Source organism: Mustela putorius, unplaced genomic scaffold, assembly GCF_011764305.1.
Source record: "Mustela putorius furo isolate JIRA1106 unplaced genomic scaffold, ASM1176430v1.1 tig00001009_pilon_pilon_pilon, whole genome shotgun sequence".
Taxonomy (NCBI): domain Eukaryota; kingdom Metazoa; phylum Chordata; class Mammalia; order Carnivora; family Mustelidae; genus Mustela; species Mustela putorius.
Window position 1 is genome coordinate 1,455,538 of NW_025421529.1, and position 248,865 is coordinate 1,704,402.

Genomic DNA, 248,865 nt, shown 5'->3' on the forward strand with positions numbered 1-248,865 from the left:
CTAGGAGGGCAGGGACAGGGCGGTCCCACTCTGGGGGTGACTTCCTCCCCCCTACTTTGAAGGAGAAGGCTGCCCATCCAAGCGGGGGACTGGCATTGCGCCCTTCCAGCTGGATTCTTGGCTGCCTGGAGCTGGTTGATACGTGGCACATTGCAGGTAACCTTGGGGGGCTTCTAGGTGGAGGTGAGACTTCTGCAACAGAGAGGTACCTCCAAAGAGGAGCTCTGAAGTCTTGCCCTGACCCTCCAGCTTCCCAGAGCACCCCTGCTTCCAACCCCAGTTCCTGTCCTCTCCCAGGCCAGGCCTCCCCCAACCCTTCAGCCTCCTCCAAGTGCTGAAGACAAAGTCAGGACTGTGGACACTCAGACACACCACCCCCCTCAGCCCAGCAGCCATCTGCCCCATGGAAGACAGGAACGTGAGACGGCCTGAGCCTTTGTGCAAGAGGGTGAGTTTGGGAGGGATTCGAGGTTTGGGAGACAAGTGCATTTCCCCTCCTGCCTGACCCTGGGCGGAGAGCCGGACACAGAGAGGTAGGCAAGCCTATGCACAACCCCCAGCACATCTGAGCCCCCTTCCTCGCCCACGGTCCACGGGGTTCCTGCTAGACACACCCCTGCCAGCCCATGCCCTGCAGTGAGGCAAGGTAGGAAGCCGGATTGGTAACCCCATAAACCCCCCTGCCTGGGCAGGAAGTCCTTGAAATTCCCAGGTCTGGACCAGAACCTCAGGAGCTAAGAACATGTGCCAGGCAGCCTTCCTGCTCACACAGCCCAGAGCCAGCACCTCCTCTGCTCTAGAACATTCTATAGCTTCCCAGTGCCCACAGGGTGGAGCGTGCATTTCAGCCTACAGCTGCTGCAGTCTGATCCCCGCCCCACCCCGGAGCTGAAGTGGGTCCTCTGACCCACAGTGGAGAAACTGACACCAGGCAGGGTATGACACCAGGGGCCCTCAGCAGAGCCCTAAGGAAAGCTGAGCCCTTAAATCATGACCTTGGGTCCCTCCTGCTGTGTCCCCCCCCCCACCTCCGCCAAGCCTTTCTTCAGCCTTGCCTCCACCACTCCACCACAGACACCCTTCCTGGCTCCAAGGGCCCAGTTCTCTGCTAACCTCAAGACCCAGCTCCCAACAGATGCCCCCTCCCCAGCCCCAGCCCCAGGCAGGCCAGGGCCCAAATGAACCACAGTACTGGCCTCGGGGACTAGCAGAGGGACACCCCCTTATCTGGGGACCAGCAGAGCGTGGCCTCAGCGTGAGCTGGCCCTGATGTGATGCTGGGGGTCTCTGGTGCATATACCCACCGGGGAACAGCCCTGTGGCTCCTCCATAAGCCTCCCTAGAAGGTGGCTTTGAGGAAGGATGCCCGAGTCTCAGAAGGACAGCTGTGTTGCAAATAGAGAAACAGGGCTTGTCCCAGCCCCTCAGAGGTAACAGCAAAGTAAGGACAGGTCTGCGCACTGGGTCTCTCCTGCCCTAGGAGGCCACCAGGGAGGGGCCGTGTCCAGGGCTCCTGAGGTCCAAGGTCAGGGGTCAGTCTCAGGTAGGATGAAGGGTCAGACTACGTCCTCCAGTGTGGGGACAGGGAAGCCCACCCAGGCTCCCAGACACCCCTGCACGGGCTGCAGGTCCCCCACCTGGCAGAGTGCTGGGCACCTGCTGGGCCCACAGCCCCTAGTTCTGCCAGCACTTGCTGGGCAGCTGGCCCTGGAGGGGTGTGGGGGTTAGGGAACTGATGGGGCTTGGGCCCAGCAAGCAGCTTGGACTGGTGGGGCATGTGGCCTTCACTAGCACACAGCTCAGCCCTCCAGGGCCTTCCCGTCCTCTCTGAGCCATGGGGGAGCAGTCCAGCAGCAGACACCTGGGAGGCTAACAGGTGTGGTGGGGAGCCGCAGGTGCCATGCTCACAGGAACAAGGCAGGTGGGGGCAGTGTGAGGCAGAGCACCACAGGTGGGGCTGCACAGAGTGCAGGTGTGAGGCCTCAGGCTGGGACACAGGCTCAGGAGGCTCTGACCTGCTCCCTGTCTCTCCCTCTCCCACGGCCTGTCACAGCTGGGTAGAAAGAGCTGAGATGTTTCCTAAGTCTGGGGCAAGCCGCTCCCCTGACCTGACCCTCAGCTGTGAGCCGAGCCTGGCCCAGGCCCACTGGTGAGGTGGAGATGGGACATGCTGACTTCCTGTGTCCCCTCCCATGGGGGTCAGGGGTCCCCGAGCAGGCCCACAGGTTAAGGGGAGTGGGGCCGAGCCTGGGCTCGGGAAACCCAGCAGGACCTCCCCAGGGCTCCCTCGGCAGCTGTCTGGCTGCAGCTGTGCTCTCTGTCTCCAGGTCTGGTCCACGGTTAGTGCTTCCTTCTGGATTTTTCTCACCAGTCAAGGAGGGGCAATTTCTCTCCAGCCATAAGCAATACCAGGCCTCCTAACAGAGCCCAGATGCCTGCTCGGGCTCCCCCAAGACCCAGCCCAGCACCACTGGGGCCTCCAGGCCTGGACCCGGCATGTCGCCTGGGGGCCCAGGCTCTGGGCGTGCAGGCAGGCGGCCATCCTGCGGGCAGCAGCATGATACTCTGACCTTCTGTCCTCCTGTCAGTGGCCAAACAAGGCCAGGTTTGTCATGGACTGGACCTCCCTCAGCCCACAGTACAGCCTCCCTCTCAGCAGCCAGGCCTTGGAAGGCTTGGTTCCCAGCTGCCAATGTCACCGTCTTCCCACCTGGCAGGCCTCAGAGGCCCCCGGTCTCCCTGCGTCTGGCACCCCTCAACCCTGAACACACCGGGGGAGCAAGAGCCCTCAGACTCCCCCCACCTCCCAGGAAAGGGGCTCCCCATATTCGGGGGCACAGCTGGGCCTGCAGGGGAGGGTTGGGGCTGCAGAGGATAGAACAACCCGTCCTGGAGTCAGAAGCAGCATCTGACCCCGGGCTGGGGTCGGCCGGGGTCCCCACCAGCCCTGCCCTCTTGCTGAGGCCGGAAACTCAGGGTCTCAGGGTTTCTTGGAGGGATGAGCTGTAAGGAGGCAAACCCAGGGGCCCAGGAGGGGCAACAGGCTGCATGGGGCTGGGGAGGAGGGGTGGATGTGATGGCGGAGGTGGGGGACGGGGGTGCCTTCTAGGGGTCCAGGTCGGGTGTGCGCCCTGGCCCGCACTGCAGTTGATGCCAGGACACCACGATGCCTTAAGCTGGGATGCCTTCAGCTGGGATGCCTTCAGCTGGGCTTTTTAATTAACCTCGGCCGCTCCGAAGGGGCCCAATTAAGTGGAGAATGTGGTGGCAGAGTGGGGTCAGGCAGAGGGGCGGGTTTTAATTAAAGTGTGGAGAGTTCCCAGGCAGAACAGGTGGCAGTGGCTGGGGCAAGAGCGCCCCCACCTGACCCGCCGCCGGGATGGGGCTGCGGGATCAGGCTGAGGGGCCGGGGTCTGCCTTCTGCAGCCACGCACAGGGAGGCCCGCCCGCCTTCTGGCCAGCCACCCCAAGGGCCTGAGGCCCTGTCTACTGTGTGTGGCCCCTCTAGGAGCCTGCTGGCTGCCCCTGAAACCCGCCCGGCTCCTGGGTCCTCTGCCCTGGGGCAGCAAACAAGCACTCAGCAAGCATCTATAGCATGTCCACTGCAAAGGCCCTGCCTGTCAGTGGGGGACAAAAAGTAAAACAAATAAATGCATCCAGTGTGTCGTGTGCAAGGGAAGAGAGCAGAGCTGGGGGCAGACAGAGGCAGGAGGGGATGAGCACAGCCCCACGAGGGAGGGAGGGAGATCTCCTGAGGGTGGGCAGCCCGTGCAAAGGCCCTGGGGCAGGAGCCTGGGCAGAATCAAGGAGCTCTGGGGGCTGAAGTGTGGAGGTCTGCACACTGGAATGAGCTGGGGGGTGTCAGGCGACAGAGAGTCATGGGCACAGGGAGGGAGAGGCTGTCAGCTTTACCTGGGGGGCTTCGGACAGGGTCCTGACCCCCGTGACCCCCCATTATACTTGTGGTCTCTGCTCCCTGGCTTTGCAGGAGGGGCAGCACAAGAGACATGTGGGTCCCTGAGAGAGTTCATGCATCCCGACAGGTGCTCCTGAGGCTGCTGCCCCACCCCCCGGGATGGGGTCTGGGAGCCCATCTTTCCTGGCACAGTTTTGCAATACCCATGTCAAGAGGTCAGCCACCCTGCAGCTGCTGTGCACAGGCCCAGAGAAGAGAGATGGGCATCCCAAGGGCCCCCACCGTTTCAGCCCTGTGTCCCAGCTGAGCGAGGGAAGAAGCCTGCCCAAGTTCCCGGGGCTGGCAGTAGCCCAGTCACCACCTAGTGTGGGGACTCAGGACAGCAGGTTGTGTCCTCTCCTGGGTCTGGAGACCAGGAGTCTGCCAGCAGGGTGTCGCAGGGCCCTGTTCCCCTGAAGGCATCAAGAGGGTGCCTCCTATCTCTCCCAGCTCCAGGGGGATGGGGCTAGGCGGTCTGGGCCCGTGGCCAGGGATTTCAGAATCCTGAGTGCATTCCGGGCCTCCCAGCAGGCAGGGCCCTCCCTCCCATTACCCTCTTTTGGGGGCTTAAATGGGGGAGAGGACCAGAGACACGGGGCCCAGGCACCAGCCCCCTCCAACCTGGGGAGTGGACCTCAAGAGAACAGCTTCCTCCTCGTTGAGTCTGGGGCTGTACCCTCCCATGCTCTGTCCCCCAGCCAGACCTGTGGGGTCCTGGCCCCTTCCTCCCTCCCCTCCCCACCACCTCACTGAGTGCCAGGCCCTTCCTAGCCACCCCTCAGGTCTCACCCCAGCCGACTGTGTCCAGACAAGACCCTCACCAAACAGGGTCTGTCCCCATTTCCTCCAAGGAAGGTCTTTCACTAAACAGCACACACCTCTCCCACCTCAGACCTCCTTCTATACACAAGATAATGGAATCTTAGCTCTAGCTCACTTGGAGCAAGCTTTACCTGATGCCAGCTCCCGTGTGCTGAAAACCCACGGCACCCCTGCATGCCTCTGGGATGGGAGCTCCCCCATGCCATCCCAAGCCATGCAGCTGCTCGATGCTGAGCTGGCCCCCTGCCCAGCCTGGCTGCACTCCCAGGCCCCCAGGCACCCCCGGAGAGCTTGGAAGTCTGAGCTCCCGTGCCCGCCCCACAGGGTGCAGCAGATCTGTGTCCCTGGTGGGACATGGCAAGGTTGGTTCCCAGAGCCCGGAGCTCTGACACGGGCCCTGCTGATTGCCCAGGGACCACTCCCTGGTGTCCCAAACACACCCCAGCTGTGGCAAACAAGGGAGGGTTCTTTTGGAAATGGGAGAGGCCCCTCTCTCCTCCCGGGCCCCCAAGAAGAGAGGCAGGCTTGGGATTTTATTGAAGGTGGGAAGGCAGGGGTGCCAGGAGGTGCCTGGGGAGGGCCAGAATCATCTGCCCCCTGACAAGGTAATTAAGGGGTGAGAAGGGGAGCTGAGCTATGGACGGTGGGGCCCAGGAGGCCAGAGAAGACCGGTCAGAGGAGTAGGGCTCAACTCTGAGGTCCCCAGTAGGTGAGCCCTGCCTGGCCAAGCCAGTAGGTGTGCCCAGGGCGTCCCTGATTCCCAGCTGCCTCCTTTCTCTGGTGGGTCAGTGTGGAGCCACAGAGGCAAAGACCCGCAGCTCCCCAGACGGAAACCTCAGTTGGGGGTGGGGGGCAGCACAGGTGCGAGGGCAGCTCAAAGACTGCTGCGGGGGAGAGGCTTGGACCTCTGCAGTGGAGTGGGCTGTCCTGGGGTAGGCACAGGTGTATATCCCTGTCCCAGAGCTCACGGAATCAATGAGCTGTGAATTCAAAAAGCTCAGGAGAGGGATGCCGGGTGTGGGGCGGGGGGACTCAGTCAATGGAGTGTCCGGGATGGAGTCCCTCGTGAGGGAACTCACTTCCTCTCCCTCTGCCTGCCGCTCCCCCTGCTTGTGCACTCTCTCTCTCTCTCTCTCTAAAGAAATACATGAAATCTGGGTGCCTGGGTGGTTCAGCGGGTTAAGCCTCTGCCTTCAGCTCAGGTCATGATCTCAGGGTCTTGGGATTGAGTCCCATATTGGGCTCTCTGCTCGGCAAGGAGCCTGCTTCTCCCTCTCTCTATGCCTTCCCCTCTGTCTAGTTGTGATCTCTCTCTCTCGGTCAAATAAGTAAATAAAATCCTAAAAAAAAAAAAAGAAGAAGAAGAAGAAGAAGAAGAAAAGAAATACATGAAATCTTAAAAAAATAATAAAAAAAAGAGCTCGGGAGAATGTCAGGACCGTGCTGTCCACTCGCCATGGCTGGTCCCAGAGAAGTCACTGGTCACTGGGGTGGCCTGTCCTGTCCTTGGACCTTGGCTTCCTCTCCCGTAGAGGAGGAGGGGTGGGTGAGTTCTCGGACCCTAGGATAGGCTGGCTGTCCCCAGCAGAATAGGAGCAAGGACTGGTCTCCTCTGGGACCTGGGCCCAGTGGCCAGTGGGGCTGGGGTATAGGGTGCCAAGCAGACAGGCACCCTGGCCACTCTCCGTGGGCGAGGATGGACACTGGGGGTGGGACATGCTCCGGAATTGGGTGGAGGACCGCTCCCCCATCTCTGGGCTGGGTACCCCAGAGCTCCACCCAGGCAAGGATGCGGCTCTGCCCAGAGTCTCCCCAGCCCTGTTGCCATGGTAACATTGTGTCATCCGGACGCCCATCGGAGGTGCCATGGCCTTCCTGGGTGTGTCTTGCGAGGCTGTCCCAGAGAGATGAGCGTCTGGCTCTGTAGACCGAGGGAGTCATAGCCCCCGGGCATGTGACAGGCAAGAAAGGCAAAGGAAGAGTGAATTCTTCTGCTGTGCTCTGGGACACCCAGCCTTCCTGCGTCTGCAGCCTGTGGACAGCAGATCCTGGGACTTCCCGGTCTCCGAAGCTGTATAAGTCAGTGCCCGGGACACCCTCATCCCATCTGTGCCTTTCCCTGTCCTCTGGGGAATGCAGAGGAATACACCTGCAGAGGGAGCCACTCTAGGTGTGGGGCCCCCTTGTCCACACAGCCGGATGATGGAAACAGCTCCCCTGCTGGTTCCCGGCATCCTGCATGCATTTATCTGGTGGATCTGAATCCTTCTAGCTGCAGACCTGGCCCCTTCCCACTAGCCGGGTGGAATTAAATGTTCAGTCCATCACACACGCCCATTGCTGACTGGGGTGGGAGCCAACCTGGACCAGGCAGACCCCAGAGACCCCATCCTGACCACCCTGGGGAATGGGGGCGGGCCTCAGGGCTGACATGGGAGCAGGCAGACTAAGGGCATGGTTCCGAGGAAGGAGGGGGATCTGAGAGCAGCAGGTATAGGGCCTGCCGTGGGTCTGGGTCTCCACCCCAACACACTGGCGGACTGGGCCCTGCCTCACAACGAGGTTGAATTAGTGCCTCCAATAAATGATGCACGGTTCCAAGAGGAACCCAACCAGTTCTCCAAAGCTGAGACACTTCCTGGGCACATGACATCAGGGGTGACAGGTGTCTCATAGCTCCACAGGATGATAAGAGGTGCCCAGGGCCATCAGAACTCCCCAGACCGAGCATCTCCAAGTGCGTCCCTCCTGCTGGCTGCATTCCACTCGCACCCCCAAAGGCTGGGTGCCACAGACAGGAAGCACTTTCCAGAAGAACCCGTGGGCATGTCCGCTCCAGGGGGACGAAGCAGTGGTGGGCTGATGCCCTCCCCAAGTGCACCCATGTGGGGAGCAGAATGAGGCCGAGTGCACCCATGTGGGGAGCAGAAACTGTCCACTGGAACAGAAACTGTCCGGCTGCTGCAGCATGGAAGTGGGGCATGGAAGGGAGGTTTCTGCTGTCCCAGAATCATAGGTCCTGCACACACCACTCTTTGGGAATGAGGCCGAGTGCACACAGAATGCAGAAAATGCTATCTGTCAGGCAAAGGCGCGATTCTCTGCGGCCCCATGCCGCACCTGCTGACCCTGGGGCACCCTGTTGGCTGCTTCATCCTCAGGCGTGAGGCAAGGGTGAGAGCCAGGCGGGGAATGCTCTTGCCCTGTGGAGCTGGCCTCCAGAGAGGACTGCAGTGCCCACATGGGGGAGGCAGGGGCCCCCGCCCCCGGACAGAGGGAGCAAAGCACCCGGCTGAGAACATTTCCAGCCCATCAGCAATGAGAAGGAGCCCCACAAGCTGGGCTGGAGTGAGGTGGACACAGTAGTAGTGCAGGGAGAGAAGCTGATATAAGATGGTGAAACTGAGGCAGGGGCCCGTATGGGAAGAACGGGGATGTTCAAAGGGCCAAGGTAACACAGGCCTCTCCATGTGTGACACGGGGCTATGGCCCACATTCTGCTTCTCAGCTACCTTGTGGACATGGGCCAGCCCTTCCCCTGCCAGCCGTGGGACACTGGCAGAGTCGAGGCCTGGCTGGCTCCTGGCCCCAGCCCAGAACAAGAGGCAGGGCAGCCCTTGGGTAGGGCAGGGAACGAGGTGTGAGCGTAGGGGCTGGGCCCCTGTCCTCAAACTGGCCATAATTCTCACTGCCTAGGTATGGTCCCTGGAGGGCCATACAGGATCAGGGGCCTCTGGGGGTGGGCATGCCAGAGAAGGGAGCTGAGCAGAGGGAGATGTAGGGCCCCACCCGTCTGGATAGAAATCTGTCTCGGGTCCCCTCTGGGAGCCACACTGTCCCATGAAGGCTTAGAGGGGATGAAACTTCTGGCCAGGAGGTGCTGGCCATTGAGGGCCTTAGCTAAGTGGTAACCTGGAGGAACCCAAGTCAGCAGCTAGAGGCCGCAAAGTACCAGCATCCTGGGGACAGGGTGGGGTTGGCCGAAGAGCGAAGGTCCAGCAAGTGGCTTGCTGGAAGCCAAGTTCCAAGGGCTGCCATCCCAGCCTCCAGGCCTCCCCAGAGCATGCCTAGCCACCATGAACAATGCCACGGGCTATGTGCAGAGCGGGAGACCCGCAGGGAGGGAGCAGCTCTTCCCCCCACAACCCCCACACCCCCTATACCCCCTCTCCTGCCTGCGCCCCTTTGCTCCAGCCGGCCCTTCAGTTCCTTCTTGCCCAGCATCCTTGCGTCTGATCTGGCCTTCAGCCTGGGAACTGCTGAAGGAGAGGAATTTGACCCCAAACCCCCAACCAGGCCACCAGGCCCCCTACTAGAGGTCAGGCTAGAGGTGAGAGTCTGGGCGGGAGGCAGCTAGACAGCTCACCTCGCCCTCTCCTGGCAGGAGCTGGACAGGCGCTGTCTTCATCTTCTATTCCCAGGGTGTCCCCTTCCCCAACCCCAGGGAAGAGGGGGAGGGAGCCCAGGTGAGCACCTGGGCCTCAGTTTCCCCAGGGAACCACCAGGCACGTCCTTGCTCTGACGGACCCTTCCCCTGATGTGCCCCGTACCTGTCCGTCCTGGGCTGAGATGCCCCCGACCCCCAGGAAGGACAAGTTCAAGACGAAGGTAAATTCCTTTAGCTAGGGACAGGTACACAGGAATTATTTTTTTCATACACTCCTTCCTGCCTCTATTTTCATACTTTTAAATTTCAAAGAAAGCTTCTGAAGACACAGTGACCACTTGCAGATTGGGCATTGACTCTCTGTGGGTGGGGAGCCAGCACCTCCGGAAGCTTCTGTGCCCCTCCCTGGAGAAACAGACCCCCCAAGGGCACTTTGCATGAGCATGTGCTGTACACTTAGGGCAGGAGAGACCCCAAGCAGGCCCACGGAGGTGGGCTGGGAGCTGGGAGGGAGGAGGCCTTGGGGGTAGATGCTGGGGTGCAGGCCACCAGCTGGTTCGTTCCTAAGTGGTTCCTGAGGGAAGCTGGGACTGCAAGGTGGGTCCACAGGGCTGTGACCTTGGCTCACAGGGTCAAGCGAAGATGAGGCTGGAGGAGGGCCTGAGGAGGACTGGCAGCTGCTCGGATCCCAGCTGCCCCAGGAGGGAGGGGGCCCTGCCCACGGGGAGCAAGAGGGCACAGGAGGGGGCTGGGCAGGACTTCACTGCCAGGCAGGCCCCTGGGCTCAGGGCATGGTCTTGCTTTGTGCCCCCTACAACACACGGGTTTGGAGAGCCCCTCCAGCAGAATCAGAGGACTTCTCGCGAGTGGGACCCCTAAAAGCAGCACGACAGTGGGGGGACGGAGACCAGGTGGCAGAAAGGAGGGGGGTCCGGGTTGGCAGGAGGCCAGAGTAAGGTCCTACGTGGGGTCCTCAGCCAAGTCCTGAGCCTGGAAACCATGGAGAGGTGACGCGACTGTCCGTGTCTCCCTTCCGATCAGCCCAGGGAGGCTTCCAGGAGTAGGGGGCTCTTCCTTCCAGTTCGCCAGATTTGGGGCTCACGGCGACCCCGGGGGCAGCGCCGTCCCCCGCCCAGCAGAGCTCCGGCTCCGCCTTTGCTACTGGATGGCCACGTGCTCCCCGGGCGGGCGGGGGCGGGGGGAGGCTCCTCGGGCGGGCCAGGGGCGGCGTGGTGTCACAACTTCCACACCTGGGGTGGGCGCCCGGAAAGACCGACCGCGGCCCGCTGATCAGAGAGAGGGCCCGCTTGCTCAGGGAGAGGACAGGCACCGTCTCCCCGGCCGCCGCGCCCACGCCCGCCTCAGTACCCCGATCTGCAACATGTGCAGGCGGGTCCACCACCGCGCGGACCAGGAGAAGCGCGGCGCAGGCGCAGGCGCACTCCGTTCCGGGAGGGGCACACGGGTGCGCACGCGCGCAGCGGCGGGAGGGCGTGGCCCGGGGCGGGGCGGAGTCCAGGTCCCGCGTGCCCGCCCCCAGCCCGGAGTCTGCGCGTGCGCCCTGCGGAGGGGAGTAGGCGGGGCCGCAGGCGCCCCCGCCCCGTTCCCCAGCGTCCCCCGCGGCAGCAGGCACTGACGTGGCCGCCGTCAGAGCCGCCATCTTGTGGGAGCAAAACCAACGCCTGGCTCGGAGCAGTAGCCTCGCCGCGGCTGCCGAGGGTGAGGCGGCGGGCCGGGAGCCATGGGCCGGGGTCGGGGCGGCGGGGACAGGGACAGGTCCGGGCCGCTGAGGCTCTGCCCACCGCGGCGGCGTTGCGTCGGTGAGGCCGGGCCGGGCGGGGGCCGACGTGAGGCCGGGGCGAGGAGGCCCGGGGCCGGGCCGGGGAACTAGGCGGGGCGGGCGAGACGAGGTCTGGGCGGGGTGGAGGGTCGAGGCGCGGAGGGCGCTAGGGCTGGGCCGGGGGTCGAGGATTGGCTGGGGGTCAAGGGGAGGCCCGGCCGAGGCGGGGGAGGGGACTGGCCGGGCCTGGGGCTAGGCGGGGACCGGGGGGTGGGTTGCGTGGAGTCAGGGCCCGGGGCTGGGGTGCCGCCGGCCCCTGAATCTCTCCCGCGGCCTCGCGCCCCCAGCACCGACGGGGTGGACGCGCGGAAGTCCGGGCCGGGCCGTGGGATCCCGCCTCGGGGTCTCCGGCACTCGCGGCCCGGGACGCCGCCAAGGTCACGCGATGGCCGGGGTGGGATCCCCGTTCCGTGGGCCGGGGTCCCGGGTTCGGAGTGGGAGCAGCCGTGGGCGCGGGACGTGGCGGCGCGGGGCTCGGAGGAAAGCCGCTGAGGTCCGGCTCGCCACCTGAGCGCCGTCGGCACGGAGCGTACCCTTCCTTCCTCGTTGGGGTTCTGGTTCCTGGAGGACTGTCTGCGCGGGTTCGCGGACTTGTCGGGCGGGCAAGCGGGCGGGGTGGGTGAGACGGGAACTGGACGAGTGCGGCGTGCGGGTTCCGGGTCGTGCGGGGCTCGGCGGTGCCCGGGCTTGGCGCAGTTCACGCCGCGCTCTGCGCTGGGAGCGCCTCCCATTTCCTCAGCGCCCGGCAGCCGCCTTCCGTGCCGCCGCGGACTCGCTTGGGAAGGGGGTTCTGCACGGGAGGGGTGCGGAGCCGGGCGGTCCCGGAAGTCACCGCGGCCCGGCGGCTGCTGGTGTCCCTGCGGTCGGCTGTAGTTCCCGTTTCACAGCCAACAGTGAGCGCTCAGAGCTTCTGTGTGCCCGCTGTCTGAGCCTGGGGCCGAGCGTGCCCGTGCGGTGCTCCGAGGCTGCGAGACCCGCCGTTCTCCCTACCGGTCTCCTCCTGTGCCCCGTGCGGAGCCCGTGCCGCGTGAGCGGTGTCCAGGTGAGGGTCATCACACGACTGGCCGTGAGTTAGCGCGCCCCGCCCTCCTGCAAAGGCTTGGTCTTGTCCGCGGGCCTCCTGGGCTGTCTTCAGGACGCCTGGGAAATTCCACACGATCGTCTGTCTCCAGGTGCGGCAGTCCTCACCGGCAGGTGTCCACACCTACCTCGTCCAGGGACTTGGGTCATGCTGGTTCCCCTGCTGTCTCTTCTCCAAGGTGAGGAGCACCCCCGGTGTGCTGAGCTGAAGCTCCCGGGCTGGGACAGGCTTGCACTTCCAGCAGGGCACAGTCTGCTCCTGCTGGCTGCCCGGCAGCTGCATCTGGGACCTGGCACCGTCTCGAGCAGTGTAGGAAATGTTGGAGAAAGTTGAGTCCATTTTCCACAGGTTCTTCCAAAAGAGGGGAAATTTCAGTCTGCTTTTGGGATTTGCTCTGCTGTTCTTGTCTGCATAGAATGAGGTGCTCCGTTGGCGCCTTTTGGGTGTGGAGGATGTTCAGTCTTTGAGAAACGCTTTGGACCTGGTCATGGATCTGTTGTAACTGCCTTGTGGGAGGGAGAGGATGGCTTTGGGAATGGGGGTGAGAGAGGGTGCCGTATGGAGTATATTAGTGTGTGTGGCAGGGTCGAGTCCAGAGTGTGAGTGTGCAGGGGTGGGGGGACAAGTCCAGGGTGTGAGTGTGGGGGGAGGCGAGTCCAAGGTGTGAGTGTGCGGGGGGGGGGGGAGCAGTCCAGGGTGTGAGTTGGGGGGGGGGGCGAGTCCAGAGTCCAGGGTGTGAGAGTGTGTGGAGGGGGCGAGTTCACGGTGTGGGTGTGCCAGGGGTGGGGTGTGAGTCCAGATTGTGAGTGTGCATGGAGGGAGGGGGGCGAGTCCAGAGTGTGCGTGTGTGTGTTGGGGGGGCAAGTCCAGGGCGTGAGTGTGTGTGTGTGGAGGGAGCGAGTTCATGGTGTGGGTATGTGTGTGGGGGGGGGTGGCGGCAAGTCCAGAGTGTGAGTGCATGGGGGGTTGAGTCCAGGGTGTGAATGTGAGTGTTGGAGAGGTGAGTCCAGACTATGAGTGTGCGTGTGGGGAGGGGGCAAGTCCAGGGTGTGTGTGTGTGTGTGTAAGGAGCGAGTTCATGTTGGGGGATGGGGGAGGCAAGTCCAGAGTGTGAGTGCATGGGGGGTTGAGTCCAGGGTGTGAATATGAGTGTTGGAGCTGTGAGTCCAGACTATGAGTGTACTTGTGGGGACGGGACAAGTCCAGAGTGTGGGTGGGTGTAGGTGGGGAAGAGGTGAGTCCAGGGTGTGAGTGAACATGGGGGGCGGTGGAGCGAATCCTCAGTGTGGGTGTGCGTGTGGAGGGGGCTCAAGTCCCAAGTGTGAGTGTGCATGGGGGAGGTGAGTCCAGGGTGTGAGTGAATGTGGTGAGGGAGGTGAGTCCTGGGTGGGGATGATGGTGGGTTGGGAGGGTTAACTGTAGAGTAGCCACAGGCAGGGGGAGTGCAGAGTTGGGGACTGGGTCTCCACTCCCCCCCTCCCCACAGGTGCTGCCCTCTGCTGAGCACAGTGTCCCTCGGTGCCTATTGTGATCACTGGGAAGTCTGTGCGGCCTAGGTGGACCCTATCTGCTAGAGCGTGCCACCCCTGTGACTGTTCTTAAGGTGGGCGAGGAAGCCTCTGCTGGCTGAGGAAGGGTCACACAAACGCTTCAAAGCTTCTCTCTGGGCGTCTGTCAGGCCATCCCCTGCCGTCCTGCCTCCCCAGCCTCCTTGAGTGAGCTAGCTGGCTGGCGGATGCAGGGATGCATGTCCCTCTTCCGAGTGCCTCCAGGCCCTGCTGTCCCGGTCCCTGCCCACCCTGGCCATGGGAGCTTGGTGGCCTGTCAGCAGCCAACAGCCCTGACAAGAGGAGAAGACAGAAGAGCGTGGAAGGCGGGGAAACTTTACCAGCAAGGGGATTGTGTGTAGGAGGCCATCGTTTCTGTATGTCCCCAAAGCCCCACGGTGACCACAAGTGTACAGCCTGAACTCGTGGGAGCCCGGGTGCCCCTCCACCCCCCATGTCTTGAGGAATTGGGAGTGGAAACACTGATGAGTGTCAAGTTGGAATGTAGGAAGTTTTGGTCCTCAGGTACGTGAGCAAGCTAGAAGGGGCTCCAGAAGGCACGTCGGGTGGAGAACGCATCGGGTCTTGGATTTGGTCTCACATGTGGAGTCATCTCTGTGGTGCCGGTGTGGGAGCCAGATAAGAATCCGGGCGGTTAGAGCTCTCCGGCACCTCCTCATGTGCAGTTGTAAGTGCCATCAGGTCGGCCTCAGCGCACATAGCAAGGAAATGATTTCAAGATTGCGTCCAGTCTCATTTGGGAGGTGTGTGAATTAAGACAGCTCACCGGGCAAGTGTTCAGATTGTGGGGTTCAGGACAAAGGCCGTCCTAAAAATTGCCGCCAACTGTTCCCTATGAATTTTCCTGTCGTCGTTTGGTGAGCATGGGGCTGCTGATGAACTGAATCTGTCGATTTATGTTTAAAATGCTCTGTATTCTGGTGAGTTGGGTGGTGAGACTTTGTTGAAGATGATGAGAACATTGAGCTTGTCTCTGTCAAAGCTATGGAAGATGTGCTAATTCTGGGGAGACGGGAGAGAATGTATTTCGTTCCTGGTGCCTGCACCTGGGAGCACGTCCTTGACCGAGGGATGTCGCTGAGAGCTGCAAGCTTGCTGGAGTCACTGGCCAGGTGTCTGTAGCCCTGGCCACCTCCTTGGACTGTCGGGCTAGTTAGACTGGCCCAGCACGGAAGTCCTTGTTAGCTTGGTGGGTTGTCCCTGACCGACACACGCTTAGGAAAAGCCCATTTGTCAGCGTGTGTGTGTAATCCCTCTGGGCCTTGGTAGATGGGCTCTTCGGGTTTTCCTCCACTCCCTGACAGGTGGTCTCGTGGGTGCCCAGGGAAATGAGCCACGGGGTATGCCCATGGGCACAGTGCAAGGCTGGGTGGCTGTGTGGTGCCCTGGCTGTGGGCAGAGCAGGCATGTGGCTGGGGAGAGACTTGGGCACAGTGCTTCCAGACAGTTGCTATCCGAGCGGAGGTGGAAAGGAGCAGGGTCCTGTGGGTCTGATCCTGGGTGGGGTAGCCATAGGCACAGAGGTCCCCGGCACGAGCGCATCTGGTGGTGGGGAGGCTGCCTGCAAGCCAGTGGGCCTAGCCCTAGAAGGGGTATTTCAGGAATCTCTGTGACTGGGAAGAGCAGGTTCTTGGGACCTCGTGGAATGGACAGATGTCGACTTCCTGAATGTCCCTGTGTTCTGTGTACGGAAGCAGCTCTCGTTATTGCCGTGGTGGTTTTCATAGATCATATTTCTCAGGAACGCTGCTGCCTTGTAGGCAAGGGAGGCAGTGTTTTATTCTTCGGAGAACCATAGCGGGAGTCGTTCTCTGTCCGTGGGAGAGACGGAGCAGCCCCAAGGCCCCAGCTAGCTCAGTTCCTGTGCCCCTGCTATGGCATGCTCTTGCAGCAGCGCCTGGAGTCTGTGGTGTAGTTACACGCGTGTGATGATGACTCACTGTCCCGTGGTCCCCAGGACGTGACAGACGAAGCAGCAGGGTGGGATTTTGCCATCCAAGGCATATGCGGCTTGTGCCGGCTGCCATCTCGAGATGGTGGCATAGTGCGCTGCAGCTACGGGGTGCCGGCCCTGACCTCTCTGAGGACCCCAGCTTGACATCTGCCTTGCTCAGCAGGCCACAGGCCCCTTGCTGGTGGATAGAAGCCAGAGGGATGATAAGGTGCCCGGGGCCAGGGCCCAGGGGTGTCCGCAGAGGTGTGCCTTTCAGAGGGAGAGGTGAAGGCAGTTGGAAGCAGGTGAATTAGATGAGTGGGGACACAGAGAGTTGTTGGGTCTTTGTGGGGTTTGGGCCTAAGACAGTAGGAGGAGGTCAGGGGTTCAGTGTGGGGGACAGTAGGAGAAGAGTCTGTGGGGCGGGTGTCTTGTGGAGGGGGTAGTGCCAGAGTGGGAGTATGGAGTATGCAGGCAGTTGACCTGCAGAGGGCCTCCAAACAGAGGATGGCACGGGCAGGCATGTCAGCCAGGGGTCCTCAGCACTAGGGCTGTCCTGGGTCCCACGTGTGGCCAGAGGCAGGAAGAGGTGGTGCATAGGTGGGCAGACATGAGAAGTCCCCATAAAGACAGTGAGCTTTGGGACAGGACCAGTGTGGAAAGGGTCCTGAGCCCTTGTGCTTGTGAGTGCTCTGGGCTGGGCTGGCAGAGGTGGCTGCCCAGCGGGCCACGGAGGGGGCCAAACTGCTGGGGGTTGGAGCAGAGTTGCTGAACCTCCGCTGACTGGGATTTTCTGTGTCCTCAGGAAGGCCATTGCTTATAGAAAGAGGTGGGGCTGCAAGTTCTGAATTCTGTTTTCAGTAATGGTCCCTTGAAGTCCCTTGAAGACAGACACCAAGGTTGAGGATTGGCCTGACCACCCCTCCCCCTGCCATCATTCCCTGTGCTGAGAGAGCCTCAGGGGTCTCCTGGCCGCTCCAGGTGGATTTGCAGGGGAGTACTCAGGGGGTCTCCTGGTCACTCTGGGTGGATGTGCAGGGGGAACTCGGCGGGGGGTCTCCCGGCCACTCCAGGTGGATGTGCAGGAGAGACTGGCACTCCCAGAGCTGCGGCTGCAGTTCCCTCTCTTCTGGAGGTTGTGGAGGGACCTCTCAGGGCTCTGGCCCACCCCATGCCTGCGTGCTGGGCTCAGTGGCCGCTCTGGGAAGGTGCAGGAGCAGGTACAGCAGCCTCAGGACATTGGTGGGGACCTGGCTGTGAAAGACACCTTTGAGAGTCTGCTGACCGTTGAGGTGGAGTCAGAGGGCATGTGCGGCACTCTCTCACTCCCATTCCATTGTGGAGACTCTGTGTCCAGCCCTGTTCTTGTGCACCTGCTCCTTCTGTGAGCGTAGTGACCTTCAGCTTGGTCTGCGGTCAGTGCAGCTGGGTACCGTGCATCTCACGCGTCCGTTCTCCAGTTGGAGGCCACGTGACCTGTGTTCCGTGGCCTCCTGTGTGTGTTGTGTACATTGAGCTGCAGGCTGGCTGGTCATTGGCACACAGTTGGCTGAGGTGTTTTGAGGGTAGTTGGGTTGGAAAGTGTTAAGCAGAACCTGAAGATACTGTTTTGGTCTTTGTGGCTGGTGGTGAGGAGCATTACGTGTGGTGGGGCTGTTCCCACCTGTGCCTTGTGAGGCAGTGGCTAGAGACTCTGCGGTGTGCTTGGTCCTGTGACAGCTGCACGGACAGTTAGAGCTACTTGTGGCTGTGGCAGAGCGTGACACTCACTGGTTGTGCCTTGAGTCAGACCTGCCAGGTGATGCCCTGCTCCTCCAGCTCTCACGAGACAGGGTGCGGAGTGCGGGGCTGGCCTCCTGGGCCTGGGGTACCTCCCCCACCCTTGTGTCGGTGTTGGGGTTGGCCCTTGTGCCTTGCTGGCAAAGCCTGGTGGGCCACCTCCAGCAGGCTCTTCTTGAACTTGGCCTGAGGGTGCAGAGCAGGACAGTCTGGGCCACCATGTGTAGTGGCAGAGGGGGAAGTGGGTGATGGCACTTAGAGGCTGTCCTGGGACCTGGGGTGCAGTGTGACGACTGGCAGACAGGCCTGGAGGGTGTTTGAGGTGCCTGGTAGAGGAGACTGCCCACATCCTCCTCACGGGAAGATCAGCTGCAGATGTGGGACGTGAGGGATGTGGTGGTCATTTTGCACAGTGCCCCGACCCGAGGACCCCTGTGCTGAGTACTTGGAAGTCTAGTGCGTGTCTGTCAGGTGCATGGCGCTGGGTGGGAAACGGCCAGTCCGTCGAGTGTGCCAGGCTGAATGTTCTCCCCGTGAGTGTGTCGACACAGCTGTGCCAGGCTGTGCAGTGCATATGCCTAGCACAGGGACGACATGGAGGAGGAGCCCAAGCCATAGACTGGTGCGCTGGGCTTGCCGGTGGGGACGGCTCGAGGCTGTGTTTGCTGGCGTGTGGACAGCTGTGTGCGGCAGATTCTTGGTGATCCATGGTGAGATTCTGCATGTCGGGGTGTGTTGGGCTTCTGAGTGACGGACAGCCTGTGCCCAGGGTTCACTGCTGGAACGCAGTTGCTGTTGATGAACCTCGTAAAAAACAGCCCCTGTGCCTAGCAGCTCTGTGGGGAAGTCTGTGCCGTGTTCATGTTTCTCCCCTGAGGCACTAGAACCGACTGTGTGGTGGCAGAGCTGCACGTTTACCTCAATGTACTTGACTCTGACAGAGCTGGAAAGGGGAAACGCCCCCATGTCCCCCAGGTTGCCATTCAAGTGGGGGTTCATCCCTCTGAACTCGCCCTGCACAGCACAGGGTGGAACTGGACCCTCGCACCTTTGCCCCTGGGTCACATGTTCCTCTCTGCTGCACTCCAGGTGGGGTGTTGTCATGCTAGTGATGGTGAGTCGTGCAGGTGCTGTTGGCAACCCTGCTAGAGACTGTGCAGGCAGCCACCTCCCATGGCTTGGCTCATCCTGACCCCTCCCAGGCTTCTCGGGGTGGGGGGCCACCGCGGGTACAGGTGCAGGCCACAGTGCCAGCTCTCCTGCAGCCACACTGTTCATGGGATATTCGTGTCGTGGAACACCGCGTTTTTATCTCACTGGACTGGCCTCACCAGGGAGGCCCCTTTGTGGGCCTGGGCCTCTGGCCAGTAGACCTTTGCATTCGAGAACGTAGGTCACCTGTTTTCTGCTTTACCTTGTTTCTGGTCCTTCCCACAGAGCTGTGGGACTGGCGCCAGCTCCTGGGCAGGAGGGAGCCCTTGGGAGCAAGGCCACGTTTTCATGGCACAGGGGTGCAGAGGATCGTCGCAGGAAACAAGAAAGACAGGTTTGGACAGGAGTTGAAGGGACTCTGGAGGCAGCAGGTGTGGCCTGGCACCTTGGCTGAGTGTCCTGCACAGTAGACCCTGTTCCGAGAGGATCATCATGGGATCATCCTGGCCATTGATGCGGACCTTTTGCAAAACGGTAGATGGTGCTGGGGACGGGCCAGGAGCTACCAGGGTCCCTGGACCAGGTGTGTGGCAGGTACAGAAGTGTCTAGAGGCATTGTGGAGACCCAACTGCTGTGTGCAGTGGCATCTTCAACCCAAGACTTCATACTCATCCCCAGCTCCTGGGGGCTCTCGGATTTGGTAATAAAGGTGCAGCACAGCCCAGCCAGCCAGGGGTTGTGTGTGGGCAGGTTTGCCCTGAGGTGGTCCTTCTGCCCATATGGGGGCTGGGGAGGGTCACCCCCGAATCCTTTGGGTTTTGTATTGAGTTGTAAGAACAGGATGCGATGGCGCTAAAGCAGGTAGAAGTCGTAGTCCCTCTCCTGCCTCCCAGACATGGCCCCCGTCCTGGCTCTCTCATGGCTGTATTTTGTGGTGAGTGTGCTACCATTCCTCAGTGTGTCTGCTCTGGGGCATAGGGGTCGCCCCTTGACGCCCAGATCTCCCTAGCTGAAATACCAGTGGTAGCAGGACTGAGCCAGCTGGTGACTGGCTGATGGTTCCCCAGAGGAAAAAGGACAGTGTTCTCTTTTCATTGGTTGGTACCTGTCACCAGTTTTTCCCAGCTGCTCTCGGATGGCCCAGCCCCCTGTTCTAGCCATGCACGTGGCATGTACCCGTTCTCTGGAAGTCTGCCTCTGTGCCTCCTCCTCCAGGGTTGGGGCAGTCTCCCCTCCCCTGTGGCCACCTTGTCGGGAAGGTGTGCATTTCTGGCCTTCCATCCTTCTGCCCCTCCCCTGAACTGCTGTTTGGCCTGTGAGTAGACTACTGGTTGGAAGCATTGCTGTGTCACTTGAATAAAGCACTCAGACCCTTGGTGTCATTGTCCCCTGAGTACGTCTGTTTCCATGCTTGTATGCCAGGCTCTTTCAGTCTGGAGGTTTCTGCTCTCCTGAGCTGCAACATTGAAGGGTTTCTTCTCCAGAATTCTCTGTGTGCTTTGGTTTTGGAGCAGTTTCTGGCTGCCCTAGAATGGAGGGGAAGGAACAGGGAGCTCCACCCTCCGGTCCCCATCGCCCCCCAGCTGATGTATCCACCCTGACACTCCATCAGCTGGAGGCCCTCCTTTCCACGGGGGTTAACTGTCCATGGTGTGCGTGTTGTGGGCATGGACAAGTGTGGAAGGACGTGTGCCCATGCCTGCAGGGTCACCCAGACTGATGGTCTTACAGTCCTGAGCCCTCCTGGGCTCCCTCATGTCCCCCGGTGCCCATCAAGGGGTGTGTCTCCCATCTCCACAGTCCCACCTTCTCCAGAACACTGCCTGCACTCGGAATTATAGGGTGAGTGGCGTGCTTGGATGGGCTTCTTTCCCCCAGGGGCCACATGACTCCGCTCCCACCCTCATCTTCTGGTGGTGGGGAGCTTGTTTCTTTGCAGTGCTGGCAGCAGGGTGGTCCGAGTGGAGCACAGTCTGTGCAGGCAGGCGTTGTCCTTCTGAAGAACAGCCTGGGAGCTTCTGACTGGGGCATTTTGGGTAAAGCTACTGTAAATGCCCAGGTACAGGACGCGTTGTGGACGCAGCCGCAGCTCCTTTGTTATGTGAGGAAAGTGTCTGGTTTTGTAGGACACAGCCACCTGCGAGGTATCCTCAGCAGCTGGTGGTGTCAGTGTTGTGGGTTTGGGCCTTGGTAGTAGGTGCATCATGGGCAGCTCGTTCTGATTTGGATTTCTTGGAGGAGATTTTTTCATGTGCTCATTTGCCATCTGTAGATCTTCCTCAGGGAAATGTCTGGTCTTTGGCTCATCTTACAGTACTTTTCTCTTTATTCTTGGCCTTTTTTTTTTTTTTTTTAAAGAGGAGAGGGAGGAAGGAAGAGAGAATCTTAAGCAGGCTCCATGCCCAGCTCAGAGCCCCACCCCATCCCACAACTGTGAGACCAAGACCTGAGCTGAGACCAAGAGTCAGAGGCTTAACCTCCGGAGCCACCTGGGGCTGCTCCCCCCATGGCCATTTTGCAGTTCTAAATTACAATTGAAACTTGTTTGTTCCTGAGTTGTCATTGGTCTTCTCGGTATTTCTTTGATGACAGCCTTTAATCTTGCACTAATTTTCTTGAAGTCCGGTTTATCTGCTCGTTGTCTTGACAGTGTCGTGACCAGAGTCGAAGTTTGTAGCTATGTGTTTCATGGGTCACGCCTCTGGTGTTGTATTTAAAAAGACATCACCATGTGCAGGTAGATGTGGGCCTTCGAAATTGCTCCCCATCCTTTTTTATTGTTGTGTGTGTTTGTCTTACTCTGGCTCTCAGGTGGCCATGGACCTGTCCTTGTTTCATGGCACCAGATCCCCCACCTCGGTGCCTGGGGCCATGTGTGGATGCGGGGGGGTTGTTTGTTTTTTCCTTTTTTAAGTAGTCTTCTGTCTTGCTTCTCCCCTTCCCCCCTGCTGGCAGCGTCTTAAAGGGAGCTAGGGTACAACAGTGGTGGGTACTACAGATACAGGCAGCATAGGTTCTGGCCTGGAGGCTGCAGGTATCTGTGCCCATCCACGGGTTAGTGTGCCTGCCTGTCCAGCATGCTCTGTCCTTCTGTCCAGCATGGTACACGCTCACACCTGCTCACCTGGATGCAGGCAGCAGAGCCCACGTTCCATTGGTCCAGGAAGGTCCCTTCCCTGCAGAGCTGAGGAAGAACACAAGGTTAGACCCCCGAGCACACTTGGCCTTGGCTTCCAGAACTTATCAACCCCTTTTTCTTTTTGTCTTTGGGGGTTGGGCATCTCTTCATTAGTGATTTTGGCAGAACTGACATTGAAAGTGTGTTTCTCAGAGAATTTTTCATTCTCTGTATTTATGAGGAAAATGGGCTGTCTGCAGAAAAAAGAAATGTTACAGTAAAGAATATTTTAGATTTTAATGTTTTGAATAGGTAGTATTGCTCACCCTCAAAAGCATAAAAACAGGTCAAAGATGCACTGAAGTGGGATGTCCAGCAGGCTCAGTGGAGCGTGCCACTCTTGACCTCAGGATTGTGAGTTCAGGCCCCATGTTGGGTGTAGATGTGACTTAAAATCTTTAGCAACACCTGGAAAAAAGGGCACAGAAGCCATTATGAAGGCCTCTGCTGGGCATCAAAGCCACCAAGTAAAACAGGAATGTCCCGCCTTGTCAATTCTTGGGACGGTGCTGACGGGCGGCTGTGGCCAGGGTGTGTTGGCTGTCGTCGCGGTGGGAGTGGGAATGTGCGTGTGCTCACCCTGTGCTCACTGGTGACCACACCCCCCGAGCCTGTCCTAGAGGGGCAGTGGGTTGGGCCTGCATCTTGTCCGTTCTCCAAGGCCTGGGGAGCTCCTGACTGCTCCTTGGGACAGATGTGGCTGGCAGGCCTCCCTCCCGGCCTCAGGAGCACTTGGCCAGTGCCTGCTGTGGACCAGCTGGTTTTCTGTCTACACAGACCCTCCTCTCTGTCTGAAGGCTGCTCCACACCCTGCTACTTGACTTCCGCCAGGTGTCAAAAACCTGGATACCTGGGCAGTCTGCCTTTGAGTGAGTGATCATCTCTGCCAAGTCCGTGTGTGGAAAGGACACTGCTGAAGAGTGAAAGGACTGTCTTGTGCCCTGGGGGTGGGAATGGGGAGCTGTGGGTGGCACTGCTCCCTCTGTGGCCATGACCACCAGTGCCTTCCCACCAACCTGATTCAGGCCCAGGTTTCTGCTCTGAATTGAGGGGACCCTGCTGCGGCCTAGGGGCTGCCTCCTCACTGGGGTGGAAGGGCCTGCCGGACAGGCTTCTCCTCAGACTTCATGGCTGATGTGCTGCCCGAGAGCCCAGGTGGGGTCTGGTTTCAAGTCCTGCGTGGCGGTGAGTGCTAAGCTCTCAGCACGTCAGGGATGGTTGGCCGTGGCCTGTGTCCCTGCTGGGATGGGTGTTGAGGATCTCGCTTTCATGTCAGGGCGCTCTGTATCCCCTTGCCACGTGGCCTGTGTCTTCGAGCCCAAATGGGCGTCGCAGCCTCCAATGCTGGTCACCCTGTCCTGAGATCCCCAGATTCTCCCTTCCAGGGGGAAGGACTCCGTTTCTGCTGCTTGGGAGCCTGGTTTCCTCTGCCTGGGCCCTGTGAGCTTTGAGGGATTAGGCCTGTGCATTGGCGGGAGCTGAAGGAAGGGCCCCATGCTGCTCCTGCACAGAGAAGGCAGGAATCCGGGGACTGCTCTCTCTACAGGTTTCTCTGGCCAGTGTTCCTCCCGCACGTCTACAGCATGGGAAATATCTTTGCCAACCTCTTCAAGGGCCTTTTTGGCAAAAAAGAGATGCGCATTCTCATGGTGGGGCTGGACGCCGCAGGGAAGACCACCATCCTCTACAAGCTGAAGCTGGGCGAGATCGTGACTACCATCCCCACCATAGGTGAGGGGAGCATGCTGAGGGGCCAGGGCGGGGCTGGTGCGGGGAGGAGGGGCCTGGGGAAGGCTCATTTGGGTCCCACTCACACAGGCTTCAACGTGGAAACCGTGGAGTACAAGAACATCAGCTTCACCGTGTGGGACGTGGGCGGCCAGGACAAGATCCGGCCGCTGTGGCGCCACTACTTCCAGAACACGCAGGGTGAGTGGGCGTGCTGCAGCCGGTTGAGGGGTTTGGGGTGCCCTAGCTGCCTGTCCTGACGCCCACGGCTCCGCAGGTCTTATCTTTGTGGTGGACAGCAATGACAGAGAGCGCGTCAACGAGGCCCGGGAGGAGCTCATGAGGATGCTGGCAGAGGACGAGCTCAGGGACGCCGTCCTGCTAGTGTTCGCCAACAAGCAGGTGTGTGCATATGCGCATGATCGGCAGGCAAATGCGGGTGGGTGTGGGGCTCGCAGGCGCACAGGGGTCCTTGCCCAGTGCTGACCTATGTCCCCCGGGCCTCTCCCACCAGGACCTCCCCAACGCCATGAATGCAGCGGAGATCACAGACAAGCTGGGGCTGCACTCCCTGCGCCACAGGAACTGGTACATTCAGGCCACCTGTGCCACCAGCGGGGATGGGCTCTATGAGGGACTGGACTGGCTGTCCAATCAGCTCCGGAACCAGAAGTGAGCCGCGCCCCCCACCCCACTCCCTCCTCCACCCTGCTTTACTCTCATGTGGTGTGAGTGCCAGAAGCTGTCTCCATGGTCGGTCACAGTGTGCTTCCCCATGCTGTAAATGTGCAGATGCAGCCTGCAGCCGGGTTCTTATTTAATGTAAATAGTTGTTGTTCCCAACGAGGCAGTTTCTGGTACTCCTATGCAATAGTACTCAGCTTTTTTTATTGTAAACAGAGAATCAACCCACTGTTAATACTGAGAAGGGGTTTTAGGCACACGGGGCCTCCAGGAGTCGCTGTGTCCAACCAGCCTGACACACCTCCTTGGGCGTTTGATCTGTGTTGAGATCCATTTGGGTGGTGGGTTTTTAACCCGAACTCAGTGCATTTTTTAAATAGTTAAAAAGACAGGATAAGGAGAACACTCGAACCTACAGAAGGGAGAACCATGCCCAGTGTTGGCTCTGCAGCGGTGGCCGGAGTCCAGTCCACCAGGGGTCTGTTTCCCGCTGGGAACGTGCGACGGGGCAGAACCAGCCACGGTCCATTCTGCATGGTCACCATAGGGCCCTGTGATTCGCTCTGTCTTGGGTCATCCCGCATCCCCTAGCGTTTCTGCTTGCTCGTGCTTCCCAGCTGCCCAGGAGACAGGCTGGCGGCTGCGGCCAGCGCTCACAGACCCCTCAGGGGGAGACCCCGGCTTTCCCTTGGGTCTTCGTGGCACTCTGGCTTGCTCTGGGCGGCCTGGGGTCTCACCAGCAGGAGTGCAGGCGGGCGGGCCGGTCACCCTAGAGCCTCAGCCCCCGGAGCCCCCGTCTACATGTGCTTTCACTCCCTCAGCCTGCAAGGGTCAGATTTGCCATCGAAACGACGACCTCTACTGTTTTCTTTTGTATTTTGATAAACACTGAAGAAGCTGGAGCTGTTAATCTTTATCTTGGGGAAATCCTCAGAACTGGTTTATTTGGTGTCGTGGAACCTCTTACTGCTTTCAATACACGATTAGTAATCAACTGTTTTGTATACCTGTTTTCAGTTTTCATTTCGACAAACAAGCACTGTAATTATAGCAACTAGAATAAAACGTCTTAACTATTTCATGGCTTTCCAGTGCTTGGGTGCCAGCGGCCTATGGTGCGGGTCCTTAGTCAGGGACCAGGGCCGTGCAGCTGACTGGAAGTTCCCACTGGCCGAGTCCTGGCAGTGCCAGGCTGTGCTCGAGGTCAGCTGGAGGGGTTCTGTGTGCAGGCTGCCTTCTCTTTCCCATGCCCATCCTCCGTGGTGCACACCTGCTTGCAAACAGGCACACACCCTAGTCGGCCTGTTCCTGAGCCCCTTGATGCTGCCACATGCCCTTTTTACTCCTTGAAGGTCCTCCCTCCGCAGTCCTTGCTTCTCAGCCTGGTAAGGCTGTTGGCCCAGTCTGGCCTGCACCGTGGATCATTCACCTCTACCAACAGCTTGAAGACCAGGGTCAGGGTTGTGAGGACAGAGTTATCTTTGGAATTACGAACCCAGCCTGGGTTTTGTCCTCACTCCAGTTGGTTGTAAGGGTTAGTTTGGTTCTGTGTGCACCCCCCTGCAGAGGTGGCAGAAGGCCCAGTCTTAACCAGGAGAAGCAGAGAGGACTCAGCAGGCAGGTCCCCGGGGCGGTGGGGGGGCGGGGAGAGACACTACAGAGACAAGTCTGTACCCCTTGCAATCTAAGCATCAGGCCCAGGCCCATGTGGGACTGCAGGACACCCGCACAGGGAAGTCCCCCTCCCAACGATTTCAGGCTGGTGGTACCAGAACATGGGGCCAACACCTTGCCTGGAGAATGAGATACGTTTTCCTTAAAATAAGTTTATTTCAGTACAAAGAGTGAGTGAAAGAAAAATAGAAGCGGCTGTATGGGCTCTTTCCAGGCCCACTGCGTCCTCTTTGGGTGGCACTCGCTCTGGAAGCTGCTGGCCTTGAGGCTGGGGGGTGGGGGTGGGGAGGCCTCAGTCACTGTGGTCCCGGCGCTGCCTCTTGGAACAGGGTGAGGAGTCCAAGTCTGAGTCAGAGCCATGCCTGCGGCGACCAGATCTGGGAAGACCAGGGATGCCCTGAATGTGGGAAGATGCCCTGCCCCACCCACCAGGCCACCCCAAGGCAGAGGCCCACCTACCCTGCAGAGGTGGACAGCGGTGAGGCCACCCTGCTCCGATGTGTCTTGTCTTTCTTTTTCTCTTTCTTGTGCTTCTTCTTCTTCTTCTTCTTCTTCTTCTTTTCTTTCCTGCTTTTCTTGTGGCTCTCTGGGCTGTGAGCACACGGCCTCATCACCAGGTCTTGACCGCAGGTGCCCACAGCCAGCCCATCCAACATGCAACACCTGCCCTCCCCCTGCCCGGGGCCCATCGGAGCACCGCCCTCTGGGGCAGGCAGCCAATGCACCCAGAGACCCTGGGACCCGCGGGGAGGCAGCCCTTACCCGGGCTCTGCCTTGTCCTCCTCTGACCGAGGCTTCTTCCTAGCTGAGGCTGGTGAGGAGCCTGGCCGGCTGCTGTCCACGCGCTGGTGCTGCGGAGGAAGGTCACTCACTCTGGGTGTCGGGGGGCGGGGTGCTCTGCGGGAAGTGGGGGTCCCCGCGGGACACGGGCACTTACCGTGAACACCGACAGCCCCAACTTGGCGGCCTCCTTGTCTTCACGAGACAACGCCACTCGGCCTGCCGAGCCGCTGTGGGAAGGCGGGGGAGAACCCCCACGATGAGACCGACCGGCCCGGCCTCCGCCTCCGCCAGGTGCTGCCTCCGCCAGCCCAACACGCCCTGTCCACCTCTCGCCACGCACCTGGAGCTCCCCAGGCCCAGCAGCCGGTCCACTCCCTTCTCCTCGAGGTCCCCTCCTTCCCGCTTACACACCTCCACAAAGTCCTGTGCGGGGGCACGCGGGCGCTCGCAGCAGTTCCACCCCGAACCCCGCGCCCCCCGCCCCCCGCAAGGTCCCCCTCACCTCCTTGCTCAGGCCCGTGGGCTGCTTCCTCACGTTCTTGTAGCCTCTGCGGGGGCCGCAGGCGAACTTCAGGGGCTGCGGGCCGCACCCGGGCCCCGCCCCTCCATGCCCGCCGCCCCCCAAGGGCGTCCCCGATCCCGCGGGGCGCACTCACAGCGCGGCCATGAGTGCCTCCTGCTCCGCCTGCCGCACGGCCGCCAGCTCCTCCTCCCGGCTCAGTCCTGCGCCGTCCGCACGGCCCTTGGCGTACCAGGTGAGGTCGCGGCCCTTCTGCCAGCGGCCCACCGGAGCCATCAGCGAGTTCCCTGCGGGGAAGCATTGCCCAGGGCTCGGCCGGCGGGTCGGCGCGCCTCCAGCGTCCCCCGGAGGTGCAACCCTGCGCTACCCGGCACCCGCGGCCCCTCGTTCCCCCCAACCAGGCACCCCTACCGCCCCGTTCCCTGCACCCGCGGACCCTCGCTCCCCGCCTCGCGGCTCCCCGTGCACCTGCTCCCCGCATCCGCGGCCTCTCGTTCCCCACACTCGCGGCTTCCCGCGCACCTCGAGCCCCCAACCCCCGCCCCCGGGCCCGGCGCCGCGCTGACCCAGGTAGTTCTCTCTCTGTTTGTCGGTCTTCACGTCCTCCCAGCTGAACTGGTCCTGCCCGCCGCGCACGCCGCCCCGGCTGGAGCCAAACATGATGCGAAGCCGCCCGCGGGCCCCCGGCCTTTCGAAGTCCTGGCCTCGCCGCCCCGGGCGGCGCAGCCGCCGGCACCCGCTCCCGGCACCCGCTCCCGCGTCGCGCGCCGTGACGTCACCCCTCGCAGGTCCGGCATTCTCCGCGCCCCGCCGCGGCGCGCCTGCACAAGGCTTCCGGTCCCGCCCCCGCGGCCACTAAGCGCGCCCGCGCCCTGCCGGGAGAAGGCGCGGACCTGGTCGCCGAGCAGTGCCGGTGCAACCACGCAGGGTCCACAGATTGCGTTCCGCGGGTGCGGCGGGTGCGCCGTGTGCCGGGGCCGTGCCCTCGCAGAGAGCGCGGCTGCACCGAGGTCCCGGCCCGCGGCGCCCGGGCTCCACGGGAAGCGCCCTTGTCGTGCACCAACTCGCCTTGGAGCCTCCACTCGCCCCCGTGTCTGGGCTGTCCCGCGGGGGCGCCAGCATAGGAGGGCAGGTGGAGCCCCAGGTGCGCCCCTCCACGGGGAGCGGCTGTGCTGGGCAAAACTGGGTCAGCTCGGAGCCTGCTGCCCCTCCTGCCATCGTCCCCGCTATAGGTGGAGGCCAGGGATTGGGGTCCGTGGACAGGAAGTTTCGGGACACTTGGAAGGACTCCCAGAGCTCTGCAGACAGGCCCTCGGGTCCCCGTCCGCCTCACCCGGTATGGCGAGAACCCGTGCTCATACCCCCACCCTCAGGAGGGCTACAGGTTCCTACACAGAGCTGGGCATTTTGAGCGCTGTCAGGCCTGCTTGGGCCACAGCCCCGTGGCGTGGCTTCTGCCAGAATCCCTCTGTGTGAGCCATTTAGCAACTGCCTATCCCCAACACCCTGCCTGTGACTGCCAGTGCCCACGTGCCCGTTCTGTGCCCAATCTATCCCCTGCTGCCAGTTCCCCACAAGTGTGGTGTGTAATTTGTTCTGCGCATCAAGCAATCACCAGGTTGAGGGGCGCCTCCCAGAACCGGCGGTGGCAGCGTGCTGGGTGAACCAGCTCAACACCTGTCCCTGGGAGCCAGGGACACAGCCACCTCCCTTCCTTCCTCTTCTGTCAGGCCCGCACGTCCTTCCCAGCTGCAATACAGGCCCCAGGTCTCAGAGACGCAGCCTGGATCAACAGCCTGGAACAGGACACAGGTCAGCCCTGGGCCTGGGCCATGCTGGCTACACTTGCAAAGGTTAGAACATGTTCCTTTGGTCACATAGAAGCCTGGCTAGGGGAAACCCACCCCAGAGCAGATAAATGGCAAGTGCCCACAGAAAGCCTAGTTTGTCATTGCTGCCAGTGAACACCCCTACTCCTATGGGCCGGGAGCAGCTGGGAGCCCCGGTGAGGGGCAGAGTCCACCCGTGCTGTCTTCCCAGATACCCCACTCCTCCACCCCATCCCTGTAGCTGCTGTGCTCTGCCAGGAGAGCCCCTCGTGTCCTGAGGCTGAAGGGGGGATAGGGTGAGGGGGCTCCAGGGCCCATGGGGGCTGGCTCTGGTTCCCCTTCCTCCTCCTACACTGGTGGCCCCCATACCCCTCAGGCCTCGTGCAAACACCACAGCCCAACCCAATTCTAGACAACCTGGTTGGCTTGGTTGGCCCAGAAGGAAAGGCAACGTGGAGACGGCTTTGCGAACACACCATGTAAAGACACACCATCCCCGAAATCGCATCCCCCACGCAGGCAGCTTCCAGACCCATCACTTTTTTGTCCAAAACCGCTTGTACTGCTCCATGTCAAAGTCATCACTGAGCTCTGGCTCCTCCTTCTCTTTCTTTCGGAGCTGGGCCTCCCGTTTCCGGAACCGTGCCCTCCTCTCCTCTGGGGACAGGGTGTCCAGGTCCACAGGCATCTGAGGAGGGACATGTACACGGCTCACTCAGAGGGCTTGGGGCCCTGCCCATGTCTCCTGCACCTCATTCTCCATGGTGTGGGTGAGAGTTTCTATCTTCTGCTGGGTTCTGTCTCCCCTCAAGGCTCTCAATCTTTCAGCAAACACTTCTGTTTGCTTCCCCAACACTGCTACCCAGCAGACACACCACTGCTGTCTGGCCCTGACCCGTGCAGGGAACCCCACTCTTCCTTGTCCCTCTCCTCACTCAGCAGTTCCAGTTCATGGCTGCCGTGGCTCCGGAGCCCACAAGCCCTGGGAGGGGAGGCTGCTACAGGCCAGCTTGCCAAGACTGCGCCCCAGGGGAGTGCGGGCGGGGCGACGGGCACACCTCAAGCATTCGTCGTGGCTCCCGGTAGCGGATGTGGATGGTGGAGCCGTCCTGCTTGACCAGGAGCACGGGGTAGAGGCGTGCATAGGCTTGTCGGTGCACACGTGTGAGCGAGGCCCTGTTGCTGTCGGCCTGCCAGGAGGATGTATGTAGGCGGGCATGCACCAGAGCATACCTTGTCAACACGGGCTGCCGCAGCAGGCTGCAAACACACACACACACACACACACTGGTCAGGGGCTGCCGCTGGGACCAAAATGCCCACGCCAGCCAGCCCTCATGGGGACACACAGTGACACATACTGCAGTGGGGCCTGGTCAGAACAGCTTCTGCCCCATGGAAGAGACCGCTGGGGCAACTGCAGGAGACTTTCAGACGAGTGAGATCAGAAGTCAGCAGCTAGGACCCCAGTGGGCTTAGGGGACCAAGCATCAGGCAGGAGACAACTTCCTGTCCTGTGGCTTGGACTTCTGCGTTCCCCCAGCCTTGCACATCCAAGCTGTAACCTCCATGGGATGACATCAGGATTATGTGAGGTCCTGAAGGCCCCCATGCTGGGACGGGGATCCTTACCAGAGCCAGAGAGCAGAGCTCCCCCGGGAGGACTCTGAGCCTGGAAGGCAGAACCCAGCCTGCTGGCATCCTGCACTCAAGACTTCTAGGCTCCAGACCTGGGGAGGGGGGCTGCCCCACCTATGGCGTTCTGTGAGGGCAGCCTGAGCAGACCAAGACACCTGCAGTCCCCCCCACCAACCACCCCCCAGCATGGCAGACACCTGCCCTTCCTGCACACATCAGGTGCCCTGTGGGGAGGGGGCCTGCCAGGAGGTGACAGGAGGGGAAGAAGCCCTGTATGTGCCATCTGCCTTGCAGAGCGACCCCACAGCAATCCCGTCCCTTCCAGCCTGGCTTTCCTGCAAATGGATTCAGACCCCAGGCTGTCACAAGGCACAATTCCAGAGCTCCCCGGGGCGGTGGGCTACTCCAGGGGCAGACATCCACCACATGCCTTTGCTAAGGCATAGCAAGAGCCAAGATGTCCCACCCAAACCATTCCCACTGGCTCTACTCACATCCCCATGCTCTGGGGCCTCTCGGCTCACAGGAAAGCCTGGCTGAGTGCCCTGCGGCCGTGGAGCTCCAGCCCAGCAGCACCTACCTTGGGGGTGTTCCCTCCACACCCTGCACTTCCCAGCAACCCCTATGGCCGAGTGAGGGTGTGTGTGGGATACCAGACTCTGCTGTCCTACCAGGAAGAACACACCCTGTTTGCTGGGAAGTCCCGGAGCTGTCACTGGTGCCTGAGTCGATTCTGACAAAAGACCCCAGAAGAGTCATGGAGATGCAGACAGGAGACTGGTGGTAATCTCCAGCACCAAGGAAGCCTGCAGCAGGCAGGCTGGGTGGGGGGCGGTGCCCAGGAGCTCGAGACACGGCCACCCCTGAGAAGCCCAGCTGGGCGGGCTGGGGCCGGAACCATTCCAGCAGCTTGAACAGGATCTGTCTTGGGACGAGGGCTCTGCAGCCAGAGTCCCTTGCCTAGCTCCACGTGGACCCACAGCTTCATGTGCCCCACCCCTTTCTTCATATCTCCCAGATTCCACAGGACCCACTAGAAATCCCCCGGCTTGCTTCTCCACAACGCTGTGGCCACACCATACTTCTCATCTTGGGGAGGCCAGCGGTGAGGGGAAGGGCAGGACGGGGGCAGTTCTGGGGGGAAGAGCTGGAAGGCATGGCCCTCTGCGAGGACCCAGAGCCAGGCTGGGCTGCAGGATCCCACAGGAACATCACCAGCACCATGTGTCTGGTGCCGAGGACTCACAAACCGCTTCATTCCACCCTCCAAGCCTGCTGTGGCTTCCATCTGCTCCACATTAACACACTGGCTGGGAGGGCTCCCCTGAGATGGCCCCATGACGGCAGTCCCCAGGGGCCCAGAAACCCCTGCTTACCCAAGCAGCCTGCCCACGGCGGCCATTCCTCCTCAGGGCCCTTGTGGCACGTGGAGGCTCAGGTTCAGCCACTGGCCTGGTGGGCAACCTGCTGGGCAAGGAAAGAAGACATCTTTTGAAAAGACAAGGATTCCCACCAAACTGACCTCCAGGGAACCCCAGCCCGTTAGGAGCCATAGACCCAAGTGCGTCTCGCACGGGGGAGTCGTCGTCGGGTCTCTGCCAGTCCCACTCGCACCTGCAGTCTAGAGGTGCCGTTCACCCAAACTTCTGCGTCAGGAACCCCGTGGCCCGCTACAGATCCTTTCCAGCGGGTCACGGAGTGGGGGAGGCCGCTCAAGGACAGAGTGGAACACACACTGTGGGTGCTTCTCCAGACTACCTACTTCCCCAGCATACAGCGGGGTCGGGACAACGGGACGTACTCGGGGCACCGTGGCCGAGCTCCAGGTCGACACGGCGGGAGACTCGGGCTACCGGGGGCCGGACGGCGGGGGAGACTCGGAGCGCCGAGATCCGGTTGGCGGGGGAGCCGGGACGCCGACGGCCCGCGACCCCCGGCGTCCGACCGCCCACGAAGACAGGCCTCCCGGTCCGCGTAGACAGGGCGTCCGCGGCCCTCCCTCCGCCTCCGGAAGCGACCCGGAGGGAAAGGAGAGGCTGGGAGACGAGACGCCGGCGGCGGGGCCCGGTCCACCCGTCGGGAAAACCCCGTATCGCACCCACCTGCCCCTTGCCTGAGCTCCGCAGCAACGCCGAGCCCCAGCGTCCCGGCCGACCCGCCACCCAGTCCACCCACGGCCCCGCCTCAACGTCATCCGCGAGCGCTGCGTCGCGTGGAGTTGATGACAGCCCTGAGGGCGGTGCAAGGTCGGCGCCGCGCTACTACGCCGGACGCAGGCGGCCGGCGCGGCTCCATGACGTACCCCTCCGCGGAGGCCGGACGCGGCGCTGTGACGTCGCCCCGCGGGCGGGCGGGCGGCGGCGGCGGCGGCGGCCGCGGAGCTCATGCTGCGACGCCCGCTGGCCGGGCTGGCGGCGGCCGCCTTAGGCCGGGTCTCCACGGATGGTGAGTGGCGGGGCCTTCCGGGGCGGGCGCGGGGTCGTGCCCCTCGCGGACCGGGGTTCCCGAGGCGCCGTCCGGGGGTCCCGGCGGGACGGCTGCTCGCAGGCGCCGGGCCCTGCGTCTTTACGTACGGGTGTGCGGTGGAGCTCGTGCCTCTCGCGGGGCAGGTTACGAGCCGCCCCGCTGTGCCTATCCTCGGGGTGTTGGGGACACGGCCCGAGGGTCCGCGCTGGAAGCCGGGGCGGCGTCTGCGGGGCGCGGGGGGCAGACGCGGGCCGCAGCCGGGCAGCGCTCCCGAGGTGGGTCGCACGCCCGCCGGAGCCCCGGGACAGGCGGGTGCGGACGGCCCTGGACATGCGCTGACCTCCCGGAGCTCACGTAGGGAAGCCGTCCTGCTGCTGCAGCTCTCGGGTGGACTTCAGTCCGCACCGGGAGGGCAGGCCCCCGAGGTCCTCGGAGCTGTTCCCGCACCGAGGGGCCCCCTCTGGTCGCCGGCATGGCCGCGGGGTCCTGGCCAGGCCGAGCTGGTTCTCCGAGCTGTCCCTGCCCTGAGGTGCCCCTCCTGTCCCATGGCCGTGGGGTCCTGCCCAGGCCAAGCTGGACCTCGAGCCACCCTAAGGGGCTCCCTCCTGTCCCTGCGATTGCTGTGAGGTCCTGGCCCACCCAGCTGTCTGGCAGTGCCAGGCGGTGCAGACGCAAAATCTCACCCAGCAGTAGAGTGTTGGCGGCCTTTGTTTCTGACTCCTGGGTGTTCTAGGTAGACATCTTCTCTGAGGACCAGAGACGTCTGTCTGGGCTGCTGGACACTGGCCATCTGATGTAACTGAAGCTGTTTACAGTGAGAGGGAGCGCCCTTCATTCATCCAGGTGCTGGGGCCCCCTCGCTGGCTGTCATTGGTCCTTCTCGTTGGGGACGAAGGGGAGGGTGGAAGCTGAGGTGTTCCTGGCCAGCGTGGGGCCCGTGGGTGCAGGAGAGAGGCTGTGATGGGCTTCTATGGCCGTCCTGCAAGTGCCCTGTGAAGGCTTCTGGGCAGCACGCCTCCCCAGCGTGGACTTCCTGGAGACTTCTGTCACACAGAGACCTTTTGGACCCCGCAGGGCTCTGGGACGCCTGTCGTTTCCTCTGCCCGCCCCCCACGGCCAGACAGGCCCTCTCACAACCCAGGTCGTGGCCAGGTCTGGCACAGGTGCCTTGCACTTCCATTTCCATCCTGGGAGAGCCTGGGGACCAAGCTCCCCATTTTTGGCTGGAATGAGGGGCATTGGCAGTTCCTGGACACTGGCTTCTAGGGGTTCCGAGGGTGAATGGACGCCGTCGGTTTCTTTCCAACCACAGCCAGACCCTGCTTCTTTGGTCTCGGAGTGTAAACCATTTCTGGTTTTTGCCCTGCATCGAGTGTAGCCAGGAGGAGCATGCAGATGGCTTGAAGAGGATCGTGAAGCCAGTGGCATTGTGGTGTGATTGGGGGTGGAAGGGGTTGACCTCCGTGTCCAAGAGGAACGGTGCAGTCATGAGGGTGAGGTGCTGCAAGCCTCTAGACTCTGGCTCCAGGTCCCTCCCTGGCCCTGCTGGTGCTGGCTTCAGTTTCCCCTGTGTGAGCCAGGCTGGCCACTGGGCTTCTTCCTGCTCCACCCCTTTGATGCCCTGGCCTGCACACCCCTGCTGGAGTCGTTCACAGTTTCAGAGGCCCTGGCTTCCTTTCCAGGAAGGATGCCTCCCCTCCCCCCACCCCGGGAGAGAAAGTAAGAAGATGCTACTGCACCGTTGTGACTCACTTCCAGCCAGGCTTCCAGAAGCTCGAGTAGCCAGGACCTGTCCCCCTCCGCAACCCGACCCATCTGGGGGCCAGACACCACCAGCCTCTTTGGCCCAGGTCCATCTGGGTGTCACATTTTAGGAGAGGGCGCACGCCCTTTCTGGGTGTGCTCCTATTGGAAGTGGGTTTGGGTGGGACTGTGCTACTGTGGCCACTGGACACAAGACCAGGCTGCCTGGTGTGGTCTGTGTGATCTTGTGTCCAGTTGAGTTGGTGCTCGGGCGAGGAAGGACTCTGTGCCCTTGTGGGGCCCAAGATAGCCAAGCCCCACCCCTGCAAGATGTCAGTGCGAGGGGGGCGTTCTTACCAGCTGTTATCAGTGTGGTAGACCTTGAGGGAGGGCGGAGAGACGCCCAGCGCTGGGCAGGTCTGGAGCCTGGGCTTGGAGGCCAGTGGGGCTGGGAGCACAGCCTGTGGGAGAAGGCGGGCAGGGGGAGGCGTTGGCTCAGAGCCAGGCGGAGAGTGAGCTAGCACCCTCGGTGGACCCTGAATGAGCACCGCTGCTCACAGCAGTGCCCTGGTGGGTGGCAGGCCTGGGACTCCCAGAACAGGATGGACGGAAGGTTGCGGGTCAGACCTGTGGGACCTGCCCCGTGGGTGGCAGGCACTGGGACTTATGTGTGCGCCTTGCAGCCGCATCCCAAAGACACATGGGAGACGTGTTTTTGCTGGTGGATGTGTCATCTGCACACATTGGAGCTGATGGAGATCTGGCCCTGCCCGTAGGCATGGGACTTTATAGTGGGGAGCTGCTGGGCTCCTGGGCAAATGGAGGGGCCTATGGGGACATCCTTGGCCAGAGGTGCCTCTTCACATGGTCCTGGATGGGGAATCCCTTGAATTCCTCTGTGCCTGGAGGTAGGCGCTCCAGGCCAGGTCCCGAGGTTCCTGCCGTATCTGCTGGATTTGGAGTTGGTGCTGTGAACAACAGCTGGACAGGCCTTCTGGTCCTCTCCAGGACCGTTGCTCAAAGGAACTCGAGTTCCCACGGCATCAACACCCTGCAGGGCCCGGGGAGACATGTGGGGTCAGAACTTGGCCTGCCGGGGGCCAGGTGCATGGTGGACAGGCTTCAGCCCCTTCTTTCCACCATCCTGCACCCTTCCTTCCACCCCTGCTCCACTCTCCCCATCCCTGTCCCAGCACCTACGAAGCCACACAGACCCAGGGTGATCCTGCCCAGCCAGGGTCTAGGGCTGTGGGTGTGAAAGCCAGGATGTCATGCGGAGCTGGGAGTCCAGCAGGGCCGTCCTTGAGCTGGACACTGGCTAGAGGGGTCGGTGGAGGTGACTCTCTGTGTGTGGTGACCAGCTCCTGTCGCGTGTCCTCAGCAGGGGAGGCCTCCTGCTTCCTGTCCTTCCAGGGCCTGTGCAGAATAGCCGAGCTTGAGCCAGATTACTGTGTTGGCCTACATCGAGGATTAGGAGAGCAAGCGGCCCAGGCTGGGGACACAGGGCAGCCCCAGGGCGGGTGCAGGCTCCTCCAGGCAGAACCCCACAGGGCCCAGCCAGATGGAGTGGGTCCAAGGCCCCACAGCACACCCCCACCCTGTGGCTCCCTGCCCCTCCACACGTGGCTCACCACGGGGCCCGGTGGGCACAGGGCCGTTAGCAGCCTTTGCTTTGTCTTGGGTGGAGGGGCCGGCCGCCTAGGGAGGGATTTAGCGCTCAGAGGGCGGAGCCTGCCCGCCTGGGATTACCACCCCTTCCCAGCTCTTCAGAGCCGCCCAGCAGCTCAGAAGCCGCATCCCAACGGGAAGTGGGTCGGAGGTGGGTCCAGTGGGGTGTGCTGGGGGTGGTGGGTGGATGCAGAGCTGGGGGCTGGGTCCTCTGCAGACCCCGCTGCTCCTGGGGCCAGTGCCTGAGCCCTGTGCTGCAGGCTGTCCTCCTGGTCGGGGACGCAGAGCTGGGGGCCGGGTCCTCAGTGGACCCTGCTGCTCCTGGGGGCCAGTGTCCCAGCCCTGCACTACAGGCTGTCCTCCTGGTCAGGAACGTGGAGCTGGGGGCTGGGTCATCTGTGGACCTTGCTGCTTCTGGGGGCCAGTGTCCCAGTCATGTACTGCGGGCTATCCTCCTGGTCTGCAGACCCCACTGCTCCTAGGGGCTTCCCAGAGCCCACAGACCAGAGGGTTGAAGACACTGGGGTCCTGTGGGGTCTGCCCTTATGACCCGACGGTCATTGTGAGAACAGGCCTTGGGCTCTTCTGACTTGGACGGAGCCTGTATTGTGCGTAGGCCCAGGAGCTGAGTTCCAGCAGTGGACCACCAGGACCCACACATTGGTGCCGTCATGTGTAACAGCTAGCTGTTCCTGGGGGAAGCTCTGTCCTCATCCACTATGCCCCACGCAGGTGGAGGTGTTCCTCAGGCCGCACTGATGTCTGTCTCCCTCCCCGCAGGGATGTCAGGACCACGACCTGTCGTGCTGAGTGGACCCTCAGGGGCCGGGAAGAGCACCCTGCTCAAGAGACTCCTGCAGGAGCATGGCAGTGTCTTCGGGTTCAGCGTGTCTCGTGAGGCTCTGGCCTGGGGCAGAGAGGCTGAGGGGGATGTCAGCCCTGCAGACCCACCCCAGGGGTTCCACCCGCACACCCACATGGGAAGGGGGTGCCCTACATGCTGATCCGCCCCAGGGGGTACACACACACACACACACACACAGGTAGGGGGTGCCGTACTTGCTGATCCACCCTGGGGGGCCACATGCACCCACACACAGGGAGGGGGACGTCCTACATGCTAACTCATCCTGGAGGACCCACACATACACACACACACAAGGGAATGGTCCCTACACCGCTGACCCTGACCGGCAGCCCCCGCACCCACACAGTGGATGGTCCCCACACTGACCCTGACTGGCACCACCCCCAACACAGACACGCGGAGTATGGTCCCCACACCGGTGACCCTGACCAGCAGCCCCCCAACAGACACACACAGTACAGTCCCCACAGTGCTGACCTTGACACTTGTGCACGCGTGCGCACACACACACACACACACACACATCCGACGGCGGACGGTCCCCACACCACTGACCCTGACTGACAGCCCCTGACATACACACACAGGGGACAGTCCTCACACTATTGACCCTGACTGGCAGCCCCCCCCACACACACACACGGGGGGGACAGTCCCCACAGCGCTGATTTTGACCGGCAGCCCTCCCACACACACACGCACACATGGGGGACAGTCCCCACACCGCTGACCCTGACTGACAACTCCCCCAACACGTGGGCTGAGCCAGGCCCTGCGGGGGGCTGTGGGTAGGCTATGGGGGCTCCGGGTGTCCCAGAGTGATCAGGGCTTGTGTTCTAGATACCACGCGGGACCCGCGGCCTGGAGAAGAGAACGGCAAAGGTGAGCTGGGCCCTTGGCGTCCCTGTCTGCAGGGTGGGCAGGTTCAGGGGCCTACAGTAGGCTGGCTCGGTGGGGCCAGGCTGAGGTTGCCACAGGTGGTCCATGCTGAGAGGTGTGCTGCTCTCTATGCCCCCATGTGTAGTCGACCTTGACGTCACAGTTGTGCCACAGGCATCTCCTGTAGTCTCCACAGGACTAGAAACATCCGTTCCCCATCCTACCCCCACCCTGCCCCTGAGGCTGGCCATCTCCAGGCCCCCTGGAGCCTCTCCCTGGAAAGCCCTGCCATCACCATGGCAGGGATGGTGCAAGAAAGTGCCATGTGTGCCTGTGCCTTTGTGCTCTGCCTGCCCTGCTCGGCAGAGCACAAAGGTCTGCAGGGAAGCTGACTCTGGTCTCACTTGGTCCCTGAGCACCCTGGGGCTTTGCAGAGGTCAAGCCTCAGCTGGCCCTCCTTGCAGATTACTACTTCGTGACCAGAGAAGTGATGCAACGGGACATCGCCGCGGGTGACTTCATTGAGCATGCCGAGTTCTCGGGGAACCTGTATGGGACTAGGTGGGCCACTCTGGGGGCCTCCCCTCCTTCCTGGGGGCTCTCCCTGTGGCTTGACCTATGCAGGGGATCCTGGGTGGGTTCTCTGGGCCCATTGGGGTAAGGTGCCCACCATGCCAGGGTCCGAGATGGGGCAGCAGTTGGGGCTCTCCAGGCTGCCTTAGCACCCCTGTGTCCACCTGGCTGGCCACCAGGGAAACCATAGGCCCCTCAGACAGGTACATGGCAGGAATCCTGGTCTCCAAGGTGCACAGGCCATACTGTGGCCTGCCTTCCGACCAGCCAGTGGCTGGCATTGGAGTGCTCTGCCCTCCCCTCCCCTCCCTTCCACTGCCCTGCTCTGTGCTCTTCCATCCTTCCCCTCCACTCTTCTCCTCTGCTGTACTCCCCTCCCCTCTTCTGCTCTACTCCCCTCTCCTCCACTGCCCTTCCTTCTCCCTGCTTCCTGGCCCTGCTCTCTGCTCCCCTCTTCTGCCTTGTCCTCTCCTCCCCTCCCCTCTACTGCCCTCTCCTGCTCTCCTCTCCCCTCCCCTTCCCTTCTGATCTGCTCCCCTCCCTTCCCCTCCTCTCCTCTGCTCTTCCCTCCTCTCTGCTCCCCTCCCTGCCCTGCCCAATCCCATCCAGTCCAGAGTCTTCGCCAGCTCCTACCGGGCTGACAGGCCCAGAGCAGTGTCCTGGGCAGTCGGGCCCAGCCATGCCTCTGTGTGCAGCCTGTCCCTGAGCCCTCTGATGAGGGCGAAGCAGAGATCCCACGAGACCTATCTTGTTCCATCCTAGGACCTAGGTACAGCTGGGCTGTGACCCAGAGGGGCGTTCACTGGGGCTGTTGGGCAGTGACAGCTAGGGCCCTCGTACCACAAGCCACAGCCACCCTCAGCCCAGCACACATGCTTCCAGAAAGGTAGAGGAGACACTGGGGTGTGGGGAGGTTCCTGCCTTCATTTCTGGCCATGCCCACGCCAAGTGGAGGCTTGTGGGGAAGGCAGGAGCCCAGAGCATGGGCCATGATAGTCCTGTAGAGGCTGTTTGAGGCCTTGGGGGGTTACTGGGTCCAGGCAGCCCCACTGAGCAGTCCCTGCCTCCTGTCCTCCAGCAAAGCAGCTGTGCGGGCTGTGCAGGCCATGAACCGTATCTGCGTGCTGGACGTGGACCTGCAGGGCGTGCGTAACATCAAGAAGACGGACCTACGGCCCATCTACATCTTCGTGCAGCCGCCCTCACTGGACGTCTTGGTGGGGGTGGGGTGAGGCTGGGGAGGGCAGGGGTGCAGCAGCCTTGCTGAAGCCCTGGGGGGGCCTGGGGGGTTGGGCAGGAGATGCCCTGCCACCTCAGAGGCACTGACCACCCCCCACCCCCCATCCCCCGTGTGTCTCAGGAGCAGCGGCTGCGGCAGCGCAACACGGAAACAGAGGAGAGCTTGGCCAAGCGTCTGGCTGCTGCTCGGGTGGACATGGAGAGCAGTGAGTATGGGCTCTGGCCACTGGGTGTGTCCCCATCTCCTCTGCCAACATGGGTCACCCCGCAGCAGGGTCCCTGTGGAAGACCGCGAGGGCCTGCCCTGACCCTGTCCCCCCACCCCAGGCAAGGAGCAGGGCCTCTTCGACCTGGTCATCATCAACGACAACCTGGACACGGCCTACCGGACCTTGGAGGAGGCGCTCTCCGAGGTGGGCTCTGCAGGGGGACAGTGGGCAGGGTCAGACCGCGTGGCCCGTCACCCTGGACCCTGGGGGACACCCTCCTTCTCTCTCCATGGCAGGAAATCAAGAACGTTCAGAGGACCAGCTGCTCCTGAAAAGGACGCCCGTTGTGGACTCCCCTCAGCTTCCGCCCAGTTGGCCGAGGCTGGAGGACCCTGGCCTCCCCTTGCCCCTCTCCCGCGGATCTGGGCCAGTGTCCTAATAAAGAACTGCTGGGTAACAGTGTCTATGAGCCCATGACATCCCATCTGTGGCCAAGGGTTTGGGGCCAGGGATCAGGCACGCCTGCACGGTGGACCCCCAGTCCTGGCGACCTGGCATCTTGTGGTCTGGGCACCCCAGACTCCCTGTGCCCACTTCTCTGGGGTTTCCTTTGCCCCATCTTCATGTCAGGGAGCTCAGGGGCTGCTGGCTGGGCAGATGGGGTCCCTATAGCTGGACTGGGGCCCTGGTAGGCATGGACAGACCCGTTAGATGGCAGCTGCCTCTCTCACTGCCTCGTGGAGCTGCCATGAGGCTCTGGGTGGGGCAGGGGTCCGGGGGTCCTCCTCCCGTGGGGGTCCCTCCACTGGGCTTTGGTGCGGGCCAGGTGCCATGCTCTGCCTTGTGTGAGGTCCCCGTGTTCCGGGGAGGTCACTGGAGCCAGGGTAGCCTTGGGGGATAGGAGAGGGGCTGGCCTGGTCCGTGCCCAGGCCATGCTGCTGTGGTGGGACCCAGGCAGACGCCCTCAAGCACAGATGCACATTGGAGGGCAGGTGGGAGCCTGGCAGGGAGGCAGGTGAGGTGGGGCCAGAGTGATATGCAGAGGGAGGGGCACAATCAGGGGAGGCCCCTGCCCTCTCTGGGCCCTGTCCAGCCCTGGGGACAATCGGGAATTCAGACCCCAGGCCTTGGGGGGAACAATGGAGCCCTTGAAGGCCCTCCCCCAACATTGTGCTTGGTGGTGAGAGGTGGCCCTGGGTCAGGCCCAGGACTCAGCCAGGCACTCATCCTGGGAGGATCTCTGTCCAGCCAGCTGGCAGGTGGAAGACCTCAGGGACCCCCATTTCCTGGCCTGGAAAAGGTAGGGCACTGCCCAGGGGGCCAAGTGTGGGCATTCGTAGGGGAATGAACAACATGCACCTTCTCCGTGGACCCGGGGTGTCAGGCTCAAGAGAAGCAGGCAGGGAACACCAGGTCCTGGGTCTGGCAGGACTGCTCTCCTGTTCTCGGGACCAAACGGGATGGTGGGGGAGGTAGGGGCTCCCAGGGCTGCTCACGCCAGCTGGTGAGCGGGAAGGGAAGGGAAGGGAGTGCACCGGGGACCTTCCCCAGCAGCTGGGGCTCCTCAGGCTATGCTGGTGTGGCCAGCCCACCAGCTGTGGTGTGTCCAGAGGCCGGCCTCAGACGGTTCGGGCCCGGTGGGAGGCTGGGGAGGCCTACCCTGCACACATGGGCAGACGCACTGGGGTGGGTACACCTGCCGCTGAGTGCCCCACTCCTGACCCAGCCTGGGGTTCCTTCCCATAAACCCTCACAGGGGCCTGCTAGACCTCAGGTCCTCAGCTCTGGGCCCCAGGGGTCACCGGGAGCAGACCAGAGCCCTGTTGTCCAGGAGCGCCCCCCCCCCCCGCACCGTGTGCCACAGATGTTGTGAGTGAGTTGTCTGGGCAGCCCAAGGCAGGAGTGGGGTGCAGGCGGGTGGTCCTGGGCAGGGTGCCAGGCTAGGCGGTAGCAGTTTGGGAAGGGGTAGAGGCCCCCTGCACAGCAATAGTGGACCCAGGCCAGCCTGCAGCATCACAGAGCCCCCACGGAGCCCCATGGGGTGCTCTCACAGGTTCCAGCCCTCCCCCCACACCCAAGGCTTCCCGCAGACCTCCCTGCTGTGTCTGCTCTGGGAAACCCTCACGAGTCCCTCTGCAGACCCGGCCCCCCTGTGGGAGGAGGACCCTCACTGAAAGCAGGGACTGCAGAGAGTGCTTGCTGGCCCCACCAGCCTCCCCAGTTCATCCCACCTCTGCCTCTGTCAGCCCGCCCTAGGCCTGAGGGGCGCTCTTGTGTGTAAGCGAGGGTGAGGTAGGCGAGTGTACAGATGCTTGCGAGGTCAGGACCGTGCTGGTGCTGGTGGGCTGAGCACCCTGTGAGGGTGGAGCTCCCTGGGGGCAGACCCTGCAGGCTGAGTGCAGAACAGGAGGGGGCCTGAAGGGGGCCCCGCTGGGGGCCCCGCGGGCAGCCATTGTCCACCCTCAGTGCGAGACTGACTGGTGTGCCCGGCAGCTGCACGGGGTGGGAGGGTGGGGGCAAGGGAGACTGTGGGGTGGCTTGTGGCCCGGCCAAAATTCAGGGCCAGGCTGACATTGGGGTGCTTGTCAGCACTCTAGGTTCTGGTGCCCCCAGGATCTCACGGGGGGGGATCCCTTGCAGATCAGGTGAGCTGAGCATGTTTGGAGGGGGGGCCTGCCTGGCAGCCCCTCCTTGGGGAGGAAGCTCGGCCTGCCCTGGAGCTGTTCCTGGGAGGAAGCAGGGCCAGGGATGGGAAGGAAGTGGCTGGGCAGGCCCTGGCCCTTCCCCCTGCACACCCGTCCACTCCCAGGACCTTTGTTCAGACCCAGGGGTGAGGGGAGCTCATGGATGCCCGCCATCCTGCTGCCTGCTAGAGCCTAACACCCTCCTCCCGGCAGTCCAGCAGTCTCCCCTTAAGCCCTGGTTTCTCCTCCCAGATCCTGGCCTGCAGCCTGGGACCCTCCTTGCCCATCACTGAGTATGATCCCACTCACACTTGCTCTGACCGAGCTCTGGGTGAGCTGCTGTCTGAACGGAGCCAAGGTTCCTGCAAACCAGGACCCCTACCCTCCCCCCCACCTCACCCCTGCCAGAGGCCCAGCCCCACTGGCCACCTACTGGCAGCACTGGACAGCCTTGAGTGAGCCCCTCAGCCTTCCTGGGGGTTAGGGTCCTCCCTGGGGCCTGCAGCTCAGAGGGAGTCAGCAGAGGGAGGGGGAGCTACGTGGAGGGGGCTGCACACTGTTTCGGATCCCCTTTCCTTCCCCTTTATTCACATAACCTTGCCTATCAGTGCGTACTTGGGTCAGACCCTGTAACCCAGTCTGTAGTACTGCGTTGCTCTACTGTAACTCCAGCAGGCATGGCTTCAGACATGGGGAGCTTCTGCAAGGTGCTGCCATGTCCCTCACTGTGTGCACGCGTGCGAGCAGGTGTGTGTGTGTGTTTGCATACTCCTGCCTATGTGGGTGTGTGTGCCCACATGCCTGCCTGTGCAGGTGCATGTGTTGTGGGCACGTGAGCAGAGTGCGTGGGCATGCATGTGGATGAAAGGATGTGTGTGTGCATGAGTGTGCACGTGCGTGCTTAGGTGCCTTGCTGCTCGTGAGTGGATGTGCATGCGCTTGCACATCCTTCCTCACTCTCTAGCCCAAGCATGTGTTTTGACACATTTCCTGCCCCATCATGACCCCAGCAGCTTCTCCACAAGCTCAAGGGCCTTGACTGAGAGTGCGTGTGCTCATTGGCTACAGAAGGGGCCTTGACCACGGTGCATGTGCTCATGGCTATGGATGTTCTCACATTTCCACCCTTCCAAATACGCATGTGCACAAACCTGTGTACACACACATAACCCTGACATTCCCTGGGTAGTTGTCCGTGTCCTGTTCAGCCCCAGTTCTCCAATGCTAACCCCCGACATTCCAGCCCCTCCCCTCCCTGGCAGGTCTATGGCCCCCAGGTAGTGAGGAACCCCCAGACAATGGTAAATAAAGCTGATGGGGGACTGTACTGTAGTTCCAGCCTAGGAGGCAGATTGTAGGATGGGCAGGGCATGGGGTGTGGGTGGGCACAGATGTATGTGGGGGCATGTATTGGGCAGGCCTGGCATGTGGGGCCATTTTGGGGTAGGGCGTGGAAGGGGTGAACTTGGGGGGGGCATGGAGTAGTGTCCAGGGGTATGCAGGGTGGGTCAGGGCATGGAGCGTAGGATATGGTCCTGGTGTGGACATGTGCGGGCATATGAGTGTGTGCAGGGTAGGGTGTGTGCAAGATGTGAGCGGAGCAAGGACGTGGGTAGGAGTGTGGTGGAGCGTGGACATGTGCAAGTGTGCATGGGTGTGTGAGGGGCAGGTATGCCAGGGGTGAGGCCCTGCAGCTATGGGCTTGGCCTGGGGTGGAGGTTACCTGGCTTGCAGCCATGTGTGCTTAGCTGTTATTGCCAAGTTTAGGGAGTCCAGAGGCGTGGTCAACAGGCCCCCTAAGGTGACTGGTGGGTTAGGCTCTCAGAGAGCAAGGCAGGGCCTGGCAGAGTTGCATGCAGGGTTTGCTGATGGTGTGCAGGGGTGCAGGACAGAGAGCCGTGTAGGGTAAGGACCAGAGTTTGCCATCAGCCCATGTCAGCAGGCATCTTGGGCCAGAGGGCTGGATTTGGAGGGTCCTTCAGCAGGGACTGAGGCCAGAGCTGGTCAGTGCAGCCTCCTGACCGCAGAATGACCCTGGTGTCCCCAAGTGTGTGACACAGACCCTGCACATACATACATGTGGCACTAGGCTTTGGCCCTCGCTGGAAGAGCCAGAGGGTGGTGCCATCTCTGAGTCTTTGCCCTCCACCCAAGCTCACGGACTCCCCCACTGCACTGGGACAAGGAGGAGAGGAGCCTTGCTGCCTCCAACTCCTGCTGCCCAGACTGTACCCCCCTTGCCACTGAAGTCCTGCAGAACCAGCTCTGATTACCCCCTCTCCCGACACCTCTCATCATTTGGCCTCTGCCACTCGGGGCTGCCCCGCCGGGTGCGGGTGGCGTGTGTGTCCCAGCCTGAGAGGGAGGGCTGGATGTATGTCTGTGTAGGTGGGAGGGTGTGTGCATTAGTGCGTAAGTGTGCATATGTGTCTGAGTGTTTGCACACGTGCAAGTGTGGTTATGCTGTGTGAGTGCACCAGCAAATTTGCTTATAAATGTGTGCAGATGTGAGTGTGTGTGTCCTGGTGTGTGGACATCTGTGCATTTGATTATTAGTGTGTGCATGCACGACTGTGCATCTGGGTCTGTGGGTTCATGTGTGCAGCTGCAGGCACATGTGCGTCTCAGTGCATGGGTGGGTTTGCATTTGAGGAGGGCTTGTGTGTGTGTGGCTCTGAGAGGGGCAAGGCACACAGATGTGAGGAAGAAGGGTCACTTCCCCAGGAACCCCAGGAACCCCCTCTTCCTGCCCCCACCCAAGGGGAGAGGCCCCAGCTGCATAAAGACCGAGCTTCCCCAGAGCCACCCTCCCAGCCTCGGCTGCTCCATCCCACACCTGCCCACGCTGCCTCCTGGGCCCGGAGGGAGGGGATCAGAAGCAGGAGGCACTCAGGGGTCTCCTATCCAAAACCATCCCAAAGCAGGTACTGGCCTTAGTCACGACAGAGGGAGGGTGGGCCTTGGGGGGCTGCAGCCCCTCTCCCCTTCCTGGAGGCTCAGGATGATGACTATTAGCGCCATTCTCTCCTGGGCACAGGCCCACCGGGGGATCAGCACTGGTCTGGGATGTGGTGAGTGGCCCCATGGCGGTCTCCAGGTGTCACGGATGCCCTGATGTGCCTTGCTCGACCAGTCCCCATTCTGAACAGATGCCTGGCCTCACTTGGCTTCCCAGCGGGCCTGTCCTTGCTACATTTCTGCGGAGAACAGGCTGGTGGTGTTTGGACAAGATGGGGAAGCAGCCCAGAGGGCTGGCCAGTGGCCTGTAGGCCAGCAGGGTCTCTTGAGGAGTGTCGGAATGAGTCTGGGGGTCCTCTGTGGAGAGGGAGGAAGCAGTGGAGCTCAGTGGAGGGTGTGGCCAGGGATGTGGGGTGGATTGTGCTGCTGGAGGAGACTGGAATCAAAAGGGCTCCAGGGGCTGGGGGCCTGGAGGGCTCCGTGGGATGCTGCAAACAGGACCCCAGGAGACCCTCTTCAGTGGCCTGAACTCTGCCTGAGTGGGGCAGGAGGGCCATGGGTCTGAGCTGAGGCCCCGCAGCCCCCAGACCCTGATTGGGGCTGGCCTTGGTCTCCCTATGCACTCTCAGGGCCTGGGGTGGGGTCTCTGGATCTGGGGGAAGGCTGCAGCTTGCAAGGGGCTGGGCTGTCCCTGGCGTGGGGAGGGTGTGGGGGGCTGGCGCTGCCACAGGAAGCGGGGACCAGAGGAGGGGGCATGGGGTGAGCCAGGGCTGCCTCTCCACATATCCATCCAGAAGGCAGAGTCAGGACCGAGGGTGCTGCTCCTTTCACTGAAGGTGGTAAGCCCCCCAGACCTTACTAGGCAGGGTCCCTGGCTCCCCCTCTGCCGCCCCGCCGTGCTCCCGAGACTCCCTCTGGGGGGCGCTCCTCCTGGCCTGTTCTCCTCCTCGCCCAGCCCTGCCCCGAGTTGAACTCCCCTCGCTTCGGCCCCCGCAGGTCCCGTCCCCCGCCCCTATGACCAACATGAGCTGGAGCTTCCTGACGCGGCTGCTGGAGGAGATCCACAACCACTCCACGTTCGTGGGCAAGGTGTGGCTCACCGTGCTGGTGGTCTTCCGCATCGTGCTCACGGCCGTGGGTGGGGAGTCCATCTACTCAGACGAGCAGACCAAATTCACGTGCAACACGCGGCAGCCGGGCTGCGACAACGTGTGCTACGACGCCTTCGCGCCCCTGTCGCACGTGCGCTTCTGGGTCTTCCAGATCGTGGTCATCTCCACGCCGTCCGTCATGTACCTGGGCTACGCCGTGCACCGCCTGGCGCGCGCCTCGGAGGACGAGCGCCGCCGCGCGCCTCGCCGCCGCCCGGGCCCTGGACGCCGGCCTGCCCGCGCGCCTCTGCCACTGCCCCCACCGCCGCACCCTGGCTGGCCCGAGACCGCCGGCCTGGGCGAGGAGGAGCCCATGCTGGGCCTGGGCGAGGAGGACGAGGACGCGGGGGTGGCCGACGGCCTAGGCGAGGAGGCCCAGGCGGAGGACGCGGGCATGGCCAAGGGCGCGGGCGCTGACGGCAAGGCTGCTGGGGCCCCGGGTCCGGCCGGGCAGCACGACGGGCGGCGGCGCATCCAGCGCGAGGGCCTGATGCGCGTGTACGTGGCCCAGCTGGTGGCGCGGGCTGCCTTTGAGGTGGCCTTCCTGGTGGGCCAGTACCTGCTGTACGGCTTTGAGGTCCGGCCCTTCTTCGCGTGCAGTCGCCAGCCCTGCCCGCACGTGGTCGACTGCTTCGTGTCCCGGCCCACGGAGAAGACCATCTTCCTGCTGGTCATGTACGTGGTCAGCTGCCTCTGCCTGCTGCTCAACCTGTGCGAGATGGCGCACCTCGGCCTGGGCAGCGCGCAGGACGCGGTGCGCGGCCGCCGGCCGCTGGCTGGCGCTCCGGGCCCAGCGCCGCGTGCGCCGTCCGGCACGCTGCCCGCCTCACCCGCCGGCCTCGCCTGCCCCCCGGACTACAGCCTGGTGGTGCGCGCAGCTGAGCGCGCGCGCTCGCACGACCAGGACCTGGCCAGCCTGGCGCTGCAGGCGCTGCGAGAGGGGCATGCGATGGGTGACCGCGACAGCCCGCCGTGCCCCGGCCTCCCTGCGGCTGCTCGGGGGCCCCCACTGGCTGGCGCCCCCGCCTCCGGCTCAGGCAGTGCCACGTCGGGGGGCACGGGCCCAGGCGGGGGCCAGGCCAGGCCGGGCTCCAAGCCCAGGGCGGGCTCAGAGAAGGGCAGTGCCAGCAGCAGGGAAGGCAAGACCACCGTGTGGATCTGACGCCCCCCCGCTGACGTGGCCTGTCCTCCCTCCAGGCCGAGGCTGGGGTGGGGGGCTGTGGGGGAAGGCCCAGGGCTGGGCGCTCAGGGCTCTCTTCTTCCTCCTCCTCCCTCTCCCTGTCTCCCCTCCCCCTCCTCCCCCTCTCTCCCCTTCCTCCTCCTCAGCTGCCCACACTCTCAGGAGGGGAGGGGGGAGCCGGGAAGGCATTGCCCGCTGGACACCGGCCCCTCCCTGCATGAGTCCTGGCTCTGTCCAGGGTAGGATCTGCAAGAGCCCCTAGCTCGGATCCCTGAAAGTGGAAGATGTAGATAGAAACTCCCACCTCCAGGGCCTGGCCTAGCTCACCGGGTGTGGGGGCGGTGCTGGGCCCTCTCCCCGGAGACCCTCTGGGCTCTCCGGCTGGCTTCGCTGGGTCAGGACAATAGATCTCCTCCCCTGCTCCCCTGTAGCAGCTCACAGAGGTCACCCAGGGTGCCTGGCTTGAGGAACTGGGGGCACTGTGCTGGGTCCCTACTCCCTGAGGCAGCAAATGGGGCTCACTCCCCACACCCCCACCGCAACTGCATTTCGTGTTTTGTGCACAGCTGGAAGCAATCCTAGGTCTTTCTTGTACAGAAGGGAAACTGGGGTTGGATGGGCCTGGCCCCTACTGGGCCTCATGCTCTCCATTCCCTACCTAGACAGCTGGACAGAGGCCCTGGGGTGAACAGACCACACCCTCTGGAGCCTGGGACATCATGGAAGTCCCGCAAAGATGTTGGTTCACCTTCTGCCGGGTCATGCTCCGAGCTTTGGCACTGGCCATTCTGGGAGAAGGGGTTCTGGGGCTCCTACCTACCCCTTCTCTGGCCTCCAGCCCCCTCCCTAATTCATACACAGTGTCCAAAACCAAGGAAGCCAAATAAAACTAACTTTTGTTTACAACTGCGTATGTGGGTGCATGTGGGGCATGCACATACGTGTAGAGTGTGCACACATGTGTGAGTGTGAGTGCATGCATGTGTGTGTCCACCGTTGCCCTCCAGGGACATGTTTCTCAGCTCTAGGCTGGCTGGGAGAAGCAAGGCTCAGGCCACATGGGTGCCTCTTTGTGCCACGCAGCAGGGGAAAGGGTTGGGGGCACCACTGGACACGCAGATGGTGAGAACAAAGAAAGCAGGCAGGCCCACATGCTCTGAACCCAAGGTCGGCCTGTAGTCAGAGGACAGCGGACAGCATTGTCTGCACACTGGCCACAGCCTGCAGCACGAGTGGCAGAGGGGACACTCAGGTGGTGGTGGGGGAGTCAGCTGCTGCCAGCAAAGAGCCCCTCTGACTTGACTTCAGTGACCCCAGCCCCCCTCAGGCCAAGAGCAGGCTGTGACAAGCCCTCCTGGGCTGCAAACCCTCTTTAGTGTCCCCAGGCCACACCTAGACCTGGGTCAGCCTGCTTCTGATGCTTGGGACATGCTGAGTCCCCCAGGGGAGCCCCACCTCAGGAAGTCCTAGAGAGCCCAGCCAGTTCAGAATCAGAGCAAAGACACATGTCCCCTCTGTGGGAGAGGAGGTCTCATGGGGGCCGAATGCCCCTGATCTGGTGTGCTGCTGGCATGGTCAAGCCTGGGGAAAGCTGGTCTCTGCAGTGGGGCTGCTGTGTGGCCTGGGCCTCCTCCCAGCACGGGGTCTCCAGAGGACCTGGCAAAGGCCAATGACTCTTGTCACCAGCCCAGGACTGACACCATTTCCACTGCACCTACAGGCTTGAGAGATCCAGGAGCAAACAGGACCCTTCTGGTTGGGTCAACCTGTTAACAAGCACACATGGGATGGGAAATTGGATTGTGGCCATTGGAGAATGCCATCAGCCGCATGGTTCCTGCAAGCCTTGGTCATCAGCCTTGCCCAGGATGGGGACTGCTCTTGGGGACTTGGTGGTTGCTTGAGGGCCTTTCCTAAACCCTCTGTGACATCTCTCTGTAAATCACCTCTAGGGTGTGTCCTGTCCTGTGACTGTATCTCTATCGCCCTCCCCCAACCCCATTCTTAATTGTTCTAGATGCACTTTGAGGCAGTTTGCGTAACAGGAAGAGGACCTGCCAAGGGGCTGCTGGGGAAACAGGTTTGCTGTGTGTGCCTGAATACAGAAGTCAGATATGGGGGGAGGCTGAGTGTCAATGCCCAGTGATTTGTACCAACACTGGCCTAACTGCCACAGTGAGGGTGTGTTTGTAGATGAGATTAACACTGACGGTCAGCACCCTTTGGTAAAGCAGACTACTGTTCCCAATGTGGGTGAGCCTCATCCAATCAGGTGATGGTCTGGTGAGCAAGGCCAAGGTTCCTGGTCAGTCTGAGAGTTATATTTGTGTCAGCCTTACCGGCTGGTGGCTAGAATGAGCATGGTTTTGGGAATGTCTTTGAGGTGATGTGGCATGAAATTCACACTAACTTGCAGACTGAGTAGAGTAGATGCTCTCCCCAGTGTGGGTGGGCCTGACCCAATCAGGTGAAGGCAGAGTAGACCCAAAATGGGGAGTCAGAGGGAACTCACTTTGCTGGAGTGTTTGAGCTGGGACATCAGTCTCCCATCTTCAGATACAGAATCAGGATGGAACTACACCCTATCTCTCCTGGGATCCTGCCTGCCCTGAAGATTTCAGACTCCTTAGCCCCATAATCACACGAGCCAATTTCTTAAGCTAAGCCTCTCTCTATATATACATATCCTACTGGTTCTGTTTCTCTGGACAGTCCCAGCTACTACACATCCCATCCCATCCTATCCCATCCTAGGGACCCATCAGTTTTGCGACCTCAGCACAATGATGACCTTGGTTCTGTTTCCACACACTCACTCCCCATGGATGTCACAGGCTGCCCTGGGCCTGCAGGGTCCCTCATGAGGCGGACACAGCCCCGATCTGACACTTGAACCACTGCCCTACGGGACGAGGCACCGAGGCTCTCCAGGATGTGAATTCCCAGAGGTGAAAACCGACCTCAGCAGCCTGCCTGGCACTTGAAAAAACACCTCCGTGTGAGTGCCTTGGTTTCCTCACGCACCTGGGATGGCCATGAGGATGGAAGACTGGAACTGGGGTGCAGAGCAGCCCCTTATGGACCCTCCATCTTCTGGAGCATGCTGCAGGCCGGAGGAAGAGCCCAGGCCTTCTGGCCCTCCTCATGGCCAGATGGGAGAGTGGGTCCCCAGGCCAGGCTGGTGGGGAAGGGCGTGGCCAGGGCAGGATCGGACGGGATGGCCTTCTTGTCTGACTGTTATCTATTTCCATGGCCAGAGCCAACTCACCAGCTGCTTGGGGAGACTGTGGAGGGAGGTGAGGAGGGGCTGCTTGGACGCTCCCAGAATGGGGGCTGCTTCCTCCCCGCCTTTGGGAAGGGAGGAGACCATGAGGAGAGAATAACAGGAAACCACCCCTGGTCCAGCAGTGGCTGGGAAGTAGGGTCCAAAGCCCCCATGCCTGCCCGTTTCCCGGCTCCTGACCCCTCCCGGGCTCATGGCCTCAGAGGGGGGCGATGGCCCACGGATCCAGCTGCTGGACCCAGGCTGATGAGTGGGGTTCCCTGGGAGCCTCCATGGCCCAACGGGCCCCAGCCTCTGCCCTTCCACCTCCAACGAGGCCGGGGGGGCAACCCATGTGCGGGGAGCCCTGCTGGTGGGGTGGCCTGAGGACCAGAGAGGACTTTCTGGAGTGGGAGACCTGGATTAGCTGGCAGGCGGAGGCAGCCACTGGCCATGTGTAGCTCCAGGCCCTTCAGTGGCTTGGGGGAGACCCGAAGGTTTCATCAGACTTCATCTGAGCAACGTGCACGTCCCCAGTCCTGCTGGAGGCAGCTGCTGTGCTGAACAGTGCCAAGCAGGATCGGCTTACTGCCCAGTGGGAAGGTCAGGGATGGTTCCGGGTGGTGCCTGGGCGGCTACTGGCCAGCCCTGTAGCAGGGCTGGTGGGAAGCACATTCCTCCGCTGGCTGCGGGCCAGGCTGAGGTGAGGCTGGAGGAACGTGACCCCCAGTCTGTGTCGTCCTGGCTGCTTCCTCCCTGGTCCTCCTGGGCTGGTAGGGGGCTGCCGGGTCACCTGTGGAATGCCAGGCCGGCAGAGGAAGACCTTCTCCACCAAGGGCAAGCAGCCAGGGGAGTCGCATACCAGGACTGGCAGATCACAGCCAGGATGCCAGCCAGTAGGGACACCAAGAGCCTGGGAGGCCCTGAGGGGCCTCTGTGCCCCTAGCATGCCCACCAGCCCAGAAGGACCAGGCACCTCTCAGGTTTGGGGCAGCATGGCCTTGAGGAGGGTTGGGGAGTGCCGGGGTAGCTGGATATGCCGAGGGATGGGCGGGTGCAGGGCCCCGGGTAAGGCTGTCCTGAGGTGTGGGGACTGTGTGCCAACAAGCCCTTCCTGTGGATATGGCCTGGGCGGCGGCTGGTGTGAGGCACCTGTGTTGTCTGGGCCCTGGGGATGAGTGTCCAGACATAGGAAACCAGACCAATCAGCGGGTTCTCCAGCGCCTCAGAAGCAGGCTGGGGCGGGGGTCAGCCTGGCATCTGTGGCCAGTGTTTAGACCACAGGTGGAAGGCCACAGCCCCTTCATGGGGGTGGGGGTCTCAGGGTGCACGTGGCTGCACCAGCCAGAGTTTTCCCCAAGGGGTGCCCTCAGCATTCAGTCCTGAGGACACCTCCCGGCTAACCCCAGGGGACACGCTGCAGGGGGGCCTGGTGACACATGGCAGCTCCACCTGCTGGATGCAGGTGTGGGGAGGGGAGGCCATGTGATAACATGGAACGGCGGGGCCCTGGGGAGCTGGGGGGGGAGGTGTTTGGCAGGCTGTGGGTCTGGAGCGCACACATGGGTTTGCAGTGACCCATGGGTGGTATGGCAGGTCAGGTGAGGTCAGATGGCACCACACAGAAGGGCCAGGCCGTACATGCCCACAGCGCTGTTACAGGGGCTCACTCAGGTGGACCAGGAGTGGAGGGGCAGGGGGCAGCGAGCACAGGCTGCCTGAAGGGTAGGGAGGGCCTGTGGGAATTTGTGGCTACCCTGGCTGTGGTTCTGGGGAGTGCAGGTGGGACTCAGAGACAGGGCTGTGTCTCAGAGCACACCACAAAGGGGAGCATGGTCCAGAGACAGCGGCTGATGGGGGAAATGGAGTTCCAAAGCTCTGCCTGGGTACAGATATGCGCTGCCAGCATCCTCGTGCAGAATCTCTAACCTCCCCGTGGGACTGTCCAGAGATGGGCCCCGGGGAGGGAGTCAGGGTTAAATGAGGTCAGAGAGGTGGTGGAGGTCGGGGAGGTGGAACACAGGAGAAGGGACACCAAAGACAAGAATGCACTGCCTGCGTGCCACGGAGAGGGACCTCACCAGAAACCTACCCTGTTCTGGGACGCTGGAGACCCGGAAGTCTGCGTCTGGAGATGGGAGTTGTTAGGCCCCAGTCTGCGGCACCTGTTACACAGGTAACTGATAACTGACACACCGAGGGAATGGTGTGGTGAGTCCTTGAAAAGTTAGACACGGAATCACCATACAACCTGGCAATGCCACTTGGGCTCTATACACCAGTGACAGTGGGATTACTAACAAGAAGCATGGCCCAGGTTCCCGGCACAGAGGCCCTAAAATCCTTGGAGTTCTCAGTGCTGAGAACCATGAAGGCAGCTTCTGTTGCATAATGAGGTGATTTTGGAAAGCCCCTCAGGGTGGGGGCTGGTGGCCAGGGGACCAATCCTTGACCCCAAGGTGTGAAGTGTCAGTCCCACCCCCTAACCTAGGGAGGGGGGAGAGAGCCAGAGGTGGGATCCATCACCCCCCACCAACGGCCTAGAACTGAATCCATGGGGCCCATGGACAAAGCCCCCATAAACCCCACAAGGCCAGGCTTGGAGAACTTCTGGAGACCAGGTCAGATGTAGGGAGAGGGACACCGGTAAGGACCAAAGGACGGGGAAGCCCCAGGCCCCTGCCCCAGGGCCTTGCCCCCAGTGTGTCCTCCGTTGGCTACTTCTGAGTCGAGTCTTACCACAATAAAGGGGTTAACGCAGGAAGGAGAATGTTTCCCTGAATCCCGTGAGCCGCTCCGCACGTGCATGGAACCCGCCGAGGGACCGTGGGGACCTCGGTTCTGTCGCGAGGGTCAGTGCGTGGGGGTCCAAGACTTGTGATTGGGGTCTGCGGTGCGGTGGTGTGTGGGCCTGAAGTGTGACCGCGTGCGGGATGAAGCGGTCTCCCTCTGCGTGGGCGTGACGGAGACTCCCCGTCGGGTGGGGGGTGATGGGGACTCCACTGGGGGGGATGGACTCCACGGGGGGCGGGATGCTGACTCCGTGGGGGTCGTGATGCTGACTCCGCGGGGTCATGACGCAGACCCACATGGGTCCGACCCTGACTGCGTGTGGACCGGGTCAGAGCTGAGGGCCCCCCAGCTGGTGTGTGGCGCCCTCCCCCCAAGCACACATTGACCCTAAAAGTCAGAGGGGAAGGACAGAGCAAGACCAGAGGACCCCAGCAGCGTGGTTCCTGCACACCACACCCCAGGGGCTGCGACCAGGGTCTCCAAGAGATGCGCACACACGTGGGAGCAACATTCACCACAGCCAAGGAGTGGAGCGACAAAATGTCCACCATGAGGAAACGGCTGCAAGAACGGCGCTATGTCCACACAACAGAACCCTACCCACCCTTTAGGAGGAGCACCTGACACGCTCACGGCGCCAGCCAGTCACAGAAGCACGCACACGGCATGATTCCGTCCGCGAGTCCGGTTCCCCGACGGGGGAGGGAGTGGGGGTTTCCAGGGCTGGCCGCGGGCAGGAAGGTCACCGGTTTTGGCTGCCCACGACGTGAATGCGCTCCACGGGGCTGACGGTGTCTGTATGAAAGGATGGGGATGGCTCCCCATCGTAACGCCAGCGGGGACTCTGCTCCCACAGCAGGGGTAGTGCGGGAATCAGCGCAGGTGCCCGGACCCGGAGCAGCCAGGGGGTGGGGCGGAACGCTGACGGACAGCTCCAGGCCCTGCCCCACCCGCTCCGTCCCTGGGGCCAGACGCAAGCCCCGTCCCCCGCAACAAGTCCCGCCTCACGCGCTCCGTTCCCGCCCCTACCTGGCAGAAACCCTGCCGGCAGACACGAGTACCACGGCACACGCTCCGCCCTGCCCCCAGACCCAAGTACCGCCCCCACGCCCCATCTAGGCCCCGCAACCAGACACAAGCTCCGCCCCGTCCGTGCTCCTCTCCGGCACAGACCCACACATGCACGCCCCACCCCAGACACAGGTCCCGCCCCACGCGCCCCGCCCCAGACACATATACCGCCTCGCATGCCCCACCACGCCCCACACAGGTCCCTCCCCACACAGAAGTCCCGCCCCGCACGTCCCGCCCCAGGCACAGGTCCCGCCCCGCACGCTCCGCCCCGCCCTCAGACGCAAGTCTCGCTCCATACGCTTAGTCTCCGCTTCTCCCCGGCACAAGCCTCGCCCCGCTCAGCCCCTTTCCCCGTGTCCACCCGCCCGCCGCCAGGGGCCGCTGTGGCGCCCACCCAGCCGGCCGCCCCGGCCGCCCCGTCACGCCGCCTCACTCCTTCCCAAGATGGCGGCTGCGGCCCTGCTTCGGGGCGCGGTTCCGGGACGCAGCGGCCCGGCCTGGCAATGGCGGCTGCGCGCGACCCCGAGGCGTCGCCTGGTCCACGGCTTGGGCCGTCACGGCGACGACCCCACGGACGGCGCGGCTTGGGCCTGCTTCCCGCTAGGCGAGCGCTCCTTGCTGCGCGTGCGCGGGCCCGACTCCGCGCCTTTCCTCCTGGGGCTGCTGACCAATGAACTGCCGCTTCCGGGTCCTGCGGACGGCGCGACCCCGCCTCCAGCGCGGGCGGGCTACGCCCACTTCCTCAACGTCCAGGGCCGCACGCTCTACGACGTCCTCGTCTACCGGTGAGCGCAGCAGCGGCGCCGGCGGGGGTCGTCCCACAGAGGGACCGGCTGCTCCGGGAGGGTGCAGGTCTAGGAGTGTCCCTAAGCCGGGCATCTAGGCGGGGGCTCCCGGAGGCCGGGGAAAGCCGCCCGGAGCGGGGCACCGGGGGCGTGGAGGGCATCCAGGGGCAGACACCTGCGGTGGGAGGGATGCCGGAGGGGAGGCTACCTGAGGGGCGTTGGGGGAGTACACCTGCGGGTGGGAGGGTAGTACGGGGGGGCGAGTACCCCTGAGGGTGGGAAGGGTCCCCGGGGGAGCACACCTGCGGGTGGGAGGGTAGTCCGGGGGGGCGAGTACCCCTGAGGGTGGGAAGGGTCCCCGGGGGAGCACACCTGCGGGTGGGAGGGGTCCCTTGGGGGGAGGCCACCTGAGAGTGGGGCGGCGTCCGGGGGGAGGACTCCTGAGGGTGAGAGAGGCACTTGAGGGTGGGAGAGGCTCCCGCGGGGTGGGGAGCGCACCTGAAGGCGGGAGGGCACTTGAGGGTGGGAGGGGGCACCCGGGGGAAGCACACCTGGGGCGGGAGGCCCTCCTCCCGCGGGGGAGGCCTAACTGAGGGCTGGAGGGGCATCGGTGGGAGGCTGTCAGAACTGGCACCCAGGGGCGGGCCGGCTGCTCGCACTTGGGTCTCCAGGAGCGCACCTTCAGAGTGACTACTTGGGCTTAGCCCTGCTTGGGAAAGCAGTGGTGGGAGGTTTGCAGTGCTGCCGGGGGATGGCCCCAGAGTTGGTGGCCTTTTTCCAAGGGAGGAGGTGAGGAGCCAGGTGCATTTGTCCCAGCTAGCCCTCTTGTTCAGTCCCCTGCTACCTACCTGCGTCTCTCTCAGGGGTGTGTCCCGGGGAGAGGGCCACTTCCCTGGGAGCCCAGCGCCCCTCTGCTTGGTGCTCTCTGGAATTTTTGATGTCAGTGGCCTTGTTCCTTCCGCAAGGCTCCTTGTTCTGGCTTCCTGGAGACAGCACCTTGTCTCAGGGGTGGCTCTGGTGTTTTCCATTTGAAGTGGACTTTACTTTTTGGAGCAGTTTTTGGCTCCCCTAGGTTGGAGGGGAGGGGGGGCCTTCTGTAGGCATGTAGCCATCCTTGGGTCCGCGTTGCCCCCCCAGCTGATGGACCCGCATTGACGCTCCATCAGCTGGAGACCTCCTTTCCGCGGGGGTTCACTCTCCATGGTGTGCCGTGCTGTGGGCTTGGACAAGTGTGAAAGGACGTGTGCCCATGACCCCAGTACCCTTCCCCCAGTTCCACACGCATTGTGTTGCCTCCTGTGATCTGGGGTGACGATTGGGTGGGACATGGGTCACTGCAGAGTGCATGCAGGTTCGTCCAGGCTCCGTGTGCTTGCGTGTGCATCTGCGTGTGTGCAGATGTCTGTGACTTGGTAATACGTGTGGGCCCGTGTTATCTTCTGTCGCCACGGGGTCCCCTCCTCCCCCTGTGCAGCACACCTGCCCTTCTCAGCCCCAGGAACTTGGCCAGCCGCTCCTCCCCACCTCTCTGAGGTGTGGTCATCTCAGCAGAGTCAAACAAAGGAAGTGGTGTGGAATTGGGCTCGCACACCTTGATTCCCTTTGGCTCAGTCCACCCGTATCACTGTGGACCCGTGGCTCCTGCTTATGGGGATGAGGTTAGACAAGGTGTACATTGTAGGCTGAGTCCCCAGAGGTGGGGCAGCAAGCCAGCCCCTGCAGCTCCTTCCTCTGAGGGTGACTGGTTTCTCCAGGGCAGCACTTAACACTGTCCTGTCTGGGGTCTGGGGGGGACCTGTCCAGCTGGTGAGGTCTGGGGGAGGGATCTAGGACATCAGCTGGTGGGGTCTGGGAGAGGGGTCTGGGACATCAGCTGGTGGGGTCTGGGGGATCTGGGACATCAGCTGGTGGGGTCTAGGGGAGGGGTCTGGAACATTAGCTGGTGGGGTCTCGGGGAGGGGCCAGGACATCAGCTGGTGGGGTCTGGGAGAGGGGTCTGGGACATCAGCTGGTGGGGTCTGGGGGGTCTGAGACATCAGCTGGTGGGGTCTCGGGGAGCAGCCAGGACATCAGCTAGTGGGGTCTGTACTAGTCGATGGCCTCTCTCACACACACTCCTGGATGGTCTTACCCACTCCCTGTCTTAGTTTCCACGGGGCTGTATGTCCTTGTTTCATCATTCTCTACAACCAGGATCCCAACTAGGTACTTGGGTCGAGTCATCTGCCCTAAGGTCCCCTGCGGTAGGCTCTCCTCTGGGCTCATCTGCCCATAAGCACCCCAACTATCCCACCTGGTTCCCACACTGGTCATGGGGTTCCAGGGTCCCTTTGGGGGGCATGGCTGCCCAGAGTGGGGGTTAGGGTATTCCTGGGCCCTCCAGAGTTCACCTGGGGGAAGTGGGGGTGGAGGGGGCGGCAGGGGGTGAGCACGGGGAGAGAGTGGCCTTACCACACACTCCCTTGTCCCTGATATGTGTGCTGTCCTCCCAGCTCCCTAAAGCTTCTGACCCTCTTGAAGTCTGAGTGCCAGCACCTGAGACCTGTGGCCTCTGTGGAGCTAGAGAAGGCAGGTCCTGGCTGTCAGGCTGCTGGTGGCTTTCCATCTCACTGTGAGGGCGCACAGTACCATGCCCCCCATTCCCGGGACTTGCTCACCACCCCACCCCTGGCCGACCCATGCCGTCTCACCCCTTACGTCGTCTGCCCCTTGGGCACGCACGAGCTCTGCCAGTACCCTGGGTTGGGAAGGACAGCGCAGCCGTCCCGGGCGGTCAGCGGAGGTCTGTGGCCATGTACCCGGCCCGCCTTCAGGAGCCCCTGTCTCTGCCAGCAGACCAGAATGTGATTGTAGCGAGGTGCCCACGTTCCTCCTGGAGTGCGACCGCGCGGTGCTGGGTGCCCTGCAGACGCATCTGGGGCTGTACAAGATCCGGCGGAAGGTCATTGTGGAGCCATGCCCGGAGCTATGCGTGTGGTCGGTGCTGCCCTGCACCCCAGTGGAGTCCTACGGGGCTGTGCTACTGCGGGAGCCAGCCAAGAGGACCACCATCCTTGCTCGCGACCCCCGGACCTGCTGCATGGGCTGGCGTCTTCTCACCCAGGATAAGGGCCTGGCCCTGGTGTCCGGCGGCCAGCTGGGAGACCTCCGGGACTATCACCGGCACCGGTACCAGCACGGTATGAGCGTGGGACTGGGACGCGGTGGGCGCAGGGAGCGGCGGGGCTCATGGTGTGGTGGGCTCCTGCCCTGGGAGGTCCGTGGTGAGGGCTCCTCTCCTCCAGCGCTAGCTGGTCACTCCTCCCAAGCCCCCGACCCGTGCCAGACGATAGGGTACAGAGAGTGGGCCCTGTGGGCAGCGGGGCTCAGGAGGGCCACCCCCAGCCCCCAGTTCTCAGGGAGCTGCTTCCCTCCCACTCCACAGGCGTTCCCGAAGGCATCCATGACCTGCCTCCAGGAGTGGCCCTGCCCCTGGAGTCCAACCTGGCTTTCATGAACGGTGTCAGCTTTAGCAAGGGCTGCTACATTGGCCAGGAGCTGACAGCGCGCACCCACCACATGGGTGTCATCCGCAAGCGGCTCTTCCCGGTGCGGCTGTTGGGCCCTCTCCCAGCAGGTGGCATCACCCCTGGGTCCTTGGTGCTCACTGAGTCGGGGCAGGCAGCCGGCAAGTACAGGGCCGGCCAGGGAGATGTGGGCCTGGCCCTGCTGCGGTCGGAGAAAATCAAGGGCCCTCTCCACATCAGGACCTCTGAGAGTGGCCGGGTGGCCTTAACTGCATCCGTGCCAGACTGGTGGCCCACAGCCAAGTAGCACTGGAAGTCCCCTGGCTTCTGTGGGTTCCGGAGCTGCCAGGGGTCATGGAGGGCCCCACCTTTGGTTGGCCCCCACTGCCCATGGTGGTCCCGTTAATGCACCCCCCTCTGGAGGCCCCAGAGTAGTGGGCCCCCATGGCTGTGGGCATCGGGGTAGTGCTCCTTGCCCTCTGTGCTTCCCAGAGGGTCTGATGCCCAGCTTGGGCTGTCTTCTCTGGTGGCTCTGTGGCTGGGGGTGGGGGGGAGGCACTGAGAGGGGAGGGCAGGAGCTATCCCATGGCCTGAGGCTGAGGAGAGCAGGCCTGTACCTGCTTCCAGGCTGAGCTGAGTTGCAGCTTCTGCCAGACGAGGGTGGACAAGACCCCGGCTCTGTGGGTTTGGGGGGCATTCGCCATCAGCCTGGGACAAGGATGGTCCAGAGCCTTGCCCCTGGGCTGCCTGCACCCCTCCATCAGGTGTTGGTTGAAAGGACAGGTGGGCTGTGGGATGTGCCGTGCTGTGTGCAGGCTGTGGGGTGCTCCACCTGTGCACCATGGTCTCAGCAGCATACCCCTCTTACCCTGAGCTGCTCAGGGTGCGGAAAGAAGCTTCTGTCTGCATAATTTATGTGCTGCTGTTTTGGGATGTGGCTGTGTCTGCACAAGATGAGCTAACTTTCTTCCCTTTTTAAACCACTGACTTCCATGGTCCCGTGAAATGTGAATCTCACGGTCACGGGGTGTCCCTCTTATCACCCTGGTGTGGCTATTAAAGTGTGACCCAGAAGCAGCCCATGTGCAACTCTGGCTTCATTTTGGGCGGAAGGTCATGGGACATGGTTCTGGGTGGAGCGTGGCAGATGGAAGGCAACAGCAGAGTTCTAGGAAGAGACTCAGAGGCTGGGATGGCTGGGAGGCACTGGGTCTGGGGCAGATGGCAAGGGGCAGTTTGGGGGAGGCCTGGCTGCCCTGGGCCCCTCGACTCTGCTGCCCCTTTGTATCAGCTTTGTGGTTTGCAAATATTTTTTTCATTCTGGGCTGTCTTTTCACCTTATCAGTGGTTTCGCTTCTTAGTCAGAAGTTTGTCATTCCATGGAGACCCCCTCCTGACAGGATTTGTCCTTTGTGCTTGGGTGTCATGTCCAGTTGTGGCCGGAACCACTGCCTGGGGAAATGTTCCCTGTGTTTTCTTCTGGGGACCTTACACTTGCTCCTTTGATCTCTTTTGGGTTACTCTTTGTGGACAGTGTGAGAAAACTTCCAGTCCACTCTGCACGTGTGGATATCCAGCATGGTTTCTTGAGGACACTGTCCCCAACCCACTGAGCATTCTCAAGAGAGATGGAGGCTTTCTGCCTGTCATGAGGATGCTGGGAAGGTGCTCACACTAGCTGAGTCTTTCCACGATGACAGTTGTATTTGATCATAAAGGAGAGTTAATAACAGTTACAAAGCAGGCTCACTGACCGTTCAATGGGTGACTTGGCACGCAGAGCGGGACAGAAGACAGACCACACGATGAACAAGATAACAGAGGGGACAGGATGGTTGCAAAGCAAACGTGAAGTCAGTCTGGGCACAGTGAAGACAAAGCCTCTTGTCCGGGTCAGCTCTTGGCACTTCCTGCTGCGGCTGTTCAAGCAGGGAAGGATGTGGGTTCTACTGGGGGATTGAAGGTGCAGAGCCCTTGGGGGCAGCTGCTTTCTATGTGGTCAGACATAGAGGGGTCATGAGTCTGAAGAGTCCAACGGTTCTCTGCCAAAACCCTCCCCTTTAAAAGGAGTTACTTAGTCCTGGGCCCCCGCAGCCCTCCTCTGGCTCTATTCTTTATCATTTGGGTTGGGGGCACAGATGACTCTGGTCCCAGAGAGATCTGGAAGCTGCAGTCCCCTCAACTGCTGTGTCATTACTGGATCCAGACTTCTGCTTGACATGAGAACCTCATGGAGCTCTCCACACTTCTTTGCTCTGAGCTGGTGGGTGGAATCCTGTCTCTGAGGAGAGATCTGGTACTTTCTGCTCCTCTGCTCTGGACTGCTGGGTGGGATCCTGTCTCTGGGGAGAGATTTTGTCCTTTCTGCTCTGCGCTCTGAGATGTTGGGTGGGATCCTGTCTCTGAGGAGAGATCTGGTCCTTTCTGCTTCTCTGCTCTGAGCTGGTTGGTGGGATCATGTCTCTGGGGTGAGATCAGGATTGAGTGTTTTAGCCAGCCCATGTGTGTATGTGGGTGCATTGGAAAGCACACATATGTGGAGGTGCCTGGGTGGCTCTATCAGTTAAGAGTCTGACTTTGGTTTAGGGCATGATCTTGGGGTCCTGGGATCGAGTCCCACATTGGGCTCCTCCTTAGAGGGGCCCTGCTTCCCCCTCCTCCTTGCCACTCTCCCTGCTTGTGTGCACTTACTTACCATTAAGTAAAATCATAAAATAAAATAAAAAAAACACCCATGTACGTGGGTAACTCTGGGGATATTTCTTCCACACGTACCACTGGCTGCTGGCTGGTGAACCGCGAGTCTTCAGGGCTGTTGCTCATGTGTTTTTCCCGGAAACCTGTGTTCTCCAAAACCAACAACGCACATGATACCTGGAAGGGAGTGGCATTTGGTCCAGGGTGCAAACCTCTGTAACCCCCAGCATCCCACAACACAGCTGTTCTCAGCACGAAGCAACAGAAGTGAGGCATGTGTAACATGCAGATGGGCTCTGATTGCTGGGTCTCTCAAAGGGCCTTCGGGGCCCATGGAGTACGGCGGCCCCAAGGTGAGAGCCACGGTGCTGAAACACCTGCTCTGACCAGCTTCTTATGCCTGAGCTCTAATTGGGATTTCTCGGGAAGAAACAGCTCTGGAGGCAGGTGGGAGAGTAGGTGGTGAAGGGGATGCCTGACCACAGGCCTGGCTGCACAGCTGCTGTGAGGCCACTCCTGCCCTTGCCCAGCTTGCCCTGCCTCATGGCCTTCACTGTCGTCCTCACCTTGACTCTCTCTGTGGCTTCCACCATGTTTCTCCCCTCGGCCCACCCCCTGGTTCTCCCCTTCATCCTCACCATTACTCTCACCATGGCCCTCACTGTGGCCCTCCCCCTGATGCTGCCCAGCTCCAGCCTCCTGCAGTGTGCAGGGGGCAGTGGGGGGAGCTTTTCTGTTGTCACTGGTTTCCTTTGCCCTATGAGCCAAGCTCCCTGCTCCTCAGAGTTGGAACATGAAACACCAGTTTGGGTGCCCCTGTCTCCTCCTGGCTTTGGCCTTCCTGGCATAGCAACTCGGCTGAGTTCCTCAGATTTCTGCCTGCATACCTGCCCATTCAGGTCCTTTACTTGTTACACCCAATGACCCATGCTGGGAGCTGCCTTGCCAGGGAGGTCCCCTCATGGGGTCCTGCATCAAGGCCAAGCACACTGGCTTGTCTTTCCTCCCCAAGTTGTATCACTGTTTTTTTTTTTTTTTTTTTGCTGCAGTTGGGATGAGTGCCTATTAAATTCAATTTAACAGTACAGAAACACAGTGTAAAGCCCATGTCCTTTCCTGCCTCCTGGAAGTCCCCTGGTTCGGCCAATGTGCCTTTATGGGTGTAGATACTACGTTCCTACATCTGTACCCACACATCTCGTGTTGTGCTGCTCTTTTCCAGTCTGACAGGAGACTGCCTTCTGTATTCTGTGACTCACATTTCCATCCTGGACACAGGTGTTGTGATGGCTGCTTTTATATGTCAGTTTACCTGGACCATGGGGAGTCCAGACATTTGGTGCAACACTGGGGGTGTCTCCGAGGGCATTTCTGGATCAGGTTAACGATGGACTGGGGGGCTGCATGAAGCAAATGGCCCTCCTGATGTGGCTGGGCCTCACTGAATCAGGTGAATGCCTGCATAGACAGGTGGAGGAAGAGGGATCTTGTACTGTCCGACTGCCTGACCTGGGACATCAGTTTTCTCCTGTCCTTGGACTTGCCGAACTAGGTGTATGTGTATGGGCATCATGGTGGTTCCTTCTCTGTAGAGAACCCTAGTACTGCTGTCTTCCCATGGGAAGGGCTGAGGACAGGACCTGCCCATTGTTCCTGCGACCGTGTCCTGATGTATTTGATTCTTCCCTGGCTGCTGAGCATGTTGACCATTTTTTACTACCGCGTGGTACCTCGAATGTCCTTGTGTTGACGAGTACACGTGTAAGACTTCCTGAACAGCATGAGTGGGGTGGGCATCATTTCCACAGTGCTCTTTTGGTATCTTTTCTTGGGTAGCCACTACAAATTTCAGTGTGGTAAGGTTAGTTTCTTTCTCTTTCAGGATTGCTGTTCTGGGTTTTACGTAAGATGTCTGTGTCCATATGGTCTTGATTTTTCTTCTGAAAGTTTTTGTTTTGATTTTTTAAAGATTACTGTATTTGTTTTAGACAGAGAGAGAATGCAGTGGGAGAGGCAGAGGGAGTGGGAATCTGAAGCCAGCTCCCTGCTGAGTCTGTAGCCCAAGGCGGGGATCTATCTCACAACCCTGAGATCATGACCTGAGCCTAAATCGAGAGTGGGATGCTCAACCACCCAGATGCTCCTGTTTTCATTTTTTTTTTTTTTAGATTTTATTTATTTATTTGACAGAGACAGAGAGATTACAAGCAGGCAGAGAGGCAGGAAGAGAGGGGGGAGGCAGGCTTTCTGCTGAGCAGGGAACCCGATGTGGGGCTCGATCCTAGGACCCTGAGATCATGACCTGAGCAGAAGGCAGAGGCTTAACCCACTAAGCCACCCAGGTGCCCCTGTTTTCATTTTTTAAGTTCGGTTTTTAAATTCATCTCAGCTTGATTATTTCACTGAAGTAAGGTTCACATAACAATACCCATTGTAGTTTTCTACTTTTAACTTTATATTGAGATATAACGGACGTGCAGTATTACATTCATATCATGTGCACATGTCGGGAATGGAGAATCAGCCACTATAAAGTGTACGGTTTCATGGCATTTAGTACATTTCCATTGTTGGGCCGGCAGCCCCCGGCAGCCCCCCCGCCAGCAGGAAGCCCATGCCCACTGGTGCCCACCTCTGCCCCCCCACTGCCTGTGGCGCCCCCCCCCCCCCCGCCCCGGTCCTCCATTCTGTCTCGGGCTTCCCCAGGTTTGGACCCTGGCAAGGATGAAATCACACAGGATGCGGCCTGAACTTGTGTCCGGGTGCTGCCACCAAGGGTCTGGTTTTCTGGGTCTAGACCTGTGGTCCTTGGGGCTATGTCCTTGTGCCGTTCCTCAGCTGAAGGGCATGTGGGCTCAGCTCTGAGGAGAGACCACATCCTTGGGCCGTTCCTCAGCCCAAGGACATGTGGGGACCATGCTGCCGTGAGCACTTGGCCACGGGTTCCTTGTGGGACAGCTCGATTCTGTTGGGCACATCTCCAGAGCTGAGGTGGCCCGTCGTAATTCCGTGTGTGATCAGCCTTGTAGTAGTGTCCTCAGGCCATGGAATAAACTGGTACCAGTCAGTGGCCTAAGGCACCAGGAGGTGGTCCCCCACCGTCCAGGTGTGTGGGGGGCACATGCTCCCTTCCGAGGCTCGGGGCAGAAGCTTCCTACTTCCTGCAGAGCCTGGTGCGCAGGCAGTTGGTCTGTGGCTCTGTCTTCCCAGGACTGCCTCTGCCAGAGTGTCTTGAGGTCCCCTTCCCTCTGTATGGGGTTGCCAGTTCTTGGGTCTGGGCCCATCCTGCTGACCTCCTCTAAACTCAGTTGCATCTGCAAAGACTCTGCCTCTCTCTAAGGTCCTGTGATTCTGGGGGTGAGGACTTTGACGCCTCTTTTTCTGGGGGCACCATTCATCCCATGACAGGTGCAGAGTGTGTTTCAGAGGAGAGCTGGTGGTTCTGGTTTCCTGGCTTTCTGTTCTGTTCTATGCTCCTCTGTTCTCCCCTCCCCTCCCTGGCCTGTCCTGCCCCACCCCTGAGCCACTGTCTTCATCACCGTCGCTTCCTGATAAGCTGCTGGCACATCTCAGAGGCAGTGGTTAGGAAGCAGGGCCCGTTTCTGGCTTGGACAGTGTTCTCTGGCCTCCTGACTCCACTGGCTCTTGCCATTGAAGGCCCAGGAACAGCCCTGTGGAGGCCCCCTGCTGTGTGCTGTGCCCTGCAAATAACTTCCTTCAGCCCTGGGACAAAACACCATGATGGGATTTTGCATGGACTGACTCTCAGAACATGATGCCCAGGAGACAGTGAGTATGGGTCTTGAAGTTCTTTGGAAAGGCCCACAAGGCAGTGACTGATCTGAGTGACTGGGTCACTAGCAAAGCCCTGGCCGTGAGAAGGCCCCTTTTTGACCACCATAGAAGGGCCAGATTGCCGAATTAAGTCACCCGGTTAATTGTGGCCCTTCATTTCTACTCTAGGAATCTGTGCAGCCCTAATCTTAGCCCTTCAGGGAGGGAAGGCAGCTGTTGGGGGGGAGGTGGCTCCCTGCTCCATGGTGACTCCCAGACCCTGTGCACTCTAATTATAAACCATGAGCATGGAATCGGTGGGGCGGTGGGGGGGTTCACACAAGGTGCTGCTGGCCCTGGAACCAGGGTGCCTGGGGGCTCGTTTTCCTCAGACACATCAACAAGGTTTTCCAAAGATTTCGCCAAGACTCTGGGCCAAAAAGACCTTCACCTGCATTCTCCAGCATTTGTCTGAGTGGATGCAGCCTAGATCGCCATAATCCTTGCATTTCTTTTGTTAAGATGCTGAACCAGAGTTGCTCCCTGGAACACTGTGTCAGATTGTGGGATCACTCTTGAGTTTCCACTCGAGGGGGTCACCGCAGCTGGATTCCTGTGGGATGCCATGAGAAAACCTTCTGGGTTGATGAGAGCTCCCACTGCACTGCAGTCATCTCCAGCAGGTGGTCTGGAATGGCTGGGGTGGAGGCTGGAAGAGGAATCCTGTTTTGAAAGTAGTTACTACGCTGAGTAATGATGAATTTCAAGCATGTTGCATTTAGTCTGGTGTTCTGCAACCATGATTTTTAAAAAGATTGTATTTATTTGACATGGAACAAACATGAGCAGCGGGAGGGGCAGAAGGAGAAGCAGACTTCCTGCTGAGCAGGAGGCGGATGCCGGGCTCGACTCCGGGGACCCCAAGATCACGGATCTGACTGGAAGGGACACACGTAATGCTCTAAGTCACCGAGGCACCCCTGATTCAGCACTTTTTAAGATACCATTTGGCCAAAACGCTGTTGTGGTGAGAGAAGGGATGGTTGATGCCAAGAACGTGCCCTTTGTGCCCCAGAGTGGCCTGTCTCTGGGGCACAGTGAGCCCCCAATGAATCCACCTGTGCCCTCGAGCAGCCGTTATCCTCACATGTGTCTGGTGGCTCCGTGCCATCCCATGTGGCCCTCATCCTGGACTTGCTTGGGTGTTTGCAGTGCATACTTTGTGCCCCTGTCTTCTAGCTCATGGGTTCCCTCTGCCGCCCAGACGGCTGCCCCTGAGCCCTCCTGCTGCCTGTTGGATTTTCTGATCCTTCTTTTTATTGCTGTTCTCTGTGCAACGACACACATATCCTGCGGTTCTCAGAGCAGTGGACACAGCTGCAGTAGCTTCCCTCCTGGTCTTGGCATGTCTTGGGCTTGCCGTTGGAAATTGGACATTCCAGATGTTACATTGTAGCAGCTCTGGAGTCGGCCTGTGGGGGTCTGTGTTCCTGGTGGTTCTGTGGTAGTATGTGTGCATGGACCATGTCCGTGGGGTCTCTGTGACCTGTGGGGGAGCCATGGCCATCCGTGCTGTCAGCGTGGATAGACCCCCGTCCGGTCTGTGTTCCTGTGTCTCACTGGTCCCTGTGTGCAGTCATGGGGCCAATTGCTGCCCCAGGATCTCCCTCTGCTCCCTCTGTCCCACGGGGGCCCCTCACCTCCTGGCTGTGGGTCCCTTTCCCCTGCCTGACCTTTGGGCCTTGCTCTCAGCTCCTGGCTTGCAGGCTTGGCCAAGAGCAAGTGGTCCGGGATCTCCCTCTGCTCCCTCTGTCCCACGGGGGCCCCTCACCTCCTGGCTGTGGGTCCCTTTCCCCTGCCTGACCTTTGGGCCTTGCTCTCAGCTCCTGGCTTGCAGGCTTGGCCACGAGCAAGTGGTGGGGGCACCAGGAGCCAGCAGAGGTGCAGGGAGCGGGAGCCCTGCTTCACAGTGTGGTTTCCACTTGATCCCTTACTTCACTGACTGACATCGTCTTTTTAAGAGTTGTTTGTGGATACAATTCCCCCTCATTTTAAGAATGAGGCTGTATAGCCTGATCTGCCCCAGGATGCCATCATTTCTCTGTCTGTGTGGCATCGATGGGCACAGAGGTTCTTTCTAATGCTTCTCATCAATGGCAAGGGCATGAGTGTGAACCCTCCTGCTCCCACAACTTGCAGGCCTCCCACTGGGCCAGCTTCTTCCAACCTTTCCCCTTTGTGTCCACCCCCACCCCCTTCCCGAGCACCCCCACCACCACCACAACAAGTAGTTTTAACCCCTTCTATGTTCTTTCAAACCCAAACTCCAGACCTTATGTGGAATTCACCTTTCTCCCCATTAACATTCCCGTTTTGTTCCCAGATTTGTGCAGGCTGTGGTCTCACAGCCATTGGTCTTGCATTCAGGAGAAAGGTGAGACACCATCAGTTGTGGAAACAAGCAAACCATGGCCACCCTGAGCCACGGTCCCTCTACTGCCAACTGCAGACACTGTCCCTGGGGGCCATCCACGAGGTCTTTGAAGGGAAGACCTGGAAGGGAGACTGAGCATGCTGGCCTTCCCCCAGGAGCGTGCCTGTGGCTTCCCTCTGGGACAGTCAGAGAGCAGAGGCACTGGTTCCCCCCACCTCCACTTAAGAAGCACTCCCCTCCAACACTAGAGCACTAGAGGTCACAAGCACTCCCCTCTGCAGGAAAGGTTCCCAGGCCTCAGAGTTTGCAGCCTCTGCCCTGTTCCTGGGGTGTCACAGCTAGAGGAGAGTGGCTCAAGCGGGGGGGGGTGTCCTCTGAGTTTGGGGCTCCCAGACAGACCACTCCGAGCCCAGGGAGAGAGGGGGCTGACAGCATCTTGTGGGCTGCGGGGCAGAGGAAGGTGACCTATGGAGGGTCACAAGACCCTGCGAGGGTGGGGGAGGACAGAGGAGGAGGGTGAGCTATGGAGAGTCAAAGGACAGGGAGGAGGACAGAGGAGGAGAAGGGTCACAGGACTGGGGAGGACAGAGGAAGTGGAGGGTGAGCTTCGGAGGGTCACAGGACAATGAGGAGGATAGAGGAGGAGGAAGGTGAGCTATGGAGGGTCACAGGACAGAGGGAGGACAGAGGAGGAGGGTGAGCTTGGGGGGGTTACAGGACTGGGGGCAGGAGGCCAGTTGGAGGCCAGTGAGTCACATGAATGCTGGTTAAGGGATCACTGTAGTTGCGATTAACCCCCGGTTACCATGGACCCATCAGTGTCCATAGAGGCGGACGGAGGGACCCATAGGACTGGCCCTCTGGCCCATGGGTCCATATTGAGTGCGGGGCTGTGTCTGCACTGGGAAGGGACATCTCAGTGTCCTGGGGCCTACAAGCATCTTCTTTCCATAATGCACCTTCTGGAACCCTGAGAAATAAATGTCTATTTGAGCCTCCTGGTCTGTGGTTTTGTTATGGTGTCTGAGCCGAGATTTGGGTACCTCAGGGCATCTGGTCTGTGCTTAGAGCCTTAGTCCCCACCGCATACAGGGGTGCCGGCTCAGGGGCAGGGGTGAGGCTGAGCATGCCAAGCAGTCCCTCGTTGCTGGCTGGTGGGTCCTCGTTCTCCCTACCCTCATTTCCCCCTCCCTGGGAGCTCTGGACTCCTGGCTTTCACACATGCTGTGGTGGGGGTCAGCAGGTAGACACACCAGCTAGAGAGGTCCTTGCATCAAGTGGGTGCAGGGACCTGGCTTGGTGTCTTGCCCTGGTACCCATCCTCAGATGGGGTCCGTGAGGGTGGGTCTCAGACCTGAGCCACTGGGGGCGGGGGTCAGCTCCTTCCCAGGAAACTCTCTGGGTCCTGGTTAGGCCCCACCAGACAGAGGCCACTTGTCCTCCAGATGGTCCTGGCATTTTGTCCATGCTTGTCCCTGCAGCAGGGCCATGGGGATGGAGTTGGGGACAGCCTTCCTGGGGGCATGTTTAGCACTGGCCACTGTCTTGCCTGCCCACCCCTGGCCCATGGCCGGGAAGGTCCCTGCCTGGTTTCTCAGGGATCCCCACTCCCATTTAAAGGTGCCATGGACACCCAGCCAGGCCAGGTGCTGCTCGAAGGACCAGGGATAAAGAATCTGCCTTTGGCATGTGTGTGGTGGGGACAGATTGGGGCTGGTGCTGGGGCCTGTGCTGGCTTCTGGCTGCCTGCCTTTACCCCCTTCCAGAGGCTCAGGACTTCCAGATGACCATTGCTCCTCGGTCCCCCTCTCCCCTCTGGCTGGTTCTGTGTCACTTTCTAGCTGGCCCCCAGTCCCCCTCTCCCTTCTGGACAGTCTTGAGTCTCCGCTGGGTAGTTCTGGGTCCCCCTGTCCCTCTGACTGATTCTAGGTCCCTTTCTGGGTGGCCCCAGGTCCCTTTGAGGTGGTCTTGGGTGCCCCCTGGGTGGTCCTGGGTCTCCTGGGCTCCTTCCTGCCTAGTATCCTTCCAGGATACTAGTCTGAGGAGGGGTCACCACCAGGTGGGGTCCCTGCCCCACCCACGTCATCGCTGCCCCTGCACCCCCACACCTGGCCACCCAGAGCCTCTGCCCTTTGCCTCCCGGGGCTGGGGGGGTGAAACCAGATCGCAGGCAGTGACACCCGGGCTATTTTGGAGCTGGGCTGGGCTGGCTGGTGGTGGGGGCGGGCCCAGCCTTCTCCAGCTGACAGCGTCTGCCTGTCCTTTCGTCCCCGTCCAGTCTGAGGACCGGCCAGAGAGTGGGCTGCTGGGTGGGAGCCGTGTCAGTCCTGGGCCCGTGGAGGGAGGTGAGACCCAGCAGCCCCTGTTCCATCTTCTGTGCCCTACGACTGGGTGCTGCTCCCAGCCTCCCGTAGAGACAGGTGAGGAGGCTGATCAGGCAGGGTGGGAGCCATTCCAGGCCTAGCCCCTCTCCCCCAGGGCTATTCAGTTGAAGGTCAGGGCACTGGGGTTGAGAGGGGCCTGGGGAGGGGTGTCTAGCCAGGTTGTGTAACTCCAAGGGTTGGGACTTTGGAATCCGGGCCCTGACCCCGTGGTGGCCTGAGCTGAGCCCCTCTTGCGGGGAGAGAGCACTGGGGGTGGGAGACCCGGGGGCTGTGGCGTGCATCCGCCTCCTCCTTTGTGGCCCCCTGCTCCAAAGGAGGCCTAGGGGTCTGGCCAGCCCTTCCCCCAGCTCTGCGGAGATGGATGGTTGCTGACAGCTGGGGCTATTTTGGGCCTGTTGGCTCAGCAGAGGGGACAGCCAGAGGGGCACTGACACCTGACTCCAGGAAAGAATTTCCCCTGGAGTTCGGGAGGCTGCCAGCCCAGGGGTCCAGACTCCAGGAGCTGTCGCTGGAAGTCTTTACTGGAAGGGTGGGGGTGGGGGAGGGGGGTGGCAGGGGCTCCGGGGGGTGGGGGGATGAGGTGGGGGAGAGGGGCAGCAGGGGCTCCAGGGGACCAAGGTTCTGTAGTCAGGCTGCAAGCCAATTCCCACTTGGGCCCATGAGGAGGACCCAAGACTGGCCAAGTTCTTGAAAACCAAGGATGGAGGCTGTAGGCAGGGCTCACGTCAGCCCTCAGGACTCCGAGGGTCCAGAGGCATGACCCTCTCGTGGTCATGGTGGGGTTGGGGAGGTCATAGTGTCCATGTGGAGGGAGGCTGCTGCCAGTGACAAGTTGGGCCTCCAAGGAGCAAGGAGTCCACTCTGAGGGAGGAAGGGGCTTCCCTGGGGAGCTGAGGCTGAAGTCCTAGCCAGGTGTCCCTTCCTAAGCCTCCCACTCCCCTCTGCATGTCCCAACCCAGCAGGAGTCCCTCAACTCGGCCTGAAGGAGTGTGGCTCTGGAGTCCTTGAGCCAGCATTTTGGGCACTGCGGCCCTATGGAGCAGTGGGGATGCCTGTCTGGGAGTGGTTGAGCCTGTGGGAGCCCCCAGGGTCTCATGGGTCTGCTGCACTGAGGTGGGGAACACGGGCCTTTGACCAGACATCAGCACCATTCCTGGGGCCTGAGAAGATCTTGGGGTCTCTGCCCATCCTTCCAAGGCCAGAGGTCAGCCTGTCAGCTGCCAAAGGCCTGGGCTGCTTTCCCCAAGCACGTGTAGTGAAAGGAAGTCCTTGTCCCTTCCCTGTTCTCCTGGTCCCCCAGAGGCCACCAGCTGTGGAGGTGGCCCTCAGCCCCTGCCGGTTCATGAGCTCAGAGCACCTAGCTCCCAGAGCTGCACCTGGAGTGGTGGGGGTTAGGGTGCAGTGAGTGTCCTGTCTTGGAGGGAACTGCAGGCCAACCAGGAATCAGGAGGGGAGCCCAGGGAGCTCAGAGCTCAGGGCCTCTGGATACCCGGTGTCAGAGTAACCCTTCCCCAGAGAGACATTAAGGCCCAGGAGGGCGTCCATGGAGGCGGGGCTCGGATGGCCGCTGGCCCATGTCCTCCCAGTCCCAGAGCTTGGCCAGCGGGGCTAGCGGGGCGGGGGGAGGGCAAGGGACAGAGGTGCTGACTGCACAGTGAGTCAGCAGACTAGTGCAGGCTCACCTCCTCAAGGGGGATTAAGGGGGATTAGGCCCTGAATCACAGGACAGGAGCCCAAGGGTCCAGAACATCACCCCACTTGTCCCCCAGGAGCAGCCCATGCTGGAAGCCCAGCCCTGGGGTGGGGAGGGAGTTGAGGTGCTTGGGCCCAGCCCTGAGCCAGGGGGCCTGCTGTTCTTACAGAAGTGGGGCAGGGTAGGCTAGGCCCAGCTTCACCTTACCCACCTGTGCCGATGGCCAGCCAGTCCCTGGTAGCCTTTGTTATGGGGGTGCCAACCCTGTCCCCAAAGATCCCCAGCCAGTAGGGACACAAAGTCTGTAGAGTGACCAGGCCCTGCCAGTCAACCTGGCTAATCTCAGCCTGGACGTCTGTGGTTCCTCACAGGGGACTCTGCCTGTCCTCCCTGGCCTTACAGTTGACCATGTGCTGTCCCTGGGGGAGGAGCAGGTGCACACAGCAAGGGGGTGTGGGTGGCTCGGGGTGGGGGGCAGCTTGTAAGGGGTCCAACTGGCAGCCAGATTTCCGATCTCCCTGCTCATCAGGGTTGAGGGGACCTGGGAACCCCTGGAGGGGTGCTGACGGCCTAGTACACTGGACTTTCATCATGGGTGCTGCCTGGGGCAAGCCCGGCTGCGGCACCCAGAACCAGAAGTGTGTCTTGGGAGGATGAATCTTGTGGAGGAGGAAGGGGCAGGGGACAAAAAGGGGCACACGGGGCAGAGGGCTCAGAGGGCAGTCTCCTGGGATGGAGGATCTGTGACCTCCAGGGCACCACAGTCAGAGGCACAGGCCAGCAGCAGGCACCCAGGGAAGGCCTCCCTGCCCAGGCCCCGTCCAGGTTCAGAGAGCCGCCTCCTCAGTGGGTAAGACATTTAGGAAGATTGGAGTCTCGGAATCCAAGAGGCAGCAGTGTGTGGGGGACGGGGACTGGTCCCTTGAAGGCAGCTGGAGTTGGGTAGGGAACACACACACACACACACACACACAGGCAGGTCTGTGTGGAGAGGACAGCATGGCCCCAGGTAGGGAGATGCTGGTGAACAGAGAGGAAGGCCAGCCAGGGTGCTGGTGTGTTTGGGACAGGTACTCAACTGGACCTGGAGTTGGGGATGGGGTTAGAGCTGGGGGGACAGGAAGAGATAGAAAAGCCTGTTGTGAGGGAGGTGTGGCACCAGACTTCAAATGCCGAGAAAGGAGCCGCAAATCTGAATTTCTGTATCACCGTGCCTCAGACAGTCCTAGCTGTGGGGGCAGGGGAGATGAGGTGGAGGCGCGTGGGTGGGGGAGTGGTGTGGTGCAGGTCCGGGACTCGATCAGTACAGGGTCTTATCCCCACTATGACCTTCCCCCAACCCGCTCCTAGGTCCCTCCTGCCGCCCCCACCCCCACCATGGATCACTCATTCAGTGGGGCACCCCGATTCCTGACCCGGCCCAAGGCCTTCATGGTGTCGGTGGGCAAGGACGCCACGCTGAGCTGCCAGATCGTGGGCAACCCCACGCCGCAGGTGAGCTGGGAGAAGGACCAGCAGCCTGTAGAGGCGGGTGCTCGCTTCCGCCTGGCCCAAGACGGCGACCTGTACCGTCTCACCATCTTAGACCTGGCACTGGGCGACAGCGGGCAGTACGTGTGCCGCGCACGCAACGCCATCGGTGAGGCCTTCGCGGCTGTGGGCCTGCAGGTGGACGCTGAGGCCGCCTGCGCAGAGCAGGTGCCCCACTTTCTCCTGCGGCCCACGTCCATCCGCGTGCGCGAGGGCGCCGAGGCCACGTTCCGCTGTCGCGTGCGCGGCTCGCCGCCTATGGCCGTGAGCTGGGCCAAAGACGGGCGGCGCTTGGGCTCGCCTGACGCCCCCAGAGTGCGCGTGGAGGCCAGCGGCGAGGCGAGCGCGCTGTGCATCCAGGCAACGCGGGCCCGGGACGGCGGCACCTACACGGTGCGCGCCGAGAACCCGCTGGGCGCTGCCAGTGCCGACGCAGCGCTCACCGTGGAGGCGGATGCGGACGCGGCGGGCCCTCCCGGGGCCTCCACTGCTGCGCTTCTGGCGCACCTGAAGCGGCGGCGCGAGGCGATACGCGCGGACAGCGCCCCGGCCTCGCCACCGGGTTCCGGCACGCGCACATGCACCGTGACTGAAGGCAAGCACGCGCGCCTCAGCTGCTACGTGACGGGGGAGCCAAAGCCAGAGACCGTGTGGAAGAAGGATGGGCAGCTGGTGGTCGAGGGCCGGCGACACGTGGTGTACGAGGACGCCCAGGAGAACTTCGTGCTCAAGATCCTCTTCTGTAAACAGTCGGACCGGGGCCTCTACACCTGCACGGCCTCCAACCTGGTGGGCCAGACTTACAGCTCCGTGCTGGTCGTCGTCCGAGGTGAGCTCAGGGTGCTGGGCGCACGGCCCCAGCACGTGGTCGCTGCCCAAGAAGCGACCTTCCCTCCCCCTGTCCTTTACACCTGCACTGGAATCGGTCGTGGAATCCAGAGAGTCCTGGGCAGCCCCCGCGTTCCCAGAGCCACAGAAAGAGGGGGAAGCAGATGACCCTCCGCCTGTCCTACTGTGTCTGTGAGAGTCACATGAGTGAGGAACAAAGCGCTTTGTCCTCAGCGCCCCCTCCTCCTGGGAGATGGTGGGAGGTGTGGTGGGGTGGGGGTGGGAGGCGGGCATTCCACTCCCTCACAGGATGCTTAGGGGGTCTCCCAGGCAGACTGGGGGAGAAAGGAAATGACGCGGTTCCTCGGAGGTCCCTGCAGAAGCTGCACAGGGGAAAGTGCGCAGGGCAGCTCAGGGGGTTGAGCGGCAGCCGGCCCTGGTCCTACCGCCTCGCTGCTCGTGGGAGCGGGATCCCACCGGATTTTGCGGCCTGGGAGCAGCATCTCTGGGATACTTTTTGTGGCTTTAGGTGCCTCGTTTACAGACATCTTCTGTCTAAGGGGAGGGGACTCTTTACCCCTGCCCCCTTACATCTCCCTACCTTCCTGGACTCATCCCTGCTGCTCCCCTGCCTTCCCACCCAACTCCTGTCCTGGTCCTCTGCCCCCATGCCAGCCCCGCACCCGACTAACGGAGCCCTTGACCTACCCTGCTTCCTTCTCGCACCACCGCCTCTCTCCCTGCCCTGACCGCACTCTCCGCCCCCCAACCCCTCCTCCTCCACCTTCTCCCCGCTACTCTCTCCTGCCCAGACCCGCCACCCCTGCCCCGCTCACGGGCCCTGTCCCCGCAGAGCCCGCGGTGCCCTTCAGAAAGCGGCTGCAGGACCTGGAGGTGCGGGAGAAAGAGTCGGCCACGTTCCAGTGCGAGGTGGAGCTGCCGGCCACGGAGGCCGCGTGGTACAAGGAGGAGACGCGGCTGTGGGCCAGCGCCAAGTACGGCATCGAGGAGGAGGGCACTGAGCGCCGGCTGACGGTGCGCAACGTCTCGGCCGACGACGACGCCGTCTACATCTGCGAGACGGCGGAGGGCAGCCGCACGGTGGCGGAGCTCGCGGTGCAAGGTGGCGGGGGTCACGGGGAATGGAGGGGGAAGGTGGGAAGGGAAGGGGCGGGGAGGAGGAGTGGGGCAGCGGGCGGGTTAGGAGCCGGGAGGAGGTGCGGGGCAGGTGCGCTGCTGGGGTCGTGCTGGGGCAGTGCAGGGACGGACCGTGGGCTCGGAGCAGGGGCGGGCAGGGGGCGGGGCAGCGGGCAGGCTGGGGGCGGCTGGGGGCGGAGTGGCGGGGCGAGCAGGGGCGGGACAGGGGGCAGTACACAGTCGGAAGCGGGGCTCGGAGGTGAAGGGGCGGGCGAGAAGGGGCGGGCGGGGCGGAAGGCGGGCTTGGAGGTGGAGAGGTGGGCAGAGGACGCCCCCCCCATCCAAACACCGACCAGTCCCCGGGCCCTGTCCACCACAGGCAACCTCATCCGGAAGCTCCCGAGGAAGACCGCGGTGCGAGTGGGGGACACGGCCATGTTCTGTGTGGAGCTGGCCCAGCCCGAGCACTCCATCCACTGGCTGAGGAACCAGGAGGAGGTGGTGGCCGGGGGTCGCGTGGCCATCACCACAGAAGGCGCGTGCCACACGCTGACCATCTCCAAGTGCAGCCTGGAGGACATGGGCGAGGTGACCTTCATGGCTGGGGACTGCCGGACAACGACACAGTTCTTTGTGTCTGGTAAGGGCCAGGGCGTGCCCCTTGAATGGACAGGCCCTTTCCCCCTTCTTTTGTCCACTGGGCCACGCTGTACATTCTGGTCTGCTGTGGGGGGTAGGAGGGGTTTTGGGGGCTGGACCAACCGGTCATAGCTCTAGTTTCCTTGGACCCCTGGTTTGTTTGCTGCCCTCCTTCACTGTGGTCACCCCAGGTGACTGCAGAGTGGGAGTTCTGGTGACCGCCACTCTGCAAACCAAAGTAGAAGGTGCAGATTGTTCTAGAAGCACACAAATGGGCGAGAACAGCTGTGGGACATCGTGAGCGAGCATGTCTTCTTCTTGTGGCCTTTGCTATCAAATTTGTAGATTGGGGAGTAGGTCCCTCCTCCCACCCGTCTCCACTGGGTCAGCCTTTTGTTGGGGTAGGAATGCGCCCTCAGAATGGTCACTGTGCCCTGCTTTGGTCACTGTCAAGCCCGAGACCTGGAATCACAGATGGGGTTTATCCCTAGACCCCCTGGTCATGGGTCCACAGCATCCTTGTCCCTGCAGTCCCCTAGGGCCTTGGGCAGTCCAGACAGTGAAGGCATGCTCCCTGCAGGGCGGGGCTCATCTTGGATTGAGGGCTTGGGGAGGGAACTCCCAGTGAGTGACACCTTGGGTGGTTCTCTGCCCAGCCCCTAGGAAGCCGCCGCTGCATGCGCCTGAGGCCCCCATGGTGAAATCCAGGACAGAGTGCTCCGTGACCCTTGGCTGGTCCCCACCACCCCACGGGGACCGCCCTGTCCCCATCGATGGTTATCTGGTGGAGAAGAAGCGGCTTGGCGCCCACACCTGGAGCCGGTGCCACGAGGCTGAGTGGGTGGGTGCGCAGGAGCTGACTGTGGCCAGCGTGTCTGAGGAGGGGGACTTCCAGTTCCGGGTGTCCGCTCTGAACAGCTTTGGCCACAGCCCCTACCTCGAGTTCCCAGGGACTGTGCACCTGAGTAAGTGTGGATGCGCTCCAGTTGCCTGCCCCATGGGCTTGCTGGGGGAGGCAGCACTTGGGCCGGGCTCAGGCAGAGGAGGGGCGGAGAGGGCAGAGGCTGACCATTTACTGAAGCCCTCACCCTGCAGCCCCCCAGCTTGCTGTGAGGACGCCCCTGAAGGCAGTGGAGGCTGTGGAGGGTGGTGAGGTGACCTTCTCCGTGGACCTCACTTTGGCCTTGGCGGGAGAGTGGTTCCTGGATGGGCAGGCCCTGAAGGCCAGCAGCATGTACATGATCCGTCAGGACGGCACACGGCATGCCCTCACCATCCACTCAGTGTCCGCCAGCATGCACGGTGCTGAGCTCAAGTTCGTGGCCAATGGCATTGAAAGCAGCATCCGCATGGAGGTCCGAGGTAGGAGGACCCCCGGCTGGGACCCCCAGGCCTCTGCCCTAGCAGTGGGGTGGGGGTTCCTGGAGCTGCTGCTTGTCCCGGGGCAGGTGAGCTCCTGGGTGATCTCCTGGTTGTGGCAGGGCTGGGCAGGAGAGGGTGGTGGGAGGCAGCTTGCCCAGGGCTGGCAGTGGCCTCTCCCATGGGTTGTGTGGGTTGTGCATGGAGGACTGGGCTCAGAGCCTCACTCTTCTATCTGCCTGCTTCCCTCCCTCCCTCCCCTTCCCCTCTGCTGATTCTGTCACTCTGCTTCTCCCTGTTCCCTCATACCTGTCTCTCCCTGCTCTGTCCCCTCCCCATCCTTCCCCCCCCGTCCCTTCCTGTCCATTCCCTTTGTCCACATCTGTTCACTCTTCTCTCTTCCTTCCCCTTCATTCTCTCTCTGTTCCCTCTACCATCCATCTCCTCTGCCCACACCCCAATGTCCCTCCTGCATCCCTCCTCCTCTGTCCATTCCCCCTCTGTCCATCCATTTCCCTGTCATTCTTCCTTCTGTCCCCTCCCCTGTTCTCTCCACTGCTCTGTCCATGCGCCTCTGTCCACCTGTTTGTGGCCCCAAGCGGCCCCAGGGATGACCACTAGGCGTCCAGTCACAGCTGTGAGGGAAGTGCTGGCCCAGCTGCATGAGGAGGCACAGCTGCTGGCTGAGCTGTCAGACCAGGCTGCAGCGGTGACATGGCTGAAGGATGGCCACGTGTTGCCACCAGGCCCCAAGTATGAGGTGCAGGCCATGGCCGGACAGCGGGCACTGCTGGTGCGGGATGTGGTGCGAGATGATGCTGGCTTCTACGAGTGTGTCAGCCGTGGGGGCCGCATCGCCTACCAGCTCCTGGTGCAAGGTGACGCCTGCTGTGTGGTGGTCCATTTCCACCATGGCCATGTCCCCACGTTAGGTTCCCCTGCTCTGGGCAGACTCTAGGGGGTATGGGTGGTGGGAGTCACCATTTTCCATCTCTGTAGGGCAGTGGGGAGTGGGGCATGCTCAGCTGACCTTGGGGAGGATGGGAGAGGGGAGGCTCTGGTCAGCAGGGAGTGGGGCTTCCTAAGGGCAGGTGGCACTCCGAAGGGGACCCTGGTCTGGGGGAGGCCTACAGGCCCCCGGCGTCTCTGTCTGCTGTCTAGCATAGGTGTCTGTGTGGCCAGGGCTCTGCTGGCCCCACTGACCTGCCTGGCTGCCCTTGCAGGGCTCACTCCCTTTCTGCACAAAGACACTGCTGGTGGCTGTGTGGATGCTGTGGCTGGAGGCCCAGCCCACTTCGAATGCGAGACCTCGGAGGCCCATGTGAGTGTGCACTGGTACAAGGATGGAGTGGAGCTCAAGCGCTCCAGCCAGCGCTTCTTGCAGGAGGACGTGGGTTCACGGCACCGGCTGGTGGCAACCTCGGTCACCAGGCAGGATGAGGGTACCTACTCGTGCCGTGTGGGCGAGGACTCCGTGGACTTCCAGTTGCGTGTCTCCGGTGAGCCGCAGCCTCTGAGGCATGGTGGGTGGGGAGCAGGTCTGGCTTCATCAAGCACTTGTGAGGCTAGGCTGTCCAGCCCTTCCTTTCTTCCAAGAATGCCTGGGAGGTGCCGTTGCTCTTAGGGTTGGAAAGAGGAACCTCCCAAAGAACTAACATTTAGATGGAAAAAAGATTTGCGCATGGAAAATAAAAAATAAGAAGGAAACTTGTAGCCTTTTTGTCCTTTTGAAGATGAGGAAGTGAGGCAGACAAGACTCGGGGTCTGGATGCCTATGGGTCTGGCTCCTGCTAGAAGCTTCTGGGGCCACTTGGCAGATGCTGAGTCTCGGTCACTCTCCCAGGCCTCCCTCTATCTGTCGCTAGGCAGTGGCCTGGCTGTCCCTCCTGGTTCTCAGAGGCTGCTCCCCCCATGCCCTAGAGGGGTCAGGGCATCAGGTCCCCTTGTGCCTGAGGAGGGCTCTACCAGCAGCATCTGACTGTGAAGGATTCCCAGGTTCGCCTGGCTCCAGGACTTGGGAACCTTCCCTCAGTGGGGCTTCTGACCATGCATCTCTTTCTGTCTTCAGAGCCCTCTGCAGTGTTTGCCAAGGAGCAGCCAGCACGCAGTGAGGTGCTCTGCAAGGCAGGGGCCAGTGCCACCCTGAGCTGTGAGGTGGCCCAGGCCCAGACAGAGGTGACGTGGTACAAGGACGGGAAGAAGCTGAGTGCGAGCTCCAACGTGCACATGGAGGCCAAGGGCTGCAGCAGGCGGCTGGTGGTGCAGCAGGCGGGGAAAGCGGACGCCGGGGAGTACAGCTGCGAGGCCGGGGGCCAGAAGGTGTCCTTTCGCCTGGACGTCACAGGTCAGTTGACATCCCAGGAACAGGCCTGGAGGAGGTGTTTGGGAGGAAGGTGTTTGTCAGGCCCACAAAAGGCAGTTATCTAGCGCCAGCTGACAAACACCCCCAAACTGTCGAGACAGTTGGCTGTGTGGTCAGGGGTTCAGGCAGGGCTCAGTGAGACCACTCCTTTTTGCTCCATGAAATGTGGGCTGGGGCAGGAGTACCCAGCCTGGCCTCGTCCATGTGTCCGATGTCCCAACAGGGCTTCAGTGCTTGGGTCTAGCCGGATGGCAAACCTCTGTCTCTGTACGATGTTGGCTGGGCTTACTCCTATGTCTGGGACCCCTTTCTCTGCCCCAGGTGTGTCTCCATGGTGTCTTCATGGTGGCTCTGTTTCCCTCAGGGAACAGCAGGTGCTACCGGGCTTGTTGGGGTCTGTGCTCAGAGCATGACCACCACCATGTTCTGCTTCACACACCCTGGTTTCCAGGTCAGGAGGAAGTAGACCCCACTGCTGAGGGTGTGGACATAGGGAGGCTTTACTCATCAGGGACCATTTCTAACAACCTCCCACAGGGACACCACAGGGACATAGGCTCTGTCTGCTTCTAGTTCTCTGCCACCCTGAGCACAAAATAAGGACCTTCATTATGCTTATTGCCTCCTGGTTATGAGATGGCTTCCACAGCTCCAGCCATCACATTTCAGGTGGGAAGAACTTGCAGGGAGTATTTTTTGGGTCATTTTCTATTGCTGTGCAACAAATTATCACAAACTCAGTGGCCTAAAACATCTCTGATGGCCACACCCCACTGAAGATAGCCTAGAAAAATGAGCCCCTGACTTGACTATCTGGGCTGTGGGACATCGAGGGTGGAGACAGTGGGCCTGTGGTCCAGTGGGCAGTGTGGGTCTGCTGAGGGGCCTGTGTGTGTCCTGGGACCGCCCTGTGCCCACATGAGGTGGCTGCACCCTGAGTCTGGACATGTCCCCTTCAAGGCAGGCAGTGTAGAGTTTTTAGTGTAGAAGACTTGTTGAGTTTTTTGGTAAGTATGTTATTCTTTTTGATGTTTCCTTAAGTGGAATTATTTTTTAAATGTTAGTTTTTGAAGGTTCATCACTAATATACAGAAATAGAATTAATTTTGAATATTGCTGTTGTGTCCTACAACCCTGCTGAGCTGGTGTATTCAGCTATTAATTATCTGTGGATTCTTAAGGATTTTTTTTTTTATACAAAAAAGTGTCCCCTATATTGCACAGATAGTTTTACTTCATTATTTGCAGTCTGGATGCCTCTTATTTTGTTTTGATTACTGATTTATTCTCTTTACTTGTTGTAGGTCTGTTCAGGTTTTCTATTTCTCCTGGGGTCTGTTTTGGTAGTCTGTGTGTTCCTATGAGTTCAGGTATTTCATCTAGAATTTGTTGGCATTCACTTGTTGATGGTGTTATCTGACCATGGTTTGTATTTCTGTAAGGTCTGTACTGGTGTCCCCACATTTGTTTTTGTTGTAATAATTTGAGTCCTCTAAATTTCTTAGTTGTCTAGCTAGTGGTTTGTCAATTTTGTTGATCTTTTCAAATGTTCTTCATTCTTTATTTTGCCTTTTTATTCTGTTTCATTCATCTCATCTATAGACTTTATTTCCTTCTTCCCACTTTGGGTTCCACTTACTCTTCCTTTTCTAGTTTCTTAAGGTGTGAAGTTAGATTATTGATTTGTGCTCATCTTTTTTGACATAGGCCTATAATTTATAACTATGAATTTTCCTCTGAGCAGTGGTTTCACTGCATCTTATTAGCCTTGGTGTGTTGTGGTTTCGTTTCCAACTATTTCAAAATATTTTCTAATTTTCCTTCCAATTCTTCTTCAAGAGTGCATTGTTTCCTTTTGGCAGATTTGTGGATTTTCTAGTTTTCCTTCTATTAGTGATTTCTAGTGTCACTTATCTGTGGTTGGAAAAGATACCCTGTATTATTTCCATCTCTTTACATTTACTGAGATTCATTTCCTGGCCGAACCCATGGTCTGTGTCAGAGAACATTCTGTTTGTGTGTCTCTGATGCGGTGGGTGGAGAGTTCTGTTGAGTCAGCTGGGTCTACCTGGCATATATTGCTGTTTCCTTACTGACCTCCTGTCTGTCTTTCTGTTCATTATGGAAAGAAGGGCACTGAACTCTCCAACTACTATTGTACATCTTTTTCTCTCTTTGATCTGTTAGTTTTCACTTCATGTAGTAATACTTACAAGAAAGGACTTACTTCTGCTATTTTGGTCTTTTAAAAAATATGTTGTATCTTCTTTGTTCCTTATTCTCTCCATTTCTATCTTTTTTCTGTTTAATTGATTTTTTTCTGGTGTTTCATGTATTAAGTATATATATTTACTATAACTTTGTATGTATTATATATACATATAACATTGGCTCTTTCTTTCTATTTATCTATCATCTATCTGGTTTTTTCTTAGTGGATACCCTTAGTGGTTATCACAATTAATATCTTAACTTTGTAATATTCAAGTTTAAAATTATACCATTTTAGTTTAAATAAAAGAACTGTTCCTTTACAGCTCTGTGTTCCCACACAAAGTGCAGCTTTATGTTGGTATTGTCAAAATTTGTCTTTATACACTAACTTCAGTCCATTAACTTTGTAGTTTTGTAATTATTGTTCATGCATTTGTGTTTTAAGATCATATGGGGAAAAAGCCCAAAGAGTTAAAAACTAAAAAAATGCTGCAATACTGGCATTTACATTTACCTGCATAACTATACTTACTACTGTTCTTTATTTTTTCATACAATTTCAAGTTATTGTCAGTGTTTTTCATCCATGTCTGAAATGCCTATTTAGCATTTCTTTCAGGACAGTTGTAATAGCAACAAAATAATCAGTATTTATTTGAAGGGGAATGTATTAATTTTTCCTTCATTTTTAGGAATGCTTTTGCCAGATAGTTTTTGTTCTTGGTTTTTTGACATAGGCCTATAATTTATTGGTTGATAGTTTTTGTTCTTGTTTTTGTTTTCTTTTCCCCTAAGCACTTTAAAACATCACCTACTAACTTCTGGCCCCTATAGTTCTGAAGGGACATCAGCTGTCACTCTTGGTAGGAGCACTCATATGAATATTCTCTTTGCCCCTTTCCCTTTAAATCTCCCTGTGTGTGTGTTGCCCCACAGGGATTTAAGGCTCTGTTCATTTTCTTCATTCTTTTTTCTTTCTGCTCCTCAGACTGGGTAATTTCATGAGACTTGTATTCAAGTTTGCTGAGTATTTTTTTTTTTCTTCTGTCTGCTCAAATCAGAAGTTGAACCCCTCCAGTGAATTTTCATTCCAGTTACACTTTTCAAATGTAGAATTTCTATGTAGTCTTAGAAATATATCTTCTTATTGATATTCTCTCTATTTGGTAAGACATTGTTCTCAAACATTTCTTTACTTGATGAGAAATAGTTTCCTTTAATTTTCTGAGCATATTTAAAATAGCTGACCTAAAGACTTTGTTTAGTGAAACAATATCTGGACATTTTCAGGGACAGATTCTGTTGGACAGCTTCCTTTCCTGTAATGGACCATGATTCTTTGCATGTCACATAATTCTTTGTTGATATTGGAATATTAAGTAATAGCATGTGTGAATTTAGTTCAAATTGTCCAACCCCCTTCCCACTTTGTAGTTGTTGGTGTTTGTTTTTGTTTCTATTTGTGTGTTCAGTGACTTTTCTGAACTACTTCTGTGAAGTCTGCATTTTATACTGTGTTAAACCTCTGAAGTCTCTGGTTGGTTAGCTAATGGTTTTACAGTGGTTTCTTTAGATGCTTTTAACTAGTAAGCCTCCCAGTTCTTGTTGGTACATGCATATACAACTTAGTCAGGCAGTTTACAATCATGATTTAATGTCCTCAAGTTTAGCCCATAGTGTGAGTTTAGGGCGTCCTCAAATGATTCTTGAGTATACATATATTTGTGGCCCTCTAGATGCCCAGGAATGTGCCAGAGCTTTCCAAAGCCCTCTATGGATATAGACATTCTTGCAGCTTTTCCTTTTAAGCTGATTTGTTAGTCTGTTGTTTACTCAACTGATACCTACCACCTTGGGCAGCCAAGATGTTCAGTAATTGCCTGTGATTGTTTTCAACAAATACTGATGGGGAAAAGGCTATTTGCATTGAGTGAGCTCCTGTTCAGGCTTGAAGAATAAGGATGGAGGGAAAGAAGAAAGGAGGGAAGGAAGTCAGTCTTATTTTTGTTCAGTTAGCTACTACACAGTACATCGTTAGTTTTTCATGTAGTGTTCAATGATTCAGTATTTGCATATAACACCCAATGCTCATCACCACTTATACCCTTTTTTATTAAGGAGGGTACAAGTGGTACCACTTGTACCCTCCTTAATACCCATCACTGGGCTAATCAATCCCCCAACCCCACTCCCTTCTGTAACCCTCAGTTTGTTTTATGGAGTCCATAGACCCCTATGGTTCATCTTCTTCTCTAATTCTTTTCATTCAAGTTTCCCTCACTTCCTGTATGGTCCTCCTCACTATTCCTTATGTTCCACACATGAGAGAAACCATATGATAATTAACTTTCTCTGCTTGACTTATTTCGCTCAGCATAATTTCCTACAGTCCCATCCATGTTGATGCAAAACCTGGGTATTCATCCTTTCTGATGGTTGATAATATTCCATTGTATATGTGGTCCATATCTTCTTTATCCACTCATCTATTGAAGGGCATCTCGACTCCTTCCACAGTTTGGCTGTTGTGGACATTGCTGCTATGAACTTGGGGTGTAGGTGCTCCTTCTTTTCACTACATCTGTATCTTTGTGGTAAATACCCAGTAGTGTAATTCCTGGGTCATAGGGTAACTCTATTTTTAACATCTTGAGGAACCTTCATACTGTTTTCCAGAGTGGCTGTACCAGCTTGCATTCCCACCAACAATGGGAAACCATTCCCCCACTTCACATCCTCACCAACATTTTTTGTATTCTTTTTTCTTTTTTAAATATTTTATTTATTTATTTGACAGACAGAGATCACAAGTAGGCAGAGAGGCAGGCATAGAGAGAGAGGGGGAAGCAGCTCCCTGCCAAGCAGAGAGCCCAACACAGGGCTTGATCCCAGGACCCAGAGACCATGAACTGAGCCAAAGGCAGAGACCCAATCCACTGAGCCACTGAGGCACCCCTGTTGTTTTCTGACTCTTTAATATTTGCCATTTTAACTGTTGTAAGAGGGTATCTCATTGTGTGTGTTTTTTTAATGTTATGTTAGTCAATATACAGTATATCATTAGTTTTTTATGTAGTGTTCCATGATTCATTGTTTATGTATAACACCCAGTGTGTTATTCTTTTTACACATTTCTGATTCAATGGGTTACTGTTTGATTGAGTATGTTTATATTTATATTCTTGAGGAAGTGTGGTTAGTAGTATTCATATATGTATTTGTGTGACTTTGTCCTCAGGGTAATGGAAAGGGTTCCCTTCTCATCTGTTTTCTATGCGAGATTGTGTAGAATTGATGTGATTTCTCTTCCTTCTTTAATTTCTTCTCTTAAAGTTATTTCCCTGATTAAACCAGTGAAGTCATCCTGGGCTAAATATTTCTTCCTTTAGAAGGTTTAAATTTTGAAAACATTTTATTTATAGAGGTGAAATTATGCAAGTTACCTATTTTTTCTTGGGCAAATTTTAGTAGTTTGTAATTTTTGAGGAATTGTTCTATCTCTTCAGATTTGTCTAATTTATGTGCATAGAGTTGTTTGTAGTGTTCCTTTATTATACTTTTAATGTCAGCAGGGCCTGTGGTGATGTTCCTTTCCATTCCTGATATTGTTAGCTTAGATTTTCTCTCTTTTTTATTAGTCTTACTAGAGATTTATCAATTTTATTGATCTTTTCAATGAACCGTATATAGTTTTCATTGATTTTCTCTATTTTTTCAATTTAATTGATTTCTGTTCTTTATTAATTTTCCTTCTGCTTGCTCTGGGTTTATTTTGCTCCTAATTTCTTGAGGTGAAAAAAAAGGATTACTTATTGAAAGTTTTTCTTTTCTTTTTATCCTCCAATGCTGCCAATTTATTCATTTTTAAATTTTTATTTTATTTATTTATTTTTTTAAAAGTGATTCTTTTCTTTTCTTTTTTTTTTAAAGATTTTATTTATTTATTTGACAGACAGAGATCACAAGTAGGCAGAGAGGCAGGCAGAGAGAGGAGGAAGCAGGCTCCCTGCTGAGCAGAGAGCCTGATGTGGGGCTCGATCCCAGGACCCTGGGATCATGACCTGAGCTGAAGGCAGAGGCTTTAACCCACTGAGCCACCTAGGTGCCCCCAAAAGTTATTCTTTTCTAATACAAATATTTAGTAGTGTAAATTTCCCCATAATTATTGCTTTAACTTTATCCTGCAAATTTTGATATGTTTTTATTTTAATTGTTGTTCAGTTTAAAATATTTACTGACTTCCCTTGAGACTTCTTTGATTTCTGTAGTTTTCAGAAGTGTGCTGTTTAATTTCCAAGTATTCTTTTTTTTTACTCTTATCTCTCTGTTATTGACTTCTAGTCCACTTCCATTCTGGTCAGAGAACATACTTTGTATTACTTCAATTTAATAATTTTTTAAGAAATTTCTTTTCTTAACTTCAGTATGGTCTGTAGTTAAGTTACCATTACAACATGGTAAATGTTCCATGTATACTTGAAGAGAAGGTATATTCTGCTGTTGTTGGGTGGAATGCATTGCAAATGTCAGTTAGGTTATGCTGGTTAATGGGTTGGTTCTTCTATACCCCTGATGATCTTCTGTCTACTAGTTCTACCAGTTGTTGTGTGAAGAATGAAGTCTTTAGCTATAAATGTGGACTTTCTGTTTTTACTTGCAGTTCTGTCAGTTTTTGCTTTGCATATTTTGACTCTGTTGTTAAGGGCTTACTCATTTGGGATTATTACATGTTCTTTATAAACTAACTCATTTGTCTTTATAATATTTCTGGTAATTTTCTTGGCTCAAAGATTTACTTTATTTTAATATTTAAAATAATATTATTTATTTTATTAATTATTTTAAGATTAAATTAAATTTACTTATTTTAATAATATTAATTTAATTTTAATAAAATATTAATATAAATATTCCAGCTTTGTTTTGATCAGTGTTTGCATTACATGTATTTTTTTCTTCTTTTATTTTTACCTATACATATATAAAGTGAGTTTCTTGTAGATTATGCAAAGTTGAGTAATTTTTTAAAATAAAAAATTGAAATTTTTAAAAATTTCAATGAGAATTTTAAAAAAGATTTTTAAAAATCTCTGTCAGAATCAGTGTGTTTACACTATTTTCATTTAATGCAATAATTGGTACATTTGGATTTAGGTTTACTATTTTATTATTTCTACTTTTTTCTCATTTTTTCTTTCTCCTTTTTCATCTTTTCTGCCTTTTTTGGATTACTTAGGAAGTTTTTAGTACTCCATTTTAATTTATCCATTGTGGTTCTGTGTCTAGTTTTGTGTGCCCACCATAGGGATTGTGTTAAACATAATCAATTCTCATGGCTTACTTAGAATCATTATTTTACTACTTCAGTTGGGATGTAGAACTTTTATCAATATATAGGTCCTTTTACCCTCCCACCATTATGCCATTATGTTATTAGTTGTTTTATGTATTATGTCTAACGTTGACAGCCTCACCAAACAATGCAATAATTCTTGCTTTCAATTGCCAAATATAGTCTGAAGAATTGTGCAGGAGAATAGTATGTTTTGTTTATGCAACATATTAGTCAGCTCAGGCTGCCATACAAGAGAAATTTATTTTCTCACAGTGCTGGAGGCTAGAAGCCCAAGATCAAGGTACCAGCTTTGGCATGTGCTGGTGAGACCTTCCTGTCTGGCTTGCAGATGGCTGTATCCTCACACATCATTTCCTCTGTGGGCCCATTGGAGATCAAGAGAATTCTCTAGTGTCTCTCTCTTATAAATTCCTATTGGATTAGGGTCCCACCCTTAGGACCTCTTTTAACCATAATTAACTCCCTAAATGCTCTATATCCAAAATTGGGAGTTAGGACTTCAACACACAGATCATGGGGGGTGGGGTTTGGGCAGACAATTCATTGTCATCCAAACATCTACCATTTATGTTGGTTTTCCTTCATTCCTGATGCTCTGAATCTTCCTTAAATGTCATTTCCCATAGAAATTCTTGTGGAGCAGATCTGCTGGCAGTGAACTTTCCTAGCTTCCCTTCATGCAGAAGGTCTTTATTTCATCTTCATTTCTGAAGGATAATTTTGCTGGATACAGAATTCTGGACCATTGATCCTTTCTTGTAGTGACTAATTTTCAAGTGACAGTAATTCAAATTGTCCCCCCACAAGTCATGTGTTTGTATTCTTTGGCTGTTTTCAAGAGTGTTTGTTGTTTATTTTCAATGGCTCTGAAATGGTGTATTTGGTCATGGATTTCTTTGTGTCCAAGATTTGCTGGGCTCTTTATAATCTGGTTGATGTCTTTCACCAAATTTGAAAAAGTTTCAACCATCCTTCCTTTTTCTTTCTTTTTTTTTTTTTGTAGAAACTTTAATTTATTTTTTGTTTTATTTAGTTGTTTGTCAGATAGAGAGAGAACAAGCAGGGGGAGGGACAGCCAGAGGGAGAAGCAGGCTCCCTGCTGAGCCAGGAGCCCAATGCAAGACTTGATTCCAGGACCCTGAGATCATGACCTGAGCAGAAAGGCAGACATTTAACCGACTGAGCCACCCAGGCATCCCTCAAGCATCATTTCTTGAAAATATTTTTAAACTACACTCCTCTGTCTTTCTAGGACTAGTGACATGAATTTTAGTCCTTGTAGTTTAATCCCGTAGGTTCCTGAGTCTGTCTAACAGGTCCCTTTCTTGCTCTTGCTTAGATTGGTTAATTTCTATTAATTTATTTATTAATTTATTAAATTATTTATTAATTTATCTTCAAGTCCAGTCACTCTTCTGTTGTCTGGATTTTGCCACTGAGTGCTCGCTTTGGCAGCACATATACTAAAATTGGATTTTGCCACTGAGCTATTGAGTGAATTATTCCAGTTATTATATTTTTCTATTTATAAAAGGGTATCAGTTCTTTATATCTTTCCTTTCTTTGTTGAGAGTTTCTGTCTTTCCATCCCTTCCAGGAACATTAGCTTTTTGAATCATTTTTATAATAGCTGCTTGAAATTCTTTGTCAGATATTTCCAGCTGCTGTGTCATTTTGACATTGGTGTCTGTGAGTATTTTTCTTGCAGACATGTGAACTGAGAGTTTCCTGAGAGTTTCATGGGACTGTTTTGGATAGCATCCTGGATGTAATGAATACTATGTTTTGAAACTGTGGGTCTCCCTTATATCTAATGAGGAACATTGATTTTTTTAAAGCTGGAAATAAACTTTGCTGAGTTCCAGTGATGGGTTCCTGCCAGCCTTCCAGAGATTGTTTTGTTTCCAGAGTCTTTGCAGTACCATTTCAATCTGTCCTGAATGTGCCCACCTAGTATTTATTGTGGCTTTACCCAGTGGCCTGTACCCCAGTTGAGAGCTCGAGGTCTTTGGCCTGTTGATTGGGGTCAGATCCACTCACAAGTGGCTCAGGGGTGAGCCCTGGTGTTCCTTGACAACCTCATGTTCTGTGTTTTCTGTCATTGTCTTTAGCTTTTTGGTTGGAAAGGTAGGCATGTTGCTTTGGGACCTGCTTACCATGGTCCCCCTGCACCAGCAGGAGGATAGAAAAAGAAAGATCAGTGGGTCCTCCTTCAGTTGAAGAACAATGTTCTCTATCCTCAGTGTTCTGAATGTTTCTGATCTTGATGGGCGAGGATGTAAGAGCATGGAGAAAACATGGGGTGTCCTCAGTTACTCTGAGCATTTGGGGTTCTCTTCCCTATGCTCTAGGGGAGGGGGAGGGACCTAATTCTGGATATTGGGCTGCCCTGTGTGCAGGCAAGTGGGAGAAGGTGGACTCACTTTTGGTTTGGTGGACTTTGAATTCTGGTTTTTGTCCTCCTCAGTCCGCCTGCTGCTGCTTACTTTGAGAACCTTCAGATGAACTCCATGGCCCTGTGGCTGCATTTGGTGACTAAGACAGGGTGGACCAACCACAGGTGTTTTTGTAAAAATATGGGTTTTAATTTTTTGTACTTATGTAGATGGACCCAAAGTTTGGTGTTTCTAGTGTGGGACAAATCCTAAACATCCTTGTGGTGATATTTGTAACTCACTCAGGTCAATTTTGAAGGCAAACTACTGTATAGCTGGGGTCCTCATGGTGTTGGCTCAGTTGTGGGATCAGAGTGACCATGAAGGGCTCCACAGGCTTCTTCCTGGCACAGCCAGTGGCAGATCATCTCAAACACACACAGACAGGTGTACATGCATGCACACACACTTTTACATGGATTCACATTTAAACATATATGCTCACACCCAGACCTATAGACATATACACATTCATAGACATATACACACCCTTGCACACATTTCAAAACACATACACACTCACAGACACACGTACACACAAACATATGTGCATGCACACTTAAAAATATATACTCTCAACAACACATGCATTAACATGCACACACACATGCACACACAAACATACATAATAATCCCCACATATATACACATAGACGTACACACATAGATGCATACACACACAGTGTGATCAGGAATGATTTTGTGCCATGCTTATCGAAGACACAATTTCCTTCACAGTTAGTCTGGGAGGATTCCTATGGAGTGAGCCTCAGAAATAACAGAGACCTGGTGTGACCCTAACTTGAGGATGCAGCTGAGTCTGGGGCCACAAAATGAGTGACAGGTGCCTCACTCTACAGTCTGAAAGGTGTATACCCACTGGCCATGGCTGAGAGTGATGGTCAGCTGTGTGGTTAGGTGCTCTCTGCCTTTACATGGTAGCATTTGTGAGGACTCATCCGTTCTCAGAATTCTGGTAGTAGCCTCAGTGGATGTAAAAATGATTCCAGAAATAAGGCTGTTGTTGGCTGGGAGGGCAGATGTGGCAGGAGCTCAGATGGGCATCACATGCACAGGAAGCATGTGGATTCCACTGAACCCCTCTGGCCCCTGAAGACATTTTCCTGCAGAGATTTTGCTTCTGGGGGTGTCTGGGTCAAGCAGAGGTGGTGGCTAAAGGGATGGAGAGGGTGTATGAGTGTATGAAGTGGTACTTATGTGGGTGTAGGCTGAGAAACAGTGATATTGGTGAGTCTTACAAGCTTGGGTGAACACATAGACTGAGGGGCCACCATCTGAGACATGGCAGGAGGACAGGAGCAGATTTGCTGGGAGGAGTAGGTGATGAGCTAGCCTGGGATGTCCAGGAGGTGGTTGGCTGTCTGGGCATGGTACTCAGTTGATGCTGGTCTGGGAAGGGAGACTCAGTGTTTGTTGGCATATTGGTGGTGGGAGGGACTGGGAAAAGAAGTGCTGTGGAAGGAGTGGATGATAATGGGACCTACCCCTGGGATCCTGGGAGAGCTGGGACCATATAAGGAGAGACCCAGAGGGGTGGGGGGAGAATCCAGTGACATGGAGGCTGACTGCAGTCCTGGCCAGCCACTGCACCGATTGTTGAAGACCACTGTCTTCCATCCAGCCACCTGCTCCAGGGGAAAGTCAGCCAGATGGGTGTTTTATCTTTTTTTCTCCATGAAAAATACATTTAAGACATAAAAATAGAACCATCTATATGTTGGGTTTGTGCCTTTTAAAAATATTAAAAATCCAATTAAAAATCTTGTAACTCAAGGATACTGCCCATTCTTGGTGATATCTCATAAAGAATTATCTTTGAAATGCAAGCTGGTACAGCCACTCTGGAAAACAGCATGGAGGTTCCTCAAAAAGTTGAAAATAGAGCTACCCTACAAACCCAGAAATGGCACTACTGCGTATTTACCCCAAAGATACAAATGTAGTGATACGAAGGGGCATGTGCACCCGAATGTTTACAGCAGCAATGTTCACACTATCCAAACTATGGAAAGAGCCTAGATGTCCATCAATAGATGAATGGATAAAGAAGATGTGGTATATATGGAATATTATGTAGGCATCAGAAAATGAAATCTTGCCATTTGCAATGACGTGGATGGAACTAGAGGGTATTATGCTAAGCAAAATAAGTCAATCAGGGAAAGACAGCTATCATATGATCTTACTTCTATGAGGAATTTAAGGAACAAAACAGAGGATCATAGGGGAATAGAGGAAAATATAAAAGAAGATTAAATCAGAAAGGGAGACAAACCATAAGAGGGAGACTTTTAATCATAGGAAGCACACTGAGGGTTGCTGAAGGGGAGGTGGGTGGGAAAGTAGGGTAACTAGATAATGGACATTAAGGAGGGCACATGACATAATGAACACTGGGTATTATATAAGACTAATGAATAACTGACCTCTACCTCAGAAATTAATAATGTTATATGTTAATTAAATTTAAATTTAAAAGATGATTTTATTTATTCTATTTTATTTAGAATATGTATATATATGAATTCTCCCTGAAAATACCTATGCTCTGATGGCCAAAAGCCAAGATTTCCATTGACTATTAGAAGGTTAGAGAGGAGTTCCTGAAGCAAAAAGTCCCTAGTAGATGAGATTGGAAAGTTAGCATTAAAAGCACCCCATCTGAATAAACCTAACCAAAGAGGTAAAGGATCTGTACTCGAGGAACTACAGAACACTCATGAGAGAAATTGAAGAAGACACAAAAAGATGGAAGACCATTCCATGCTCTTGGATTGGAAGAATAAACATTGTTAAAAAGTCTATACTGCCTAGAGCAATCTATACTTTTAATGCCATTCCGATAAAAATTCCACCGGTATTTTTCAAAGAGCTGGAGCAAATAACCCCCAAATTTGTATGGAATCAGAAGAGACCCTGAATTGCTAAGGAAATGTTGAAAAACAAAAATAAAACTGGGGGAATCATGTTACCTGATTTCAAGCTTTACTACAAAGCTGTGATCACCAAGACAGCATGGTACTGGCATAAAAACAGACACATAGACCAGTGGAACAGAGTAGAGCCCAGATATGGACCCTCAACTCTATGGTCAAATAATCTTTGACAAAACAGGAAAAAATATACAGTGGAAAAAAGTCTCTTCAATAAATGGTGCTGGGAAAACTGGACAGCTATATGTAGAAGAATGAAACACAACCATTCTCTTACACCATACACAAAGATAAACTCGAAATGGATAAAAGACCTCAACGTGAGACAGGAATCCATCAGAATCCTAGAGGAGAACATAGGCAGTAACCTCTTTGATATCAGCCACAGCAACTTCTTTCAAGTTATGTCTCCAAAGGCAAAGGAAACAAAAGCAAAAATAAACTTTGGGACTTCATCAAAATCAAAAGCTTCTGCACAGCAAAGGAAACAGTAAACAAAACAAAGAGACAACCCACGGAATGGGAGAAGATATTTGCAAATGACAGTATAGACTAAAGGTTGATATTCAGAATCTATAAAGAATTCCTCAAACTCAACACACACAAAACAGGCAATCATATCAAAAAATGGGCAGAAGATATGAACAGACACTTCTCCAATGAAGACATACAAATGGCTATCAGACACATGAAAAAATGTTCATCATCACTATCCTTCAGGGAGATTCAAATTAAAACCACATTGATATATCACCTTACACCAGTTAGAATGGCCAAAATTAGCAGGTCCGGAAACAACGTGTGTTGGAGGGGATGTGGAGAAAGGGGAACCCTGTTACACTGTTGGTGGGAATGCAAGTTGGTGCAGCCACTTTGGAGAACAGTGTGGAGATTCCTCAAGAAATTAAAAATAGAACTTCCCTATCACCCTGCCATTGCACTCCTGGGTATTTATCCCAAAGATACAGATGTAGTGAAAAGAAGGGCCATCTGTACCCCAATGTTTATAGCAGCAATGGCCATGGTCACCAAACTATGGAAAGAACCAAGATGCTCTTCAACGGATGAATGGATAAGGAAGATGTGGTCCATATACACTATGGAGTATTATGCCTCCATCAGAAAGGATGAATACTCAACTTTTGTAGCAACATGGATGGGACTCGAAGAGATTATGCTGAGTGCAGTAAGTCAAGCAGAGAGAGTCAATTATCATATGGTTTCACTTATTTGTAGAGCATAACAAATAGCATGGAGGACAAGGGGAGTTAGAGAAGAGAAGGCAGTTGGGGGAAATTGGAAGTGGAGATGAACCATGAGAGACTATGGACTCTGAAAAACAATCTGAGGGGTTTGAAGTGGTGGGGGGTGGGAGGTTGGGGGAACCAGGTGGTGGGTATTATAGAGGGCACGGATTGCATGGAGCACTGGGTGTGGTGCAAAAACAGTGAATACTGTTATGCTGAAAATTAAAAAAAAATAACTATAAAACAAAGCACCCCATCTGGACTTCTCTAGTGTGAAAACTCTCCCACTGTGGACCTCTGAAACTGTGGGGCCGAATGTAACAAAGTCAGGTTAAGTTAATATCTGGACTGGAAAGGAGAAAGAGGGACATTTCCAGGTGCTAGAAAAGAGGAGGCACTGGGAAATGAAAGCAGTGGATGATGGCTTGGTGCACTGTTGCTACTGTGGGGGCCTTTGGGTCCCAGGGACCTGGGTCAGACTTACACCACCAGCTTGCCAATATGCATGAGAACAAATAGGAAGTTAAGCAGAGATCAGCATACAGTGATGGAAACCTTCTAGAACCACATCATTAAGGAAAAGATGGACCAGAAAAGCAATCTCCTGCGTCTCAGGGAGGTCACAGGGCACTTGTATTTCTGCTTCGGCTTAGATGGGAAAAGCTCCCCTAAGAAATGGAAGCCTATTTTTCACTTGGGAATGAGATTTCAAATTATAATGCTAAGAAACCCAGACTGAGAAGTGGTTAACTTCTAGTATAGAAGGTTTACCAGTGGGGCTCCAGGCCAGTGGCACTCCTGGGATGCCTGGCAACAGTGACCATCAGGAGGATTACCCCACTGCCAAAGTCACACTTAATAATACTACTGGCTGAGGAAACCATATCAGATTCACAGTAAAATACATCTAAACACTGGAGGAATAATCCTATATCGAAGGGAGTTGGAAGTCACAGAAAAGATGAGGGCTAGACCACCCAGGGACCTCAGATGATGTAACAGCATACTTAAAATGAGTAATATGAGAGATTTGATAAAGTAAGAAAAAAGTTAAGTAGGAAGCAGAAGAACAGGCAGGTTCAAAGAATAAACAAATGAAGCTTCATGAATGGGAAACACATTTATAATGAACAATTTAGTGGAGTGGTAAATAGCAAATTAGACATAGCTGAAGACAAAATCACTAAACTGAAAGATAGATTTGAGGAAGTTATTCAGAGGGAATCACAGAGATTTAAAAAAATAAGAGAAGGGCAGAGGTAGAGAAGAGAAAATGTAGGCCACAGGTGTGTCCAAAGGATTTTTAGAGAGGCTGGAGAGAATGAGAAGAAAAAAATATGATGGAAATCACACAGAGAAATTTTAGCAGGGGTTGAAGATGTGAATCCTAAGCTTCAGGACTCCTAAGTGATCATGGGAAATGTAGGAAAAATAAATCCACAGCTAGACACATCACAGTGAACCACAGAAGAGTAAAGATGAATGGGAAGACACTAATCCTTCCACAGATTTGTCCACAGCAATGAAGAGCACAAAGAAGGCATCATCTCCAATGTACTGGGTGAATATGACTGTCAACCAGAATTCTGTATCCAGCTAAACTATCATTCAAAAGTTTGAGTGAAATAAAGATGTTTTCAGGAGGTAAATGGAGAGAACTTACCATTAACAAAACCCTGCTGGAAAAAAATTGTTGATGGTTATATGTCAAAAGGAAGAATGTAATATGATCCAGAGAAGTAAGCTAATAAAAACCTTGTCCAATTCCCAAGCCAGGGGTTTCATTATATGGATGGTGGCTGGATTACTAGAAATGACAGACTGAATCAGGAGTCATTGTGTCTGTGTTCTTGTGACTTGGACATCACCCACTGTTGGTGACAGTGAACAATAAATTCTCCCTGAAAATATCTGTGGTTTGATGTGCAGGTATGCCTCCATTTGTTAGGATAATTATGGGATCACAGATGTTAAATGCCAAATACTGAATCATAACACATACCTACCTGGAAATTATTTGACCTGGAGTCTTCAGATTATGAAAACTAACCTGTTCTTGCTTTATGTGTTTTCTGAGTGTGGGGTTTTCTGTGTAGAGGGAGCCAGGAACAGGGCAGGCTTGTGGCCAAGCCATCCTGGTTTTGAGATCCAGAGGGTGGGCCTTCATTCAGCTCTAGATATTTGATTGTCCCTCTCTGTCTCCAGAACCTGCATTAGTGTTTGCCAAGGACCAGCCAGCATTCAGGGAGGTGCAGGCCAAGGCAGGGTCCAGTGCCACCCTGAGCTGTGAGGTGGCCCAGGACAAGACAGAGGTGACGTGGTACAAGGATGGGAAGAAGCTGAGTGCAAGCTCCAACATGCACGTGGAAGCCAAGGGCTGCAGCAGGCGGCTGGTGGTGCAGCAGGCAGGGAAGGTGGATGCCGGGGAGTACAGCTGCGAGGCAGGGGGCCAGAAGGTGTCCTTCCACCTGGATGTCACAGGTCAGTTCTTTTGGTTAAACTCTAGTCTTGATTGAGGGTGGTGGTGGGATAAGCATAGAGTCCAGAAAGACTCTGGAGCTCTTTCCATTAAACTTAACTTTTCACATGTCCCTCCTTTGGCCTCCGATTCTCATACATGTGGCTGAGCCAATAGAAATTGGATAGGAAGGTGTACATGGAAAGGTTTGCTAATTCCTGTGAACCATGACTGGTGTTCCAGGGATGATACCCACCTGGGACAGCCAACGTGGAGCAGCAGTAGAATGTATGGCCCCCACCTGGGACAGCCCACATAGAGTAGTAATAGAATGTGTGGTCCCCACTAGGGACAGCACATGTGGAGTAGTAATAGAATGTGTGGTCCCCACCTGGGACAGCCAACGTGGAGCAGTGATAGAATGTGTGGTCCCCACCTGGAGAAACTGGGCAGAACAATGGTAAATGTTTAGTACTCACCTGGAACAGCCACATGGAGCAGTGGTCATATATGGTTCCCACTTGGAACAGCCCATAGGAGATGTGGTAGAGTTAGGGACCCCATGGAACAGTCCACATTGAGGAAAGGGAGAATTTAGGCTCTTCACTCCTTCATGCAACATAGAGCTGGGACAGTTCATGAGGACCAGTGGTAGAATGTATGGTCCCCACCTGAACAAGCCCTCACACAGTAGTTACAGAATGGGTACATAAATTGTGTTACTTATTGCTGAGAAGGCTATAGGGCTTCTCCAGATGACACAACTGACGTAGAGCTGACACAGGAGAAGTTTCCATTCCCTCTGCTTCCTGGTTCAGTACTTCTTAACCCAGTGCTGCCTTCCTAACAGACATGATATCTTCAATCATGTGCGTCCCTCTGTGTCCCCAGAGCCCTCCGTGGTGTTTGCCAAGGAGCAGCCAGCACGCAGTGAAGTGCAGGCTAAGGCAGGGTCCAGTGCCACCCTGAGCTGTGAGGTGGCCCAGGCCCAGACAGAGGTGACGTGGTACAAGGACGGGAAGAAGCTGAGTGCGAGCTCCAACGTGCACGTGGAGGCCAAGGGCTGCAGCAGGCGGCTGGTGGTGCAGCAGGTGGGGAAGGCAGATGCTGGGGAGTACAGCTGCGAGGCCGGGGGCCAGAAGGTGTCCTTCTGCCTGGACGTCACAGGTGGGTTCCTTGAGGTCTTTCTTATGCTCCTTAGAGCACAGTAGTTATCCAGAGTGGGGGTGCATGCACATGATGTCTCCTGTCCTGTTTGGTCACAAAGCTTCCCAAGCAGCAGCCAGCAGGTATGAATTACATGACAATGATTGTATTTTATCAGTGTTTCTTGTCTTTTCACTTGGGCAAACATTGCAACAACCTCAGAGGAGGAGTTCTGATTATTCCCATTTTATTTTATTTTATTTCTTTAAGATTTTATTTATTTATTTAACAGAGAGAGACCACAAGTAGGCAGAGAGGCAGGCAGAGAGAGAGAGAGAGAGAGAGAGAGAGAGAGAGAGGCAATATCCCTGCTGAGCAGAGATCCTGATGCAGGGCTCGATCATAAGACTCCAGGATCATGACCTGAGCCGAAGGCAGATACTTAACCCACTGAGCCACCCAGGCACCCCAATTATTTGCATTTTAATATGAGGCTAAGAAAAATCTATAAGTTGCCAAAATTCACACAGCCAGAAAACCACAGAGCCAGGGTTTGGACCCCATATTCTGAGATTATTTGTTTACCTGTTCTGCCTGAAGAACTCTGTCATCAGTAGTTATTTTAGCTGGTCTTCTCAGGCTCTATTTTTTTTTTCTTATATGGAAACATATTTATTTTATTTTTTAATTCTGAGGGTATTTTCTCTGGGAATCACATTACATTTTAATAGAGCTTTTTTTGTAATTTGTAAATACAATTTTGTAATTTGTAAATACAATTGACTTTTGAACAGCATCAGTTTGAACTCCACAAGTCCACTTGTATGTGGATTTTTAAAATAAATACAGTACAGTATGGTAAATGTGCTTTCTCTTTCTTACAATTTTCTTAGTAACATTCTCTTGCCTGTAACCGACTTCACTGAAGAATTCTGTCTGTAATACATAACACATATAGCAAATTGTGTATTGGTCAAGTTTGTATCATCAGCAAGGCTTCTAGTCAACAGTAAGCTATCAGTAGTTACATTCTGGGGGAGTCAAATTATACACAGGTTTTTGATTGCATGAGACTTCATCACCCCAACCCCTATGTTGTTTTAACATTTTGAAGATATCATTCCATTGTCTTCTGAGTCCCATATTTTCTTCTAAAACATCAACTGTCAGTTCTGTTATGTTGCTTCAAAGACTTCTTTTTCTTTTCCTTTTTCTTTTCTTCCCCTCCCCCCTCCCTCCCTTCCTCCCTCCCTCCCTCCCTTCCTTCCTTCCTTCCTTCCTTTCTCCTGTTGCTTTTAAGATACTATGTTTGGTTTTAGTTTTCAGCGGTTTTACTTTGATGAATCTAGGTGTGGTTTCCTTTTTTTTTTTTTTTTTTTTTTAAAGATTTTATTTATTTGACAGAGAGAGATCACAAGTAGGCAGAGAGGCAGGCAGAGAGAGCGAGAGAGGAGGAAGCAGGCTCCCCGCTAAGCAGAGAGCCCGATGCGGGACTCGATCCCAGGACCCTGAGATCATGACCCGAGCCGAAGGCAGCGGCTTAACCCACTGAGCCACCCAGGCGCCCCGGTGTGGTTTCCTTTTTATTCGTCCTGGTTGGAGCCACAGGTCATCTTGGGTGTGTGGGTTTATGTTCTCCTCAACCATAGGCTACCCTTGGCCTATATCTGTTCTGTCCCATCTCTCTCCTCTGTCCCAAGTTCTGTTACATTTTATTTAACCATTTTGTGTTTCCCCACATGTCTCATATGCATCTTTCTTTCTGCCTCTTAATTATTTTTCTCTCTCTCCTTTATTCTGTGTTTTCTTTCACCTGCCTTAAAATTCCCTAATATTCTGTTCTACTTAGAGTATGTCTGACTCACTTATATACTGTGTTGACTATTTTCAAGTGCTATAATTTCCATCTCATTGATTTCTTATAGATTCCAGACTCTGTAGTAAATTTCTTATGTTTGATGTATTTTTAAGAAAGATTTTATTTATTTATTTGACAGAGAGAGATTACAAGTAGACAGAGAGGCAGGCAGAGAGAGAGGGGGAAGCAGGCTCCCTGCTGAGCAGAGAGCCCAATGCGGGGCTTGATCCCAGGACCCTGGGATCATGACCTGAGCTGAAGGCAGAGGCTTCAACCCACTGAGCCACCCAGGCACCCCTGTTTGATCTATTTTTAAAGTTTCATTTTAAAACAGTATTAATAATGGATATATCCCAGTCTGAAAAAGCATAATAACCCATCACCTGATATTGTCCTTTTTCTGGTTTTCTATTTACTCCTTTCCTTGACACACAAGCAACATTTCCACTGACTGTCAGACATTGCTTGAGAAACCTTGTTGGGTATAGATCATGCTATCTTATTCCAGAAAGAGGGTTGTTCCTTCCTATGATAGTGGAGAGAAGGCAGCCAAACTTCAGCTCATTCCATGACCATGCTGGCTCGGGGCCCCCTTGCAGTTTTGATCAGGGCCTTCCGTCTCTGGTGGGCCCCAATTCTGGGCATGGTCTTCCCTAAATTCCTGCAGATGCTTAGGTGTGGGTGAGGCCCCTTTCCCAGCAGATGCTCAGTGCTAATCTTCCCTGGAATGCAAGGTGCCAGAGTGTGCTGTCTGCTCTGGAGCTCAGAGGTTTTCTGTGGGGCTTCATAGTCTCCTGTGTCCAGCAGCTTCAGAACTCATGAGACCCTTGAGGGGAACATGGCTGAGTGGCATCTCAATTCTACATGGTCCCTCTTCCCAGGAGACCTGGATCCTCCTCTAACTGCACGTACTGGTGGTCTGTGCACGTACTGGTGGTCTCCCTGTTTTTTGGGGAGCTGTGCCGTGCCTGCATTGTCATTATCATGTCCTGCCCAGACACAGCAGTGTCCCTAGGGGACAAACAAGGGCCAGTGGGACCCCACATCCTTGAGTGGCTCCCTTAGACCATCCCCAATGACTCCACAGCATCCCTACAGAAGAGCCTGGCCCTGGACTCCCCTCTATTAGAATGTCTGCCCTATGCTTGAATCAAAGCTGTCTGTCTTGTGTCATTCATCATTCCTCGGAGAGGTCTGCCCTGGCCCCAGAGCCTAAGGGACCCATCCATCCCTTCTCTCATATGTGTGGCATTGTTTAACTACACCCAAGCATGGCATCACTGCCGTCATGACTAATGTGCTTGTCTGTCTCCCTCAGTAGATTGGGTACAGACTGTCATGTTTCTAGCCACTACCATGGTGCCTGGTGCCTGCATGCTGTGAGCCAGTGTTCACTTGGGTTGTGCCAGTGATTGTGTGCATGGCCGGTTGCTTTCACAGCATGGACTCTCTGAGATTCTGTGTGTATGCACTTGAGTTTACTGGGAATCATGCAGTTTTAGAAAAGAGGCAATCTCAGGTGTTGGCAAGGATGTGAGGAGTTGGAACTCTCACACACTGCTGATAGAAGTGTAAATTGGTACAACCATTTCTGAAATCACTTTGGAAATATCTTTTAAAGCCAGTGTATCTTACACCATAAGCTACACCGATAGGATGTGGTGTGTGGTGGGCATACCATGTGCTGGGGGTATAGGAGTGAATAGGCCCACCTCCCCACAAGGGCTGGCTGTCACCTGGGATGGATACATCTAAATGTACACTCCGGCCCCAGGTCAGGAGGCATATGTTTGCAGACACTCTCCAACAGCCTGCTGGACACATGATGGCATTTGCTCCAAGTAGGAAATTAACTGAACTCTGAAGCTTTCCTCCCTGTGACCTAAGTGGTACCAGCTCTGTGTCTCTTTTTTTTTTTTTAAGATTTTATTTATTTATTTGACAGAGAGAAATCACAAGTAGATGGAGAGGCAGGCAGAGAGAGAGAGGGAAGCAGGCTCCCTGCTGAGCAGAGAGCCCGATGTGGGACTCGATCCCAGGACCCTGAGATCATGACCTGAGCCGAAGGCAGCGGCTTAAACCACTGAGCCACCCAGGCGCCCCCCAGCTCTGTGTCTCTTAACATATATATCTGTCTGTCCCCAGAGCCCTCTGTGGCGTTTGCCAAGGAGCAGCCAGCACGCAGTGAGGTGCAGACCAAGGCGGGGACCAGTGCCACACTGAGCTGTGAGGTGGCCCGGGACAAGACGGAGGTGACATGGTACAAGGACGGAAAGAAACTGAATGCGAGCTCCAAAATATGCATGGAGGCTAAGGGTTGCAAGAGGCAGCTGGTGGTGCAACAGGCGGGGAAAGCAGATGCTGGGGAGTACATCTGTGAGGCTGGGGGCCAGAAGCTGTCCTTCCACCTGGATGTTGCAGGTCAGTTCTTCTGGGACTATCATAGCCTTGTGTAGAGGTGATGGGATTGGCTAACTGCCCCAGCCAACCCTGGTGCTCTTCCCACCGGATCTCATGTCACAGCCCATACTCTCAATTCCCTTACTCATGGCTGGGCTAAGGTGGTACTGTGCTGGAGGGGTGCGGGCAGAAGGGAGAGTATGCTCCCAGAAATCCAAGTGGTGTTCCCACATAGTAATGGCAATCGTAAGTTGTTTGCTGAGAACCTCCAGGGTGTTCTTTGGTGCCTGGGACTCTGCTGTACCTTGCACTTGGAGTCTGAGACTAGGCATTTCTCACCCACCCATTATATGTGAATTTGCCACTGCTGAAGATCCTGGCCACTCCAAGACGCCCTCACCTAGCTACACGCTGGGCCACACGAGGGAGAGATGCTTGCATTTCACTAAATCAGGAGATGGGAGAGTTTCTGCCAGCTGATCCTACTTGGATTTATGTCAAGACAGAACTATGGACTATGGGTTTTCGGTGTACTAGAACACATTTTCCTCCTTGCACATGGGAATGAAGGTTCCCTGTGCCCTTGTGTGTAGCAGAATCCAGAGCTCTGGTCTGTTGCAATCTGTGCACAAAGTATGGCAAGAGCAGAGGGCTGGGAGATACCTGGTAGGCGCATGTGAGGTCAGGATTCTCTTTCTGAAGCAAATCTTGCTTCTCCCCTCTAAGAATTTTGGTTCAGAATTCCCCCTGGAGTCTGTTGCAGGTTTAAAAATGGAGAGGAATGAATGGATTATTCTGCACCCACTTGCTTTGTTAAAGATGAGGTCCTCTGTAGCAGCCTCTGTATGATAAGGCAGTATTTCACACCATTGTCTGGAGACTTGTGTGTCTGTCCCATTCTGGCTGGTTCATAGTGAAGACTGAGATCTATTTTCTTGTTGTGCTGAGTCTTAATGGCCAATCAAGATGGTCTGCAGCCCCACACTGGCTTCTAGGGGCCACCACCCGACCATTTGCTATTCCTTTTTTAAAAAATTAATTTATTTATTTTCAGCATAACAGTATTCATTATTTTTTTGCCACACCCAGTGCTCCATGCAATCCTTGCCCTCTATAATACTCACCACCTGGTACCCCAACCTCCCACACCCCCCGCCACTTCAAACCCCTCAGATTGTTTTTCAGAGTCCATAGTCTCTCATGATTCACCTCCCCTCCAATTTACCCCAACTCCCTTCTCCTCTCTAACACCCCTTGTCCTCCATGATATTTGTTATGCTCCACAAATAAGTGAAACCATATGATAATTGACTCTCTCTGCTTGACTTATTGCGCTCAGCATAATCTCTTCCAGTCCCGTCCATGTTGCTACAAAAGTTGGGTATTCATCCTTTCTGATGGAGGCATAATACTCCATAGTGTATATGGACCACATTTCCCTTATCCATTCGTCCGTTGAAGGGCATCTTGGTTCTTTCCATAGTTTGGCGACCGTGGCCATTGCTGCTATAGACATTGGGGTACAGATGGCCCTTCTTTTCACGACATCTGTATCTTTGGGTTAAATATCCAGGAGTGTAATTGCAGGGTCATAGGGAAGTTCTCTTTTTAATTTCTTGAGGAATCTCCACACTGTGGCTGTACCAACTTGCATTCCCACCAACAGTGGAAGAGGGTTCCCCTTTCTCCACATCCCCTCCAACACATGTTGTTTCCTGTCTTGTTAATTTTGGCCATTCTAACTGGTGTAAGGTGATATCTCAATGTGGTTTTAATTTTAATCTCCCTGATGGCTAGTGGTGATGAACATTTTTTCATGTGTCTGATAGCCATTTGTATGTCTTCATTGGAGAAGTGTCTGTTCATATCTTCTGCCCATTTTTTGATATGATTGCCTGTTTTGTGTGTGTTGAGTTTGAGGAGTTCATTATAGATCCTGGATATCAACCTTTTGTCTGTACTATCATTTGCAAATATCTTCTCCCATTCTGTGGGTTGCCTCTTTTTTTTTTTTTTTTTTTTTTTTTGACTATTTCCTTTGCTGGGCATAAGCTTTTGTTTTTGATGAAGTCCCAAAAGTTTATTTTCACTTTTGTTTCCTTTGTTTTTGGAGACGTATCTTGAAAGAAGTTGCTGTAGCTGATATCGAAGAGGTTACTGCCTATGTTCTCCTCTAGGATTCTGATGGATTCCTGTCTCACGTTGAGGCCTTTTATCCATTTTGAGTTTATCTTTGTGTATGGTGTAAGAAAATGGTCGAACCATTTGCTATTCTTTCTGTCATATGTGGGTGTGTGCAGATACCAAAACACTGACTGTGTATTTTTTAAAAATGTTATTTTCAAGAGAATATGACAAATTATTTTATGGTAATAAACGTGAAAATATTTGGCAAATCAACCAAATACTTGGAAAATTGTGTAAAAAGTGACACAAGAAGATTTCAACACTTCAAATAGTCCTAGAAACTTGTATTTATTATATATATATATATATATATATATATATATGTATATTTATTTATGTTAGTCACTGTATAGTCATTAGTTTTGGTGCAGTCTTCCAAGATTCATTGTTCATGCACCACGCCCAGTGCTCCATGCAATATGTGCTCTCCACAATACCCACCACCAGGCTCAGCCATCCCCACACGCCCCTCCCCTCCAAAACCCTCAGTTTGTTTCTCAGAGTCCACAGTCTCTCACAGTTCATCTCCCTCTCTGATTCCGTCCCCCCTTCACTTTTCCTTTCCTTCTCCTAATGTCCTCCATGCTATTCCTATGTTCTACAAGTAAGTGAAACCATATGATAAAACCATATGACTCTCTCTGCTTGACTTATTTCACTCAGCATAATCTCCTCCAATCCCATCCATGGTGAAACAAAAGTTGGGTATTCATCCTTTCTGAGGGAGGCATAATACTCCATAGTATATATGGACCATATCTTCTTTATCCATTCTTCCATTGAAGGGCATCTTGGTTCTTTCCACAGTTTGGCCACTGTGAATGAATTGCTTTAATGAACATTGAGGTACAGGTGACCCTTCTTTTCACTACAACTGTATCTTTGGGGTAAATATCCAATAGTGCAATTGCTGGGTCACAGGGTAACTCTATTTTTAATTTTTTGAGAATCTCCACATTGTTTTCCAAAGTGGCTGCACCAACTTGCATTCCCACTGACAGTGCAGGTGGGTTCCCCTTTCTCCACATCCTTTCCAACATTTGTTGTTTCCTGCCTTGTTAACTTTGGCCATTCTAACTGGTGTAAGTTGGAATCTCAGTGTGGTTTTGATTTGAATTTCCCTGATGGCTAATGATGATAAACATTTTTTCAAGTGTCTGCTACCCATTTGTTTGTCTTCATTGGGAAAGTGTCTGTTCATGTCTTCTGCTCATTTTTTTAATGTGATTATCTGTTTTTTGAGTGTTGAGTTTGAAGAGGTCTTTATAGACCTCTGGATATCAGCCCTTTGTCTGTAGTGTCATTTGCAAGTATCTTCTCCCATTCCGTGGGTTGTCTCTTTGTTTTGTTAACAGTTTCCTTTGCTGTGCAGAAGTTTTTGATCTTGATGAAGTCTCAAAAGTTCATTTTTGCTTTTGTTTCCTTTAACTTTGAATACATATCTTGAAAGAAGTTGCTGTGGCTGATGTCAAAGAGGTTACTGCCTATGCTGTCCTCTAGGATTTTGATGGATTCCTTTCTCACATTGAGGTTTTCATCCATTAGAGTTTATCTTTCTGCATGATGAAAGAGAATGGTTGACACAAGAAGATTTCAGGACCTCAAATAATCCTAAAGCCTTTTATTTATTTATTTAGAGATTTTGTTTATTTGCCAGACAGAGAGAGAGAGAGAGAGAGAGCATACAAGCACAAAGGGGAGTGGCAGGAAGAGGGAGAAGCAGGCTCCCTAGTGAGCAAGGAGCCTGGTGCCGGACTTGATCCCAGCACCCTGGGATCATGACCTGAGCCAAAGGCAGATGTTTAACTTACTGAGCCAACCAGAAATCCTGCCCTAGAGCCTTTTATTTTTTTAATTTTTTATTTTTTTAAATTTTTGATAAACATACAATGTGTTTTTATCCCCGGAGTACAGGTCTGTGACTCGCCAGGTTTACACATTTCACAGCACTCATCATAGCACATACCCTCCCCAATGTCCATATCCCCACCACCCTCTCCCATCCCCACTCCTCCCAGCAACCCTCAGTCTTTTTTTTGAGATTGAGTCTTTTGATGGATTCCTTTCTCACATTGAGGTCCTTCATCCATTTTGAGTCTATTTTCATGTGTGGTGTAAGGAAGTGGCCCAATTTCATTTTTCTGCATGTGGCTGTCCAATTTTCCCAGCACGATTTGTTGAAGAGACTGTCTTTTTTCCATTGGACATTCTTTCCTGCTTTGTTGAAGACTAGTTGACCATAGAGTTGAGGGTCTATTTCTGGACTCTCTATTCTGTTCCATTGATCTATGTGTCCATTTTTTTGCCAGTACCATACTGTCTTGATGATGACAGCTTTGTAATAGAGCTTGAAGTCTGGAATTGTGATGCCACCAACTTTGGCTTTCTTTTTCAATATTCCTTTGGCTATTTGAGGTCTTTTCTGGTTCCATATAAATTTTAAGATTATTTGTTCTATTTCTTTGAAAAATATGGATGTTATTTTGATAAGAATTGCATTAAATGTGTAAATTGCCCTAGAGCTTTTTAAACAAACAGAGATATAATGAATAATCTTGTACCACATGTACTTTCTAACTGGTAAATTATGTGAAATGTTCTTAAAGGAAATTATTGCATAATCATGGACATTTTTCTTTTCCCCCCTTTTAAAAAAGATGTATTTAATTATGAGAGAGAGAGAGGTGCATGGAGGGGGGGGGACAGAAGGATAGAAAGATAAACAGACTACCTATGTAATGGGGAGCCTGATATGGGGCTCAATCCCAGAACCCTGAGATCATGACTTGAGCCAAAACAAGAGTCAGATGCTAACTGACTGAGCCACCCAGGTGCCCCTATTCCTGGAGAATTTCCTGGAGAATAGAAAAGAGAGATGTTTCTGATTTACTTTAGAGGGACAATGTAATGCTGATAACCAAAATCTGACAAGGAAAGTATAAAAAATTCAAATCACAGGTCAGTCTGTTATGGATTTTTGAAGTAAAAATCTTAAACAAAACATTATGAAAATAAGTCAGCAATATATTTAAAAGATAATACACCATATTGAAGGCCATAGTCCAGGAATGCAAGACTATTTAAACATAGGAAAGATTATCAAATTAATATAATGCATGACATTAGAGACTGATTTAAAGAAATGAAGTGATTACCTCCATAAATGCAGAATAAAGTGATAAAATTTAACTATATATATAATATATACATATCATATATATAATATATCTCCTAAAAACAAGCATGGAAAAGACAAGTAATACTGTTGAAAACTGGGCAAAAGTCTTGAGCCAAAGAGCAAACATTAATGACCAAAAACATTGGAAAAGATCATTCACTCTGTGAATCCTTAGGACCAGGCAGGGGATGGCCCTGGGAGGTATAGCTCTACTCCCCCAAGGTGGCCAACAGTTGACAAGACACAGCAGGTGACTGTGGAGGTACAACTCCACTCCCCCAAGGTGGCCAACAGTTGACAACACACAACAGGGACTGTCCTGCACTGTGGACAAGATGCTCTCTACATATTCATGTGCAAGGCTGAATCATCTGAGAAGGTTGAGGTGTGCCTGCATTGTGACCCCACAGCAACTCTCCTAGGGGAGTGTGTGCACAGGGAGACCTTTTGGTCTCCCCACCTGGAACAGCCCAGGTGGAGCAGTGGTAAAATGTATAGATAAATTGTGTTCATCTTTTCTAGGAAAGTGGTAAATCTTCTTTTGGTCACACAACTGGTGCAGAGCATGGAGATGACTGCCCTACCACATGTTTAGTCCTTTCTCTAGTGCTGCATGTTGAATTAGATGATGTGTTTGACCCTGTGTGTCTCTCCCTGTCCCCAGAGCCTCCAGCTGTGTTTGCCAGGGAGCAGCCAGCACGCAGGGAGGTGCAGGCCAAGGCGGGGGCCAGCGCCACCCTGAGCTGTGAGGTGGCCCATGCACAGACGGAGGTGACATGGTACAAGGACGGGAAGAAGCTGAGTGCGAGCTCCAACGTGCACATGGAGGCCAAGGGCTGCAGCAGGCTGCTGGTGGTGCAGCAGGCAGGGAAGGTGGATGCCGGGGAGTACAGCTGCGAGGCCAGGGGCCAGAAGGTGTCCTTCCGCCTGGATGTCACAGGTCAGCGTTTGGGTTAAAACTCTAGCCTTGATCAAGGGTGATAGAATGTATGGTCCCTACCTGGGGCAGTCCACATGGGGCAGTGATAGAATGTGTGGACCCCACCTGGGACAGTCACGTGGAGCAGTGATAGGATGTACTGTCCCCACCTGGGACAGCCACGTGGAACAGTGGGAGAATGTACAGTCCCACCTGGGACGGTCCACATGGAGCAGTGAGAGAATGTGTGGTTTACTCCCGGGACAGCCCAAGTGGAGCAGTGATAGAATGTGTGGTTCCTACCTGGGACAGTCCATGTGGTGCAGAGATTGAATATAATGTCCTCACCTGGGATAGCCACGTGGAGCAGTGAGAGATTGTGTGGTCCCCATCTGGGACAGCCCGCTTGGAGCAGTGATAGAATATATGGTCCCCAGCTGGGAGAGCCCACGTGAGGCAGTGGGTAATGTACGGTCCCTACCTGGGACAGCCCATGTAAAGCAGCGATAGAATGTGTAGTCCCCACCTGGGACAGCCATGTGAACCAGTGAGAGAATGTGTGGTCCCCAACTGGGACAGCCCACATGGAGCAGTGATAGAATGCATGATCCCACCTGGGACAGCCAAGTAGAGCAGTGACAGGATGTGTTGTTATACCTAGGACAGTCCTCGAGGAGCAGTGAGAGCATGTATGGTCCCCATTTGGGACAACCCATGTGGAGTAGTGATAGAATGTGTGGTCCCCACCTGGGACAGCCACATAGAACAGTGATGGAATGTGTGATCCCCACCTAGGACAGCCACGTGGAGCAGTGATAGAATGTGTGGTCTCCACCTGGCATAGTCCATATGGACAGAGATAGAATATGTGGTCCCCAAGTGGGACAGTCCATGTTGAGCAGAGATAGAATGTGTGGTCCCACCTGGAACAGCCCACGTGGGGCAGTGATAGAATATGTTCCCCAAGTGGGACATCCCACATGAAACAGTGGTAGAATATATGGTCCCCAGCTGGGATAGTCCACGTGGAACAGTGATAGGATGTATGTTCTCCTATCCACACTGCTGGTGGATGGGGTAATTCGATTTTTTTACTTAGTGTCAAGAAGGCTATGGGGCTTTTCCAGACCATACAGCTGATGCAGAGCCTGGAAACGTTTCCAGTTCTCCTCCCTCCCGGTGTAGTCCTTCTTCCCCCAGTGCTGCCTTCCTAAGGCACATGGTATCTTCCATCATGTGCATCTCTCTCTGTCCCCAGAACCCTCTGTGGTGTTTGCCAAGGAGCAGCCAGCACGCAGTGAAGTGCAGGCCAAGGCGGGGTCCAGTGCCACCCTGAGCTGTGAGGTGGCCCAGGCCCAGACAGAGGTGACGTGGTACAAGGACGGGAAGAAGCTGAGTGCGAGCTCCAACGTGCACATGGAGGCCAAGGGTCGCAACAGACGGCTGGTGGTGCAGCAGGCAGGGAAGATGGACGCTGGGGAGTATAGCTGCGAGGCTGGGGGCCAGAAGGTGTCCTTCCGCTTGGACGTGACAGGTCAGTTCTTTGGGTAGTGAATTAGCCTTGTTTGGGAACATGGGACTGATTTTTGAACCCAGATTATCCTTAGTATTAAGGATAGTATCACCATCACCATCACCTCCCATGTCACATTCTCCCACCTTCCTATTTTCATTCCCATGACAGGGTCAAGAGTGGCTTGACTGGATGGGTGTGTAAGAAGGAGGGGGACCACTTGTGTCCACCTTCAGTGGTGTTTAGCACATTGATAACTTCTATGTTCTATGTTCCTCAAACCTGCCCAGTTTCTTCGTGGCCTGGAACTCTGCTTGGCATTTAGGTCTGAAGGAGCATAGGTGCTTCTCACCTGGGAATATGTAAATTTCCTTCTATTGGATCCTCTGGCAGATACCAGGTTCGCTCCCTCAGAACCACAGGCAGGTTATCACCAGCCAGATGTTTGGATCCCATTGATCAAGGATAAATGGGAAATTTCAACTACCCATCTGTACTTGTAAATATCTCAGACTAACTTTGGATTATCCACGTTTTAGATGTTCTGTGAATCTCTTCCTTCCTTGCGCATGGATAGAGAAGCTCTTTCTGCTTTTTCTGAGACATCTAGATCCATTCCACACTGTGATGTCCGTACAAAGTATACAAAAGTAGAGATGGGTAGATACACACCTGTGACACGTACCTCTAGGTACAAGATATTCCTTTTAAAGCATATCTTTTGTATTCAGTTAAACAATTCTTTGTCAGAATTCCTTTGGAGTCTGATATATAAATTTAGAAATAGAGAGGAACAAAAACTTAAGCCATGTCAGCACACATTGCTAAAGATGAATTACTATTATGGCAGCCTGACTGGTGGACCAGTATTTATTTGGTAGCATTACCTAATGGTTGGTGTCTATTTGTGCCTCCTTGGCTGGCTGATAGAGAAGGTTGAGAAATATATTCATTTTCTTTTATTAAGAGAGTCTTAGCATTCAATAAGGGTCCCACATTTGACCTGGAGGTGCCACCACAGAACAGTGTGGTATCCTATCTGTACTTAGTGGTTTGCAGGTGTGTATAGATAGCAAAAATCATGCTAGTTATCTTTGTGAAACATTATATGAAGAGAACTTGAAAGATTGTTTCATGGTAAGAATTTGGAAGTTTTAAAATTTAATAGGAAGCTAACATATCAAAGCTGACATAAGGAGGCATAGAAAACTCAAATAGTCCTATAAATTTTAAAGAAATGGAACAAGTAATAAAAAATATTTTCAGGGCACCTGTAGGCCAGTTGGTGAAGAATCTGACTCTTGATTTCGGCTCAGGTCATGATGTCAGGGTTGTGAGATCAAGCCCTGTATTGGGCTCTGTGGAGCTTGCTCAAGATTCTCCCTGTTCTTCTAAATTTGGTGCTCCCTTCTCTCTCCCTCTCCAAAAAAATAAAATAAATGTTTTCATAGAGAACAGTCTTAGCCAAGTGGATCCTTGGTTAGTTTTACCAAATATTCCTGAAAAGGCATTATTCCATTTTCATGAAGGTTCTTCTAGAGAATAAAAAAAAGATGTATAGTCTCCAACTCATTTTATGTAGATGTAGATAGCATAATATTAATGTTGAAATCTTATGAAGGAAATATATGGAAAATTATAGGCCAATACCTTATGAATATCAAGGCTAAACTCTTAAACAAGATATCAGCCAACCAAGTTGGACAACATATGAATGGAACAATATAGTATGATGGAAGTTGTAGTACAAGAGTGTCTGGTTGCTTTAACATTAGAAACTTAAAAAAGCAGAAGAATGCATGATATTAACATCCTAAAAGAGAAAAAGTTGGTTATCTTAATAAATGCTGAATAAAACTATTTGGTGAAATTTAATTAACATTATCCTGTAATACAAAATTATTAACTAACTATAAAAAAAGGGGTTAGTTAGCATCACACTTAACAATTAGCCAAAACATGGAAAGAATGAAAATGAACTTTTGGAACTTCATCAAGATCAAAAGCTTCTGCACAGCAAAGGAAACAGTCAACAAGACAAAGAGGCAACCCACAGAAGATAATCGCCAGTGACACTACAGACAAAGGGTTGATATCCAAGATCTATAAAGACCTCCTCAAACTCAACACTCAAAAAACAGTTAATCACATCAAGAAATGGGCAGAAGAGATTTGGAGAAGACACTTCTCCAAAGAAGACATACAAATGGCTAACAGACACATGAAAAAATGTTCATCGTATCTAACCATCAGGGAAATTCAAATCAAAACCACATTGAGATACCACCTTACACCAGTTTGAATGGCTAAAATTAACAAGACAGGAAACAACATGTGTTGGAGAGGATGTGGAGAAAGGGGAACCCTGTTACACTGTTGGTGGGAATGCAAGTTGGTGCAGCCACTTTGGAAAACAGTGTGGAGATTCCTCAAAAAATTAAAAATAGAACTTCCCTATGACCCTGCAATTGCACTCCTGGGTATTTACCACAAAGATACAGATGTAGTGAAAAGAAGGGCCATCTCTACCCCAGTGTTCATAGCAACAATGGCCACAGTTGCCAAACTGTGAAAGGAACCAAGATGCCCTTCAACGGACGAATGGATAAGGAAGATGTGGTCCATATACACTATGGAGTATTATGCCTCCATCAGAAAGGATGAATACCCAAGTTTTGTATCAACATGGATGGGACTGGAAGAGATTATGCTGAGTGCAGTAAGTCAAGCAGAGAGAGTCAATTATCATATGGTTTCACTTATTTGCAGAGCATAAGGAATAAAACAGAGGACATGGGAGATGGAGAGGAAAAGTGAGTTGGGGGAAATTGGAGGGGGAGATGAACCATGAGAGACTGTGGACTCTGAGAAACAAATTGAGGGTTTTGGAAGGGAGGGGGAAAGGGGTTGGGTGAGTCTGGTGAGTATTGTGGAGGGCATGTATTGCATGGAGCATGGGGTGTGGTACATAAACAATAAATCTTGGAAAACAGAAAAAAACAAAATAAATAAAGAAATAAATAAAAACAAGTAGCCAAAACATGGAAAGAGCTCAGCTACCCATCGGCAGAGGCATGGCTAAAGAAGTGGTGGTATGTATATACAATGGAATATAACTCAGCCATCAGAGAGAGTGAAATCTTAACATTTGCCATGATGTGGATGGAACCAGAGGGTATTATGCTAAGCGAAATAAGTCAGTCAGAGAAAAACAAATATCTTATGATTTCACTCTCATGTAGAATTTTTTTTCAAGATTTTATTTTATTTAAAGATTTTATTTATTTATTTGACAGACAGAGATCACAAATAGGCAGAGAGGCAGGCAGAGAGAGAGAGGAGGAAACAGGCTCCCCACTGAGCAGAGACCCCTATGCAGGACTCGATCCCAGGACCCTGGGATCATGACTTGAGCCAAAGGCAGAGGCTTTAACCCACTGAGCCACTCAGGCGCCCGTCACATGTGGAATTTAAGAAAGAAAACTGATGACAATGGGGGAAGGGAAGGGAAAATAAAATAAAATGAAAACAGAGAAGGAGAGAAACCATAAGAGACTCTTAACTGTAAGGAACAGCAGCTGAGGGCTGCTGGAGGGGGGTGGTTGGGGGGATGGGGTAGCTGGGGGATGGGCATGAAGAAGGCATGTGACAGAAAGAACACTGGGTGTTACATGCAACTGATGTAAAACTGAAACTAATGTAAAAAAGTGGAAGACCTGACTTTGTGATTGGAAATGAGGTAGGGAGGCTTTCTGTCCAACGACTGGCAGCACGATAAGGAGGAAAATCAGAGAAAGGTATAAAGTAAAGGAAAGAAGTGGATTTTAGTTTATCTTTTTCTTTCAGTATTTTGTTTACATTCCAGTTAGTTAACATATAGTGTAGAATTCTCTTCCGATGCTAATGGCCAAAGACACCAGAAAATTCCCCTCTAGAAGCTTGCAAAGATGGCCACGGGCAGGTACAGCTTCCATCCCACAAGGCTACCAACAGCTGATAGTGCAGGACAGGCATGAGGGTGGAGTGGAGAAGCTCTTGCACATAGCTGAGGAAAGACTCTGCCTCACCTGGGAAGATGGGCCTGTTTCCTGACCCCACAGATCCTCTCCTAAAGGAGTATGTGTGGGGAGGGCTTACAGCATCCACATCCGCAGAACAACACGGAACTGTGGTAGGTGGTACCAATAGACTATGGGTACCCACTGCTGAGGGAGTTTCTCCGGGCCACACAGCTGGTGCAGAACCTGGGGACATTTCTGTCCCCCTGCCTCTCCATTCAGGTTCCTTTCACCAGTGCTGCATTCCTGACTTACAAGGTGACTCTGACGGTGTGTGTCCATCCCTGTTCCCCAGAACCTACACTGGTGTTTGCCAAGGACCAGCCAGTACACAAGGAGGTGCAGGCCAAGGCAGGGGCCAGTGCTACCCTGAGCTGTGAGGTGGCCCAGGCCCAGACAGAGGTGACGTGGTACAAGGACGGGAAGAAGCTGAGTGCGAGCTCCAATGTGCACGTGGAGGCCAAGGGATGCAGCAGGCGGCTGGTGGTGAAGCAGGCGGGGAAGGTGGACACTGGGGAGTACAGCTGCGAGGCTGGGGGCCAGAAGGTGTCCTTCCGCCTGGACGTCACAGGTCAGTTCTTTCTGGTACCATCTTGTCTTGTTTGGAGGTAATGAAAGCATTGCATTGCAGAACCCACAGGCTCTGATGCTCTTTCCCTTAGTCTTCATGTTTCACCTTGGCCATCCTGTTGTCTTCTATTTTCATAGGCATGGCTATGACTGGTGGAGGTTTAATGAGAAGGGTGCATATGGAGGGAGAGGGAGCCCTGAGCAGTGCTTTCATGTCCTAATGCTTAGTCATGCATCTCAGCACCTGCAGAGAACTCTCCCAGCATCCCTTGGTGCCCAGGACAAAGGTTGTGCTTCATGCTTGGGTGCTGAAGTAGCTCAGCATCTCACACCTTGGTTCTGGGTGCCCCAGGTGCCCTGTTCAGGATCACATGGGATTCTTGCTAGTGAGAGACATTTTGATTTCTTTAAATCAGGATGGGGAAGTTTTGACCATATAATCACCCTTACAAATATCTCAACTGAACTTTGGATTGTGATGTTTTAGGACACCGTTTTACACATGGATATATGCTATCTGTGCACCTCAAGGCAGGGACAGTTACCAGATCAAGGGGACAAAATAAGACAGAAACAGATTCTTGCATAAGTGGACTCCTGCCAAACCACAGGGTTTTTTGGTTTGTTTGCTTGTTTTGTTGTTGTTGTTGTTTTACTGCAGTGTCTATGCAAGAAGTAGAGAAGGGTTGTTGTTTTCATAAATAGTGCTTGGATCATTTAACCATATGGAAAAAATTAAATTTTACTGGGAATCCACACAACACCCAAAAAACTCCTGGTAGGTTAGAGACCTCAGTATAAAAGCTAAATTCCTAAAACCCTGCAGTGACAACACAGTTTTTTAAAGACCTGGATAAGGGAGGATCTCTTTAATAGTGTACAAGTGCCCTACAAGCAACAGGGCAAGATAGACATATGTGACTACATTAAAACCCAAAATCTCGTTCATCAGAAGAGGCCATGAGAGAGTGAAAAGGCAAATCCCAGAGTTGGGAAAAGAACTTTAAGCCACATAGTTGTCATTTCTTAACATGTAAATATGTAAAGATTGTCTTAAAATGAATAAAGACAGTACTGTTGGTGTATGAGCAAACCCACGAACAGTGTCACCACAGAAGAGCAAAGCGTTATGGCCAGCCCAGTAATGTTGGAGAAGGTGCCCAGCCTCCTGAGTCAGCAGACAGAGACAATCAAAAGGAAGGACAGTGACTCCCACCAGATGGCCATCAGCTGATAATACTAACACAGGAAACAGCTTGGAGTCTCAGGAGCTTTGTAGACTAGAGGTGGAAAAATTACCTTCAAACCATACAGAAAAGATCTGAAGAAATGTAGAGGAACACATGTGTCATGACCCCACAGAGCCATGCACAGGGAAAGTTTCTCAGACTCCCTACCTGGATCAGTCCATGGGGACTGGGTGTAGGGTCCCCACCTGGGACAGCCCACGGGGAGCAGGGGTGGAGTGTAGATAAATTATGTTAGCTGTTGCTGAGAAAGTGGTAGAACTCCACACCACACAGCTGGTGCAAAGCCTGGAAAGAGTTCTAGTCCCCCTCCTCCCTGTTTTGGCCTATTTTCCCAAATTTAAATTTAAAATCAACTAATTAACATGTGGTGTATTGTTTGTTGCAGAGGTAGAATTCAGTGATTTTTCAGTTGTATATAACTCCCAGTGCTCATTACATCACCTGCCTCCTTAATGCCCATCACCCTGTTACCCCAGTCCACCACTCACCTCCCCTCCAGCAACTGACAGTTCTCTCCCTAGAGTTAAGAATATCTTAGGGCCTGTCTCCCTCTCTGATACTGTCTTGTTTTATTTTTCCCTCCCTTCCCCTATGATCCTCTGTTTCTTTTCTTAAATTCCACATATGAAAAAAAATTACACATATGAGTGAAATCATAGGATAATTGTATTTCTCTGATTGACTTATTTCACTTATTAATACCCTGTAGTTCCATCCACCTTGTTGCAAAAGCAAGATTTCAATTTTTTTTGGATGGCTGAGTAATATTCCTTTCTGTGTATATACACCATGTCTTTATCAATTCATCTGTTGATCCCAGGGCTGTATTTTTTTTTTTTAAACCACAGATGTGTCCTTGGAATTTTTTTTTAAAGATTTTATTTATTTATTTGACAGATATCACAAGCAGATGGAGAGGCAGGCAGAGAGAGAGAGAGAGAGAGGGAAGCAGGCTCCCTGCTGAGCAGAGCCCGATATGGGACTCGATCCCAGGACCCTGAGATCATGACCTGAGCCGAAGGCAGCGGCTTAACCCACTGAGCCACCCAGGCGCCCCCCAGGGCTGTATTTTTGACCTACATGGTATGTTTGACTTCATGCATCCTTCCCTGTCCTCAGAGCCGGCTGCTGTGTTTGTCAAGGATCAGCCAATGAACAGTGAGGTACAGGCCAAGGCAGGGGCCAGTGCCACCCTGAGCTGTGAGGTGGCCCAGGCCCAGACAGAGGTGACGTGGTACAAGGACGGGAAGAAGCTGAGTGCGAGCTCCAACGTGCACGTGGAGGCCAAGGGCTGCAGCAGGCGGCTGGTGGTGCAGCAGGCGGGGAAGGCGGACGCCGGGGAGTACAGCTGCAAGGCCGGGGGCCAGAAGGTGTCCTTCCGCCTGGACGTCACAGGTCAGTTCTTTGAGGGTATGAAATGAGCCTGACTGGGAGATGAATTGGGACTGGCCGATAGCCTAAACACACCCTTTTGTTCTTTCCATTAGACTACTCTCTTCATGTCTTCTATCCATTCACATATGGTTTTAATGCCCATGTGGGACCAAAGAAACATGATTAGAGGAGGAAAGTGGTTGTGTTATACCACAAATTGTGTGTCCATGTAGCAGAGCTGGTCACATTTTCCCAGCTCCTGCTCAGAACCCACTGGTGAACCTTGGTGTCTGGGGGTAAGGATATCCCTGATGCTTGGGCTGAGGTAGACCAGACGTCCCTCCCCTGGAGTGGTTGGGGAAGGTCGTCTGTGTCTTCCTCAAACATACTTGAGAGTTCCTGCTAGCAAGAGATGTTTGACTTCACTGAACCAGGAAGACAGGAAATCTGGGCCACACGATCACACTTGGAGTTTTCTCAGGACTGTGCTCTGAGTTTTCACAGTTTTAGGTGTTTTGGGACACTTCTGCATTTTCACAGGGTTCTAGAAGTTCTCTCTGTACCCATATGTAGCCACATCTAGGTCCGTATATTATAGCAGCATCTGAGTAGCTTACCCTCCAGAGAGCAGAAAATTACAAATCAATCAGTTCTAGGGAACTGTATTGAAACTTCTACAAGAAAAACAAGACAAGCTGTGCAGTCCTAAAACTCAGAATAAGTGGAATGACAACAAATAATCTTCTCAGAGAATGCTATTCAAGCCCAGTAGCTCTACTGTTAAATTGTACCAAATATTCTGGAAAGATAGTATTCCACGTTCATAGAATTCTTATAGAACATAGAAAAAAGATAGTCTTCAACTCATATTTTGTAGGTAATATATCAATCCCAAAATATGACAAGGTAAATATGAAGAATTCATATAGTCCACCATAGTCTGATTCCTGGAATGTAAGGCTCCTTTCACATAAGAAACTCTAGAAAATGAATACAGAGCTTGATGTGAACAAAATGAAAGAAAAAAATCCATGTTGTTTCCCCAGTAATTGGAGAATTAAAAAAAAAGCACTAGATAAGATATAGCATCATGAATCCAGGAAAAATATTTTATAATACTTAGCATCAATTGCTGACACAAAATTGTTCACAAAGTACAAATAGGAGGTCTTGTCCTTAAGTGTACTAATTGGTGGTTTTGAAAAAACTAGCTGACACTTCATGTGAAATCTTGAAAGTTTTGCCTCTGAGATGGGACCAAGACAGGGAAGCCAGGTGTCACCACTTTTATGTAACATTTACAGCACACCAAGGAAGAAAATAAAATGCAGGTATAAAAGCTGGAAAAATAACAAAAACAGAGCTAAGAAATGAAATAGTTATCAATATAGAAAATCCAAACAGTTAATTGTTTGATGGAAAATGGAGTGGGGAAAGACTGCAACACACAAAAATCCATATACAGGAAACATTTTTATATCTAGACACCAAATATATGGAGGATGACTTTTTTAAAAATTTCTTTTCACTGTAACAATTCATTGCTTTTGCACCACACCCAGTGCTCCATGCAATCTGTGCTCTCCCTAATACCCACCACCTGGTACCCCCAACCTCCTACCTCCTGCCCCTTCAAAACCCTCAGGTTGTTTTTCCAGAGTCCATATTCTCTCATGGTTCACCTCCCCTTCCAATTTCCCCCAACTCCCTGCTCCTCTCCATCTCCCCATGTCCTCCATGCTATTTGTTATGCTCCACAAATAAGTGAAACCATATGATAATTGACTGTCTCTGCTTGACTTATTGCACTCAGCACAATCTCTTCCAGTCCTGTCCATGTTGCTACAAAAGTTGGGTATTCATCCTTTCTGATGGAGGCATAATACTCCATCGTGTATATGGACCACATCTTCCTTATCCATTCGTCTGTTGAAGAGCATCTTGGTTCTTTCCATAGTTTGGTGACTGTGGCCATGGCTGCTATAAACATTAGGGTACAGATGGCCCTTCTTTTCACTACATCTGTATCTTTTTAAAAAAAATTTTTTCAATTTATTTATTTTCAGAAAAACAGTATTCATTATTTTTTTCACCACACCCAGTGCTCCATGCAATCCGTGCCCTCTATAATACCCACCACCTGGTACCCCAACCTCCCACCCTCCCGCCACTTCAAACCCCTCAGATGGTTTTTCAGAATCCATAGTCTCTTGTGATTCACCTCCTCCCCTTCCAATTTACCCCAACTCCCTGCTCCTCTCCATCTCCCTATGTCCTCCATGTTATTTGTTATGCTCCACAAATAAGTGAAACCATATGATAATTGACTCTCTCTGCTTGACTTATTGGGCTCAGCATAATCTCTTCGAGTCCCATCTATGTTGATACAAAACTTGGGTATTCATCCTTTCTGATGGAGGCATAATACTCCATAGTGTATATGGACCACATCTTCCTTATCCATTCGTCTGTTGAAGGGCATCTTGGTTCTTTCCACAGTTTGGTGACCATGGCCATTGCTGCTCTAAACATTGGGGTACAGATGGCCCTTCTGTTCACGACATCTGTATCTTTGGGGTAAATACCCAGTAGTGCAATTGTAGGGTCATAGGGAAGCTCTATTTTTAATTTCTTGAGGAATCTCCACACTGTTCTCCAAAGTGGCTGCACCAACTTGCATTCCCACCAACAGTGGAAGAGGATTCCCCTTTTCCACAACCTCTCTAACACAAGTTGTTTCCTGTCTTGCTAATTTTGGCCATTCTAACTGGTGTAAGGTGGTATCTCAATGTGGTTTTGATTTGAATCTCCCTGATGGCTAGGGATGATGAATATTTTTTCATGTGTCTGATAGCCATTTGTATGTCTTCATGGGAAAAGTGTCTGTTCATATCTTCTGTCCATTTTTTGATATGATTATCTGTTTTGTGTGTGTTGAGTTTGAGAAGTTCTTTATAGATCCTGGATATCAACCTTTAGTCTGTACTGTCATTTTCAAATATCTTCTCCCATTCCGTGGGTTGCCTCTTTGTTTTTTTGACTGTTTCCTTTGCTGTGCAGAAGCTTTTGATTTTGATGATGTCCCAAAAGTTTACTTTTGTTTTTGTTTCCTTTGCATTTGGAGCAATATCTTGAAAGAAGTTGCTGTGGCTAATATCAAAGAGATTACTGCCTATGTTCTCCTCTAGGATTCTGATGGATTCCTGTCTCACGTTGAGGTCTTTTATCCATTTCGAGTTTATCTTTGTTTGCAGTTTAAGAGAGTGGTCAAGTTTCATTCTTCTATATGTAGCTGTCCAATTTCCCCAGCACCGTTTATGTTAGAGACTGTCTTTTTTCCACTGTATATTTTTTCCTGTTTTGTCGAAGATTATTTGACCATAGAGTTGAGGGTCCATATCTGGGCTCTCTATTCTGTTCCACTGGTCTAGTGTCTGTTTTTATGCCAGTACCATGCTGTCTTGGTGATCACAGCTTTGTAGTAAAGCTTGACATCAGGTAACCAAAGCCCCCAGTTTTATTTTTGTTTTTCAACATTTCCTTAGCAATTCAGGGTCTCTTCTGATTCCATACAAATTTTAGGATTGTTTGCTCCAGCTCTTTGAAAAATGCCAGTGGAATTTTGACCAGAATGGCATTGAAATTATAGATTGCTCTAGGCAGTATAGACATTTTCACAATGTTTATTCTTCCGATCCAAGAGCATGGAATGGTCTTCCATCTTTTTGTGTCTTCTTCAATTTCTTTCATGAGTGTTCTTGGGAGATGACTTTTAAGGGAATTTTTAAGGTGTTACAGTAGCATTAGAAGGACCCTATTACCAATTCCTGTCTAATAAAGGATATTTAAAAGGTTTTTGGGAAAAATAATTCAAACATCATTAAGAAACAGAGAAAAAAATCTAAATCATGGGTAGAAAGTGATGGAAGACCTAAATGTGTTCAATCCTCATCATAACCCAAATAATAGCTCTTTGTGTGCAAGACTATTGACAAGTTGATTGCAAAAGCCAAAGTGTACCAAGTCACTCCTGAATAGAGATTGTGGGGACATTTGCTGTGACTGCTATCAAGGCTTTTTGTAAAGCTACAGCAAGTCAGACAAGTGGTTCTCTGAGCAGGGTTTGAGAAACAGCCCAGAGGAACAGAACAGTGAACCAAGAAATAGCTCTGTATAGAACCTCATGCCTTCTCTTTTTCGTTTTTGTTTTTACCCTGGTGCTAAGTGTGAAGGTGGTAAAGGGACAGTCTTTTCACAAATAGTGATAAGATATTTAACCATGTGGAAAACTGAAATTAAGTTGGATGTCTATTTCTTGCCTTGCCAAACAGTCAACTCCAGGTGGGTTAGAGACCTCAATGTAAAACAAGTTCTATTGAGACAATGTAGGTCATTCATGACCTCAAGGTTTTGAAAACTTCCTTAAACCGAACAAAATGCACAATACAAAAAGGTCAAATTAATATATTTGCCTGTAATAGAACTCTTAGCTTCTTTTTTTTTTAACCAGAAACATCATAAAGGAACAGAAAGGCAAGACACAAAGATGGGGAGAACACATAAAAACTCTAACATATAATTATTTAAAGAGCTCTTAAATAAATCTGAATGAAGACAATGCTGTTGAAAATGGGGCAGAACATTTGAGAAGTGACACCATGGAAAAGCAAACATTAATGACCAAAGACTTCAGGATAGGTAATCCACTCCTGAGTCATCAAGACATGCAAGAGACAGCTATAGAATGTACAGTGTCAGTCCTGGAGGTTGCAAAAAGTTGACAACACAGAGAAGGCAAGAATGTGGAACAGCAGGAATTGTCCTGTATTCTAGATGATGCTCCTTGCAAATCATGTGCGGGAATCCTCTTGGCACCTAGAGGCATTGGGCATGTAGCCATCATGACCCACAGTTCCCATGTGCTCAGAATTCCGACCTAAACAGCCTAGATGGAGCAGTGATAGAATGTGGGTACCCACTTGGGACAGCAACCAGGTGGAGCAATGGTAGAATATATGGTCTCCATCTGGAACATTGTATGGTCTCCACACAGAGCAGGGAGAAAATGGGTACATAGATTGTGTTACACAGTGTCATGAAGACTATGGAGTTTTCCAGATCACACAGTGGATGCTGAGCCTGGAGACGTTTCCAGGTTCCCTGCCTCCCTCTTTAGTCATTATTGTCTCAATGCTGCCTTCCTAATGGACATGGTCTCTCCAATCATGTGCATCTCTCTCTGTCCCCAGAACCCTCTGTGGTGTTTGCCAAGGAGCAGGCAGCACGCAGTGAAGTGCAGGCCAAGGCAGGGTCCAGTGCCACCCTGAGCTGTGAGGTGGCCCAGGCCCAGACAGAGGTGACGTGGTACAAGGACGGGAAGAAGCTGAGTGCGAGCTCCAACGTGCACGTGGAGGCCAAGGGCTGCAGCAGGCGGCTGGTGGTGAAGCAGGCAGGGAAGGCGGACACCGGGGAGTACAGCTGCGAGGCAGGGGGCCAGAAGGTGTCTTTCCACCTGGATGTCACAGGTCAGTTCCTTCTGGTACCACCTTGTCTTGTTTGGAGGTAATAAAAGCATTGCATTACAGACCCCACAAGCTCTGGTGCTCTTTCCCTTAGTCTTCATGTTTCACCATGGCCATCCTGTTGTCTTCTATTTTCATAGGCATGGCTATGACTGGTGGAGGTTTAATGAGAAGGGTGCATATGGAGGGAGAGGGGCCATCTGTGCCCTGAGCAGTGCTTTTGTGTCCTAATGCTTAGTCATGCATCTCAGCACCCGCAGAGAACACTCCCAGCGTCCCCTGGTGCCCAGGACGAAGGCTGTGCTTCATGCTTGGGTGCTGAAGTAGCTCAGCATCTCACACCTTGGTTATGTGACTGTGCTTCTTCTGGTTGCCCCCGGTGCCCTGTTCAGGATTGCATAGGATTCTCGCTAGTGAGAGACATTTTGATTTCTTTAAATCAGGATGGGGAAGTTTTGACCATATAATCATCCTTAGAAATGTCTCAACTGAACTTTAGAATATAATGTTTTAGTTGTTTTAGGACACTGTTCACTGTTTTGCACATGGATATGCACCCATATAGGTAGCAAATCTAGACCCATGTTTTCCTTCAAAGGCTGTGCAAAGTAAACAGAACCAGAGCGTTGGTATGTATGTGCCTGAGATAGTCACATGCAAGTTCTGGAATTCTCTTTCTAAAGAAAATCTTATTTCCTTGTGTCCTCAGTAAGACCATTCCGTATCAGAATTCCTCTTGGACTTTAATTTACAGGTTTAGAAAGGGAGGAAGTAAGCAGTCTAGGCTATATCATCATGCTTTGCTATAGATGAGTCCTTGTGGTGGCAGTCATTGGGTGGTGTAGGAGTATATAGTGGCATTTCCTTGTGGTCATGTGTATTTGTGCCTCTGGGATGCTTTATGGGGAAGTCCGAGGGCTAAATGTATTCATTTTGGTAAATTTCTCTTAAGCTCAGGGAATGCTGGGCAGTAACACCACATTGACTCCCAGGTGCCAACATACAATAGTTATGATAGTATATCAGTATATAATATTTTGGGGTGTGTACAGATACCACAAAACTTACATATCACTAAAATGATTTTTTTGTGAGAGCATGGCATGTTATTTTATGAAATCAGTTCACAGAGTTTTGATAAATTGGCCAAATTCTTAGAAAAGCATATGAAAAAGTGACACAAGAAGAAATAGATAACTTAAGTAGTCCCATCACTTTAAGTGCATGTAAATAGTAATCAAAATTTTCACAGAGAATGATCTAAACCTAGTGGTTTTGTTGATAAATTACACCAAATATTCTGGAAAGTAATTATTCCATGTTCATGGAGTTTCTCCTAGATAATAAACTAAAGATATATATCCTCCAGTTTGATTCACAGAGCTAATATAATACAGTACCAAAATCTGACAAGGAAAGTAGGAAGGATTAAAATTTTATGCCAATCTCCTGTGGATAGCTAGGCCATGTCTTCAACAAACTATTGGCGAAGTCATCTGAGCAGGATGTCAATGAAAATACACTATTTTGAAGTCTTAGTCTAGGAATGCAATGTTGGTTTGATAGTCAAAACATTAGAAAATCACTGTAGTTGATCCTTGCATGATGAAGGGGTGGGGTGCAAATTTCCCATGTAGCCACAAGTCCATATATAACTTTTGAGTCCCCCAAAACTTGACAGTTAATAGGCTATTGACTGAGACTCCAATAACTTAGTTGATTAACACATATTTTGTGTGCTATATGTACTATACATTGTATTCTTACAGTAAAGTAAGCTAGAGAGAAGAAAATGGTATTAAGAACATTACAAGAAAGAGAAAATACATTTGCAGTTCTGTAGTGTATTTACTGAAAAAAAATCTGCATTTAAATGGACCTGTAATGTTCAAACATCGATTAAGAATCAACTGTATAATGTGACACTAACTGCTTAAAGGAGAAATTGATTAAGAATCAACTGTATAATGTGGCACTAACTGCTCAAAGGAGAAAAACAATAGCTTATCTCAATAAATGCAGAAGAAAGTTTGATAAAGTATAACATAAACCCCAAGCAAATGTTTGATAAATTTTAGCCTCCATTCATGCTATAAAATTCTTAACCAACTAGCAGTAAACCAATTCTTCCATACTTTGATAAACAGTACTACAGGAAACAACAGAAACATCATACTTAATGCAAAACCCTGAGGGGTTTACCTATGAGATAGGGATTAAGAGAAGAAGGTACACTGTTAACACTCACAGCACTGAAGGAGGAAATAAAATGCTTAAAACTTGGGAAACAGGGTAAAATTCATAGGTGATATAATCACCAAGTCCGAAATTCCAAAGGAAAATTGTTAGACTTTGTGTGTAATCAGAAAGATAACCATGTACAAATGTGAACACATAGTAAATGCTTCTGTATGTATATACCGACAAGAAACCATGTGAAAGTGAAAATTTAAAAGATTTATAATGGCATCAGAAGTACCATGTTTCTAATTCCAAATCTAATAAAACGTGCTTAGTAACTTTGTGAGGGAAAATTATCGAACATTTTTGAGAGAAAATAAAGAAGGTCTAAGTAAATGGATAGGAATCCATGGAACAATCTGAGATGTTCATTGATAATTCAAATCCAAGCAGATTTTCTTTGGGAGGATGGTGGAGGGTGGCGAAAATTGATAAGTAGTTTCAGTGTGAGTATTTGCACTACAAATACCTGCCATAGCATTACTATAAAGCTACAGTGACGTAGACAGCCAGATCGCAAAGATTGGACAGTTATCAGATAAAAAGAACAGAATAAAGAGCTCAGAAACAGACCCATCCGGGCGCCTGAGTGGCTCAGTTGGTTAAGCAACTGCCTTCGGCTCAGGTCACGGTCCCGGAGTCCCGGGATCGAGTCCCACATCGGGCTCCCAGCTCCATGGGGAGTCTGCTTCTCCCTCTGACCTTCTCGCCTCTCATGCTCTCTCTCACTGTCTTCTCTCAAATAAATAAATAAAATCTTAAAGAAAGAAAGAAAGAAACAGACCCATCCATATACGAACTCCTGCCTCATCTGCACTTTTTCTTTTTTGACAGCATGTCTGGTCTTTGCAATAAGAAAAATAATTTTTTGCCATTAAACCATATGGGAAAAAAGTTGTCAGGTAATTCACAGTGCACACAAATCCAATCCTAAATGAGTTGGAGACCCCAGGGCGACAGGTGGCACAATGACCCTCTGAGATGAGGAGGAATCCTCTGAGATGAGGATTAGATTACAGTCTAATAAGGGAATTCTGACACAACAGAAATGCACTAGCCACCTTGGGACAGGAATGACAGGATTGCCCACAAAGAAATGAAAATCTTTGATTCATTAGAAGACACCAGAAAAGAGTAAAAAGACAAGCCACACACATGTGGAAGAGAGACACCTGTCATTCAAATAGAGCTCCTAAAAATAAATGTGAGAAAGACAGGCAGGGCTATTGGCCATTGGACAAATACATGACACTGACATTACCTAAGAGCAAGCAGTAATGACAGGAAAGACTAGAGAAGTTGCTCCACTGTGTGAGTCATGAGAATATGCAAAAAAAAAAAAAAAAAAAAAAAAAACCAAAACAAAACAAAAACAAAAAAACCAAAAAACCCCCCAAAATCCACAACAGGCACAACTACATACCACCAAGACTGCCAGCAGTTGTCAGGACAGAACTTGAAACTCTGAAGCCTGAGTAACTCTGTGCACTAAAGGGAAGGGGCTCCCTGAAAACTTTGTGGGAAGACTTTGCATCCTCTGGGAAGGTTGAGGTGTGCAGATAGCAGGAGTCCACAGGTTCCTGTGAACAGGAGTCTCTTTCAACATTCATACCTGCAAGACCAACATGGGGCAGTGACATAGTGTCTGGTCTCCACAAGGGACCAGTGGAGAAGTGGTAGAATTATCCTCACCTGGTACAGCTCACATGGAGCAGAGATAGAATGAGAGGTCCTCATCTGGGACAGCCCATGTGGAACAGTGATAGAATGAGTGGTCCTCATGTGGAACAGCCCATCTGGAGCAGTGATAGAATGACTGGTCCACAACTGGGAAAGCCCATGTGGAGCAGTGATAGAATGCATGGTCACCAGCTGGGACAGCCCCATGAAGCAGTGATAGGATGCGTGGTCCCCACCTGAGAGAGCCCACGTGCAGCAGTGATAGAATGTGTAGTCCCACCTGGGACAGCCCATGTGGAGCAGTGTTAGAATGTGTGGTCCCACCTGGGATAGTGCCCGTGGAGGAGTGATAGAATATGTGGTCATCAATGGGACAGCCCACATTGAGTAGTGATAGAATGTATGGTCCCTACTTGGGACAGTCCTTGTGGAGCGGTGATAGAATGTATGGTCACCATATGGGACAGCCCACTTGGAGCAATGATAGAATGTGTGGTCCCCACCTGGGACAGCCCACATGTAGCAGTCGAGAATGTGCGGTCCCTATTTGGGACTACCCACATAGAGCACTGATAGAGTTTGTGGTCCCCACCTGGGACAGCCCTTGTGGAGCAGTGTTAGGATGCAAGGTCCCCACCTGGGAGAGCCTACATGGATCAATGATAGAATGTGTGGACCCACCTGGGATAGCCCACGTGAAACAGTGATAGAATGTATGGTCCCCACCCGGGACAGCCCACGTGGAGCAGTGATATAATGTGTGTTCTCCCACCCACAGGGCTGATGGGATTGGGTAGGTAGATTGTGTTGCTTAGTGTCAAGAAGGCTAGGGGGCTTTTCTGGACCTCACAGCGGATGCAGAGCCTAGAGACGTTTCCAGTTCCTCTGCCTCCCGGTGTAGTCCTTCTTCCCCTAGTGCTGCCTTCCTAAGGCACATGGTATCTTCAATCATGTGCATCTCTCTCTGTCCCCAGAACCCTCTGTGGTGTTTGCCAAGGAGCAGCCAGCATGCAGTGAGGTGCTCTGCAAGGCGGGGTCCAGCGCCACCCTGAGCTGTGAGGTGGCCCAGGCCCAGACGGAGGTGACGTGGTACAAGGACGGGAAGAAGCTGAGTGCGAGCTCCAACGTGCACGTGGAGGCCAAGGGCTGCAGCAGGCGGCTGGTGGTGCAGCAGGCGGGGAAGGCGGACGCCGGGGAGTACAGCTGCGAGGCCGGGGGCCAGAAGGTGTCCTTCCGCCTGGATGTCACAGGTCAGCGTTTGGGTTAAAACTCTAGCCTTGATCAAGGGTGATAGAATGTATGGTCCCTACCTGGGGCAGTCCACATGGGGCAGTGATAGAATGTGTGGACCCCACCTGGGACAGTCACGTGGAGCAGTGATAGGATGTACTGTCCCCACCTGGGACAGCCACGTGGAACAGTGGGAGAATGTACGGTCCCACCTGGGACGGTCCACATGGAGCAGTGAGAGAATGTGTGGTTTACTCCCGGGACAGCCCAAGTGGAGCAGTGATAGAATGTGTGGTTCCTACCTGGGACAGTCCACGTGGTGCAGAGATTGAATATAATGTCCTCACCTGGGATAGCCACGTGGAGCAGTGAGAGATTGTGTGGTCCCCATCTGGGACAGCCCGCTTGGAGCAGTGATAGAATATATGGTCCCCAGCTGGGAGAGCCCACGTGAGGCAGTGGGTAATGTACGGTCCCTACCTGGGACAGCCCATGTAAAGCAGCGATAGAATGTGTAGTCCCCACCTGGGACAGCCATGTGAACCAGTGAGAGAATGTGTGGTCCCCAACTGGGACAGCCCACATGGAGCAGTGATAGAATGCATGATCCCACCTGGGAGAGCCAAGTAGAGCAGTGACAGGATGTGTTGTTACACCTAGGACAGTCCTCGAGGAGCAGTGAGAGCATGTATGGTCCCCATTTGGGACAACCCATGTGGAGTAGTGATAGAATGTGTGGTCCCCACCTGGGACAGCCACATAGAACAGTGATGGAATGTGTGATCCCCACCTAGGACCGCCACGTGGAGCAGTGATAGAATGTGTGGTCTCCACCTGGCATAGTCCATATGGACAGAGATAGAATATGTGGTTCCCAAGTGGGACAGTCCATGTTGAGCAGAGATAGAATGTGTGGTCCCACCTGGAACAGCCCACGTGGGGCAGTGATAGAATATGTTCCCCAAGTGGGACATCCCACATGAAACAGTGGTAGAATATATGGTCCCCAGCTGGGATAGTCCACGTGGAACTGTGATAGGATGTATGTTCTCCTACCCACAGTGCTGATGGATGGGGTAATTCGATTTTTTTACTTAGTGTCAAGAAGGCTATGGGGCTTTTCCAGACCATACAGCTGATGCAGAGCCTGGAAACATTTCTAGTTCCCCTCCCTCCCGGTGTAGTCCTTCTTCCCCTAGTGCTGCCTTCCTAAGGCACATGGTATCTTCCATCATGTGCATCTCTCTCTGTCCCCAGAACCCTCTGTGGTGTTTGCCAAGGAGCAGCCAGCATGCAGTGAAGTGCAGGCCAAGGCGGGGTCCAGTGCCACCCTGAGCTGTGAGGTGGCCCAGGCCCAGACAGAGGTGACGTGGTACAAGGACGGGAAGAAGCTGAGTGCGAGCTCCAACGTGCACGTGGAGGCCAAGGGCTGCAGCAGGCGGCTGGTGGTGCAGCAGGCGGGGAAGGCGGATGCCGGGGAGTACAGCTGCGAGGCCGGGGGCCAGAAGGTGTCCTTCCGCCTGGACGTCACAGGTGTGTGCCAGGGTTCCGTAAAGGTAATAACGTCCGGACCAGTCAGGAAAGGAGCCCCTCTTGGACCGGATAGGGGGACAGTTGTGTGTTGCACCTGTGTTGGGTTCTCTGTGATGGGCCCAGCCCAGGATTCTGTCTACTGCCCAGGTGCTAGGACTGGAGAACTGCAGTCCCTCTTTTTGGCTGTTCTGGGCATCCACTTCCCCAAGCATCTCCCCTTCTGCCAGAATCCCACTGTAACCAGCAGATAACCAGCCATGAGCCTTTCTTGGTGTCCTGTGGACCCCTAAGGCCTGTGGCCTGTGGCAGGCACCATTCTCTGTCTAGGGCTGTCACGTTCTAGGGAAACATGAGCACACATGTGGAGCTGGGCAGCTGTGGAGCCTCACTGGAGGGGCTCTTGTCTTGGGATCCTAAGTGTCCGGCTGTGATGTGGTCAGCCGTGTGGGCTTGCCCTTGCTTGGATGCCCATCCTGACCTGGGCCTGGCCAGACTGTCCTTTCCTGCCTCCCCTCCTGGGCCTGCTTCCCGATGCCCTTCTGTAATATGGACCCAGGACTGCTGCTGGGGGCGATGGGGCCCAAGCCAGGAACACAAGAGCCCTGCTCTTATGCTCACTGACCTCCCCCCAGAGCTGGAGCCCGAGTCCCCCGCCCTGGAGAGACCTGGCCACAGGGAGCCTCTGGTGGTCAGGGAGCATGAGGACATTGTCCTGACAGCCAAGCTGGCCACACCCTCTGTGGCCGCGGTGACGTGGCTCAAGGATGGTGTGGAGATTCGCCGAAGCAAGCGGCACGAAACAGTCAGCCTGGGGGACACCCACACCCTGACCATCCACGGGGCCCAGACCCTGGACAGTGCAGTCTACAGCTGCCGTGTGGGCACGGCAGGGCAGGACTTCCCTGTGCAGGTGGAAGGTCAGCAGGGCTGGGGGCAGTGTTCTGGGAACCCCATGTGTGCAGGGGGCGGGGCTGGAGTGGGCTGTCCCCAGTGAGTGCCAGCCAAAGTCCCGCAGCTGATGCCCCTTCCTGTCCTGCAGAGGTGGCCACCAAGTTCTGCCAGCCCCTGGAGCCTGTGAGCGGGGAGCTGGGGGGCACGGTGACGCTGGTGTGCGAGCTGAGCCCGCCCCAGGCTGAGGTCGTGTGGCGCTGCGGGAGCACACAGCTCCGGGCTGGGAAGCGCTTCCAGATTGAAGCCACAGGGCCCCGGCGCTGCCTCACGGTGTCAGGCCTGCGGCTGGAGGATGCGGGGGAGTACACGTGTGAGACTCGTAACGACCGCACCAGCGCGCAGCTCACCGTCAATGGTACTCAGTGGAGGGCCACATATGTGGGTGGGCGGGCAGTCGGGCAGGGCATGCCTGGGCGGCTGCCTGGTGGAGATACCCTTATCCACAACTGCAGGGTGAGGCCTCTCAAGGAAAACCCCTGTCCGCAGCCCCCCGCACGGTCAAGTTCACATCAGAGTTGAGGGCGGTGGTGGCCGAGGAAGGTGGAGAGGCCACCTTCCAGTGCGTGGTGTCCCCGGGCGACACAGCAGTCACGTGGTTCCGGGACGGCGCCTTGCTGAAGCCCAGCCAGAAGTTTCTCATCTCCCAAAGTAGCTCCAGCCACAGCCTGACCATCTCTGGCCTGACCCTGGAGGACGCTGGTCAGATCACTGCAGAGGCTGAGGGTATCCAGTCCTCAGCTGCTCTCCGGGTGCGAGGTGAGTGGATGGGGCCTCAGGGAGGGCCTCTCCATGGGCTCATTCCCTTGCAGCCTTCCGCTGCCAGCCTGGGTCCAGCTGGTCTGGGTGACCTGGATATTTCACAAAGGTGGAGAGGGGGGATGGGCGGTGCCCAGGGGCCGGGTACCTACTTGGAAGGGGACACAGTAAACTGCCAAAAGGCGCGTCTGGTTGGGGAGTGGGCAGAGGTTGAGGCTGTCCAAGGAGGCTTCCTGAAGGAGGCATCCTCAGCTGAGCCCCATGGATGGAAATGGAGTTGGCAGCCAGTGCAAGCAGAGGCAGGAGGTGGGGATGAACTTCACTGGCTGGAGCCAGGACCTCTCTTGGGGAGCTGTTGCAGGTTCTGAGCGAGAGTAATGTGCACACATAGACCTTCTGGGGAGATCACAGCAGAGCCTGGGACTGGGAGGCCCACTTGCATCATGCTTTTCATTCCTTAACATGGAGTATCCAGGGTCTCTCTAGAGCAGAGTGGCTGGTGCTGCAGGTCCAGGGGCTCAGTCTGTTGCACCAGCTCCCTGTGACCTGCTGCTGGTGGTCATGGGTCACACTTAGGAGTTCTGGGCACTGTGTCTGGCCTGGTTGTTGGCCAGGGAGCAGGAGAGGAGACACGTGTTGGGGAAGGAGCAGTCTCCCAGAGCCTCAGCTTCTTCCCATGAAACTGTGCCCATGCAGGTGCACAGCTGAGCCTGGCTTCCTTCCACATAACTACGTATGCAAGTGCGCAGCTGATTCTGGTTTCCTCCCATGTAACTGTGCCTGTGCAGGTGCACAGCTGGGCTTGGCTTCCCCACATGTAATTGTATGTGTGCAGGTGCACAGCTGGGTCTGGCTTCCTCCCGCATAGCTATATGTGTGCAGTTGCACAGCTGGTTCTGGTTTCCTACCACGTAACTATGCCTGTGCAGGTGCACAGCTGTACCCAGCTTCCTCCGACAAAACTGCTTGTGCAGGTGCACAGCTGAGCCCGGCTTCCTCCCATGAACTGTGCCCATGCAGATGCTCAGCTGGGCTCAGCCTGGAGGCGGAATGTGAGGTCATGGTGGGGAGCAGGTGTGCCATTGAGGGGTGGGGTAGGGGGTGGAAGGGCCCTCAAGCTCTGGCTTTTCCAAGAGTGGTCTGGGTGACTGTGGTGACTTCCCTTGTTTGTGACCTCAGAGGCTCCGGTGCTATTCAGAAAGAAGCTGAAACCCCAGACGGTGGAAGAGCGGAGCTCAGTGACCATGGAGGTGGAGCTGACGCGGCCGTGGCCCGATGTCAAGTGGACACGGAATGCAGCCGCTCTGGCGCCAGGCAAGAACGTGGAGATCCACGCGGAAAGCACCAGTCACCGCTTGGTTCTGCACTGTGTGGGTTTCGCTGACCGTGGCTTCTATGGGTGCGAGACTCCAGACGACAAGACGCAGGCCAAGCTCACCGTGGAAAGTGAGCAGCCGTAGCAGGCGGGGCCCCAGGAGTCAGGAAAGAGGTGGGAGGGGGAGGGGATGGATGTCCCCCTGCAGGGACAGGCCCTGGGGGGTGCTGGGAAGGAAGGGGTGGGCCTTTGGCTCTGAGGCCCCATGGGGAGGTGAGTGAGGGCTGGCCCCGCGGGCTAAGGTATCTGTGCAGTGGCTTACCCTTGCCCCTGCATGTGTGCTCAGTGCGCCGGGTCCAGCTCGTGCGGGGCCTACAGGCGGTGGAGGTGTCCGAGCTGGGCACAGTCAGCATGGAGGTGGAGCTGTCCCACGCTGACGTGGAGGGCAGCTGGACGCGGGATGGCCTGCGGCTACAGCCAGGGCCGACGTGCCAGCTGGCCGTGCATGGCCCCATCCACACGCTCACGCTGTTGGACCTGCGGCCACAGGATGGCGGCCTCGTCACCTTCAAAGCTGAGGGGGTGCACACGTCCGCGCGGCTCATGGTAACCGGTGCGTGGGCCTGGGTGCACCCTGCTCTGTCCCCCAGGTAGCCTGGGGAGGCGGGTGGGCTGGGGTGGCAGAATCCTGGGCTCTGGGCTCTGTGTTTCATTCCTAGAACAGCTGTCTGACACCGCCCTGCTCAGGCCCCTCTTGGCTCTGCCTCTCACCCTTCCCCTCCTGCCACCCTAGAGCTGCCTGTGAGGTTCAGCCGCCCCCTGAAGGACATGGTGGCCACAGAGAAGGACAAGGTGACCCTGGAGTGTGAGCTGTCACGCCCCAATGTGGATGTGCGCTGGCTGAAGGTGCCTGCCTCTCACCTGAGTACTCTGGCTCCCCCTGCCTCTCTTGGTGGCCTGTCAGGCACGGGACGGCTCTGCTGGGGAGTCCCAGCACCTGACCCAACCTCATCCCTCCTCAGGACGGTGTGGAGCTGCGGGTGGGCAAGACAGTGGGCATGGTGGCCCAGGGTGCCTGTCGGAGTCTCATCATTTACCGGTGTGAGCTCGGGGACCAGGGCGTGTACGTGTGTGACGCCCACGACGCTCAGAGCTCAGCCTCCCTGAAGGTGCAAGGTGGGCCAATGAGGGTCAGAACCTCCTGGCACCCCCACATTCCCCAGTGGGGGGCTCAGCCCCCTGGCTCACCCTGCCCTGTCCCCTCCAGCAGTCCAGGTGGGAGGGGGGAAGGGGCAGCTTCGCGTGTCCAGGGGTGACAAGGCCCTGCTCATTACCCCAGGTCGCAAGGTCCAGATTGTGAGGCCCCTGGAGGACGTGGAGGTGATGGAGAAGGAGGGTGCCACATTCTCCTGTGAGGTCTCGCTCGACGAGGTGCCGGCCCAGTGGTTCTGGGAGGGCACTAAGCTTCGGCCCAGTGACAACGTGCGCACCCGTCAGGAAGGTGCGGTGGTGGGCAGGCTTCGGGAGGGCATGTCCTCCTCCAGTCCCCAGGCCCTCCTTCCCCCAGCACTGAGTGGCCTGTGTTTCCAGGAAGGAAATACACTCTCATCTTCCGGAAGGTCCTGGCAGAAGATGCCGGGGAGATCAAATTTGTCGCAGAAAATGCAGAATCACGAGCACAGCTCCGAGTGAAAGGTGAGGGAGTCCAGGGGAGGGTCTGTGCTGGGCAGTGTGTGGGTGCACACACACCTTTTGGGCCTTCCAGGGGCTGACAGGTCCGTTGCCACAGAACAGGCGTGGGGCACCCAGGCCTTTCTTGGGAGGACAGCAGTGACCCAGAAGGAGAGGTCTTGGAGATTCAGCCTTTTGTATGAGAGCTCAGGGTCTCCTTGTTAAAATTGGGACTGGAGCAAGTGCTGGAGAGGTGGTGAGGGCAGATGGCACCCCTGGCAGGTGGGGGGGCAGGTGGACCCCAGCAGGTGTCGAGCATCAGCCCTTAGCTGGTGGCCTTGGTGACAGTGAGGGCACCGAGAAGAGAGAGTCAATGGCAAGGGAGGGGCAGGAAGGCATAGGAGGCATGGATTTGCTTGATGCAGGGGTGTGCGGGGGGTGGGGGGAGGTGTGAGGAAATGTGGCAAAGCAGGGATGTGTGGAGAGCAGGGGTGCACGGAAGGAGCTTGTGAAGGGCCAGGGGCACGGAAGTGGGTGTGCTCAGCTTCCTCCCGGTCAGCTGTGTGTGTGGGGTCCCAGAGAAGCCCGATGGAGACACTCGGCATAGCCATCACGGGACAGTGAACCGGGCCAGCGTGGGCTGTTCTGCTGGAGCGTGGTGGGAGTCTGCTGGTTGGAGGCTGAAGAGCACCCACACCAGTTTGGGTGTGGGGTTTTGGAGCTCTGAGCACCCCCAACCACACCGGCCACACCCACAGAACTGCCAGTGGCCATCCTGCGGCCGTTGCGGGACAAGATAGCCATGGAGAAGCACCGCGGCGTGCTGGAGTGCCAGCTGTCTCGGGCCAGTGCGCAGGTACAGTGGTTCAAGGGCAGCGTGGAACTACAGCCCGGGCCCAAGTATGAGATGGTCAGCGACGGCCTCTACCGGAAGCTAATCATCAAGGATGTGCAGCCCGAGGATGAGGACATGTACACCTGCAACGCTGGAGATGTGAAGACCAGCGCCCAGTTCTTCGTGGAAGGTGCCGGCAGCACCGTGGGGGCGCCTCTCCCGAGTCCCAGGGCAGTGGGCGGTCCTCCTTGCCAGACCGCGCCAGTGACCAATCAATCTCTCACCCACAGAGCAATCCATCACCATCGTGCGCGGTCTACAGGACGTGACCGTGATGGAGCCTGCCCCCGCCTGGTTCGAGTGCGAGACCTCCATTCCGTCGGTGCGGCCGCCCAAGTGGTTCCTGGGAAAGACGATGCTGCAGGCGGGGTCGAACGTGAGCATGGAGCAGGAGGGCACCGTGCATCGCCTGACTCTGCGGCGCACCTGCTCCACCATGACCGGGCCTGTGCACTTCACCATCGGCAAGTCGCGCTCCACCGCACGCCTGGTGGTCTCAGGTGAGCGCACGGCGTGGGTGGGCTGCACACGGACCTGGATCAGGGCTGGGGTAGAACCCGTGGTCCCCCGGAGGCCACAGCACCGCCCTCTTTCCTTCTGCTGCAGACATCCCGATGGTGCTCACGAGGCCGCTGGAGCCCAAGGCGGGGCGCGAGCAGCAGTCGGTGGTCCTGTCCTGCGACTTCAAGCCGCCCCCCAAGGCTGTGCAGTGGTACAAGGAAGACACTCCCCTGGCACCCTCTGAGAAGTTCAAGATGAGCCTGGAGGGCCACATGGCGGAGCTGCGAATCCTCCGCCTCACACCCGCGGACGCCGGCATCTACCGGTGCCAAGCCGGCAGCGCCCAGAGCAGCACGGAGGTCACCGTGGAAGGTACCGAGGGCGCCTGAGGCCCTGGAAGGATCTCGGAGGCTGAGCGGCCCACCGTGCCCCTGGAAGCACGCGAGGGCTCACGGGGCCCTGGGAGGGTCTCTGAGGGCGGGGGACGCCAGGAACAGGTGCTGAGCGGCCTGCCCTGCCCCTGCAGCGCGCGAGGTGACCGTGACACAGCCATTGCAGGACATAGAAGTCACGGAGGAGAGCCGAGCCTCTTTCTTCTGTGAGCTGTCCCATGAGGACGAGGAGCTGGAGTGGTCACTCAACGGCAAGCCTCTGTACAACGACAGCTTCCATGAGATCACCCACGAGGGCCAGCGCCACACGCTGGTGCTGAAGCGGGTTAGGCGGGCGGATGCGGGCACCGTGCGCGCCTCCTCCCCCAAGGTGTCGGCCACTGCTCGCCTGGAGGTCAAAGGTGAGGCGTCCCTGCGGGCCCTTAGGGTCCTCCCAGGAAGGGGCGCTGGGCTCTGCAGGCCCCTAGCTGGCGCTCACTCACCTGTCCACATCCGCCCCCCCACCAGCAAAGCCAGTGGTGTTCCTGAAGGCTCTCGATGATGTGTCTGCGGAGGAGCGGGGCACACTGGCCCTGCAGTGCGAGGTCTCGGACCCCCAGGCCCGCGTGGTGTGGCGGAAAGACAGCGTGGAACTGGGCCCCAGCGACAAGTACGACTTCTTGCACACGGCGGGCACGCGTGGGCTTGTGGTGCATGACCTGAGTCGGGACGACACCGGCCTCTACACTTGCAGCGTGGGCTCCGAGGAGACCCGCGCCAGAGTCAGTGTGCACGGTGCGTGGCTGGCGCCGGGACAGCGCGTCCAGAGGGTGCAGCTGTGGCCAGGGGGTGGGGCGGGTTCAGGAGGCAGGTCCAAGCCCAGGGGGTGGAGCCGCGTCCGGGGGGCGGGTCGGGTCCAGGAGGCAGGTTCAGGCCCAACGGGTTGGAGTCGGGTCCAGGAGGCAGGTCCAAGCCCAGGGGATGGAACCGCGTCCAGGGGGCGGGTCAGGTCCAGGGGCGGGGTCCGTTCCAGGGGCCTGGTCAGGTCAGGAGACAGGTCTAGGCCCAGGGGGTGGAGCCGCGCCCAGGGGACGAGGCGGATCCAGGGGGCGGGGCGGGTCAGGAAACGAGTCCAGGCTCAGGAGGTGGAACCGCGGTCAAGGGGCGGGGCGGGTCCAGGAGGTAGACCCAGGCCCAGGGGGTGGAGCCAGGTCCAGGGGACAAGGCGAGTCCAGGGGCGGGGTCCGTTACAGGGGGCGGAGCTGCTTCCAGGTGACGAGGCCGGGTCTGGGGCGGAGCCAGTTTTAGGGTGCGGGGCTGCTTCCAGGTATGTGTGTGTGGGGAGGGCTGCCTCTGCCCTGGACCCACCCCTTCTCCAAGGCCGGAGGCTAACCTGCAGAGCTCTGGAGGTCAGGATAGGCTCCTGGAGGAGTAGGCTGGATGTGATCCCAGGAGACCCAGGTACAGGCAGGCGGGCGAGGGACGATGAGCAAGGGGAGGGCTGGGGAGACTGGACTGGCAGTGCCTGATAGAGTCCCGGTGGCTGGAGACATTCCCCCGGCATCAGGGACTGTGTGTGGGCAGCTATGGGGGTCACAAAGGGGTACAGTCAAGGCTACAGCTTGGGGGTGGCTGGCTGCAGAAGCCAAGATGTCAGATGTAGGATGCCCTGGAGGGACTCCCAGGCCACAGGCACAGCCTGGTGAAGGTGGTTGTTTGAAGGCCACGTGCCTCCCCATGGAGTCAGCAGGGCAGCGTGGGCCCCCTCACGGCCAGCACAGCAGATGTCCCTCTCAGCCCGAGCCTGACCTGCGTGCACAGCTCTCCTGGCCCAGCTCCTTCAGTCCCATTCTTCCTCACGTGCGTGTGCAAGGCAGGCCTGCTGCCTGGTCACCCTGTGGACCCTGTGGCGGGTCCCTGCCGGTCTGGCTGGGGTTTGAGGACAGAAAGGGAAGGGGGCAGGGCAGCATGGTGAGTCTGTGCTCGAGCTAGACGGCCCCTTCATTTGGGACTCCCGTCCTTGGCCTTCTGGAGTGTTCAAGCTGTGACCGCTGTGGACAGTGCTTGTCCTATAGTGGACTGGAAGTGACAGCAGGCCCCCCAGGATTAGGGCTTCAGGGGGTGAGAGTGAGGGTTCAGCTTTCATGGGGTCTGCCTGGGGCAGCTCTGGTCTTGATGGTGCCAGATCGGGGTAGGGGAGGGGCTGGGGTCCAAGAGCCTGGCCTGGGGTGACCGCCATCTCCTGTGGCCCACAGACTTACACGTGGGCATCACCAAGAGGCTGAAGATGGTGGAGGTGCTGGAGGGCCAGAGCTGCACGTTCGAGTGTGTTCTGTCCCACGAGAACACCAGCGACGTGGCCACGTGGACTGTAGGTGGGAAGACAGTGGGTGGCTCGGGCCGCTTCCGGGCCAGCCGCCAGGGCCGCAAGTACACCCTGGCTATCCAAGATGCTGCTCCTAGTGACGCTGGGGAGGTGATGTTCTCCATACTGGACCTCACCTCCAAGGCCTCCCTCATCGTCCGAGGTGGGCACGGGGCAGGGATGGGCACCTGTCTCCATGGGGCTGGGGGTACTGTGGGGCCTCAGGCAGGAATGGGGTGCTCCTGGGGACTGTCCCCTTGGGCAGCTCCCCGGTTAGAGATCCAGAGACACTGTTGGGGGCTGGGGCTTAGTCATCTGAAGGAGCTCCCTCTTTCCAGACTCTGGGCAGAAGCAGGGCTTCTGGTCTTTGGTGTGTGGTCTGACAGCTATGGGAGCCCCTAGGCTCATGGCTCCCTGAGCTGGTGAGTCGCTGCTGCTGTTCCTGAATTCATGCACCTGGCATAAATCAAATTCAGGTGCAGGTGGTGACACCCAGTCCCCAGCTCTTGCTGCCAGCAGCCATGCTTTCAATCCCAGGCTCTGAAGGGGGCCAAGGTGTGAGAGTCTCTGGCCTCCTGTGTCCTCTCCCCAGCTTCCTCCCCATGACACGCCGGCTCCTGATTTCCAGGGCCCAAGGTCCCCATGGCTACCTGCCCCCCCCTCACCCTAAGCATGGCTGGGACCCGGCTGTGTCTTATGGTGGCTGCCCTGCCCTCTTCAGAGAGGCCCGCGGACATTGTGAAGCCCCTAGAAGACCAACAGGCTGCTCCGGGAGAGGATGTGGTGCTGAGCTGTGAGCTGTCCCGGGCCGGCACCCCAGTGCGCTGGCTGAGGGACGGGAAGGCCATTCGCAAGAGTCAGAAGTATGACCTCATCGTGGATGGCCCTCGGGCCATGCTGGTGGTCCATGCTGTCTCGCCCAAGGATTCCGGCGAGTACACGTGTGAGACAGAGGCTTCCAAGAGCACAGCGAGCCTCCGTGTGGAAGGTGACCCCACAAGAGACCCGGGGAGGGGTCCCCGTGGCCTCAGCAGGGGAGGTGCCCACAGTGGGGGATGTTCCCTGTCCAAGGGGCCGGCATAGGGTCCACACAGCCCTCACCCCCACCCCTTCCCACCCCTCCCAGAAAAGGCAAACCGGTTCACGGAGGAGCTGGCTGATCTGCAGGGGACAGAGAAGGGCACGGCCGTGTTTGTGTGCAGGACTGAGCGGCCTGCCGCTGTGGTGATCTGGCGTAAGGGGCTTACGGAGCTGCCTGCCTCAGGGAAGCACACACCCAGCCAGGATGGCCTGACCCTGAAGCTGACCATCAGTGCCCTGACCAAGGCAGACAGTGACACCTACACCTGCGACATTGGCCAGGCCTGCTCCCAGGCCCGGCTCCTGGTGCAGGGTGAGGCCCGGCGGGGTCCTGGTCTGTAGGGGGCTGGCTGGGAGCTGGGTCTGGAGGGGGCTCAGAGTCCCTTCGAGACCAGCTTCAGTTTCCCTGTTCCTGGGAGTAGGGCCTTGGTGGTTTCGTCTCTGAGGCCCTGCTGGTGGTACCTGGTGCAAATTTGTGTAGCCATGGCTGTGAGCCCTTCCTGTGTGCTGACATGAGCCTGATTGCCCACGCCGGAGCCAGCTGGGTTGGCTCATGGGATGTGCAGCCTGGTCCCCTATGCCGGAGCCAATGGGGATGGTCCACGGGGCATGTGGCCCAGCAGCAGAGATGGCCCACGGGACATGCAGCCTGGGAGCGGGGATGGCCCACGGGACGAGTGGTCCAGGAGTGGGGACAGCCCATGGGATGAATGACCCGGGAGTGGGGACGGCCTATTTCCAGCGGCAGCTGGCTGCAGGGGACCCTGATTGCCGGTCTGCGCCCTGTAGGCCAGAGGGTGCTCATCACAGAGGACCTGGAGGATGTGGAGGTACGCGAGGGCTCGTCAGCCACCTTCTCCTGCCGCATCTCCCCCCCCGACTATGGGCCGGTGCAGTGGTTCCTGGATCAGACGCCCCTGCACCCCAATGAGCTCAATGAGATCCAGGCTCAGCCCGGTGGGTACCATGTGCTCACCCTTCGGCAGCTGGCTCTCAAGGACTCAGGCACCATCCACTTTGAGGCGGGGGACCAGCGGGCCTCAGCCACACTGCAGGTCACAGGTGGGCTGTGTGCTCCGCGCTGTGGGGGGCCCAGTCCATGGACTAAGGGGCAGCCATGGGGAGGGCAGATGTTGGCCACACATAGAGCATGGCCTTGGGGCTCATGGGGATGGTTCCCAGCCTATGGACCCCGGCGAGGTGGGCTATTGGAGGACAATCCCCCATCCTCACAGGGTGGACTGTGCTGTACCAGGCCTGCCTCATCCCCCTGGCAGCCCATGACCCTGGCCCGAGGGGGCAGCTGCACACCTAGCCAGGGAGCTGCTTTGTGTGCGGGAGTCCCCAAGCATCCTGTGTGTCTCTCTGTACCCCCAGAAAAGCTGAGTGTGTTCTCCCGTGAGCTCACAGACGCTACTGTCACGGAGGGGGAGGACCTGACCCTGATCTGTGACACCACCACCTCGGACAGCCCCGTGTCCTGGACCAAGGACGGGAAGGCCCTGCGGCCATCCGCTCGCTGCCAGCTGAGCCAGGAGGGCCACCGGGCACAGCTGGTCATTACTGGAGCCACCCTGCAGGATGGTGGGCGCTACAAGTGTGAGTCTGGGGGATCCTGGACCAGCTCCATTGTCAGGGTCCACGGTAAGTTCCTGGGATCACACTCCATCTCAGGGTGGGGGGCCCTGGGACCCCAGCATCCCCCCTTCTTTCCGTCTCAGGGCTCTGCTGCTGCTGGAGTTGTCCTCCCCCGCCCCTGTCGTCTCCTGAGCAGCTGCCTGCTTCTTGCTTCATGCCTGTGTCTTGTCCTGACCCCTGTGTCTCCCTCCTCGGACTTGGCTGGTCTCCCCCTGCTCGGTTAGCATGGGTTGTTTAACACATGCCACAGGCTGGGCGGTCCAGCGACAGACGTGGACAGTCTCCCCATCCTGGGGCTGGGAAGTCCCAGGTCCAGGCGTGGGCACCACTGGCTTCTCCCAGGGCCTCTCTCCGTGGCATGGATGTGCCAACTTCTCCCTGTGTCCTTGCACTGTCATCTGTCTGTGTCTGTGTCCTCATTTCTGCCTGCGGGATTACGTGACTCGCAGGGTCAAGCTCAACCCTGTGGCCCCTTTTACCTTAATTACCTCTGTAAAGACCCCTTGTTCAGTCACAGTTGCCCTGAGGTTCTGGGGGGTGGGGCTCTGGCCTGTGAATTTGGGGGGGCACTGTTCATGCCAGTCTGCCCTTCTCTGCTCTCATCTCCTGCTGGCTGCTGTGTCCCCAGCTGCCGGCAGCCATAGGGCCCTGGCTGGGGTGCAGGAGGTGGGTGTGAACTGAGCGTGTGCCTGCCCACAGCACGGCCAGCACGTTTCCGTGAGGGGCTGAAGGACCTGGAGGTGCTGGAGGGCGGGGCTGCCACTCTGCGCTGCAAGCTGTCGTCTGTGGTCGCACCCGTGGAATGGCGCCGTGGAGAGGAGGTTCTGCGGCCTGGGCCTAAGTACAGTTTGCATCAGGAGGGCACAGTGCTTGAGCTGGTGGTCCGGGACCTGCGGCCCCAGGACAGCGGACCATACTCCTGCTGCTTCGGGGACCAAAGGACCATGGCCACGCTCACTGTGAAGGGTAAGCAGCCCCGTCTGCCTGCCCACAAACCCCTTTCGTCCCTGTGGGAGGATGAAAATGGCATTCTCTGTCTGTCGGTCCTGTTGCAGCCTCACCTGCTGAGTTCATAGGGAGACTGAGAAGCAAGGAGGCCACGGAAGGGGCCACGGCCACGCTGCGCTGTGAGCTGAGCAAGGCAGCCCCTGTGGAGTGGAGGAAGGGGTCCGAGACCCTCAGAGCTGGGGACAGAGTCAGCCTGAGGCAGGATGGGACCGTGTGTGAGCTGGAGATCCGTGACCTGGCTGTGGCAGATGCTGGGGAGTACTTGTGTGTATGCGGACAGGAGAGGACATCGGCCACGCTGACCATCAAAGGTGAGGACCGTATGTGACCATGTGGAGCAGTGTCTCCATGTCCCAAACCTGTGTCAGGTCCTGTTGCTCTGCCCTGGTCACTGCATGGTCCTCCTGCTTCTCTGTGTGTCTCCTGCTTCCTGCAGCATGAATCTCTAAGACCTCCTCGTGTGACACTCGTTTTGGATAAACTGCAGAGAACAAAGATCTTCCTGCCCTTGGGGGGGCCACATCTAGGGGAGAGACAGGGGGCATCCCACAATACAAACAGAGATTTAGAGCCTTCTTGAGGCCTCTGAAGGGAGTATGCAGAGGAAGAGCTGGGAAGTAAGTTGAAGCTTGGAATTCAAGACAGAGATACCAGGAGGCTGATGAAGGAGGAGAGCCAGGACACACATGCAGGGCTATGGGAGAGCTTTACGGGGCAGGAAGTGGGTGTGGAGGGTGCATGGGGAAGAGATCTAGGTACAGAGATGACGCAGAGGCTTGTTGGATCTGGAGATCAGGTTTGTTGAGGTAAGTACAAAGGTTGAGGTGAGGTGAGTTGGGTGTAGAGAGTGAGGTGAGATGAGGCGGATGTGGAGGTGAGGTGAGGCAGGTGTGAAGGTGAGTCAAGGTGAGGGTGAGGAAGGTGAAGTGAGTCGAGGCGGGTGAGGAGGTGAGCTGATGTGGGTATGGTGGTGACCTCATGTTGGGGCTGCATGACAAGGTGAGGGGGGAGGTAAGGTTTTGGTGTAGAAAGGGGGAAGGTCCAGAGTGTCTGACCCAGGAAGACAGGTGAGTGTCCACGGTTGGGTGGGGGTCCAGGTGTGGTGACTGGCAGGTGGGTGGGCTGTGCTCGCAGCAGCCACAGGAGGGTCCAGTGGGGCATGGTATGTCCAACTGGGGTGGAGCAGGATGCACAGAGAAGTACAGGGTTGTGTCAGCTGGAGCAGGAAGGCTGTTCAGGGGTCAGGGGTGACCGGGCCATGTCCTTTGGGGATGGGGCTGGAGGAGGCATGTCGGGGGAGCCCCTGTGCATGGAGCCACCTCCTATGGGGCATCCCGCCTGCCATCCCCAGAGACCCTGCTTCCGATAGGCAGCCATGTTTCTAGCTTTGTGTCTGTGGCCTTTCCTTCTCTTCTGGCTTGAGTTCATGGTCTGTGTCTGTCTGACTCTCCCAGGCCTGACCACCCCAGTTCACAAAGGTCCCGAGGCCTGGGCAGACCAAGGGAGGAGGGCCCTCTGTGTAGTGTGGTGAGGGGCCCAAGACCCTTGGGGATGCACAGGGCCTGACCACGGTGTGGCTGGTGGTTCTTTGGGCTGGGTTTTCAGGGGCCCTTTTGGGTCCTAATTACTTCCTGCAGGGAAGCAGATGGGGGGGCAGGATGAGGCCAACCCCACATCCAGAAGAGCTCCAAAAGCAAAGCCAGGCCCCTGTGCCACTTGAGCCCTGTGGCCAGGCACAGCATCTTTGCCATGGGCAGTGGTACCTGCCCTGCAGTCTAAGTGCCCTCTAGCCCAGGGGCAGAGGACCTAGGTTGACAGGCAGCAGGTGGCCCAGAAGAGCTGTTTCTAGAAGTGCTGGTCACAAGGACACCTGCTGTACGGTGACAGGACAGGAGGAGGGCGGCTCCTTTTTCCTTCCCAGCTGGGTGGTTCTTGCTCCTCTGGAGAGAGAGTTTAAGGGGACTTTTTCATGTCTCCTTCTTTGGCTTTATCTGTCAGGATCCCCAAATTGCCATGATATAGGGAGCCACTGACTGTGGTGTGATCTGAGTAGGACAACTTGTGTGGAGTAGAGGAGGAACCTGGGCCCTTGAATCTAGTCTGAAGCAGGATGGGCCGTGGAAGATGTGGGAAGATGTCTGCTGTGGGCACTGTGGCCATTTCTGCATGTATGTCCATGTCCCGAGGCCCTTTGAGGATGCCAGCTTCTCTGTCTCCTTGCTGGCCTGTACCCAGGTGGCTTTAGGTCAGTCTGTCCTCCAGCCATACACACTGGTTCTCCCATGTGTCCGAGTGTCCACATTTTGATTGCTTATTTGCTCCAGAATGTGTTTCACTGTTGAATGCCCACATCCTGACTCCTCATATTACCCAGTCTGTTGTTCACTGTGTCACCTTGACTTTCACCAGCCCTTCCTGCCAAGTTCACAAAAAGTCTCAAGGCTGAGGAGGCCATGGAAGGGGCCACGGCCATGCTGCACTGTGAGCTGAGCAAGGCAGCCCCTGTGGAGTGGAGGAAGGGGTCCGAGACCCTCAGAGCTGGGGACAGAGTCAGCCTGAGGCAGGATGGGACCACGTGTGAACTGGAGATCCGTGGCCTGGCGGTGGCAGATGCTGGGGAATACTCATGTGTGTGTGGGCAGGAGAAGACATCAGCCATGCTGACCATCAGGGGTAAAGACTATTTGTAGCCACGTGGGTCTCTGGCTTGGTGTCTGTGCATCATCTCCTGTCACCCCTTATTCTTTGTAGGACTTCGTGGGTATCTGTGTCTTTCCAACTGTGGTTTCTGTGTCTATCCTGGAGCCTGTGTCCTCATTAAGCACATGTTCTGCTGCTTGTGTCCAGTCCTTTGTGCCCTTGGTTTCTGCAAGGCCATTTGCCTCCCTCACCATCTCTTCCTGTGTGTCTCATTCATGCCGTGGCAACTCTGTAGTTGTCTGATCCTTGTGTGTGTACCTGTCCTCAACACAAGTCCCCCAGACAGCGTACTGTGTCTCCCTACTTCTTGGCTCCCCCTAGCCATGTTGGCTAGAGTCATACAAAATACGAGGACTAAGGAGCTACTGAAGAGGCCACGGCCACACTGAGCGCAGGCCAAGCTGAGGGAAGCCACAGCTCGCAGCGTATGCTTTACACACCAAGCACGTGGCCCACATCCAGTTGGGTCTGTGTCTCCTCTGTGATATTTGTGTCCCGTATCATCTATGTGGTCAGAGACTGTGATTATGTCTGTGTCTTTCTGACTCTCCCCAGCCCTGCCTGCCAAGTTCACCAAGGGCCTGAGGAAGGAAGAGGCCACAGAAGGGGCCACGGCCACGCTGCGCTGTGAGCTTAACAAGGAGGCCCCCGTGGAGTGGAAGAAGGGGTCTGAGACCCTCAGATCTGGAGACAGAGTCAGCCTGAGGCAGGATGGGACCACGTGTGAGCTGGAGATCCGTGGCCTGGCCCTGGCAGATGCCGGGGAGTACTTATGTGTGTGCGGGCAGGAGATGACATCAGCCACACTGACCGTCAGGGGTAAAGACCACATGCAGCCAAGCAGAGCTGTGTTCTGGCGTCTAGTTGACTTTGTGATGTCCATCTGCGCTCAGTCCATGTTTGTGTTTCTTCTCTCCCACATTCTCTTGGTGTTACCCTCCATTCATTACTTTATGGAATCTGCCTTTTCTCCTGGGCTGTTGTGTGAACCACAAGAAGCCAGCATCCCAGCCACTTCCCAGTCCTTGGTCACTGCTGGTCCTGTTGTCCTATGGGAGCCTGTCTTGTCCTCTGTCCCAGTGTATCCTGCCCCCAACATCTCTGTTCCTGTGTCTGACTCTCCCCAGCTGTGGTGGCCAGAGTCATACCAAGTGTGAGTCTTGAGGAGCCACTGAAGAGGCCACGGCCACACTGAGCACAGGCCAGGCTGAGGGAAGCCACAGCTCACAGCACATGCTCAACACACCAAGCACGTAGCCCACGTCCAGTTGGGTCTGTGTCTCCTCTGTGATGTTTGTGTCCCATCTCATCCATGTGGTCAGAGACCGTGATTATGTCTGTGTCTTTCTGACACTCCCTAGCCCTGCCCGCCAAGTTCACCAAGAGCCTGAGGAAGGAAGAAGCCACGGAAGGGGCCACGGCCACGCTGCACTGTGAGCTGAGCAAGGAGGCCCCCGTGGAGTGGAAGAAGGGATCTGAGACCCTCAGAGCTGGAGACAGAGTCAGCCTGAGGCAGGATGGGACCACGTGTGAGCTGGAGATCCGTGGCCTGGCCATGGCAGATGCCGGGGAGTACTCGTGTGTGTGCGGGAAGGAGAGGACATCAGCCATGCTGACTGTCAGGGGTAACAACCGTGTGTGGCCACCTGAGTAATTTCCCTCTCTCTCCCACTCTGTGCATTCCCTGAATCTCTTAGTGTTGCTGTCACGCCAGGGCCCCACGATGACCATTATGTGGTGCACCCACAAACTCACATGAAGAACACACTGGTGTTCATGTGTAGGCCACAGGGGTGGATGATGCAGGGACTTCAGGTGAACACTAGGAGAGCTTCAGGGCGGTGGCACATGTTCAGGCTACTGACAGGCCCAGGCCGTGGGCCCAGAAGTGGAGTTGGGAGGATGTGTGTCCTGAGCCCGATGTGTGCAGGACAAGGGTCATTGCTGGGGTTCAGAGATAAGGTGGCCAGACTGCCCAGGCGCTCTGTTGGTGACAGGGTCTGCTTGACTGTGGAGGTTGCTGGAGTGTCTGAAGTGCTCTGTCTTAGCATGGACTGTGTGACGAGCACTGCATGTGGCCACAGTCCTGGCAGCTGGAAGTCTGTGATGAAGGAGCTGGGAGCCTCTGTCCCTGGTGTACATGTACCATCTCCTCCCTGTGTCCTCACTTGGTTGTTCCTCTGTGTGTTTGCATCCTGATCCCCTCTTCTTATCAGGACACCAGTATGATTAGATAATGACCCACCCCAGTGAACTGTCTTCCCCCCATTACCTCCTGGGAGAACTTATTTTCAAATATGTTCCCATTCTGAGGTCCTGGGGGTACAACTCTAGTGTGCAGATTTACGGGTAGGACACAGCCCGTCTGTGACCCTCTGTCCTCTTGCCCCCATCCCGAAATCCACGTCCTTCTCCCATGTGGAGTATATTCAGCCCGTCCCCAATACCCCAAGGCTTTAACTGATTCCAGGGTCATCTCAGAATCCAAAGTGCGACGGCAGCACATCATGAGGTCCAGTTGAGACTCAAGGCAGATTCCTCTCCAGCTGTGAACCTGTGAAGTCAGGCTCTGCACCTCCTGAATGTAGCAGGGCAACCAGCACAAGATACACATTCCTGCTCCAAAGGGGAGGAATGGGAATGAAGGAGCGGGTCACTGGTCCCCAGGGGTGCAAGAACGAGCAGCGTAGACTCTTGGATTCTAAGGCTGGAGAAGGAGCCTCTGGGCCCATGAGTGATGAACTTGTCGCTGCAGCTGTGGGTGGAGGTGGCCTGGTCTGAGGGTGCCATGGCAGCCCTGCAAGCTCTAAAGAGCTTGCAGTTTCCTTCTCTTCCACTGTGGAAGGATAATACGTGTGCACAGCTGGGCAGCTCATGGGCCCACCCTGTAGGAACCCCACAAGGCTGATGGTTTCCATCGTATTGGCCTTTCATCTCCGTCTGATTCAGACACAGTGCCAGATGCCCTCAACAGCCTGGTTGGTCTCCTGTGCCATTTGCTGGAGTCTAGTTCATCAGACCAACCCTCTGCACATCCTTCCAGGGTGACCCTGTCTCTGTTTCCAGCTTCTTCCCTGCTCTAACATTTCACCACAAGCAGCAGGGAGAAAGAAGGCTGCTCCCTCAACTCTTTGCTTAGAGATCCTCCCAGCTACACATGGAAGTTGACTGCTTGCGAGTCCCTCCTTCTGCAGACTCTGGGACAGCACTCAGCCAGCTTCCTTGCCACTTCCTACAAAGACCACCTTTCCTCCAAGTGTCCCATAAACTGTTCCTCATTTCCACTTTGGGCCTCACCAAATGTGCCATGGTGTGCGTATGGACACGTCCCACCATGATTTTCTCAAGGCAATCCACACTGATCCAGCTGCCCACCGAAACCCAGCCTCTGCCCAACACCCAGTGCCAAAGCCACTGCCACAACTGAAGCTCTTGGTAACAGCAACAACCCACTCCTGAGACCAAAACTGGCATGGCTGTGCAATGGAGAAGTGACCTCAACAGCAGAAAAGTGGAGTCTCCCAATCCTGGAGGTTGGAGTCTAGAATCCAGGCAGTGCAGGACTGGTTTCTCTGGAGGCCTCTCCATGGCTTACAGATGACTGCCTTCTCTTTGTGCCCTCACCTTGGCTGTCTCTGCATGCCTATATCCTGATCCCCCTTTTTTGATCACCCTACCCTAGTGACCTCATTTTACCTTAGTCACCTCTTGAAAGACCCCCTTCTCCAAAGGTAGCCCCAGTCTATTGTCGTGGGGTTGGGGATCTGATATGAATTTGGGGGAAGATGAGTCCCTCCACAACGTGGTATGACCAGGGTAGATGCTGGTCACCTGTAACTGAGGAGAGTGAGTGTCTGGTGGGGTCTGGACAGGAACATATGAAGTTGAGAAGGTGGGGCCTAGAGTGTGTGGGAATGGCATCAGTGAGCCCAGGTGAGTCCAGTACTGGATGGATGCCCCTCCAAGTCTGGGAAGATTGGGATGGGAGGCAAGAGTGGAGCAGTGAATGTCATGGCCAGGAAATGTCTCCTGGGGATTCCTCCATGAGAAATGTCCATCCCATCACAAACATTGGTTGTGACCTAGAGGAGCTTGGCTTGGAGCTCAGAACAGATGAGGCCAGAGCTTAACCATATGAAAGGTTAGGGTAGGAGAACACTGAGACGACAAGATGCCTAGAGAGAGCCAGTGCCCAGGGCAACTGCACCTCAAGGCAGGATGCCAGAAGCCTTCACAATCTCTCTCTCTCTTTCTCTCTCTCTCTCACACACACACACACACAGGCCTGTGTGATCTCCTCTCCACTCCTTTGCTGTTCCCATCCTGAGTGTTCATGTTGTGCCCCTAGTCCTCCAGAGGGGTTGATGGTTTCTGTACATCTGACCTTCTGCAGCGCTGCCTGCTCAGTTCATCCAAGATCTGAAGATCAAGGAGGCCTCAGAAGGAGCCACAGCCACACTGCATTGTGAGCTGAGCAAGGAGGCCCCCGTGGAGTGGAAAAAGGGGTCCGAGACCCTCAGAGCTGGGGACAGAGTCAGCCTGAGGCAGGATGGGACCACGTGTGAGCTGGAGATCCGTGGCCTGGCTGTGGCAGATGCCGGGGAGTACTCGTGTGTGTGCGGGCAGGAGAGGACATCAGCCATGCTGACCGTCAGGGGTAAAGACCATGTGTGGTCAAACAGAGCTGTGTTCTGGTGTCCAGTTGACTTTGTGATATCCACCTGCTCTCAGTCCGTGTTCATGTTTCTTCTCTCCCACATTCTCTTGGTGTTACCCCCCATCCATTACTCCATGGAATCTGCCTTCTCTCCTGGGCTGTTGTGTGAACCACGAGAAGCCAGCATCCCAGCCACTTCCCAATCCTTGGTCACTGCTGGTCCTGTTGTCCTATGGGAGCCTGTCTTGTCCTCTGTCCCAGTGTGTTCTGCCCCCAACATCTCTGTTCCTGTGTCTGACTCTCCCCAGCTGTGGTGGCCAGAGTCCTACCAAGTGTGAGTCCTGAGGAGCCACTGAAGAGGCCACGGCCACACTGAGCACAGGCCAGGCTGAGGGAAGCCATAGCTCACAGCATATGCTCAACACACCAAGCACGTAGTCCACGTCCAGTTGGGTCTGTGTCTCCTCTGTGATGTTTGTGTCCCATCTCATCCATGTGGTCAGAGACCGTGATTATGTCTGTGTCTTTCTGACACTCCCCAGCCCTGCCTGCCAAGTTCACCAAGGGCCTGAGGAAGGAAGAAGCCACGGAAGGGGCCACGGCCACACTGCACTGTGAGCTGAGCAAGGAGGCCCCCGTGGAGTGGAAGAAGGGATCTGAGACTCTCAGAGCTGGGGACAGAGTCAGCCTGAGGCAGGATGGGACCACGTGTGAGCTGGAGATCCGTGGCCTGGCCATGGCAGATGCCGGGGAGTACTCGTGTGTGTGCGGGCAGGAGAAGACATCAGCCACTCTGACTATCAGGGGTAAAGACCACATGTGACTATGTGGACCTGTGGCTTAGTGTCTGCATAGTGTCACCCTGTCACCACATTCTCTCTAGTAGGATTGTGGTTGTCTGTATCTCACTGGTGGGCTTAACTGGTTTCTCCTACCCTCCATGTCCTCATTCTGTGTATATCCTGATGTCATGTCCAGGCTTGTGTCTGTCTACCCTGGACTACTTGTCTTTCTCAGTATCTGTGTGTTTATTGAGTCATTCACGCCATGACCCTTTACTGTTTGTGATTCTTGTGGGTGTTCCATCATGGACAAAGTGTCTCCAAGATAGTCCGATGTTCTCTGTGTCACCTTGACCCTCCCCAGCCCTGCCTGCCAAGTTCACAAAAAGTCTAAGGGATGAGGAGGCCACAGAAGGTGCCACAGCTATGCTGCGCTGTGAGCTGAGCAAGGCAGCCCCTGTGGAGTGGAGGAAGGGGTCCGAGACCCTCAGATCTGGGGACAGAGTCAGCCTGAGGCAGGAAGGGACCGTGTGTGCGCTGGAGATCTGTGGCCTGGCGTGACGGATGCTGCAAAGTACTCATGCATGTGTGGGCAGGAGAGGACGTTGGCAAAGCTTACTGTCATGTGTAAAGACCATGTGTAACCACATGGAGTGTATGGGTGCCTGTCCTTGTCTCTGTGTCTCTGCATCTTCTATGGCTGTCAGAGGCACTCCCCTCCTCTGTCCTATGTCTGTTCTACTGTCCTGTGTCCTTTGTTTACTGGCCTCCATCCTCATATCCTCATGGGGTCTCTCCAGGTGGTGGGGACAGAATTCTCCCCTTGTGTCTCTCTCTCACCTCACCCCAATCTGCCCAACTTGTCTGCCTTCAGTGTGTCCCGTTGTATGTTGGGATGCCCATGGCGGGGCTGATTCTGTGTCTCTCGGCCCCCCGCCTACCCTTCAGCCCCACAGGTGGTATTCAGGGAGCCCCTGCAGAGCCTGCAGGCTGAGGAGGGGGCCTCGGTCACCCTACGGTGTGAGCTGTCCCAGCCCAACGCCACCGTGGTCTGGAGCAAGGGCGGCCTGGAGGTGCAGGCTGACGGGCGCAGGGAGCCTCGGCAGCGGGGCCCCACGGTGGAGCTTGTACTGAGGGACCTGCGCCGGGAGGATGCGGGCGAATACGCATGTGCCTGTGGACCCCAGGCCACCAGTGCCACCCTCATTGTTACAGGTGGGCCCCAAGGCGAGACCCGTGCAACATGCAGGACCCCTGTGCTTTGGGGTGTGCCTCAGGGCTGCAGCACCACCCTGGGCATCCCATGGGGGACATGTCAGGCCTGGCAGCAAGCTCAGCCCTCACTGTCCTCACCATAGTAGCTGAGATCCTGAGGTTACCCGTGGCGTCACAGCTGCACCCCTGTGATTCCCTCCACCATCAGGGCCCTGTGGTTCACCTCTGCACCGTGTTGCCACACCTACAGTTCCCCTCTTGCACTCTGTACCTTTGTTCCTGCGGTTCCCCTCTGCACCCATAGTCATACTCCTGCGGGACCCACCCCAGTCCTGTAACCACGCCCCTGAAGGTCCCACTTGAAACCCCCCTGCAGTTCTCTGTGCAGTACCCATAGACACGCCCCTTTGGTAACCCTCTGCATCCATAGCCAGGGCTCTTTGGTCCCCTCCGCACCTTGCAGCCATGCCCCTGCACCCCATAGCCACGCCCCTGAGGTTCCCCCACTGCACCTGGTAGCCACGCCCCTACACCCCCATAGCCACGCTCCCGTGGTTCCGACACCCAGACCCTTAGCAGCTGGCCCCTCCCGCTCTGCCATGGCGCCCCAGCGGTTAGTCTCATCTCCCCAGAAACCTCAGCCGAGTGCCTGTGGTGCCTTCTCTATTTATTCCTGCTCCCTGGCTGTTCTCCCCTGCAGCCCTGCAGGCACCCTGGGCCCCGCCCCCACTCTCTCCCCTCCCCACAGCAACACCCCCTGCGCTCCCGCGGTAGCCCCCTGAGCTCCTGGCCCGGCGCCTGCCCTCACGCTCTCTGAGTCCCCACAGCTGCACCTGTGCGGTTCCTGCGGGAGTTGCAGGCCCAGGAGGTGGACGAGGGCGCCACGGCGCGCCTGCGCTGCGAGCTGAGCCGAGAGGGCGCCAGCGTGGAGTGGCGCAAAGGGTCCCTGCAGCTCTTCCCGTGCGCCAAATACCAGATGGTGCAGGAGGGCAGGACTGCTGAGCTGCTGGTGCGGGGCGTGGAGCCTGAGGACTCTGGCCACTACACCTGCAACGCGGGCGACTCACAGAGCACTGCTAGCCTCTCCATCCGAGGTGAGCTGCCCAGCAGCACCTTGCCCTCTTCCGGGCCCTCAGTCCCCGAAAGGGTGCCGGGGTGGGGGTGCCTTGCTGGGCAGCCCTAAGCGCCCCTCCCTGGCCCCCCAGCCCCTAGGCCTATATTCCAGGAGGAGCTGCAGAGCACGGAGCAGGAGGCCGGCAGTGTGGCCTGGCTGCGCTGTGAGCTGAGTGGGACAGAGACCGGTGTCCCCGTGCAGTGGCTCAAGGAGGGTGTGGAGCTGCACGGGGGCCCCAAATATGAGATAAGGCGCCTGGGGACCACATGTGAGCTGCTGATCCACGGGCTGGAGGCCAAGGACACGGGCGAGTATGTCTGTGTGGCTGGCGGCCGGAAAACCGTGGCCTCTGTCAGGGTCAGAGGTGAGCCCTCCCTGCCACCCCCTCTCCTCCTGTGGCTGCTCTGGGGGTGCACTTGGCCTGGCCCAGCTCCCATTAAGGCCAGGCCCTTGTCTGGGTATTGTTCTAAGGGCCCTGGGGTTACTGGCTCTCCTCCTTTCCACTTCCCTCTGGTTTAGGTGCTCCTAGAGAGGAGTATTCATAGTGGGAATCACTACTGCATCCCCCCTGCCCCGGAAACTGCCTTGCATTCCAAGCTCACAGGCGGGCAGCCTGGCCTGGTCATCCTCATGGAGCCCCACCTGTTTTAAAAGGGCTTGCCTTCCTGCTGTCCTGGCCGAGGCAGGGCTGGCCACAGGGTGGGTGGAGCCCAGCACACCACAAGTGCCCACGTTCCTTCCAAACAGGCACCCCCAGCCCCGTCTAGGAGTCAAGTGTCATGGTAACAAGTGTGTGGGGCACAAAGGGTCTGGGACGAGAAGAGCGTGAGGGTGTTCAGGAAGGTTTCCCTGGAGGAGGAGGACTGGGAGGTTGGCTCAGGTGTTCTGGCCTGGCTGGTAAAGGGACCTGTGACCTACCCCCCAGAGCCGGAGGTGACCATTGTGCGGGGGCTGGAGGATGCCGAGGTGCAGGTGGATGGGGACGTGGAGTTCACTTGTGAGGTGTCACGGGATGGAGTCACCAATGTGGAGTGGCGTCTCCAGGGCCTGCCGCTGCAGAACAATGAGGTGACGGAAGTGTCCGTGCGGGGAGGCCGCACCCACACTCTCCGGCTGACGGGCGTGACCCCCGAGGATGCAGGCACCATCTCTTTCCACGTGGGCGTCCACACGTCCTCTGCCCAGCTCACTGTCCGAGGTAGTGGGGCCCAGCAGGCTTGCTGCACACTCTGGGCTGGGGGTTTCGGGCCCTCTGTGGCCCAGACACAGGTCCCTGGATCCCTGCCTTTGTGGGTGGGGAACCGGTGGGGAGCTGGCCTTGTGCTGGGTGATTCTGGGATGGAGTGGTGCTTCACGTGCCTATCTTCAGGAGTTGGGGTGGGGTGCTGCGGCAGACCCTGGGGACTGAGAGGCACTGCTGACTGGGAGGCCGACACTGTCTCCCACTGTGCAGTCCCTGAGGTGACCATTCTGGAGCCCCTGCAGGACCTGCAGCTCAGCGAGGGCCAGGATGCCCATTTCAGATGCCAGCTGTCCAGAGCCTCTGGCCAGGAGGCCCGCTGGGCCCTGGGAGGGGTACCGCTGCAGGCCAATGAGATGAATGACATCACTGTAGAAGATGGCACGCTCCATCGCCTCACCCTGCACAAGGTGGGTTTTCTGGGACCTGTCCCCAGCCATGGTGCTCCCAGGGGTGTGGGTGAGGGAAGGTCCCAACACAGGGTTGGGGGCCTGTGGAGATGGTGGGAGCAGGGCTGCCAGGCTGAGAACCCCTCTCTCCTTCAGGTGACCCTAGAGGATGCTGGAACCATCAGCTTCCAAGTGGGCTCATGTAGCTCGGAGGCCCAGTTAAAGGTCACAGGTGGGCAGCCCCCTCCACTAAGCAGCCCCTTGCCTGTGGGTGTCTGTATTTCCCTACTCAGGGAGCTGTTTGGAGGTGGTATGACCAGAAACCCAAGTTTTCCAGAGGTGAACTTGCCTTGGGGTAACCCATTTTCCACCCCTTCGTGGTTAAAGCCACAGACCAGAAGCCCAACAAGATGGACCAGTGCATGTCAGCTTGAGACATTCTTGTGTTTTGGGGATCCCACTATGGGATGAGTGCTGTCCACAGGAGGAAGGTGGGGAGGCTGGCTGCTGTGGGCCTGGGCCCTGCGGTGGAGGCAGGGCCTTTGGGATTTCCACCCTCCATACAATGACTGTTGTGACACCAGTCCATGTGCTCATTTCTACACTGATACACAGCTGTGCATCCAACAGATTTCCAAGTGCTGATGCAACAGGGCAGCTATGATGCATGTAGGTGTAGACAAGAGTATATAAGGTTCCAGACCTGTAGACAGTATATGAAGACTTTACCTTGGGTTATACTTTGTCCCCAGGGCTGGTCATCTCTGAGTGTCTGACTCTGAGAGGTTTTTCCCGTGCTGTCCTACTCCCGGTTTTCAAGCTGGTCCCATGCATCTAACCACTCACCCACTATCCATCATTCATCTACAGATCCATCCACTTGTCCATTTACCCCATTTTTCTGTCTGTCCACTTATCTACCTGTTCATCCATCCATCCACCATCTGACCATCCATCTGCTCATCTATCCACCATCCGTCCATCTGTTCACCCACCATCCATCTGTGCGTCTGTACATCTATCCACCATCTACCTCACCATCACCTACTTAGAGAGGGGAAGGATGCAGCTCTGTCCCAGTGAGTCCTCAGTCTGCTGTGGGAGTTGGACACAGAGACAGAATGAGTCCTGAATCTGAGGTCCCCTGATCTCTCCACCAGATCTTCAGAGGGCGGACAGACAGCTCTGTGAACTATGGGGCTGGGAAAGGCTCCAGAGAGCAGTGCCCTCAAGCTGAGTGATGGGAGAGGGGTAGTATCCTGGTTGTCTTGTGCAGAGTGGGTCCAGGAAGGCTGTCATATGTTCATCAGGTTGGGCATCTGTGAGGGGGCAGCATGGGACTGGGTTGGGCCTTGCAGACTTTACTGAGGGCTGTGCCTTGGCCAGTCTTGGCTGGTGACCCCAGCTGGAGTATCCTGCCCATGGCCTTGTGGGGAGGGCCATAAGCATGGGGATGTGTGAATGAGTGTCCTGACAGGTGGCATGTGGATGAACTTGGGAACTCTGCTGGAGACGGGAATGGGGAACTGATGGGGTAGCGTGGGGATGGAGTCAGGTGTGCACTTTTGGGAGAGAGGGAAGGGCAGGTGGGGGCTAGGGCATCAATGGCGCAGCCTCAGGAAGGGTATGGAGGGCCTTTTGGGGGAGGGGTCAGCCATGGTGGGTACAGGGGTACAGAGCAGGCATCATCTGCATCTGGGAAGGCCCTGGTTTCAGGCCCCACTGTGTGACAGGGCAGGGGAACAGTTGCCATGCAGCATTAGGGCCTGGGAATCTGAGGGCTAGAGGGACCTTAGGGCACATCTGCATAGATGGAACTATGGGAATGGGAGAGATACCTGCTTCCGTCTCTCCAGGGATGGAAAGCTTATGTCCCAAGGGAGATCCCACACCACACCAGAGCAGTAGGCCCCACAGCTTCTCATTCCACACTCCACTCCACAAAGACCCCAGTTTGGGGGCTTAGGGTATGTGCGCCGTGCCTTCTGAAAAGGGCATGGAGGCAGGTCAACAGCCTCCTTTGGTGAAAGTGGCTGTGTGCCAGTGGGGGTGTCAGTTGCAAGGGGGGCTGAACCCGTCCTCCATGGGCTTGCCGTGCATGGTCTCTGGGTCTCATTCTGCAAGCAAGGCGGGCCAGCTGGCCGGGGTGGATCTGTAGACTCAGACCTCAGGCTGGTGCCACAGACCCAGAATGCCCAGCCCCCCTCCTTTTGCCCTCTCGCGCAGAGGCGGCCCCATGCCTGGTACGTGGCTTGCAGAATGTGGACGTCTTTGCGGGGGAGGTGGCCACATTCTCCTGTGAGGTGTCCAGCGCCGGTGGGCCGGAGGCCCGCTGGTGGCTGGATGGCACCCTACTGCAGGACAGCCCCCAGAGCGCCATCTCCGTGCGTGACGGGACCTTCCACTCCCTCACGCTCTCGGGCCTGGGGGTTGCCGACTCAGGCACCATCACCTACCGTGCAGGGCCCCTGGTCTCCACGGCCAAGCTGTTGGTCAAAGGTATTGGCCGATGGGACCTTGCCCTGAGCTGGCGCTTCTGCACCCGCTGACCTGGCATGCTTGCTGCGGGCTCCCTGGGCGGCAGGTCTGGGGCTGGCCCCAGGACGTGGACAGGGCAGGCGCAGCGGGAGGTCTGCTTTCTTGACTTGTAGGAGAGAAGGTGGGGCTGGGGAGTGGTGAAGCTGTAAGGCATGCCCCTCCTCAGCCACCCGTGGGGCCCAGACACTTCTTCCTGCCTGGGAAGAGGAGGAGCCCACGAGGGCAGTCGGGAGGGGAGAGCCCCCTTCCCAGTCCTGGGCAGAGCCGCACCTTCCCTGCTAGCTGCTGCCTCCCTTGCTGCGGGCTCTCTGGGAGGGACAGCTGTGGGGGTGTCAGGAACTCCTGGGACAGCTGAGAGGTTCTCCCGTGCTGTCCTTCCCAGCTGGTCCCATGCATCTAACCACTCAGCAAGCCTTTGCCTGGCACTCTTACCCCAGGACCAAGGCAGACTGCACATGGACATGCACCCACGCCCTGGGGTGACCCATTTGTTGAGTAGGATTTCAGCAGGCTAAGAGAGGATGGGGACCCCAAGGAGGTTAGCGAGGCCCCTGGAGCAGGGACGAGCTGGGCTGGGGGTGTTGTGTGTGACCAGCAGAGTTCACAGACCCTGAGCAGGGCCTGGGGGCTTTGAGAACAGGTGTCGTGTCCCTGCTGAGGGGAGTATGGCCTGGGCCGGGGGTGGGGAGGGCGGTAGGGCTTTGGGGATGAGAGGGATGAGGAGGGGCCTAGGGGAGCCGCCAGGGGATGGTGGTGGGCAGGGGTGAGGCTCAGGCTGCCGGGACGGGGCCCCTCCTGCCACAGCTTCATGCTTGCTTGAGCTGCTGAGAGCACAGGGCGGGTAGGGTGCGGCCGGGCCGCTCTGGCTGACGCGTGCCCGGGGTGTCGGCCGACAGATCCCACGGTGGAGGTGGTCAGTGCCATGCAGGACCTGGTGGTGGAGGAGGGCGGCTCGGCAGAGCTCCTCTGCCAGTACTCACGGCCCGTGCAGGCCACGTGGAAGATGGACGAACAGGAGGTGTGCGCTGACGGGCGCCGTGTCTTCATAGAGCAGGACTGGACCGTGGCCAGGCTGTCCTTCAGGCCAGCCTTGCCTTGCGACAGTGGCATCTATTCTTGTGAGGCTGCGGGCACCCGCGTGGCAGCCCTGCTCCATGTGCAAGGTGAGGCCTTGCACGGCTCTGGCATGGCTGGGACCATCCCAAGTGCTGCCAAGGCCAGTGTTGACAGCCCAGGCAGGCGGTGACAGCCGAGGCCGTGTGACTGTGCCGGAAAGACAGGGTCCAGCAGGCAGGGGCCCACCTTTCCCAGAGCGGCCTGTTGGGACAGGATGTGGTGCTGGGCTGCGCTCCTTGAGCCTGGGGTCTTAGTTGTTCTCCCATCCAGGCCGGCCCCCCAAGGGTGCCCCAGCCTGTGTCCCCACTGCAGTGCAGCAAGGACACACTCTGGGAGCAAGGAGTGGGGTGCGGATGGCAGCCCCCGTCAGGGGGACATCTCTTGGTTGCTGACACTTCCCCTTTGGGAAAATCGGAACCCCTCCTGGGGATGAGTGAGCTGCAGGCTGGAGGCAGTGGTCAGGGGCCACCTGCCGGATGGGGCACCCCCCTCACTCTCGACAGAACCTAGTTTTTAAAATGCTTTGTTTTTGGTTGCTGGGAGCAAGGCTCAGAATAGACAGCAATCCCCCTGTTCAGGGGGCCATCCCTGTGGGGGCTGTAGGAAAGGGAGATGGCCGCCAGCAGCTATGGGGAGGGGCCCCATGGGAGCCCAGGCGGGGATGGGCCTGAGGCATGAGGGCATCTGGGCAGGGGGTGCGGACAAGAGAGCCCCAAGAAGCAGGAGAGGGCAGGCAAGGGCACAGGGGCTCACTGTTGCTTTGAAGTCTGTTATTTTATCAAGGCAAAGCAGCAGGTACATCTGGGATGGGAACTACGGATGCTGAGGGCCAGCAGTGATGGCAGGTGTGGCCCTGCTCCCCTGCAATGGTTAAGAGCAACCCCCGCCTGGCCATCTGAGCCCAGTACAGACATAGACATAACCCCTGTTGGTGCCACTGATTCTGATGCAGGGAGGGAAGGGGCCAGGATGTGGGGATGTCAGGTCTGTGGTGCCAGCAGCCCAGGGCCAGGAAGGTGGCCATAAGAGGGACATAGACTGGTTCTCTGGTGCTCTGTTCTTTCCCTTTCTCTCCCTGGGGCTCCTTGTCCAGAGCGGGCACCCTTGCCTGCAGGGTGGACTCAGTGGACAAGTTGGGATTGAGCACAAGGGCTGGGAACAGGTTTCATTTGAGAGAGCCGCTGGGGCCGTGCGCCTGGCTGCCCTGCCCCCTTCCCTTAGGTCAGCATCTGAGGTCCTGTGGGTCACGGTCACAGCCTTCCCGGCATCCAGGCCAGCTCTGGGTCACCTGGCACTCCTGTCTGGCCTGACATGCACCCCACTCCCAGGACCCCACCTGGCACCTGGCATCCAGGTCCCTGCTGCCCCTCATGAGTCCCTTCTTCCTTCCCATCCCTCTTGTCAGTCCTCTTGCCTGGCTCAGGCATGCCCAATCTGAGGTTCCTCCTCCTCCTGGAAGCCCACTAAGACTGTTCCTACTGGCATCACTGCCCAGCAGGTGGTATGTTGTGGGAATGGGCCATGGCAGGTGGCAAGCCAGGGCAGAGGGCAGCCAGGCCCTGAGCTGGAGTTGGGGCCAGGCATGCCCAGCCTGAGCTTACAGCTTACACAAAAACCACGTGTCCAGTTATCAAGACTGGTGTCCTGTGTGCACAAGAGGACTAGAGAGGGGTAGGGGATTAGGGCAGAGGTGCGTCTCGGGTGTGTGTGTGTGAGGGGAGCAGCTCAGCATGGCTGGGGACAGGGAGAAAGGGGAGCATTTTCAGAGCCCCCTTCTGCAGTGGGGTGTGGGTGGGGCGGGGGTTTGAGCCTGGCTGTGCCTTGGAAACACCTCTGAGCCATCTCACCAGTCTGGTGTGGAGACCCCCTCCCCCTGGCCACCAGAGCCCCTAAGGTGTGGGAGTGGGCGGGGCCAGCAGAGCCCTTAGGGTGTGGGAGTGGGCGGGGCACCACCTGGACACCATATGCTGCCCTCCACTCGCTGTTTCCTGTTCAGTCCTGGGGCCCTTTGTAATGGGGGCAGGCCCTCCCTTAGGATCGCTCTGGGAGCCCTGAGCTGCCCCCTTCCCCGCAGCCAAGAACACAGTGCTGCGTGGCCTGGAGAACGTGGACGCGCTGGAAGGTGGCGAGGCGCTGTTCGAGTGCCAGCTGTCGCGCCCCGAGGTGGCTGCCCACAGCTGGCTGCTGGACGATGAGCCCGTGCACACATCGGAGAACGCAGAGGTGGTCTACTTTGACAATGGACTGCGTCACCTGCTGCTGCTCAAGAACCTGCGTCCGCAGGATAGCTGCCGGGTCACCTTTCTGGCGGGGGATGTGGTGACGTCTGCGTTCCTCACGGTCAGAGGTCAGGGGTGCGGAAGGGCAGAGGCAGGGGCAAAGCCTCGGGCCTGATGGGGGGTGGGATGGGGCCACGGGATGAGGCCAGGATTCCAAGATCCGCCCCCCAACAGGACCCCATGCCAGGAGTGTACGGGGCTGGGACCAGGTTTCTGAGACCCCCCTCCCATGCCCAGGACCCTGAGCCATGGATGTGCAGGGCTGGGGTCTGGTCTCTGAGACCCCCTCCCACGGGACTGGAGCCGCTGACATGCAGGGCTGGGACCAGGTCTCTGAGACCAGCCCCCCCATGGGACCCCGTGCCATGGACCTGCAGGGCTGGAGTCTGGTCTCTGAGGCTCCTCCTGCCTAGGCTGGGTCTTCTCCTCGGCCAGGGGGAGGCGGCAGAGCTGTAGGAACCCGGTAGCATGCAGGTTTACGAAGGGTTCCCCCAGGCCACCCCTGCACCCTTGGCTTACCCGCACCGCCCCCACCCACAGGCTGGCGCCTGGACGTACTGGAGCCGCCGCAAGATGCCACGGTGCGAGCCGGGGTGCAAGCCCGCTTCAGCTGCATGCTCAGCGAGGCGGTGCCGGTGGGCGAGGCGACCTGGTACATCAATGGGACTGCTGTGCAGCCCGACGACCCTGACTGGATGGTCACCGCGGATGGCAGCCACCATGCCTTGTTGCTGCGCAGTGCCCAGATGCACCATGCTGGCGAAGTCACCTTTGCTGCCCGCGATGCCGTGGCCTCTGCACGGCTCACGGTGCTGGGTGGGTGGCTCGGGTCGCCTGGTTCAGGTCATGGGGAGGGCTCTACTGCTCCAGTCCTGGAAGCTGCCGGGGGCCTCTCCGTGGCCCCCATCCTGGTTGGCTCAGGGCATGCAGTGTCCCTTGGCTCCCGCAGACAGTCTTGGCCTTTGAGCACAGAGGCGCGCCCGCTGCACATGCCAGGATCAGACCCAAATCAGGCCTGTTGGGCATGCGCGGGAGCCAACCAGGAGCCTCCATGGACCAGCCCTCCCTCCCTGCAGGCATCCCGGATCCCCCAGAGGACGCCGAGGTGGTGGCTAGGAGCAGCCGCTCTGTGACGCTGTCATGGGTGGCACCCGCAAGCGACGGTGGCGGCGGTCTCTGTGGCTATCGTGTGGAGATGAAGGCGGCCGCCACGGGCGAGTGGCGCCTGTGCCATGAACTGGTGCCTGGGCCTGAGTGCGTGGTGGATGACCTGGCTCCCGGGGAGACCTACCGCTTCCGAGTGGCTGCTGTGGGCCCAGCAGGGGCTGGGGAGCCCGTGCACCTGCCGCAGACAGTGAGACTGGGTGAGTTGCTGCACTCCCCACGGTTGGGGAGGGTCAGGTCCACTGGAGTGGTCGAGGTCTCCCCAAGCTGCAGGGCCCGGGGCAAGCCTTTGTTGACGTGGCATTGTTTCCCGCAGAGCCCCAGGAGCCTGAACCTGCGCCGCCAGCTCCCGTGCTGAGGGCTCCCGCGTGCCCCGCTCCTGCGCCCCCGGCTCCCACGCACCCCGCTCCTGAGAGCCGGCAGGTGGTTGCTGGCAAGGACGTGTGTTTGGAGTGCGAGGTCACTGAGGCGGGTGAGGTCGTCTGGCTGAAGGGGACGGAGCTCATCCAGCCCAGCGGGCGCTTCCAAGTTCTCTGCCGGGGTCAGCAGCAGACGCTGGTCATCCGGGGATTCTCGGCGGAGGACCAGGGCGAGTACCGCTGCTGCCGCACCCAGGACCCCACCTCCCCTGCAGCTGCCACTTTCCAGGGTGCGTCCTCGGGACCCAGTGAAGGCGTGAGAGCCCTGGGATGTGGGAGTGAGCCGGCCCCTCCTCTTCGTCAGCTCTGGTTGGGGGTGGAAGGGCAGGGGTTCCTCTTGACGAGCCTGCCTCACACCAAAGAATACCGAGGACAGGTGGGGAAATGCATAGTCTCGTCGCTCAGCTTCTTCACAAGATGGCAGCTCAGGTCACACTGATACCTGAGCAGGACACTGGCCAACACATGCCTTCCTACCCACTACTGGTCTCTTGAGCTCTTCTGCTCTGTCCTCTGAACCTCCCTTACCCCTTCCTTCTGAGTCCCCCACTCTGTGCTCTAAGCACTGCCATGCTGAATCCCCCACTGAATCACTCCCCCCTGAACTCATGCCCCCACACTAAAAGTTCTCCTACCGCCTGTGCTCTGAGACCTCACTATGAGCATCCCCATTCTGATCCCCTTCCTCTGTGCTTGACCCCTGATGCCCTGTGCTCTGAGCCACTGCAAGACCCCTACCACCACCAGGTTCCCCATGGACCCCCTTCTCTGTGCACTCTGAGCACCCCACACCAACTCTGGCCCCCTTCCCCTGTGCACTAACCCCCCCACTCTGACTCCCTCCCTGTGCTCTGACTCCTCCCCCATCACTTCCCCCCTCCAGCCCCGTTTCCCCCCTCCCCCAGGGCTCTGAACCCCTCACACTCTGAGGCATCTGCACTTTTCCTGACTCTGGTCCTGTCCTTGGGCTCACTCCTCTTCTGTAGGGCCCTGATGCAGGTTGAGGTCTGGCCTCATAAGGACGCTGAGACCAACAGGGCAGTTCAGAACCTCAAAACCTTGTAAAGATTGGGCCTTCAGAACTCTCTGGTCTACTGAGGAGAACCACAGTCACAGCCTAGGCCAGCCTGGGGTAAAGGGTTGTCATCCCCCCACCTGCTGACCAGTCTCCTGTCCTTCTCAGTGGTGCTGACCCCCGGGTCTGGGGATGAGACCCCTGCACAGCCCAGCCTCCCCCCTGAGGCAGCCCAGGAGGGCGACCTGCACCTGCTGTGGGAGGCCCTGGCCCGGAAGCGCCGCATGAGCCGTGAGCCCACGCTAGACTCCATCAGTGAACTGCCTGAGGAGGATGGTCGCCTGCAGCATCTGCGACAGGAGGCAGAGGAAGCAGCCCCTGACCTCTCAGAGGACTACTCCACAGCAGACGAGCTGGCACGAACTGGCGAGGCTGACCTCTCACATACCAGCTCTGATGATGAGTCCCGGGCAGGCACTCCTTCCCTGGTTACCTATCTCAAGAAGACTGGGAGGCCCAGCACCTCACCACTGGTCAGCAAGGTGAGTGTCCAGTGTGACCTGCAAGGAGAGGCCTGGATGGCTCAGGTCTTCACCAATTATCTACCGTCGACCCACCCATCCCCCACTCACCCATCCCCCACCCATCCATCAGAACCGCTCACGCATCCATCCCCCACCTTCCCATCTACACACCCTTCCACCTGTCCACCCGTCCACCCATCCACCATCCACCTGGCTGTTTAGAGCTGAAACTAGTCTTTCTGTCTCACAACCTGTCAGTCTCTGTTCGGGTGACCACTTAAAGTGGTTTCAGGGGGCGGGCCTCCATCTCGAAGGTCATAGGAGTCACTAGGCACCCGTAGGTTAAGCAGCTGCAGGAGGGCAGGAAGCGGAGTGGCGTGATGTACACATACATGGAGCAGGGACGGGAGCCCTGGACTTTGCTTCCAGTCCTGCCCCAGCTGTCCCTGTGCCATCCTTTCTCTGTCACGGGCCTCAGTTTCCCCACCTTCCCTGTGTGCACAGGCTGGGGTCCCCACAGTCCTACCTGGGAAGCCACAGAAGCATCAGGACCAGCCAACAGCCACTCACCCACCACCGGGAGACCTGAGTGCTGAGGACCTGAGTGACCCATCCATGGACAAAGCAGCCGTGAAGATCCAGGCTGCCTTCAAGGGCTACAAGGTCCGAAAGGAGATGAAGCAGCAGGAGGGACCTGTGTTCTCCCGCACGTTCAGCGACACTGAGGCACAGGTGGGGGATGTCCTGCGTCTGGAGTGTGTGGTGTCCAGCAAGGCGGATGTGCGTGCCCGCTGGCTGAAGGATGGCATGGAGCTGGCGGACGGTCGGCACCACCACATCGACCAGCTTAGCAATGGCACCTGCTCCCTGCTGGTCACGGGCCTGGGCCTGGCAGACGCCGGCTGCTACACCTGTCAGGTGAGCAGCAAGTTTGGCCGCGTGGCCCACAGCGCTTGTGTGGTGGTCAGCGGGACTGAGAGCGAGGCAGAGAGCTTCTCGGGGGGTGAGCTGGACGACGCCTTCCGCCGGGCAGCCCGGCGGCTGCACCGGCTCTTCCGCACCAAGAGCCCGGCTGAGGTCTCAGATGAAGAGATCTTCCTCAGTGCGGATGAGGGATCCGCAGAGCCCGAGGAGCCTGCAGACCGGCAGATGTACCGCGAAGACCAGCACTTTGTCCACATCCGCTTCGAGTCACTGGACGAGGCCCACCGTGCGGCTACCTGCTTCCGGGAGATGTTCGGCACCATGGGCATCTCAGTGGACATCTGCCTGTCGGAGCAGGGGCCCAGGGGCGTGGAGATGCGCATCAGCAGGCTGGCTCCACCCCCCCCTGCAACACAGGTGATGGCGCCTTGCCCACTGACTGCGGAGGAGGCCGGTGAGTCTGCCTGCTGCCCACTGCCTGCTGCCCGCTGCCTGCTGCCCAGGTGGGGCGGTGGAGGAGAAGGATCCCAGCGGCTGCAGACTTGGGGAGCTGGCTGCGCTCCCGCCTCTGGCCGCTGCAGATGCAGCCCACAGGGCTGAAAGAGCCTGAATTCAGGGGTAGCACAGTTCACTGTCCATCCCAGCTAGCTCCTCCGGGCCTCAGTGTCCCCTTTTGTGAAGCCGATCTAGGCTTCACAAGGCTTCTAGGCTTCTAGGGTTTGCGTTTCTTGCTCCATGAGGGTTTGGGATAGATGGCTATAAAAGGTGGAGTTCCACGGCCCCCTTCGCCTGCTCTGGCAACTGAAGTTAATTTTAAAGCTGTTCCACTGTTGGCTTGCATGTCCTTAGGAACAACAGTGAGGTGTGACTCATAGCCCCTGGCGTCAGGTCTGGAAACCGTCTCATGCTTGCAGCCCTAGACCCTCATCCCACGCAGCATTTGTCTCCCATCCCCTCCCCTGACTCTCCATTTCCTGTCTCTTATCCCCTGCCTCTCGATGGCTTGAGACCCAGGCTGGGAGGTCAAGGACCCTCCCAGAGAATGGGGTGAAGCTGGCAGGGCCTGCAAGAGATGCACGCTGGGCCACCGGCTGCTGGGGTGGCTGGAGGAGAAGCAGGGGCCCACTCACTGCAAGCTCTACCTGCCCCTCGCAGCCCCGGTGTTCCTGACTGAACTGCAGAACCAGGAGGTGCTGGACGGGTACCCCGTGAGCTTCGACTGCGTGGTGACCGGCCAGCCCGTGCCCACTGTATGCTGGTTCAAGGATGGCCGGATGCTGGAGGAGGACGACCACTATATGATCAGCGAAGACCAGCAGGGCGGTCACCAGCTCATCATCACAGCTGTAGTGCCTGCAGACATGGGCGTATACCGCTGCATGGCTGAGAACAGCGTGGGTGTGTCTTCCACCAAGGCCGAGCTCCGCGTGGACAGTGAGTGCGGGAGGCGGGGTTGACCAGGGCCACTGTGGGAGCTGGGGGAGGGGGCGGTGCTGGGCTGCAGGAGGACCCGGAGAACACTGGTTTCAGGTCAGAGGGGACTGGGAAGCCCCATGTGCTGGGGCCAGGCTGGGGGTCGGGGTCTTCCCTCCTTGGGGGGTGTCTGGACAGGTCACAGGGGCCCCCAGCACGTGTGGCCGTTTGCTGTGGTACAATAAGCAATATGGATTTGGTCATCCTTGGTGCCAAGCACACGGTTCCCAAGTCCCCCAAGTTCCCCCGAGGGACAATGGGACAGGAGGTGTGTTTTATTCTAACCCGGTGACTCCTGGTAGGCTCAGGATGAGTGTGCCCACCTGGTTTTTGAGAAAAGCGCAAGAGCATTTCAGTGGAGGAAGGGTAGGATGTCAGATTCGGGGATAGAATCTCAAGTAGCGCTGGAGGGATTCATTCGGGGGTTTATCCGCCAAAAAATTAGACCTCGGCCTCATAGAAAGATGAGCTTCACAGGGATTACAGATGTAAATAGAAAATACAAAACTATGGGACTTTCAGGAAAGAGATCGGAGGAGATCTTTAGGAGCTGTGGCCAGGAAAAGACTACTTACATCTGACAACTGAAGCAACGCCCACAAAAGGGAAAATCGGTCAAAGTTACAAAGTTCTGCTCTGAGAAAGACCCCACGTTGGGGGACTGCGGGCTGGGAGAAGGCATCTGCCAGTCACATTATCTAGGAAACAACTTGATCTGAAAACAACAACATTGCTCAATGGTGAACAGTGTTAAAAAAAAAAATAAAAAAAGGCGGACGCGAGCAGGACACAGGGCCACAGACGTGGCCAAGCATCATCAGCAGAGCCCCACAGAAGCCAGCCGCTGGGAACGAGAGGAAACTTTATGTTTACCAAAGTAGGAGCATTTCATCCTGCAGTGGCGATCTAGGGTTCCAGCATTGCTGTCCTTATGCCTGAAGGATGTCTTCCAACTTTTTTAACATAATCTGGGAATGCTAGAATTCTTCCAGCTTTTGTATGTCTGAAACAATGTCTGTATTTCTCCTGTGGTTTGGAAAGCTATTTTCGCTAGGACGATTTTTTTTTTCTTCTCATACCTTAAATGTGCTGCTTGCCGTCTACTTGCTTAGACAGTTTCCACTGAGAAATAGGAAGTCATTCGTATCTTTCTCTGTGCAAAACTTGCCTTTTCTCTTGGTATTTAAACATTTCAGATACTTGCTTCCCATAAAATGTGCTAAGAAAGTACAGTTCAGGGGATGTTAGTGTGTTCGTTCTGTAGTGCAAGCTTCGCTGCCATCTGGTGCCAGAACATTCCCGGGATCCCAGGGAGAAACCCTGTGTCAGTTAGCTGTCACCCCATGCCGCCTTCCCCGGCCCCAGAGACCCCTGAACTGCCTACCATCCTTGGGGCTTTGCCCATTCCAGACATTTCACATGAATGGAATCCTATGCTACGTGGTCTCTTGTGTCCGGTTTCCGTCACCAAGTGTGTTCAGGAGGGCATCCACACGGTAAGCTTCACCTGTTTCTGGGGTGGAAAATCACTCTGTGCACATGGGCTGCTTATCCACACGATTCCGATGCAACACGCTGGTCAGCATGGCTCTTCTCCGTAATGCTGCCTTGTCTATCTGTGTACAAGCCTTAGTATTTGGGGACCTGTGTCCAGCTTGTGGGCACACAGGTAGGAGTGGAATTGCTTGGCCATATGATCACACTGAGGCTACCTTTGCAGGAACTGGCAAGCTTCACTGAGCATGCCCCCAGTAGTGGGGGCTCCTCCCCCTCCCCCCGCCCTGCCCCAGCAGCACCTGTTGTTATTCATCTCTCCAGCAGTGGCTGCCCCAAGCACTGAGCCTGTCCCTCCTCACGGACAGTGCTGCCTGTCTTCTCATGTGCTTATTGGGCATTTTTGTCTGTTCTTTGGAGACATGTCTCCTCAGATCTCGTGCCCATTTTCAAGTTGGGCTTTGATTTTGAGTAGTCAGAGTTCTTCATATATCCTGGACACTATGCCCTTATCAGATATGTGGCTTTCAAATATTTTTTTCCATTCTGAGGATTTTCCTTCCACTTTTTTGATGGTGTTTTTGGATGCACAAGGACTTACTAATCATGATGAAGCCCAGTACTTCTCCTTCAGCTGTTTGTACTTTTATTGTCACGTCTATAAGACTGTCGCTTAATCCAACGGTATAAAGATCTACAACCCTTTTTCCCTAAGAGTTTGATAGTTTTGACTCTTATATGTAGGTTTAGTTTGGGTATATGGTGTAAGGTAAAGGCCCAGTTCATTCTTGTCTCAGGGAAATGCCATTGTTCCAGCATCGTTCACAGAAGGGACTATTTTCCTCTATGAAATTTTTGTGTAACTCCTGTCAAAAGCTGACTCCCTTGACATGTATGGGTTTATGACTGGGGTCCTAACTCCGTCCTGTGTATCCGTGCATCTGTTGTCCTGGCAACACCATGCTGTGTTGACTGCTGCAGCTTTGTAGTCCCTTTGGAAATCTAGACACGTGAGTCCTTCAGCTTCACCCCTGTTTCGACTGGTCGGAGCGTCTGGGTCCCATGTGTCTTTATAAGACTTCGAGGATCAGTGTGTCCGTTTTCTCAAAGATGATCTCTGGGTTTTTTTTTTTTTTTTTTAGCATTTCCTTCTTCTCGTTGGTTTTGAGTCATCGGATGGTGCCGTTCTTGGGTGCACTCTTCTGTGTGTTTCCCTGTGCTTGCCGTTCATGGAACTTCTCGGGATTTGGGGTTTCTGGTTGTCGTCAGATGTGCCCGTGGTTTTGGCCGTCACTTCCTCAAGCGTCCTCCCTCCCCCCACCGCCATCGGGGGACTCCAGTTGCAGGCACGTGAGGTGGTGTGCAGTGGCGTGACCACGGGCCAGCCCTTCTCACCGGCCGCCCTTGTGTCTGCATTCCATTTCACGTTGTTTGTACCATCGTCCCCTCAACTCTGCTGTCCTCCGGGCATTGCTAACCTGCCGTCAGTCCCATCAGTGGGTCGTTTGTCCTACGAGGGCTCCTGAAGTCTTCTTTCGCATGCTGGGGGTCTCTGTTCATGCAGTTCTCTTCCCTGCTTTGATGTCCTCCTCTGCCAGTTCCATGTGCATCTTCCAGTCTTGGTTGTGACCCACTGGGGGATGTTTTCCTGCCTCCCTGTGTCTCTGATGGGCCACGTTGGGGCAGGGCTGGATACTTTGTATTTCCGATCTTCTTGAGGTCTTCCTCTTGGATGGAGAGCAGGCGGGGCTCCATCTAGGGCTGACCCCCTCCCTCTGCTGAGGGGAGGGCCTTCCTGAGGACCTGATGCCACAGATGGTAGAAGTTCGCAGTCTGACTGGAAACGCAGAATCCCCGCACTGTTTCGATGGCCCCTTCAGATGGCTTGTCCCTCCACGTGCACGTGCTAGTCAGTGCTCTGCCTGCTCTCTTCTCTGGCTTCTGTCCTGTGGACCCCAGTAGCATTCACCATCCAGGACAGCATGCCTGGATCTGCCTCAGTTTCCCCTCCTGGACCTGGACACTTAAGGCGGGAAGCTGGGGCAATCACAGGGCTCATCATTGTTTCCAATCTGTAAGGAATCAACAAGAAATTCTCTGAGGCCAGCGGGGGTCCTTCAATGAACTCAGCTCTGACCCCATCTGTGGGGAGTCGGCATCGGACCCACACGGAGCCAGCATCATACCCCACACCCCATGGAGTCAGTGTCACACCCCTAGGGAGTCAGGGTCATGCCCCCATGGAGTCAGCATCACACTCACCTTGGAGTCAGCGTCACCACCACCCCCCACAGAGTCCCCGTCACAAACCACCCTGCTGGAGTCAGCATCACACCCAGTCAGAGTCCCCGTCAAGCCCTCCTGCAGAATCATCATCACACCCACGCGGAATCCCCATCAAGCCCCACCAACAGAGTCATCATTCCCCACCGCCCACCCCCCCCCCGCAATCAGCAATATACCCACGCAGAGGGAGACTGCCTCATCCCCTACACAGTCACGCTTCAGGCCCACACACCACCACACTGCAAGTCCGGGGCCCACCAACCCCCGTGACAGACCCGAGGTCCCCACAGTCCCTCGACGGGTTCCACACACGTGCTGAGCGGCTCACAGAGCTCAGGGAAACACTCTCCTTCCTCCATTAACCCCTTTATTGTGACAAGACATGACTCAGAAGTAGCCGATGGAGGACATGCTTGGGGCAGGGGTGTGGGGCTTGTGTGTCCCTCCAGTGTGTCCCTCTCCCTACATCTGATGTGGTCTCCAGAAGCTCCCCAAGCCCTGCCTTGTGGGGTTTGTGGGGGCTTTGTTCCGTGGGCCCGATGGATTCAGTCCTGGGCCTTTGGTGGTGGGTGATGGATCCTACCTCCATCTCTCTCCCCGCCCCCTAGGTAAGGTAGGCCCCCGCCCCCTACCCTCGGGTCCAGGGTTGTGTCCCCTGGCCACCATCCTCCACCCTGAGGGACTTTCCAAAGTCACTTCCTTAGGTAACAAAAGATGCCTTTGTGGCTCTCAGCACTGGGAACTCCAAAGGTTTTAGGGGCTCTGTGCTGGGAACCTGGGCCACACTTCTTGCTAAAAATTTCACTGTCACAAACGTTGTACTGTGTGCAGGGGCAGGACATGGATGGGGGAGGGTATTTGGGTCCAGGGAGCTTTAACAGGACCACGGAGCAGGTGGCTGGAACATCATCTACTCAGGGCACTGGAGGCCGCACTGGAGGCCTGCGTCTGGGCTCAAGGTGCCAGGGACACCATCTTCTGGTGGCAGATGTGGTCTTCCCCCAGGGTCCTCACCTGGGGACGCCCCTCCTCAGGGCACACTTATGGTCCTGGGAGCTTCCCCACAGGAGCCCCTTTAACCCTGATTACCTCCCAAAGGCTCCACTCCTGACAGCCATATGTTGGGGTTGGGATTTCCACAGATGGATCTGGGGGAAGGATCTGGGTAGCTGGCCCCCAGGGTGTAGCTGTGCCCATGCGAATGGGGTACAAGCCTCACAGCAGCCATTCTTCCTTTCCTAGTGACCAGCACAGACTATGAAACTGCTGCTGATGCCACGGAGACCTCCTCCTACTTCAGCGCCCAGGGCTACCTGTCCAGGTAGAGGGCCGTGCACAGGCGGGCAGACCCAGTGTGTGGCAATGCGGTCTGGGACCGACAGAGTCTGAATACTAGAGCTTTCCACCAGGCCCCGGCAGTGTCTGTCCAGCACACAAGGGACACTCTGAAGTCGCCCACTGCCCCTGACACCCCAGACGCTGGACCCTTCCCTCATCCACCTCACTTCCCCTGATATCCCCCCCAGATGCTGGACCCTTCCCCAGTCCACCTCATGCCCCTGACATACCCCCCTCCAGATGCTGGGCCCCTCCCCGGTCCACCTCACTGCCCCTGACACACCCCCAGGCTCTGGACCCCTCCTTGGTCCACTTCACTGCCCGTGATACCACCCCAGATGCTGGAACCCTCCCCGATCCACCTCACCCCACCTTCTCTGTTCTCTCTGTCAGCCGGGAGCAAGAGGGCATGGAATCAACCTCAGAGGAGGGCCAGCTGCCCCAGGTGGTGGAGGAGCTGAAGGACCTCCAGGTGGCCCCCGGCACACGCCTGGCCAAGTTTCAGCTCAAGGTGAAAGGTGAGGAAGACAGACCGCTGGCAGGTGCAGGCTGGGCCATTACAGGTGCCCCTGGGGTTGAGACCAATATTGACCACTCCCCCGTGGCTACAGGCTACCCAGCACCCCGACTGTACTGGTTCAAAGACGGGCAGCTCCTGACGGCTTCTGAGCACATCCACATGGTGGACAGGAAGACGCTTCACACCCTGGAGGTCGTGTCGGTCACCCGTGAGGATGCTGGCCAGTACTCAGCCTACATCAGCAACAATGTGGGCGCGGCCTACTCATCTGCACGGCTGCTGGTCCGAGGTGGGTCCCTGGGACGGGGTGTCCACACTTGGGCCTCCTCGGTCCATGGGCGCCAGCATGGTGGGGGGCACGGGGTCCATGACACAGACCCAGGCAAGTGTGGGGATACCATGGACAGTGCAGAGGAAGAGGCCAGCAGTTCCCGTGGGAGGAGAAGTCTGCACGTCCTTGTTTCCAAAGCCCTGAGCACCTCCAGGTGCCTCCACGTCACACCTGAGCCAGCAGTGTCTGTGGGACCCAGCGCTGCCCAGACTCCCCTCTGACCTTCAGTGCGACCTTGTGTCCACTGCATAGCGACCCCCACACTCCTGGGGCCGTGGGGTGGGAGGCCACACACTGGACCACTGGAGCCTCAGGGTGTGCTCCCTGCATGGACTGAGTCTCAGGGAAGGTGTGGCTAGGAATGGGGACCCCGATCCCCACAGGTGCATGGATGGGCCCTGAAGAGACAGGCCCCCTGGGGACATAGGCCCCCTGGGCTATAGGCCTGATCTCTGTTTCTTGCCTCTTTCAGGCCCCAAAGATCCCGAAGAGAAGCCTGCGTTGGGTGAGCCCATGGGTGGGCAGAGGGTGGGTAGGTGGGTTGGCCCAAGGGCATGAGGGATACCACCTTGCAGATGGAGCAGGGTTGGGGGCAGGCTGCAGAGACCCAGGATCCAGGCAGGATGAGGCTGGGACCTGGGGCTGGGGCTGGAGCAGGGGCCCCTAGAGGCCATGCTCCCCAGCAGGGATGGAGCTCGACATGTGGTCATCACCGGTGTTTGCCAAATCTCCAGATGTGGGCCAACAGCTGGTGCCACCCCGGTTCCTGGAAAGATTCACCTCCAAGAAAGTAAAGAAAGGTTCCAGCATCACCTTCTCAGTGAAGGTGGAAGGTAACGCTCTCCTAGCTCCCTGCCCCCACCCAGGGCGCTCAGAGCAGACCCCACCATGCCTCCATGGAGGACCCCCACCCAGGAAGGCTCAGAGCAGGCCCCTCCCTGCTCTCACCCAGGACCCCCACCCGGGAAGACCAGAGCAGGCCCCTCCTGCCTCTACTCAAAGCCCCCCAGGCAGATCTGAGGTGCCCCCCAGCTCCGGGAACCCCTTCCCCATGGGCTCTTGCCTGTCCCCCAGGCTCTCCTGCCCCCACGGTGCATTGGCTGCGGGAAGAGGCAGAGCGGGGCGTGCTGTGGATCGGCAGGGACTCACCAGGCTACACGGTGGCCAGCTCGGCCCAGCAGCACAGTCTGGTCCTGCTGGACGTGGGCAGACAGCACCAGGGCACCTACACCTGCATTGCCACCAATGCCGCGGGCCAGGCCCTCTGCTCCGCCAGCCTGCACATCTCTGGCTGTGAGTCGATGGGGGTCACTGGCCCAGCAACCACCCCCCCCCAACCCGGAGCTGGGGAGACCCCAAACACAGCCTCTGGGCCAGCTGCCAAGCAGTGTCCTGCAGGCTCTGCTTAGCGGGCTGAAGCCCTCCCAAGGCCCCCGGCCACCCTGAGCATGTCCATCTGGGGGCTCCCTCGGGCTGGGACATGCTGGATGGGTCCCAACCAGCACTGGCTCAGGGCTGTGGGCTGTCATCCTGGGGGCTCACTCTGTTCTCCTGATAGTGCCCAAGGAGGCGGGTGCCGCGGAGGAGCACGCTGGAGTGAAGGAGGCCCTCATCTCCACCTTCCTGCAGGGGTGAGTGTGGGGGAGCAGGCCAGCAGCAGCACTGGCCCTGGACAGGGCATCCTGTCTGGACTGCAGCCCTCTCTGAGCCTCAGTGTCCCCTGTAAGAGGAGGGCTCCGGTGAAGGCAATCTCTCAGGACACTGCTTCCTTTAGGGCCCAAGCCGTGTCTGCACAGATGACCGAGACCGCGGGGTTTGCTGCTGATATCGTCAGGCAGAGGACAGGTACAGGATGGTTGGGAGCAGGGTGGGGGCTGACATGCCCCTAGTGCAGGGGTGAGGCATGGAGGGTGCAGCCCCAGCTCTACAGGCCCAGAAATGACTGCTTGCCCTCCATGGGGCCTGATTCTGAGCCTTGTGGATCTGGGGACCCTGATGGCCCTGGGCTTAGAGCTCAGAGCTGTGGCCACTGGGCCTGGGCGCAGGTGGTGGCCACTGAGGGCTGGGTGAGGGCCGGGCAAGGGAAGGGGCGGGCAGGTGCTGGGCTGCCACCATGGAGACCTCTTCAGTCCTGGATTCTCCCCCACCCCCCAGAAGGGTCCTTCTATTCCCCTCCCACCACCCCACAGGGCCTCCCCCACCCTGGGGGATTTGTGACTTCAGTGGAAGTCATGAGTCTGCACCATGGGCGGGAAGGGAGGGTCATGTGCTCTGCGTGCTGGTTGCCCACCTTTGGGGTCACTTTTTGGCTGACCCCCACTCACCCAGGCAGCCCTCATGAGCCCTTAACCCGACCCTCCCAAGCTTCCGGCAGTAATGGTCTCAAGTCTGTGCCATCCTTGGCACTGCGGATGCCAGAGCCTGGGACAGGGCCTGGAGGGGGTGCCTGGGCATGTCTGCGAGGCACATGACTGGCTGAGATGGGTTCTGGCTCCTAGCAGAGCCCACGGTGGTGGAAGCCCATGGCCACCTGTCCCTGGCTGAGGTGGGCACAGAAGAGTTCCTGCAGAAGCTCACGTCCCAGATCACTGAGATCGTGTCGGCCAAGATCACGCAGGGTGAGGGTACTGCTGGCCATGCTCTGGGATTGGGCTATACCTTGTTCATGTGCCCTGGGCACCAGTGGGGAGGGGATAGGGGTGCAGGCCCTTCTTGGAGATCATGTACCCTGTGTCCCCCAGCCAAGCTGCAGGTGCCTGGAGGGGACAGTGATGAGGAATCCAAGACACCATCCGCATCCCCCCGGCACGGCCGTTCCCGCCCCTCCTCCAGTGTCCAGGAGTCGTCCTCAGAGTCGGAGGACGGGGACTCCCGAGGCGAGGTGCTCTGACTGGCAGGGGTGGGTAGGGCACTGGTGGGATGGGGGGCCACACATCTCGGTGGCCATCCCCTCTCCCACCCCGCAACGGAATTTCCATCAGCAGAGATTGCTGAGCCTGTACTGAAACCGTATGAAGTCTCAGGATGGCTTCTCACCCAAATTAATGTTGGGCACCCTGTAGCCTCAGGAGGCCTGGCTGGCTCCCACCCGGGTCCCCCACCCCTCTGGGGTCTTTGGGGGCTACTGGGGCCTCAGGAGTTCAGGCTGGCTCCTGCCCGGCTTCCCCCACCCGGGGTCTTTGGGGGCTGCTCAGTCCTTGGGGGGCCAGTCTAGCTCCTGCCCAGGTCCCCCACCTCTCTAGGGTGTTTGGGGGCTGCTGGGGTCTCGGGATATCAGGGTGGCTCCCACCGAGATCTGACTCAGCATTATGCCCCCAGATCTTCGATATCTATGTGGTCACGGCTGACTACCTGCCCTTGGGGGCCGAGCCGGATGCCATCTCCCTGAGGGAGGGCCAGTACGTGGAGGTGCTGGATTCGGCCCACCCGCTGCGCTGGCTTGTGCGCACCAAGCCCACCAAGTCCAGCCCCTCACGGCAAGGCTGGGTGTCCCCTGCCTACCTAGACAAGCGGCTCAAGGTACTGGATGGCTGGGTGGGGACCCTGGGAGTGTCATCCCTGTGAGGCCAGGAGCCTAACTCCCATAGGGCAGGGCCAGAGCTGAGGCCATCTGTCACTGTCCCCCATTTTCTCAACAGCTGTCGCCCGAGTGGGGGCCCACTGAGGCCCCCGAGTTCCCAGGGGAGGCCGTGTCTGAAGATGAATACAAGATGAGGCTGAGGTGAGGGGCTGGCAGGTGGGGCATGAGTAGCTTTGTGGTGGCAGTGGCGGGACAGACGTGGGGCTGCCTCCCTCCACCACTGTGCCAGGCTTGCTCGGACCATGGGTGGTGGGCTGCGCAGACTCTGGGACAAGCCCTTGCCTCTCTCTTCCCTTTTCCCTGCCCAGCTCTATCATCCAGGAGCTGCTGAGCTCTGAGCAGGCCTTTGTGGGCAAGCTGCAGTTCCTGCAGAAGCACCACATCCAGCACCTGGACCACTGCCCGCACGTGCCCACGGCCGTGGCCAGCCAGAAAGCAGTCATCTTCCGCAACGTGCAGGACATCAGCCACTTCCACAGCAGGTGAGTGGGCAGGTGGGCCCTCAGATGTGAACACATGCATGCCAGCCACACGTGCACACCTGCTCACACGCACGCCTGAATCCCCATGCACACACCTGCACACACCTGCACACACCTGCACGTGTGGGCATGTGTGTACATGGCACAGAGAGCACATGTGTCTGCACACAGATATGCGTGCACATAGACATGCAGACAGACAGACATGCACACTTGGACACATGCACGCCTGCATCACAGGCACATACCTCCATGTGTGGCCACGTATAGGCACATATGTACATGATACGTGCAGCACATAGGCAAGGTTGCATGAACACACCCTTTACTGCATGCATTCACACAGATGCTCACGCACACAGACGCCCCCACCACCACACCCATGGCCCCCATAGTGCAGTGCATTCAGTCCCAAGCAACCACACAGCCCAGCCCTGGGTGGGAGCCTGTTTCCTCCCAGACCTGAGACCTCGCTCTCCCCCGACTATTGTGCTCTCTGCCGTAGCTTCCAGCGGGAGCTGCAGAGCTGTGACACCGATGACGACGTGGCCATGTGCTTCATCAAGAACCAGGCAGCCTTTGAGAAGTACCTGGAGTTCCTGGTGGGCCGTGTGCAGGCTGAGTCAGCAGTGGTGGGCACAGCTGTGCAGGAGTTCTACAAGGTGCCCCCCAGCCCTGGCCCCACAGCTTACTGAGCAAAGTATAGCTCCTGGAGCCCCATGCTCACCTTCCGTTGGTGACATAGTGGGGCAGGGGTGCGGCTGGCCGGGGAGGAGGGGCAGTGCATGTGCGTGTGCGTGTGCATGTATGTGCATGTGCAGTTGTGCAGTGGTGCAGCTGGCCAGGGAGAAGGGACGGTGCGTGCGTGTACACGTGCAGTGGGGCAGGAGTGTGGCCAGTCGGGGAGGAGACAGGCACCCATGTGCACCCTGCTGCCCCAGCCCCCCACATCTCTGGCTCTGCTGACACTGCCCTGTCCCCCACTGCGCCCCACGGCACCCACAGAAGTACACAGAGGAGGTGCTGTCGGCTGCAGACCCGTCGCAGCCGCCCCCGCCGCCCCTGCAGCACTTCCTGGAGCAGCCCGTGGAGCAGGTCCAGCAGTACCAGGCCCTGCTCAAGGTAGGGGGTGCGCTGCCCAGCCCCCTCCCAGGCCTGGTTGCCGGGCCACTGGGCTGAGGCCTGACGCTGTGTCCCCCAGGAGCTGATCCGCAACAAGGCGAGGAACGGGCAGAACTGTGCGCTTCTGGAGCAGGCCTACGCGGTGGTGTCTGCCCTGCCGCAGCGTGCGGAGAACCAGCTGCACGTGTCGCTCATGGAGAACTACCCAGGCACTCTGGAGGCACTGGGCGAGCCCATTCGCCAGGTCTGGGATGCTGAGATGCGGGATGCAGGGTGCGGGGGAGCGGGTGAGGGTTTGGGCAGGGCCGCAAGCAGGGGCCGAGTGCGGGGGATCCGGGCTGACTGTGGGAGCATGTACTGGGCTGACTGTGGGGGGTTGTCTCGGGGCTGAATGCAGAGGCTCCAGGCTGAACTTAGGGGCAGGTTCTGGGCTGGCTGTGTGGGCTGGGGGCTGATGTCGGGCTCCTGCAGGGCCACTTCATTGTATGGGAGGGGGCACCGGGCGCGCGGATGCCCTGGAAGGGCCATCACCGCCACGTCTTCCTGTTCCGCCACCACCTGGTGGTCTGCAAGCCCAGAAGGGATTCCCGCACCGACACTTTCAGCTACGTCTTCCGGAACATGATGAAGGTGGGCTGGGGGGTAGGGCAGGGAGGACCAGCGGGGGGGCAGTGTGGGGCTGGGGCAGGCGCAGAGGCCTGCGTTCCTCCAGACACTCAGCCTGCATCCTCCGACCCGCAGCTGAGCAGCATCGACCTGAATGACCAGGTGGAGGGTGACGACCGTGCCTTCGAGATCTGGCATGAGCGGGAGGACTCGGTGCGCAAGTACCTGCTGCAGGCGCGCACGGTCATCACCAAGAACTCGTGGGTGAAGGAGATCTGTGGCATCCAGCAGCGCCTGGCCCTGCCCGTGTGGCGTGAGTGCCCCACGCTGGGAAGGCCTGGAGGCCCCAGTCTTCCGCCCCTGAGCCTCAGCACCCTGCCCGGTCCCACAAGGCAGGAGGGAGAGGCTCTGTCTGGAGTGTGGTTTGCTCAGCCTCTCAGCAGCCTGAGTTGGGGTGCTGGGCTGAACCCGACTTCAGTGCAGGGCAGCCTTAAGGTTCACACAGGGCCCCCCAGCACAGGACAGTTGCCCAGACTGTTAAGAGTCAGGAGGGCCACCCAGATGGGTGGTCACAAGGGGTGGTGTCCGTAGCAACCACAGCTTTGGACCCTGGGGCTTCTCATGAGTCCAGGGATGGACCAAGGACCTAGGGCTGCTGCCGACCCATGCACCAAGAACTCAGAGTCAGTGTGTGTGTGTGTGTGTGTGTGTCCAGACCCCCCAGATTTTGAGGAGGAGCTGGCGGACTGCACAGCAGAGCTTGGTGAGACAGTGAAGCTGGCCTGCCGTGTGACGGGCACCCCCAAGCCTATCGTCAGCTGGTACAAAGGTAGGACCCTCAGCCTAAGGGATGTGGACGTTGCACCAGTAAAAGTTGGCCAGAGGGGTGGGCCTGGTCAGGGGTTGGGCGGGGGCAGGTGTGAGGGACAGGCGTCCTGTTACAGGGGCTCACCAGCCTGGCTGGGAGCACAGGTGCACGAGGTGGGACAGAGCAGAGGCTGTGCCCCCGTGATTCAGAAATTGTGACCCTGCTCACCCCGGATCTCTCCTTAGCTGTCTCATTTGACATGTTTGCACAGAGGGCTAGCACCCTGCTCCAGGTACCAGGGATGCAGAGGCAACTAGGCCCTGCCCAAGGGTGCTGTCCACATAGTGGGAGGACCAATGGTCAGCTGGTAGACAGATGTGTGGCAGCAAGTAGGGAGGTGCTGTGGCCTGCCAGAGAAATGAGGCAGATGCAAGGGCAGCTGCTCTCTGGCCAACACGCGAGAGCCCTAGGGGGCAGGCAGGCGGCCAGGAGAGGGCAGGGTAGACTCCGAGGCTGGCCCTGGGGTGGGATCTCAGGTGTGGCTCTGGGCATGACAGGAGCCACAATGTTTGGGGGTCCCAGTTCTGACACCAGCCACCATCCAGGGTCCCCGGGACCACCCCTAGTTCTGACACCTGGTTTGGGGGTGCCATGACTGGCTTTGGGGTCCATGAATCACTGAAGGACTCACAGAATTCAGCAGAGTGTCTACTCAGGGTCTGGCTTATTGCAGGGGTGGGAAGAAGCTCCTGGGGAGGGGTCCAGTGGGGTTCCAACGGGGCTCCTGGGGCCTCCCACCTTCTGGTGGAGTCATGCAGACCACATCTCTCTCCCGCATGGATGCAGGCAGTGCAGTCTAGTCCCCCGGGGTACACGCGTCCGAGCCTTGTGTCCAGGGTGTCTGCTGGGGGGTCACTCACGCAGGCACAGCTGTCGACTCTCAGAGCCCCTGTAGGGCTCAGACTCCTGCCACATGGTCCTAAGCCCCAGCCCTGCCTCACAGCTGATGGGGTCCAAGTCCCCAGGTAAACCAGGACACTCTTACTGGGAGTCACCTGGCCTGGGCTGGACTGGCAGGTAGACCTCCTAGTGTCCACTGCAACCCAAAGACCCAAATCAAGTCCTGGTCTTGAAGGAGCCATCCCAGGATGGTCAGGTCCTGTGGGCCTTTGTCTGTCCTTTCTGGTCAAGGGCGGGGCTGCTGAGAACACCTGGGGTGTTGCTGGGCTTTCCCTGGGTCCTAGGGTCAGAGCCACATACCCCTTCTCTGCCCTGGAGTCGTCTTTTAGAGGGAGCCCCTACTGCTCCCATGTTCTGGGGTCTCCTCCCCCGCACAGAACCTGGAAGTGCAACTTCCCATCCTGCGATCCCCCCATGGCCAGACCTGTGCCTGGGATGGCCAGTTCAGAGGGACAAGGTAGTTCAGAAAGTTTCCCGGAAGCAGAATGGGCCCCTGGGACTCCCTGCTTCTGACCAGGCTGCCCCCAGGAATGTGTGCTGGCCAGGCCATGTCTGTGTCCGAGGGAAAGGAGGACACACCTTACCCTGAAGGGGCCAGCAGGGTGAGAGTTGGGTGGTCCTCTGCTCCTTTAATGCCATGAACACCCCGGAGGGGAGGACTTGTTCCGGGGACAGCTGGCTGTCTGGTGACCAAGCTGCTCTCCTGAGGGGTGGGCAGGAGAGGCAAGGGTCAGCAGACGCTGGCACACGCTGTCACGAGGAAGCAGCTCCCACAGCTACAGGCTGCCATGGCCTGAAGCAGCGTCATGGCAGGAGACCCTACAGAGAGCCCCCAGAGCCTTGGATCTGCCAGGATGAGGGCACACTCCATGTGCTGGGGCTCCACCCTGGACTTACGGTGTCCCTATGGTCTTGGGCGCCATGCCATGCAGGAGCCCTGCTGGCCCAGGAGGGAGCCAGCAGCGACCTCACTTTGCTGCCGTGGACCTTCAGTCTGCCTGTCCACAGTCTGTGGGATAACAAATCGAGTGGCCAGCTTGAGCAGTCCGAGCGAGGCTGGTGGGCCCAGGGTGACCCTCACCGGGAAGCACAGAGCCCACAGGGCCATGCTGGTGGCCCTGATCTGCCCGCAGGGCCGGGACCCAGCTCCCGTCTGTGTGTCCCAGATGCTGCTCTTGTCAGTGTGCACCTTGGGTCTCAGCAGCGTGAAATGACCCGGACTCAAAGGGGGGATGTGTCCCAGTACATAAAGTCTGGAGGTGTGTGTGCACTTTGGGTGTCAGGCCCAAGAGGCAGAGGTTGGTTATTGTAACTGAGGGACCCAGCATGGGGAATGGGCGTCTGACTTGCTGGCCAGCAGACCGTCATCACCTGGGTGGAAGGTTTGAATGGTGGCAGCAGAGGATCACGTCCTGACCCTCCCGAGAGGACTGACCGTCTGGCATGGAGAGGATGCGGAGAGGTCATGGGGCCTGCATGACCGAGGGTTGAAAAAGCAGCATCCCTGTGCCCCTGGTGGAGGCATGGCTCTGCTTAGTGGATCCCATGACAGCCAGCCTGTCTACACCGGTGGGAGCCATGGGAGCAGTGATGTTTGTCACCTGCTCTCTCTGGTGGTCATGCCACCTCTGCATCTGGTGTGTCCCCACCTGGAATGTCCCCTCCCACGTTCCAGCCATGGAACCCCAAACAGCAGACCTCAGACTGCAGAGTGGAAGCCACAGCCATGGTCCCCGGATGTGACCCCAAGGTGACACACTCTTCTCTGCTCCCCGGAACCTTGCTTGTATCCCATGTGTGGATGCAGGTGTCAGCCTCCTGCAGAGCTGAGAAAATCTGAGCTCCCCTGCCTGAGGCCCACCTGTAGTCACTTATCTCTTCGGTAGCAGAGGTCAGGGTGGTGGAGGAGTGGGAGGGAAGAAGGAAGACACTTCTGCAGTTTAGTAACGATCCGTGTTCAGGACTCGATAGAGCCCCACTCCAGGCAGCAGGAACGTCTCTGGGATACGATGTCCCCTTCAGGGATGTGGACTTGGCAGCAACATCACATCACTGTCCAAGACTCTGTGCCCCTTGGTTGGCTGTGGATTCCCATGCAAGGTGGTGATCTGATAGATGGGGTGTCTTCTGGCCCAGACCCTCTCCCTGGGGTTCTCATGCAAGGTGATGACCTGTTGAATGGGGCATCTGCTGGCCCAGAGCCTCTCTGTGGGGTTTCTACGCAAGATGATGACCCATTGGATGGGGTGTCTTCTGGCCCAGATCCTCTCTCTGGGGTTCCCATGCAAGGTGATGACCTGTTGAATGGGGCATCTGCTGGCCCAGAGCCTCTCTGTGGGGTTTCTATGCAAGATGATGACCCATTGGATGGGGTGTCTTCTGGCCCAGATCCTCTCTCTGGGGTTCCCATGCAAGGTGATGACCTGTTGAATGGGGCATCTGCTGGCCCAGAGCCTCTCTGTGGGGTTTCTATGCAAGATGATGACCCATTGAATGGGCATCTGGTGGCCCAGAGCCTCTCACTGGGATTTTCCAGGCAAGGTGGTGACCTGTTGGATGGGGTGTCTCCTGGCCCAGACTGTCTCTCTGGGGTTTCCCCACACAAGGTGGTGACCCATTGGATGGATGTCTGCTGGCCCAGAGCCTCTCTCTGGGATTTCCAGTCATCTGAAGGAATCCTTCCCTTGCTTTTGGTGTCTGGCCTTTCACTCAGGTGCTGGCCATCCTGTCCACTGCCCAGCGGGGTTGGGGACAGCTATGTTTTCACCCAGCATGGGCTCTGGGATTTGTCAGGAAGCCAGCCAACCTTGGGTGTTCTCTGAGGAGAGAGCGTGTCCACCAGAGCACCGTCCACAAATCTGTCCTTGAGCCCACTTCTTGGTGCCCAGACTGCAGCCACCTGCCACACTCCCTCCATCCACAGGCAGCAACAGGAAGTGGGGTTTACTGCCCAGCGAACCCCGCAGTGTGGTCAGTGAGTCTGTCACTGAGTCCCAGGGACTCGCGCAGGTCCTGTTACCTGGCCCACGGGACCTTCTGCTTATTTATCTCCTTTTTTCCCTGGAATATCATGTCCTTGATGGTGTCGCTTCCTCGTCGCTGAAGTGTTTCCCTGCTTACAAACCCATGAGCCAGTCCGAGGCAGACAGAAAACACAAGACCTTGGGGTTGCAGGGTTGGTCACAGAGAAAGCAGCACGCCCCTGTCCACATGTTCGGAGTGAGGTGTCCCCTGCAGACGGTGGGTTGCCCCACAGGAGAGGAACCACGGGTTTCAGGAGATGCTGGGTTTCCATGAGGCTGCCAGCACGCCTGCTCACACTCTCCTGAAACGGGGTCCCTTGAAAGAAAGTGCACGCCAAGGGTTCTGTGAGTCGGGACATGGCTTGGGGACCATTGTAATGGAGCAGCTGCGTTTGGCACAGACAGGGCTGTGGGAAGGTGTCTACCTGTAAAGTCTAGGTATCTGTGGAGGACAGGGTTCTTCCCAGGGAAGACGCTCGTCTGCCGGCCCCCCACCCAGGAGAACACCATTATATGGCCGGAGAGGTTTGATTGGATGGTGGTGAGGGACATGAGCAGTATCTGAGTGTGTCTGCAGTGGCCAGGTGGCCGAGGTTCTGTGTGTCCTCTGTGGTGTTTGGTCCCTTTGCCTGGACCCCACTTCCAGCTGTGAGCCTACTTTCTGCAGCCACACGGTGGGCAGAGGTCTGGGGAAGGGGATGGGGCTCTGGGTCAGTGTGGCCAGCAGGACTCCCCACCAGGGGTCTGAGGTCCAGGGGTGGCCCCCCAGCACTGCGCCATGACTGTGACCCCCAGGCAGGCCAGCCTTCTGTCCCCAGCAGGGTCCCTTCTATGACAGCGCTGCCTTCCTTTGCAGATGGGAAGCCAGTGGAGGTGGATCCACACCACATCCTCATCGAAGACCCTGACGGCTCCTGTGCCCTTATCCTGGACAACCTGACCGGCATGGATTCGGGCCAGTACATGTGCTTTGCAGCCAGCGCTGCTGGCAATGCTAGCACACTGGGCAAAATCCTGGTGCAAGGTGAGCCCACCCCAAGAGGGAGGCTGGAGGAGGCAGCATCCTGACTCCACTCCATCTCAGTGGCCCATGGGGGGTGCAGATCTGCGGGTGGGGGTAGGGTCCTGCTCTGTCATGTGGTCTCTCTGTATCTCTTTCCCTTGGCTTGCTCTGTGGCACCACAGTACCCCCAAGGTTCGTGAAGAAGGTCCAGGCCATTCCTTTTGTGGAGGGAGAGGACGTGCAGGTCACCTGCACCGTGGAAGGCGCCCCACACCCTCAGATCAGGTGGGCTGGGCGGCTTGCACCCAGGGTACAAGAGGGGAGGTAGGCAGCATGCTCACTGTGTGGGCTTGGGCAGATTCTGAACATGGCTCCTGCCCCAGGGAGGGCAGCCCCCTCTGAAGGTTGGGGGGTGGTGTCAGGAGCGTGTGGGTTCTGGATGGAAGCCTGGTGCTGCAGGGTGGGCGAGTGGAGGGTCTTGAATGGAAGAAGGTAGGGAGGCTCTTCTCACTCCCTGGGATTGGCTTCAGGTGGTTCAAGGATGGGGCCCTGCTGACTCCCAGCAGCAAGTACCGAACCCTGAGTGAGCCCCGAAGTGGTCTGCTGGTGCTGGAGATCCTGGCAGCTAGCAAGGATGACCTGGGCCATTACGAGTGCGAGGTGAGGTGGGCAGACACAGGGGACCTACTTCAGGGCCCACCGTCACCCAGGGTCCCTGCACCATGATGAGGGAGGCGACTCCTGGCCCACTGTCACCCAGTGTCCCTGATGAGGGAGGGACCCCAGACCTGTGATCACCCAGTTTCCCCAATGAAGGAGGGACCCCAAACCCACCATCACCCCACGTCCCCAATGGGGGGCCCCAGGCCCACCATCACCCAGTGTCCCCAGTGAGGGAGGGACCCAAGACCTACCATCATCTGGTATCCCTGATGAGGAAGGGGCCCCAGACCCATCATCACCTGGTGTCCCCAATGAAGGATGGACACCAGACCTACCACTACCCAGTAACCCTAATGAGGGAGGGGACCCCAGACCCACCATCACTTGGTGTACATGATAAGGAAGGGACTCCAGACCTACCATCACCCAGACTCCCTGATAAAGGAGGGACCCCAGACCTACTATCACTCAGTCTTCCCAATGAGGGAAGGTCTTCAAACCTACATCACCCAGTGTCCCCGATGAGTAAGAGGACCCCAGACCCACCATCACCCGGTGTCCCCGATAAGGAAGGGACCCTAGAACTACCATCACTCAGTGTCTCCAATGAAGGAAGAGACCCCAGACCTACCATCATATAGTGTCCCCAATGAGAGCGAGGACCCCAGATCTGTGATCACTCAGTATCCCTGATGAGGGAGAGAATCGCAGACCCACCATCACCCAATATCCCCTAATGAGGTTGGGACCCCCCAGCCCATCACCCAGTGTCCATGGCAAGGACAGGGACCTGGGTGGGAGCTCTGGGTGACATCTTCTCTCCCAAAACCACCTGTCCACCTGCCGGGCCAGTGGTATTCTGTGTAAGATGTGTGCAGGCTGTGGCTCTTGCTGGCTGTCAACCTCCTCTGTGTGGCTGCTGCTGGTAGCCTTGGTGGGACCAGGTGGGGGCTGTCCCCCACCACAGTTCCTGGGGAGGCACACAGACTGGAGTTAGGTCTGGATTCACATGGTTCAATTCGGTAACTGCTAGCCACACGTGCAGTTTGAGTACATTAGCTCTAGGTAAAGACTTGGTTCCATTTCCAGTGCGCAGGGCCCACACGGCCACCACACCGAGCTATACAGATAGTGTCCCCATCACCTAGGAAACCCCTGGGCAATGCTAGGTCTGTGTGGGGACCCTTTCTCTGTGGCAGGCTCTGTGGCTCTGGGACAGCCAGGGAGGGCCTCCCCTATGTTAGAGATGGCCCCGATGGTCACAAGGGTGTCACTGGCTCTGAGCAGGCTCCTGCCATCTGTTCTGCAGTTGGTGAACCGGCTGGGCTCTGCGAGGGGCGGGGTAGAGCTGTGCATGCAGAGCCCTGCTGTGCGGGCCCGGGAGCAGCTTCGCAGGGAGCAGCTTGCCACTGTGGAAGGTAAGTGCTACTGTGGTGCCAGGTTGGTTGCCAGCCTTTCCAATCAGAGTGTGTTTCCTGGAGAAAGAGTGGTAAGGGCCGAGGAGGAGTCTGGGTGGGAGAGATGGGGATGCAGAGACCCTGGCGCAAGGGCTGGTTCCCAGCTCTCTATTGGGACAGCATGAGGTGAGCCTTGAGGCCAGATCTTTAGCAAGGCTGGAGGGCAGCCCTGGGGGTGGGGGAGGCCTGCGTCTGCCTTACCATTCCTGGGCTGTAGTGAGTATGTAGAAAGGCCAGCCTTGCCCAGCGGGCTGTGGGGCAGTGGCCAGCCAGGCGTCGTAATAGGCAGCAGGAAAGTTGAGGATGATGGCTCTGTGGGAGGCGTGCTGAGAGCAGAGCACCAGCTGCTGGGTCCCAGTTTGGTTCCCAGGAGAGGGAGTGATGTCAGGGGCCTGGTACCTCCCACTGGGTTGGGTTGTTCATGGAAAAAAGCAGAGTGCCATGGCTGTGCCTCCCTAGCCTGGCCTGGGGTGGTGTCTGGGGTCCTGGGATGGGTGTCACTGAGGGGAGATGTATTCCTGGGTGGGGGGTGGAGAGCTAGCTGCAGGACACCTCAGGCCTCCACTCACACCTGAGTCCAGGGTTCTAGCTGTGCCCGGACTAACGATGGCCAGGATGGGAAATGGGGCAGCTGGCATCTGTCCCAGGCTTGCTCAGTCAGAGAGCAGTCCTATGGTGCTCACAGGGCAGGCTGCAGCCCAGGGACAGCTTCTTCCATTCTGGGTTACCCCACCTAGAAGGGGCTACCTTGTCAGTTGGTGAGCCTCCTGTCACCAGAGGCATGCCGGCAGAGGCTGGACTGACACCTGGTGGAGCCGCAGCTTTCACAGTAGGACAGGCTGGAATACATGTCCTTCCAAGTCCTGAGTGTTGGCTTCTGTGATGCCTGGGGATAATGGATCTAGTCCATCCTGGGGCCCAATGTCCCGGGGATCCTATCTGGACCCTCCTGGAGTCAGCCTACCTGGCATCTGGAGCTCGACCTCACAGCCATCACAGAGTGGGCAAGGGTCCATGTTCCTGCCTTGCAGAGGGCCTTGCGGTGTCTGCAGGCACCTTCACTTCCTGCCATATGGTGTCTTATGTTGGGGAGGAGCTGAGCGAGGATTTCAGCACTCCCTCTCCGGCTGGCAACAAGCGCGTCCTACAGAGACATTCACTTCATTGTCATGATGGGCCCTTTCTGTCAACGTCTCATGGCTGTGAAGTCTGGAAGAGGGGCAGCCCTCCAATACCAGAAACATGGTACCTCACATCCAAGGCATCCAGTCCTCACAGACCCAGGAATTGGAGCCCGCTACCTGCTGCTTCCTAACCCTATCCTGCCGCTTCATCTTTAACCTGGTGGCTCCACAGCCAGAATAGCCCCAGTTGACCTTGTGGGGTGGGTGCCACCCCCTCGCTTTTGGAGCTGCACTGGGCCAGGAGCCCCGCTTCGCACAGCTGCGCCCCCTCTGATTGCTGCCAGTATCCACCAGGGCTTAGAGCCCATCAGGTGTCAGGTCAGATCAGGAACAATGGCACCAGGAATGTAGCAGCCAAGACATTCCCTGACCACCACTCCCCAGAGCAGCAGGATGGGACTTCAATCAAAGGAGGGTGAGGGAAGGAGTTCTGGCTTTTCCCACTGCTCTGCACACAGGGTCAGGCTTACAAGTGGCAACGTGGATCTCTCTGGGTCCAATTTAATCCAGACACACAAGGCATTTTGTCTGGATCTCATTCTCTCTCCCAGGGGACTTCCCTCTCCAAGAGGCAGCTGGCACAAACACACGTGCACATACATACACAAGTAAATGAGGCTTCCAAGGGCCTTACAGACAGAGCTGGTATCTTTAATTCACACGAACACAATTGGAGACAAGTTTAAAATACTCTTGGTCACTTAAGGGAAACCCTTTCTTTATGTGACTTTAGCAAAGCCTAAAATCCCACACACCAGAAGCCAGAGCACTGTGTGCTACAGGCCATGCCACTTGATTTTTCTGAGCATTCCACTCAGAATGGTGGATGTCCCCAGGACGGTAAGAGGGACTGTTGAGATCTGAGGGCACTGATATCTGCTGGACTGCCTGCTGTCCAGGAGGGTGTGGCTGGGAGGGTTATCTCCATAGCAGGCTGGACCCTGCCTAGAAGCTGCAGAGGAAGAGGCCTCAGAATGGGTGAGAATAGGTTCTGCCTTATCCCAGATGAGTCCTACCCTGTCTCTGGACTTAGGCCCTCCATCTGCTGTTTCCAGGAAGATGGAAAGATCGGACAATCAAGGCAGTTAAGTTTATGGGAAGCTTTTATGGAGAGATCTAGGCTTCCCTGCTCACTCAGAGCTCAGGACTCTGTCCAGGTGTCTCTGGTTTCTCCTGATGGGATTTCCATGGCCTCATGATACAGAGCTCAGATGTGCCATCTTTAGGACTCCAGTGTTCCCTTCCCCTGGAGAGATGCTTTTGGTCATTAGGATTTCTTATAAATTAGGCACCAGCCATCCCAGTCTCAGTTTAGCTCCCATGGGTCTCCTTCCCCTACCCCAGCCTTCAGTTTCTTTCTGAGAAGTGGAACCTCCAGTTCGACAAGTTCACAGGGCTCCCTGGGCACATGTGCTGAAGAAGGAGCTGGGATTTCTGCCTGGGCAGCCCAGATGGGGCCCCTGCTCTTCCTGCAGTCCCTGCAAGACCCTCATTTCCTCATGTGGAACACTCTGAGGTCACACACACTTATCCCCCAGCCACTCAGAGCAGGCACTGTCATCTCCATGTTAAAGAGGACAGAACTGAGGCTCCAACCTAACACAGGCAGATCAGGCAGGGCTTGGATACAGTGCTCTGAAGCCAAGCAGGTTACTACACTGCCATGCCACTCAAATGGTTCAGCATCCAAGCACTGGCTGATCTGTAACCCTCGCTATTCCGACTGTTTTCTTTGTAGTCACTGAGCAGGAGACTAAAGTCCCCAAGAAAACCGTCATCATGTAAGTGCAGGCGTGTTCCTAACCTTCCTTCTGACTGCAGTGCCCCTGCATGCCCACTAACCCACCTGGACCTTGTCCGTGTGGCCTGGCCACCTGCTTTTCTAACTGCCTGCCCACATGGCCTTTGCTCACCATGCAGGCTGCCAGTAATTTGCAGATGCCCCTGAGGGGATGCACCTTCCTGTGGGGTCTTGGCTATCTTCACAGTTCACAGCTCTCTCTTCCAGGGCCTCTATGGTTCCAATGCTTCCACAGGGTAGACTTACTATATACCTCACAGTGGCTCACCTAGGGCTTGGACCCAGAATCACATCAGTTAATTTGGAGCTGGGACCAAGAACTGCTTCCCATGGTGGGTTAGAGGGAGGATTTTTACCCCTCAGACCCTAGGATCTAGGGCATTTTTGTCTAATAGAGATTTCTGTCCTGTTGGAAATATTCTATTTATGATGTGCACTACAAGAACAGCCACCAGCCACATGTGGCTACTGAGTATTTAAAATGTGTCAAATGCAACTGAAGAATTGAATTCTAGATTGTACTCTCATTAAGTTGTATTTAATTAAAATAGTGTAATCCCGGTGGGAAGCACAGCTCTAGGTCCCTCAAAGATCTCCGAGCCCAACCCTAGCATTAGGGAGATGGGGAAATTCAGGCTCATGGAAGAGGCTTGCTCAGGTTGGTTCATGACAGAAAACCAGGAGATAAACCGTTTCCCTGGTGCCACGCCCACCACCCCATCTATTTTTTGGGGTGCCCTCAAGTCTGGGGTTGCTGCTACTTAAATAAAAGAGGTCTGGAACTGAATAAGCCCACAAAAGACAGAGTTGGTTTTGACCTGGATGTTCCAGTAGGAGGTGTGCACAGGTGGAGATGGTGTAAAAGCTTGGAAAACCCAGGAGGCAAAAAGACTGGTCTAAGACTAGTTGACAGGGAAGCTCCAGTTGGTTCCTTGTGGGCCTAGGAACTCCTAAAGGGGCCTGCATTTAGCCAAGTTTTGGAGAATCCTATCACCAGACATTTGGTCAGATCCTGGCTTAACCCTTCCTCAACTTCCTCCTTCCACCAAGGCACATTGCTGCCCACAGTACATGTGGCAGTAGTAAGCATCCCTGGAGGTATGCGGTGGTGCCAGAGCTATACATAGACTAATGCTCCCTTTCACCTGTGAAGGGAGAATTTCTATTATTTACATCTTACAGATAACAAAATGGAGAAACAGAGAAAGGGCCAGGCTGCCCCATCAGTAGGACTTCAGAGAGGACTAGAACCTGGGGCAGCTGGACTAGATGACTCAAGAGGCATCCTGCAGCCTAGTCTATTCCAGGCTTAGGTAGGTAGCAACACATACCCGGTGTTGCTGGAGGAACTCAGCTGGAGGAATTGTGCCAGGCATCTCCCCCAAGGGCACACGACAGAGTGGGGACTTGACACGGGGAGGATTCAGGGCTTGGAGAGAGACCCCTGTCACCTGGCAGTCCCACCTACTGTCTTGGGAGCCTCAGTGCAGGATGTCTACATGCCTTCATGGATGCAGTAATGAGCCCAACACAGGGAGGCATTTAGGAGGCATGACACCACTACCCATGTGACTGACTGTCCTGCCTTGGTGAACTGAAGAGGAATGAGGCCAACAGATGGGCCTGGCCCAGGTTCCCCTGATGTTTGGGCAAGCTCCGACCCAGGGACAAACCTAGTGCTCCTGAGCCTGGGCATGAGGCAGGAAGGTAGTCCTGTGACTTTGGAAGAGGCCACACTTCCAAGCCTCAGTTTCTCCATCAATTAAGTGGGGGTGTAGCATTTCCTTCTTATCAGCTGAGGGCTGAGCAGGCAGGACCTATAACTGCTGTGCACTTCAAGAGGTAGCACACATCTCTGGGCCCATCCCCGGGAGAATCTTCTCCTGGGTGGAGCCCTGAGTTGGACAAAAGCTGAATGAGACGGAGAGCGAGCATGAGCCTGCCTTAGTCATAGAAGGCAGGTGGCAACCGTATTGAGCTGTCAGCACATGTGTGCCCGAGCCGAGGAGAAAATGCAGGTCCAAGGGCCCAGGAGAGTTGTGAATTCCCCAGGGTCGGTGTGTTACTCAGCACATCCCTGTTCCCTGATACTGCCCGATACTCATTTTACCCACAGCACCCAGGAGGGTCAGGGGTCCTGGGTGGCAGAGGGGTCCCGGGGATGACTGGTGGGCTTCTGAATCTTGGCCCTGGGCAGGAGTCCAGCCTTCTCAGCCTCGTGGTCCACACTGGCAAAAGGAGGTCAAACCCATCCCCCAAGGCTGCTGCAAAGTCCCTGGCCAGGGCCTGATATTTACCCACCTGCAACTGGTCTTGCATTCTGCCTCCTCTCCTGCTTCCTGCCCACTCCCATTTAGGTGGGAGGGGCCAGCAAGAGGAAGTGCTTGTCTGACATCACACAGCCCGTGATGGCCAAGCCACGCCCAGAGCCAGGTGTTTTCTGGGCTTCCCAACCCCGGACGAACATCAGGGCACATGCAGCAGATCAGGGCTCTGACAACCCTCCTGGACCTAGAATCAGTTGCCAACCTATCTCCAGCTGAGGACCATTGAGGCTCCTGCTCCCCATGATACGAAGCACAAAGCACTCATGGACTAGACGAGGAAGGGCACATGGTTGTGTGCCTGCTTCCCTGTCCATCAGCTCTGCAAGGAGCACTGGCATCTCCAAATGAAGACGGCCATAAACAGAGGAGACACACGTGGAAACACTGTGAACCAAACCTGGTGTGGGTTGGAGGTGCCCTGTGATGTAGCATGGTCCTCCTCCGTAGCCTCAACTCTTGTTTTGAAATCTGCACACTAGAGCCTGAGGTTGGTCAGATGAGGCTTTGTGCTTTGTTTCATAGGAACAAACAGCCCCTATCTCTGGATAGGGGCTCCGGAGGGTGGGCTCAAGTACACATGGAGGAATGGGTTTGCGCAGTGTGACTTGCTCGCTACACTGATCTGATCACTCACATGGCCCCTGCATGTGCTGATGGCGCGGGCACTGGGCGAGGCTATAGGTCTCTGTGCACATCTTCTCTTGGCCCTCTCCCTGCAGAGAGGAGACCATCACCACCGTGGTGAAGAGTCCCCGTGGCCGGCGCCGGTCCCCCAACAAGTCCCCCTCCTGCTCGCCTTCCCGCCGCACTGCCAGCCCGCCCAGGCAGGGCCCATTGGCCCCCCAGCTGCTGTACTCCCTGGGGGCCGGCCAGCCCCGCAGGCCTGAGGTGGATCCAGGCTGGAGGCCTACTGTGCCCACACTGTATGTGACGGAGCCTGAGTCTCACGTGCCGGCCCTGCCCCAGGGCACGAGGCCGCAGCCCAAGTGGGTAGAGGTCGAGGAGACCATCGAAGTCAGGGTGAAGAAGACGGGTTCCAGGGGCGCATCCCCCACCAGAGAGGCACCTGATAGCTCGGCAGGGCTTCTCTTCACGCTGCCTGGTGGGACCCCCACAGGAGACCCCAATGCAAACAACTCCAACAACAACCTACTGGCTCAGGAGCCCCAGGCCCAGGGCAGGGCCATGGTCAGCACTAGAGAGCCTCTCATCTTCTGCGTGGACACGGGGCCAGAGGAGACCCCTGAGCCGTTCCTTCCCCAGGCGGCTGAAGAGGAAATCCCCATGGAGGAGGTGGAGGGTGGAGGCGGCATCCTGATGGAGGAGAACCTGGGCACCAACGGCCTTTGGGACCGTGACCCCAAGGTCCTCATTCACGATGGCCGAGTGCTGACGCTGGCTGACCTGGAGGATTACGTGCCCCGGGAAGGGGAGACCTTTGGCTGCCATGACCCTGTGCCCAGCCCTTCTGATGACCCGCCCTGTGAGGTCTCTGTGCTCCAAAGAGAGATCAGCAAGCCTACCGAGCCTGCCGTGGGGCAACCCGTCCTGCTCAACGTGGGGCGTCCCCTGGGTCCTCAAAGCCCGCCCAGCTTTCTCAGTCACTGGGAGGTGTCTCCCTTGGGGCCTCAGGTCCTCGGCCCCGCGGGTGTCTCCTTCTGTATGCAGGAGGCCCAGGCCGGGAGCACTGCATCCTGGAAGCCGTCCTTCTGCATCCAGGTCCAGAGGTCTGCAGACAACGGCCAGAGCAGCTTCAAAACGGAGGTTAGCACCCACACAGTCAGCTTTGGGACGGTGGGCGAGACCGTCACCCTGCACATCCGCCCGGATGGGGACAAGACCCCCGGCCCCTCCCAGGGCTGAGGTCGTGACCAGCGGGTGCCTGGCCGCTGGGCCCTGGGGGTGCATGGTGGAAACCAGCACTCCACGGACACATATGCTCTGGGCCTCTCTCTAAGTCTCCAAGAACTCAGGGCTGGAGTCTGCCCACCCCTCTCACTCCAGGCACTTGCTACCTCAGGGGGCCTGGTCCAGCGAAAACACCGTGCACAGACCTGACATCTCAGAAAGTCCAGAAGGCTGGAAGGACTCGCAGACTGCAGCTCTGGGTCAGGGACTCTGCATCTGTCCTGCCCTGTTCACGAGGCCAGGCTGCCAGGTGCTCTAGGCTGCCACGTCTGCTCCAGGCTGAGGTCCCAGTCTTCCACTCACCGGGGGGCTCCCCAGCTACATCTTCACTATGAACATGTCTCTCTGGCCCTGGGAGGCCTGTGTAGGGCTCAGCCCTGCTGGAACTCCTGGGCCTCTCTGCAGGGTGGACCAGGGTCTGTGTGTGACCCCCAGTCATAATAAACGGGTTCCCTGCAGTTCCCCTGCTCTGCTCTCTTGCTTGTCTCTCTGGTGGCTCCGGCGTCTTGTCAAGGAGGGCCTTGGGTTGGCACCCAGCATCTGCCTGTGGGTTCTGGCCCATTCTTAGGGTCCCTGGGTGGAGGCGTGATGGTTCGCCGGCCTGCCTTGTTCACGTGGGCTGTGTGGCTGGTCACAGGTGCATATACTGGGATCAGGACGGCCCATAGTGGTCTTTCCCAGCCTGCTGGGGGCTGAGCAGGACTTCCTGCCCCCTGTGCAATGGGGGCCATTGGTGAGATTGACAGGGAGGGTGTGCGGTGTCAGGGGTATGCTCATGTTCTTGGATGGGGTAAGGGCAGGATGGGTGCCCCAGTGCCATGGAGGGCAGACAGACAGCAGCCTGCCCAGGTATCTCTCTGTCCTAGAGGGTCTGAGGGTACAGAAGACCAGCAAAAGAGGAGGTCTGGGGCAGGGGAGAGCTGCAGGCAGGGGACCTGCTGGGAATGGAGTGGTGGGCATCCCAGGCATGTGTGAGGCTGTGGTGTGGCTCTGCAAACTGGCCTCCGGGTAGAAGAAGAAAACGTTCCAGGATCTGGGGGCAGGGAGCCCACATGTGGGACAGTCTGAGCATTCCTTTGGGGTCTGTATGAGGAGCTGGGGTAGGAGCCCTTGGCGTGTGGTGGCCTGAATGTGGCCATGCTGCAAGTGCAAGGCAGGGAGTGGGGGCTGGCCTGGGAGGGCAGGAAGGAGTCCCTGGTCCCTGACAGCATCAGGCTGTCCCCAGGTTACCCTAGAGCATGGGGCTGGGTCCTCCCCAGCTTGGGTGGCCCAGTTCTCTGGGATCTGGAGTGGGCCATGGGGTAGGGGGTAGCCCATCCCAGGGGGAAGGGAAGGGGCGAACTGAGACTGAGGGCAAGCCAGGACAGAGGGCAGGTGTCCAGGCCCACCTGTCCCCAGAGGAGCCTGTATGCTCCTGCAGGTCCTGAGTCCACTGCCTGGAGTGGGTGGGTGGTGCAGGCAGGTGGGAAGGAGAGCCTCTGAAGACTGGGACAAGCTTCTGGAGCCTTTTCCCGGGTTCCAGGCCATCTCTCACCCTGACATGCTGACCTGCCTCTGCCACAGATGCTGCAGTCCCTCCCCCAGTTGCCCTGGAACCAGCAGACCCGGAAGTCACAGTGTGCCCTGAGTCTCCAGGACCCTCCACAGGGGACCATGCTGGCCCCAGCCCTGGCTATGGGGGGCCACCCAAACTCCAGAAGGCTGGCCCCCAACCCCCAGGCACAGATGCTGCAGCTGCATCTGATGAGGCCCAGTGGCCTCAGGCTGATTGGCAAGTGCCACCTGCTCTCAGAGTCCCGCCTGTGCTGGCCCCAGCCTCAGCCACCCCAGGTATCCATCCTGTGTGGGCAAGTGGGCAGAACTCTGCGGACCCTGACATCCCAAAGGCTCCATGCACTTAGCCTCAGTCTCCCCGTTGGTGAGACTAGGCAGGGAAGTGGGTGCTGGGAGGATCTTCCTGAGTATATCTGTCCTCGTCAGCCCTGGGCAGACAGCTGTGTACCCTGTGCTTCTGGGTAGGTCAGGAAGAGGAGGCAGGAGCAGGGGAGAAGAGAGAGAGAGAAGGGGGGAGGCAGGAGGAGGGGGACGAGAGAGAGGACGAGGGGGGAAGAGACAGAGGAGGAGAGGGGAAGAAGTGAGGGGGGAGGAGGAGGACAGGACGGAGGGGGGGCAGACCCCCACCACCACCCCAGACTGATGAGTCCCCCAGGGATATTGCCTTGAGTCCCTTCCCCCCAGAAGCTGGTGCACCTGGGTGTCCAGAGCCCTGCAGAGTGGCTGGTGAGGGGAGCCTTAGGGCTGGTGGCCCAGGCTAGGAGCTAGGGCAGAAGAGTGCCTTGGGGTCTGGGCTCTTCAGAGTGGGTGTTCCCTGGTGGTTCATACCCAGAGGGCCTTGCATCCCTGAAGTCCCTGCTCTGCCTTGTGCTCCCACCCTCTGGGCCTGGAGGATGACATGGGGCCCATTGTGGGGGACAGTCCCAGCTGTATCCCAGGCACTCACTACACCCCTTGTCTCCTACCAGTTGAGCCCCAGAAGGTGCCACAGCCTCTCCCCGAGCAGGGCCAGGAGCAGGACTCCGGAGCCCACACTGAGGACCAGGGACGTGTCGTGCCCATCAGGTAACCTCCCTGGCATGCTGGGTTAGGGAAGATTGTGGGGGGGACATCCCAGGGGCACAGCAGGGAGGAGAGGTCACCCTCAGAGTGAGGGGTATTGGTGGAACCCTCTCATCGCCCAGGGCTCGGTCCCCTCTGTGCACATTCCCTCCCAAAATGTCTGCTGCAGTCCAGGGAGGGGGAGGCAGGACAATGCCCCCTCACCCATAAGGTGAGGCTTGGCCGCCTGCACTCCAGAAGGATAAGAGAAGGGCAGAGTGTCATCTGGCTCCATGACCACAGGATGGAGGGCACAGCCTGGCCGGGGGCAGGTGCGGTGCCGCTATGGGACATCCACAGCCAAGTGTTCATGGAGACCACCCACAGGACATACGTGTACCAGGCCAGCGATGCGGCTGCCACAAGTAGGTTACACCTGTGCTCCCCATGCCCTGGACTGGGGGGATACGTATGCAGAGGAACCTGTGACGCCACCTGGCCTGTCCCAGCCTTGCTGTGGCCAGAGCCTCACTGCCCCTTTCCCTGTATTTGCTGGGAGGTAGATCCTTGGGAGGGTGAAGTCTCTCCCCCTGGGGTGCTGATAGTAGGGAAGCGGATGCTGAGTGCTGCTCTCACCAGCAGGGGTGGACAGCGAAGGTCTAAGTAGGACAGACAGAGGTTAGACGGAAGGAAGCACTTCCTGGCCATTGGGGCCTAGGCAAAGTCGGGGGGGGTTCTTCTCATTTGGGGTGTAGGTGGGCTCTGTTCCCGGAGAGACTATCTCAGGGCCTGGCTGCCCACGTGGGGTGTCAGGACAAGCCCAGGATCAATGCTGGTCCATGAGGGGTCTGTGACTGCAAGCGCCATCTTGATGACTCCATGCTGGAGGGGCCATCGTGGGCAGGGCGGGAGGCACAGCTTGGGCCCCCCCTCCCTCACAGGCTTCCTCCTGCATTCCAGGGCCCCCGTCCATGCAGGTCACCATTGAAGATGTGCAGGCACAGAGGGGCAGCACAGCCCAGTTCCATGCGGTTATTGAGGGCAACCCACAGCCTATGGTGACCTGGTACCGGGTAGGGACAGGTGCTGTGTGGGGTGCTGGGCTTGGGGACTGTGTGGCATTCGCATCTGATGGCAAGACACTCATGAGGGCGGGACAGGCTGATTTGCAGGGGCCCCAGGGTGGGCTGATGGCCGCCCCACCCTTCTATGCCTCCAGGACAATGCCCAGCTGGTGGACGGTGCCCGGCTGAGCCAGCAGCAGGACGGGGCCACCTACTCCCTGGTGCTGAGGGACGTGACCCAGCACGATGCCGGTGTCTACACATGCCTGGCCCGCAACGCTGGCGGCCAGGTGCTATGTAAAGCAGAGCTGGTAGTCCATGGGGGTGAGTTGGGCGTCCCTTCCAGATCCCCAGTGTCTGCTACTCGTGGGCACAGGGTGGGTGGGTGGCCTCTCACAGGCTCCAGCACAAGGGGAGATGGCCATCTTTACCAAAACCAAAGGCTTCCCGCTCCTTGACTGCAGGAGACTGCGAGCTGGAGTCAGAGAAACAAAGTTATCGAAGGAAACTGCACTCTTTCTACGAGGTCAAGGAGGAAATTGGAAGGTATGATCCAGAAAGCCAGCCCCAGGCGCTCCTGCCTCCCCCTGGAAGCCCCGCCCCATGCCCGCCTCTCGGAGTCCCTACCCCGAGTCCCCGCCCCCATCCCCGCCTCCCAGAGTCCCTTCCTCAGACCCCGCCCCAGCCCCGCCTCCCAGTATCACTACCCCGAGTCCCCGCCCCGGCCCCGCCTCCCAGAGTTCCTACTCCGAGTCTGTGCCCCCAGCCTCGCCTCCCGGAATCCCTACCCCCGAATTCCCGGCCCCAGCCTCGCCTCCCGGAGTCCCTCTCTCCAAGTCTTAGCCCCCCCAGACCCGCCTCCCGGAGTCTCTACCCCGAGTCCCCGCCCCAACCCCGCCTCCCGGAATCACTACCCTGAGTCCGTGCCCCCAGCCTCGCCTCCTAGAGACCCTACCCCCAAGTCTTAGCACTCCCCCCAGACACGCCTCCCGGAGTCCCCACCCCTCAAGTCCCCGACTCTCAGCCCCGCCTCTCGGAGTCCCTGCCCGGAGTCTCCGCCCCTCAACCCTGCCTCCCCGAGTCCCTTCCCCCGAGTGCCATCCCCAGCCCCGCCTCCCAGAGTCCCTACCACCGAGTCCCCGCCCCCAGTCCCACCTCCCGGAGTTCCTACCCCAAGTCCCCGCCCCGGGAGCCCAGGCTTCCCAGAAGCATGGCCCCGAGAAGCCACCTTCCCTGGAGGACTCCTCCAGCCCTGAATCCCGGGAGCCTGGCGCCGGTGCCCAGCGTGGCTCCCCTCCTCCCAGGGGCGTGTTCGGCTTCGTGAAGAGGGTGCAACACAAGGGAAACCAGATGTTCTGCGCAGCCAAGTTCATCCCCCTGCGGAGCAGGACGCGCACCCAGGCGTATCGCGAACGGGACATCCTGGCCACGCTGAGCCACCCTCTGGTCACTGCGCTGCTGGACCAGTTTGAGACCCGGAAGACCCTGATCCTTGTGCTGGAGCTGTATCCCTCCCTCAGCCGGAGAGAGTGCGGAGAGGGACACGTCCTGGGCAGCCAGGGGTTTGAGGGCTCCCCCCGGCCTGTTCTGGTGTCTGCACCCGGCACCTTCCTGGCGGATATGGTTCCGTGGACCCGGAATGTGGGCAGGGCTGTGTCCACAGGGTCCATCACATGCCTTCGATGGGCTCCTTTCATGCTCCATGTGGCCTTTCCAGCAGGGAAGTCCCACTTGAGTGGTTGCCCTTAACCCTAATGCCCTAAAGGGTCCTTGGGCTGCCTGCCCATCCAGGCTCCAGGGAGGGCCACATGCGCTATGCACTCCCCTCCTACTTTGCTGCCTCCGCCCACAGATGTCAGCCCCTCTTCTCAGGATCCCTGTCCCTCCTGCCCTCCTCAACTAGAGCCCCTGCCTTCCCAGCATGGCCCCCATCCCTACCCCCACCCCAAGAAAAGACTTGCCATAGGTGTGTGAGGCTGGGTGGGTTCCAGACGCCAGAGCTTTCCTTGATCCGAGCCCCAGATGCTCGTCAGAGGAGCTACTGGACCGTCTGTTCAAGAAGAATGTGGTGACAGAGGCTGAGGTGACCAGCTGCCTCCTGCTCCCCATGCCAGCACAGGCCCCCATGCCAGCACAGGCCCCCAGCACTCCCCAGCTCAGAGAGCTTCTGAGGTTCCCCAGGGCTCCTGGGGTGTGGCAGCTCCTCAGGAGCTCTCCCCAAGCCCTCCCATATCCCCCCCCCCCTCCCTGATGGGCCCTCCCAGACCCTACCTCACCAGGGGCTGTCCTATCCTGGGCTTGAGACACAGTGCTTCCTGCTGTGGCCAGGCTGATCCATGGCTGGGCTGGAGGAATCCTCTGGCCTTGGGGGCCCCGGGGGTCTGGGAGGCTGTGCACATAGCTGCCCCATGGGACCATCCCAAGCTCAGAGCTGGAGGGAAGAGAAGGCTTTGCAGGTGGGAGTGGGAGAGGTAAGGAAGTGGAGGAGGACATGGGGGATAGCTCCCACCTGAGCCCTGGCCTTGGATGTAGGTCAAGGTCTACGTCCAGCAGCTGGTTGAGGGGCTGCAATACCTGCATAGCCAAAGTGTTCTCCACCTGGACATAAAGGTATGTGGCCCCCTTGGGGTCCCCAGGGACCTGGGAGGACAGGTGGGAGCCTGGAGCCTGCTGGCTGTGGGGGTGGCGGGGGATGGGGGAAGGTACCCAGGCCGATCTCCTCTAGATTCCGTTAGCACCTGTTGCCTCTGGGGATGGGGAGCTCTTTCTGGAGGAGTGCAGCTGGGATAAATTGGAGCATGTCCCCAAATGGAGCTGAAATCCCCCCAGGACAGCCCACAGTTCCATACTGTGGGGTCCCATCACAGCCCTGAGTGCTCCCTGTCACCTCCCTGGCCGTGGGCTCACCCCTCCCTGACTCTCCCTAACAGCCCCCCAACATCCTGATGGTGCACCCTGCTCGGGAAGACATTAAAATCTGCGACTTTGGCTTTGCCCAAAAACTCACCCCAGGAGAGCCACAGTACAGCAAGTACGGCTCCCCAGAATTTGTGTCCCCAGAGATCATTGAGCAGACGCCTGTGAGTGAAGCCTCCGACATCTGGTGAGCTCTTAGGCCAGCAGGTTCCCCACACACACTCCCTGCCCTCTCCTCCTGCCCCTGCACTTCTCAACCCTGAGCACATCCTTTGACGACTGTGGTTTTGTTCCTGCAGGGCCATGGGGGTCATCTCCTACCTCAGGTGAGCAGTCCCCCGCCTCTGTCCACCACCTCCTCCTCCGAAGCCAGGTCCAGCGCTCTCCCAGCCCCTGCATCAGGCCCATGGGAGGCCGTGAGCACTACTGGCTCCTCCCCAGACAAAGACCCAGGACCCAAAGGGCAGCTATTATGGGAACCAGTGGTCAGCCAACTGATAAGTGGTTCCTGCTGAGCTCTCCTCGTACACACCCTGTCCCAGAGGAGCTCTGCCTAATCAGTGGGCAAAGCAGTGCACTGTGTCCCTAAAGGGTCTGGGTAGTTTGTGGAAGTCCCCTCATAACAGTTACTATTGCCCTGGGGATGCTGCCAGTGTAGATGGCACCTGGACCCCAAGCTAAGGCTGGGTATGTACTCCAGGCTGACCCTTCATCCCTGTCCCAGGCTGAACCTGGATCTCTGGGAGGATCTCAGACCATTGTGGGGATTCTCAGGGCTGGATGGCAGTGGCACTGTGGCCATCCCCAGGCAGGGCTGGGGGCTCCCTCGTCCTGGCCACCTGCCCCCTATGGATCCAGAAGACCACACCTGAAGGCAAGGCGTGTCTGTGCTTTTAGCCTGACCTGCTCGTCTCCATTCGCTGGTGAGAGTGACCGAGCCACCCTCCTGAACATTCTGGAGGGGCGGGTGTCCTGGAGCAGCCCGGCAGCTGCCCACCTCAGTGATGATGCCCGGAACTTCATCAAGGCTGCCCTGCAGAGGGCCCCTGAGTGAGTGCACAGCCCTTCCCCCACTCGGGGTTCCCCGAGGCCTGAGCCTGCAGCTGACCCTCTGGCCTGACCCCTGGCTTTCCTGTCCTCCTAGGGCTCGGCCCAGTGCAGCCAAGTGCCTCGCCCACCCCTGGTTCAAGGTGAGTAGGCTGAGCCCCAGCAGGCCTGCCCAGGGAGAGAAACGGAGGCCTGCGTGGACCAGCGGGTGCACCAGGGTCTCCCCTCACGGCCCCTCTCACCTGGGCCCCCTCAGAGGTCCATGCCCGCGGAGGAGGCCCACTTCATCAACACCAAGCAGCTCAAGTTCCTGTTGGCCCGCAGCCGCTGGCAGGTGAGCGGCCAGCCTCCGGGAGTGGTGGGGCCGGGGCGGGGTGCAGGTAGGTGCGGAAGGCGGGGTGGGGAGAGCTGGGGTTGGGGGGAAGGGGGCGGGAACCGCTAGGCGGGTTTAGAGGTAAGGAGGGGCCTGGGGGCCCGCCAGAGAATCCTGGCCCCGTGGGATGGACGTTTGTCCCGGCGGGCCTGGGAAACCGGAAGCCTTGTTCACCCTTCGCTGGCATGTGCGCTCTCTGGGCCGCCGAGTCTGGGAGGGGGCGGAACGACACAGCAGTACGGCCTGAGGCTGGAGCTTGGAGCGCCTCCCAGCCCCTGGGTGCCCTTCTGGGCACACCAGGAGCGGGAAGGCGCGAGTACGCGGCTGACGCCGCCCTGTCTCCCGTACCCTCCCCCAGCGCTCCCTGATGAGCTACAAGTCCATCCTGGTGATGCGCTCCATTCCGGAGCTGCTTCAGGGCCCGCCCGACAGCCCGTCCCTCGGGGTGGCCCGGCATCTGCGCGGCGACGCCAGCGCCTCGTCCAGCAGCTCGTCCTCTTCGTCTGACAACGAGCTGGCCCCCTTCGCCCGGGCCAGGTCGCTGCCGCCATCTCCGGTGACGCACTCGCCGCTGCTGCACCCGCGCGGCTTCCTGCGCCCGTCCGCCAGCCTGCCCGAGGAGACCGAGGCTTGCGCGTCCGCCGCGGCCGCGCCTCCGCGCACGCCGCCCATGGGCGCCCCGGGCTGCGTGCCCCGGCACAGCGTGGTCTGCAGCCTCTTCTACGAGCAGGCGGGCGAGGGCCCGGAGCGCGGAGGTCCCGCCGCGGGCGGCCGGCGGCATCCGGCCCGGCGGCGGCACTTGCTCCAGGGCGGCTACTTCGCCGGCGCCCTGCCCGGCCTGCGCGAGCCGCTGCTGGAACACCGCGCGCTGGAGGAGGAGGCCGCCCGGGAAGAGCAGGCCGCCCTGGTGGCCAAAGCGCCCTCCTTCGAGACCGCCCTGCGGCTGCCGGGCTCCAGCGCCCGCGGAGCACCCGGCCGCAGCCGCTCCCTGGAGCTCGACCAGCCACACGCCTCAAGTTCCTCCACGGAGGCCTGTGGCGGAGGGCAGTGCCCTGGCCCGGCCCTCTCGGGCCTCCAGGCGGGCTCAGGGGAGGGCTGGCCAGGAGGGGTCACCTGCGCCAGGGAGATGGAGCATCTGGAGGGATCCCAGCAGGGGCCGCGACTGTTAAAGTCCCTCGGTGTCGACCTGGGGTCCACTAGGCAGGAGGGGTCCTGTCAGGACAGCTGTGGGGGGCAGCTCGCCCCTTCCATTCATCCCTTGGAAGGCTGTGGCCCCCATAAGACTGTTACACCACAACCTTCTGGCTCCTTCCCTTCAAAGCAGTGCACAGGTGACTTGGCACACTTAAGCTCCTTCCTCTCTGGGGAGCCAACAGCTCTGGTCTCCCCAGCCCAAGAAAGCCCCCAGCCAGGCTCTAAGAAGGGAACAGAGCACACTCCTCTCCCTGGGAGGCCAAATCTTCCTAGCGCCCCAGGGCTGGCCTTCCCAGTGGGCACTGAGCCCGGCCCCTTACAGGATGCGGAGGCCCAGGCCGTGGAGCTGGAGGACACATCAGAGGTCGAGCCCAGCCCAAAGCGGCCTCAGGAGCAGGCCACCACACGGAAGTTCTCCGTGGGGGCACGCCGTGGGGGCTATGCAGGAGTGGCAGGCTATGGCACCTTTGCCTTTGGCGGGGACGCGGGGGGCATGCTGGGGCAGGGCCCCCTGTGGGCCAGGATGGCCTGGGCTACCTCTCAGTCCTCTGAGGAGCATGACGATGCTAGGGCCCAGAGCCCGGCCCCCCAGGCCAGCGCAGCACCCCCTCCTGAGGTCAGTGGGGCAGCTCTAAGGGCCTCCCCGGAGTTGAGCTCATGGGAGGACTTCGGTGGAGGCTCCCAGGTGTCCCTGGTACAGATCCGAGACCTGTCTGGGGACTCGGAAGGGGCCGACACGGTGTCCCTGGACATCTCAGAGGTGGAGCCTGCCTACCTCAACCTGTCTGACCTCTACGACATCAAGTATCTGCCCTTCGAGTTCATGATCTTCAGGAAAGTCCCCAAGCCTGTGCAGCCAGAGCCCCCACCATCCCCTGAGTCTGAGGCTGGGGAGGAGCTGGCGGAGTTCCCGGAGGCTGGGTGGCCTTGGCCGGGTGCACTGGGCCCACCGGCCAGCTTGCAGATCACAGAGGAGCCAGAGGACATGGAGACCCTGCTCAGAGAGACTGTGGGCAGTAGGAAGCGCAAGTGGTCACCCCCCTCGGGTGGCCTCTTCCACTTCCCAGGGAGGCACACGCCGCTGGAAGAACCTGTGGAGCTGGGTCTGCGCCGGAGGGTGAGGGCCTCCGTGGCCCACATCTCCCGCCTGCTAAAGGGCAGGCCTGAAGGTGACTCCCGCACCCGCACCCTCACCCACTGCCCTCTGCCCTGGCAGGGGCACCTCACCTCCCTTGCTCAGAGGGGCTGAGGTGAACCAGGGGCCCCTCTGCTCCAGGGCCCTGCCTCCCCTTGCCACACACAGGGGCTGCTGTTCCAGAGGTCACCCACATGGCCTCACCCTCTCCCCAAGTGCATCTGAGCCCAGTGCTGGGATCTCAGGAGGCTTGGAGATCCCCCTACCGAGAGGATCCAAGCACGACAGCCCTGTCTGGCCCATCGCTGCCCCTGGGGCCCTTGCAAGATAACTATAACTGATCCTGATGGGTCAAGAGGGGTTGGTCTCTGCCACAGATGAGCCCCTTTGCCACAAAAGCCTCTGGGATCTTCTGCCACATGGGAATCCCACAGTGCATGGCTCTGAGGTCTTCCTCCTGTGCTCCCAGGGGAGCTGGGCTCCTCAGGTGACTTTCAGAGGCCTCTTCCTCCCTGCAGGTCTGGAAAAAGAGAGTGCCCCCAGGAAGAAGGCAGGCCTGGCTTCCTTCCAGTTGGGCCTGAAGAATAGGGACCGAGGTGGGTGCCCTTCCCAGGAGCTGAGCCATACTGTAGCCTAGGGGACCTGATTGTGGGGGAAGGCAACCCCTTCCTGGGCCCAGACCAGTAGAGGGGGCAAGCTGATACCCACAGGGGCTGGAAACTAGATAACTGTGGCACTAGCAGTTCCAGTACCCAGCACTGGGGGAGTCCTGGAGGACTTCCTGAAGGAGAGGTGCTAGTTGAAGATGAGCTGAGCAGGCATGGACTTCCCCAGCATCCCCCCTCTCAGGGGTCCAGGGCGTATTCTCGGGTTAGGGATCACTTTGGAAAGCCTGCCTGCCTCCTTTCCCATGCCCTAGCGCCATCATTTCTAAGGGAGCTTGCAGATGAAACAGTGGTCCTGGGCCAGTCCGTGACTCTGGCCTGCCAAGTGTCGGCCCAGCCAGCTGTACAGGCCACCTGGACCAAAGGTAAGGAGGTGTTCTGCAGCTGGGGGGCAGGAAGGCAGGGGTGTTCCTTGGGGGCATTGCTCTCATCATATGGAGAGACAGGCCCCAAGAGGGCAAGGGTCTCAAGGCAGGGTGCCTCTTTGAGCCGCTCCCCAGGCCCGCTCTGTCCTGCAGACGGGGCAACCCTGGAGAGCACCAGCCGCATCCTCATCTCCTCCACACTCAAGAACTTCCAGCTTCTGACCATCCTGGTGGTAAAGGCCGAGGACCTGGGGGTGTACACGTGCAGTGTGAGCAACACGCTGGGGACAGTGGCCACAACGGCTGTCCTCCGGAAGGCAGGTGAGTGGACTGCACCAGACCCTTCTGTGGGGATGGGGCAGGGACTGACACCGATGGGGGCTTCTGGGGAGCCTGGAGACCACCTGTCACTTGGTGAGTTGGTTCCTGCAGGTCCCCTTCACTGAGGGGGCCCACAGAATGGGATGCCTACCCCCCGGTCATCCCCTTCAGGGTTGCAGAAGCCCTGGGTCCTCCCTGCAGACTGGGACCCCCAGGAGGGGGAGCAGAGGAGGCAGAGCAGGGGCTGTGGGACTAGCTTGATTCCCACAGTGGCCTACCACCTAGTGTCCTTCAAGGCTGCTGGATGAAGCTGAGTGTCTGGGACAGGCCCCTCTGATGGGATTCTGCAGCTGGCAGAGGGCCATCAGTCAGGGCCACTCTGCGGGGCTGCTGAGCTACCCTGGTGGGAAGGGGAGCCTGGTGGGGCAGACACTGACCGAGGCCTCCACCAGAGGAGGCACTGGGCCCCTTTAGCAGTGGGTGCTGGAAGGGGACCTGCATGAATGGAGCCAGGGGATGGTGGGCTCAGGGACCTGGCAGCAGGTGCAGGAGGGTGAGGCAGGGCTGGCTGGGCTCCACACTACGGTGGGAAGTCATGGGGAGCCCCCTTCAGACTGCGGACCATGGGCCCGCAGAGCGCCCCTCGTCTTCTCCACGCCCGGACATTGGGGAGGTGTATGCCGACGGCGTGCTGCTGGTCTGGAAACCTGTGGAGTCCTACGGGCCTGTAACATACATTGTGCAGTGTAGCCTGGAAGGTAGGAGCCCTCCCTAGGCAGCCCTGGGGTCGGCAGGGGGTGCCCCTCTGTGCTCCCTTGGGGAAGGGTCTCTCGCCCCCAGAATCTGGCTGTCCCTCACCCACCCCTTTGTGGCTCAGGCGGCAGCTGGAGCACACTGGCTTCTGACGTCTTTGACTGCTGCCACCTCGCCACCAAGCTTTCCAGGGGTGGCGTGTACACTTTCCGGACGGCCTGTGTCAGCAAGGCGGGCATGGGACCTTACAGCAGCCCCTCAGAGGAGGTCCTCCTGGGAGGGCCCAGCCACTTGGGTGAGCCGCTCTGCAAGGCCTGGGGGCGGCCGTAGTGGGGTGCCCTGCAACCTCATTGGTCACAAGCACCGACTGGGATGGCTTGTCCTAACTGGTAGGCCCTTGCCCCCAAATGGCCCAAGGGAAGTGAGATCAAAGTGTGGGGGTTGGGAGGCCTGGGGAGGGGTATGGGAGACCATGCTGGGGGGACCTGGAGCTGTAGGGGTGCCTCCCGGTCACTGGCTCGTCCCCCACAGCCTCGGAGGAAGAGAGCCGTGTCCTGCCCCCGGCGCAGCCCCTCCCCAGCAAGCAGACCTTCGCTTTCCAGACGCAGATTCGAAGGTGCCACAGCCCGCCGCCCACTGGCTTTGCCGGCTCCCCGCCCCCACCCCAGCCTCCCTCCCCACTCCTCACATCCACACAAGCTTGGAGCGGAGCATCTGCGCCCTCCTCCCCAAGGCTCGCTGGGTTGGCTCTTCTGACCCCGGGAAGAAGGGCGCGTAGGGAGTCTTCACAAGCCCGGCCGGGGCTTCCTCTCCCAGGGGCCGCTTCAGCGTGGTGCGGCAGTGCCGGGAGAAGGCCAGCGGACGCGCGCTGGCCGCGAAGATAGTGCCCTACCGCCCCGAGGACAGGACTGCCGTGCTGCGCGAATACGAAGCCCTCAAGAGCCTGCGTCACCCGCACCTGGCCCAGCTACACGCCGCCTACCTCAGCCCCCGGCACCTGGTTCTAATCTTGGAGCTGTGCTCGGGACCCGAGCTGCTGCCCTGCCTGGCGGAAAGGTGAGGCCCGGCCTGAAGGCGGAGCCCTGGCGGGGCGGTACGGGCGCCTGGGCGAGGAGGGGCTCAGGGTGCGGACCGACTCACACCTCCCCGCCCACATCCTAGCCCCGCCCCCACCGGTCAGCCCCCGTCTGGGAGCTAAGCAGACCCTCCCCAGCCCACAAAAAGGCCCAGTATTCCCGCGCTCCCTCTGCGGTGAACGGAGCCGAGCCCCCTCCCCGTGCGCCCGCAGGGCCTGTTACTCGGAATCGGAGGTGAAGGACTACCTGTGGCAGATGCTGAGCGCGGCCCAGTACCTGCACGCCCAGCGCATTCTGCATTTGGACCTCAGGTCCGAGAATATGATCGTCACCGAGTACAACTTACTCAAGGTCGTCGACCTGGGCAACGCCCAAAACCTCGCCCAGGAGAGGGTCCAGCCCCCGGAGAGGTTCAAAGACTACGTGGAGACCATGGGTGCGCAGGGAGCAGGCGCCAACCTGACCTGGCGGGGAAGGGTGGGCCCGGAGGAAGCCCCTACCCGGTCCTGGCTGCCTCCCCATTGCACCGCACACACCCAACCTCTCCTCTGTGCGCTCTCTTGTGTCGGCCCCCAGCTCCTGAGCTCCTGGAGGGTCAGAGTGCCGTCCCGCAGACAGACATCTGGGCCATAGGCGTGACAGCCTTCATCATGTGAGTTCCCCAAGCGCAGGGTCGGGAGACTGAGGATCCATCCAGGGTGCCCCGGTGCCCCCGGAGCCCCTGTGGGGCTTCCGTCCGAGGGCGACCTCAGATCTCGTGTCTTCCCACACATGTGAGGATGATCCCAGATCCCCGTGCCGCCCCATCCATCGAGAGTGACCCCAGAGTCCCCGGTGCCCCCGCATGCTCACCCGAGGGTGACCTGAGTTCCCTGACCCCCGCGCGCGTAGGTTGAGCGCGGAGTACCCCGTGAGCAGTGAAGGGACACGTGACATGCAGAAAAGCCTTCGCAAGGGGCTAGTCCGTCTGAGTCGCTGTTATGCGGGGCTGTCCGGCGGCGCCGTGGGTTTTCTCCGGAGCGCTTTGTGCGTTCACCCGTGGTAAGGCAGTCCAACCCCCTCCACCTGTCCCGGCCTGCCTGTCCCACTTGCTGCCTCCCTTCCCCAACCGGCCCCAGCTCCGAGAGCGCAGCCGACACCTTTGCCCTCCCTCCAGGGGCCGGCCTTGCGCGTCTAGCTGCTTGCAGTGCGGGTGGCTAACCGAGGAGGGCCCTGCTCGCTTCCAGCCCGCGGCCGTGACCTTCCCAACTGCGCGCCTGCGCGCCTTCGTACGCGAGCGAGAGAAGAGGCGGGCGCTGTTGTACAGGAAACACAACCTGGCCCAGGTTCACTGAGTACGTGGCCTGGCAGAGAGGATGTGTGTGTGGGGGGAGGGTGGGCTTCACCCCCTAGTGTTCCCTCTAGGACTTGCTGTATACACACCGACACACCAATAAAAAGCAGAACTGGATCGTGTTATCTGCTTGCTTGTTTTGTTCGGGGAAGGAGGTGAGGGTCCTGCCACCTCTCCTGGGGCTCCTGGATGCTCGGAGGTGCCTCGGCCTGGGCCCCATGGTCACCTCCCTGGCCTGGTGTGGCCTCCAAGAAAGGCCATGGCAGCCCTTTCTCTGTCTGAAGCAGAAAAGAGCATGGTGAGTGAACAGCAAGGCCATCTGGAGGGAGGCAGGGGTGGACTCCTGTACCAAAAGGCCATAGAAGCTGAGGAAGGATCCTGAACCCCCGCCCCTCTGGCCCCGCCTCCCTCCAGCTTCTGCTAATGATCTGACTACTCTCACAAGGGAAATCTCATTTGGAAAGAATTTGTCCTTCTGACATTGCATGAACACTCGCTGTCTTGTTTCATCTCTATCGGTTCTATTAAGTCTAGTTTCCGTTAGAAATGGCCTCCTGCCAGTAGACCCTTCTGGGACACGAGCACTGTGCCCAGGGACCATTTCTGAGGCCTCTGGGAGAGTCCCTCCACAGTTCTGAGGCTCTGATGATGCTTGTTGGGACGCAGGGTGAACAAAGCTCTGGTCTTAGCCCTCATGGTTTGCATCAGAGACTGCTGCTTCCTCTCCATCATGTGTTCACCAGCCCCAGCTGGCCAGGTGCCCATGGAGCCTGGCTCTGGCCATGGGGACCCAGGTGAGACCGCGCAACCTGGCCTCTGAGGCCGCATTTTTTTTTTCTTTTCAATATTTTGAGAGAGTGTGTGAGAGTGAGAGAGAGCATGAGAGGGGAGAAAGAGGGAGAAGCAGACCCCTGCTGAGCAGACAGCCTGGTGCGGGGGTGGGGGGCAGACACCCCCACTGAGAAGAGGAGGGCATTCCAGCTGCCCTCTGGCCTCCTTGGACACTCAGGCATTGCACAGCAGGGCGGAAAGGCCAGCTGCCTACTGGTCTTCTGTGACACCCTCCCAGCAGGGATGGGTTTGGGATAGCGCATTTCCACCTGGCGAGGGCCAGCGTCTGGGATAGTCAAGTTTTCTGTGCTGGGCATGGAGCCTGCTTAAGGTTCTCTCTCTCTCCTTCTGCCCCTTCCTACCCTCTCAAAAAAAAAATTTTTTTTTTTTTTTTGAGTGTGGTGTCTTACTGACTGGACCAGCTAGTCACTCCTACCTTATTAATTGAATTTTGCATTTTTTTAAAGATTTTATTTATTTATTTGACAGAGAGAAATCACAAGTAGACGGAGAGGCAGCCAGAGAGAGAGAGAGAGGGAAGCAGACTCCCTGCTGAGCAGAGAACCCGATGCGGGACTCGATCCCAGAACTCCGAGATCATGACCTGAGCCGAAGGCAGCGGCTTAACCCACTGAGCCAGCCAGGCGCCCCGAATTTTGCATTTTAATAACCATGTACAGAAAGGTAGATATGTTCCAGTATTCCTCCTGTAATCCTCCTTTCCTCTAGTTCTTGGTTCTCATCTACGTTTTGTTTCATGTTCCCTAACTGACATGTTTGCTATTATATTGTTTATTTTGGGAAAAAAAAATATGACCCTTTCATCTAAAAGCATTTTGTGACTCCTCCCAATTTTCTATTTCCTGGGTAGGTGTCTTAGTTACTTGGGCTCCCACAGCAAAATATCACAGATGGATGGCTCAAACCATGAGATCTGTTTCCCACCGTTCTGGAGGCTGTATGTCAGCATGGCCGGGTTCTGGCGAGTTCTGACTTCTTGGCTCACAGACAGCTGCCTTCCTGTTGACCCATGCATGGTTGAGACAGAGCTGGAGCTCTGGTCTCTTCCTCCTCCTATATGGACATTAATCCCACGGGATGGCCCATGATCTCACGTCAGCCCAATCACCTCCTACAGGCCCCCTCCTAACCCCATCACCGTGGGCTCAGGGTTTCCTTTTATGCATCTGAAGGGTGGAAGGCAAACGTTCAGTCCAGAACAGCAGAATTGATCACGTTACCCTGTGGATTTCGGTGTGTGTCTTGGAAATCCCTCTGCATGTCCACCTTGCTGTAGGGAGTGCTGGGAAGCACACACCTGGGCCCGGTAAAAGCTGTCCCAAAGCCACAGTCTTGCTGGTTCTTCTTTTTTGTTTTTCCTGTGGTTCTTTCCACAGAGGAAAAAAAAAATTAAGATTGTATTTATTTGAGAGAGAAAGAGAGAAAGTGAGAGAGCATGAGTGGGAGAGAGGGAGAAGCAGGCTCCCCATGGAGCAGGGAGCCCAATGCAGGGCTCGACCCCAGGATCGTGACCTGAGCTGAAGGCTTAACTGATGGAGGCCCCCCAGGTGCTCCTCCACAGAGAAAAAATTCTTTCTTCTTATACCTAAATCATTATCTTCCCCTCTTACTTATATACTTAACCTTTTCATGCCATACATGAGCCAAGATGCATGGTTTTTGTGCCCTGGACTTCACCTGTGCCTGAATTCTAGGTGGGTAGACCTCCAGATACTCATTTTTATTTTGCTAAAAATAAGAGGCCCCAAAAGCAGTGCCTATGTTAAGCCCCAGCTCCCCAAACCCAGACATGTTCATGACAGTTTCAGCTCTTCCAGAAATGGAATCTTACACTAATGGGTCAGGAATTAGCTGCTCAGCCCTGGTGAGCAAATTGGCCTGGCAGACCCCTGCTGTCCTCTCCCTGCAGGAAAGTGACCTTATAATAACTAGCCGCTTTTCTCTGCATGACTCCCTTCTACTCACAGAAGTCTTTTATTTGGTACAGCACCTTGGCATGACTTTTAATCTGCTAGATTGGGTGCTGCCTGAATCAATTTTTGCCCAAACACATTCCAAAACTTTTTTATTTGCCTCTGTTTATCAATCAACAGTTCAATAAACAACCATATATTTGTATATACATGTGTTGATTGGATTACAAAAATATTGATGAATAGATATTCAATTGCAATCTGTGTCAATTTATGCCTATATCTGTATCAATTTATCTATCCACAGTATTTCTACTGTGTCCGTTTGTGTCTATGTATCTACCCACATACATGTTGATCTTAATTCTGTAGCAATATGTATATAAACACAAACCTGGTCTTTGTGGCAGCCAGCCCCACCTAGGGGCTGCCCTGGATCACCTCATCAAGATCATGCAGACAAAATATGTATGTATAATATATGTATCGATCGGAACGAAGTATCTGGCCTCCAATGCTGAGAGCCATTCCAGGCAATGGAGACACAGCTGTGAGAAAACCTACCCCAAACCAACCTCAGAGTGATTGTGCTTCTGTCTTTCAGCATGATGGGTTTGATCTCCGTCCCTGGAAGGTTCCAGGCTTGGACAGGAGTAGGCTGAGACCTGGCCAGACTGCAGAGGTGGGTTTGGGAGGATGTTCTGGTGTATCCTGGGCATGAATGGGAGTGCTGGGCACCTCTCATGGGTAGGGGGCAAGTGTGCCCGGCTGTGACTCAGCCATCCCCCTGACATTGAAGGGGGAAGCTGGGTGAGAAAGCTGAGTTTGGGCCCAGTGGAGAGGGCTCAGTGCCACCTGGAAAGTCACCCCGGGGAACACATGGTGGACATAGCTGATCTCTGTCCCCAGGTCCTGGCACAGTTTCAAAGCCCTTGAAGTTCCCCAAGTGATAGGAGCCTCTGTAAGTTGCTAATTAGGTGACCCTGCTGGCCCTACAGGGCTCAGGATGGGGACTGTTTCTTTAAAAAGATCAGGCTTGTTGAGGAGAGGGTTGAAACCTTGACCTTTGAGCCCAGACATCCTGGGAGGGGAGGAACTGTAGACAAAGAAATCACATGACCTGAGAGTTACTCAATTGCTGAAGTAATGCCCTGGGTATTGGTGGTCACTCCACTCAAGTGCCCAGTGGTGGGATGATGGCCTGAGGGAGCAGACTCACCGAGGGAACAGTGAGCCTCCCCAGGGTCTGAACCTGAGGGTTCTCCAAGACTGTGGCCTTGGATGCAGAGAGGATGGGCCTGATCTGGATTCCTGTGTGCGGACACACACTGGCAAGAGCCAGTGCAATCCAGCTGGGCACCGATGCACGGAAATGATGGTAAATGATAGCAAATCACAGCCTTGTACAAATTCGGTCTCACGGTGAACAAATTACTCATGCAAATGTGATACGTTATAACTTCACACAGAGGAGGCAGAAAATGATGGAAACCAAAGGCAAAATGGAAAAACAAAACAAAACAAAAACAATAACAAACAAACAAACAAAAGGCAAAATGGATGTGTTGGAAATCCAAGTAGGAGATTTTAATACTCTGTGTTTAGAAACAGCTAGCAACTGGGAAGTTTTAGAATACATCCTCAATAATTTCTGCATTAAATAGGAACACCAAAATGATAGTTAATTTTAAAGAGGCATCTTGGGTGATCAGGTGGCTCAGTTGCTAAAGCATCTGCTTTTGGCTCAGGTCATGATCCCGGGGTCCTGGGATCAAGCCTCACTGAGCAGGGAGCCTGTTTCTCTCTCTCCCTCTGTAGCTCCCCCTGCATGTGCTTTCTCTGGTGTCAAATAAAGAAATAAATAAAAATACAGAGGCATCTTGATGAGGAGGCATGGAGGCTGGCAGCCAAGGATGTTCTTTTCTTCCCTGACCCTATGAGCTGTCAGGTGAACACTGCAGAAAATTATTCATTCTGGTTATATTCTTTGCTAAAACGGGCATGGAACTCCTGTAGAATGTAGAATGCCAAATACAGCTTTAGGTGCTCTTTTGCCCACAGTATACAAACTATTGTTATCTCATGGCAGCTTGGAAACAATCAGTGTCCAGAATACAGAACCATGGGGTTTCTCCCAAGACTGTGTGTTCTGCAGCTGGGGTTTGCATGCCTTTTGCACAAGTCCCCCGATGCTCATGTGTACTTGGGGCTCCTGGCCCCTTGGACTTGACTGATAGTTACAACAGCTCACTAGCTAGATGATAGATAGATAATAGAGATCAACTGATATACCAGATAGATTGGTAAATACATATAGATTAGATAGATCAATAAATAGGCAGATAGATAGGTACATATGATAGGTAATAGTTAGATAGATAGATGGATAGATGGATTAGATAGATAGATAAATGACAGGTAGTATTGGAGAGTATAGGTAGATTACAGATAGATAGATTAGACCAATTAATCAGTAGACAAGATAGATTAGATCAATCAATAGGTTAGATTGATCAATTGATCTGTCAGTAAATGATCTGCAAACTCCTGATTCAGAAAACTGAGACCCTGAAGCAAGTTACAGCAGGCATGCTTTCACAGCAGAATTCCTAAGGAAGTCAGGGGATCCCAGGGCAAAATCAAAACCAGAGGGCACCAAGGCTGAATGTGGCACCTGGACACCTATTTTAATCATGGTCATGGTTCAGGGCAGGCAGGTAGGTGAGCAGACAGGGACCTCCCACTGAAATGGAGACACTCCGTTTTACCTTATTTGCATAGTACCGGGCAGCCAAGAACCAAGACCAGGCAAAGAGGAGTGCAGACTAAATAATGGGAAAGACAGTTTCTTCAATGGATTGTGTTGGGAAAACTGGAAAGCAACTGCCAAAGAGAGAAACTGGACTTCTTTCTCATACCATGCACAAAAATAAACTCCAAATGGATCAAAGACCTAAATGTGAGATGTAAAACCATAAAAATCCTGGAAGAAAACACAAGCAGTAATTTCTTTGACAGAAGCCATGGAAACATTTCTCTAGATATGTCTTGTAAGGCAATGGAAACAAAATAAAAATAAACTATTAGGACTATGTCAAAGTAGATAGCTATTGCACAATGAAGGAGATGGTCAACACAATGAAAATGTTACCTAGTAAAGATATCTGCAAATGACATATCCAAGAAGGAATTAATATCTAAAATATAAAAAGAAGTTATAAAACTCAACACTGAAAAGCAAATAGTCCATTCAAAAATGGTCAGAGGACCTGAATAGACATTTCTCCAAAGAAGACATCCATGTGGCCAAAAGACACATGAAAAGATCTCAACATCACTCATCATCAGGGAAATGCAAATCAAAACTATAACGTACTACCACCTCACACCTGTCAGAATGGGTGGAATTGGGGTGGATCATTTGATTAAACACGTGCCCCCGGCTCAGGTCATGATCTCAGGGTCCTGGGATCAAGCCCCATGTTGGACCCCCTGCTCAATGAGGAGCTTGCTTCTCTTGCTCCCTCTGCCTTTCCCCCTGCTATTGCTCTCCCAGTCAAATAAATAAATAAATAAATAGATAGATAGATAGATAAATAAATAAATAAGACAAGAAATAAGAAGTCTTGTTGAGGATATGGGGGAAAGGAATTCTCTCACACTGTTGGTGGGAAGGCAAACTGGTGCAGCCACTGTGGAAAACAGTATGGAATTTCCTCAAAAAGTTAAGAGTAGAATTACTGTATAATCCATACACCCATTACTGGGTATTTACCCAAAGAAAACAAAAACACTGATCCCAAAAGTTATGCACACCCTTTGTTTATTGCAGATTATTCACAATAGCCAAGCTATGGAAGCAAGCCAGGTATTCAACTACTGACGAAAGGTTAAAGAAGATGTAGCCCAAAATTAGAAACTACATTGAGACAAATGAAAACACGATATTCCAGAACATATGGGATTCAGCAAAAGCAGTGCTAAGAGGGAGGTTTACAGTGGTAAATACCAAGAGTAAAAAATCAGATAAATAATCCAACTCTATGCCTTAAGGAACTAGAAAAAGAATGAATTAGCTCAAAGTTAACAGAAGAAAGATAACATTTGAGGAAAAATTAATTGAACAATAGAAGACTATAGAAAAATCATTGAAACTAAGAGTTTTTTTTTTAAAAAAAGGTCAACAAAATTGACAAACTAGATAATCTAGAATAACTGAAAAAAAGGGAGAAGACTCAAATAACAGAAATGAGAAAAGAAAAACATTACAATTGATACCACAAGAATAATAAGGATCAGAAGAGCCTATTGTGAACAATGGATGCCAATAAACTGGATAATCCAGAAGAAATGTGTAAATTCTTACAACTATAAAACCTAGCAAGACTGAATCATTTAGAAATAAAAATTCTGAGCACATCTCTAACTCATAAAGATATTTAGCCAGGAACTTTCCCAACAAAGAAAAACTAGGACCAAATGGCTTCAGTGTAGGATTTCATCAAACATTTAAAGAATATTTAAGGAGGAGGGGCAAGATGGCAGAGAAGTAGGAGACCCTGTTCCAACTAGGCCCCTGAATGGAGCTAAATATCTACCAGAACACTCTGAACACCCATGAAATCAGCCTGAGATGTAAGATTATATACTTCTGGATCTCTACAGGGGCAGGAGATCCTCAGTGGAGAGGTACAGTGGAGCGAGAGCACTCAGAGTGATATCAGAGGGGATATCAGAAGGGGGAGGGAGCCATCAGAAGTGACCCATTTGAAAGTAATACCCCAATACGAAAGTGCTTGAGGACCAGCATTAACTTGGAGTCTGGTTAAAAGCACTCAAAAAGAACAAAAGAGCTTAAGGGGCAACTGGTGGAAATGGGTGGTCATGGGCACAGGCCTAAGCCCATGGACCCAGGATGGTCACCGCCAGTGACCAGCCATGCCAGAGAGAGTGTGGCAGAGCTTCCAGTTTCTGGTCCCTGAGCCCCTGGCTGCTGCTTGCACCACTGCTTGGCTGGGTGCATTACCACCCATGCTTGAGTCTTACGTGAGTGCCAGATGGCGCTTTTTAGTACACTGGCCTTCTGACACTGCCCAAGGGTCTGGATGCTCCCAGCCCACACCTGGGAGAACCCAGCTGATCTCTGGTTGGGATCCCTCTACCCACAGCCATCTGTGACCTGGTGTCTGAGTATGTTCACTGTAGCATTACTTACAATAGCCAAGAGGTAGAGAAAACCTGGATGGCAATGGGAACGTGAATGGATAAAGCAAATGTGGTCTGTACAAAGGGATGGAATACTATTCAGCCACAGAAGAGAAGGAAATCTTGACACCTGCTACTACATGGATGAGCCTTGAGGACATTATCCTAGGCGAAATAAGTCAGATACAAAAAGATAAATACTGCATGAATCTACCTCTGTGAGCTACTTAAAGTAGTCAAACTCTTAGAAACAAAAATCCAAATGGTAGCTACCAGCAGCACAAGGGACGGGGAACAGAAAGTTGTTGTTCAATGGGTATAGAATTTCAATCTCACCAGAAAAAAAAATGTCTCCTGTGTACATAATTAATACTACCACACTGTCCACTTATAAAGGTTAAGATGGTAATTTTTGTTATATGGTTTTAGTCCTATTAAAAAAACATTGGTAGGTGTGATTTCAGTTATATGTAGAATTAAAGAAGCAAAACCAAAGAGCAAATGGGAAAACAAAAGAGAGAGAAAGGGGCAAACCAAGAAGCAGACTCTTAGCTATAGGGAACACACTGATGGTTACCAGTGGGGAGGGGATGGGGGATATGTGAAATAGGTGATGGGGTATAGGGAGTGCTCTTGTGAAGAGCACTGGACATTGTACAGAAGTACAATACTGAATCACTATATATTGCGCACCTGAAACTAATAGTACACTGTATGTTATCTAAGTGGAATTTAAATACCACCCCCAAAGATCAGTAGGCATCTCAATACAAAAACAACGATTTAAAAGTATGGTAACAATGATCCATATAGACCCATATAGATGAAAACGATCAAAATAGAGACCATTAGTAAGAAGGTAGAAATTAAAACAGGAAACAGATACCATCCTTCCAAAATGAAGATGAAATAATGATATTCCTGGATATACAAACACTGAGAGAATTTGTTTTGAGCTGACTTGTCTTACAGGGAATCCTAAAGGACATTGTTCAAGCTGAAGGAAATTTACCCCGAAGAAACTCAAATCTATATGAAGAAATGAAAGGCACAGTGAAAATAATTATATAGGTAGATATAAAAAACAACATCAATAAAATCTGCTCTTAACTGATTTAGGAAACAACCACATAAAACTGTAATTAAAAATCCTACTGCTGGAGGCCAGGGCACCTGGGTTGCTCAGTTAAGCGTCTGTCTTCAGCTCAGGTCATGATCTTGGGGGCCTGAGATCAAGCCCCGCATCAGGGTCCCTGCTCAGCAAGGAGTCTGCTTCTCCCTCTCCCTCGGCTTGTGTCCTTTCTTGCTTCCTCACTCTCTCTCTCTCAAATAAATAAATAAATTCTTAAAAAAAAAATCTTAGTGCTTGGATGATAACAAATATTTAGCATATATAACAATAAAAGCCCACAGAATGGGGAGGGGGGAATGGAGCTATATTGGAGGGAGAAATTGACACCAGACAGTGTTGTTAATCAAGAGGAAGAAATAAAAAGTACTCAAAATGATAAATATGTGGGTTAATGTAAAAGTCTCTTTGAAAATGTTTCTCTTTTTTTCTCTCACCTTCTTTAAAATACCTAAGATTATATAAAGAAATAATGATAACATTACATCATTGGGCCTAAACATATAGGCACATCTATTTATCATTTATCAATCTATCCATCATCTCTCTCTCTCTCTCTCTCTTTTCATCGTCTTTCTATCTACACACACAAGAAGGGAGAGTGAATGGACTTACAATGAATAAAAACTTCCGCATTTTTCTGGAATTGTGATAAATTAAGATGCATATTGTAATCCCATAAGCAACCAGTAAGAACCAATAGAAAAAAATGATTAAAACAGACCACTAGAAAATATTTATTTAATATAAAAGAAACTGGTAAAGGAGCACAGAGTAACACAAAAGGCAGGACATAGAAAATAAATAGCAAAATGACAGACCTGTATAAAGCAATTTAAAATAATACTAAATGAGAGTTCATCAAATACTCCCATTAAATGCAGAGATTGTCACCAAACAAAAAAGCAAAATAAACAAATAAAAGTTGCATTTACAAGAGACTAGTTTAAATTAAGACACAATAGATTAACATGTAAAAAAAGACAAAATAGATTAAAATCAAAAGCCTGAGAAATGATACACCTGTGAAGTCTCTTATGGTTAATGAGAGCTGAAGCACTTATAATCAAAGAATAGAAAATAAAGTATAAAACAAAGTGCTACTATAAAAAGAGGAACACTTTATAATAATAAAAATTGAATTTATTGCAGAGATATGACAATGATAAACATATATGCATCTGATAATAGAGCCTCAAAACTCACAAGGCAAAAACTGCCAGAATGAACGGAGACACCTGAACAATACTGGCAGGAGATATCAGTGGCCTTCTCTCTATAATGGACAGAAAAACTAGAAAACCATCAGCAAGAATATAGAATCAGCACACATAGTCAAGCAACCTGACAAATCTGACCCCCGGAGGTGTGCTTACTGTGTTGTCTCAGATTCTAGATTGGTCTATCTGGTATGCACTCAGCACAGTCCCTGTTGTATTAACTCTATTTTCTTATCTCGTGCATTTTTCATGCTCTGGCATTTATGTCCTCTCTGAATGGGGGAAGGACAATCCCTATCCAGGTTAGCAAAGTCTTAGAGACAGCAAAGGGTTCTTCTTTCATAAGCAAATTTTCTAATGCAGAGTCTACGACCAGCCATCAACTCTCACACACACCAAGCCACTATGCTCCCTACCCTGAATCCATACAGGGCCAGGTACCAGACAACCAGGCTCTAGGGCCCAGAGCCCACCAGAATTCCTAAAACCAGCTAATCAAAGTTATTTGCCCTGTCCTGCCTTGTCCTTCTGGTGGAAACTAAGGCAAACACTCTGGCTCCCTCCCTTCATTCCTTTCTGCCTCCTACCCAAACTGCTGCGTCCCTGTGTGGTTCTGTTTGGTGTGGTAGGCCCCTTTCTCCTGAGAAATTTCAGTAATAAGTTCTTTCTATGTTGTCACCACTGAGTCTCACTCATAAATTAAAATCCTGAGGGTACAAACACTGGTATAATAGAACAGACCACTGAATGGTAGCAGCGTATGCACTGCCCCTCAGGTGCCCCTGGAAGCTTCTCCATGGGAGACCATGCCTCGGGTGACAGGACAGGGGACAGAGGCCCTCCAGCTCAGGCACACCTGGAGCCTTCTCTAGGGGAGACCATGCCCTGGGTGATAAGACAGGGGATGGAGGCCCTCCAGCTCAGGCACACCTGGAAACTTCCCCAGGAGAGACCATGCCCCGGGTGACAGGACAGGGGACAGAGGCCCTCCAGCTCAGATGCGCCTCGAATCTTCTTTAGGGGAGACCATGTCCTGGGTGATGGGACAGGGGACAGATGCCCTCTAGGTCAGGTGCCCCTGGAACCAGGATAGGCATCTATCATGAAGATAATTAGAAAGTGCTTTGGGCTGGATGAAGATGAAAACCGAGTATCAGTAGTAATGGGATACGGGCAAATCAGCATAAAGGGAAACATATAGGCTCAAATGTCTGCGTTGGAACACAGGAAAAACCTGAAATCAACTTTAAGAAACAGAGATAAAGACACCCGAACCAAACTCAAAGTGATCAAAACAGAGAATCATGATAAGGGTGGAAATCATTGAAATGAAGAAAGGAGGAGGAGGAGGAGGAGGAGGAGGAGGAGGAGGAGGAGGAGAATAAAAACTGAAATGAAACAGAAAATTTTTCTTTGAAAACATCAAGATCATTTTGACAAAATGTTAATTTTACCGACCAAGGAAAAAAAGAAAAAAAGGAAATCACGAAAATGAAAAACGGAAGAGGAGAAACGATCCTCGGGGAGTGGCGGATCTGAGCAGACCCCAACCAGCAGCCACAGAGAAAGAGCGGCAGCAGTAAGAGCCTGCCGTCGGAAGGCCTGGCTGGAAAACCCCACGGAAGCTCGGCAGGGAAAGAGCGGTCCTGAGCGAGGGCTCGGAAACCAGGAGGGCTGGGAACCGAGCGCCGGGCCAGCTGCAGACCCACGTCACCCAGCCCGCATGCACGACGCTCCAACACGGAGTCCAACCCCACCAAGACCACCCAGTGTGATTGACCCGGCCTGGAATGCGCACCTGAAATACCTGGATGCTAGGGCGTGAAAGTCAGGCTGCGGTAGCAGGGACGTCGGGAGAGGGTGTGGCTACGCAGGGTAGGGTCAGTGCGGAGGTGTAAGGAGCGGACTCAGGCGGGCGCACTAGCCAAGGGGACGTCAGGGGTCAGGGCGTGGGGAGCATGGAGGGATCACTAGCCCAGGGGACGTGGGGGATCAGGGCGTGGGGAGCACGGAGGGATGTGGGAGAGGCGCGGTTCCGAGGCAGGGACTGGAGGGACGCGGGGACAGGAGCATCTCAGAGGGACCTAGGAGGCGTCCAGAGCTACCGAGGATGCGGGCGGTGCAGGGGGAGGTGATGGGGGTGGTGGAGCCTGAGCAGCGTGGGGCATGAACGCCGAATGTAGGGGTAGTGGGCGGGGCGGGGGCTCGTGGCGCAGGTGCTAGCGGGCTATCCTTCCCCAGACCTGGTCCTGCGGACTTTGGGGGAAGGGGGTGCGTTAATGCGGGCGCTGCAAGGGCGGCTGAGGCCCGGGCGCCGGCGGGCTCCACGCCGGGAGTGATTCCACCAACGTGTGCGGAGTCACCCAGTGTACGCACGCAGCTGGTCAGGTGCGACCCGACCTCAGGCGGTGCTTGCGGGGACTCCGCCCTGCTTTCCCGAGGCGTGGCCTGGCGTGAAGCGGGACATCTTTCTCTTCGCTGCCCCGCCGTCGGATTAGACGCAGTAAGGGGACTCCTGGTGAGGGAACAGGACTTTTGTCTGTAAAGACCCCCTTGTGGTTGCTCTACTGACCAGGTGGGGAAGGGCTGCAGAGACTGACCTGCGGCCAGCCCCAGCGGGTACAGCCAGACCCGCTGTACTGGGTCTGGCTGTATGTTTTGATTTTGACGCTACTTCCTGATGCCCTAATATTAGAGTAGGCGAGAGTAGGCGCCTGGTCCTGAGTATTGTCTTCTTTCCACTTAATCAGGACGTAGAAGGCCTATTTCTCTTATTGCGCTCCCATCTCCCCATTTGATGACAGAGCCCTCGGGAAGTGGGTAGCGAGAAGCGAGGCTTTGGGGCACTTCAGGAAGTGGTGAGCTGTATGTAGGGTTGTTTGAAAGCCTCTAGATTGCTGGGCACACCCCACAGATCCTGGCTCCGCACTTAGGTCCCTGCTTTATCCACCCACAGGACCCACACCTGCCAGGGTGGACATCTCTGAGGAGTCATCACCCACCCCTCATGGGGGGGGGGTCATCAGCTCCCCAGTCAGGAGCATGCATGCTCCTGGGGTCTGTCCACCATCAACAACAGTGGAGGGCAGCCCTGGGTCCTGGAGTCGAGCAGGTAGAACACATGGGAAGAGCCCTTGCACTGGTGCCCAGTGTGTCCTCAAGCTGTGGCCAGAGGGTCTGTCCTGGTGTCCTGCACATGCCTGTGTGCTTGTGTGCACTCCTACCCATGGAGGTGTGCCACCAACTGGGTTTCCGGTGGCCATTGTGCAAGCCCCATCCTGCTCCTGGGGAAAACAGACAGTATTGCCCAGATCTGGAAGTGAGGCAGAGGGAAGGCGCTCGGGGAGGGGTGGGCTGCATTGGGGGGAAGCACTGGGCTTTGTAACTGGAAGGAACTGCTGAAGGCAGCACAGGGTGTGTACATACATAACTGCAAAAACCCTGGAATGGGACTGATCACGGAACCAATTACTCGGGAAAGTAGCTAGGTACTGAACACAGTGGCCCATGCAGAGTAATTTTCTGGCTTTCTGAAGAAAACAAGGAAACAATTCCCCAGGCCTATGTGTGAAAGGAACATGCAGAAGAGCGCCCCTGACCTTGACCTTGGGGGTCCTGCCTCTGTATCTCCACAGCCTTCCCTCCCCTCCTCCAATGGCAGACAGTGCATTACAGACAACCTCCGTTTATTTCCTGCAGGAACAGTCCCTACAATAAATAAAATCTCGGAGTACAAAAAAGCAGAGGCACACCTTTAGGAAGGGTGACAAAACGTGAACAAAGCAGACAAATCTCAGACTCTAACGAGGTGTATATGGTGGGGGCTCTCTGAGGCCTCACCTGTCTCCAGGCAGAGCAAGAGGGACAGGGTCCAGGTGTGCTGAGTTCTGGGGCAGGAGGCTCCCTGGCCAGCGAGGAGAGAATGTGAGGGTGACTCGAACCTGGGGGTTCGAGTGGCTCAGAGAGGAACGGGGGGCTTCAGTGCCTGCTCACCCTGGGGGCCCACATACTGGCCCTAGCGAACCTTTGTGATGGGCCCAAAGCCCCGAGGGGCATGTGTTGGGAGGAGATGGTGCTCGGGTGTCTTGCTCTCTGCATTCTCAGGCCTGTTTGCCAATCACCCAAGCCCACCCCACCCCTGCTTCTCTAGAACTGCACACAGGTGCGCGGGCTTGGAGCTGCCTCTGGCAGCCGATTTTGGGAGGAGCAGCTCCAGGGCTGTGGGAGCAGGGTGGGGGCACAAGGCTCAGGACCTCACGCTGGGAGTGGGGGCGTCCCCCTACACGCACACACGGGGACACCCCTCCGGGAGCAAGAGCATATCCGCTTATCTGTGGTCCACGCAGCGTGCTCCCCCACATCAGAAGACAGCAGGAGCCACCCAGGTTCCCAGCGGGAGCAGGGAGGCCCCTCACTGGGGAGCCAGGGAGTCCCCAGGCCCGCCTTTTGGCCTGCAGATGGTCATGGGGGTCGGGCTGCTGGACAGAGGTGAGAAAAGAGCTCGCAGTGTCCCCGAGAAGGGGGTCTCAGGGAAGGTGTACAAGAGGGAGCCGTCGGTGGCGCTGTAGAAGGACAGCTGTCCAGCCTCATAGTCCAGGAAGATGCCCACGCGCCGTGGTGGGTCCCGCAGCGGAGCGAAGGCCCGCTCTGACGAGTTATAGTAGCTGCCCAGGAACACCAGGATCCAAAAGCCGTTGCCTGCGAACAGCTCCCCCTTCTCTTTGCGGTTGGCGTTCTCCCTGCAGACCCCTAGTGCCCAGCTGGCCCGCTCCCCCACTTCTACCTCCCAGTAGTGGCGGCCGGAGGTGAGGGGTTCCCGGCCCAGCACGCAGGGCCCGGGGTCGAAACGCTCGGGACTGTCGGGCAGCACCTGCCGCAGGTCCCCCCGGCGCACACTCCTTCTGTCCTCCGACAGGACCAACTCGGGGTTGGCGGTGTCAGGGTCCAGGGTCACGTCCCCTGCAGGGCGAGCAGACGTCCCCTGTGAGCTGGAACCCTCTCTGAAAATATCCCCTAATGGCTTGTCCCCACCATGTCTCTGCCACTTGGAAGGTTCTGGAAAGCAGTCCATGCCCTCCTGGCGATGCTTGCTCCTTTAGAGCTAAAGGCTTCCTACAACTACCTCCCCACATCTTGTACCTGGAGGCAGGCGGCAGGGCGCAGGTCTGGGGTCCACGCAGGTGCCCCAGCACTAGTTGAAACCCCCTTGGGGGGGGCGTGTCTCACCTCTGCACTTTCTGCCTAACAGCCCCCCACCCTGGGTTTCCCTGAAGCCGGAGCCTGGGCTCGCGCTGATTGCAGACCCACCTCGGAATCTGCGCAGGGCGTCCACCAGCCCCGGAACCCTGCACACTGTCCTCATCTCCATCGGCACCAGCTCCGGTGGCTGCAGCTTCACATCCTGGACCCTGCAGGGGCAGTGCAGGCGTCACCCTGAGGGTGGCCCCCCCTGCACCCCACCTACCCACTTGCCCTGGGGAGAGGCCGCAGCTCCTACCTTCGCAGGGTATCCCTGATGTCCTGTGGGAGAGACACACACGGTGTCAGTGCCTGGCCCCAAAACCTGGGCCTCCCCACATCCTGGCCGCCAGTGCCCCCAGAACCTCGCTCTGCCCGACACACGTGATCAGAAATCCACCTGTGGGCTGCCCCCCAGTGCAGCTCAGACAAGGGGACCCTGGGAAGACTCTGGACACATCCAGCCCTGCAGACCCAGCCTCATTCCCTCAACACACCTGGAGGATGAAGGGCGTTGACTATAGGCTCACCCACCCAGAGTCCCCAGCACCTCTGCAGGGTGGGACAAGCAAGCAGGGCCCTGGGCCCCCAGCAGGAAGCCATGCCTCTGCTGGCCTGGGGCTTCCTACCTCCCAGGGCTCACAGGTACCTGGCTGTCTGGGGTCTGCGGCCTCACCCGGTCCCATGCACCTGCCCTCCCAGAGGCCCCCCAACTCACATCCACCTTCCAGGTGAGGCCTCTCCACTTGGATGCCCCGCTCTCCCATAGGACACAAACAAGCATCTCCCTCAGCATCACGGATTGTGTCCCTTCAATCTAAATGCTGGCGACCCAACCCCCAGGACCTCAGAATGGGGCTGTGGTTGGAGATGGGGTCTTTACAGAGGTGGCTAAGGTTTAAAGAGGTTACCAGGGTGGGCCTGGATCCTGCAATCCTTCTCTGAAGAGGACATGGAGCAAACATACACACAGGCAGCCAAGGGCGTGAGGATACCAGGAGGGGAGACCTCTCCAAAAAAATTAGCTCCACCCAGGCCTGATCTGGGACTTCCAGACTCTAGGACCAGGAGATAACACATGTGTGTTGTTTAAACCCCAAAGCCTGTGCTACTTATTATGCAGCCTGAGTTGACTAGGACATCCAATTACTTAAAACACTAGCTGCTGGGGTGCCTGGGTGGCACAGGCCTTGGCCTTGGCCTTTGGCTCAGGTCATAATCCCAGGGTCCTGGAATTGAGCCCTGCATTGGGCTCTCTGCTCAGCAGGGAGCCTGCTTCGTCCTCTCTCTCTGCCTGCCTCTCTGCCTACTTGTGATCTCTGTCAAATAAATAAAATCTTAAACATACACACACACACTAGTTGCTGACGGGAAGTCTTTGGACTTTGCAGAACCCCTGAGAAGGGCTGGGACCTGGCTGGTCCACACGGTCAATCACAGGCAGCTCACCCACGGTGATTCCAACCACACGCCCACTATCAGGCCAGACCTGAGAATGCAGAGGTCTTAAGATGGGGTCCTACAGAGGGCTTCCCTTGAGGAGGGAGATCTGCACACACACGACCGATGGCCTGTGTGTGGGCTGGTTGGTGGGAGGGTAGGACAAGACAACAGCAGGCCTCAAAGGAAAAGGGAAACTGCAGGCTTCTAAAGATACAGTGAGAGGATCAGTGCAGGACTGGAAGAGCCATGTGCAAAGGGCCCGGGGCACAAGGAGCTTGGTGTGGGCAGTAGGCAAAGCAGAAACAGCTTGTTCTTCGTAGTTATGCAGGGTGGGTGGCCCACCCCGGAGCACTGAAAAGTGACAGTCCAGACCCACTCAGGAACAGTGTGTGTGGATACATTGCACAAGATCCTCTGTGATGTGAAGGTCATGCAGGGGTCCGGACCTTAAGGAAAGAGCTTGGCCTCCATGTACCCTACCCAGCCCCTTTGGGAGACACATGTTTCTTCAGGAAAAGGCTCTCCACCTACACAGGGTGGCTATAGGGCAAGCCTGGAAGGGAAGCTGGGATGCAGGGGTGTGGCCGCCTGGAAGTCACCCAAACCTGCACTTCCTCTGTCTGAGGGCATACTCACCTACTTGCCCCAGGTGCCAGATGCCTGGCCAGTCCCTGGGGCGGGCCTCCACCTAACACAGACCAGATGCTTATGGGCACACCTAACCTCCCTTATTCCCACCAGTAAACAGGGGGCTACCCAGGGCTGCTCTCCTGCCCTTCTATGCAGCAGATCTCACCTCTACCCCCAGCACAGGCAAGGGGAGCCCTGGAACTGGGGGAGGAGGGGAGGAGGGAAGGGCCTCCCTCGCCACCCAGGCAGAGACCCAGGGCGAGGTGCTCTGAGCATATGGGAGCAGTGAGGGGGCACTGGAGGCACAGATGGTCACTGTTAGTACAAAATCCAGGAGGGCAGCTGGCCAGCCGAGACCACCCACGCACTGGGGCATCTCAGGGAAGACCCCCAACTCCCGCTTCATGCAGCCCTGGGATTCTCATCTCTCCTGTGGGGCCAACCTCTCCTCTTTCCAGAACCTCCAGTTCTTTGGCTTCTCCAGCAGCACACACTTCTCCTGACTATCTCGATTGGCCACCTAGTGCCCACCTCACTGACCACAGCCTACTCTGTCCACCTCCCTCACTCCCTGCCAGACTCTCGCCTGGGGTTCTTCCTCTTTCCTAGACTGGAAGCCACTGGAGGTCTCGGCAGTGGGGTGAAGGACCAAGTTCAAACCCCAGGAGAGCAGCCAGGAGCCTCTGCCTGGTCCCTGAAGATCCTCTAGGCTCTGGGACTTCCACCTTGTGGGAGGTGCCCTGGGCTGCACATTGGTCACTCCCACCCAGGGCCAAGAGTCCGGAGCCAGGCGGAGCCTCCGGAAGACATGGAGCCAATACAGGACTCCCATGGGACACCTGCTGGCCTTTCTTCTCCATATACTGGACCTGAACCTTTGGAGCCAGCCTGGTGACCCACGGACCCTGGATGCCACCAAGCATGTGGCCTGGTCAGAGCGCAAACAGACTCCAGGACAGGCAGCCATTGCTGGTAGAGTTCAGGGTTGGTACCAACTCCCTGAGACCCGCAAGCACACCTGCAGAGGCACATCTGAGATCCCTGCCCTAGCTCCCCTGCCCGGGTGGGAGAGCCTGGACCCCCAGGGCTGCACCAGGATCCTGCCCCACCCGAAGCCCTCACAGGCCCACCCCAGAGTGCAGAGCGGCTCACCTGCAACAGTCCCAGCGCTGGCAGCTGGCAGCGCCCCTCCAGCTCGGCAATAAGCTCGGCCAGCCGGGCGCTCTGCTGGCCCAGGCGGGCAGCGCTGTCCCGGAGTGGGGGCAGCACCTCCAGCTCCTCCTCCTCGAGCCTCTGCAGCAGGCGCTGCTCCTCCTCAGCAAGCAGCCGACGCAGCCGCTCGAATTCCGCCAGCACATTCTGCCGCTGGCTGTCCACCATCTTCTGCCGGGGGAGACTGGAGGGCTCAGGTCCTGTCCTGCCCCTACCCCACGCCCCGCCCCGCCCCCAACAGGGATTCCCTGCAGGGTGTGGAACCCTGATCCCTCTGCGGGAGCAGCATAAGGCCCAGGACCGCTGTGTCCCTCCGCAGAGGCTCAGGGGCCGACCACTCCCCACCCGCGACCTCAGGCACTGGGCCACCTGCCTGCCACAAGGCACAGGTCTCCTCAGCCTGGGCCTGGAACAGCAGTGCGTCCTCCATTTGCTTCCGCAGGTGCTCCAGGGACTTCTCCAGCTTCCCCTGCGGGACAGTGAGACAAGAGTGACCTCTGGGCCCTATTCCAGTCAACAGTCAACCGTGGCCGAGCCAAGGTCAGCTGGCAGGAATCACAGTCCTGGGCACGACATGCAGACAACCTCAAAGGAGCCAGCGAGGGTGACAGCCCAGAACCCCAGGCCCCTTGCCTGTATTTCGTCTCCTAACCTCCCGCGAATTCCAGCCCCCATACTTCTCCAGGACTGCCCTGGGCTCTCAGGAGGGTCCTGGCCTGCACAGCTCCATCTGGACTTCTAGCTGGACCCAGGCCTGAGAGGTGGTGCTTTCGGGAGTCAGCACCCCAGGGCATGCGAATGCCAGGCACAGCCCTGGGTGGGGGGGGGCAGGTAAAGAGTCCCTTTGGTATCCCAAGGACCAAGACCAGCTAGGCACCAGTGGAGTGAGTGAAGGAGGTCGGAATGTGCCTCCCCAGAGTAGGCCACTTGCACACCAGGACTATTTGGAACTGAAGCAAGTGGGGAACAGCAGACACAGGAAGGGCCCTCTGCCCTCCTCCTTCCTGCCTCTCCCTGTCTGTACCAGGAAGGGGGAGAGCACTCAGCCAAGACGACTCTTCGTCACAGAAGAGTCTGACCGAACAGACTTTCCTACTGAGACAAGCCTGATTTTCCATCAGTTTCCAACCCCTCCCATAGTCCCTACTTCTCTCCGGCCAAGGAAGCCCAAATCTCATTTTTGTCTAGGTGCTTCTCCCGAGTTTATCATTCGATGTTAAAATGGGACATAAACTCAGTCTAACTGCATTTTTCACCTCTCTGGGAAGCCCCTTGTACCACCTGAGATTTAAAAGACTAGTAAAACTATGCATTTTTTCACTCGTTACTCTGCCTTTGTTAATTTGCACGCCTCACACACGAACGTAAGAGGTTAGAAAAGTCACAACAGGACCTGCCCCTCCCAGAGAGCACGCCTCCCCCCGATCTCCAGGCTGGTGCCCCACAGGAGGGTGCGGCTTTGGGACTGGCTGCACGCAGCTGGGAGCGAGGGCCCCGCATCCCCCCCGCCCCCGGCCCCGCACCTTGAGGTCATCCGCCGCATCCTGCAGCGGGCGCACGCGGTGCGTCCAGTGCTCCCCCGAGCGCTCACAGGCCGCACACAGCAGGCGCAGCTCGTCGCCGCAGAAGGCGGCCAGCGGCTCGCGGTGCGCGGCGCACACACCCTGCGGGACGGGCGACGGCGGGTGCAGGCGCCGCGCCATCTCGGCCATCTTGGCGAGCGGGCGGTTGGGCCGCAGGTTCCTCTGCGGGGACAGCTCGCGGCACTCGGGGCAGGCGTACGGGCCCTCGGGCTGGCCCCAGCAGCGCCGGATGCACTCGCGGCAGAAGTTGTGGCCGCAGTCAGTCATCACCGGGTCCGTGAAGTAGTCAAGGCAGATGGCGCAGGTGGCCTCCTCCTGGAGGTTGGTGGACAGGTCGGGGGCGGCCATGGCGCCGCTGGGGTGGAGGAAGGCGGCGCTATCGGTCGTGGGCCTCCGCGGCCGGGATCTGGACAGCGCGCGGGGCCGCGGGGGCTCCGGGGGAGCCGGGCTCGCGGGGAGCGGGGCACAGGGATGCAGGGACGCGCGGCGCAAGGCTCCCCTACGCGGACAGGAAGAGGAGCCGCGGCGGAAGCAGGAAGCAGCTGGGTTTTTTTTTTTTTTTTTTTTTTTTTTTTCGGAACAACCCGCTTCCTCCCCGGATTGGCTGCGGCCTGTCACGCGGCCCGCGGGCTGGACAGTATTGGAGGCTGTTCGCCCGCTGACCTCGCGGCGGCGCTGCCCCGGCCCCCGCGTGCAGTGGGGGCATTGGGGTCACGTCGGCCTCGCGTCCTGACCCGCTGCAGACCCGGGCTGACCTGGCGTCCGGCGCGTTCACTGGGTTCCCCGCGCAGACAGCGACTGCGAGGACGCGGGCGCCCTGAGGCTGCGCTGGCGAGCCCCAAGCCGTGTCCTGTGCGCCCCTGGACCGGGCACGAGCAGGATGCGTGCAGGGAGGGGCTCTGGTCTCTTGGGGAAGGCACTCACTGACTGGGGTTCTGGGGTAGCCAGCCTACCACAGGGCTGTGAATGCGCCTGAAAGTGCGGAGAGCGGCGGGTGGAAAGGGGTCCCTCCCACCCGTGACGCCTACTCAACTGCGCCCCGGCTTGTGCGACGACGTAAGGGCTGGAGAGCTCTGAGGTTTTTAGGGATTCGGTTTGCAGTTTCTTTTTCTCATCACCGCCTCCTCCCCTTCCCCCTTTGCTGCAAGGTGCAAACACCGAGTGTTTGGAAGACAAAGCAGGTGGACCCTGGAGGCCGTGGCTCTCTGTGTATAACCCAAAGCACAGCGGGGCCAGTCCTCTGGCTCCATTCCTAGGTGGGCATACATATCCCAGAGCTAGTGCATCACAGGCACCTGGGGCTGGATGTCCTTCCTTGGAATCGGTCCACTAGGGAGCTCCGCGGCTGTCCAAGTTTTCTTCATGAAATGCGTGCGAATATAGCCTCTATCATTAACTACTTTAATCCGGATTATGTTTCATTTTAGTGAAAGTGCCTTGCACGGCTGGGGGCTCACCAAGGTGCCAGCAGACAGAAACCTGGCAGGTGGCCTAGCCCTTCACCCACAGGGTTACTGTAGAGATGACCATCTGGCCTGATTTGGGGGCCCCGAGGCAGAAGAAGGGCTGCAGGGGGCCGGAGAATTCACGCTGGGCGTAGGTGTGCAGGTGGGAGCCATCCCTCAGGTTGTAGAAGGACACCTCTCCTGCCTCGAAGTCCAGGAAGACCCCCACGTGGCTGGGGGGCTCGGCCAGGGTGACAGGGGTTGGGGCGGCCATGATGGGCAGGTACTTCTTCCCCTTGCACAGCTGCACCACCCAGAACCCATTCTCAGGGGACTTGGGGACCTTGTCCTTGCGGCTCACGTTGTCCCTGCACACGCCCAGTGCCCAGAGTGCATCGCCCGTGAGGTTCATGCCCACCTCCCAGTAGTGCCTGCCGGAAGAGAAGGTCTGCTGGCCCACCGCGCAGGGGTAGGCCAGGAATCGGTCCTTGCTGGGGGGCACGCCTCCCAGGGGCGGCGTCAGGTAGCGCCTCTGCCGGCTCTCATACAGCAGGAGGTAGGGGTATGCGGTGGTGGGGTCCGGCACCACATCCTCTGCAGACAGGCCCGGGCCATGAGGAGAGGGCGCCCGTCATCCCTGCTGTCCCCCACTGGCCCTAGGCCTCCCCCAGGAGACTGGGTCCCTGTCCCTATCGGTGGTGCTATGGCGAAGCAGCCAGGGGTCCGTGTGGGCATCTCCACCTGGGTTAGCACAGGGACACAACAGAAAGCACGCCCTGGAGCAGCAGGTTGGACAACTGTCGCCCCCATTGCGGGCTCCCTCGGAGTGACCAGGGGTGGGGTGGGGAGTCGTCCAGGGCCCCTGGGCCCCTGCTTACCTTGAAAACTCTTGAGCACCTCTATCTGCCCAGGGACCCTGCAGACGGTCCTCAGCACGGTCGGGGTGGCCTCCGGGTACTGGACACTCAGGCTGTTCTTCCTCCGGTGGACACAGGTCTCACTGTCCCTGCTGGCCCCATGCGGAGCCCTCCCTGTGCCTATCACTGCCTCCCCCGCAGGTGGCCGCCTACCTGCTCAGGAGCTCCTTCATGTCCTACAAAGCAGGAAGGGGGTGGGGAAGAGGGAGAAGGGCAGGACCTCGTTAGGGTTGGGGGCGTCATGTCTGCATTTCTGGTCTGCAGAGCTGGAAGGATTTCAGGGTGCTTTCCCAAGACCCTGTACCCCTTTGTGGGCCATACCCCTGTCGTGGCTGCCCACAGGAAGCCACCACCTCTGGCCACCAGGCCTCCTGCTCTTCCCCCTTGGAAGCTGTTGGCTCATGAGGGATGGCGATGGGGAGACGTGACACCCAGCCATCAAATGGGGCCTTTGGTACTTTAGCCTGGCCTTGAGTGAGTCAGATGTCCGTGTACTCTCCTGCAGACCAGCTGCATTTTTTAAAAAAGATTTTTAAAATTTATTTGATAGACAGAGATCACAGGTAGGCAGAAAGGGAGAGGCAGAGAGAGAGAGAGAGGGAAGCAGGCTCCCTGCTGAGCAGAGAGCCCGATGCGGGGCTCGATCCCAGGACCCTGAGATCATGACCTGAGCCGAAGGCACTGGCTCAACCCACTGAGCTACCCAGGCACCCCCAGCTTCTTTTTAATAGTAGACAAAGCGCTCCCCAACATTTGGGCAATTGTCTAGTCTGTCATCCGCAGGAGGCGGTTTCCTGGGCACAAAGCCCATGGGAGGTCAGGACAACAGGCAAACGTGGGAATTGACTCAGACAAACAGGATGCCCAGCACCCGGCAGGCGGCCTCTGCCTCTGGTGTCTAAACATGCCCGTGCATGCATGTGTGTATGTGTGTGCCTGCATGCAATCGTGGGGAATCCTGTCTGCTGCCAGGGATTCCATCGCTCCCCGTGCTTGATACCTGTCCTACTTGTGGGGCACCACAGCCCCTTGTGGTCAGGCCCTCGTTGGGCCGCCTTGGCCTGCCTTTGCTCCTGTCCTGCCTGCAGTTGCATGACTCCCTCCTGCCTGCAAAGTCATGGGCACCTATCTGGGCCAGCGTGTCTATGCCCCACCTCACCACACTGACCACAGCTGCCCCAGGCCACCTCCTCGCAGGCCTGGAGCCTGGGCACAGTGTCTTCCTAATGCATACGCCTCAGCCCCAAGCCCCAGGGCCTCAGAAGGCGGCTGTACTTGGAGGTGAGGTCTTTACAGAGGTGGTTATGGTGACTAGGGTGGGCCCTGATCCCGCAGGAGGGGTGCCGCTGCAGGAAGAGGAGATGTGGACCCAGAAACACACAGAGAACACAGTTTCCATAGTGCAGTGGTTATAATGTTCACCTCACCCACAGAGAACACAGCTGTCTGTGACGGGGAGGAGAGAAGCCTGCAGAGGAGCCGGCCGCTGCCCACCCCAGGAATGCAGACTCCCAGCCTCCAGGCCCCCAAGAGAACACGTCTGCCTGTGGTCTTTGTCACTCAGCCTTGGCTGACCTTGTCAGAGCCTTTCCTTCAGTGGTGGGGGTGGAGGTACAAGGACAGCACCCTTGGGCCTGAGCCCCTCCTCCGCGCCCAGGTGACCAGGGCTGCTGAGCTCTTTCACCTCACCCTCCAGGTGAGCAGGGGTGGTGAGATCTTTCCCTTTCCCTGCCAGGCCTGCAGGCCAGGCAAGCAGGGGTGCGGTCGACCCTCACCTGCAGCATCTGCAGGGGTGTGTGCTGGTTCCTGTCCTCCAGCTGCAGCAGCAGCCTCTCCAGGGTGTGGCTCTGCCTCTCCAGGGTGGATGAGCTCTCCTGCAGCTTGGCCACCACCTCCTCCTCCTCCTCCTTCAGGGCCTGGAGGACACGCTGCTCCTCCTCCACAAGAAGGAGGCCCATCTTTTGAAACTCCACCAGGATGCGCTGTCTCTGCTCCCTAACCTTCACCTGCAGGGGGTTGGGGGGCAGACCTGAGGGCCTGCTGCCCGCGATGTCCTCTCCCTTCCTGGCCGGCTGCACCTACCAGCTTGGATGCTGGTCTCCTCCTGGCCCTGGGCCCTGATGACCCACAGAAAAGTCCTCCTGAGAGGGTTGGGAGCATTCGTGGGGTCACCTTGGGGTTCCCCACCACCTGTGTGCCCTCATTCCTGTATCTGTGACACCGCCAGCCTGTGCTGACCTCAGGTTCTCCATCCTGATTCTGGTGGGACTCTGAGCTTGGGGTATGTATCGAGGGCTCATGCAGGCCCTGTGGGGGCTCTGGGTCCGCAGGCCAGGCTCTCCCACCCCACAGGGCTGCTGTGAGCACCCACCCTGGTCCCCAGCACCTGCCTGCCACTCAGCCAAGGCCTGTTTCTCCCTGGCCTGCAGCTTCCCCGTCTTCATCAACTCCTCGCGGAGGTGCCCCATGTCCGCCTCCAGCTTCAACTGTGGGACACACAGGCCGCAGGATTGGGGTCCAAGGCCCTCACTCCTGGGCATCTGGGTGATGCCTCCAGAGGCTCACCCCCCAGGAATAGCATGAGGGGGGCTGTGGGTGGACACATGCCTCCCAAAACATGCCCCTTTGTCAAGAGGGTTGTTTGGGCTGGAGCCAGCTGAGGATGATCAGCCTCAGCAAGACACCTTCCCAGGCCTGCCCTCTCCTGACTACGGATCCAGACTGCTGAGCAGTGAGAGGTGCCACAACCCCCCTATCCTGGGAAGTTTCACGGTTGAACAGGAAGAAGGACCATGGGGGGTGATGAGGTCACCAGCATGGAGCCCCCCACACTGGGATTCGTGCCCTCACACCTCCTGCCCAGTGCCCAGGGAGGACACAGGGCAGAGCCAGCCGCTGGGAACCGATGCTGCTGGAGCCATGACTGGAGGGACCCGGGCAGGGCCTCCATCAGCCAGGACTTCCCAACAGCTATGACCCAGCCCACTGCGTTGTCGCGGGAGCATGTGGACACTTTGGTCACATGGTCCCACACTTGGGCTGTCCCTTATGGTAGCTGTTCTCCTGCCAGCCTCCTGACGCATGCACTTGGCCTCCGTGTGCACCCCCCTCCCCCTAGCCTGGACGCACCCTGTACTCCTGCACAGCCTCCTCTATGGGGACAACCCTGTGGGGCCGGTGCACCCGGGACTCCCTGCAGACGACACAGATGGGGCTCTGGTCGTCCTCACAGAAGAGCTTCAGCAGCTCCTGGTGCGCCCTGCACAGGTCCCGCCTCTGGAAAGCCGGGTGCTGCCGTGCCATCTCTGCCACCTTGGTCAGCAGGCGGTTGGGCCGCAAGTTCCTTTGAGGGGACAGCTCCCGGCACTCGGGGCAGGGGAAGGAGCCCCGCCGCTTCTTGCCCCCTTTCCTGCTCTTAGCCTTCTCCCAGGTTAGCTGGATGCACTCCCGGCAGAAGTTGTGGCCGCAGGCCGTCATCACGGGGTCCGTGAAGTAATCGAGGCAGATGGAGCACGTGGCCTCCTCCTGCAGCTTTCTGGCAAGTTCCAGGGCATCCATGTCTCCTGGGAAGGAGCAGGAGATCCCTCATACCCTCTGGCAGAGAGCCCTGCCTTTGGCCGGCCCCACCCACAGTAGGGAAGATCATGCTAAGTTGGTTCAGTGTGCCCCCCCAATAGGAGGTTCCTCAGCCCCCCACCGACCTGTCTAGAGCAAGAATCCTGTTAGGCCCATCTGGCAAGAATCCCCCTCCCCATGCCACCTCTTCGTGACTTTCCATCACTGACCTCCCCACCCCCTGCTCTGTGGCCATAAATCCCCACTTGTCCGTCCTATGTTGAGATGAGCCTGTTCTCCCCTGGGATCTCTTTCTCCCTATTGCAATAACCATGAAAAAACCTCGTTTGTAGAAACAACACCGGTTTTTCTACTGTTCTAACTACAGACCGACTCTGGTCTTCCTTGACAAGGTGTGGTGCAGAAAAGTCAGTCATGTGTGCGTGCATGCACAGAACAGAGATGCTAACACAGGTCCAGACACACACACAGTATACACACATGCAAACACACACACAGTATACATGCATGCACACACAAAGACCGTATACACACATGCACGCACACAGTATACACACATGCATATATGCAGCATACACATGCAAGCACACACGGTATGCACACATGCATGCAAAGACAGTTACACACATGCGCAGAGCACGTACAGTGCACACACAGTATACATATGTGCATGCATACATGTATCTGCACATGCATACAGAGCAACCATACATGTACCCACACATGCACGCACACATGTATCCACAATGCATACACACAGTATCCACACATGCACGCACACAGCACCACACATGCACACATGTGCACACACATGTGTCCGCACATGCATGCACACAGTATACACACATGCATACACACGTATCCACACATGCATATGGAGTATCCACACACACCCTATACACACATGCACGTATACAGTACCCACATATACATGCATGCATGTATCCACGCATGCATACAGATCATCCACACATGTATCCACATATGCACACACGTTTCCACACATACATGCACACGTGTACCCAAACATACGCCCACACATGTACACACAGTATCCACACATGCACTCATGTACTCACATATGCACGCACACAGTATCCATGATACACAAATGCACACACACGTATATACATGCACGCACACAGTATGCACACATGTACGCACACAGTATCCATACACACGCACAGTATCCACACACGGGGCTCATACACCTGTGCACACACTGTGGGGTACCAGTACCCCGACCGCATGCCTCAGAGGCCCAAACCCCCTACGCAGATCAGAGGCGGCTACTGGAGCTGTGCTAGAGGCTGGACGTGCACATTGCTCTTGGGCTGCACGCACTACCCCAGCTCCTGGCTCTGCAGTCCTCTGAAGTGATGGACGCTGGCAGCCTCACATCGTCTGCGGGCCCTGAGGGGTTCCCTTTATTGGAGCTAACCTCTGCAGAGGGCTAGGGCTCAGTCTCCCCCTTAGCTCTCGGCCACCGGAGGCGCACTGCCGCCCCCAAGAGAAGCAGGGGTAAGCGCGGCAGTCAGGGGGGCTGGGGTTCCGCTCAGGATGGGGAGGGGAGCCGCCCAAGGACCCCAGACCTGTGAAGACCGACAGTCCCCCCGCCCCCCCGCGTCCGGGAATGCTCTTCCGTAAATGCCGGGGTAACCCGTCCACCGTCTGGTTCCCGTTAGTAACCATCTTCAAAGCGGGGTCTGCTACTTGTGACCGCCGCTGGCCCGGGGGGTCTTGAGGGACTGGTACTCACGGGGGAGGGGGCGGCCGGCCGCACTTCGAAGGGCGTAGGCGGCCAAGCGCTCAAACAGCTCCCCGGAAAGCCTGAGCGCTGAAGACTTTCTGGGCGGGGGTGGGGGAGCGAAGGGGGCCGGCAGGGCCTGGAGCTTTGTGGCGTCAGCAGGGGCGGGGGCGGCCGCAGGGGCGGGGCGGGGCGGGGCGGGGGGTGGGGAGGCTAGCTACGGGGTGTGGGTTGTCAGCAGCCTGGTTGGGGGGGAGGGGCGCGGAAGCCTCTTGACAGGCGAGGGCGAGCTCAGAGTTGGCCAGGGTCGGGGAAGGAGGTCTCTGGGTGGAGATGAGGGGGTCGCCCCATTTGGGGAGGTGAAGGGGTCTCTGGGGGTGATGAAGGGGGTCTCCCCGTTGGGGCAGGTGAAAGGGTTTGGAGGGTATGAAGGGATCGCACCATTGGGGGTGGTGAAGGGATCTCTGGTAGGGGGGAGTTGATGCGGGGAGGTGGTCCCGTTGAGGGAGGTGAGGGGCTCCTCCGCCAGGCCCACAGCGGCCCCACCTCTCTGGTGCACACGTTAGTGGTCCTGCCGTGGAGAGGGGAGGGGGTGGCAACCAGATCTTGGGTTAGGTAGGCAAGGAGGGGTGGAGGGGCTGAGGCAGGATTGACCCGTTGGGGTCTTGCCAGCGTGGGAGGTGGTTGGCAGGCTGCTGCCCCCAACCCTGACCTCGCCCTGGCTGGTTGCTGCTTGTCCCCAAGTCCTGGGCCCTGGGGGAGAGGACAGATGAGGAAACAGCCTGGGCCTGCACAGGAGGGCGGGAAAGCAGTTGGGTGGTGTAGACTCACGCTGGTATAGATGCACACGGGTGTAGACACACTCGAGGACAATCTGGCAGCTCAGCCAGGGTCTGCACCTGAGCGGTGCAGGGGGGAGGCAGGGTGGACCACATGCTGATTCTAATCTCCCCTCTGGAATACTGTCCCCTCTGCTGTCCTTTCCACCAGCGAGGGGATTCTCGGCGGAGGGTTCCTTTCCATTTAGGAAACGGAGTCACAGAACGCTTAAAACTCTAAAATAATTTCAAGAAAACACACAAGAGAGCAATGGATCCCATGTACTAACCCTTTTAGGGTGTTTGCTGGATCTGTCCTGCTATTTTGTCTTGGGGGGAGAATGTTTGTGTGACTTGAGCCAACCCCAGGCCCGGCTGCCTCATACCCACCTGCTGCTTTCTGCAGGGGAGGGAATATTGGGATCCTGCCTGTTACACCCAGAAAAGACCTCATGTGTCGTGAGTGCATTGGGGAGCCTGCCAAGGAACTCTCCAGCTTGTTAAATGATTGATGGCCTTCTGGGAACAGAAGGTGCACACCTGACTCAGTAAGGGAGAGGGAGGGGAGAAGTGACTCCTGGGTCCAAAAGTAGGTCCCTTTAGGAAAGGCAAATGGGGGGCGCCTGGGTGGCTCAGTGGGTTAAGCCGCTGCCTTCGGCTCAGGTCATGATCTCAGGGTCCTGGGATCGAGTCCCGCATCGGGCTCTCTGCTCAGCAGGGAGCTTGTTTCCTCCTGCCTGCCTCTCTGCCTACTTGTGATCTCTGTCAAATAAATAAATAAAATCTTTAAAAAAAAAAAAAAAAAAAGGAAAGGCAAATGGGTGTGGAGGAGAAGGGGAGGCAAGAAAGCCTGTGACCCTGTTTGTCTATACGGCTGTGAGCGGCTTTCCCATCTCCTTCAGGTGGAAAGCCGCTCCCAGAGGGCTCTACGCAACCTCATGTCCCAGAACTTGCTGCTTCTGGTCCAACAAGGGAAGCTCTCAGGAGGCTTTCTTTTGCACCCGTTGAACCTTCAGTGTCTTTATCTTAAAATAAGGTGGGAATTCTGGGGCCGGGAATAGCCCTTTCACTTCCCACGTATCTTCTCCACGCACCCTCCAATTGAGGGTCTTAATTTTATTGTTCACCCCATTCCTTTCCTGCTAGCCCCTCTCTAGCAGATGATAGCCCCAGCACCTGCACTTGCAGTTCCTGCAAACCCAGTTTCTGTATTTCTTGCTGACATCATTGTTTTTATCTGCAGTTACCACAGAGCCTGCTGTATCTGTCAGGATTTTGTGGCCAAAACATGCAGTCCGGCCCCCCAGATACAGCAGATAGCTATAGCAAGGGTCATCTCTCACACTTTCTATGTGCACCATGAGCCTTGCAGGAGAAGGGCAAATCTTTCCTTCTACCCTCTTAGGTTCTTCACCTGAGGTCTGTGAATTAGCAGCCAGATGAACAGGTGAGAAGGCATACAGATTTTATCTAATGTTTTCAATTGTACATGTATGGGGACTTCACAAAAAGAACTGAAAACACAAATTGGCCTCTGCACCATTTTCACAAAGGGTGATAAGCTGTGGAGAAATACCTAGACAGAGGGAAGGGGGTTTGTGTTTCTGGGCTAAGTTGTGGGACGGTGACTGGGATGCATTCAGGAGGAGCTGCAGATAGACTAGGGTTGTTCACACAAACTCCTCTCAGTCCCATCTCTGGTGATAAGAGTCACCGTCCTCTCTCTGGCTCAGGAGAGGGGCAACTCTGCAAACAGAAATTTTCTGTACACATGGGAATTTCCACCTTGCTTTTTGAGAGAACAACTGGGAGGGCAGAGGTCCTCCTATGTGTGCTGTTTCTCAGTAGCCTTCAGCTCAAAATCCTCAGTCTGCCACATGGTGGACTGTGGGGTAGCACGTCCCGATCCCCGTCGGCCTCTTGGTGGGGACCTCATGCAGAAGACCGGTTCTCGGCCTCTGGCACGGGATGGGCATTGCCGGCACTCAGAGCCAGTTATGCCAGAACCTGCTGGAAGGTTGCTCCTGCGGCATAAGGAGGGCTCAGCTAATCCAAGCCATTGGGACTGAGCCACAGGCTCTGTGGGGATGGTGGACAGCATCTGTCTGGGGTGCTCCTACCTTAGGAGGTGGTGGCAGTCTTTACGGCAGTGCCTCTGCTCCTCCCCATGTCCCTGTCCAGCAGCTGAGACCACAGGGACTGTCCTGACTTGGGGGTCTGCTGTTATCCTTTTTTAGGTGACCCTCTCCAATTTTTTTTTCAAAGATTTTATTTGATGGAGAGAGACACAGCGAGAGAGGGGACACAAGCAGGGGGAGTGAGAGAGGGAGAAGCAGGCTTCCGGCTGAGCAGAGCCCCATGTGGGGCTCAATTCCAGGACCCTGGGCTCATGACTTGAGCTGAAAGCAGACACCTAACCGGCTGAGGCCCCCGGTGCCCCTGGGTGACCCTCTTCACTGCAGAGAAATGCCCCTCCACCCAGTCTGCACCCTTTGCCCCCAGGGAAACAGTGGGTGTGGGTCAGGGCTCTTTCCCAGTTCTAGTCTCCACCTGCATTTCTTCCTGGGGATGGGGCCAAGAACCCTCAGAGGGAGCTCTCAGTGGAGTCCATCGCACAAGGAGGGCAGGCTGTCAGCTGGAAAAGCCTGGAATGAGTTCCTAGCTTCCCGGACCAGCTTCATGCGGCAATAAATGCCATGACCCACAGCCCCCAAGTCTCCTGCCTTTCATTCTTCCAGCTGAGGAAACAAAGTTTCCTTTGTCCCTATTGGGGTCCACTATCAAAGGAGCGAGACTGATACAAAGTGAAGGTCAAGCAAAGCTTTATTTCGCACCAGTATCGAGAATCAAATTGACCGGTCGGGGCCGTCTCTTACAGAGAGAGCAACGACCCCCAGCCTCACAGACTAGCTTTTATAGAGTAAAGGCCATGCGGTTGAGCCTGGCCACATACAGGTGGCCAATGAGATTGTAACACACAGAGAAAGTTGCATAGTCATGTTAGGTCACACACGGCGGCCAATTGAATTACAATTCACCCTATAGTAGCTATTTGAATTAGCCTATTACTCTGGTCAGAATTGGTCCCAAGTTTGGCATCCAAAAGCCAGGATTTACATTCTTTGGTGCTTAGGGAGATAGTACTGATTGGATGTCTCCACCTGGCCTGACTCATCCTTGCATTCTGGGCTCTGTTATCAGGAACTGGTCCACCATATTTTACTGGTTTCGCAGACTTGCTTTTAAGTAAGTTCCTCTTGGGGGGTGGGCAGGGTCAGTTTAAGTTTTACTGCACCAACAATAAAATGGCTGTTTAACTGAGATGGAGTTGCTCTGGCTAAGTAGGCCCCTACAGTCCTCACATCTAGAAACTTGCCTCCAAGTGCCAGTTGGAGAAAGAACTAATTCTAATGCTGATGTGAAGTGTAAGGACAGCATATCAGTCAGGTCAGACTAGGTAACAAAGACCACAGCCGGGTCCTGAGGTCTGGACTCTGAGCATGGGGGTCTCTTGGTCCTGGGGTCCTGGATGCTGAGCCCCAGGGTCTCCCAGTCCTAGGGCCTGGACACTGAGCCTAGGGATCTCCCGGTCCTAGGGACCTGGATGCTGAGCCCGGAGCATTTCCTGAGGGCCTGGAGACTGAGCTCCAGCCGTGGCCCTTTCCTCCTGAGGCGGCCGGCATGCAGACGGGCTTGCTATGAGTGATATGCTTCTGTGTATTTCCCTTACTTTCAGTTCTCGGCTTTGCTTCTGATACTTCTGATCCCCAAATGCATGTGGGGGAGGGGTGCTTGCTTCCCCTAGGCAAGTCTGTGGTAGCAGCTGGGGGTCCCGAGTGTGACTCAGCTCTGACCCTGTCGATGTGGACAGAGCATCAGATCCCACAGGGTCACAGTTCAGGCCCATACACCACCGCACTGTAGACCCCAATTGCAAGTGCGCTCGGGCCCCCACGACAGGCCCTAGGTCCCCAGGGTGGGTTCCTTTCATGTGCTGAGCAGCTCACAGAGCTCAGGGAAGCCTGTCACTTGCTTGATGACCAGCTTCCTACAAAGACATGAAAGGCTATGAATCAGCAGCTGGATAAAGACACAGTGGGATCTGGGAGGGTCCAGCCTGCAGGGCCTTTGTTCCCACAGAGCCAGGGGAACTCCCCCTATGTGTGTATGCATTCTTGCTGAGCCCAGTCTGCCATCTTCAGGGGCTTTCCAAACTCCCCTTACCTACACACACTCCAGGGTGGGGGCAGGGTTTATTGTAAATAATGAACGTCACCTTTATCAGCCTCATCACCTAGAAACTTCCAAAGGTTTGAGACCCAATGTTTATTTCTTATGACCAGCCACCATATTACACTCGTCTTCTCCCCACATCCTCACATGACCGTCTCTCTGTGCATGTCTGCGTCCTAACCTCCTTTTCTTACAAGGACGTCGGTCCTATGGAATTAGGAATTACTGTCATGGCCTCATTTCCTCCTGCGACCACTACAAAGGCCCTGTCTCCAAATATGGTCTCATTCTGAGATCCTGGGAGTTGGGGTGCAGCACCAGACTGTTGTCGGTTTTGGGGCAGACACCATTTGGCCCACCTCAGAGGGTGGACACACTGAGCATCCGTCCCCTTCATTGGGCTGTCTGATGTGACTTTTGGAAAATCCCCTGGGCCAGGTGCTGACATTCTGATGTCTAGGGGCTCTCATGGTGCAACTCAGGCCAGGTACATAAACCTGGGCCCCAGACTAGGGGAAGAAGCCAGCATCTCCTGTGAAGACTGCGGGATGGGCTCTGTGGGATGTCTGGAGATGATAGGCAGTTACCAGGCCTCGTCTGTTGGTTGAAACCTCCAGCCCTGGGAACACTTAGGTGCAATCTGGAACTGGCACCTGGATTCAGAGGGCAGGGAGAGACCCCAGTGATGGCTTGGCAGATGGCGTGGTGGTAAGCCAAGGGAATGGACAACCAGGTTTGAGGCAACCAGAGCCCTAGATCCCCACCCCTGTCCGCCCAACCTGCAAGCTTGTAACGAGGCCATAACTGGGCTCGGTCATGTACCCCACGCAGGTGTTCTCAACAGCTCCTCACCATCTCCAGGATCTGTCCTTGGAGGAGCCCCGGGTGCAGGAAAAGCAGACGGGACCCACGGAACCCAGGGTGGGGGTGAGAAGCCTTTGAGTGCAGGGTTCAGCTCTCAGGTCAGTGGGTGGTCACATCTTTTTTTTTTTTTTTTTTTTTTTTTTCCATAGATGTATTTATTGGACAGAGCGAGAGATCACAAGTAGTCAGAGAGGCAGGCAGAGAGAGAGGAAGGGAAGCAGGTTCCCTGCTAAGCAGAGCCTGATGCGTGGCTCAATCCCAGGACCCTGAGATCATGACCGGAGTCGAAAGCAGAGGCTTAACCTACTGGGCCACCCAGGCGCCCCAGTGGTCACGTCTTCTTGATGTCACTCCCCAACACTGTCCCTTGAGAAGGAAGAAGGCTAGGAGGAGGGTCCCCTGACTCCTGACTCCCCAGTTGGGAAGCCCTAGTCACAGTGCAGCCCCAGTTCCTTATATCCCACATCCTCCAAAGGACCTCCTCGAATGCACCTGCTGCCCTAGATGACCTCCTCGAATGCACCCTCCCCTCCATGACAGCCTGTTGGGGGGCTCTGAGCCAGGACTCGTCCCCCCTGGGGATTGCTGGAGTCCCCTTGGCCCATTCTGTCCTTTCGGTGCGGCATGCTACGTTTTTTGGAATGCCGATGACATTTCAGGCACGGAGGATCCCTCCTGTAGCCCTGCTCCCCGCAGACTGCATCTTCCAGCCCATGAGTGTAATTAGAAGCACAGAGGATTTGCTTTGTTGAACAATAACTGCACACATCGGGATCTAGTGTGCAGAAGGCTGGGGACTAAGAAGGGGCATCCCTGGTCCGCGAGATTCTTCTGAACCACCGCGCACCCCTTCCTGCACCCTCCTGATTGTCACCCGCTCCCTGGACTGGAGCCTGGCTTGGCCCGTGCATTCGGCCATGTATGTGTTCACCTGTCATGGGCGTCTGTCTGAGCAGCTGCTCTGAGCCCCAGCCGGCGATCAGGTGCTGGCTTGCCTGCCTTCAGTCCTCTCCTAGACATTCCGCACTCGGCTGTCCCCACATGCACATGCACATGAGGCCCGAAGGCGTGGACTTGGGGCGAACAGGTACAGACTACATGTTTAGTATGCCCACATGCTTGGGACGGGCAGACAGAGGCGCAGATCATAGCGGTCATGGTTTTACATGTTTACAAAGCTAATCAAATCTTCCCTGGGGCCTCGAGGTTGGTGCTCACGACAGACACCTGAAAGCTGGGACTTAAAAAAAGGACATCTACGACCCCCCGCTGTACTTCCGATGGCAGCACTCCCTTTTCTGTCCTGCGGTGTTCCCTGCGGGATCCTGGCTACACCACACTGGAGGGCACTCCGAGCATTTCCGACCATGGGGCTGCCCCTTCAGCGCTGTTCCTGTGGTTTCGCCGTGCACTGCCAAGTTGGGAGGGTGCTGGAAGGTTCTCTAGAGAGCAAGGCTGAGCCCCCTCAGCCCCCCCCTTTCGAGGATGCTGGGCTGATGTGTCCCCCCTGGCAGGGGTTCTGCCCAGATCTCTGGAGGGCGTCTGTGAGCAGAGGATTCTCATGAGGCCCCAGCGGGGACACGGCCATCTGTTTCGACACCTGTCGGAAAGGCTTCCATGACCATCCGTTTCCATGACCCTGAGCGACTTCGGTTACTTTCTTCCTTGGTCCTCAGTTCTTTGCTTCTCCTACCTCCTGTCTCGGGCCCTTGGACGGGTCATGCAATGGACACAAAGAACAGAGGGCCTGGATCTGCCCCTCCCTGGCATGGTCTGCTAAGGGAAGTTTCAGCACCGCCGAGCCCATCCTGCCAGGCATAGCCATCTGCACGGTTTCCCCAAATGCAGCCAGTTAGCCAACTTCTTTCACCTCCAAGGCCATTGAGCAGGAAGTGGGGAAGGACACAGAAATCTCGCTCTCTGCACTGGGCAAAGCTTTCCTGAGGACTTCAGGAGGTGTGGAAAAGGTACAACGGCCAGACATGGACTGACTGAACCGGAGCCCAGTGCTGAGGGGTAGCACTGATCTTCAGGCCAGAGCACGGGCTGTCCCTGAAACATGGCTCATGGTGGGACACATGTCCATCCAGGCCCTCACTTCACTGGGAGTACCTTGCAAGGATAGACCCATGGACTTCAGGTCACCGTACCCACCAGTTGGGTCTTACCAGCTTAATGCTTTGAGACCATGCCTGCAAAAGTCCTCCGTCCGTAACCTCCCAGCCACGCTGAGGTGGTCAGTCCCACTCCTACCCTGTGGTCATGCCCAGCCCACCACCCCGGTTGTGGGGTTTCCCCCACCATCCCAGTTGTAGGATTTCCCAACCACCCCGGTTGTAGGCCTTCCCCATCACCCCAGTTCCAGGGTTTCCTGGAAGCCCTAGCTTTCTCCCCACCATCCTAGTTATAGGGTTCCTCCTCACCACCCCAGCTGCAGGTTTTCCCTACTCCCCATTGCAGGGATCGCCCCCCCCCACCCCCATTGAAAGGCTTCCCAGTATCCCGGTCGTTGGGGCCCCCCCATTATAGCCCTAAGGATACCCCCCCCCCCCCACATACACACACTTGTACTGTTTTCTCCAAGTGGAGATCCTGCTGCTCACCTTGCAGGGGTGGGAAGTTGGTTCACATGTTGGCAGCCACAGGCCCTCCCAAGGGTGGGGGCTTCAGTGCGTTCTCCCCAGGGAATCCTGGTTACTGCAACCCACTAAGTGGATGCGGAGACAACATGAAGTAGTTGGGAGTCACCCCGGGTTGGCACAGCACCCTTTGTGGCCAGGTGGTGGCTCTGAAAAGAGCCTTTGGGGTGAGCACTAGTGCTCTGGTGGAGCGGCCTGCGCGGGGGCCTTAGGCGCGCTCCCCGCGAATGCGGCGCGCCAGCTGGATGTCCTTGGGCATGATGGTGACCCGCTTGGCGTGGATGGCGCACAGGTTGGTGTCCTCGAACAGCCCAACCAGATAGGCCTCACACGCCTCCTGCAGTGCCGTGACGGCCGAGCTCTGGAAGCGCAGGTCGGTCTTGAAGTCCTGCGCGATTTCACGCACCAGCCGCTGGAACGGCAGCTTGCGGATCAGCAGCTCGGTGGACTTCTGGTACCGCCGGATCTCACGCAGAGCCACCGTGCCAGGCCGGTAGCGGTGTGGCTTCTTAACGCCGCCTGTTGCCGGCGCGCTCTTCCGGGCCACTTTTGTGGCCAGCTGCTTGCGTGGAGCCTTGCCGCCTGTGGACTTGCGCGCCGTCTGCTTCGTGCGGGCCATGGGTCCCGTGCCACTGAAAGAACTGCCGCCACTTCCACTGCTGTTTGCTTACAGCAGAGACGCGGAGCAGCGCCCGCTTTTATAGAGGCTGAGGCCTTCCCATTGGCTGGCGGCCGGGTGGCGCGATGGCAGGCTGCGCTCTGATTGGCCCGCAGCGCACGCCACTCGGCCCCTCGCCCCTTAACTGTGCAGGTGCGTGCGTGACAGCCAGTCAGTTGGATGGAGCACACAGGCATTGGAATGCGCTGGTTCCGGTGCTGGCCGGCTGGGGGTCAGGGTCCAGCGGGTCAGGGTTGGGTCCTCTTGTGGGGCGCGGTGCGTCTCCCCACACAGCTCCCTCCTTTCCCCCTCAGCATTCCCCTGGCTCCCCAATGCTCCAGGGTGGGAAGAACCTTCTAGAAGGCGGCATTCTGCGCTCGGCCTGTCTGTGGCGCCAGTGTTGAGTTTTCGCAGCAGGCGGTGAAAGGCTCAGGACGAGGCCAGGCACAGACCCTCCGCCTCCACGTTCTTCCCTCATGGGAGACCAGCGAGCTGCCGGTCCCCATAGCTGGACCCCTGCCCGGACTACGCCCAGCGGCTGTGCATCCTGCCCGAGCTCTGGCTGCTCCTGGGCACTGACGCACCCCGGTCCTCGTCCCCCTGCAGCACTCAGGGCTTCTCCTCGTCTGCTCCCTCTTCCCTGTGAGAGAAGCTCCCTTGTTGCCTGACCCTTTAGGCGCTTGCAGACCCCCAAGTTTACTGCCCTTGGCTGAACCACATGTGCCACCCCAGAAGGCCAAGGTCCACGAGAGGGTTATTTTGAGCTGAAGGCACTTGGAACATGGCAGATGCAAGGGGGCAGCTCAAAGCTCTCTTTCTCTTCCTGAAAACAGAGTTAAAAGTCCCACGGAAAAGGGGAGGGGTCTACAGTGGAGGAGAGACGCGTTTTCTCCTCACGGGAGGGACGTGGAGACCCACAAGACTGTGCATACCGAGACCTTGTTGGTAGAACTCTTGTCTTGTTTCATATCCCAGGGGGTCTTAACTGCTTTTCTGCAATTGCCCTTCTTTGTCCAACCTAGCACGAAAGCATGCAGCTGTGGCCCCTTCTGTGTGTCTTCATTTCCTATGAAGGTTCTTCTGTCACAAGAGAACGCAAATGCTTGGGGCACCCTGGTGGTTTGGTTGGTTAAGCCTCAGACTTGATTTTGGCTCAGGTCATGGCCTCGGGGGTCACAGGTTGGAGCCCCACGTGGGACTCCGCCCTCAGTCTGGGGTCTGCTTGAGATTCTCCATCTAACTCTGTCTTCCCCAGATCCCACACTTGCTCCCTCTCTAAAATAAATAAAATCTTAAAGAAATAAATGCTTTTCTCTTGTTGGAGAAGAGTCCTTAGTGAGATCTAAGATGAGTAGAGGAAAGAAAGCTCCTGCCCTGTTGCAATAGTCTTCTCCCCTCCCTTCTAATAGTCCGTTCCAACAACAGCCTCTCCGTCCTGCATCTGGCCTTTTTAGCTGGTCATTGATCACACAGAAGCTCTGCTGCTGTCCCTGAGTCAGGTCAGGTTGGCGCTGGGGAGAAGAAAGGAGAGACCGACCCGGGTTGCCTGGTGTATAGGGTGTGGGTCTGATGCAGGCTGACTAGGACTCCCCTGTGAATCTTTCCAGTGTGATCGCTCATTCAGCACAGGCAGACCCCAGATCGCTGGGTGTCCCAAGTGCGCCAGGCGACGATGGTGGGTGAATCAGGGATTTCTGGCCCCGGAGCCCTGGAAGCAGTCCTGTGGGGCTCACCTTAGGCTTCACAGCTGGGGGCTTGCTTTTCAGACAACAAGAGCTTTTTTCTGTTATCAGATTTCTGCTTTTCGATTCTCAGGGGACTCAAGTCCACTCCCTGGACATAAGGTAGAATGTCACCTGGTTCCATGTGTCCGAGTGAACCAACAGAAAACAAGGAATTGGGGGCTTCCTATTGTGTACCCGCTCCAACTCCGATTTGAAACCGTGATCTGTACTTTGTGTATGTGGCGATGCCGATTGAACAACCCCCCCTCTTTTTTTTAATTTTTAAAGATTTTATTTTAGAAAATGTGAGAGGGGCAGAGGAAGAGACCAAATCCCAAGCAGACACCACACTGAGCACACAGCCCAATGTGTGGCTCAACCTCATGACCCTGAGATTACGACCTGGACTGAAACCAAGAGTTGGATGCTGTTTGACAGAGGCTCCCAGGTGCATCAACCTTTTTTTTTTTTTTTTTTTAAATTAGAAAAAGAAAGAAAGGGGAAAGTTTTGTTGCCTCCCAAGTTGGGATAGCTGCCCGATACACAGGGCTCCAGGGAAGGGACACTGGGTGGAGGTTTCTATGTGATTTCTACCTAGAGTTCCAAGTCATCTTGGAGAACATTCCAGAAAATCACAGACTCTATCTTCTTAGTATTGTGCAAGGCTGTACGATTTAAATCTTATGGTAGCTAGGGAGCTTTTCTGTTTTTCTTTGTGTTTGGAATGCTTCTTTTTGGTTATATGTATTTTTAATGATGCAGACACACAGAAAGAGAGCTCATGCTTGGAGTCATTTTGACGTTGGCCGACGTATAGCTCCCCTGGGAGCCAGAAGTAGGACCCACACTCTTGAGAAGCTGAGAGTTTCTTTATCACAGTAAAATCTCTGTGTAATTAGTTCAGTTGACACTTTTCATGACCTCAGGAACTGAGTTCTCTGTGGTTCCTACTCCCTCAGAGATGCCAAAGCCCAGGGGAAAATCACTCCCCAAGAACACAACTCTCCCCAAGGTCATTTGTCCAGAGACAGCCTCGGACCCAAACATTCCCCCCAAAGTTTTGGCTTGTCTAGGACACATGCATTGTATGGGTCAGGCTGTGTGTGCTCTGTGCATACATTTGGCTCCAATCACTGTGATGAGGAGAACAAAGGCCAGAGAAAGGCCACTACAAGGAAATCCCCTTATAGCTTGCAGCCTGCTGGTAAATCCTGGAGGTGTGCTGAGCATGGCATACTTCTCTCAAGGAACTCGCATGTGCCTTAATGTTGACGTTTGATTTCAGACTAGAAACAACCTCTTCTTGACAATGACCAGACCTCTGGGGGCCTGTTGACCTCATTCTCATCCTGCAGAGCTTCCTTAGAAACTGAGCTTCTCTCTATCCTCCCTCCACAAACTGACAAGTCTGTCATTGCATCCATCCTGCGTTGGAGGGAAGCCCTCCCTCATCTAGATGGTTCTTCCCTTGCTCTCATCATTTATGGTGTTTGCCTGTGCAACTCGGGAAATACAGCATTATGTGAAGCGTGGCATTGTAGGTCCTTTGTAAATTTTTCCTTTTTAGAAGGTGGTGTTTTCTGTTTTGGTGAATAGGGGCAAGAATTTCATTTTTGTACTTTTTTTGATCTCATGAATCTCTCTGGTCATTTGGCAAAGCTCAGACTATTTTAAAACATTTAAAAATGCATACAATGAAATGCCTTAGAATGTTTTTAAATGCATGACATTTTTTTAAAACTGCGAAGGAAGTCAGAGATACTGAAATACATTGTCAAAATATATACAAAATTAATTTGTCATATAGTTATGCATATTATATATTTAGTTGCATGTATATAAATACATATGTTTATTACTGCAGTGAGTGCAAAGGTCCGCTAGGGAAGGGCTTATGACTACTGCCATTTGGAAGTGGCCGTGGGCAGGAAGGACATTTAGAGATCTCTGTATGGCGAGGATCCCATCTGCGGTCCTCTGCTTAGCACATCGGTTAGACTTTTACTTGAACCTCTTTTTATGTAATTGGCCTAGAGCTTGAAATATACATTTATGACCCATCTAAGTCGACTTTGCTTATGTATGTATTTAATTTTTTATTCTTACAAATATTTTCTTTGTGTATTTATTTATTTAGAGAACGTGTGAGTGCAGGGAGGAGCAGAGGGAGAGGGAGAATCTCAAGCAGACCACACACTGAGCACCGCCCCCCCCCCCATGTGGGGCTCAATCGCATGAC

At 56.2% G+C, this 248,865-nt stretch overlaps 10 protein-coding genes across 41 annotated transcripts; 5 read left to right on the forward strand and 5 right to left on the reverse strand.

Annotated features, from left to right (window-relative positions):
- The first annotated feature begins 10,765 nt into the window (after positions 1 to 10,765).
- ARF1 (ADP ribosylation factor 1) lies at positions 10,766 to 25,186 on the forward strand. 4 transcript variants are annotated; one of them, XM_013050069.2, is made up of 6 exons: positions 10,781 to 10,883; positions 12,177 to 12,263; positions 23,243 to 23,427; positions 23,515 to 23,625; positions 23,702 to 23,826; positions 23,939 to 25,186. In XM_013050069.2, the coding sequence occupies exons 3-6, from the start codon at positions 23,280 to 23,282 to the stop codon at positions 24,098 to 24,100; spliced, it is 546 nt and encodes a 181-aa protein (XP_012905523.1). In that variant the 5' UTR covers positions 10,781 to 10,883; positions 12,177 to 12,263; positions 23,243 to 23,279; the 3' UTR covers positions 24,101 to 25,186. The 4 variants fall into 4 exon arrangements, with proteins under 4 accessions (XP_004780658.1, XP_012905523.1, XP_012905524.1 ...); XM_013050070.2 differs by lacking the exon at positions 12,177 to 12,263 and adding an exon at positions 22,474 to 22,565 and having other exon boundaries at positions 10,785 to 10,883; XM_004780601.3 differs by lacking the exon at positions 12,177 to 12,263 and having other exon boundaries at positions 10,766 to 10,883.
- A 728-nt stretch (positions 25,187 to 25,914) lies between these two features.
- On the reverse strand, positions 25,915 to 27,874 carry CUNH1orf35 (chromosome unknown C1orf35 homolog). The gene is made up of 8 exons (XM_004780609.3): positions 27,652 to 27,874; positions 27,222 to 27,372; positions 27,068 to 27,113; positions 26,906 to 26,988; positions 26,720 to 26,792; positions 26,545 to 26,633; positions 26,242 to 26,373; positions 25,915 to 26,159 (listed from the first exon to the last, which is right to left on the reverse strand). The coding sequence occupies exons 1-8, from the start codon at positions 27,743 to 27,745 to the stop codon at positions 26,075 to 26,077; spliced, it is 753 nt and encodes a 250-aa protein (XP_004780666.1). The 5' UTR covers positions 27,746 to 27,874; the 3' UTR covers positions 25,915 to 26,074.
- A 1,503-nt stretch (positions 27,875 to 29,377) lies between these two features.
- MRPL55 (mitochondrial ribosomal protein L55) lies at positions 29,378 to 32,803 on the reverse strand. 6 transcript variants are annotated; one of them, XM_004780604.3, is made up of 4 exons: positions 32,655 to 32,803; positions 31,929 to 32,016; positions 29,973 to 30,174; positions 29,378 to 29,602 (listed from the first exon to the last, which is right to left on the reverse strand). In XM_004780604.3, the coding sequence occupies exons 2-4, from the start codon at positions 31,952 to 31,954 to the stop codon at positions 29,450 to 29,452; spliced, it is 381 nt and encodes a 126-aa protein (XP_004780661.2). In that variant the 5' UTR covers positions 31,955 to 32,016; positions 32,655 to 32,803; the 3' UTR covers positions 29,378 to 29,449. The 6 variants fall into 6 exon arrangements, with proteins under 6 accessions (XP_004780661.2, XP_044942893.1, XP_044942896.1 ...); XM_045086958.1 differs by having other exon boundaries at positions 31,929 to 32,019; positions 32,655 to 32,758; XM_045086961.1 differs by having other exon boundaries at positions 32,666 to 32,750.
- A 61-nt stretch (positions 32,804 to 32,864) lies between these two features.
- Positions 32,865 to 40,689, forward strand: GUK1 (guanylate kinase 1). 7 transcript variants are annotated; one of them, XM_045086952.1, is made up of 9 exons: positions 32,865 to 32,997; positions 33,752 to 33,861; positions 37,210 to 37,323; positions 38,138 to 38,179; positions 38,611 to 38,737; positions 39,828 to 39,977; positions 40,110 to 40,194; positions 40,316 to 40,401; positions 40,494 to 40,689. In XM_045086952.1, the coding sequence occupies exons 3-9, from the start codon at positions 37,212 to 37,214 to the stop codon at positions 40,672 to 40,674; spliced, it is 783 nt and encodes a 260-aa protein (XP_044942887.1). In that variant the 5' UTR covers positions 32,865 to 32,997; positions 33,752 to 33,861; positions 37,210 to 37,211; the 3' UTR covers positions 40,675 to 40,689. The 7 variants fall into 7 exon arrangements, with proteins under 7 accessions (XP_044942887.1, XP_044942885.1, XP_044942889.1 ...); XM_045086953.1 differs by having other exon boundaries at positions 32,871 to 32,997; positions 33,756 to 33,861; XM_045086950.1 differs by lacking the exon at positions 33,752 to 33,861.
- A 65-nt stretch (positions 40,690 to 40,754) lies between these two features.
- Positions 40,755 to 49,072, forward strand: GJC2 (gap junction protein gamma 2). Its single transcript, XM_045086948.1, has 2 exons — positions 40,755 to 41,497; positions 46,836 to 49,072. Exons 1-2 carry the CDS (start codon positions 41,234 to 41,236, stop codon positions 48,150 to 48,152), a joined length of 1,581 nt encoding a protein of 526 aa, XP_044942883.1. The 5' UTR covers positions 40,755 to 41,233; the 3' UTR covers positions 48,153 to 49,072.
- Positions 49,073 to 55,579: 6,507 nt separating this feature from the next.
- On the forward strand, positions 55,580 to 60,667 carry IBA57 (iron-sulfur cluster assembly factor IBA57). 2 transcript variants are annotated; one of them, XM_004780616.3, is made up of 3 exons: positions 55,580 to 56,084; positions 58,920 to 59,263; positions 59,509 to 60,667. In XM_004780616.3, the coding sequence occupies exons 1-3, from the start codon at positions 55,744 to 55,746 to the stop codon at positions 59,895 to 59,897; spliced, it is 1,074 nt and encodes a 357-aa protein (XP_004780673.1). In that variant the 5' UTR covers positions 55,580 to 55,743; the 3' UTR covers positions 59,898 to 60,667. The 2 variants fall into 2 exon arrangements, with proteins under 2 accessions (XP_004780673.1, XP_044942884.1); XM_045086949.1 differs by lacking the exon at positions 55,580 to 56,084 and adding an exon at positions 56,158 to 58,289.
- A 9,541-nt stretch (positions 60,668 to 70,208) lies between these two features.
- On the forward strand, positions 70,209 to 207,697 carry OBSCN (obscurin, cytoskeletal calmodulin and titin-interacting RhoGEF). 16 transcript variants are annotated; one of them, XM_045086963.1, is made up of 109 exons: positions 70,210 to 70,915; positions 73,923 to 74,931; positions 75,784 to 76,053; positions 76,447 to 76,707; positions 77,363 to 77,671; positions 77,802 to 78,068; positions 78,665 to 78,943; positions 79,289 to 79,564; positions 80,134 to 80,409; positions 96,839 to 97,114; positions 97,983 to 98,258; positions 102,241 to 102,516; positions 108,525 to 108,800; positions 110,038 to 110,313; positions 114,646 to 114,921; positions 117,290 to 117,565; positions 122,794 to 123,069; positions 127,962 to 128,237; positions 129,475 to 129,750; positions 130,383 to 130,667; positions 130,790 to 131,056; positions 131,188 to 131,457; positions 132,637 to 132,903; positions 133,119 to 133,385; positions 133,566 to 133,678; positions 133,795 to 133,948; positions 134,112 to 134,273; positions 134,363 to 134,467; positions 135,202 to 135,468; positions 135,569 to 135,838; positions 135,945 to 136,211; positions 136,366 to 136,632; positions 136,739 to 137,005; positions 138,466 to 138,738; positions 139,297 to 139,563; positions 139,702 to 139,968; positions 140,445 to 140,717; positions 141,033 to 141,299; positions 141,993 to 142,259; positions 142,349 to 142,612; positions 144,711 to 144,974; positions 145,557 to 145,820; positions 146,363 to 146,626; positions 149,395 to 149,658; positions 150,201 to 150,464; positions 151,389 to 151,655; positions 152,483 to 152,749; positions 152,861 to 153,133; positions 153,695 to 153,967; positions 154,223 to 154,419; positions 154,555 to 154,630; positions 156,625 to 156,897; positions 157,833 to 158,099; positions 160,127 to 160,399; positions 160,872 to 161,147; positions 161,408 to 161,695; positions 161,812 to 162,144; positions 163,098 to 163,471; positions 163,958 to 164,831; positions 165,533 to 165,811; positions 170,873 to 170,951; positions 171,362 to 171,486; positions 171,580 to 171,777; positions 172,292 to 172,324; positions 172,554 to 172,652; positions 172,894 to 173,112; positions 173,378 to 173,450; positions 173,594 to 173,664; positions 174,318 to 174,443; positions 174,561 to 174,700; positions 175,138 to 175,338; positions 175,458 to 175,540; positions 175,708 to 175,881; positions 176,387 to 176,543; positions 176,887 to 177,003; positions 177,083 to 177,247; positions 177,475 to 177,633; positions 177,745 to 177,922; positions 178,325 to 178,438; positions 183,257 to 183,424; positions 183,586 to 183,688; positions 183,934 to 184,063; positions 185,376 to 185,484; positions 194,307 to 194,573; positions 195,266 to 195,362; positions 195,642 to 195,763; positions 196,299 to 196,411; positions 196,558 to 196,726; positions 196,867 to 196,948; positions 197,707 to 197,907; positions 198,425 to 198,485; positions 198,935 to 199,012; positions 199,333 to 199,505; positions 199,618 to 199,644; positions 200,216 to 200,368; positions 200,463 to 200,508; positions 200,622 to 200,699; positions 201,097 to 203,101; positions 203,586 to 203,663; positions 203,987 to 204,097; positions 204,251 to 204,418; positions 205,054 to 205,176; positions 205,296 to 205,466; positions 205,703 to 205,787; positions 205,988 to 206,227; positions 206,460 to 206,683; positions 206,824 to 206,899; positions 207,139 to 207,288; positions 207,404 to 207,697. In XM_045086963.1, exons 2-109 carry the CDS (start codon positions 73,950 to 73,952, stop codon positions 207,579 to 207,581), a joined length of 24,993 nt encoding a protein of 8,330 aa, XP_044942898.1. In that variant the 5' UTR covers positions 70,210 to 70,915; positions 73,923 to 73,949; the 3' UTR covers positions 207,582 to 207,697. The 16 variants fall into 16 exon arrangements, with proteins under 16 accessions (XP_044942903.1, XP_044942910.1, XP_044942911.1 ...); XM_045086965.1 differs by having other exon boundaries at positions 70,211 to 70,915; positions 174,318 to 174,437; XM_045086964.1 differs by having other exon boundaries at positions 70,211 to 70,915; positions 174,321 to 174,443.
- A 13,871-nt stretch (positions 207,698 to 221,568) lies between these two features.
- On the reverse strand, positions 221,569 to 228,508 carry TRIM11 (tripartite motif containing 11). The gene is made up of 6 exons (XM_004780617.3): positions 227,946 to 228,508; positions 226,796 to 226,891; positions 226,363 to 226,593; positions 223,397 to 223,419; positions 223,207 to 223,307; positions 221,569 to 222,858 (listed from the first exon to the last, which is right to left on the reverse strand). Exons 1-6 carry the CDS (start codon positions 228,351 to 228,353, stop codon positions 222,311 to 222,313), a joined length of 1,407 nt encoding a protein of 468 aa, XP_004780674.1. The 5' UTR covers positions 228,354 to 228,508; the 3' UTR covers positions 221,569 to 222,310.
- Positions 228,509 to 228,622: 114 nt separating this feature from the next.
- TRIM17 (tripartite motif containing 17) lies at positions 228,623 to 235,817 on the reverse strand. Of its 2 annotated transcripts, XM_004780618.3 has the most exons (7): positions 235,703 to 235,785; positions 233,497 to 233,930; positions 232,758 to 232,853; positions 232,143 to 232,373; positions 230,521 to 230,543; positions 230,329 to 230,429; positions 228,623 to 230,044 (listed from the first exon to the last, which is right to left on the reverse strand). In XM_004780618.3, exons 2-7 carry the CDS (start codon positions 233,923 to 233,925, stop codon positions 229,497 to 229,499), a joined length of 1,428 nt encoding a protein of 475 aa, XP_004780675.1. In that variant the 5' UTR covers positions 233,926 to 233,930; positions 235,703 to 235,785; the 3' UTR covers positions 228,623 to 229,496. The 2 variants fall into 2 exon arrangements, with proteins under 2 accessions (XP_004780675.1, XP_044942915.1); XM_045086980.1 differs by lacking the exon at positions 232,758 to 232,853 and having other exon boundaries at positions 235,703 to 235,817.
- Positions 235,818 to 244,168: 8,351 nt separating this feature from the next.
- On the reverse strand, positions 244,169 to 244,885 carry LOC101687717 (histone H3.1). Its single transcript, XM_004780619.2, has one exon. The coding sequence runs from the start codon at positions 244,861 to 244,863 to the stop codon at positions 244,453 to 244,455; it is 411 nt and encodes a 136-aa protein (XP_004780676.1). The 5' UTR covers positions 244,864 to 244,885; the 3' UTR covers positions 244,169 to 244,452.
- Positions 244,886 to 248,865: the final 3,980 nt, after the last annotated feature.

Excerpts from the sequence above, each read along its gene's own strand:
- TRIM11 (XM_004780617.3), bottom strand. The coding sequence starts at position 228,353 with ATGGCCGCCCCCGACCTGTCCACCAACCTCCAGGAGGAGGCCACCTGC. Across the intron at positions 226,892-227,945 it reads ATGCGGCGGATGACCTCAAG|GGGAAGCTGGAGAAGTCCCT; the intron begins GTGCGGGGCCGG and ends ACTGTCCCGCAG. Across the intron at positions 223,420-226,362 it reads CAGCGCTGGGACTGTTGCAG|GACATCAGGGATACCCTGCG; the intron begins GTGAGCCGCTCT and ends TCTCTCCCACAG.
- LOC101687717 (XM_004780619.2), bottom strand. The coding sequence starts at position 244,863 with ATGGCCCGCACGAAGCAGACGGCGCGCAAGTCCACAGGCGGCAAGGCT.
- GJC2 (XM_045086948.1), top strand. The coding sequence starts at position 41,234 with ATGCAGAGGGAGGGGCACAATCAGGGGAGGCCCCTGCCCTCTCTGGGC. Across the intron at positions 41,498-46,835 it reads CATTTCCTGGCCTGGAAAAG|GTCCCGTCCCCCGCCCCTAT; the intron begins GTAGGGCACTGC and ends CGGCCCCCGCAG.
- TRIM17 (XM_004780618.3), bottom strand. The coding sequence starts at position 233,925 with ATGGATGCCCTGGAACTTGCCAGAAAGCTGCAGGAGGAGGCCACGTGC. Across the intron at positions 230,544-232,142 it reads CACCCCTGCAGATGCTGCAG|GACATGAAGGAGCTCCTGAG; the intron begins GTGAGGGTCGAC and ends CCTGCTTTGTAG. Across the intron at positions 230,430-230,520 it reads ATGAAGGAGCTCCTGAGCAG|GAAGAACAGCCTGAGTGTCC; the intron begins GTAGGCGGCCAC and ends TGTCCACCGGAG.
- CUNH1orf35 (XM_004780609.3), bottom strand. The coding sequence starts at position 27,745 with ATGTTTGGCTCCAGCCGGGGCGGCGTGCGCGGCGGGCAGGACCAGTTC. Across the intron at positions 26,634-26,719 it reads TGGGGCTGTCGGTGTTCACG|CACCAGCGCGTGGACAGCAG; the intron begins GTAAGTGCCCGT and ends CTTCCTCCGCAG. Across the intron at positions 26,374-26,544 it reads GAGGACAAGGCAGAGCCCGG|CCCAGAGAGCCACAAGAAAA; the intron begins GTAAGGGCTGCC and ends GTGTGCTCACAG.
- ARF1 (XM_004780601.3), top strand. The coding sequence starts at position 23,280 with ATGGGAAATATCTTTGCCAACCTCTTCAAGGGCCTTTTTGGCAAAAAA. Across the intron at positions 23,428-23,514 it reads GACTACCATCCCCACCATAG|GCTTCAACGTGGAAACCGTG; the intron begins GTGAGGGGAGCA and ends CCACTCACACAG. Across the intron at positions 23,827-23,938 it reads TAGTGTTCGCCAACAAGCAG|GACCTCCCCAACGCCATGAA; the intron begins GTGTGTGCATAT and ends CTCTCCCACCAG.
- OBSCN (XM_045086963.1), top strand. The coding sequence starts at position 73,950 with ATGGATCACTCATTCAGTGGGGCACCCCGATTCCTGACCCGGCCCAAG. Across the intron at positions 137,006-138,465 it reads CGCCAGAGTCAGTGTGCACG|ACTTACACGTGGGCATCACC; the intron begins GTGCGTGGCTGG and ends TGTGGCCCACAG. Across the intron at positions 150,465-151,388 it reads AGCCACTCTGACTATCAGGG|CCCCACAGGTGGTATTCAGG; the intron begins GTAAAGACCACA and ends CCTACCCTTCAG.
- GUK1 (XM_045086950.1), top strand. The coding sequence starts at position 32,937 with ATGCTGCGACGCCCGCTGGCCGGGCTGGCGGCGGCCGCCTTAGGCCGG. Across the intron at positions 32,998-37,209 it reads AGGCCGGGTCTCCACGGATG|GGATGTCAGGACCACGACCT; the intron begins GTGAGTGGCGGG and ends CCCTCCCCGCAG. Across the intron at positions 38,738-39,827 it reads GGGAACCTGTATGGGACTAG|CAAAGCAGCTGTGCGGGCTG; the intron begins GTGGGCCACTCT and ends CCTGTCCTCCAG.
- IBA57 (XM_004780616.3), top strand. The coding sequence starts at position 55,744 with ATGGCGGCTGCGGCCCTGCTTCGGGGCGCGGTTCCGGGACGCAGCGGC. Across the intron at positions 56,085-58,919 it reads TACGACGTCCTCGTCTACCG|ACCAGAATGTGATTGTAGCG; the intron begins GTGAGCGCAGCA and ends CTCTGCCAGCAG. Across the intron at positions 59,264-59,508 it reads CCGGCACCGGTACCAGCACG|GCGTTCCCGAAGGCATCCAT; the intron begins GTATGAGCGTGG and ends CCCACTCCACAG.
- MRPL55 (XM_004780604.3), bottom strand. The coding sequence starts at position 31,954 with ATGGCCGCCGTGGGCAGGCTGCTTGG. Across the intron at positions 30,175-31,928 it reads GCCGTGGGCAGGCTGCTTGG|CCTGCTGCGGCAGCCCGTGT; the intron begins GTAAGCAGGGGT and ends GTGTGTTTGCAG. Across the intron at positions 29,603-29,972 it reads AGCCACGACGAATGCTTGAG|ATGCCTGTGGACCTGGACAC; the intron begins GTGTGCCCGTCG and ends GTCCCTCCTCAG.